This window comes from Tachyglossus aculeatus, chromosome 11, assembly GCF_015852505.1.
Source record: "Tachyglossus aculeatus isolate mTacAcu1 chromosome 11, mTacAcu1.pri, whole genome shotgun sequence".
Classification (NCBI taxonomy): domain Eukaryota; kingdom Metazoa; phylum Chordata; class Mammalia; order Monotremata; family Tachyglossidae; genus Tachyglossus; species Tachyglossus aculeatus.
In genome coordinates, this window is record NC_052076.1 from 35,098,811 (window position 1) to 35,343,858 (window position 245,048).

A 245,048-nucleotide genomic window follows, 5' to 3' on the forward strand; every position below is an offset into this window, starting at 1 on the left:
AAGACTGGGAGCGCCTTGTGGGATATGGACTGTGTCCAACCTGATTACCATGTATAATAATAATAATAATAATTATGATATTTGTTAAGTGCTTACTATGTGCCAAACACTGCTCTAAGCGCTGGGGAAGATACAAGGCAATCAGGTTGTCCCCCTTGGGGCTCACAGTCTCAATCCCCATTTTACAGAGAAGTTAAGTTACTTGCCCAAGGTCACACAGCAGACAAGTGGTGGAGCTGGGATTAGAACCCACAACTTCTGACTCCCAAGCCTGTGCTCTTGTTACTAGGCCATGCGTTTGTATCTACCCCAGCACTTGGTACAGTGCCTGGCATATAGTAAATGCTACCTCGTTCTCGCCTGTCCCGCCGTCGACCCACGTCCTTCCCCTGGCCTGGAATGCCCTCCCTCCACACATCCGCCAAACTAGCTCTCTTCCTCCCTTCAAAGCCCTACTGAGAGCTCACCTCCTCCAGGAGGCCTTCCCAAACTGAGCCCCCTTTTTCCTCTCCTCCTCCCCATCCCCCTACCCTACCTCCTTCCCCTCCCCTCAGCACCTGTATATATATTTGCAAAGACTTATTACTCTATTTTACTTGTACATATTTACTATTTATTTTGTTAATGATGTGCATATAGCTTTAATTCTATTTGTTCTGACGATTTTGACACCTGTTTACATATTTTGTTTTGTTGTCTGTCTCCCCCTTCTAGACTGTGAGTCCGTTGTTGGGTGGGGACTGTCTCTATATGTTGCTGACTTGTACTTCCCAAGCGCTTAGTACAGTGCTCTGCACACAGTAAGCGCTCAATAAATACAACTGAATGAATGAATGAATGAACAACTGCCATAAAAAAACCCACCAACCAACAACTTAATGATGAGGGGGAAAAGGGAGGAGAAGGCTGGAGGGAAAGGCTGGAAAGTTTCCTGTTCTCTGAGGTAGGATCGCTGACCTCATCACCAAGGAAGTCACAACTTTTATTCTGATGAACAGAGGTGCCAAAGGGGTTAAGAGGGCAAACTCACTTTCCCTCTAAACCTAAAGTTGCTTTCTGAGTATTTCTAAACTTTGTCGTTTCTCCCTGGAAAAAAGTTCCTGTGAAGAAACAATACATATTGGAGGAAAAAGAAGGAAAGTCAGGTGTCCCCTCCGTCTCCCCGCTGCTGTACAGTTCTCCTGGCAAGACGGGAGCTGCTGTTTGCGGCTCCTGGGTGATGTCTGATCTCAGAAGTGGTGTAAATTGGGGTCATGAGGGTGAAAGAATGCATTCGGGGAATGGTAATTGCCAAGTCATTGTCTCATCTATCTATCTCTGATCTATCTGCCCATCTATCTCTGGGTCAAAGAGCCACCCTGAAGATTCCTTGTCTATTTGGATGAAAGGTAGGCAGAATCCATCAATCAGTAGTATTTACTGAGCGCTTACTGTGTGCAGAGTACTGTACTAAATGCTTGGGAGAGGACAGTACGACAGTCGGTAGACACATTCCCTGCCCAAAGCGAGCTTATGAACTATCAATCAATCAATCGTATTTATTGAGCACTTACTGTGTGCAGAGCACTGTACTAAGCGCTTGGGAAGTACAAGTTGGCAACATATAGAGACGGCCCCTACCCAACAGTGGGCTCACAGTCTAGAACTAGAACTAGAGGGAGAGACGGACAGTAATATAAATAAATACATGATGGATAGATATGCAAATCCTGTGGCTCAGGAGTGAACACGGGTGCAAATCCCTGTGCAAGGTTGTCAAAGAAAGGAGTGGGAGCAGAGCCTTCTAGACCGTAAGCTTGTTGAGGGCAGGGAATGTCTGTTTATTGCTGTAGTCTACTCTCAGCGTGGCTTAGTGGAAAGAGCCCGGGCTTGGGAGTCAGAGGTCGTGGGTTCTAATCCCGGCTCTGCCACTTGTCAGCTGTGTGACTTTGGGCAAGTCACTTAACTTCTCCATGCCTCAGTTCCCTCATCTGTAAAATGGGGATTAAGCCTGTGAGCCCCACAGGGGACAACCTGATAACCTTGAATCTATCCCAGCACTTTGAACAGTGCTCGGCACATAGTAAGCATTTAACAAATACTCTCCCAAGCACTTAATACAGTTCTCTGCACACAGTATGCGCTCAATAGACAGGATTGAATGAATTGAACGAACTGTGGGATTTCAGGCAGAAAGAGGAAGCCCTGTGAAATGTCGGGGTCTCTGAATAGCTAGCTCTCTTCCTCCCTTCAAGGCCCTACTGAGAACTCACCTCCTCCAGGAGGCCTTCCCAGACTGAGCCCCCTCCTTCCTCTCCCCCTCGTCCCTCTCTCCATCCCCCTGTCTTATCTCCTTCCCTTCCCCACAGCACCTGTATATATGTATATGTTTGTACATATTTATTACTCTATTTTACTTATACATATCTATTCTATTTATTTTATTTTGTTAATATGTTTGGTTTTGTTCTCTGTCTCCCCCTTCTAGACTGTGAGCCCACTGTTGGGTAGGGACTGTCTCTATATGTTGCCAACTTGTACTTCCCAAGCACTTAGTACAGTGCTCTGCACACAGTAAGCGCTCAATAAATACGATTGATTGGTTGATTGAATATTCCCTAAACCTCTTCATGCTCATGTTCAACAAGACCTGAATCGTGAATTGGCCACGGAGGCCCAGACGAGGGGAGGAAAGACCTCGGCTGGAATTGGAGACTCCTGGGTCACTCTTGTCAGAAAACAATCTTCTAAACTGTATGCTTGTTGTGGGCAGGGGATGTGTCTGCTAACTCTATTGTACTGAACTCTCCCCAAGTGTTTAGTACAGTGCTCTGCACACAATAAGTGCTCCATAAATATGAGTGATTGATTGATTGGAAAGAGACAGTGCTCAGCAGCAGCTGCCCTTCGGGGTCTTTGCTGCCAGTCTCTAGGCAGAAACCTTAACTTGGCCGAGATGGGTGAGGGGAAACTGTTTGCCAAGTTGAAAAACCCAATCAATCAATCAATCAATTCATTCATTATATTTATTGAGCAGTTACTGCATGCAGATCACTGTACTAAGCATTTGGAAGAGGACAATATTGGTAGACACATTCCCTGACCACAATGAATTTATAGTCTAGAGGGGGAGACAGATAATAACACAAATAAATAAATTGTGGTTATGTATATAAATGCTGTGGGGCTGAGGGAGAAGTGAATAAAGGGATGCAGAAGGGAATGGAAGAAGAGGAAATGAGAGCCTAATCAGGGAAGGCCTCCACATGGGGCTCACAGTCTAAGTGGAAAGGAGAATATATGATCCTCATTTTTACAGATGAGGAAACTGAGGCGTAGGAGAAGAGGAGAAGTTAAGTGACTTGTTCAAGGCCACCCAGTAGGCAAGGGGTAAAATCAGGATTAGAACCCAGGTCCTCTGACTCCCAAGCCCGGGCTTTGGGCTGCTTTTCCAGGGTGTAAAGCCCTTCTGAGGGAGATCACTCAAAGCTGTTCAACTCTCCAGGTGCAGACAGGGAAAGGATGGCAGAAAAAGGGTCTTGTGGTAGGATCAGAGCCCCTGATCTTGCCCGCTTTTCTGGTCTGCGCCCTCCCTCCCGCCCCCCACCAGGAGGTCCCCTCAAGCTCTGCCCTGCACTCTCTGAGATGGGCCGGTGTCCCCGCTGCAGCACTGAAGTGAATGTAGCTAGAATGAAATTTTGATTGACAAGTGGCCCTGCTCCTCAGAGGAAGAGACAGTGGAGAGAGACTGAGTGACCAGAAAGAGGCCAGGCATATGGCTGGGTGCAGCCAGGCAGAGGGAGGAGGCTGGCAGAGAGCTAATGAGCACTGACACCAATGCGGTGTGCCCACCAAGGACCCTGGGGATTTTCTCTGTAACGTGTGGGCCCTGCTGTAAGGTCAGGGGTTGGGGGGAGTAGAGGGAGTGGTGAGGAGGAAGGGGAGGGAAGTCTGTTGTATTATACTCTCCCAAGCGCTTAGTACAGTGCGTTGTACACAGTAAGCGCTCAATAAATACGACTGAATGAATGTATGAAAGGAAAGGGGGGAGGAGGGAAGGAAAGAGAAAAAAGCAGGGACAGAACACAGTTTTTTCCTGGAGCACTCCTCTCTCCCCACCCCCACCTTGTTTTCTGACCCCTTTCCCAGATACCAATAATAACAACTGTGGTATTTGTTATGAATGTGCTGTGCACCAAGCACTGTGCTAAATGCCAGGGTGGTACACACTTGGTTACTGAAGGGGGAGGTTCTTTATCCGTTTTCCATATGGGGACATTGAGGCCCAGGGAGAGGAAGGGTTTATCTGAGATTACTAGGCAAACTGGAGGCAGGGCTAGGACCCAGGAGTCCTGCCTCCGGAGCGGCTCCCCAAAAGAGCTGCAGTTGGGGGGAATGATAATGATAATAATATTATTATTATCATTATTATTTAGCACTAACTGTGTGCCAGGCACTGTACTAAGCGCTGGGGTGGATACAGGCAAATCGGGTTGGACCCAATCCCTATCCCACCTGGGGCTCGCCGTCTTAATCCCCATTTTACAGATGGGGTAACTGAGGCTCACCCCCCTCCGACCCCAAGTAATAATAGTAATAATAATAATAATAATTTTTTAGCACTAACTGTGTGCCAGGCACTGTACTAAGCGCTGGGGTGGATACAGGCAAATCGGGTTGGACCAATCCCTCTCCCACCTGGGGCTCGCCGTCTTAATCCCCATTTTACAGATGGGGTAACTGAGGCCCACCCCCCTCCGACCCCAAGGTCGCCCCCTTTCCCTGGCCGCGCTCCGTTCCTCCCGCGCCCACTGGAGGGCGCCCGATCGCCGCCGAAATCCGTCCCCGCTTGTAATGATGATGATAATAATAATAATAATAATGGCATTTGTTAAGCTCTTACTATGTGCAAAGCACTGTTCTAAGCCCTGGGGAGGATACAAGGTGATCAGGTTGTCCCACGTGGGGCTCACAGTCTTAATCCCCATTTTACAGATGAGGGAACTGAGGCACAGAGAAGTTAAGTGACATGCCCAAAGTCACCCAGCTGACAATTGGCAGAGCCGGGATTTGAACCCCTGACTTCTGACTCCAAAGCCCATGCGCTTTCCACTGAGCCAAGCTGCTTCTCTAATAATAATAACGTTGGTATTTGTTAAGCCCTTACTATGTGCCAAGCACTGTTCTTAACGCTGGGGGATGCAAGGTAATCAGGTTGTCCCACGTGGGACTCAGTCTTCATCCAGAGAAGCAGCGTGGTTCAGTGGAAAGAGCATTGCTTGAGAGTCAGATGTTGTAGGTTCTAATCTCGGCTCCACCAATTGTCAGCTGGGTGATTTTGGGCAAGTCATTTAACTTCTCTGTTCCTCAGTTCCCTCATCTGTAAAATGGGGATGAAGACTGTGAGCTCCACGTGGGACAACCTGATCACCTTGTAATAATAATAATGGCATTTATTAAGCACTTACTTTGTGGAAAGCACTGTTCTAAGCGCTGGGGAGGTTACAAGGTGATCAATCAATCAATCAATCGCATTTATTGAGTGCTTACTGTGTGCAGAGCACTGTACTAAGCGCTTGGGAAGTACAAGTTAGCAACATATAGAGACAGTCCCTACCCAACAGTGGGCTCACAGTCTAGAAGGGGGAGACAGACAACAAAACCAAACATATTAACAAAATAAAATAAATAGAATAGATATAGAAATAGAATAGAAGGAGGCGGCTCAGTCTGGGAAGGCCTCCTGGAGGAGGTGAGCTCTCAGTAGGGCCATGAAGGGAGGAAGAGAGCTAGCTTGGTGGAAGGGCAGAGGGAGGGCATTCCAGGTGATCAGGTTGTCCCACGGGGGGCTAACATCCTCCCTGGCGCTTAGAACAGTGATTTGCACGTAGTAAGTGCTTAACAAATACCATCATCATCATTATTATTATCCCATTTTACAGATGAGGTAACTGAGGCACAGAGAAGTGAAGTGACTTGCCCAAGGTCAACAGCTGGCAAGCAGCAGTCAGAAGCAGTCAGAAGCAGCGTGGCTCAGTGGAAAGAGCACGGGCTTGGGAGTCAGAGGTCGTGGGTTCTAATTATGACTCTGCCACTTGTCTGGTGTGTGACCTTGGGCAAATCACTCCACTTCTCTGGGCTTCAGTTACCTCAACTGTAAAATGGGGATTACGACTGTGAGCCAGCCCTACATGGGACAACCTGATTACTTTGGATCTACCTCAGCACTTAGAACAGTGCTTGGCACATTCATTCATTCAATCTTATTTATTGAGCACTTACTGTGTGCAGAGCACTGTACTAAGCGCTTGGGAAGTACAAGTTGGGGAACATATAGAGACGGTCCCTACCCAACAATGGGCTCACAGTCTAGAAGGGGGAGACAGACAACAAAACAAAACATGTGGACAGGTGTCGTCAGAATAAATAGAATTAAAGCTAGATGCACATCATTAACAAAATAAATAGAATAGAAAACATGTACAAGTAAAATAGAGTAATAAATCTGTACAAACATATATACTTCATCAATCGTATTTACTGAGCGCTTACTGTGTGCAGAGCACTGTACTAAGCACTTGGGAAGTACAAGTTGGCAACATATAGAGACAGTCCCTACCCAACAGTGGGCTCACATAGTAACATAATAAGCGCTTAACAAATACCATTTTATTATTATTACTAAGTGGCAGAAGCGGAATTAGAACCCACGACCTCTGACTCCCAAGCCCATGCTCTTTCCACTAAGACACGCTGCCTCCTGTCCGCTCTGGCCTCGTCCTGCTCCCCGCCGCCGTCTGTCCGGGGCCAGGGTGGGGGATCTGCGACCCCTCCTCTGATATTGTTGCTCTCATTCTGGTTCTTTCCTTTCTTCGTTCATTCATTCATTCATTCATTTTTACAGTGTGCAGGGCACTGTACTAAGCGCTTGGGAGAGTACAACAATAAATAGACACATTCCCTGCCCACAAAGAGGTTACAGTCTAAAGGGGTGTGTGTGTGTGTCCCGTCCCCACCCAGAATTGTGCAGCTCTCCATGACTCCCCGACTTTATGATGCTCCCCATTGGCCGTCTAGGACAGTAGCTGGGGGCAAGGAGGTGGGGGATCATCATCATCATCAATCGTATTTATTGAGCGCTTACTATGTGCAGAGCACTGTACTAAGCGCTTGGGAAGTACAAACTGGCAACATAACTTTCTGCCATCCGCCCCTTAGCCTCCTGCATCCTCTCTATCAGGCCACTGATCCGAGCGCGGACCCCAGGGGCATCTACCAGCTTGCCAGAGGCATTCATTCATTCATTCAATCAATCGTATTTATTATTAATAATAATAATAATGATGATGATGGCATTTGTTAAGCGCTTACTATGTGCAAAGCACTGTTCTAAGCGCTGGGCAGGTTACAAGGTGATCAGGTTGTCCCACGGGGGGCTCGCAGTCTTTATCCCCATTTTACAGATGAGGGAACTGAGGCACAGAGAAGTTAAGTGACTTACCCAAAGTCACACAGCTGACAATTGGTGGAGCCAGGATTTGAACCCATGACCTCTGACTCCAAAGCCCTTACTCTTTCCACTGAGCCACGCTGCTTAGGGACTGTCTCTATATGTTGCCAACTTGTACTTCCCAAGCGCTTAGTACAGTGCTCTGCACATAGTAAGCGCTCAATAAATACGATTGATTGATTGATTGATTCTCTGCTTATTAAGCACTTACTGGGCACAGAGCACTGTACTAAGCTCTTGGGAAAGTACAATACAACAATAAAGAATGAAAGAGAACCAGCATGGCCTAGTAGAAAGATGCCGGGCCTAGGAGTCAGAGGACGTGGGTTCTAATCCAAACTGCACCCCCTGTCTTCTTGTGACCTTTGTGCAAGTAACTTCACTTCTCTGGGCCTCAGTTCCCTCATCTGGAAAATGGGAATGAAGCCTGTGACCTCTATGTGGGACAGGGACTTGTGTTACCTCGTATCCACCCTACCGCTTACAGTAGGTGCTCAATAAATACAATTGAATGAATGAACAGTGCTTGGCACATAGCATTTAACAAATACCACTGTTACTATTATTATTAGAACCCAAGGTTCCTTCTGATTCCCAGGCCCGGGTTCTATCATTATTCATTATTCATTCATTCATTCATTCAATCCTATTTATTAAGTGCTTACTGTGTGCAGTGTACTAAGCGCTGGGGAAAGCAATACAGCAATTAAGAGTGGCAATCCCTGCCCACAGCGAGCTCACAATCCTGGAGGGGCGGGGGGCGGGGGGAGGACAGAGAGAGCGATACAAATAAGCAGACATCAATATAAATAAATGAAATTACCGATATCCACTAGGCCACGCTGGTTTGGGCTCCCTCCACTCCCGGACTCAGTTTTCCCGCTCATCCCAGCGCCGTGCAGCCCTGCCCGGGATCGCGATCCTCTCGTCCCAGCCCGGCAGGGGTTGGGCTTGGGGTTCCTCCATCCCCCCTCAATCTCCCTCTATCTCCCTCCCTCAGTCTCCATCCCATCCCCCTCCATCTCCTTCCATCCCCCTCCATTTCCCTCCATCCCCCTCCACCCCCCTCCATCCCATCCCCCTCCATCTCCCTCCATTCCCCTCCATCCTCCCTCCATCCCATCTCCCTCCATTCCCCTCCATCCTCCCTCCATCCCATCTCCCTCCAGCCTCCTCCATCTCCCTTCATCCGCCTCCATCCCATCCCCCTCCATCTCCTTCCATCCCCCTCCATTTCCCTCCACCCCATCCTCATCCCATCCCCCTCCATCCTCCCTCCATCCCATCTCCCTCCATCCCCCTCCATCTCCCACCATCCCCCTCCATCCCGTCTCCCACCATCCCCCTCCACCCCATCCCCATCCCACCACCCTCCATTCCCCTCCATCGTCCCTCCATCCCATCTCCCTCCATCCCCCCCATCCTCCCTCCATCACCCTCCATTTCCCTCCATCCTCCTCCATCCCACCCCACTCCATCCCATCCAATCCCCCTCCATCTCCCTCCATTCCCCTCCATCCTCCCTCCATCCCATCCTCCTCCATCCCCCCTCCATCTCATCCCCCTCCATCCCATCTCCCTCCATCTCCCACCATCCCCCTCAATCCCATCCCCCTCCACCCCATCCCCATCCCATCTCCCTCCATCCCTCTCCATCTCCCTCCATCCCCCTCCATCCTCCCTCCATCACCCTCCATTTCCCTCCATCCTCCTCCATCCCACCCCACTCCATCCCATCCAATCCCCCTCCATCTCCCTCCATTCCCCTCCATCCTCCCTCCATCCCATCCCCCTCCACCCCCCCTCTATCCCATCCCCCTCCATCCCCCTCCATCCCCCTCCAGCCCCCTTCCCCGTCGCCCCGCCGCAGTTCCTCCACCGCCCACGGGGGGTCGTTGCATTCATCCCATGGTTTTTATGGAGCGCGTATCGTATTGTACTAAGCGCTTGGAAAGTACAGTTCGGCAACAGAGGGAGCCAATCCCTACCCAACAACGGGCTCACAGTCTAGAAGGGGGGGAGACAGACCGGCCCGGCCGGGGTTGGGGTTGCCTGGCTCCCGAGCTGATCTCTCCCGCCCCTGCCGCAGGTCCTCCGCTGCCCACAAGGGGGCGCCCCGCCCCGCCCCCGCCCCCCGTCGGTCCGGGGTAGTCTTGTCCCGCGTGCCCGGCCCTCCAGCCCCTCCAGCCCCCTCCGCAGTTCCGCCACCGGCCACACGGGGGCGTCCCGGCCCGGGTTGGGGATGTCTGTCCCCTGAGTCCGGCGCTCCAGCCCCTGCCGCAGGTCCTCCGCTGCCCACAAGGGGGCGCCCCGCCCCGCCCCCGCCCCTCGTCGGTCCGGGGTAGTCTTGTCCCGCGTGCCCGGCCCTCCAACCCCTCCAGCCCCCGCCGCAGTTCCTCCACCGGCCACACGGGGGCGTCCCGGCCCGGATTGGGGATGAGGCCCTCCAGCCCCCGCCGCAGGTCCTCCACTGCCCACAAGGGGGCGCCCCGCCCCGCCCCGCCCCCCTCGGTCCGGGGTAGTCTTGTCCCGCGTGCCCGGCCCTCCAGCCCCCCGCCGCAGTTCCTCCACCGGCCACACGGGGGCGTCCCGGGCCGGATTGGGGATGTGGCCCTCCAGCCCCCGCCGCAGGTCCTCCGCTGCCCACAAGGGGGCGCCCCGCCCCCCTCGGTCCGAGGTAGTCTGTCCCGCGTGCCCGGCCCTCCAACCCCTCCAGCCCCCGCCGCAGTTCCGCCACCGGCCACACGGGGGCGTCCCGGCCCGGGTTGGGGACGTCTGTCCCCCGGGTTGCGGGCCCGGCGCTCCAGCCCCCGCCGCAGGTCCTCCGCTGCCCACAAGGGGGCGCCCCGCCCCCGCTCCCGTCTCCCGGTTCTCCCGGTTCTCCCGGCGCTCTCCCGGCCGTCTCCCGGCCGTCTCCCGGTTCTCCCGTCTCCCCGCGGCCGGACCCGGACTGTCGCCTTCGGCTGCCGGCGCATCGGGCTGGAGCTGGCCCCGCCGCGGCTGCCCAGGGAAAATTCAGGGAAATAAGGCTCCCGCACGCCCGGCCTCGGCCGGCTGTCCCCCCGTCCGACCGGCCGGCCGCCCCGCACCCCCGCACCCGGCTCAGGTAAGGACAGACGCCCCCAAGCCTCCCGGCCCCCGGCGTCCCGGCTCTTCGGCCCACCCTGCTCCCAGCCCCAGCTCTCTCCGGCCCCTTTTCTTGTTCATCCATCGCCCCCCGACCCCGGACTTCCATCACCCGCCCCCCCCTTAAACCCCAGGCATCTATCCCTTCCCCCATCCTCGACCCCCCTCCCCCCAACCCCCTCCTCTCCCTTCTCTTCCCCCTCCCCGCGCTGCATCCCAAACAAGGGGGGACGTTTGGGGGTCTCAGGCTGGGGTCCAGGGGGGGCGGGGGTGGGGCTGGAAGTCTCTGGATTCCCCACCCTAGGACTGACTCAGATTTCTATAGAAAACTGGATTATCTCCCCGCCAACAATCTCCTCCCCCCCCCCGCCCCTGCCCATCCCGTGGAATAATAATAATTATAGACGTGATGATGGCATCTGTTAAGCTCTTGCTAGGTCTCAAGCACTGTTCTAAAAGCTGGGGTAGATACGAGGTAATCAGGCTGTCCCACGTGGGGCTCACGGGCTTCATCCCCATTTTGCGGATGAGGTCATTGAGGCACAGGGAAGCGAAGTGGCTTGCCCAAGGTCACCCAGCAGACAAGTGGCGGAGCTGAGATTGGAACCCACGTCCTCTGACTCCCAAGCCCGTAAGCTTGGGGCCTGGAGTTCTGGGGGTAGAGTTGGAGGCTGGAGAAGTGACTGGGTTGGGGGGGTGTTAGTTGTGGGGGGCAGAGTTCTCTCTCTCTCTCTCTCTCTCTCTCTCTCTCTCTCTCTCTCTCTCACTCTCCCCCCTCCCGCCAATAGTGCACTTCTCACCTCCCCCCCCCCACCCGTAGCCCCTTCTGCCTCTCAGCATCTGAGCTCCAAGCTCCAAGCTGCCATCTTATCCTACCCCTTCTACCTTCCTTCCCCGTGCCCCCCCGTCTCCTCACCCACTTGGCCTGGGCCCCCCAAAGTAGAGGGGCAGCCCCCCACCCCCAGAGATCAGGGACAGCAAAGCCTCAGGGCCGCCCCCCTCCTTCTCTCCCATACCTGGTGGGTTTGGCTAAGACTTTCCCCCAAAAGGGGCTGAGCCTTAGGGGAAAATAGGGCTGATCTGGCAGCGGTGGTGGGCTTGGGGGGCGGCGGGGCGTCCGGCAGTCCTGGGAGAGAGTAGATGGGGCACTGACAGGGGTTGGCATGGGCCTGGCCCCGGGGGTCGGGGAGCCGGCGGGCTCCGGGTCTCTGCAGGTGACGTCCCCAACATCTCCCGGGCCTGCGGCTCATTTCTCGTCATTCATAAGGTTTATTATTTTCCCACCGGCGTGATCCGTTCCTCAAGGTCACGACACTTTGGAGAGTTAATCTAATATGCACACATTACCATGTCTGGGTTTGTTTCATTTTCAGCGTTTTGCTCATTTCCTGCCAAGCAAGCTCTCCTCTGGAAACAGGGGGCTCCTCCTCCTCCTGTCCCCCCTCCCCCCCAGCCCACTCTACCCCCCCCCAGCCCTGTCTCACAGCCGCAGCACCCCCTCCCCCTTGCCCCCCCCCCCCCCCCCCCCCCACCGACCTGTCCGGGAGCCAAGAGTCCGGTCAGGGCACCGTTTGCCCCCTTGGGACAGCGGAGAGTGGGGGGTGGGGACAGGGAGGGAGACTGTGTGTGAGCTGTTTCTGAGACCCCCAAGTGCTTGAGTTGAGGAAGGGGTTGCTTTTAAAGGGAGCCACCTCCCTTGAGTGCCTGGGCAATAGGGTAGAGAACGGGCAAAGCAGTGGGGCAGGTGGCTGGGGGTTCAGTTTGGCAGCATTGGGGGCCTAGTTCCTTGGGGTGTGGGGCTGGGTGGACGTGGCAGGAGAGGAAAGGAAGGAAGGACCCCTGGGTGTTTAGGGGGTCCTGCCAGAGGCCCTGAGTGGATGGGGCCGGGGCCGGGGAGGTCAGGAGGATGGGGAGCACGGGGACGGGAGAAGAGTCTGGGGGTGGATTGGTGAGTCTGCCCCGTGGAAAAGCCAGAACCAAATTCCTTGGGCCTGGCAAGCCTCAACCTGAGAGAGCTTCAGAAGCCACGGCCCCCATTCCCCCTTCCCCACCCCCTCTCCTTGCCTGCTCCAAAGCCTGAGGTGTGCAGTTCTCCTACTTCAGAGAGGTAAACTGAGGCCAAGAGAGGTGCAGGATTAGTCCTAGGGGAGGGGAGAGGAGGACTGGCTTGATCCAGTCAGCTCAGCCAGGGGTGGCTCAGCCGAAGGGTCCCCTTTCTCGGGCCACCTGCAGCGGGGATGGATGGGTGGACGGACGAGCAGATGTGGGTGGAGGAGGGCTGTCTCCAGGGCATCTAGCTGGGAAACTCAGAAAGCCATGGACAGGCAAGCCATGGGCCGGGCCACGAGCCAGGCCCTAAGCTGGGAGCCTGAGAGACTTTCCCTCCAGAAGACTGGGGGACTCTGGGCAGAGGGAAGCTGGAAAGAGGCTTTTCTCATAGTTGAGGCACAGAAGGGGACAAAAGAGACAGATGCGGGGGAGGGAAAGAGGGGGAAGAGAGAGAGAGACAGACAGACACACACACACCTGGCCTGACTATTGCCTTCACCACAGGAGGAGAGACACCCTTGGCGGGGTCCCCTCAGACCTGCTCCGCCTGCTGTGGGGGAGCAGAAAGCCTGGGGAGGGCAGGGGCAGGTTGGCAGTATCGGACAGCTCAAACCCAGGGATCCCTTCCCCTGCTCTCCCTGGGCCCCGTAGAGAGCCCCCTTCCTGCCCCCCCCCCCCGCCGTGAAGTCCAGCGCACACACTCACGCCCAGGGAGGAGCCCAGGCCTCTGGAGAGAGGGTGATGGTGCAGTAAATACACGTTTAGAATTAGAGTTTAAGGGTCGGATTTAAAGAGGACGATTTAATAGAATGAGAAATCAATAGCGCCAAGGAGGTTAAAATGTATAAGTGAGGCTCCGGCAGCCAGGGGCACTTAATAAGAAGTTTAAGAAGAAGAAGTTTGTCATGAAAGATCCAAGTCTAATGGTGATTGGAATCCCGGACTCAATATCCACCTCTCCCAGCCTGGAAGCCCGAGGGAATTCTGGTTTGGCAATCTGGTGGGGGACCGGGTGCGTGGGGTGGGATGGAGGGGATGGGAATTTAGTCTGGACCTGTGGGGATGGATGGGGTGAAAGCTAGTTTCTGGTTTAGCCTGCGCAGAGCCCCTCAAGGGTCAGGAAAGAGAGAGGGGACTGGATTCAATCAATCTTCAGTGGTGATTGTTCCAGCTAGGCTGGGGAGGGGAATTCAAAGGATCTCTGTCAGGAACAGAGGCAGCAGAAGTTAGACCTCATCCATCAGCACCTTGATGCTGTGCCTCTGGGCCCAACTTTTGGAGACAGAACTCTGGGAGATCAGTTGTGTCCCAGGGCGGGATCACTGAGAGGATAGATTAGAAGAGCTGCTACATTTCACCCGCTTAAGGGAGCCAACAAGCCTTAGGGCTCTGCTTTTCCTTCAGGTTAGCCTGGGCCTAATAATCATGATCATAATAATTGTGGTATTTGTTCTAGTGCTAAGCTCTGGGGTAGATACAAATTCATCTGACCAGGGCTCCCACATGGGGTTCCCTGTCTAAGCAGGAGGGAGAACTGGTATCGAATTCTCATTTTACAGATGAGGAAACGGAGGCCCGGAGAAATGAAGCGATTTGCCCGTGGTCTCACAGCAGGCGAGTTGTAGAGCCAGGATTAGAACCTAGGTCCCCTGTCTCCCGGGCCACTAGGCCAAACTGCTTTTGATCCTGACAAAAAGTTTGATTCTGTAGGTACCAGGGGATCCTAGGGCTGGTAGGGTCTATGTCTGAGGTCATTGCACCCATCCCCCTGCACACCGCAAACACTCAATAAATATAATTGAATGAATTGAATGAATCCCCCTACTTCCAGGACTGTGTTTAAGACATCTATCCTGAGGCTTTTTTTTTAACATGGTGTTTGTTAAGCGCTTACTATGTGCCAGGCACCGTACTGAGCGCTGCAGCAGATACAAGCTAATCCATTTGGACACAGTTCATGTCCCATGTGGGGCTCTCAGTCTTCATCCCCATTTTACAGATGAGGGAACTTGCCCACACTTGAAGGTCATTATGCACTTCCCCCCTCTGCCTTCTCTTCTGACTGAGGAGACTCTGTTTCCCTCATTCCTTGGAGATGTGGCTTTTGTTTTCCTGTTGCTTTCAGAGTTTCATCTCCAAAGCAATTGAGTTGTCCTGGGGCATATATTTTTACATTGTAAAAATTGCTTTCCCCTACGTGTAATTTATTTCAGTGTCTGTCTGTCCTGTTAGATTGTAAGCTCCTTGAGGGCAGGGATCATGTGTTGACTAACTCTACTGGATTCTCCCAAGTGCTTAGCACACTGCTCTGTGAACAGGAAGCACTCAAAACATACTGTTGAATGACTAACTTTGGAGGCCCGCTGCCTGACTTCAAGAGACTCGGTACCTGAGGTCTACTGCTTTCTTGGGTTGCCGGGGGGCTTGGACCTCCACCGCCCCCCAACTACCTTCTTAGGCTCAGGCTACAAATTGGATTCCTGGGTGGGTTTGTAGTGGAGCTGGGGGTGGGGGAGTGGAGAGGGCATTGACCTTGGGGACAGGGAGGGGAGGGGATGGTTTGTAGTCCCTGCCACAACTCAAATGAGCAGGGCTAATTGCTTTCACCATTCACGTAGGTGAGGTCTTCAACCTGTCAGTCAGTGGTATTTATTGACCATCTACTCTTTGCAGAGCACCGTACTAAGTTTTTGGGTGAGTACAATAGAGTTCCGCTAAATCATAAGCTCCTTGAAGGCAGGGATGTGTCTTTTTACTCTGTTGTAATAATAATAATAATAATTGTGATATTTGTAAAGTGCTTACTGTGTGCCAGGCACTGTACTAAGTGCTGGGATGGATACAAGCAAATCGGGTCGGACACAGTCCCTGTCCCATGTGGGGTTCATGGTCTCAATCCCCATTTTACAGATGAGGTAACTGAGGCACAGAAAAGGTCAAACAGCAGACACATGGCAGACCTGGGATTAGAACCCATGACCTTATGACTCCCAGGACCGTGCTGTATCCCACTATGCCATGTAGCCGCACAAGCACTTAGAACAATCCCCTGCAAAGAGCGAGGCATCAATAGATAGTATAAATTAATCGATTAGTTGACAGGATATTTTCCCCAAGGATCCTGCAGTCCTACCGTGCGCCTCGGCTTGGAAGAGTGCAACAGATTCCTCAAGGAGCCTCTAATCTGGAGCAGGGGGAGGCGGGATACAGAACCTATATTAAAGGCAGGAGGAAGCAACAAGGAAGTCCCTGCTCAAATGTCTTGGAAAGGAGGGGAGGGGAGTAGGTAGAGTGGGGGTCCTCATTGGGACCCCAGGAGCTCTGGAGCATGGTTGGGGAATGGGTGGTGCAGCTGCAGGGGTGGGAAAGGAGTGAGCTTGATGGGCGCCTCTGAACACAAGGCCCTCAGTGTCAGTCCAGCGCTGCTGGGAGGGAATGGGGCGTGGTGATGCTTCTCTGGGGTACCTTCAGGGTCTTTCTTCCATGAGCATCCTACCCATCCAGAACAGGAAAGACCCAATCCAGCCCCCTGCATCACTCATTCATTCATTCAGGTGTATTTATTGAGCAATTACTGAGTGCAGAACACTGTACGAAGCTCTTGGGAGAGTACAATATAAAAATAAACAGATATATTCCCTGCCCACAATGAGCTTACAAACATTAATATAAATAAATAAATTACAGATATGAACAAAAGTGCTTTGGGAGAAGGGATGAAGAAAGGGAGCAAGTTAGGGCAACGCAGAAGGGAATGGGAGAAGAGGAAGCAAGGGCGTAGTCAGGGAAGGCCTCTTGGAGGAGACACGACTTCAATAAGGCTTTGGAGCAAGGGAGAGTCACTGTCAGTCGGATTTGAGGAGGGAAGGCATTCCAGGCCAGAGGCAGGACATGGGTGAGGGGTGGCGGTGAGATAGACGAGTTGGGAGTACAGTGAGAAGGTTAGCATTACAGGAGCCAAGCATGCAGGCTGGGTTATAGTAGGAGAGTAGTGAGGTGAAGTAGGAGTGCTTTGAAGTCAATGGTGAGAAGTTTTTGTTTAATGAGGAGGTGGAAGGGCATTCACTGGAGTTTCTTGAGGAGTGAGGACCATCCATATCCAATCATTCATATTGTGCTATTTAGTCACTGTCTACTATATGCTGAGCTCTCTTCCGAGCTCTGGGGTCGATACAGATGATCAGATTGGGTCCAGGCACTCCCCTGAAAGGCTCTTAGTCAGATAGGTAGGGAGAATAGGTATCTTATCCCCATTTTACAGATGAGGAAACTGAGACCCAAAGATGTTGTGAGGCTTACCCAGGGTCTCCAGCAGGAACCAGGATTTCTGGACTCTCAGGCTCGGGCTCTCCACTAGGTCACGATCTTTAAACGTTTCCAAGAGGAAGATGGCACAGCATTTCTCGTTTGTCTCATCAGTCAGTTTTTGAGCACCTACTGTGTTCAGAGCACTAAGTGCTTGAGTGAAAACAGGAATGTGAGAAGACTTGATTCTTGTCCTCAAGGAGCTAACAATCTAGAAGGGGAGACAGACACTAAAATAAATGAGGCCTGGGAGTAATAAAATAGGAAAGAAATATAAAGAGTTACTGTGGTAGATTGTGAGTACTAGGTCCTTAGGTGTCAAAGAAGGGCTAAAATGGCAGTTTTAGTGAATATCAGGAGGAGAGATTAATTGGGGAAGACTTCCTGGAAGAGATTTCAGAAGGGCTTTTAAGACAGATGATGGGAGCGGTTGTCTGTCGGCTGTGAAGACGGAGGTGTTTCTGACAGTCAGGAACCTCTTCTTCAAAGTGAGCCTGGCTTTCTCTTGCCGCGGCTTACATCAATTTCCTATTGGTTAGTGTTCTAGGGGCTTGGTTAGTGTCCTCCTTGTGAGATCCCTTTGGGTCTTGAAAGGAAAAAGGTTTTTTTTTTTAATGGTATTCGTTAAGTGCTATGTCCCAGGCACTGTTCTAAGCATTGGGTAGATACAAGGTAATCAGGTTGAACACAGTCCATGTCTCATGTGGGGCAGCTGAGACACAGAGAAGTGAAGTGATTTTCCCAAGTTCACACAGCAGACAAGTTCATTCTTCATTCAATCGTATTTATTGAGCACTTACTATGTGCAGAGCACTGTACTAAGCGCTTGGGAAGTACAAGTTGGCAACATATAGTGACTGTCCCTACCCAACAGTGGGCTCTCAGTCTAGAAGGGGGAGACAGAGAACAAAACAAAGCATACTAACAAAATAAAATAAATAGAATATGCACAAGTAAAATAAATAGAGTAATAAATATGCACAAACATATATATATATACAGGTGCTGTGGGGAAGGGAAGGAGGTAAGGTGGGGGATGGAGAGGGCAAGGAGGGGGAGAGGAAGGAGGGGACTCAGTCTGGGAAGGCCTCCTGGAGGAGGTGAGCTCTCAGTAAGGCCTTGAAGGGAGGAAGAGAGCTAGCTTGGCGGATGTGTGGAGGGAGGGCATTCCAGGCCAGGGGGATGACGTGGGCCAGGGGTCGATGGTGGGACAGGCGAGAACGAGGCATGGTGAGGAGATTAGCGGCAGAGGAGCGGAAGGTGCAGGCTGGGCTGTAGAAGGAGAGAAGGGAGGTGTGGTAGGAGGGGGTGAGGTGATGGACAGCCTTGAAGTCCAGGGTGAGGAGTTTCTGCCTGATGCTTAGGTTGATTGGTAGCCACTGGAGATTTTTGAGGAGGGGAGTAACATGCCCAGAGCGTTTCTGGACAAAGACAATCCGGGCAGCGGAGTGAAGTATGGATTGAAGGGGGGAGAGACAGGAGGATGAGAGATTGGAGAGGAGGCAGATACAGTAATCCAGACGGGATAGGATGAGAGCTTGAACTAGCAGGGTAGCGGTTTGGACGGAGAGGAAAGGGTGGATCTTGGCAATGTTGCGGAGCTGAGACCGGCAGGTTTTGGTGACAGCTTGGAAGTGAGGGGTGAACGAGAGAGCCGAGTCGAGGATGACACCAAGGTGGTGGGCTTGTGAGACGGGAAGGATGGTAGTGCCGTCAACAGTGATGGGAAAGTCAGGGAGAGGGCAGGGTTTGGGAGGGAAGACAAGGAGTTCAGTCTTGGACATGTTGAGTTTTAGGTGGCGGCCAGACATCCAGATGGAGATGTCCTGAAGGCAGGAGGAGATGCAAACCTAGAGGGAGGGAGAGAGAGCAGGGGCAGAGATGTAGATTTGGGTGTCATCAGCGTAGAGATGATAGTTGAAGCCGTGGGAGTGAATGAGGTCACCAAGGGAGTGAGTGTAGATCGAGAACAGAAGGGGACCAAGAAGTGAACCTTGAGGAACCCCTACAGTAAGGGGGTGGGTGGGGGAGGAGGAGCCTGCAAAAGAGACTGAGAATGAACGACCGGAGAGATAAGAGGAGAACCAGGAGAGGACGGAGTCTGTGAAGCCAAGGTTGGATAGTGTGTTGAGGAGAAGGGGGTGGTCCACAGTGTCAAAGGCAGCTGAGAGGTCGAGGAGGATTAGGACAGAGTACGAGCTGTTGGATTTGGCAAGCAGGAGGTCATTGGTGACCTTTGAGAGGGCAGTTTCCATGGAATGTAGGGGACGGAAGCCAGATTGGAGGGTTCGAGGAGAGAGTTGGTGTTGAGGAATTCGAGGCAGCGTGTAGATGAATCATTCAAGGAGTTTGGAAAGCAATGGTAGGAGGGAGATGGGGCGATAACTAGAAGGTGAGGTGGGGTCAAGAGAGAGTTTTTTTAGGATGGGAGAGACATGGACATGTTTGAAGGCAGAGGGGAAGGAACCAGTGGAGAGTGAGCGGTTGAAGATGGAAGTTAAGGAGGGGAGAAGGGACGGAGCGAGAGATTTCATGAGATGAGAGGGAATGGGGTCAGAAGCATAGGTGGCTGGAGTAGCACTTGAGAGGAGGGAGGAGAGCTCCTCTGAGGATACTGCTGGGAAGGATGGGAGAGTAGTGGAGATCGTTGAGAGCCGGGGGTTGGAGAAGGAGGGGGAGTGACTTCAGGGAGGTCAGACCTGATGGATTTAATTTTGTTAATGAAGTAGGAGACCAGATCATTGGGGGTGAGGGAAGGAGGAGGGGGAGGAACCGGGGGCCTGAGAAGGGAGTTGAATGTATGGAAGAGCTGACAGGGATGATGGGCATTGGTGTCAATAAGGGAGGAGAAATTGTTTTGTCTGGCAGAGGAGAGGGCTGAGTTAAGGCAGGAAAGGATAAACTTGAGGTGAACGAGGTTGGCATGGTGTTTAGACTTTCGCCAGCAGCGTTCAGCAGCTCGAGCATAGGAGCAAAGGAGGCGGACAGTGGCAGTGATCCAGGGCTGTGGGTTAGTGGTACGAGTAGAAACGGTAGAGTTGAGAGCAGTAATCTGATCATCAAGATTTGGTAGAGAGGAAAGGGAGGCGAGGTGGGGTGTGAGGTGCTCAGAAAGATGGATGGGGTCAAGAGAGCGAAGATCTCTGTGAGGTGGAGAGATCACACCACCACAAGTGATGGAGTTGGGATTAGAACTCAGATCTTTCTGACTCCCAGGCCACTTCACTAGGCCACACTGCTTCTCTAGTTGTAAGGAAGGTTTGAGGGCAGAGGCGAGAGGGGACTCTGTAATAATAATAACTGTGATATTTGTTCAGGACTTACTATGTGCTAAGTGCTGGTCCCTATCCCACATGTCTCCCTGTCTCACTGGCTAGAGTAGAGGGAAAGCCAATATTGAATCCTCATTTTTAAGTGAGGAAACTGAGGCTCAGAGAAGATGCCATAACAGGCAAGTGATAGAGCCAGGATTAGAACCCAGGTCTCCCAGGCCAGGGCTCTTTCCACCTGGCCATGCTCAATGCAACATTCTACACCCAAATGGTGTTCAGTACAGTCCTCTCTCCCAGTTTTTCTGGATGATCACCGTTTAATGGTGGTTGTCCCTCAGTCTTCCCTCCCCATTCTATTCTCAATCAATCACTTAATAGGTGGTATTTATTGAGCGCTTACTAGGTGCAGAGCACCATATTAAGTGTCTGGGAGACTGTACTAGGTGCTTGGGAGACTGCTGTACAACAGAATTAGCAGAAACATTCTCTTCCCATAACGAGCTTCTGGTCTTTAATAATAATAATAATAATAACAATAACAACAATAATAATATTTATTAAGCACCTTTTATGTGCAAAAAACACTGTTCTAAGCGCTGGGGAGGGTACAAGGTGATCAGGTTGACCCACAGGGGGCTCACAGTCTTAATCCCCATTTTACAGATGAGGGAACTGAGGCACAGAGAAGTTAAGTGACTTGCCCAAAGTCACACAGCTGACAATTGGCGGAGCCGGGCTTTGAACCCATGACCTCTGATTCCAAAGCCCGTGCTGTTTCCCAAACACCAGGTTAAACACACTCAGACCCTTGAGATTTTGCCCCGTGTTCCTTCCCGTGTGGACACATCCAGGGCTGAGCAGGGGCTGCGGAGGAGGAGGCAGTGGCATCTGTGTCACTGCTGGAGACCTGGTGTCAGCTGAGGGGAGCGGAGGCCCCCAGGGGTGGGGGGCTAGCAGACCCCACACCCTCTGCTCCTTCCATCGGCGCAGGGCCAGAAGGCTGCTAAATGGAGACACTCCGTGTTGTTAGAGCTGAAAAGGTAAAGCTGTGGCCCTGCTGGAAAGCCCAGGATTCCCGCTAGACTCAAAAATAAATAGGCTGGAACATAAAGTCTGCCAGGTTGGTGCAAATTGGAAAGAAACAAGGTTGGGGGGGGTGGGGGGCGTTTGGGGAAGTGGGGAATCAGCTGGAAGAACAGGAGAAGCGAGATTGTTTGGAAGAACAGGAGAAGCAAGCTTGTTTGCCTCATCTCAGCAGTGTCTGCTTCTCCTCACCCTCTTCTGCTCTGGCTTGATGGCGGGGCTGGGGGCGAGGTGGGGGGAGAGCAGCGGGACTGGGCTGCAGGGCCAGGTGTCGGGGGGCACATGGCTGACCAAGCCTTAGCCCGGGTGGAATCCTTGCTCTCAAGAAGCTAGCGGCACCTGTGCCCCACTGCTGTGCTCCCCAGCCCCCTGAAGCATTTGTCGGGGTCCCTGGGGAGAGGTTCAGCATCGAGGGCTGTTAGGCGGGAGGGCATTGGAGAGGTGGTCACTTTGTCCACTTTACCCTTCTGAGTCCAAATGGAATCTGAGAGAGACCTTGGACAAAACCCCACAGGGCACCACTTTGATTCTTGGAAAAGCCCAGTGGCCTGTGGCTAATGGAAATCCCTGGATCATTCCGAGATCTCCCATGACCAAGGGCTTCACCCCTGGCTCCTGCCCCATAGCCATCCCAAAGGATCAGCATGTTCTGCCTCCGGGATCTCCTTTCTGTCTAAACCCTATCCATCCCTGGAGACTAGCTGATGCAGAAATGGCCATCAATCAATTGTACTTTTGAGCACTTACTGTGTGCAGAGCACTGTACTAAGCACCTGGGAGATTACAGTATAACAGAGTTAGAAGACATATTCCCTTCCCACAGTGAGCTTAAAATCTATAGGGGGAAACAGACATTAATACAAATAAATATAATTGTGGACATAAATGCTGTGGGATTGAGAGAGGGGTAAATAAAGGGTGCAAATCCAAGTGCAAGGGTGACGCCAAAGAGAATAGGAGAAGAGAGAAGGGAGAAGCAGAATGGCCTAGTAGATAGAGCACAGTCCTGGAAGTCAGAAGGAACTGGCTTCGAATCCTGGCTCCGCCACTTGTCTGCTGTGTGACCTTGGGCAAATCACTTCACTCCTCCGTGCTTGTTACCTCATCTGTAAAATGGGGATTAAGACAGTGAGCCCCATGTGGCACATGGACGGTGTCCAACCTGATTAGCTTGTATCTACTGCAGCGCTTAGTATAGTGCTGGCATGTAGTAAGTGCTTAACAAATACCGTAAAAAGAGGAAACAAGGGCTTAGATGGGGGATAATAATAACAATAATTGTGGTATTTGCTGAGCGCTTACTGTGAAGGCCTTTTGGAGGAGATGTGTTTTTAATATGGCTTTGAAGGTGGGGAGAATAATGGCCATGAGCTGGCTGGGCCCCCCCGGGGTGAACTTCTTAGAGTCCCACTGCCCGGGCCCTCAGGGCGCTGACTGGATCAGTCCCCACCAAGCAGCCCAGCCATTGCCAGTGGCTTCCAAGGGTGACTGCAGGGCCAGGGGTCTCTGTGGGTTGGGGCTGGGCCAGGGTTTGGGATTAGGAGCCTGGAGTGTGTCTGGAAGTGAGTACCCTGGGAAGGGGGCTAAGCTCATGTCTGAGGGTGGTTGGGAGGGGGGTGGGGGGTGCCTGCCCCAGGACAGTCCGCAGTCCATCTCCTTCCCCGAAACTCCCAGGCTCTTAACTTAGAAATTCCTTTGCATCTAGTTTGCATGTGACTCTGGGAGAGACAGCTCCACCACTCTGAGCCGAGCCCTTCAGGGACTCCCAAGGCCTCCTTCTTCAGCCCTTCCCACCCCTTCTAGGTGCCCACTGGGCTACCTGGAGCCGATCCAGGCCCCTGGCTAACACGGTCTGCTGGGCCTGTGGTGGTGGGGATGTGAGGAGAAGAGGCCAGGGGGATTTAGCTACATCTCCCACAGAGGGGGACTTCTGGGTGGAAATGGGTATGGCGAGAGGCCATCGGGCCCTCTTTTGGGGGCTCCAAGCTGATTCGGCATCACAGAGCCTTCAGAGAGGATTGGATCTGAGCATCGGATTAGCTGCTACTGAGTAGCCCCATCTCCAGAGGAAATATTTGCCAAGAAAGCCTCTGCTCTCTGCCAACCTAGGGACGGGGTTAGAGTGGGTGGGCGCTTCCGACTACCGGCAGCTTTTTCTCCCCTACTGAAATAGTTTGTTTCAATCAATCAGTGAATCAGTCGATCATATTTATTGAGCGCTTACTGTGTGCAGAGCACTGAATTTAGCACTTGGGAGAGTACAGTACAACAATGTTGGTAGACACCTTCCCTGCCCACAAATCAGCTTACGGTATAGAGCAGCAAAGTGTTTTCATCCCCCAAAACATTGGTTTCTGGCACCCCTGCTGAACCGGAGTCAACGTTGTTGACAGCGAGACCTTGTTCAGCTCAAAGGAGCCCGGAGGAAGTGTTTGCAAAACGGGAGTGTTTGGGCAGAGGAGACAGATTCAGGTACTTTCAAAAGGGTTTTTTTTTAATGGCATTTATTAAGCGCTTACTATGTGCAAAGCACTGTTCTAAGCACTAGGGAGGTTACAAGGTGATCAGGTTGCCCCATGGGGGGCTCACAGTCTTAATCCCCATTTTACAGATGAGGTAACCGAGGCACAGAGAAGTTAAGTGACTTGCCCAAAGTCACACAGCTGACAATTGGCGGAGCCGGAATTTGAATCCATGACCTCTGACTCCAAAGCTCGTGCTCTTTCCACTGAGCCATGCTGCTGTGCTCCTGTGACTATTAAAATGCTCTAGGTCGAATGTATTGTGGACAGATTTGGGTCTCCCCCATACTTTGGCTCCAAACCTCTGGTCCGTGACCAGTCTCTCCTCTTCATTTGCAGATGAGTCTACCCTGTTTCATGTTGTCTATGCCACTGGCCTGGTCCTTGGCATTTATGGAAGGGGTTGGTAAGGGCTGAACCATTCACACTGTCCTTTTCCGAAAAAAAGTGATCACAGCTTCCCAGAACAGACAGTGAATTCATGTTTATTTGTCATGATCTTTTGAGTGTGACCTGTAAACTGAATCACCCTACTTTTCTTCTTCTTCGTCTTTCTTAATGGTACTTGTAAAGTGCCTAGTATGTGCCAGGCCCTATACTAAGCATGGAGTAGATACAAGGTAATTAGATTAGATTACCAGACATGGGACTCGTAGTCTAAGTCAGGGGGAGTAGGATGGAATCTCCATTTTAGAGAAGAGGTATCTGAAGCACAGAGAAAGTAAGTGACTTGCCCTAGGTCACACAGCAGGCAAGTGGCAGAGCAGGGATTGGAACCCAGATCCTCTGACTCCCAGGCACGGGCTATTTCCTCTAGGCCACGTGGCTTCTCTTTTCCCAAGGAATTATAGGCAGTAATATCCAGAGTAATATATGCTCATTTTCTCCTGTGGTAATGTAATAATATCATATTTACTGATTCCCTCTAGGAAGGGATGCCCTCAAGAGCCCTTGCTTATCGGCTCAGTTTAGCTTCCCCTCCCTGGGAGCTGATGGATCATTAACCCCATATTGCTGATGGGGAAGCAGAGGCTTAGAGAGGGTAGCAACCTGCTCTCAGTCCCACAGAGTATCGGTGGCAGACCCAGGACTAGAAAACAGACTTCTCATCTCTGGCCCCCGAGCTTTGGCCCAGACTTCTTCTCTCAGCACTCAGAACTTCCCTGGGAAGAAGGAAATAGGTCACCAGGAGCGAGTAAATCTGTCCTGAAGCTGCCCTGAAAACTGAATTGTGCATTTTACCCGTCCATATCCTGGGGCCTCCGGGATCCCAGGAAGGTGTGGGAAGGATGGGGGGTGGGTGGGGGGCAGTTAGGAGTGTGATGTGCATGGCATTCCATCCTAGCTTTTCGAGGCAGATAGGGCCAGGTGAGAGAGGGAGGCAGGTGATATTTATTTAGGCTCATGGGCCGAAAGGAGCTGCTGCTGCATAATGAGATTTCTGTCACCATCTCCCCAGACACCATCCGGGGATTTGCATCTTTGCAGAGATCTCACCACCCACTCACGGGCAGAAGGTGGTGGAATTGATCTGCATCTCTCAGGGAGGGGGAGTCTCTCCCAGAGAGGGGTGGCAGGGAGGGGGTTTCTCCTGGGGTGGGGGATGGGGCTGGCGGGGGAACGGACTCAAGCATTGTCGGTTCTGTACTGGGGTAGAGTTAGGGTTCTGGGCGGGTTCACACACTCCCCCAGCACCACCCCAGTCCCCCTGGGCAGAGAACGCATCGGCAGGAAGTGGCTGAATACCAAAAGAGCTTCACCGATGTCTCGGGTGTCTGGCTACACCAGGAAAAGTGCTCTGCACGTAGTAATTGCTCAATAAATGCCACTCATTGATTGATTGATTGAATAGCGGACCTGGGGAGTAAGAAGCCTCCATGCACAGCTGGGAAGTCGTCCTGCCTCTGAGCTGGGAGACAGCCTGCCCATCCAGGACAGTAGCAGGAGGCGAGGGGGTGGAGCCTCAATGACTGGCCCCTGGATGGGCATGGGGATAACTTCTGTCCATTCTCCCCTCAGCCTTGATTCCCACGTATCAGGCCACTGATCTGAGTGTGGAGCACAGGGATGTCTACCAGCTAGCCGAAGGCAGAGAAGCAGGATGATCTAGTAGAAAGAGCATGGGCTTGGGACTCAGAGGACGTGGGCTCTAATTCTGGCTCCTCCACGTGTCTGCTGTGTGACCTTGGGCAAATCACTTCACTTCTCTGGCCCTCAGTTCCCTCATCTGTAAAATGGGGATTAAGCCTGTGAGCCCCATGTGGGACAGGGACTATGTCCAACTGGCTTACCTTGTATCTACCCCAATGCTTAGAGCAGTGCTCAGCACATAATAAGCACTTTAACAAATACCATAATTAATTGACTATCCTAAAAGACTCATAGGGTAGCCATCCAGCCCGAGGATTCCAGGATGTTATGATATGAGTGGGTGAGAGTCAGGGCCTAGAGGATGTGGCCCCTCATACAGTTTTACAGTTTTAAAGTCCTCTTTTACAGTTTTACATATGTAAACCTTAACTGTAAAAGTGTAAAAGGCCCCTTTTACAGTTCCCTCATCAAAATGGGGATTAAAACTTTGAGCTCTAGGTGGGACAGGGACTGTGTCCAACCTGATTACCTTGTATCTATCCCAGTGCTTGGCACATAGTAAGTGCTAAACAAATACCATCATCATTATAATTATAAAGGGTTCTGGATCTGGAAGTGGAGGCCCAGGTTCCAGCCCAGCTCCGCCATTTGGCTGCTCCGTGATTTGAGACCAATCACTTCACCTCTTTGCTCCTCGGGTTCCTCATCCATAACATGGGGATGAAATACCTGCTTTCCTTCCTTTTCATACTGTGAGCCCTGTGTGAGAGATGGACCATGTCTGACCTGATGATCTTATATTTATTCCAGCACTTTTAGCACAGTACTTGGCACGTGCTAAGTGCTGACTGCCATTGTTATTATTTATTGTGCAACTTCTCCTTCCTGCCTCCTCCCCTACTCTCAGTAATCAATCAATTATTCACTCAATCAGTGATACTGAACACTTACGGTGTGCACAGCATTCATTCATTCATTCAATTGTATTTATTGAGCGCTTACTGTGTGCAAAGCACTGTACTAAGCGATTGGAAAGTACAATTCAGCAACATATACAGTCCCTACCCAACAATGGGCTCACAGTCTAGAAGGGGGAGACAGAGAGCAAAAGAGAACAAGTAGATAGGTGTCAATACCATCAAAATAAATAGAATTATATATACATGTATATAAATATGTAATGTATAGATATATACATGTCCTGTATATAAATATGTATATTACATGTCCAGTAATAAATATGTACAAATATGCACTATACTAAGCACTTTGGAGAGTACAGTGCAAATGCAGAACAGTGCATGGCACATAGTAAGCACCTAATAAATGACATCATTATTATTAATAAATACCATTATTATTATTAATGCAAAAGATTCGGTAGACACATTCCCTATCCATAAGACCCCTCCTTGCCTTTCCCTCTCCTCTCCCCCTTTTTTCTCCTCTTTTCCCCTTCCCCCTCTGCCCTCCCTCCTTTTTCCTTTTGCACACTCAACTTCCGACACCCATCCTTGATCTTAAAGAACTCACACCCTTACTTTCTTGCTCATTTGCTTGTTCCCACCCACTCTCACTTGGTGTCATATACTTGCCCTTACACGCACTCTCCAAATAAGCCCCCAGGACCCTTGCCCCCAGCCACTTCTGGGCTGCCCCCACCCCCAGACACCATCTCTGCCTGTAAATTGGGGGGATCGGGTGCCTTCCATTATCTCCCGGGACTGATTGCACCCAGGTCTAAGATGAAGGGTAGCAGCCAAGTATAAAGCTTTTTAGCCAAATCACCGTCATCGTTGCTAATGTTGTTATGGCTGCTTCGTTGCCTTCTGGCAGGAGTGAAATGCCAGTGAAGGAGCCCAGGATGCATTAGTCAAGCAACTTACTCTGAAAGTCTGGACCAAGGAGATTCCTGAGGTCCGCAGAGCCACTCCCACCTACCGAGAACATGGGGTGGAGCGTTGCTGGACAAGGGCACATATTGGGCCTGTATGTGCAGCTGCGTGGCTTAGTGGAAAGAGCAAGGGTTTGGGAGTCAGAGGCCATGGGTTCTAATCCCGGCTCCACCATTTATCACTCACAGTCTTAATCCCCATTTTACACCTGAGGTAACTGAGGCACAGAGTAGTTAAGTGACTTGCCCAAAGTCACACAGCTGACACATGGCAAGTCACTTAACCACTCTGTGCCTCAGTTACCTCATGTGTAAAATGGGGATTAAGATTGTGAGCCCCATATGGGACAACCTGATTACCTTGTATCTACCCCAGCGCTTTGAACAGTGCTTGGCATATAGTAGCGCTTAACAAATACCATCATCATTATTATCATAATAATATAAAAATAATAATAATAATGATTGTATTTATTAATCGCTTACTATGTGCCAGGCACAGTACTAAGCACTGGGATGGATACAAACAAATAGGGTTGGTCACAGTCCCTGTCCCATTTGGGGCTCAAAATCCCAATCCCCATTTTCCAGATGAGCAAACTGAGGCACAGAGAAGTGAAGTGACTTGCCCAAGGTCACACAGCAGACAAGTGGCAGAGCTGGGATCTCTTGGTGTCCAGATGTCCAGCCCAGCCTGCTGGTGAGCTGGGAAGGACTGACTCTAGTCTGTGAGCTCGTTGTGGGCAGGGAATGTCACTTTATCATTGTATTGTACCTTCCCAAATGCTTAGTACAGTGCTCTCCACACAGTGAGCACGTATTAAATACCAGTGAGTGAATGAATGAATGAATGAATGATGGAGCCTCATCAAACTCTTAGTCTGGGGTGTGCCCCTGCTGGGTGGGGGTGGGTGGGAGGGGGTGCAGATCCTCGAGGGGCCCACCAGATGTTGTAGGGGTGCAGGGGCAAGAACACTCTTAAAAGCTTGACCTTTGATTCTGTTGTTCATTCAATCATATTTATTGAGTTCTTACTCTGGGCAAAGCACTGTACTAAGCATTTGGAAGAGTACAATATAAAAATGAACAGACACATTCCTTGCCTGCAATGAGCTTACAGTCTAGAGGGGGAGAGAGACAATATCTAGGACCCCTGGAATACTTAGCCCATGGGCTTCAGTTTCCCCTTTTATAAAATGGATTTAAGCCCTCTCCCCAGCTTTGGGAAGAGGAGCGATGTGAAGTTTGTCAAAGAGCCCAAACCTTCCTATTCCAACCAGGGCTCACAGTCTATCTTATCCCCTTGGAAAGGATAAGAAAGCTGAGGCCCAGTGAGGTTAAGGGACTCACCCAAGGTCACACAGCACTCCAGTGGTAGAGCTCGGACTCGAACCCGGTTCTCCTGACTTCCAGCTCTGGGTTGTGTCCATTGTTTCAGATCAATCAGTCGGAGGCTTTGTGGTCTCCCTTGCCCTCTTTGGCTGCAAACCCACCTGTAACACATGCACCTAATTTGATTTCCCTTCCAGGAAGTTTGTACCTGCACATCAGAGACGGCACTGAGAGAGCAACTTCCTGGGGCGATGCCGAGGCGACCCCGTGAGTGGCCTACATTGTCTTGGCAACTGATCCACTGATCGGGGCCCGGTCTGTACCCCAGGCAGTAGTGGGAAGGGGGGAACGGGAATGGGGCTCACTGTGGGCCCATGGCTGTTTGTGTCTATCCCCTAGACCCAGGCTGGGGGACAGACTGGTCCGAGGCCCTTGTGAGCGAGGGAATGGCGCTGGAGCTGGAAGTTCCCTAGCTGGGGGAGAGATTGGTCTGAGGTCCTCTGATGGCACTGGGGCAGGAATAATAATAATAATTATGGTACTTGGCACATAGTAAGCACTCTTCTAAGTGCTGGAGTAGATAATAATAATAGTAATGATGGCATTTATTAAGCGCTTACTATGTGCAAAGCACTGTTCTAAGCATTGGGGAGTTTACAAGGTGATCAGGTTGTCCCACGTGGGGCTCACAGTCTTAATCCCCATTTTACAGATGAGGTAACAGGCACAGAGAAGTTAAGTGACTTGCCCAAAGTCACACAGCTGACAAGTGGCGGAGCCGGGATTTGAACCGATGACCCCTGACTCCAAAGCCCGTGCTCTTACTGAGCCACGCTGCTTCCCATAGATAACAAGTTAATCAGTTTGGACACATTCCCTGTCCCACAAGGGGCTCACACTCTTAATCCCCATTTTCCAGATGAGGGAACTGAGGCCCAGAGAAGTGATTTGCCCAAGGTCACATAGCAGACAAGTGGTTGAGCTGGGATTAGAACGCAGGTCCTTCTGACTCCCAGGCCTATGCTCTAAACACTAGGTCATGCTGCTTCTCCAAGTGTTTGTTTGTGTGTGTGTGTGTGTGTGTGTGTGTGTGTGTGTGTGTGTGTATGGAGGGCTGCCCTTCCCCTCCCCTCCCCTGACCTTCATCATCATCATCATCATCATCAATCGTATTTATTGAGCGCTTACTATGTGCAGAGCACTGTACTAAGCGCTTGGGAAGTACAAATTGGCAACATATAGAGACAGGCCCTGCCCAACAGTGGGCTCACAGTCTAAAAGGGGGAGACAGAGAACAAAACCAAACATACTAACAAAATAAAATAAATAGAATAGATATGTACAAATAAAATAAATGAATAAATAAATAGAGTAATAAACATGCACGAACATATATACATATATACAGGTGCTGTGGGGAAGGGAAGGAAGTAAGATGGGGGGATGGAGAGGGGGACGAGGGGGAGAGGAAGGAAGGGGCTCAGTCTGGGAAGGCCTCCTGGAGGAGATGGGATCTCAGCAGGGCCTTGAAGGGAGGAAGAGAGCTAGTTTGGCGGATGGGCAGAGGGAGGGCATTCCAGGCCCGGGGGATGACGTGGGCCGGGGGTCGATGGCGGGACAGGCGAGAGCGAGGTACGGTGAGGAGATTAGCGGTGGAGGAGCGGAGGGTGCGGGCTGGGCTGTAGAAGGAGAGAAAGGAGGTGAGGTAGGAGGGGGCGAGGTGATGGAGAGCCTTGAAGCCCAGGGTGAGGAGTTTCTGCCTGATGCGCAGATTGATTGGTAGCCACTGGAGATTTTTGAGTCAATCAATCAATTGTATTCTTGAGCACTTAGTATGTGCAGACCATTGTATTAAGCACTTGGGAGAGTACAATATAACAATATCAAAGAAGTGGAAGATATGTTCCCTGCTGAAAACAAGTTTACAATCTAGAAGGTATCTATTGAGCACTTACTGGATGTGGAGCACTGTACTAAGTACAATAGGGGAGGAAATGTGCCATGAAATCTCTGAGCATGTATCTGCCTCTAAAGTTCTCCAGGTGATGAAATGTTTCCAACAGCAGTAAATTCACATAAAGTAGACGAAGAAGACATACATATTGTGGATGGGTTTTTTCATTCATTCATTCAATCGTATTTATTGAGCGCTAACTGTGTGCAGAGCACTATACCAAGCGCTTTGGACATACAAGCTTTGGACCTTCCTCCTGGCTCAGCCCAATCAGGGATTTGGGCTACTGGCTGATCCCTGCAGCCAGGAGGGGGTTAATTTGGTTCACCCCCATGCCCTGATTCCTGCCTATCCCCTGCTCACACTTGCTGTTTCTGGCTCTGTGCCCTCCCTGTGCCTGCTCCGTGCCATCCTCCCAACCAAGCCTACTTGAATTAATTTTCCAAAGGAAGATTTTGTCCGGTGCACTCTCGGCCGCTTCCCGGCGCGGCGATGAAGATGTTCACCGTCTCCTGGCTCCCCGAGGCCATCTGTCTTCTCGAGCCTGCACCATTCCTTGGTACTCGGAGGGTTTGAGCTGAGAATTGGGTGCATCCCCTATCTTCCGTTTGCCCCCCTCAACCCCTTTTTCTATTGTCTAGTATCTTTGTGTGTGTCTATGTGTGTGTGCGTGTGTGCGTGCATGCATGCATGCGTGCATGCAAGGTCACAAGTACAGACATGCTGGGTCAATCCCACGGTCTATCCAGCCAGAATTCTGACTCTGACAGTAGACCTGGCCCCTTGCAGTCATCATGTGCTCCTGCCCTCACGGAACTTTGTCATGGTTTGTTCAGGATGAACCATTCAACACCCCTGACTCTCCCCCGTAGTGAGCCAGAACGGACCACCCAACCCCCCGATGCTCTCCTCTCCATCTCTCACTCTCCCTCCAGCGATTCAGCACGGACCATTCAACACACCGACTCTCCTCTCTCCCTCCAGTGACCCAGCACATACCGACACTCCTAACTCTCCCCTCTCCATTCTTGGTTTTCCTCCCAGTGACCCAGCATGGATCATCCTATACCCTGACTCTCCCCTCTCCATCCCTGACTCTTCCAGTGACACAGCACGAACCATCCAACACCTCTGATTCTCCCTTCTCCATGCCTGTCTCTTCTCCCAGTGATCTAACAAGGACCACCCAACACCCCTGACTCTCCCCTCTCCATCCCGGACTCTCTCCCACAGTGACCGAGTTCGGATCTCATTTCTGAAAATGCAGTTCACCCTTCTTGAACTTTCCAACATCTCTAACTTTCCTGCTAAGTGACCTAATTACCAGTGAATTTATCCTAAAGCCTCTTTGAGCATCATAACCTCCCTAACTTTCCCCTCTAACTCACCATAAATCCATCACCATCCATCATTAATAGCTTTTAAGTGAGTGCCTGCTGTGTGTAAAGCACAGTATTAGGGTTAATAGAAGTTAACAGAGAAGCAGCATGGCCTAGTGTTTAGAGCACGGGCCTGGGAGCCAGAAGGACTTGGCTCTGCCACTTGTCTGCTGTGTGACCTTGGGCAAGTCACTTATCTGTAAGCTCGTGGGCAGGGAATATGTCTGTTTATTGTTATACTATACTCTCCCAAGTGCTTACTACAGGGCTCTCCACACAGTAAAGGCTCAATAAATACGATTGACTGGCTGACAGACTGACTCTGTACCTCAGTTACGTCATGTGGGAAATGGGGAGTAAAGACCATGAGTTCCATGTGGGACAGGGACTGTGTCTAACCTGATAAGCTTGTATCTACCCAAGCGCTTAGTACAGTGCCTGGCACATAGTAAGCACTTAACGAATACATTATAAAAAACCCCAAAACAAAGTGATCCCTGCCTTCATGGAGTTTGCAGCCTGGTAAAGGAGGTGGACACTAAAATGATATACAGGTAGGAGAAAGGAAGGAGGAAAAAGGGATATGCATATGAGTTACTGCCTAAGTAACAGGGTATGAAGATATGTTTGTAAGTGCTGTGGGTTGTTGAGATGGTGGAGGCTGCTGCAATGACAAGTGGAGGGAAATTGGGGAGATTAGAGATTAATTGGGGAAGGTTTCTTGGAAGAGATTCAATTTCAGAAGGGTTTAGAACGTGAGAGATTTCCAGGCAGGAGGAAGGGCACGAGAAAGAGGTTGGTGTCAGGAGAGGAGAGAATGAGACACTGTGAGTAGGTTAGCTTGAGAGGAACAGAGAGTGCAAGCTGGGTTATAGTGGGAGGGGAGAGTGGATAAGAAGGAGAGAGAATCCTCACAGCCTTAAAGTCAATGGTCAGGAGTTTCTGCTTAATGCCAGAGGAGACAATTACTCTCTCGCTCTTCAAAGCATTATTGAAGGCACATCTCTAAGAGGCCTTCCCTGACTAAATCCTCCTTTCCTCTTCTCCCCCCTCCCTTCTGCGTCGCCCTGGCTTGCTCCTTTTATTCATCCCCCCTCATAGCCCCACAGCACTTATGTAAAAATCCGTAATTTATTTATTTATATTCACGTCTGTCTCCCCACCTCTAGACTGTAAGCTTGTTGTAGGCAGGGAATATGTCTGTTTATTGTTTTATTCTACTCTCCCAAGTGTTTAGTACAGTGCTGTGCACAGAGTAAGCGCTCAATAAATATGATTGAAAGAATGAATGGAGTCTTTGAGGAGTGGGAGATTTATGGTTGGGGTGTGTGTTTGTATGTTTGTGTGGACACACAGATGTGCATGTGTGTTTGTCTCTATGTAGCTTTCCCTTGGGGGACAGGGTTGAAGTGGCCTGCTGCTTTCTGGACACTGCTCTTGTCACCTGGAAGCTTCCTGTCATTATTATTATTTATTATTAATTGTATTTATTGAGTGCTTACTATGTGCAAAGCACTGTATTAAGCTCTTGGGAGAGTACAACATACCATCAGACACATTCCCTGCCCACAACTAGCTCACCATGTAGAGGAGTCGCAGATCTCAAAGGACAAATGCTGGGGGTTGGCTGGGTGAGATGGTGGGTGGGGGGGCTGGCTGGTCAAGGTGGGTAGACCACCCCAATAGGCTCCTGCTTCAATAATAATAATAATAATGATGGCATTTATTAATCGCTTACTATGTGCAAAGCACTGTTCTAAGCCCTGGGGAGGTTACAAGGAGATCAGGTTGTCCCGCGGTGGGCTCACAGTCTTAATCCTCATTTTACAGATGAGGGAACTGAGGCACAGAGAAGTTAAGTGACTTGCCCACAGCTGACAAGTCACACAGCTGACAAGTGACGGAGGCGGGATTAGAACCCATGACCTCTGACTCCCAAGCCCGGGCTCTTTCCACTGAGCCACGCTGTAAGGATCGCCCCGCCCCCGCTGGCCCCCCGTGGTGCTCCATCATACTGGATGTTGTCGGATTGTAGGGCGCTGTACTGGATGTATTGTGAGCAGCCCACTGTATTGTGTGTGTTCTGTGTGCAAGGCACTATACTGGATGTTGTTTGTTTTCAAGGCACTGTACTGGGCATATTCTGTATGCAGGGAACTGCACTGAGAACCATCTGTATGTGCCTGCTTTTTTTTTTTTTTTGGTTCTGTTCTAACCGCAGAAAACTATCTTTTGGGATTGATCTTTATTTTATTTTCTGTTTTTTGCCTTTTCTCATGGCTTTTGTAAGAAAAGGGAAAAGACCCCTCCACCAGCCCAACCCAAAGTAACCTTGAGTATCATTCTCAACAATGGTTTTCAGGTGGATGAGAGCCCAGTCTTTTCTGTTGCTGTTGAGGTCATGGACCTGGTCTGTTCCGTTCCCTGACTATTCACCATCATCATCATCAATCGTATTTATCATCATCAATCGTATTTATTGAGCACTTACTGTGTGCAGAGCACTGTACTAAGCGCTTGGGAAGTACAAGTTGGCAACATATAGAGACAGTCACTACCCAACAGTGGGCTCACAGTCTAAAAGATATATCTTTTAGATTATTGATGATATATCATCCCCCCACCCCCATCCTTCCTTCAAATCCTGCCACTGGGCTAGGGGACCAGACCAGAGAGTGGGGATGATTCAGCACAAAACATCACTGCTACCGCAAAAACATCTTGGGTCCGTGTCCTGCTGACAGTAGGATGTACCTCATCTGTAAAATGGGGATCGAGACTGTGAGCTCCAGGTGGGATAGGGACTGTGTCCAACCTGATTTACTTGTGTCCAACACAGCGCTTAGTACAGTGCCTGGCACATAGTAAATGCTTAACAAATAGAGAAGTAGCGTGGCTTAGCGGAAAGAGCACAGGCTTGGGAGTCAGAGGACGTGGGTTCTAATCCCGGCTTTGCCACTTGTCTGCTGTGTGACCTTGGGCAAGCCACTTAACTTTTCTGTGCTTGTTATCTCATCTGTAAAATGGGGATTAAGACTGTGAGCCCCATGTGGGACAACCTTGTATCTATCCCAGTGCTTAGAACAGTGCTTGGCTTATAGTAAGTGCTTAACAAATACCATAATTATAATAATAACTACCTTTCCCCTATTAATCATTGGTACCGAACAACACTCAGCTGTAGCCAGAGCTGTGAAAGGACACTACTGTATGTTCGTGGACAGTGATTGTAAGAGCTGGAGGAATCCACCCCTGAAGGGACACCATACAGCCCTAAACATCCGCAAGATTAAGCCCAGCACTTCCCTGGGATAGAGTAGGGCAGAGCTACAGTGCCTGGCTTCACTTGCAAGGCTTCCCCTATAAAGCCACCTCCTCCAGGAGGCATTCCTGGATTAACCCTCTTTGGTCCAGCTAATCGTAGCATTTAGATGTAGGTCGACTCATTTGTGTTTGCTTTTGCTCTTATTAATTGATCCTATGTGTTCACTCTTGTTTCCACTGAATGGTTGTAATCAGTCTATTGATCATATTTATTGAGCGCATACTGTGTGTAGAGCACTGTAGTAAGCACTGGGAGAGCAAAATACAGGAGTTGGTAGACTTGTTCCCTGCCCGTAATGAGTTTACAGTCTAGAGGGAGAGCCAGACATTAATATAAATAAATAAATTACAGATCTGTACATAAGTGCTTCGGGGCTGAGGAGGGGTGGGTAAAGGGAGCAAATTCAAGGGCAAGGGTGATACAGAAGTGGGTGGGAGAAGAGGAACTGAGAGCTTAATCGTGGAAGGCCTTTTGGAGGAGATGTCCCTTCAATAAGACTTTGAATTTCTCTAGACTGTAAGCTCATTGTGGTCAGGGAACCTGTTTACCAAATCTCTCATATTGTTACACTATTCTCTCCCAAGTGTTTAGTACAGTGCTCTGCTCACAGTAAGCACTTGATAAATATGATTGATTGATTGATTGATTGAAGGCGGGGAGAGTGATCTTCTGTCAGATATGAAGAGGGAGGGCGTTCCAGGCCAGAGGCAGGATGTGGGCGAGGGGTCGGCGGCAAGAGATGGAGGCCCAGTGAGAAGGTTAGCACTAGAGGAGCCTTGTGTGGAGGCTGCGTTGCAGTTGGAGAGTAACCAGGTGAGGTAGGAGGGGGCAAGGGGATGGTCTGCTTTAAAGCCAAGGGAGGAGTCTCTGTTTGATGTGGAAGGGATGGGCAACCATTGGAGGGTCTTGAGGAGTGGGGCAAAGTGGACTGAACCTCTGTGTATCATCTGGAGGAGACACAAGGTCAGGGGCACTTCTAAGGATCTTAACGTGCTCTTCTCCTGAGCGGTCAGCACAGTGTCTGACCCCTGGTGTTCAGCGAACCCTACAGTCAATGCCACCATCGGGTGGTGGTTTGTCGCAGGGTGGCAGAGTCACAGGATCCGTGTCTCCAGGGCTGCCTGGCTGTCAGGGGGCCGGTGCCCAGGTTGTTCCTCTGAGCTTGAGCCGTGCCCGGGCACCCCCTGGCCCCGAATCCACCTCCTTATTCCGGGGGGCGGGAAATGCTGTCTTTGGTGTTACAGCAGGACTGGACTCCTGCCTGTCCATGGCAGCGAGGGAGGGTCCTGGCAAGGAGGAGGGGGTGGGGGCACGGGGGGCCGGGGGGCATCCACTAAAAGGGATCAGCCAGGGGACTGGCAGGGCAGGGGAGGAGAAGCTGGGCCCACTATGCCCGCAGTGCTAATTGGGAGGCTGGGCCAATCTCTGCGCAAAGCAGACTGCATCTGGGTGGGAGTGTTGAGGGGGGGCGAGGAGGGAGAGGGGGATGGGAGGGAAAGAGCTCCCCTCCCCCCGAGTTTTCCCTGGCATTTCAAGCTCCTTTGTCCCCCCTTCAGCATTCCTGGCCCCGTCCCCTAACAGAGGTCTTGCCCCCCAGAGCAATCTCCCTTCCCCCATCAGCATCCTTGCTGGCCCCCCTGGAATTGAGAAGCAGCATGGCGTAGTGACTAGAGCACGGTCCTGGAAGTCAGAAGGTCATAGATTCAAATCTCCAGGCTCCACCACTTGTCTTTTATTAAACCTTGAGCAAGTCACTTCACTTTTCAGTGCCTCAGTTACCTCATATCTCAAAATGGGGATTGAGACTGTGAGCCCCACATGGGACAGGAACTGTGTCCAACCCGATTTGCTTGTATCCACCGCAGTGCTTAGGACAGTGCCTGGCACATAGTAAGTGCTTAAAAAATACCAAAATTATAATTATTATCATTATCCCCCATCCCCCAATCAGCATTCTCACCCCCTCCCCAGCAGTCCTTCCATTGTTGGGTAGGGACCGTCTCTATATGTTGCCAGCTTGCACTTCAAAAACGTTTAGTACGGTGTTCTGCACACAGTAAGCACTCAAATACGATTGAATGAATGAATGAATAAGCATTCCCGGCCCCCTTCTCCCCAGCAAATGCACTCCCCCAACCCTCAGGCTTCCTGCCCTCTGTGGGCTGGGCGAAGTCTCCATCCAGTGCCTGGCACATAGTAAGCTGTGGGCAGTAATGTGTCTGTGTGTTGTTATATTGTATTCTCCCAAGCGCTTAGTACAGTGGTTTGCACACAGAAAGCGCTCAATAAATACGATTGAAGGAATGAATAGTAATTACTTAACAAATACCTCATTTATTATATGGGTGCTCACCAGGTGCCTTCCAGCCGGGTGCTGACCTGGTGCCCTCCAACTTGCTCCCTTCTTGCAGCCACAAAAAGCTCTTGCAGAGGCAGGTCCGCGGTGGGCAGAGGTAGAGGTAGGTGGGCGAGTGGGTGGACAGGAAGGCGAGCAGGCGGGTGTCCAGGGCGGGCAAGGCGGGCAGGCAGGCGCTGCGCGGAATGATAATGACCCAACCCCCTCCTCCCTGCTCTCCCAACGGCTGTCGCCTCCTGCCTTCATTCATTCACTCATTTATTTATTTACTTGTTCTGAAGGACCAAATAGGCAACGGCGCAAAGTAATGAACCGGCCAGATGGCTCTGACGGCTAGAGTAAATGTTTGCAGTCATGTAAGGGGCTGGTCTCTCCCTCCCTTCCTCCTCCTTCCCCTTCTTCTTCCCCTCCTCTTCTTCCTTCTCCTCCTCCTCCCCCCCTGTCCTCCCCTACACCCTCAGGCATACCCCTGCTGTCTGGGCAAACTGCTTCTCTGGCATGTTCAGTACCAGCAGGTTGGGGTAAGGACCCTCTCGTGGGTTCCAATTCTGGCTCTGCCACTTGTCTGCTCTGTGACCTTAGGTAAGTCACTTAACATCTCTGTGCCTCAGTTCCCTCATCTGTAAAATGGGGATTAAGACTGTGAACCCTATGTGGAACAGCGACTGTGTCCAACCCAATTATCTTCTATCTCTCCCAGCGCTTAGAACAGTGCCCGGCACATAGTAAGCACTTAACAAATACCATAATAATAATAATAATAACAACGGTGATTATTATTAACCCAAGCCCAGACACAATTTCCACCCTGAAAGCAGGGATGACTGGGGGACAGGGAACTTGGATGAAGGGGCGAGCCAGCAATTGGGAAAAGTGGGGCCCTTAAAGCCGATGTCATAGACACAAGGTATTCCTAGCATACACCGTCACTGTCCCATATGGGGTTCACAGTCTATGGCGGGGTGCGGGGAGAGACAGGCACTGAATTTCCATTTTACAGATGAGGAAAATGAGGCACAGAAAAGAGAAGAGACTCACCCAAAGTCATGCAGCAGCCAAGTGGTGAAGCTGGGGTTAGACTTCAGGTTCTCTGACTTCCAGGCTTGGGCTGTTTCCACTAGACCACACTGTTCCTCTACTAGGGCACACTGCTAATCCAGACCCAGATCTGACATCAGAGTCCTGGGGCAAGGGCTGAATGGGAGAGTGGTAGGTGGAGGAGAAATATGCTAGAACAGAGTCCTGGAGACCCAGCCTGGAGAGAGTAGGGAAGGGGAGGGGGCAGGAAGAAAGGGGAATGGCAGAAAGGGAGAGTTGTGAATCGAAGGTCTAGTGGATAGTGCACGGGCCTGGGAGTAGGAAGGACCTGGGTTCTAATTACAGTCACTTCACTTCTCTGAACCTCAGTTCCCTCATCTGTAAAGTGGGGATTAAGCCTGGGAGCCCCATGGGGGACAGGGACTCTGTCCAACCCAATTGACTTGTATCATCTATTCCAGCAGTTAGAACAGTGTCTGGCACATAGTGCTTAACTAATAATAATAATAATAGTAATAATAATAACAATGGTATTTGTTAAGCACTTACTATGGTCCAACCATCTACTCCAGCACTTAGAACAGTGCCTGGCACATAGTGCATAACTAATAATAATGATAATAATAACAATGGTATTTGTTAAGCGCTTACTATGTGTGAAGCACTGTTCTAAGTACTGAGGGGGATACAAGGTGATCAGGTTGTCACACGTGGGGCTCACAGTCTTAATCCCCATTTTACAGATGAGGGAACTGAGGCATTGAGAAGTTAAGTGACTTGCCAAAAGTCACACAGCTGACAAGTGGCAGAGCCGGGATTTGAACCCATGACCTCTGACTTGCAAGCCCGTGGTCTTTCCACTGAGCCACGCTGCTTCTCTAATAATTAGTAATAATAATAACTAATGTCACAATTATTATTATTATTGTGTTATTCTTTCCCATCCCCCAGCTAAATGGCCAGGGTAGCTTGGGACTGTCTGGGAATGGAAAGTAAAGCTCTTGCCCTTGGAGGCGATGGGCATTGCTTGGGCTCTGTGCTGCTGGTGAGCAGGGCCGTGGACTCGCTGACGGCAGCTTCAGATGCCCCCATGGGGCACTGGCCGAGCTCTCTGCCCCTTACCAGCTTGTGCCCAAAGCGGGTACTGATTCCTAGCCTGAGATGAGGGGCTTCCAAACTTCCCATCTGGTGTTCTCTACCAGGTGGCCATCTCTTAAAGAGCAAAGATCGTTCTCCTCTCCTCCCTCCCCTCAACTGCCAGTGGGGATGGAGTACGTCAAAGGGATCGTACCCGGAGTGAGTCCACTCTGGAGCCCCAGGAGTCACTGAGAGGCTCGAGAAGAGAACCTTGGTCACCTGATCCTCGGGTTGCACTCCACAAAGATAGCGGTCTCCTCCTCTCCCACTCCCGTCCCCTACCCCACCTCTCCCACTACCCTTCCTAAAATCTGAGAAGTTATTATGCATAACAGAAGCAGCGTGGCTTAGTGGAAAGAGCATGGGTTTGGGAGACAGAGGTCATGGGTTCTAATCCTGACTCCACCACTTGCCTGCTGTGTGACCTTGGGCAAGCCACTTAACTTCTCTGTGCCTCAGTTACCTCATCTGTAAAATGGGGGTTTAGATTGTGAGTCCCACGTGGGACAACCTGCTTACTTTACATCTACCCCAGCACTTAGAACAGTGCTTGGACCATAGTAAATGCTTAGGAAATACCATTATTATTATTATTGTTAAGGGGAGGAGACTGGTCAGGGGTCAGTGGTCAGAGTTATGCAGGGGGTCAAGGAGGATTAGATGGAAGTCACTGGTTGGCCAGAAGGATGTGGTCTGGGAAACCAGAGGTGGAAGAGTCTGGGTTGAGGGAAGAGGATCCAATCCAGATTGGATCGCAGAATCCAGATCGGATCGCAGAAGATTCCTGGGGGGAGGAAAAGGAGAGAGCAGTATAGTCTAGTTGAAAGAAGATGGTCCAGGGAATCAGAGGACCTGTGTTCTCATCCCAGATCCATCACTTGTCTGCTGTGTGACCTTGGGCAAGTCACATTACTTCTCTGTCCCCAAGTTCCCTCTTCTGTAAAATGGGGATTAAGACTGTGAACCTTCGGGACTGTGTTCAACCTGATTATCTTGTATCTTCCCAGTGCTTGGAACAGTGCCTGGCATATAATAAGCACTTAACAAATACCATAATTTTCATTATTATTATTGTTATGATGATGAGATTTAGGTGGGAAAAGGAGCCCAAGAATGATCGGGGCCAGGGCAGAGAAGGCTTTTCCAGTTGGAGAGACAGAGGCTGATTCCCTGCCTTTTCCTGGCTTCTCCAGGGCCTATAGGGCTCCTGAGGGAGTCCTGGGGTTCAGGAAACCCCAGCCCTCCTCATAGCTTCCCACCTTGGCTGAGGCTCTTCTCTTCTTCCTCCTTCTCCTCCCTTCCTTTGTCAGTGCTCAGAACCTAGTTGTGGGGTTTATTAAACTCTTTTTTGGTCTCCCCAGCTTTCCCTTCCAATAATAATAATAATAATAATAATAATAATAATAATAATAATAATAATAATAGTAATAATAGTATTTGTTAAGCGTTTACTATGTGCTGAGCACTGTTCTAAGCGCTGGGGGGATGCAAGGTAATCAGGTTGTCCCACATGGGACTTACAGTCTTAATCCCCATTTTACAGATGAGAGAACTGAGGCACAGAGAAGTTAAGTGACTTGCCCAAAGTCACATAACTGACAAGTGGCGGAGCCGGGATTAGAACTCATGACCTCTGACTCCCAAGCCCGTGCTCTTTCCATTGAGCTACACTGCTCCTTCCACCCCAATCCCCTTCCCCCATCTTGTGCTAGTTGTTATTCTGAGGCTGGTCATCTCCACCACAACATGCCCTTTCAAGTCTCTCCTTTCCCACCTGGTAGGTAGTGCTAGAGGTGGGGTGGGTGAGGGGCCCGGGGAGAACAGCCCCTCTCCCTCACTGGGCAGGGTGACCCTGGGGCTGGACGGACGGATGGACAACTGTGGTCTCTTCATTCAGACCAGAGTCATGTGGGGAGCCGGGTGGCAGAAGGTGGAGGAGGGGAGCTGAGGCTCTGCAGAGATGCCAACTGACAACCCCTCCCCTAGTGACTCCTCCCCTCCCCCCGTAGACCGATCCCCATTAAGAAGTGTGGTCTTCCCTCCTGGCCCTCGGAGCAGATGGGAGCTGGGAGAGCAGGCACAACTGCAGGGAGGATGATAAAAGATGCCTTTGTATTAGCGTAGCCAATTTTATTATACGGAGAGAAAGGGGAACGGAAACATGTCAGCGTTGTGTAGCGGGCTTCCTGAACGTGGAATAACCTAATCTTCTCCTGAATCAGTCCCGCGCTGCCCTGCCAGGGGACTAGAAAGTGCTCGCCGGAGGGAGAGGCGGGCCAGAGGAGCAGAAAGGAAGAGCCATCTGACCCTCGGAGGGGACCCAGACGGCCGAAGGGACCAGAGCAGAATTAAGGGATCCCGTTTACAGCTCCTATGCTTTATACTTTGGGAGCAGCATGGCCTAGGGAATGGAGTCCGGGCCTGGGAGTCAAAAGGACCTGGATTCTAATCCCGGCTCTGCCACCTGTCTGCTTGGTGACCTTGGGCAAGCCACTGCATTTCTCTGTGCCTGTTTCCTCATCTGTAAAATTAATCAATCAATCAATCAATCATATTTATTGAGCACTTACTGTGTGCAGAGCACTGTACTAAGCGCTTGGGAAGTACAAGTTGGCAACACATAGAGACAGTCCCTACCCAACAGTGGGCTCACAGTCTAGAAGGAGGGATTCAATACCTGTTCTCCCTCCTTAGGCTGTGAGCCCTGTGTGGAACAAGGACTCCCACAAATGGGAGCAATTATTATTAAAGCCTGACTCCACTTCTAGACTGTAAGCTCATCATGGGCAGGGAATGTCAGTTTATTGTCGTACTCTCCCAAGCGCTTAGTACAGCGATCAGCACACAGTAAGTGCTCAGTAAATACGATTGAATGAATGAATGAATGAATGAGTTAGGGTGGGCCAGCACGACAGATATCGGAGGCTCGGCTTTGGCCCCACCAACAAAGGACCATTTTCGAGGAGCTTTCATGTTATTGCTTCCATACTGTGCCTAAAAATATTAGAATATTTCCAGAGGGGGTGGTGGTCAGGGAGGGTTGTCTGGGTGCTGCCCCACACCAGATGGAGTTGGGGGAGATGGGAGAAGGGCTAGGGATCTGGCGCTTCCCATACCTCTTCCCTGGCCCCTGATTGGCCCACACCTCCGAGACCCCCTTCCCTCCTCCTCACCCCCTCTGCCTCCCCACCACTGCCTGCCCCCCTCCACCTCACCGCTGCCTCCTCCCTACCTGCCTTGCCTTCACTTCAATTCCTAATTAATTCATTAATTATGGTATTTATGGTATTTGTTAAGTGCTTACTATGTGCCAGGCACTGTACTAAGCGCTGGGATGGATACAAGCAAATCACATCCTCACATCCTCCCCTCCATCCCCCTTGCCTCTAAGTGTCTTTCAGTGTGTATGGCCTGGCCCCCTGCTAGCACCTTACCCTCTCTTTCTTTGGGACAGGACTCCTGCACTCCTCCCATGCACTCCTTTCCCCATGCCCTCTTCCCTGCACCCCTCCATAGCCTCTCTTTCCTCTTCCTGGAGCCAGGCTGGGCCTACAAAGCTGAGGGATCGAGTCGGTCAGAGGTCCAGGTTCTTTTCCTTCTTTGTCCCTCATTTGTTGTGTGATTTCAAATGTCACTTGCCCTCTCTGTGCTTCGATGTCCCTGACTGAAATGGGGCAAGTCATCTTTGTGTGTTCATGCTCTTCTGCCTCCCCACCCCCACTTCCCCGCTAGCACCCAGTTTCCCAGGGAGACTGAGATAAGAGTTGAGAAACCCTCAGGATCTTGCCTCGCTCACTCTTCTCCCTTCCCAGAATGCTTCCTCCAACCCCCAGCTTCCTCTTTCCCCTCTTTTCACCACCCCTTCAACTTCCAGGCCTTCCTCCTCCAGTCAGCCTTCCCAGACTGAACAATCTCATACAGCCACTTTTCCTGTAACTTGGAAGACCTTGGAAGACAGCCCTTTCACCCTGTTTCTGTTCCCTTCTTCCCCCGGGTGGAGTGGATTCTGCCCCTCTGGGAGGTGGGGCCGGAGGATGTCAAAATTCTCTGATTCTTTGGTTGAAAGTGGCGGTTGGGGGGATGGATACTATTCTATCTGAAATCCATGCACACATCCCCACTCTGCTCAGTTTCCTGCATAAAGGAGTGCTGAGTACAGCGTTCTGCCCATAGTGGCCACTCAGTTCAGTTCTCTGCATAGAAGAGGTACTCAGTACAGTGCTCTGCCCACAATAACTATCCAGTTCAATTCTCTGAATACAGCAGGTGCTCAGTACAGCACCAGGCACCCAGTAGACATCCAGTTCAGTTCTTTGCCCACAGGAGGCATCCAGTACGGTGCTGGGCATATGTTAGGCAGAGTGGGCATTCGTCAAATGAGGAATAGGACAGAGTTGATCTAGAGCAGAGAAGCAAACAGTGCCCCTGTGCTTTGGCTTCCAGGTTTGGAAAAACATGTTATTTTTGTTTTTTGGGGGGGCAGTGATGGGAGGAAACCAAGTATGAATGACTATAATTTAGTGGGCTCCTGGGCAAATTTGTATTTCATTCTAATTATTGAATGTGTTGCCTAATTGCAGCTATAAAAAGGAATAGTCCGTCTTCCCCAGGAAAGCGAGGGTGCTGGGCTGATGATTGTTTAATTAGTTGATTCCAGTGATGGAGGGGTGAGTTTGGAATTACAATTATGGCTCCCATTATTTCAGGGAGATTGTCGAATTAATCAGGGGGACAATCAGGTTATTCACTGTTGACATCTTAAGAACCCACACTAATAACTTGTGAAGTGGACCTGAGCCTGGAGAGCTTGCGATATGCATGTCGTCCGACTGACCAGTCCATTGCGGGGGCTGACCACTCCCTTTCCTCTTGGTTGGCGGGAGCCCCCCGGACCTTGGGTTCATGGGGAGCGCTGCAGGTGGCCAAGAGGCTGCTGACCAGCAGTTGGTGGCTGGAGGAGGGGGATTAACCTGGACTGAGCTGGGAGCAGGTGTGGGGGAATGTCTGAGAAAGAGAAGGTGTAAGGAGCTTGGGGGAAGAGAGAGCAAAGGGAAAGGGAACCGATCATACAGGTGGAAGGTCACAAGCAACTCAACCTAGTGAAAAGAAGGCAAAGCTGGAAGTCCCAGGTTCTAATTTTGGCCCCATCATTTGCCAGTTGGGTGGCCTTGGGCAAGTCACTTAACTTCTCTGTGCTTCAGCTCCCTCATCTGTAAAGTGGTGATAGGATAACTGTGTCTATCCTTTCATTCATTCAATCACATTTATTGAGTGCTTACCATGTGCAGAGCACTGTCCCAAGCGCTTGGGAGAGTTTAATATAACAATAAACAGACACCACAGCATTTTGCAGGGTGCATGGAACCTAGGAAGCACTTATCAAGTGGTGTGGCCTAGTTGAAAGAACACAGGCCTGGGAGTCAGAGAAGATGGGTTCTAATCAGCTGTGTGACTTTGGGCAAATCACTTAGCTTTTCTGTGTCTCAGTTCCCTCATCTGTAAAATGAGGATTAAAACTGTGAGCCCCCATGGGACAACCTGATCATCTTGTAACCTCCCCAGTGCTTAGAACAGTGCTTTGCACATAGTAAGCGCTTAATAAATGTCATCATTAGTACTATAATTATGAATCCTGGCTCTGGCACCTGCCTGCTGTATGACTTTGGGTGATTCGCTTAACTTCTCTGGGCCTCAGTTTCCTCAACTGTAAAATGGGGATTGATTACCTGTCCTCCCTCCTACTTAGATCGTGAGCCCCATGTGGGACAGGGATTGTGTCCAACCTGAGTAACTTGTATTTGCCCCAGCTTTTAGGACAGTGCTTGGCACAGAGTAAGCACTTAGGGACTGTCTCTATATGTTGCCAACTTATACTTCCTAAGCGCTTAGTACAGTGCTCTGCACACAGTAAGTGCTCAATAAATATGATTGAATGAATGAATGAACAAATACTACTAGAAAGTCAAATACTACAATTATTGTTCTCGTCTGAGACGCGAGGCTTTGCCGGGCCTTGGGCGGGGAACCTGAAGTAGGAGGCCAAGCTCCCAAGGTCACGGAGAGAGTAACTGGCAATGCTGGCCCAAGTCCCAGGGAGCTGTGATTGCCCATCTCCTCCGTGCCCACCAGACCGAGCCCTTTCCTATGGGCAGGGGACGCTTCCTGCTGCTGCTTGGCTCGGGGCAGCCTTTGCATCCACTCAAGGTCTCCCTTCAGTGCCGGCTGAGTACCCACGAGCACCTGGAGTAAACTCCTCTCACTCAGGCCTTTTCCGCGCAGAGCCCAGCGTGGGGCCTGGGAAGTGGTGCAGCCTAGTGGAAAGAGCACAGCTTGGAGTCAGAGGACCAGGGTTCTAACCCTGGCTGTGCCCCATACCTGCTCTGTGACCTTGGGCAAGTCACTTATCTGTGCCTTGCTTTTCTCATCTATGTAATGGGGATTAAATCCTATTCCCTCCTACTTAGACTGGCCCCATATGGCACAGGGACTTTGTCTAACCTGATTATCTTGAATCTATTCCAGTGCTAGTTTAGTGTTCGGGATGGAAGCGCTTAGTTCAGTGCTCTGCACACAGTAAGTGCTCAATAAATACAATTGAATGAATGTAAGAAGTGCTCAATAAGTACCAAAGTTATTATTATTAAAGGGTCTTCCCTTTTGGAGAACCTGACAGGATATGGGCTTTAGCTACAGAAAGAGAGAATGAGACTAGTCACCAGGAAGAACTTCCTGGCCTTGGGATTGGTGAATTTTTCATTAGCCCACAAAGCATTTTCCCAACAAGGATCTCATTTGTTCCTCCATCATCCACTGAGGCAAAGGGGGCACAGGAGGGTGGGGATTCCTCTCTCCCTTTCCAGTTGGTGACCCTGCGGCTCAGAGAGGTGTATTTTTTTTTAGTGGTAAATTTTAAATGCTTACTCTGTGCCAGGCACTGAACTAATCACTGGGGTAGATACAAGAAAATCAGGTTGGATACTGTCCTGTCCTACATGGGGCTCACAGTCTTAATTCCCATTTTACAGATGAAGGAACTGAGGCACAGATAATTTAAGCAACTTGCCCAAGTTGGTGGAGGCAGGATTAGAACTCAGGCCCTCTGACTCCCAGGCCTGTGCTCTTTTCACTAGGCCCTGCTTCTTCTCCGCAAATGACTTTACCCAGAGTCAAGTTCAGAGTTAGAATCAGGCCCAGGTCTTCAGGGCTTTTCCTCCCAGCTTTGCAGCCCAGTTTGGAGGCACTGGTAGGGATCGAATGAGGGATCGAATGACGTTGAGAGGCAGGAGTCCTGGGTCTGGCCTGGGGGGCTGCCTGGAGAGGGCCATGGTCTCATCTGGGGTTGGGCAGGCTGGGACAATAAGGAGGTCATTCCGAGCTGGACCTAGAGACATACAGCCAGGTGCCCGTGGGCCCAGAGCGGCTGGGGTGAGCGAGACCCACCACAGGGAGATAGGGAAGCAGAGAGGTCGGCCAGGAGGGGAAGGAATGAAGAGGCATATGCAGTCCCTACCTCACTTTCCTCCAGTCATGACTGGAGCGGGGAAACGAGGCCCACCTGTCTCACTGGTGCCACAGTTCTCACAGGGAAAGGGGGCTGGATCAGGGAAGCAGGGCTCAGAAGGGCTGGGGAATTGATCAGAAAGCAGATCATGAAGATTTAGTGGGGCATTTCACGACAGACTCAGGGAGTTATAAACTACAGCTAATTGAGAGAGCTCTGGCATCCCTGAATCATTTTGCTTGTCTGCTTGGAAAGGGCAGACAAGAAATTATACCACGTCCCGGCCCCTTGCTCTGATGGCCCTCTCCCCCCCCACCCCAGCCACAGAACGTCTCCCTCCCTTGCCAGTCTTTCTTCCTTGCTGGCCAGAGCTCCTTCTGGCTGGCTGGGCCCCAGCTCAGCTCTTGGCCGGGTGTCCACAAGGCCCAGCGGGGCCCAGCCACCCCAAGGCCTTGTGCCAGGCACCATGCTCAGTTTGGGGGGCACCACAGCTGTGGCCCAGAGTCCTTTGGACAGGCTATGTCCTGACACTCATCTGCTGTTGGACCATGGGCAAATCCCTTCACTTCTCTCCCGGCTCCGCTACTTGTCAGCTGTGTAACTTTGGGCAAGTCACTTCACTTCTCTGTGCCTCAGTTCCCTCACCTGTGAAATGGGGATTAAGACTGTGAGCCCCATGTGGGACAACTTGATTACCCTGTATCCCCCTCCCCCAGCACTTAGAACAGTACTTGGCACATAGTAAGCGCTTAACAAATGTCATTATTATTATTATTTTCTGGATCTCAGTTTCCTCATCTGTAAAATGGGAATGAAATAACTGGTCTCCCTTCCCCTTAGATTTTGAGCCACATCTGGGATAGGGACCTGATTGTCTCTTATAATACTACAACAACTACTATTACTACTAATGATAATAATAATAACAATTGTGGTGTTTAATAGCTTACTATATGCCAGGCACTGTACCAAGGGCTGGGGGTTGAGGGGGAGGGTACAAGGTAATTAGGTTGGACACAGTCCCTGTCCCACATGGGGCTCACAGTCTTCACCCCCATTTTCCAGATGAGGGAGCTAAGGCACAGAGAAATGAAGTGGCTTGCCCACGGTCACACAGCCGACAAGTGGTAGAGCCTGGATTAGAACCCAGATCCTTCTGACTCCCAGGACTGGACTATTTCCACTGGGCCACACTGCTTCTCGTCTCTATCCTGGAGCTTAGCATATCGTTTGGTACAGACTAACTAAACACTTACCTAAGACCACAGTTCTTATTGTTGTTGTTGCTGTTGTTATTATTTTTGTTCCACCCTGTGGGGATTACAGAGCCTCAGTCTAATGGTTCTGAGGCTCCTGGCTGGAGGCGGGGTGGGGGTGGGGGGGGCGGGGGAAAAGAGAGAGAGAGAGAGAGAGAGAGAGAGAGAGAGAGAGAGAGAGAGAGAGTGTGTGTGTGTGTGTGTGTGTGTGTGTGTGTGTGTGCAGGCATGCACGCACCTGTGGGCATCTGTGTTTATGGGGAAAAGCATGGGGGAACATAGGGTTAGAGGTCAGGGGTGCAGGTTGGACAGTGAAGGGGGCAGGTTGGCATTGGGATAGGGTGAGCAGCAACTCTAGGTTCTCCACATGGGCGAGCCAGAGGAGGTGAAGTTGGGGGGAACATTAGGAAGGCAGGGATAGTGACTGGGTGAGGGAATTTGAAAAGGAGAAGTCACAGTAATCAATAAATACTATTGATTGGTTAATCAGGAGCAGCAGGGGCAGGGCATTCACCTAGAGCCTTCTGGAGCCTCTGACGGGTAAGAGACACAGTGATGCTTCCTCCTGAGGGGTGTGAGGCCGGTGTGGGGCCAGGGGCAGGGATGCCCGGTAACTGAGCTTAGCCCTGGAGGTAAAACAGGTCCAAGTTAGTCAAAAGTCACCAAGGGGTCCCTCTGTTGCTCCACTGGGTCCTTGCCCTCCAGACCCTAACTACTACCTCTTGGTTCATCTTGATGCCCGGCTTTCATTCATTCATTCGTACTTATTGAGTGCTTACTGTGTGCAGAGCAACATACTAAGCACTTGGGAGAGTACAATATAACAATAAATGGACAAAATCCCTGCCCACAATGAGCTTACAGTCTAGAGGGGGAGACAGACATTAATATAAACAAATTACGGATATGTACATAAGTGCTGCAGGGCTGGGAGTGGGGATGAATAAAGGGAGCAAATCAGGATGATGCAGAAGGGAGTTGAAGAAAAGGAAGAGAGCTTAGTCAGGGAAGTCCTCTTGGAGGAGACGGGCCTTCGATAAGATTTTGAAAGTGGGGAGAGTAATCGTTTGTCGGATGTGAGGAGGGCGGGCATTGCAGGCCAGAGGCAAGATATGGGTGAGGGGTCAGTGGTGAGATACAGTGAAATGGTTAGCATTAGAGGAGCGAAGTGTTTGGGCTAGATTGTAGCAGAAGAGTAGCGAGGTGAGGTGGAGGGGCGGCGGGGGGCGGGCAAGGTGATTGAGGGCTTTAAAGCCAATGGCGAGGGGTTTTCCACCTTCACTCCGGGAGCCAGGGGAACTTAGCAGGACCACACAGAATACAGAGAGCAAGGTGATGGGCCCGGGCTGACCTTGTCAGCCTCTCGCCCTGAGCCTAGCCCTCCCATCTCCAGTGACAGGACTATGGATGGGATGACTCTCTTTCCTGCCATCTGAGATTGCTTTGTAATAATGGCAGGGATCAAAAAGGCACTTTTATGATTAAACAATTTAGGTACTCTGTCTTTACCAAAGTGGAAATACCGTGGTATCTCCCCCTCCAGCATCAGAGACGCTGCCCACTCTTATTTATCGGAGGTGGCGGGCTCGGCCAGCAATCATGCCACTGTTCATGACGGACAGTTTAGGGGCGCTGGATTCATGTGGATAAATGGAGTGGAGAGAATTGTGCTGTGAATAACCTGGCTATGGGGGCAGGGTTGCCCAGCTGTCTCCCCGGAGCAGTACCAGGTGGGAGCTAATTCACTGGGTGGCTATCTGGGGTGGGAAAACCCATTAACATCATCATTATCATCAGTTGTGTTTATTGATAGCAAGCTGGGTGCAGAATGTGGTACTAAATGTTTAGGAAGAGACAATGCCAGGAGTGAAACCAGGAGTTTCACTGGGAAGAGGAGGAAGATGAAAAAATGTCTGCTTCTGGGCTACAGCAGATATGGACGAGATGCCTGAGACCTGATGGGCCGGCAGAAGGAAATCCGGGTGTCTACATGGAAGAATCATGTGGATGCCCATTGGCCCCTGCCCCAGTCTCACTTTGGAATGGACGCCCAGCCTCCCCCAGGAATTTCAGAAAGTTGTGAAACTTTGGCTTTTGTGACTATTGGATTCTGAACTTGTTTTGTTTTGTTGTCTGTCTCCCCCTTCTAGACTGTGAGCTCGTTGTTGGGTAGGGGTTGTCTCTATCTGTTGCTGAATTATACTTTCCAAGCACTTAGTACAGTGTTCTGCACACAGTAAGCACTCAATAAGTACAATTGAATGAATGAGTGAAACCAGAGCTGGGGGATGCCTGGGCTGTGAGTTCAAATCCAGGCTGTGATGCTATCTGCCGTGACCCCTGAGGGGAATTCAGGCTGTAACCTCTCAGGGTAATGATGTTGGCTTGAGATTAATTTATCTCCCACTTCTCACTCCCCCGAATTCTACAAAAAAAAAAAAAAAATCTAACAACCTTCCATATATGTTTACCTGTTTCGGTAGTAGTGTCTGGTTGCTTCTCCTGAATGCTAATGAACCGTGTAAGCAGAACCCCCTAACCCAATCCTTTGGAGGCTACATAGACACTCAGGTCCACCCTAAAAACATAAAACTATGAACAGTGCTATTTCTGGGTCTCTCCCACAGATCATTTCATTCATTCATTCAATTGTATTTATTGAGCACTTACTGTGTGCAGAGCACTGTACTAAGTGCTTGGGAAGTACAAGTTGCAACATATAGTCCCTACCCAACAGTGGTCTCACAGTCTAGAAGGGAGAGACAGAAAACAAAACATATTAACAAAATAAAATAAATAGAATAAACATGTACAAATAAAATAGAGTAATAAATATGTACAAACATATATACATATATACAGGTGCTGTGGGGAGGGGAAGGAGGTAAGGCAGGGGGAATGGGGAGGGGGAGGAGGGGCAGGAGGGGGAAAGGAAGGAGGGGGCTCAGTCTGGGAAGGCCTCCTGGAGGAGGTGAGCTCTCAGTAGGGCCTTGAAGGGAGGAAGAGAGCTAGCTTGGTGGTTGTGCGGAGGAAGGGCATTCCAGGCCAGGGGGATGATGTGGGCCGGGGTCAACGGCGGGACAGGCGAGAACGAGGCACAGTGAGGAGATTAGCAGCAGAGGAGCAGAGGGTGCGGGCTGGTCTGGAGAAGGAGAGAAGGGAGGTGAGGTAGGAGGGGGCGAGGTGATGGAGAGCCTTGAAGCCGAGGGTGAGGAGTTTCTGCCTGATGCGTAGGTTGATTGGTAGCCACTGGAGATTTTTGAGGAGGGGAGTAACATGCCCAGAGCGTTTCTGGACAAAGACAATCCGGGCAGTGGAGTGAAGTATGGATTGAAGGGGGGAGAGACAGGAGGATGGGATATCGGAGAGGAGGCAGATACAGTAATCCAGACGGAATAGGATGACAGCTTGAACTAGCAGGGTAGCGGTTTGGACGGAGAAGAAAGGGTGGATCTTGGTAATGTTGCGGAGCTGAGACCGGCAGGTTTTGGTGACGGCTTGGATATGAGGGGTGAACGAGAGAGCGGAGTCGAGGATGACACCAAGGTTGCGGGCTTGTTCATTCATTCATTCAATCCAGCCCAAGACTGTTTCCTTCAACAGCATCAGGGTGCTCAGAAGAACAGTGTGCTGGCCACCCTCCTGGACCCCCACCCTTATGGTGAGGGGTAGACCTCTGACTCTTCCTCCAGTGAGCCAACATGGTCCATCCAACACTCCTGACTCTCCCTCCAGTGGCTCAGCATGGACTATCCAATGCCCCAATTCTCCCCTCTCCATCCCCGACTCTCCCCATGAGACTCAGCACAAACCAGTCCAATACGACAACTCTTCCCCTCACCATCCCTGATTCTCCCTCCAGTCACTCAGCATGGACCATCCAACACCCCTAACTCTCTCTCTCCATCTTAGACATTCCCTCCAGTGACACAGCACTGATCAGCCAACACCCCTGACTCTCTCTTATCCATCCTCAACTCTCCCCACAGACCCAATATGGACCATCCGGCACTCCCAACTCTCCCCTCTCCACCCCCAACCTTCCCTCAAGTGACCCAGCACAGACAATCCAACATCTTTGACTCTCCCCTCTTCATTCCTGACTTTCTCCAGGGACCCAGGATGCTGGCAGCTGAGAGGAGTGAGAGGGTCTGGCCGGGATCAGGCAGGTTGTGGGACCAGGAAGGAAGGAAGAGAGAAGGGGAAGACAGCAGGCTGCACTGTCTCCACCTCCCTGCTCCCCATCACCCACTGCGATCGATGGCTGTCTCAGCCTTCCTGCAGCATTTTTCATTACTGTGATGAATTACACCTGCAAAATCCCCAGCCCCTCAAGAGGCCAGAGTCGGGGCAGTGTGGGCAGTGGGGGACAGGGGCTTCCCATCCCCCCTCCATCCCTGCTCCATGGGCAAGGAGCTGCCCCTCCCCCAGACTCCCAGAGGATCCCCGGCTCAGTCCTCCAAGGGTCCCACACCACATGGGCTGATTGTATCCTGCTCCTCCACCCTCGCCAGACCACTAGTGCACCCACGCCCACCCCCTTTATGTGGGCAGCTGGGCCCCCTGCTTTTCCTCTTTCCTAGGCTTGGCTCCTCGGGGACTGGCTGGGACCTGCCAGTGAGTCTGATTCCTTAATGGATGGTGGATGTGGCTATTCTGGTCCCATGGCTCGTTGTCCACAGGTGCTTGGCGTGGAAACTGTTGAGCGGTGGCAGTGGTGGCATGGACTCTGCCCAGCCTCCCCGAGGATTCCGGAGCTGTGTGACTTTTCCCACCCTTCAGGAAGTTCGTTCATTCCTCCCTGAGTGATAAAGTTCTTGTGACCCTTGGATTTGGATGAATGCGAGATGGGCACAAGAGCTCCTCTGGGTAATTTATCCCCTCTTGGCAGCGGCCTGCCTCCCTGCCAATTCCTCCGCCTCCTACCTCCACCTTCCTCCCTGCAGAGGCCCCAAGTCCCACGCCGCATGCCCCCCATCCGAGGACCTCAAGGCCTCCCCGAAACGTGGCCTTCTGGGGCTGTTCAGTTCTCGACCCAGCAGGGCGGCACTGCCGAGGCAAGGGCATGAACCAGCAGCAGCATGAATACAGCACAGGCCTGGGAACCCAAAGGACTTGGGTTCTAATCCTGGCCCTGCCACTTGTCTGATTTGTGACCTTGAGCAAGCCCTTAATTTTTCTGTGCCTCAGTTACCTCATCTGTAAAATGGAGATTGAGACTGTGGGGCCCATGTGGGACAGGGACTGTGCTCAACCTGATTAGTTTGTATCTACCCTGGCACTTAGACCAGTGCTTGACACATAGTAAGCACTTAACAAATACTATTATTATTATTATGAATCAGCACCATGGAGGGAGCTAGTTGCCAGAACTGTGGGCTTCTGTGGATGAATACGAGAAGTGAACAATAGCTCCTCTGGGTAATTGGAGGTCTTGGGCCTCATTGCCCCCTCAGTTTGACCTGTCAGTATGCTTACTACTCTCCCCCAAGTCACAAGGCTGACCTATGCTCCAATCAATTGGTCATTGGCAAGGACCAGGAAAGGTGCCCTGCTTTGTTCTCATGGACACAGGGTACCAACTCTCTTGCCTGACCATTCTCCTGGGCATAATTCACTAAGGTGCCAGAGGTTCTGCATAACTTTATTCTCCCGGGCACAGGGTGCCAGAGTACAGGAACTTAGAATGCTTAGAACAGTGCTTTGCACATAGTAAGTGCTTAATAAATGCCATCATTATTATTACAGGAGAGACCATCAGTGACAGCCAAGTGAAATCAGAATCTTCTTTGAACCAAAATCAATCAGTCAGTCAGTTGTATATACTGAGTGCTTACTGTGGACAAAGCCCTGTACTACACTCTTGGGAGAGTCCAATATAACAGTATAACAGATACATTCCCTGATCACAACGAGTTTACAGTCTAGAGGGGCTCAACTCTATATTTATCGGACACCTATCGTGTCCAGAGCAGTGAACTAAGAACTTGGGAGAGTACACTAGGGATAAACTACCTCACAGAGCCACTTACCTTACCCACCATGCTCCACCATTTGTCTGCTGTGTGACCCTGGGCAAATCACTTCACTTCTCTGTGCCTCAGTTACCTCATCTGTAAAATGGGGATTGAGTTTGTGAGCCCCACCTGGGACAGATTCCCAACTCAATCTGCTTGTATCCACCCTAGCGCTTAGTACAGTGCCTGCCACAAAGTCAGCACTTAAGAAATACCATCATTATCATTATTGCGTAGCTCCCACAATAATGGGAGCTAGAGAGCAGGGGAGCACGGGGGCCGGGAATCAGGAAACCCAGTATGGGGAGAGCCTGAGAGCTACACGAGAGACTGGCACTGCTCCAAGCTCAGTCATTATCCTGGGGCAAAGGAGCCTACAGGGAGGGCTGGGGCCTGATGAATTGTAACAGCTCAGTGCTTGGGTCAATAATCTGTCTATTAAGGGATTTCTGAGCCCCCTTAGCGATGCTTCTGCCCCACGGCCAGCGGTGCCAGGCCCGGGGATGGGAGCCCGGACAAACTGCCCGGGATGCAGTGGTCCTGGAACGAGCCTGCCTACCAGCCCCAGCAGCGGAGGTGGGGCCGGACACAAGCCTGCGGCCCAGAGGAATGACCCCTGCCGGCCCCATTCTCCAGGATTGCTGCCTCACAAACTGCCTCACAACAACGGGGTCTTTGTGAAGAGCCGCTGAAGACTCAGGCGCTTCGCCCTCCCCTCCCCCTTCAACCCGCTGCCAGCGAACAGAGCCCCGGCCCCAGAGTGTGGAGCAGTGTGACCGAATGGAGAGAGCCCGGCTGGAAGACGGGAGACCTGGGTTCTAATCCTGGCTATGCTTTTGCTGCTGGGTGACCTTATCAAGTTATTTGACTTCTCTGGGCCTCAGTTTCCTCCTCTGTAAAATGGGGATTCAGTATTTTCCCTCTCCCTAAGACTGAGAGCCCTAGGTGGGACAAGGACTATCCGATCTGATTACCATGTGTCCACTCTGGTGATTAACACAGTGCTCGACACATAGTAAGTGCTTAAATTAAAAAATAAATAATGGTATTTGTTAAGTGCTTCTTATGTGTCAAGCACTATTTTAAGTGCTGTGGCAGATACAAGGTCATCAGGTTGGACGCAGTCTATGTTCCATTCCAGCACTTAGAACAGTGCTGCAGCGCTTAGAACAGTGCTTTGCACATAGTAAGTGCTTAACAAATGCCATCATTATTATTATTATTATGTGGGAATCATGGTCTTAATCTCCATTTTACAGATAAGGTATCAGATCCCAGCTCCGCCACTTGGCAGCTGTGTGACTTTGAGCAAGTCACTTAACTTCTCTGGGCCTCAGTTACCTCACTGTAAAATGGGGATTAAGACTGTGAGCCCCCCATGGGACAACCTGATCACCTTGTAACCTCCCCAGTGCTTAGAACAGTGCTTGACATATAGTAAGCACTTAATAAATGCCATTATTATTATTATTATTGTTATTATAAGGTAGCTGAGGCACAGAGAAGTTAAGCGACCTGCCCGAGGTCACACAGCAAACAAGTGGAGGAGCCGGGGTTAGAAGGCAGGTCCTCTGACTCCCATACCCATGCTCTTTCCACTAGGCCACACTGCTTCACAAACACCCCAGTGATTATTATTATGTCTGGACAGCAGAGCTTGAGGGGCTCAGAAGCTCTCCTTGTGTTAGCCAAGTCCAGAACCAATCAACAGGGGAGAGAGAGGCTGCTCTGGTCCACTGACCCAGCCGGGTAAGACCCTCAACCTTTCTGCTTGCTCCGGCGGTTGGAATTGTAGCACTGAAGTGGGCAAATGGGATCATGCCACCAGAGTGGGCAGGAGGGACTGCCATCGCAGCAGGCGGAAATGATTGTTCCACTGAAGCAGGCATGTTGGGTCACTCTACTACGTCAGGTGAATAGGATTGTGCCACAGGAGTGGGTAGGAGGGATTATTTCACTGGAGTGGGTGGATGAGATCGTGCCAGTGGAGCAAGTGGTTAGGATTGAGCCACCAGAGTGGGTGGGAGAAGTAATGGATTGGGAGAGGACCATGAAAATTTGGGGCCAACGAAGGAGGCTTGGTGGAGCAGAAATTTCCCAAGATTCTCAACATGGTCTGCAAGCCACAGGACGGATAAGTTCAGCGGAAAGAAAGGGCTTGGGCAGAGGGAATGAGGGTAATATAGATTGTAAGAGATTGTTAGATCTTTAAGGGCAGGGATAATAATAAAAATGGCATTTATTAAGTGCTTACTATGTGCAAAGCACTGTTCTAAGCACTGGGGGAGATACAAGGTGATCAGGTTGTCCCATGGGGGGCTCACAGTCTTAATCCCCTTTTACAGATGAGGGAACTGAGGCCCAGAGAAGTTAAGTGACTTGCCCAAAGTCACACAGCTGACAAGTGGTAGAGCCAGGATTTGAACCCATGACCTTTGACTCCAAAGCCCAGGCTCTTTCCATTAAGCCACGCTGCTTCTCATGTCTCATGAGGGATCATGTCTACTAACTCTATTGCACTTTCCTAAGCATTTAGTAGAAATAATAATAACAATTAATAATAAGAATTATGGTAATTATTAAGTGCTTACTATGTGCCAGGGCACAGTGCTGAGGTGGATGCAAGATAATCAGGTTGGACACAGTCCCTGTCTCACATAGGGCTCACAGTCTTAATCCCCATTTTTCAGATGAGAGAACTGAGGCCCAGAGAAATTAGGCATTCTCAAGGTCACCCAGCAGACAAGTGGTGAAGCCGGAATTAGAACCCATGACCTTCTGACTCCCAGGCCTGGGCTCTATCCACTAGGCCAAGTTGCTGCTTCCATAAGTCAGTGCTGTGCCACAGTAGATGTTCAGTACAGTGCTCTAGAGACAGTAGGTGCTCAGTAAAGACTTTTGATATCGATAGGATTCTGACTTGAGTTGATTGCTTTACCCCTCTCTTTTCCATTATTCGTTTTCAGGCAGGGGAAAGGGGATAGCCAGGACAGCTCTTCTCTTGGGGGGCCTGTGGAAGCAGGAGGGCTGTCCCATGGTCAGAGGGAGTTGATGCCATGCCAGTGACAGGGGACTGGACTAGATGACCTCTCGGGGCCAATTGTAAGCTCCTTGTGGGGAGAGAACATGTCTACTGGCTCTGTTGTGTCGTACTCTCCCCAGCGCTTAGTACAGTGCTCTGTGCATAGTACATGCTTAATAAGTATGATTGATTGATTGATAGATTGATTCCTCCCAAGAGGGTGGCCAGGAGTCCCTAGACGGAAAAAGGGCACCAAGGGCCGGTCTAGTGAGAGCGGCCTCATTTCGAGCTTTCTGATGAAATCTGTATTTCCCACACTCCTGCCGTCCAGGACCTTGCCCCTTCTCAGGCTAGAGCAATGCCACACCAAGAGGCTAATGGGAAAATTGTTCACAGATGGTACAAACAATATGGAAAAGAGACACTCTTCATTAGAGCCAACCAAGATAGTGTTTTTAAATGATTAAATTGTATCTCAGTAATTGCCCTGTATCTCAAGCGCCTGCAGAGCAGGCAGCATCAGCATCAACCAGGGGCGCCCCAGTCTCAAAGTTCCCTGGAGGATTCCCTGGGCAGAACCTTCTTTGGCCTGGGATGAAGCCTGAGGCTGGCCAGGGAGCCTGTGGCCATGGAAAATGTGCCGGAGAACTTGGGACCAGGGACAGTTTTTTTTTTTTAAATTTATGGTATTTGTTAAGCACTTAGTACCAGACACTATATTAAGCACTGGGATAGATACAAGTTTGTCAGTTTGTCTGGGGCTTACAGTCTTCATCCCCATTTTACAGATGAGGTAACAGACACAGAAAAGTGAAGTCACTTGCCCAAAGTCACACAGCAGACAAGTGGCGGACTCGGGATTGGAATCTAGGTCCTTCTGACTCCCAAGCTCGTGCTCTTTCTACTAGACAATGGTGGTTCATTTCCCCTCTCCCCCCACCTCCAACTCTCCTCCCATCACCCTCCAGAGACCCTTGAGCCCTGGAACTAGAAAGACCCTTGCCCCATCCCCCAGAAGTCATGCCATGCATCCCTCTGCTTCCAGACCTCCCCAAAGTCAGCTCACCCTTCCAGGAGCAGAGATGGACTGCCTTCCCATGGTCTCAGACTCTCTGTTGTGGGCTCCTATCTCTCTCTCCTGTGTCTGTTTCTCTCTTATGTCTGTCTTTACTCCTTCCAGCTGCAACATCCCTCACCCCCAGTTCCCCAGCCCCTGCCCCTTTATCTTTGTCGGCAGCTATCCTCACTGCACTCCAGAAAAGACCCAAATAACAAACTCCTCAAGTCCTGTATTCTTAGACCAAATTGACTCTGTGGACCAAAAACAAAAGATTTTCTCCCACCTCCTGTCTCTCTTCTCCGACTGTGGAGAAGGCACTTGAAGGGCAGAATAGGGTCTGTGGGGGGTTCAGGAACTCACCTGGGTCCCCGCCCACCCCAGCTCCCAGCTGAATGCAAGGCTCCAGTGTGGTTTCTTAAGAAAAAATAAAGAAGCCAAGTTCATCTCTCAGGCTAGAATTACATTAAGGGGATGAAATTAAAGACTTTTCAGGGAGAGATCTCCTGAATAAATTGATGGAAGACTTTAATTATTTCCGAGTGCACACAGGGAAAAAAAGCTGCTTTTAAAAAGGAATTCATTTGGGGATCCCATAAAATACATATATATCGTTAGCTCCGCCGATGTTTCCGCTTCTCGTCCATCTGTGGAGTTCAGCCGGTTCCAAAACGGAGGGACTTTGAGCTCTCCTCTCCCTCCCAAGCCAGCTCTGAGGAAGAAAAGTCTTCCTTGTGGATGTGCGCCAGGGGTGGGGGACAATTTTGAGGGTTAGGAGAAGGCTGATGAAGGATTTTGTGGATGTGCCCAAAGAGCTGCTAGTAATAATAATAATAATAATAATAATAATAATAATTGTGGTCTTTGTTAAGTAATAATAATAATAATGGTATCTGTTAAGCAATTTACTATGTGTAAGGCACTGTACTATGTACCAAGCACTCTGCTAAGCACTGGGGGTCGGACACAGTCCCTGTCCCACGCAGGACTCACCGTCTAAGTAGGAAGCAGGCCAAGTTTCAAATCGCCATTTTTCAGCTGGAGAAACCAAGGCACACTGGAAGTGGAGTGAGTTGTCCTAGGTCATCCAGAAGGCAGAGCGGCAGAGTCAGAATTAGAACGCAGGTCTTTTGGCTCCCAGGACTGGGTTCTTTTCACTAGTCATGAAGATGGCGGTGATGGTGACAATGGAGGATGATGATGAAGGTAGTGGTGACATGAGGAGGGGCTGGGAAGTTTGCTTTCTTGAAGAACAGGGTGAAGGAGAATGCTGACAATCTCTCTAGACTGTAAGCTCATTGTGGGCAGGGAACATGTCTAACAACTCTGTTGTATCATGGCTCAGTGGAAAGAGCATGGGCTTAGGAGTTAGAGGTCATGGGCTCTAATTCCAGCTCCGCCACTTGTCTGCTGTGTGTCTTTGGGCAAGTCACTTAACTTCTCTGTGCCTTAGTTCCCTCTTATGTAAAATGGTTATTAAGACTGTGAGCCCCATGTGGGACAACCTGATTACCTTGTAACCCCCCCCAGCACTTAGAACAGTGCTTGGCACATAGTAAGTGCTTACAAATGCCATCATTATTATTATTGTATCGTACTTACCCAAGTGTTCAGTACAGTGCTCTGTACTAAGTAAATAAATGCTCAAAAAATACTATTGATCATCTGTAAAGCCCATCACAGCCCAGGCTGGAGGGGGAACAGTCAGGGTGGCATTTTTAGTTTCAGCAAAGATCATTTCAAGAGTCTTATTTGGCCTGAAACTTAATTCCAGATAAACTGCCATCAGCAAGGTAATTATCATTATCAGTGTCTTCAGAGCAGTGAATAATTGAAGCCGTGTCAAGCTTTTAGAGTGCTCTGGAGAAGGGGAGCAGTTTCTGGATGTGAAGACTGTCTCCTGCTTACTAGGATTCCACTGCGTCCGAGCTGGGACCCTGCATTCTGGCTGGGAACTTCTGCATCATGGCTGGGAACTCCTATGCCCTGGCTGTACCCCATTGCATTCAGGCTGGGCCCCACTATGTCCTGGCTGGGCCCTCCTATGTCATGGCTGGACCCCCTTGTGTTCTGGCTGAGCCCCCTTGTCATGGACAGGGAATGTATCTGTTTATTGTTATATTGTTTTCTCCCAAATGCTTAGTAATAATAATAATAATGGCATTTATTAAGCACTTACTATGTGCAAAGCACTGTTCTAAGTGCTGGGGAGGTTACAAGGTGATCAGGTTGTCCCACAGGGGGCTCATAGTCTTAATCCCCATTTTACAGATGAGGTAACTAAGCCCACTGTTGGGTAGGGACTGTCTCTATATGTTGCCAATTTGTACTTCCCAAGCGCTTAGTACAGTGCTGTGCACATAGTAAGCGCTCAATAAATACGATTGATGGTGATGATAGAGAAGTTAAGTGACTTGCCCAAAGTCACACAGCTGACAATTGGTGGAGCTGGGATTTGAACCCATGACCTCTGACTCCAAAGCCTGCGCTCTTACCACTGAGCCATGCTGCTTCTCCAGAGTACAGTGCTCTGCACACAGTAAGCACTCAATACATACCATTGACTGATTGACTGGTGGGGGAGTGGAATTGGGCTTCCCGGGGAGGTGAGATTTTTTTTATTTTACAAGCGCTTAGTACAGTGCTCTGCACACAGTAAGAGCTCAATAAATGTGATTGAATGAATGACTACAGAGGGAGGGGACAAGGGCTCCCACCAACAGGTAGTCCAGTTGGGAATTATTGCTCAGGAACTCGGAGATCTGTTCGGAGTGGGAGGTATGTATTTATTACTCTATTTATTTTATTTGTACATATTTATTCTATTTATTTTATTTTGTTAATATATTTTGTTGTCTGTCTCCCCCTTCTAGACTGTGAGCCCACTGTTGGGTAGGGACCGTCTCTATATGTTGCCAACTTGTACTTCCCAAGTGCTTAGTACAGTGCTCTCACACAGTAAGCGCTCAATAAATACGATTGAATGAATGAATAACTCTTCTCTGTCCCAGCTTCTGCCACCCCTGCCTATCTGGTGGCTGGCTCAGTCCCTCTGTGTCTGGGTCCCGGTCCCTGTCCCTGCCCAGGTCCCTCCCCAGTCTTGGATTCTCCTGGCAGCTCTGGACCGAGGTGGCTCTGAAGTGAAGGCGCTCTCGCCTCCAGGGCCGCGGGCGGTGTTTCATGGGGAACCAAGCTGGGTTACAACTTTGAGCGTTTATTAATAAAGATGAATTGGGCCCATTAGAAACCTCCTTTGATTTAGCTTTTTTAATTAAAAAGGAAGCTGGAGGCGAAGCCCAACAGAGGATCAGGGGAAAGCCGCTGCCTCCACCAGGGGAGAAGTGTGGGCCGGCCACAGACAGATGGCTTGACCTGCTCCCGGGTCAGACCTTCGTCTCTCAGCGAGCAGGTGACCGTGATTTCCAGGGAGTTGTGAAATGGTGGGAGAGAAAAAGTCTGCCTTCAAAGTATTATTAAGGTCACATCTCCAAGAGGCTTTCCTTGTTGAAGCCCACTTTTCCCCAGCTCACTCCCCCTTCTGCATTGTCTATGCACTACGATCTGTGACCTTCGGGCATTTGATATTTGCCCCGCCCTGAACCCCACAGCACTTATGTAAAGTATCTTTAAACTATATATTATAAATTATGTATGCGTATTAATGCCTGTCTCCCCCTCTAGACTGTAAGGTTGTTATGGGCAGGGAACGTGACTGCTAATGCTGTTGGATTGTACTCTCCCATGCTCTTAGTACAGTGCTTTGCACGTAGTAAGCTCTCGATAAATATGACTGATTGACTGAAAAGAGTGGCTTCTCAGGAAGGGTAACAGGGGAGTGAGACCTACCTAAGAAAGCCACCTGGACTTATTTAGCTTTGAGCTGGTCTGACATGGGAGGGACAAGCTAATGAGCACGGAAAGCCTAGTGGGGTGTGAATGTGTCAGCATGGAGGGGAGTTGCAAAGCCCTGATAACTCAGAGCGAGTGAGAGAGACAGAAAGCAGGACAGGAAGGGGCGGCCTCCCTCCACCATCCACCTGCCAGGTGCTTATCTTCCTCCTCCACCCTCCCACCTCCCTCACCTGGCTAGGCCCTGAGAGATGCAAAATGATTGATCCTCTTGGTATCCCAGGTGTCAGAGCCACAGGTTTCCTTTCATCTCTCTGCTGCCTGGGGAGGCGAGATAGAACCAGCCCTGCCTCTCTCATCTGATGATGAGTTCAGTTCAGGTGAAGAGAGAGCCTCTTGATGGGAAGGAGAGCTCAGAGGCTGCAGGCAGAACCTGGAGCTGGAAGCAGGAAGCAGACTGTGGAGAATGGAGGTAAACATGGAGGCAGAATGTGGAGGCTAGAAGCAGAGCATGGAAACAGAAGGTAGAATGTGGAGCCTGGAGGTTGGAAGCAGAGCATGGAAGCTGGAAGTAGATGAGGAGGCAGAGTGTGGAGGCTGGAACCAGAGTTTGGAGGCTGGAGGTGGAACATGGAGGCTGAAGGCCAGCCACTGAGCTGGGAGAGGAGAAGGAGAATGAGGAAGAGGTGGGACTACCTGGAGAGTGGGTGCATCAGTCTTAGGAAAATATCTCCATGAGAACCCCACTGGGCTTTGTGCCCTATTCCCTCCCTTTGTCCCCCTGGGGCGCTTCAGAGCGAGAGGTGCACATAACTCACTGGCTCTGGAAGGAGGAGGGTGGGGGTTATTTTATGGTATTCTTTAAGGATTTACTATGTGTCAATTGCTGTTCTAGGTGCTAGGGTTGATACAAATCATAAGGCCCGAAATAGTCTCTGTCCCACATGGGACTCAAAGTCAAATAGGAAGGAGATTAGGTATTGAATCCCCATTTTGCAGTTGAGAAAATTGAGGCACAGAGAAGTTAAGCGACTTGCCCAAGATAATAATAATAATAATAATGACATTTTTATGTACTTACTATGTGCAAAGCACTGTTCTAAGTTTTGGGGAGGTTACAAGGTGATCAGGTTGTCCCACGGGAGGCTCTCAGTCTTAATCCCCATTTTACAGATGAGGTTACTGAGGCACAGAGAAGTTAAGTGACTTGCCCAAAGTCACACAGTTGACAATTAGCAGAACTGGGATTTGAACCCATGACCTCTGACTCCCAAGCCTGTGCTCTTTCCACTGAGCCATGTCTCTCTCCTCCTGTAGACTGTAAGATCACGCAGAAGGCAAGTGGTGGAGCCAGGATTAGAACCCAGGTCCACTGGCTCCCAGGCTCCATGCTTTATCCATTCCCAGGCTCCATGCTTTATCCATTAGACTACAGTGGTTCCCATGGGAGCCAAGGACTGGTCTGAGTGTCTTTGGACAGACCCCAGTGATGGCTCAGTCTTTGAAAAGAAGAGGCATTGGGGTATCTTCCAGGCTCTGGGAAGCCACTGTGGCCAACTCAGTCTCAGACCCAGAGAGGAGAAGCAGCGTGGCCTGGTATATAGTGCCTAGAAGTCATAAGGACCTGGATTCTAATCCTGACTCCACCACTTGTTTGCTGTGTGTCTTTGGGTAAGTCACTTAACTTCTCTGGTCCTCAGTAACCACATCTGTAAACTGGAGATTAAGGCTGAGACTCATGTCGAACAGGGACTGTGTCCAACCTGATAAGCTTGTGTCCACCCCAGCACTTAGTGCCTGGAACCTAGTAAGCACTTAACAAATACCTCTTCTCCTTACCCCTCCTCTTCCCCCCCCCACAAAAAAAGAGGAAGGAGTGAGTCAGCCTATGTTAACCTTGGTGCACGTTTGCCAGGGAAAATTGTTAAAAGGACTCCAGCCCCATGGAGAGAGGCATGCTATCCCATTGGACTTTAGGAGGGAATATAATAAGAATCATTGTGGTATATAAATGCTTACTAGGTGCAAATTCACTGTACTAAGCACAGGGTAGGTATAATTCAATCCATTCATAACCAGTTCCTGTCCCATGGCGGACTCACTGTCTAAGGGGGAGGGACACTATGTGATCCCCATTTTATAGATGAGGAAACTGAGGCCCAGTAAAGTTAAGTAACTTGCCCAAGGTCACGCAGCAGGGAAATGGCAGAGCTGAGATTAGAACCCAGGCTTTCTGACTCCCAGGCTTGGGCTCTTTCCACTAGGCTGCATTGCTTCTCTAAGGAAGGGGAGAGGTCACTGTCTTCTCCCATTCCAAGAATAGAAAGAGCCCAGGCTCTGCTTCCTGGCCAAGGACATCAGGCTATTTGGGTTGTGATGCCTGGACTGGAGAGTGACAGAGCAGAATTGGGAAGAAAGCCAGGCCAGATGCAATGTCAGGGTGCCCCTGTGGGATGCGTTCCTTTTCACAGCCGTCACTCTGCGTCTCCCATTCAGTGGCCGAGGGCTTTCCAGCTTCTCGGCACTAAGGGTCGTTGATTGAGCCTGTTATTAGTGATTCACCTGCTTCTCGCCAAGCAGCATAACAAATTTGCTGTAAATTTTCGTTCATTCGAAAGATCCTAATTCATCAACAGAGAAGCAGCCCCTTGACACAATGAAACCAGACCACATTCCACAGACCTCGAAGCCATTTGTCATTTACTTCTGAAAAGAGAGCGCAGAAAGGATCCACTCTACCGTGATGTAATCATTTTGCAGGGTGGGACGAGTTTAGGTCACGGCTTCTGCTGGGGGCCTGCCCCCCTTGCTGCCGTTAGACCCCACTGTAAGGGTGAGGGAATGTGTAGACTGAGTTATTGATTCATCCTCAACGCCCAGGAGCACGAGTGACCCCACATTTATCCATCACCCTTCATTCCCCTCTCTAATGACGGTGAGTCTATTTACTTCTAGTGGAAGCAGGAAAGCCACATTTCGGTTTGAAGAAGGAAACAATCTCTGAAATACGCTCGATCTTCCAGGCGGCAATATCAAGGACTTCAATGCATCATTCTTGAGTGATGATTGTAGTCTTAGTTGTGACTGTGCCCTCAGTTGTGGCTGTGGAATCTGAGCCTTCAGGAGTCTGAAAATTCATTCATTCATTCAATTGCATTTATTCATTCAATCGTATTTATTGAGCACTTACTGTGTGCAGAGCACTGTACTAAGCGCTAGGGAAGTACAAGTCAGCAACATATAGAGATGGTCCCTACCCAACAACGGGTTCACAGTCTAGAAGGGGGGAGACAGACAACAAAATAAAACATGTAGACAGGTGACAAAACAAAACATGTAGACATACCCTCCTTTCCACACCTGGTCCCCCCACTTAAAGACTGTTAGAGAAACCCTATTTCTCCCTGTTTCTTCGCAACTCTGTTGAGAAGCAGGGTGACGTACTGGAAAAAAGCACAGGCTGGGGAGACTTGGGTTCTAATTCCAGCTCCACCATTTGCCTGCTGTGTGACCTTGGGAAAGTCGTTTAACTTCTCTGGGCCTCAAGTTACCTCATCTGTAAAATGGGGATTCAAGCCTAGCTCCTCCAATTTGGACTGTGAGCCCCCACATAGGAGAGGGGCTTTGTTCAGTCTGATGAACTCAAACCTACCCCAGTGCTCAGAACAGTGCTTACCACCAAGTGAGCACTTAACAAGTATGATAACAATTATAATAATAATAAACCCATGCATTCCATCACAGTTCCCCTGGTGAACCTACGTTCCTCCTTCCCAAACACAAATACTCTCAGAACTTTATATCCTCTCTTGCAGCTTAACTCACTGCCCTTCTTGTCAGGGTGCCCTACTGAGTTTTGTTTTCAGTTTGGGTGCTGCCTTAAATATTCATTTCCTCTCCCTTGTGTTTGTGGCTAGTACCTCTCACCCTTCTCTCCTCTTGACTGTAAGCTCAGTTTGGGCAAGGAATGTGTCTGTTGTGTTACATTGCACTCTCCCAAGCACCAAGTTCAGTGCTCTGCACAGAGCGCTCAATAAATACGATTGACTGACTTCTTATTTTCAGGTGGTTAGGGAGGGTCAGGGTCTGTGTCTGATTCCCATCAGTGTACTCTTTCCCAGCCTTTAGTACTGTGTTTTGCACACAGTAAGCACTGAAACAATGCCTTTACTGCCTTTGGCACTACTGCCGTGGTCCTTTGGCCAGGGACTCCCTCGATCCCCAGGGGTCGGACCCGGGCTCCCTTGGCCTGCAGAAGCAGCATGGCCTAGTAGAAAGAGCCCAGGCTTGGGAGTCAGAAGGTCATGGGTTCTAACCCTGGCTCCTCCACTTGTCTGCTGTTTGACCTTGGGCAAGTCACTCGACTTCCCTCTGCCTCAGTTACCTCATTTGGAAAATGGGGATTAAGACTGTGAACCCAATATGGGACAAGGACTGTGTCCAATTCGATTTGTCTGTATTTCCCCCAGCATTTAGAACAGTGTTTGGCATTTATTAGGTGTTTAACAAATGCTATTATTATTATTATTATTTTTATTATTAGAGTTCAGGGCCTCTGAGGGGGCCCATTGGCCACCTAGGCAGACTGCAATCATTCATTCATTCAATTGTATTTATTGAGCGCTTACTGTGTGCAGAGCACTGTACTAAGCGCTTGGGAAGTACAAGTTGGCAACATATAGAGACGGTCCCTACCCAACAATGGGCTCACAGCACCGAGGAAACAGGCAACTGGGGAACCCGGGGGTGGGGGAAACCCTAGCCAAGGGGAGGGGGGTGGCTGCACCGTGGGGGTTGGAACAAGTGGGGAGTTTCTTTTAGCAGTGGGAGAGAAATTTTTTAGTGGCCCTTGCCTGCCCCTGATGTGGACTGGAGCTCAGGAGGTTTGTGTGCTTCAAAGGAGCAGCCAATGGCAGGGAGGAGAGAAAGAGACAGAGTGTGTGCGTGTGCGCACGCGTGTATGTATATGTGTTTGGAAGCCAGCCTCCGAGCTCCTCAGTGGCATTGTTATTTTGAAGGCCTCATCAGAGGCCACTGGTGCCTATCCCCTCCTTGTTCTCCTACCCACTGTAACTCCAGTGCTCCACTCAGTTACTACAGGTGGAGCCCGGATACTATGGCCTAGAACAGTGAGACTCCCCTTCCGCCATCCCTTAGGCAACCGGGTTTCCCAGCCCATTTTCTGGAGAGACTTTGGATGCCCCAACCTGGGTCAGAGAAATCCCCATGTATGTGCGCATGGTGTAGTAGACAGAGCATGGCCTGGGAGTCAGAAGGACATGGGTTCTAATTCCGCTCCGCCATTTGTCTGCTGTGACCTTGGGGCAGTTACTTCACTTCTCCATGCCTGTTACCTCATCTGCAAAATGGGGATTGAGACTTTGAGCCCCATGTCATGGCAGTGTGGTCCAGTGGTTAGTGCACAGGCCTGGGAGTCAAAAGGTCATGGGTTCTAATCCTGGCTCCGCCACTTGTCTGCTCTGTGGCTACGGGTGGCACGTCACTTTTTGGTGCCCGGGAGTCCCATGTGGGGCGTGGACTGTGTCCAACCTGATTAATTTGTATTCACCTTAGTGCTTAGAACAGTGCCTGGCACATAGTAAGTGCTAAACAAGTACCACTAATATTATGTGGGACAGAGATTGTGTCCAACCTGATTTGTTTGTATCCACCCCAGTACTTAGTACAGTGCCTGGCACATAGTAAGCGCTTGGCAAATACCATAATAATAATAATTATTATGTGTGGCGGGGGTGAGGGACCAAGACACCCAGGCCAAACCTCCCTAGTGAGAAGCTGTCCCCATTCCTCCCAGCTCCTGGGGGCCGAGGGCCAAGGTGGCTGACGGCAGCCACAGTGGTTCCATCACTCACAGTGAATCACTGAAAACCCCCTGCCCAGGCCACGGCAAGCGGCCAAGTCAGGACCCGAGCCAGGACCCAAGCCAGGGCCCAGTCTCCTCGTGGGGGTGCTTTAATGAGCAATGGCAACGGACTTCAACTTGCTGCTCCCTCAGGGCACCCAGCTCAGTTCACTTCTGCAGCTAGCAGTGCTGGGACCGGGACAGAGTGGACAGCGGGTTTGGCGGGCTGGGAATCTCCTGCCTCCCCAGGAACAACCAGTCTCTGACCCTTCCCCCACTCCCCTAATTCTGACCTAGACTGGGGCATGGCAGGAGAGGGAGAAGATTAGCGGCTTCTCAGATGCCTGCCCAGTGCTATTAGTACAAGTGAGTTGTAAACAAAGCAACCACCCCAACCGTGCCCAGCGACACAACCCAGCAGGAGTGCAATTTCCCAGAACATGGAGCACAAGAGGAGAGCGGCGGGTGGCAGGGCTGGGGGCAGTGGGGGGAGAGGGCTCAGCTCGCCAAGAGTGGCAGAAAGGAGCGAGCCAGCAGCCAGGATAGTAGTGGGTTGGAGGAGAGGACCGGTTCCTTCTGAACTAGCTGAGGGAGGGGTCCATGAATTCTCAGAGTCCTGACTGGCACACAGCCCTAAAGGTTAAGAGAGGTGGGGGCCAGAGAGATACCTCCCTACAATTGTGGAGACGTTCTTGGTCTGGCCACTGCCAAACTCACTGCAGTCCAGGTCCTGGAAAAGACAGGGAAGTGGCAGATTTCTCCTTCCACGTATTTCTTAGTTGGGGAAACTGAAGGCAGAGAGGGACCACAGATATCTGAGTCCAAGCCTGGATCTTTACCACGTTGCCTGGCCCTCTTTCCCCACAGCCACCTCAGAGGAAAACTAGGAAAAAGTAGTTTTCTCTCTGCTAATTTTCACCTGCAGCTCGAGAAGGCCTGGCTTCTCATCCATTATCTGGGCATTTCCTTCCTTTTTGCATAACTGCCAAGTTCCTTTCCCTGACCCCTCCCTTTCCCAAGGGTCAGAACAGGAGGAAGAAGAGAGGAGGAGGAGAGGGAGGACTTGGGACCCTTAAGGCCAACCATGCTGGGCTGGCCTTCCTGAGCAAGCCAAATCTTGGCAGACTAGAGACTCCAGTCCTCTGGAAGTTTGTGGTCTTTCTCCATCAGTCAGTTAATTGTATTGATTGTTTACTGTGTGCAGAGCACTTGGGAGAGTACAATATAACAATTAACAGATACGTTCCCTGCCCACAGCAAGCTTAAGTCTAGAGGTGGGGTCAGACATTAATATAAATAAATTACAGATATGGACATAAGTGCTGTGGAGCTTGGTGGGGGGATGAGTAAAGGGAGCAAGTCAGGGTGATACAGAAGGGAGGGGGAGAAGAAGAAAGAAGGGCTTAGTCAGGGAAGACCTCTTGGAGGAGATGTGCCTTCAATAAGTCTTTGAAGGCTGGGAGATGGATTGTTGTCGGATATGAGGAGGGAGGGCGTTCTGGGCAAGAGGTCAGTGGTGAGATAGATGAGATCAAGGTGCAGTGTCAAGGCGTATGGGACCCTGGGCTCACCTGGAGTTGGGATACCTCATCTCTGGAATGGAAACAAGCTGGACTCCAATTAATCAATCGATGAATCAATAGTAATTATTGAGCACTTGGCGCAGAGTACAATACTAAACATTTAGGGAGTCCACAGAATACAGTAGAGTTTGTAGACACAATTCCTGACCACAGAGAGTATACAGTCAAGCGAAGTAGTCTAGTGGAAAGAGCACAGGCCTGGGAATCAGAGGACCTGGGTTCTAATCCTGGCTCTGCCACTTGCCGTTTGTGGGACCTTGGGCGCTTCATGTAGCATCTTTGGGCCTCAGTTTTCTCATTTGTAAAATGGGGATTTCAATGCTTGTTCTCTCTCCTACTTAGACTGGGAGCCCTCTGTGACCCAGGAACTGTTTCCAACCTGATCATCTTGTATCTGTCCCAGAGTCTAGCACAGTGCTTAGTAAGAACTTGGAGGAGCAGCGTGGCTCAGTGGAAAGAGCACGGGCTCTGGAGTCAGAGGTCACGGGTTCAAGTCCAAGTTCCACCAACTGTCAGCTGTGTGACTTTGGGCAAGTCACTTAACTTCTCTGTGCCTCAGTTACCTCATCTGTAAAATGGGGATTAAAACTGTGAGCTCCCCGTGGGACAACCTGATCACCTTGTAACCTCCCCAGCGCTTAGAACAGTGCTTTGCACATAGTAAGCGCTTAACAAATACCATCATTATAATTATTATGAAGCTCTTGACAAATGCCACATTTAATATGATGGTGATTTCCCCTGGCATCCTCACCCTCTCTTCAATCTTTGGAGGCCCAGAGTCCCTCCTCATCCTGCTTTCTCCTGTTGTGTTGCAGAGTTATGTCATGCCCAGACCATCAGAGGGCCCCATGAGGATTTTTAGAAGATGCCCCGGGTCTTGGCGCCCCTGGTGCTCCTCCTGGCATGGCTGAGGGCTGTGTCTGGCAGTCCACACTCCCTGCGGATCGGTGAGTACCAAGCGGGCTCCCCGCTGGGGGCTTGAAGGTGGAGGGGCAGGACCACGTGGGGGGCTCAGCCGGGCATGGAGGCCATTATCCCATCCTGCCGGAACCACAGAGTATCTCTATCCCCAACTGTCCTCGGGGACACCGGTCCCCTAAACAGGGAGATTATTGTATTCTTAAAAATCTAGACCCAAGATGATTTTCGTGTGCTCAGCAAAGCCTCATACTGATGTAACTGGGACAGCTCAGCTGAGCCCAAGAAGTGGAAACGATGCCAACACTCCCTTGGGCAGAGGCGTCAGAGACACATGCTCCAAGTGTTCAGACACTTTTGAAGGGTGTGGACAGGGCAGAGGCGGAACAGTTGTCCTTCCCGACCCCAGAGCAAGGGGGGCACCTGTTGACAGTTGGTGGCAGGTTCAAAATGAAACACCTTCTGCCCCCAGTGGGTGGCAAACCCGTGGAATTCATTATCACTGGAAGGCGGGCAGAGCCAAAATATCAATAGGTTCAAGAAGTGGAATAAATCCCCAGTGGTGGACTTTGTTGGATTGCTAAAGGGAAAGGTTTGGCTTGTCGTCGGAGTGGTGAATTCCTGTCCCTGAAAAGCAGTGTGGCCTACTGGATAAAGACTGGGCCTGGGAGTCAGAAGGCCCTGGCTTCTAATCCCGGCTCTGCCACTTGTCTGCTGTGCGATCTTGGGCAAGTCACTTCACTTCTCTGTGTCTCAGTTACCTCATCTGCAAAATGGGGATTAAGCCTGTCAGCCTCATGTGGGACAGGGACTTTATCCACTCTGATTATCTTGTATCTACTGCAGCTCTTACTACAGTGCCTGGCAATAGTAAGAGCTCAAACAAATACCATTTTTTAAAAAAATTGCCACATGCTTCTTCCAGGTTTCTTCTGGGGTCCCTATCAGAGATCGGACTTTGGGCCCAGAGGACCTTGGGGTGAGCCAGGAGGCCATTGCTCATGTATTCAGGTTCGAGTGACTTCTAAGTATTCTAATAATGATTATAACTATGGTATCTGCAATGTGTGTACTAGGTGCCGAGCACTGTGCTAAATGTTAGGGTACGTGGTACACAGTCTTCTGTGAAATCCAAGTGGGCGGGCTTCTGTCTTTCTTCCTCACGATGTCTCTATGAGGCAAGGAGATTCATGGAGAGGCAGGGATTAATGTGCTTATTTTACAGGAGGAATTGAGACCCATGGAGGTTCTAATCCCAGCTACACCACATGTCTGCTGTGTGACCCTGGGCGAGTCAGTTCACTTCTCCGAGCCCCAGTTAACTCATCCGTAAAATGGAGATTAAGATTGTGATCCACATGTGGGACAGGGGCTGTGTCCAACCAGATTAATTTGTATCTACCCCAGTAGTAGTACAATGCCTGGCACATAGTAAGCACTTAACAAATATCATTTTTTTAAAAATGTGACTCGTCTACAGTCACAGCATGGAGCAGCATCTTGATCCAAGGTCTTCTAATTCCTGCATCATCCATTTGGTCCAGCCTCCTTGGGGTCACCGATGGGAGCTGGAAGAGGAATTAGAGGTGAATCAGAGGGAAGAGAAGGAGAGAAGCAGGGACTCCCCAAGGCCCCTCAACTGCTCTGTGTTTCTCAGTGGGAACAGACATTCCTCTCCAACCCTCCCCAAGAGCCACTTGTCTCCGGGAGTCCAGGCAGGGACCTATCTGTCCTCCCTGGCTTGCCCAACCCCCCTCCCCTGGGCACCCTATAAAGAGCCCAATACTTCCTGTGCCTCCTCCTTTTCTCCCCATCTTCCCACCATTCATTTAGATGGAAACTTCAAAGCCCAATTTAATTCCTTTTCGGAGCAATGCAAAACGACTCATATCCTTAAGATGCTTAATTTATAAGATCTTGTGGTTCTTAGGGACAGGCAGAGAGAGCCCATCTTCCCTCTGAGTCAGCAGAGGAAGCAGTAACTCTTCCATCTGTGCTTGTGGCTGATGAGAAGCACAAAGAGGGTGCAGTCAAAAGCTGTTGCCCCGGTGGCTCCTCATGGCTTCTGGTGGCCCCCAGTGGCTACTGGCAGCTTGCTCCCTCCAGGAAGATGGAAGGCTGGGGTGGGCCAGCGGGGTGGGTGACCAGGCCGCTCCCACAAGAATCACAAGTTGCTCCCTTTGGTGCTGGTGTACCAGGCTGGGCTGGTTTATGAGTCCTTGCCACTCTTCTCAATGGGACAGGCCCACCCCCTACCACTCTGACCAGTGGGACAGGCCCATCCCCTTGCCACTCTGCCCAGTGAGAGAGGCTCTCCCCTTGCCACTCTGCCCAGTGAGAGAGGCTCTCCCCTTGCCACTCTGCCCAATGGGACAGGCCCTTCCTCTGCCACTCTCTGTCCAGTAGGACAGGCCCTTCTCTCCCACCTTCCCTGTGCTACTAGATAGTGGGTCCAGTTTGGGGCCTGCCCAGGGTAAGCCAGGTACAACTCCAGAAAAAGGTTTGGAGAACAGTAGATGCTGATGAGATCATTTGGTGCTGCTAAATTGGGAAAGAGAGAGAACTGTCAGGGGAGACTGATGGGGGGGCCCGAGGAAAGGGGGTCAGTTCAGGAGCTCAGAATCACTTCTTCCTTGGAAAACTTCAGGAAAAGAGAAATAGCTGTCTGGCTTGAAATGTTTAGTAAGAGGTAGGGAGTTAAATTCCGGGTCCCCAGAGTGGCTGGCAGGATGCAGGCTCAAACCATCCAGGTCGACCAGACGGCCCCTCAGAGGGTGAGCCCCCTCCCGCTGAACCTGGCTAGTCTGAGACTAGCCGGCTGAGCCTTCCTGCCAACCAGTCAGTAAACTCTGCTCAGGGTTCACCAGTGAGTCCTGCAGGGTTTAGTAAGGCAGCAGCAGCATGGCCTAGTGGATAGAGCACGGGCCTGGGTGTCAGAAGGTCATGGGTTCTAATCCCAGCTCTGCCACATCTACTGTATGACCTTGGGCAAATCACTTCATTCATTCATTCATTCAATCATACTTATTGAGCGCTTACTGTGTGCAGAGCACTGTACTAAGCACTTGGGAAGTACAAGTCGGCAACATATAGAGATGGTCCCTACCCAACAGCGGGCTCACAGTCTAGAAGGGGGAGACAGACAACAAAACAAAACATATTAACAAAATAAAATAAATAGAATAAATATGTACAAATAAATAAATAGAGTATTAAATACGTACAAACATATATACATATATACAGGTGCTGTGGGGAGGGGAAGGAGGTAAGGTGAGGGGGATGGGGAGGGAAGGCGGGGGGGGATGGGGAGGCACTTCACTGTGCCTCAGTTACCTCATCTATAAAATGGGGATTGCAACTGTAAGCCTCACGTGGGACAGGTGCTGAGTCCAACCCGATTTGTTTGTATCCATCCCAGAACTCAGTACAGTACTTGGCACATAATAAGCTCTTAACGGATACCATTATTATTAAGGCCCCAGGCTGACCCCAGCTTTCTCTGTTGCCAGTTGATGCAGTAACTGTGGTTCTTGTTAAGTGTTTTCTCTGTAGTAAGCCCTGTACTAATCTGATCAGATGCTGTCGCATAGGGGGCTCCCATTCAAAGGGGGTGATAGGAAGGAAGAACATCCCCACTCGTGGTGGGGCAGACCATTTCCCCCTCATTCTTTCACATCCAGAGATAGTGGGAGGGATGGAGGTGGAAGACATGATTGTGTCTGTCTTTCCCCCCCTCAGACCCAGGCTGGCTCTGAGTCCTTCAAGCTCCCCCTTCCACTACAAGCCTAGATGGGGAGACAGGCACCACCTTTCCTGACCACCCTGCATCCCCCTCATGTGCTCTGACCTCCAGCTCTGGGAATGGCTCAGCTTTGTCCGGCCCCTTTGGGCACTGGAGGAGAGGAGTTGTGTGGCCTAGGGGAAAGTGCATAGGACTGGCAGTCAGAAGACTTGGGTTCTAATTCCTGCCCCACCACTTGCCTGCCGTATGACCTTGAGTAAGTCACTTTACTTCTCTGCACCTCAGTTTCCTCATCTGTAAAATGGGAATTAAACATCTGTTCCCCCTCACCCTTGGATGGTAAGCCCAATGAGAGACAGGGACTGTGTCTGACCCGATTGTATAATATCTCCCTTAGTGCTTAGCCCAGGGCTTGACACATAGTAAGCGCTTCACAGATACTACAGTTATTTATTATTATTAGTCCAGGAGCAAAGCATTTGGCTGATCCCTCCCAAGCTGCCTTGCCTGACAGATGATATGGATGTCTGGAAATAACTGTTTATGTTCCAAGCCCTGGGAAGGATCCACCGTTTTTCATCCACAGGTGGCGTGGGCTCAGAGATAGCGTCACGGCCTATCTCACAGCTCTCCATTTACCCTCTGATTTGGTTTTGAGTTTTGGGTAAGAGAGAGATTTAATTTATGGCCAAGGAACCACCCGCACAAATCCCCAGCATCTTCCAGCGATCTGGCTTGTGAAGAGGGTTTTTTGGTTTTTTTTGTATTTTTGTATTTTTTTTTAAATTTAGTGTTTACTTGGTGCCGTGCACTGTTTTAAGCACTGGTGTAGATACAAGCTAATCAGGTTGGACATGGTTCATTTCCCACATGGGGCTCACAGTCTTAATCCCCATTTGACAGATAAGCTAGCTGAGGCACAGAGAAGTGAAGTGACTTGCCGAAGATCACGCAGCAGACACGTGGCAGAGCCAGAATTAGAACCCAGGTCCTTTTGACTTCCAGGCCTGTACTCTATCCACTAGGCCATGCTGCCCTAACCCCACTAGCGGGCTGCCAATGGGTTCTGCTGGTCTACTCGCTCAGTCCTCGATGGTCTGGGCCTTTAAAGAGACTCCCGCCTGGGCCTTCTAGAGGGGCTCTCTGTGGCCGAGTCCATCTAATGGAAGTTCCAGGGCTGGGTGTGTGGGGCTGGGGAGGTACCCCTTGGGCAGCCTCTCTGGATCCCTTTACTACCAGTCTGTGGTAGAACCCCGCAGGGGATGGAATTCTGGGACCTGGCCCTGAAGCCCCAACTGGAAGTGAGTCTGGGTCAGATCAGATGAGACTTTGGCCTCATTTGGGGCAGTGCTGGGCTGAGACTGCACCATATGTGAGCCATGGTCCCGAGGGATGCTGGGAATTATAGTCCCAGCAGCTCTGGAAAGAACTGTGTTTTAGTGGACCAATCTTTTGTGGGGTACAGATGCAGCATGGCCTAGTGGAAGGAGCAGGGCCTGTGAGCTACAGGACCAAGATTTGAATTCCGGCTCCGCTGCTTGTCTCGGACAAAAGTCCCTTAACTACTCTGGGCCTCAGTTTTCTCATCTATACAAGGGAGATTCAATTAGCCTTTCTACCTCCCTCTTAAATTCTGAGCCTGATGTGGGACAGGGACTGTATTTGACCTGATTATCTTTTAGCAACCCCAGCACTTGGTATATTAAGGGCTGAACCAATACAATTGTTGTTCTCAGTATTCTTTGGTTTCCCACAAGGGTCTGTAACTTTGTCCACCTGGACCACTCCAATGCACCCTGTATGCATCTTAATGGGGTGAATGGGTTATCCAGCTAAGCTTGGGGGTTTTGACCTTTGCCCTTGTTGAAGCAGTTGGGCCCAGAGAGACTGAAAAGCTTTCAAGCAGCTGCATCCAGTACGGCATTTGGACTGGGAGGGTGGGCCACCAGGTGGGTCCTCTGATTGGTTGAGGAGTTCACCTGATTGACAGCTGTTGCCAGGGGATGCTTTCCACATGTCCCTCACTCCACCTAAAGCATAACCATTGCCAACTTGTACTTCCCAAGCACTTAGTACGGTGCTCTGCACACAGTAAGCACTCAATAAATACGATTGAATGAATGAATGAACTGTGGGGTAGAGAGGCAGGGCTGAGGGCTGGGGTAGGGAAAGCCAGAACTGTTACCTGTCAATCAAGCTGCAGGCTGGCAGAGCCACAACCTCAGAGGCAGAACTAGTGGCAAGGAATGCCAATTAATACCAGTCTATCCCAGATGCCACAGTGCCTGCTGTTGTCAGCTTGGCACCCAGTGTCTGCTTTGTTTCGGGCAGATTCAGGCCAGAAAATTAGGGAAAGAAAACCTCTTGTGATTGACCTGGCAGGAACAGCTCAAATCTGCTGAAAACTCTTGAGTGTTTTGCTGCAAGCTGATGCTTGTGATCTTGGAGGGGGCAAGCCAGCCCCTCTGGTCTAAAGCACAAAGTGCCTGAGTTCTCATCGTGAAAAGGGTCAAGTGCTAATTTGCATGCTATTTTACTTATCATTTACATTCTATTGTTCCACTACTTAGGAATCCCCTGTACCACTCGCTCATCTGAGTCGTCCTCCATGTGGAGATGGAGAAAGGTGTCCTGCTGTCTGCCTCTGGGCTGAGTCAGGGAAAAAGAGCTCGGGCCTGGGAGCCAGGGCACCTGGGTTCTAATCCTGGCTCTGCCACTTGCCTGCAGGGGGACCTTGGGCCAGTCACGTAACTTTTCTGGGCCTCTGTTTCCTCTTCTATAAAATGGGGATCAAATACCTGTTCTCCTTCCTCCTTCAACTGTCATCCACATGTGGGACAGGGACTGTTTCCCGCCTGACTGTCCCTTATCCATCTCATGGCTTTGCACAGTGCTTGGCGCACAGTAAGCCTTTTAACAATGACCGTAGTTGTTAGGTTGCATGTTCAACCTGGAAGAACTTCTTGTTGAGCTAAGCTTCACTGGGGTAGCCAGCCTTAAATTACTGCCTCAGGTGGTGTGTTGGCAGCAGTGGGGTTTGCTCTTGTTAAGGTTGTTGGGTGCCAGAAACTTTTTATCATATTTGTTAAGGACTTACTATATGCCAATAATAGTAATAATGATGGCATATATTAAGTTCTTACTATGTGCAAAGCACTGTTCTATGCACTGGGGAGGTTACAAGGTGATCAGGTTGTCCCACGGGGGGCTCGCAGTCTTAATCCCCATTTTACAGATGAGGTAACTGAGGCACAGAGAAGTTGTGACTTGCCCAAATCACACAGCTGACAATTGGTGGAGCTGGAATTTGAACCCATGACCTCTGACTCCAAATCTCGTGCTCTTTTCCACTGAGCCAAGCTCTGTACTAAGCACTGGGGCAGATGGCATAGTGGATAGAGTCCGGGCCTGGGAGTTAGAAGGTCATGGGTTCTAATCCTAGCTCCACCACTTGTCTGCTGTGCAACCTTGGGCAAGTCATTTTACTTCTCTGGGCCTCAGTTACCTCATCCGTGAAATGGGGATTGAGACTGTGAGCCTCATGTGGGATAGGGACTGTGTCCAACCCCATTTGCTTGTATCCACTCCAGTGCTTAGTACAGTGCCTGGCACACAGAAAGCGCTTAATAAATACCATTATTATGATTATTACAAGGTTGGATACAGTCCACATCTCAAGTGGGACTCACAGCCTTAATCCCCATTTTCGGGATGAGGTAACTGAGGCATAGAGAAGTGAATGGATGTGCCCAAGTTCACACAGTAGGGAAGTGGCAGGGCTAAGTTTAGAAGCCCAGACCCCTGACTCCAGGCCTGTGGGAGGTGGTCCTCAGTTGAGTGGACAGTGAGGCCAGATGGGCTTGGGACATTTGGTATCAGGGAGAGGCTGGTTTGGGCTAAGGAAAGATAGTTCTTCCCCTTGAGTGATTGGCCACCCTCAAGCCGAACCCCTGGCCTGGCCTGGCTGGACTGGATGGCTTTTCTGAGTAGGTGGGGGCTTTCCCTGGTCCAGGGTGCCAGGTGGGGGCAGTGAGATTGCTGCTCTGTTTGGGAAGAGGGTACGCCTCCCCTGCTTCCTTCCAACACCTCCAGCCCCTGCCAGCCTTTGTCCAGTGCCCAGCAGCAGCACCTCAGCCCAGTCCTGTTTCCCAGGCCAGTCCTGACCCCCAGCCCAACCCTGAACCCCAGTCTGGCCCTGATATAGCTATAATTCTGTTTATTGTGATGCTATTGATGTGTGTTTACTTGTTTTGATGTCCATCTCCCTCCTTGTAGACTGTGAGCCTGTTGTTGGGCAGGGATTGTCTCTGTTGCTGAATTGTACTTTCCAAGTGCTTAGTACAGTACTCTGCACACAGTAAGCACTCAATAAATACTACAATGAATTAATGAATGATCCTCCAGCCTGGCCCTGATCCACAGCCCAGCCCAGCCCCTCAGCCTGTCCCTGACCCCCTGCCCAGCCCTGGCCCAGGCCCACTGTCCAGGCCACCCAGGCCAGGGGGAAGCAGGTCCCTCTCCCAAGGATGCTCTCATGAGTTCGCTCCGCCCCTTCCCAGAACCATGGGGGCTCCAGAAGGAGAGGGAGAGAATGGCTCTTTATTTGAAAATGAGGGCCGAATGTCAATTTCCCTGTCAAAGCCAATTTGTGAAGCTGAGAACGCTAGAAGAATTAAGAGTCCTAAATGGAAAATAAGTCTATTTGGTGGAGATGAAATAGGATGTAAAGGAGCAGAGTGAGCTGTGGATCACCCCCAGCAGAGCACTGCTTTTCCTTAATGAATGGAGTTTTCATCGGCCTGTGGAACTGGGGGTCCGGCATGGGCCAATCTGGAAGGTGATCTGTGGTTGCTGAAAGAGCCCAGGCCTGGGAGTCAGAGGACCTGGGTTCTAATCCCAACTCTGCCTCTTGCCTACTCTGTGACCTTGGACAAGTCATTAAACTTCACTGAGCCTCAGTTTCCTCATATGTAAAATGATGGATTCAATACCTGTTCTCCCTCACCTCCAGATTGTCAATCCCGTGTGCACCGACTCTGCTTCCATCTTGATTAACTTACAACTTCCCCAGCACTTAGTATAATGCTTGATATATAGTAAGCACTTAACAAATACTATTCTACTTCTTCATAATAATAATAACAGTATTTGTTAAGCTCTTACTGTGTGCCAGGCACTCTACTAGGTGCTGGGGTGGATAAAAGCAAATCGGGTTGGACACAGTCCCTGTTCCGTGTGGGGCTCACAGTCCCAATTCCCAATTTACAGATGAGATAGCTGTACCACAGAGAAGTGAAAAGATTTGCCCAAAGTCACAAAGTAGGCAAATGGCAGTCAGGTTTAGAACCCATGACCTTCTGATTCTCAGGCCCATGTTCTATCCACTAAGCTAAGCAATAGCATGGCGTCCAGATTGGCTCTGACCGGGGGCTAACTCATTAGCTTTGGCAAACCAAGACTTCCCACATGGTTACAGACTGTCCATCTCCCTGAAGTGATGAGCTAGCCCCCCAGAATCCTAAGTTTGAGCCCTTCTGCAGTACCCCCCAAACCCTCCACAGCGCTTATGGACTTATCTTTAAGGCTGTTCTTTCTCCCTACCAGTAATTTATTTTAGTGCCTGGTTTTCCCCTACAGCATAAGCTCCTTGAGGGTAGGGAAGACATGTCTGTCAATTGTCCTCTCCCAAAGGCTTAGAACAGCTCTCTGCACACAGTAAGCACTCAACGAATACCATCAATCGATACTCAGGCAAGAGTCTTGGGTTTGAGATGACTTTTCCTCCTTTTTCGGGTCCCCCTCCCCACCTTCAACGGCCCTAGGGTCTGTCCAGGGCTGGAGAATACCAGACCAGATCCTGCAGCATGGCTTAATATTAATAATAATAATTTTTGACATGATCAAATAGCAATATGAAAAGCTACCAATAACAAGAGATTTTGAGTTAATGTGTTTCTGTAGAGAAGCAGCGTGGCTCAGTGGAAAGAGCACGGGCTTTGGAGTCAGAGGTCATGGGTTCAAATCCCGGCTCTGCCGATTGTCAGCTGTGTGACTTTGGGCAAGTCGCAACTTCTCTGGGCCTCAGTTATCTCATCTGTAAAATGGGGATTAAGACTTTGAGTCCCCTGTGGGACAACCTGATCACCTTGTAACCTCCCCAGTGCTTAGAACAGTGCTTTGCACATAGTAAGCGCTTTATAAATGCCATTATTATTATTATTATTATTCTGTGTGCATGTGTAAATATTTAGTTGTTTTTATGGAATGGAATTTGTCTAATGCTTACTATGTGCCAGGTTCTCTCCTAAGCACTAGGGTAGACACAAGGTAATCAGGTCCCATATGGACACATATCCACCCCAACATTTAGTACAGTGCCTGGCACATAGTAAGTGCTTAACAAATACCACAATCATTATTATAATCTTGGACCTGGGCCAGCCCAAGAGCCCAGAATGAGTCAGCCAGGGGTCTGTTGCATGGGAAAGTGTCCCTGGCCCCAGGGGGAGAAAGGCGTGTCAGGCGGGCAGATCGGCAGTGGGAAGTGCTATGGGGTCCAGGCCTGGATCTCCCCTGGTAAAGAGTCTGAAGTCTTTTCTCAATCAATCAGTCAGTCAATCAGTCAATCATTTGTATTTACAGTGCCCAGTACAGTGTTCTAAGCACTTGAGAGAGTACACTATAACAGAGGTGGTAGGTGTGTTCCCTGCCTACAAGGAACATGCAGTCTAGAGGGGGATTCCGACATTAATATTAATGTGGGGAGACAGCATGCCCTAGTGAGAACATGGGTCTATCAGCCTGGAGTCCTAGGTTCTAGTCCTGGTTCTGCCACTGTATGACCACCATGACTACTTCACTTAACTTCCCTGGATCTAAGGTTCCTCATCTGTAAAATGGGGATTCACTACCTGCCTCTCCCTATCTCTTCGATTGTGAGCCTGGGGCAGGAGCAGGGTCTGAGCTGCTGATCTTGTCACTAATCAACTCTGACACTTATCTCTGTCCTTAGCACATAGCAAGCACTAGGAGGAAGCATCATGGACTGGTGGAAAGAACCTGGCTGGGAGTTGGGAGACCTGGGTTCTAATCCTCACCTTCCTGCTCTATATAACCTTGTGCAAGTGACTTGACTTCATTGGGCCTCAGTTTCCTCATCTATAAAATAAGAATAAGGTACCTGTTCTTCCTCCTTGCAGATTGTAAACCCCGTGTGGGTCAGGGACTATGTCCAATCTGATTAATTTGTTTTTACCCCAGCACTAGCATACTGCTTGGCACTGAACAAATACTATTATTATTAATATTAATAAGCTGTAATAAATGCCATTTCTTGAGTTTATTGGTCAGCCCTTTACCCAATTGATTTAGCAAATCTGGCCACTTATTGCACTGCAGTACGCTGAAAGGGATATACAATGAGCCGAGGTTATCTCAGGCCATCTCACTTGGGCCGCAGGGCTTAGCTTGATGTGATGGCTTTATTTCAAGCTGGATTTGGGGGAGAATCTGGGCTCTGGTCAAATAACATTGTCCATTTGTATCCCTCTGCCTGTCTCCTCCCTCATCACTTGGGCAGGAGCAGTTGCTCTTAGTTTCAGAAACAGCTTGGCCTAGCCAGTCATTCAGTCAATCATATTTATTGAGTGCATACTGTGTGCAGAGCACTGTACTGAATGCTTGGGTGAGTACAATATAACATAACAGACACATTCCCTGCCCAAAATGAGTTTACAGTCTAGAGCCTAGAAGGATGCGGCACCAGAATATGGGTGTCGGGAAATGGGGTTGGGCCACCCCTAAACTGTGTGACCCTGGGCAGGTTATTCAACCTCTCTGGGCCTTGGCGTCTCCATTAATTAGATAGGAAGAGGACTACCCTCCACCCCCTTTCTGTTTGTCCCTCATAGGAGTTTTGTGAGGCTCTCAGAGGGTCACAGAGATGAGGCAGGAGGCTGTGAACTGTCATTTACCCCCTTAATAATAATAATGATGGCATTTATTCAGTTCTTACTATGTGCAAAACACTGTTCTAAGCGCTGGGGAGGATACAAGGTGATCAGATTGTCCCACGTGGGGCTCACAAGTCTTCATCCCCATTTTACAGATGAGGTAATGGAGGCACAGAGAAGTGAAGTGACTTGCTCAAAGTCACACAGCTGACAATTGGCGGAGAAAGGATTTGAACCCATGACCTCTGACTCCAAAGCCTGTGCTCTTTCCACTGAGCCATGCTGCTTCTCTGCCGGGCTCCCTGGCTCCCTTCTGCCAGGCTCCCGGCTCTGTTCCCAGGTAAGCAAATAGCAGGATGTGGAAAGGTGGCTGAGATGACCTCTGGTTCCCTGACCACAGGTCCCACATCGTCGTCTCCGTGGGCTGTTCTTTTGCTTGCTTTTGAGGGAGAAAAATAAACCCAAAATCATCCCCAGGAAGAGCCCAGAAGCCACCTTTAGACTAAAAATAACCAGTTAGGGTTGCTTGAGTTCAAGCCCTGGCCCTACCTCCCTGACTTTTATTTATAGCACTTTATTTATTAGACTCAAAATTATGTTTTACCAAGAGCCATAAAGCAAGTGGGTTTGATTGCTTCCTGCACTAATGATTGATCATATACTATTACTGCTGTTTACTCAGCTCTGTAAGTGTCAGTTCTACTCTATAGGAGGCAGGTCCAGGGAGCTTGTTGCTTCAGGGTCCTGGACGGTGACCCCTTTGGCTCAGGAGGGCCAGACGGATCTGGTGGTCGATCAATCGATCGAGCCGGAGCACAGTTCAAGCACCTACTGTGTGCAGAGCACTGTACTAAACGCATGAGAGAATAGAAGTGAGCAAGAGACTCGGGCCCTGCCCTCAAAGAGCTTCCAGTCAGAAAGAGTGCAGGAGAGAGGAACACTGTTACTTTTGTTGATAGAAGAATGAAATAATAATAATAATGGTATTTGGTAGCGTTTATTATGTGTCAGGCACTGTTTTAAGCGCTGGGGTAGATACAAGATAATCGGGGTGGACACAGTCCTGTCCCACACAGGGCTCACAGTCTTAAACCCCATTTTACAGATGATGGAACTGAGGCCCAGAGAAGTGAAGTGACTCGCCCAAGGTCACACACCAGACAAGTGGCAGAGCTGGGATTAGAACCCAAGTTGTTCTGATTCCCGGGCCTGGAGGTCTATGCACTAGGCCTCACTGCTTCTGAAAGAATGAATAAAGGGAAATAAATAAGCCTAAGTTCTGAGCATACCCAAGTGCTAACAGGTATGACCAGGAAAGGGAGAGCTTAATCGTGAAGGCTTCCTGGAGGAGGCAGGTTTTCAGGAGGACTTCTGGATGGTCCTAGAGCTGCGGGTCAGGCTGGGAGAGTCCAACCAGTAACCTCTCCATCCAGGCTGCTGGGACCAGGATTCTTATCCGCTCTCGTGCCAGAACTAGAAAGTGGGCACTCATTTCCACCCAGTGTCAGAGTGAGGGTGAAGCTTCACAGAAGGAAGAGAGGGGAACAGCATCTAGTAGAAAGAACCCTGTCTGGGAATTTAGGGACTTGGATTCTCTCCCCAGCCCGCTGTGGAACCACGGGCCCACTCATTTACCCTCTCTGGGCCTCAGGTTCCCCATCTGTAAAAATTAGCGTAACCATCCCTCCCTGCCTCCCGGAGATAAGGCAAAGGGCCAGATGAAAGTACCCTGAAAGCAGAGATGTTGGACAAAGGCACTGAGAAACAGGATGGCTCTTTAGGAGGAATCTTGTTTAGGAAATTTTGGGACAATTTTAGGTATTTTGGCCTGAGTGGAAGGGGCAGCTAGTATCAGCATGGCTATGTTTAAAGTCTTCTCTGGGACTTTGAGAAGCAGAATGGCCTAGTGGGAAGAGCACGGTTCTGGCAGTCAGAGGACCTGAGTTTTAATCCCTTTTCTGCCACTTCTTTACTATGTGACCCTGGGTAGGTCACTTGTTTTCTCCCTGCCTCTGTTCCCTCCTCTGTAAAATGGTAATCAAGATTGTGAGTCCCTTGTGGGACATGGATTGTGTCCAATTTGATTGACTTACCTTAGTACTTGGCACATGGTAAGGGCTAACAAAGACCATTAAGAAGAAGGGAATGAGTCACTTTTCTATTCTGTTCTTTCTGAGTTCCTGGTACAATGCACTGTTCAAGTGGACACAATAAATGCTACTATTAATAATAATTGTGGGTATTTCTTAAGCATTTACTATGTGCCAAGCACTGGGGTAGAGACAAGACAATCATATCGGACTCATTGCCCATCCCACATGGGCTTCCCAGTCTAAATTGTAGGGAAAGCAGGTTTTGAATTCCCATTTTACGGATGAGAAAACAGACACAGAGAAAGAGAAATGACCTGCCTGAGGTCACACAACAGAGAAGTGGCAGAAGCAGGATTAGAATCCAGGTCCTTATATTCCCAGGCCTGTGCTCTCCCCACTAGGCCACTCTAATAGGAAGGAGATGTGAGGTTTGCAGTCCTCAGTCTTTCCCAAGCAGGAAACAGTCTGGGACCAGGCTTCCTGCCGGGAAGTGGCCTCGGGGTGCTCTTCCAGCTCTCTGGACATGGGGCCAGCCAGCTGTGAGCCAGCCGGGGCTCTGAAGGAGCGGTTTTCCCTTCTGACCAGCTGGGCAGAGCCTGGAAAACTAATGGTACTGTAGAAATGTGCCCATGAGGAAGGGATTCATTTGACAGGATTGAGCCCTGTGCTGGGCGAGCCCAGGTGGTCCCCAAGACTCCGTCAGGCTTCTAATGATTTTGTCAGTGTGTTAATCCCCCGGGTGACAGACACAGCACTTTGATATCAGCAAACAAATTACGTTTCCACCCAGATTCCCCCATCTGGAGCCGGGCATGAGGGCGGAATCAATCCATCAACTTCTAATGGGGCCGGGGATTCTAGGTCGGACTGATTCATATCCGCATGTGGGGAGGCCCGGGGGTGTGGAGAGAGGCTGGGCCATGTTAGGGCAGGGAAGAATGGTGGTGGTAGTGGGGTTTTGGGGGTATTCACTGTGGGGAGAGCAGGGTTCCCCAGGATCCATCTGGATTTGGAGCCATTGTCTGCTGCATAACCAGGCGAATCACTTGACTTCTCTATGTCTAAGCTTCCTCATCTGCCAAATGGGGATTCAATGCCTGTTCTCTTTTCTTCTTCGACTGTGAGCCCTATATGGTGCAGGAACTGTGTCTAACCTGATTATTCTATATCTACCCCTGTGCTTAGCACAGTGCCTGACACATAGTAAGAGCTTAACAGACACCACAATTATTATCACTTTTACCCCGGAACAGGGGTGTGCACAGTAATTACCTGTTCTTCTGCTCCTTTAGACTTGAAACTCCGTGTGGGTTAGTGACCGTTTCTGACCTGACTGTCTTATATCTACCCCTGTGCTTAGCACACAGTAAGCTCTTAACAAATACCACCATTATTATTACTACTATTATTATTATTATCAATGGCTGAGGCAAATGAAGCAAATGGGCCCGGGAGTCAGAAGGAGCTGGGTTCTAGCCCTGGCTCCACCACTTGTCTGCCATGTAACTGTGGGAAAGTCATTTAACTTCTCTGTGCCTCAGTTACCTCATCTGCAAAATGGGGATTAAGACTTTGAGCCCCGTGTGGGACCTGATTACCTTGTATCTACCCTAGTGATCAGATTGGTACCTGACACATAGTAAGCATTTAACAAATACTAAATACGATTGATTGATTGATTGATTGAAATATTATTAAAAAACCCAAATATTTACATATGTACACAGAAACAAGTTAACACAAAATCCCTTATCAGTACCTTTTCACACTGCTATTTGATTGTCAAGGATTATTATTATTATTATTAGTGGCAGAAGCACAGTTGTCCACAGGGCTTGGATTCATGGCCACCAGGGATGCCATAGTGACCCTGCACCTTCACTTTTTTTTTTGTATGTTTTGTATTAATGGTATTAGTTAAGAGCTTACTTAGTGCCACACACTGTTCTAAGCACTGGGGTAGATACAAAGTAATCAGGTTGGACACAGTCCCTGTCCCACATAGGGCTCACAGTCTTAATCCCCATTTTACAGATGAGGTAATTGAGGCCCAGAGAATTGAACTGACTTGCCCAGGGTCACACAGCAGACAAATGGCGGAGCTAGAACTAGAACCCAGGTTCTTCAGATTCCCTGGCCTGTGCTGTATGCACTAGGCCATACTAAGCGCTTGGGAGAATATAATATGATAAAGTTGGTAGACATATTCCCTGCCCACAAGGAGCTTAGAGTCTAGAGGGGGCGAGAGACATTAAAATCAATTACGGCTATGGACATATCTCAGCATTGGGGAGAATTTATATCGTGGGAAGCAAGCAGGAAGGTGAAGCTTCCTTCCATCTGTTCCCTTCAAGCTTTTGGATCCTGGACAGCTGGACAGGCTGGGGGGGGGGGGGGGGCGGGGAGAGGAGAGGGGCAGACCAAACCATAGTCCTTAGGCCTTGGGCCGCAATCAGTGGTTGGGTGGTCCCGCTTCTTTTGCTACCCCCATGGCCCCGAGCATCACTGTAACTCATTACCCTCTCAAGGTTCTTCTCACTCCTTCTTCCCTCCACCCACCCCTGCCCAGCCATCTCACACACACACACCACACACACACACACACACACACTCTCTCTCTCTCTCTCTCTCTCTCTCTCGCTCTCTCGCTCTCTCTCCCCCCCCCCCCCCTTCTCTCTTTTATTTTAGCTTCAAGCCATTTCTTCTCCTAATAGGGTCCCAAGCCACCTGGAATTATTCTTGCCTGTCTTCTCTATGGGTCCATTGCGTATATTTATGGAGAGTTATCGTGTCCCCGTGTCCAGATTCCCTTGGGCTTTATGGGTTCTAGCCTGTAACCTTACTGTGGAGGTCAAGCTTTCTCATTCCTTTAATCATTTTTATCTCCCTGTGCTCCATCCTCTCTCCTGCTTTGGTGTCCGTGTCTCTACTTCCTAAGGAACACGGCCACAAACTTTATAACGTGTTTCCAGCGCAGCCCCGGGATTCAGCAGAGTGGGTAATAGTGATTCTCTTTGCCCCTGGGGGAATCGGGAAGGGAGGGAAGAAAAGATATCTGTTTCCACAGCCCTGCTTATGATAATAATAATTACGTCACTTACTGAATGCTTACTAAGTGCCAAGCCTTGTACTAAACCTTAGCGACATACATATGAATCAGATTGGACAGAATCCCTGTCCCACATGGGGCTCACAGCCTAAGAACTGTTGTATTGTATTCTCCCAAGCACTTAGTAAAGGTGCTCTGCATAGAGTAAATGCTCAATAAATGCGACTGAAGTAATGAATTAATTCAAGGGAGTAGGATTTAATCCCCATTTTGCAGATTAGATAACTGAGCTATGTCAGGCCTGAATATCTTGTAACTCCCCCAGTGCTTAGTACAGTGCTTAGCACATAGTAAGTGCTTAACAAATACTCAGGTATTATGATAGCATAGAGGGAAAGACAGGATCAAAGGACTGGAAATGGGAGAGTCAAGAGTAAGGAGTGGTTAGCGAGAATGCTATGGTGCTGGAAGAATCAGAGAGGCCAGGCTCAAGTCAGGCCCAGGGTCTGGACCCAAGGGACACCTCTGGTGCAGGGTCATTGGCTGGTTTTGGGGGGAAGGAGGAGTCAGTGTGTGGGCTCCTGGACTGGCTGTCAGGGCAGGGTCCCCCTCTCTGGACCCATCCTCCATGCACTTCCCCCCCTACAATGAAAGCTCGTTGTGAGCAGGGAATATGTCTGTTTATTGTTGTATTATACTTTCCCAAGCACTTAGTACACTGCTCTGCACACAGTAAGTGCTCAATAATTACGATTAATAATAATAATTGTAAGAATAATAATGGTATTAAATGCTTACTGTGTGCCGAGCACTGTTCTAAGCACTGGGATAGTTACAAGGTAATCAGGTGGTCCCACGGTGGGCTCACAAATGAATCATGAATCATGGGCTCATTAAATGAATGATTAAATTAACTTCCACGCTGGTGTCTTGCTCTGAGCAGAGTCCTTGAGTCCATTTGCCTTCAGAAAGGACAAGTAGCCACCCAGGCCCATAAAGCTCCGTAGCCTCCAGGAGTGGGTCCCCTGGCCACCTGCAGGGCCAACCCTGTCTGCTTCCTCTCCTCAGTGGCCACGGTCTGATTTCTCTGTTCCCATCCAGGTCGTTCAGAGAGTCATAAAGTAATGCCGAACCCACCTCCCCACCCCGCATTAGCCATTCAGAGAAGCCTGTCACACTGCCTGGGAGAGGGGCCTGCTGCTCCTGGATTTCTGGGGCCATTCTTCATCCCCCTCGCCCATGACATCCCCACCCACAATCTGTGTTTGCATGTCTGTGTGTGTATGTGAAATGATAATAATGATAATAACAATAATAATAAAATAATGGAACATGTTGAGTGCTTACAATGTGCCAAGCACTGTCCTAGCACTGAGGTAGATAGAAGTTAATCAGGTTGGACACAGTCTCTGTCCCACGTGGGGCTCACAATCTCAATCCCCATTTTACAGATGAGGTAACTGAGGCACAGAGAAATTAAAGTAACTTGCCTAAGGTCACATAGTGTTCATTCATTCATTCAATCGTATTTATTGAGCGCTTATTGTGTACAGAGCACTGTACTAAGCACGTGGAAAGTACAATTCGGCAGCAGATAGAGACAATCCCTGTCCAACAACGGGCTCACAGTCTAGAAGACAGCAGACAAGTGGCCGAGCCAGAGTTAGAAACCAGGTCTTTCCGGCTCCCAGGCCCATGCTCGATTCACTAGACCGCAAGGCGTGCGTGCGTGTGTTTCATTCATTCATTCAATCGTATTTATTGAGCGCTTACTGTGTGCAGAGCACTGTACTAAGCATGTTTGTATGCATTCGTGTGCAGGCACTACAGGGATCAGGGCCGAATTTATGACTACATGTGTTTATTGAGCCCGCCAGAGTGGGAAACAGGCCAAGTGTCTCTGTGTGTCTCAAGTGTCCAAGTGTCTCTTGAGTGTCTCTGTGGGACTCCAGCTCCATAAACCTGCCTGGGATTGGCTCAGAATGAGCAGTTTGGCCTCTTTTTTTCCCCTCCCAGCCCTGCCAAGAAAAGCAGCATGGCCTACTCATTCATTCATTCATTCATTCAATCATATTTATTGAGCACTTACTGTGTGCAGAGCACTATACTAAGCTCTTGGAAATTACAATGCAGCAATAGAGAGAGACAATCCCTGCCCATACCGGGCTTTCAGTCTAGAAGGGGAGAGACAGACGTCAAAACAAGTAAACAGGCATCAGTGTAAATAAATAGAAATTATAGATATATACACCTCAAAACAAGTGAGCAGGCATTAATATAAATAAATGGAATTATAGATATGTACATATATACACAGGTGCTGCTGGGAGGGGGGTAGAGCAAAGGGAGCGAGTCGGGGTGATGTGGAGTGGGGGCGGAGCTGAGGAAAAGAACATGGGCCAGGGAAGCAGAAGAACCGGGGTTCTAATCCTGACTCCGTCACTTGTCTTCTGGGTGGCCCTGGGCAAGTCACTTCACTTCTCTCTGATTCACTTACTTCATCTGTAAAGTGGGGATTAAGACTGGGAGTCCCATGCAGTACAGGGACTGTGTCCAGCCCGGTTTGCTCATCTCTACCCCAGCACTTAGTACAGTGCCTGGCACATAGTAAGCACTTAACAAATACCATAATATTATTATTATTATTACTGGGTCCTCATCAGCCCCTACCAAGAGCCAGCTGGGCTTCAAGCCAAGGGCCTGGGGTGGGCCCGCTTCTTCTAGAATCTTTACCCTCTCTCTAGGTGGATTGGCAGCAGCTGGGCCCACTTAGATGGCCAGGCACAGGCCCCCTCCCCACTCTCATTTGAGAGACAAATCAATCAATCAATGGTATTTGTTGAGCACTTACTTTGTGCAGAGCACTGTACGAAGCACTTGGGAGAGTACAATTCAATGGAATTAGCAGGCACCTTCCCTGCCCATAATGACAGATTATGGCTTCTGCATGGTCTGGTGGGAAAAGCACAGGCTTGGGAGTCAGGACACCTGGGTTCTGGCTCTTCCCCTTGCCAACTGTGTGACCTTGGGCAAGTCACTTCGCTTGTCAGTGACCTTGGTTTCTTCACCAGTTAAATGAGGATGAAATACCCGTTATCCCTTGCTCTTAGACTCAGAACCCCTTGTGGGGCACAGACTGTGTCCAAATTGATTAGTCCATATCTGTTACAGTGCTTGGCACATAGTAAAGGCTTAGCAAATATCACCGTGATTATTAGTATTATCCTGCAGCAACGCCAAGGGCCCATGGGACCTTTCGGATCTGAGGGCGTTTGAGACAGAGGCTGTCAGAAAGTCCATTTACAACCAGTCTGTGGAGATCAACGTTGAGTCCCAGCTGCAGCTGGGCCAGGAAGTGGGCTTTGGGGTGGCAGGTAACAGAGATGGCCTGGAGCGGGCTGGGTCCAGTTGTCCGATGTGTTCTGAAGCCTCACCCAATGCTTTCATGGCCCAAGCAAATGTGTGGTCATCATCCTGGGCCTCCTGGTTGGCTAAAGCCTGGGCCAGCGGAGCACTGACCGGGGTTTGGCGGATGGCTGCCTGCCAGTGGCACTGAGTGAGCCATGTGGACCATCATTGCAAGCGGCCCAGAATGACCAATCAGAGCTGCTCCCGTGGGTTAAACCCAGCTTCACCTGGCTCCCACGGGCATCCTGCTGAGAGCAGACACATCCTGTGCCCCTTCCCCACCCACCCACAAGCCACTTCCAGTGGGAGACCTGTAGGGCTTGTAGCCACTGAAGAGCTGAGGGCTGGGACTTGTAGCCATTGAAGAGCTGAGAGCTGGGACTTCTCCTGTAAATGACAATACAGCTAACAAGATCTAATTGGCTATTAAAGGAAAAAGCCACCCTGCAGCCTAATTAACCCTGGGAGTTAGGAACGGAACAATAATCTCTGCAGGGGCTTAGTGTGTGCCGTGTGTGCGGCTGCTGCTGTTTGGATGTGTGTGTTGTGGATGTGTGTCTAGACAGACCCTCCCCGTCACCCCCAACTGGATCTGGCTGCCGCCACAGTAAAGACAAGGTCAGCGAGGTCCAGTTCAACCAGGCGGGGAGTCGGGGCTGGGGAGGTTGTAGTGGGGCTGACAGGAAGAGATGCTTAGGAGCTTATTGTTCAGATCATAGCCAGGCAGTCTGTCAATTCGCATCTTTTACTTTGGCATCAACCCCTTGGGCGTTTCCAGTTCTGACCTTGTCAATCGGTGCCCACCCCTACTGGTGGTCCAGGGGCCGCCATGGCAGGGGGTGGGAGAGACAGAGGGTGAGCTCAATGAGCATCTGCTGGGTGCCATGCACCAGACAGGGCTCTCGGGAATGGAAGCCAGATCCATGATCCCTGCCCTCTGGGAGCGTGCTGTCCAAGGGAGTGGTGGGCAGACAGAAATGATTGGCAAATAGAAGTGGCATGAAGAAAAAGAAGGATAAGAGAAGGGGTGTTACTGCCAGGGGGCTGGGGGGGCTTTTCTCTTCTCTCTCAGAGGGAGGCTTAGTCACTGGAGCTACAACTGGGCCACTCTGAGCTGGCAGCAGGAAGGACTGGGCAGTTCAGAGGAGGTCAAGGTAGGAGACAGGGAAATGTTTGCTTGGTTCTCTAGACTGTAAAATTTTTGTGGGCAGGCAACCTGTCTACCAACTCTGCTGTACTCTCACAAGTGCTTAGTGCAGTGCTCTGGGAAAGCATCTCGGTTCTCAGAGCTCAAGACTTCCTCACCCTAGGCATCAGATTTTTCTTCTCTCTCACTTTCAACCGTCTCTTTCCCTTCACCCTCAAATCCAGGCCTTCTCCTTTCCAATCGGTCCCTAGAATTCCTACTGGCCACCCTAGAAAGCCACTTGGCTTGTCTCCACTGAACTCCTGGGCAGCCACAAGAACACAGTTCGCCCTTGCCCCCTTCAGCCCCCACTAGAGGCTAAACAGACCCAGCCCTTCAGTCTTTGACTCCTGGTGCCCAGCCAACCTCTGACCCCTCATGGCACCATGGAGGAGATCTGAGAATGGACACCATCCTCATCGGGCAGAGTCTGCCTCATCCCCACCTCCACTGACTCATTTACCCCTGTCTGGCACTGCCAGGTTCCAGCCCCATCCAACTGCCCTCACCCCCACACTGAGTGACACATTGCCCCCTCAGAGCCTGAGGCTGCCACTGCCTCCATCCAGCCAAGCAGGCCTGCGGCAGCCCAACCAGTCTGGCTTTGACTCAGCTGGGCCCCCGACTGGGATGTGGTCCCAGTCCTGGACCGTCTGAGGGGGAGGGGGTTGAGGAGAGACAGGGTCTCTGATGCCCTGGCATCAGGATAGAGAGACCAGGCTTGCTTCTCCAAGCAGAGTAGCTCAGAGTTGGATGGGACCAGCTGTGGGGTCCTAGACAGAGAGGGTTTGTGAACAAGGGGTTGGCTACAGGTGAGATGAGAAGCAGTGTGGCTCAATGGAAAGAGCACGGGCTTTGGATTCAGAGGTCATGGGTTCAAATCCCAGCTCTGCCAACTGTCAGCTGTGTGACTTTGGGCAAGTCACTTAACTTCTCTGTGCTTCAGTTACCTCATCTGTAAAATGGGGATCAAGACTGTGAACCCCCAGTGGGACAACCTGATCACCTGTGCCCTTCCCAGCGCTTAGAACAGTGCTTTGCACAGAGTAAGTGCTTAATAAATGCCATTATTATTATTATTATTATTAGAGAGAGGCCCAGGTTGGGTGCCTCAGAATCGAACGTGAAGACTTTCTGCTTGTTGCCGAGAGGGATGTGGTGCCCAAGGTGGGCCGGCCTTTCTCTGCCTGCAGGGTACAGGCGCCATGCCAGCCTCATTAGCTGCCAGGTTTGAGCTTGTTTGCTGCAAATCACCGTGTTAACACGGTCTCCTCCCGGGTTCTGACAGAGACACCAGGTCTCCTCCCAATCGAATCTTCCCCGCCCCCTCTGATCCCAGAGGATTGGGCCCTGCACAATCCCCACCAGCCTGTCTGTTCCCTAGCCAACAGCCCCCACCCTGTCCAGACATCTTTTTTTATGGTATTTATTAAGTGCCTTCTATTTGCCAGGCACTGTACTAAGTGCTGGGGTAGATACAAGCTAATCAGATTGGCCTCAGTCCACGTCCCACGCTGGGCTCACAGTCTTAATCCCCATTTTACAGATGAGGGACCTGAGGCATGGAGAAGTGAAGTGACTAGGCCAAGGTCACACAGCAGACAAGTGGCAGAGTCTATTCTAATTCTATTTTAATCATATTTATTGAGCGCTTATTGTGTGCAGAGCACTGTACTAAGCACTTGGGAGAGTACACTATAACAATAAACAGATTCCCTGCTCACAACAAGTTTATAGTCTAGAGGGGGGGACAGACATTAATATAAATAAATTACAGATATAGAAATAAATAAATCACAGATAAAGTCATTCATTCATTCAATCGTATTTATTGAGCACTTACTGTGTGTAAAGCACTGTACTGAATGCTTGGGAGAATACAATATAATAACAGACACATTCCTGCCCACAACGAGCTCACAGTCTAGTCTAGTCTAAATAAATTATAAATTATAGTAAATTATAGATATGACTCAAGGCCTGTGCTCTATCCACTATCCACTAGGTCATGCTGTGTTGGAGGAGGGCATGCAGAGTCCACTCTGTGCCTGGGGAGCAGACTCCCTCTGAGGAATGAGAAATTCACCTGGGCACCCAGGGACAAACGTAGAAGTCCGCTCGGAGCTGTTGGGCCCACAGGTCCACCGTCAGAGCATCCACTGTCAGAGCACGGAGCCGCCATGGCCTCTCAGGGGGCCTGTCAGCTCCCCTCAGTCAATCAATAAATGGTCTTTATTGAGTGCTTACTGTGTGCAGAGCAATATAGTAAGCGCCTGGGGGAGTACAGTATTACAGAGTTGGTACACAGGGTCCCTGCCCATGAGCTTACAGTCTAATGCATGTCGGGGCAGGGAGAGGTGACGTTTAACCGGAAAGTCCCTTGATGCCCAGCTAGGCAGCAGACCCAAATCGGGGCTGGGGGCCCAGAACCATCTCTGGTGAGTGTTTCAATTGGCGGGGGTTGGGGAGATTTACCCAGGAGATGTTAAATATTAATGGTGGCAGTGGCATGGGAAAACATGAGTTATAAAATGCCCTTTTGAGGGGCTTTAGTGTTAACTCTGGCAGTGCCTCTGGGCTGAGCTGGGAGAGAATATGCTTGTAACTTTATGCTGAGGTCACCAGAGTTGGGGAGCTGGCCTCTTGTACCTCCATCCCTGGGGACCTGTCAATGAAAAGAGAGAGACAGAAATAGAGAGACAGAGGGAGAGATGGAGTGAGGGAGACAGAGAAAGAAAAGGAAGGAGGGAAAGGGAGAGAGAAAAGGGAGTGGGGGAGTGAGAGAAAGAGAAAAGGGAGTGGGGGAGTGAGAGAAAGAGAAAAGGGAGTGGGGGAGTGAGAGAAAAGGAGGGAGGGAGAGAAAGAGAGAAAAGGGAGTGGGAGAGAGAGAGAAAAGGGAATGGGAGAGTAAGAGAAAAAGAGAACTCCTCCACTCCAGAATGACCCTCCTGAATGAGAACCTGGGCAGGCCGGAGGTCTGGCAGACATTGGCAGGGTTTAGCGGGTGGCTTCGTTTCTCTCGGACTGAGCTGGGGCTCTGGACCAGAGCCTTTGGCTGTGACTGAGTTCCAAGATAATTCACACCCATCCTTTTGACAAGCTCCTGCTGGGAAAATTACCTCCCACCCCACCCCACCTCCTTTCTGCTTCCCTCAGAATTCCCTCAACATGTCCCTGGTGAGATATGTCCTAAGCACTGACCTGTCACACCCCAGAATCAGCTGCATTTTAGCAGCAGGTGGCTCAGTCCCGATAAAACACAGCCTGGTGTATGTGGGCGGTGGGAGTGGGGAGGGTGTAAAGGAGCATCAGCTCCAAGGCATGAACAGGGCTGAAGTGTCTTCCCCTTCCCTCACCCGCCAAGCCAAGTGATTGCTGTTTGTGCAGAGGACACGGATGGAACTAAAAGTTGGTGTTGCCAGGAGGTTCCCATGAGGCCTTCTAGTATAGAATCATCTCCTCCCCAATTCGACTCCCTTCTCCATATTTCACTGCTGCCTAGGGATGGCAGGGAGGGGAAGGGAGGAAAAGGAGAAGGAAGAGGAGGCGGGAGTTTAAGAGGAGAAAGGGAGTTTGGCAGGGTGAGGTGAGTGATAATGAGATAATTGGTGCTGAATTGTACTTTCCAAGCACTCATTGCAGTGCTCTGCACACAGTAAGCACTCAATAAATATGATTGAATGAAAGAATGAGAGGGTCATCTGCTCTTCCATAGTTTGTTATTGTTGTTGTTGTCCTCCTATGCTGCCAAGTCTTGTCCAACCCATAGCGACGCCATGGACTCATCTTTCCCAGAACTCCCCTCCTCCATCTGCAATCGTTCTGGTAGTGTATTCATAGAGTTTTCTTGGTAAAAATATGGAAGCGGTTTCCCATTGCCTCCTTCCACGTAATAAACCTGAGTTTCCGCCCTCGACTCTCTCCCATGCCGCTAATGCACAGCACAGGGGAGTTTTGACTTGTAGCAGATTGCCTGCCACTCACTAGCCACTGCAAAGCTAGGAATGGAATGGATATGCCTCTACTTGACTCTCCCTCCCATAGTCGAAACTGGTAGAGGACTGGAAACTCTCCAGTTGTGACCCTGAGAGGCACTTCCATAGTTCACTCCAGGGAAATCCTGTGAGGACAGTCAAGGGAAGCAGTCCAGTCTAGTGGAAATAGCCAGGGAGTCAGAAAATGTGAGTTCTAATCCCTGCTCTGCCACCTATCTTCTGTGTGATCTCGGGGAAGTAACAAACCCCGGCTCCGCCAATTGCCTGCTGTGTGACCTTGGGCAAGTCACTTAACTTCTCTGTGCCTCAGTTGCTTCATCTGTAAAATGGGGGTTAGGACTGTGAGCCCCCCGTGGGATAACCTGATCACCTTGTAACCTCCCCAGTGCTTAGAACAGTGCTTTGCACATAGTAAGCGCTTAATAAATGCCATTATTACTATTATTATTATTGACTCCTCTCTGCCTCAGTTACCTCATCTGTAAAATGGAGATTAAGACTGTGAGTCCTATATAGGAAAGCTAGCCAAACTAGCTCTCTTCCTCCCTTCAAGGCCCTACTGAGAGCTCACCTCCTCCAGGAGGCCTTCCCAGACTGAGCCCCTTCCTTCCTCTCCCCCTCGTCCCCCTCTCCATCCCCCGTCTTACCTCCTTCCCTTCCCCACAGCACCTGTATATATGTATATATGTTTGTACGTATTTATTACTCTATTTATTTATTTATTTATTTATTTATTTATTTTACTTGTACATATCTATTCTATTTATTTTATTTTGTTAGTATGTTTGGTTTTGTTCTCTGTCTCCCCCCTCTAGATTGTGAGCCCACTGTTGGGTAGGGACCATCTCTATATGTTGCCAACTTGTACTTCCCAAGCGCTTAGTACAGTGCTCTGCACACAGTAAGTGCTCAATAAATATGATTGATTGATTGATTGAAAGGGGCTGTATCCAACCCAAATGTGCTTGTACCCACCCCAGTGCTTAGAACAGTGCCTGGCACATAGTAAGCACTTAACAAATTAATTAATTAATGATGGCATTTATTAAGCGCTTACTGTGTGCAAAACACTGTTCTAAGTGCTGGGGAGGTTACAAGGTGATCAGGTTGTCCCACGTGGGGCTCACAGTCTTAATCCCCATTTTACAGACGAGGTAACTGAGGCCCAGAGAAGTAAAATGACTTGCCCAGAGTCACACAGCTGACAAGTGGCGGAGCCGGAATTTGAACCCATGACCTCTGACTCCAAAGCCCTTGCTCTTTTCCACTGAGCCACGCTGCATCTCTAAATAAATAAATACCAATAAACAAATACTAAAGTAATGATAATAATAATTATTATTGTTTTTACTGTACCCGGCTTGTCATCCACCTCCACATTAAACAAAAACTCCTCACCAGTGTCTTTAAACACTCTATTACCTTTCCCCCTCCTACCTCCCTTCTCCACTCTCCTACAACCCAGCCCACACACTCCTCTAGTGCTAACCTTCTCACTGTGCCTCGGTCTCGCCTGTCTCGCCGCAGATCCCTAGCCCACGTCCTGCTTCTGGCCTGGAGTGCCTTCCTTCCTCAAATCTGACAGACCCAAGCTTCTTCCCCAACAGCCCTACCCAGACTACGAGAAGCAGCATGGCTCAGTGGAAAGAGCATGGGCTTTGGAGTCAGAGGTCACGGGTTCAAATCCCAGCTCTGCCAATTGTCAGCTGTGTGATTTTGGGCAAGTCACTTAACTTCTCTGTGCCTCAGTTACCTCATCTGTAAAATGGGGATTAAAACTGTGAGGCCCCTGTGGGGCAACTTGGTCACCTTGTAACCTCCCCAGTGCTTAGAACAGTGCTTTGCACATAGTAAGTGCTTAATAAATGTTAACCTCTTTCTCACCTGTCCTGCCGTCGACCCCCGGCCCACGTCCTTCCCCTGGCCTGGAATGCCCTCCCTCCACACATCTGCCAAGCTAGCTCTCTTCCTCCCTTCAAAGCCTACTGAGAGCTCACCTCCTCCAGGAGGCCTTCCCAGACTGAGCCCCCTTTTTCCTCTCCTCCTCCCCATCCCCCCCCAACCCTACCTCCTTCCCCTCCCCACAACACTTGTGTATATATTTGTGCAGATTTATTACTCTATTTACTTGTACATATTTACTATTCTGTTTATTTTGTTAATGATGTGCATATAGCTTTAATTTTATTTGTTCTGACGATTTTGACACCTGTCTACATGTTTTGTTTTTTTGTCTGTCTCCCCCTTGTAGACTGTGAGCCCATTCTTGGGTAGGGACCGTTCTCTATATGTTGCCAACTTGTACTTCCCAAGCGCTTAGTACAGTGCCCTGCATGCAGTCAGCGCTCAATAAATACGATTGAATGAATGAATGAAGTGCTTAGTACAGTGCTCTACCCACAGTAAGTGCTCAATAAATACTATTGATTGATTGATGAAAGGACCCAATGATGGACCAAAGCTCCCTCCTGGCCTGAGGAGTCTAACTTTGTCTCTGGGGTCAGCAGGTCCCAGCTAAGACTGAAAGATTTTGAACCTGGGGTCAGGCATTGTCTGAAGTGTGTCTCCTCTCCCCATGTTGAAGCATGTCTCTTCTGCCTGTTGGTCTGTGGCTGGGGTTTGGATACAGAGACACATTGACTCTGCTTTCTTAATTCATCCCCCTACCCCCAGCCCCACAGCACTTATATACATAGCTGTAATTTATTTATTTCTGTTAATGTCTGTCTCTCCCTCTTGACTGTAAGCTCCTTGTAGGCAGGGAATATGTCTGTTTTATTGCTATATTGTACTCTCCCAAGTGCTTAGTACAATGCTCTGCACACAGTAAGGGCTTAAAGTATATGTTTGCCTATCTCCATTGGGAGGGCTGTCCAATCAATCGATCAGTCCATCAGTGGTATTTATTGAGCGCTTACTGTGTGCAGAGCATTTTAAGCCCTCAACAAATACCACGAAGCAACATGGCTCAGTGGAAAGAGCCCGGGCTTGGGAGTCAGAGGTCATGGATTCTAATCCCGGCTCTGCCGCTTCTCAGTTGTGTGACTTTGGGGAAGTCACTTAACTTCTCTGTGCCTCAGTTCCCTCATCTGTAAAATGGGGATTAAGATTGTGAGCCCCACGTGGGACAACGTTGATTACCTTGTATCCCCTCAGCGCTTAGAACAGTGTGTGGCACATAGTAAGAGCTTAACAAATACCAACATTATTATTATTATTTCAAGTGGACATATTATTAGCCCAGGAGTCAGTATCAGGTGGTCTCTTCCCTCTCTCTTTCTTCTATCTCTCTCTTTTCCTCCCTCTTTCCCTCCCTCTCTACCTCTCTCTCTGTCTCTCTCTCCCTTTCTCTTACCATCTCTTCTCCCCTTAACTCCTTCCCTCTCCTTGCCTCCTACCTTCCCTCTTTCTTCCCTCCCTCTCCCCATCCCTCCTTGCCATCTTCCTTCTTCCTTCTCTACTTCCTGCGATTTTCTTTCTCCCTCGCTCCTTGCCACCCTCCTTCTCTCCTTAGCTTCTTCCTCTCCTTTTCCCTCTATTTTTCTCTTTCTCCCTCTTTCCTTCCCTCTCTCACTTTTTCTTCCTCTCTCCTTGCTGCTCTCCTTATCACCTTCCCTCCCTCTCTTTCTTGCTTCCTTCCTTCTCCTCTTACCCTTTTATCCCTCTCTCTTTCTCTCTCTCTCCTTTCCTCTCTCCTTGCCACCCTCCTTCCTTCCCTCCTTCTCTCTCTCCTGCCCTCCCTCTCTCTTTCCTTGCCTCCCTCCTTCTCCCCTTACCTTTTTCTCTCCCTCCTCCTCCTCCTTTCCTTCCCATCTGCAACCCAGCTCTCCTCTCATTTACATTTCCCCAAAGAGACCCAAAGTTAAGAAGGAAGCCCTAGCCGCTGATCTGTTCCTTCAAAGAGGCACTGGTTTTGGAACACTCTGTGCTGGAGTCTTTGAAGCATTACACAAGCCCTAATGTGATTTGGTCGGTAATTATGTTCTCCTTAACAAAGTTTAAAGGATGCGGTTCAAGGTAAATTAACGAACACCACTCTATTTAGACCCAAGCTGGCCCTCATTCACGAGGAAAAGTAAACAAGGCTCTAAAGGATTCCAGGGGATGTTCAGCCAGCAAGTGGGGGAGGAGCAACGTGGCCTGGTGAAAGTAATACCAGCTTGGGAGTCAGAAGACGTGAGTTCTACTCCTGGCTCTGGCAGTTGCCTGCTGTGTGACCTTGGGGAAGGAACTTCACTTCTCCGGGGTTCTGTTTTCTCATCATAAAATGGGGGTTCAGTGCCTGTTCTCCCTCCTACTTAGACTGTGAGCCGCACGTGAGATAGGGATTGTCTGGCCTGATGAACTAGTATCTACCCTAGGGCTTAGAATAGGGCTTGATACATAGTAAGTGTTTTAACAAATACCATGATAATGTTAGTAAAAATGAGGTTAGGGTGAGGAAGGGGGGGACTTTTTCTGTCTGTCACCTCCTCTAGACAGAAAGGTCATTATGAGAAGCAGCGTGGCTTAGTGGAAAGAGTCCAGGCTTGGGATTCAGAGGTCATGGGTTCTAATTCCGCCTCTGCCACTTAGCAGCTGTGTGACTTTGGACAAGTCACTTAACTTCTCTGTGCTTCAGTTACCTCATCTGTAAAATGGGGATTAAGATTGTGAGCTCCACGTGGGACAACCTGATTACCTTGTATCTACCTCACTGTTTAGAACAGTGCTTGGCACATAGTAAATGCTTAACAAATACCATTGTTATTATTATGGGCAGAGACCGTCTGCTAATTCTGTTGTATTGTCCTTTCCCAGGTGCTTAGTGCAGTGCTTTGCACATAGAAAGCACGCAATAAATGCCACTGATTGATTGATTGTCCTCCCAGCCTGGCACCTGGCCCTGAGCTGACCAAAGGAGGCAGGGATGGGACACAGTTACCACCGAACCTTTTCCTTGGCCTGTGAGATGCAGGCTGGTGGGACCTTTAGGTCCTCTCTCCTGTCTCTGGGCTGAGCCCCGCTAATGCAGTCCCCAGGCAGATGGGAGAGTCTGTCTTGTTCTTCCACCTGACCCAATAATGGGAAAACCACAAGCTCTCTCTCAGCCACCCCTCAGCCTGCTAAGGAAATTCTCCAACCTGTTTCTTCTTTGTGCGCTCTAGAGATCAGAGGCCCACCTACATACTTGTTGTTGGTCTGGTGGAAAGAACCCTACTCTGGGAATCAGAACCCTTGGGTTCTAGGCCCATCTCTGATAGTAGGGGAGTTCCACCTGCTGGGCCTGAGCCATTGACGACGATGGTTTCTGATCAAGGAACCACTGGAAGCATTCTGCCAAATGGATGGGGTGGGCAAGAATCATGAAATGAGGATGGGTGGACCCTGGTAGTTACCATGGTAACCGACCCACTGGGGTACAGTTCCATGGGCAGACCGTTGACACTTGGCTGCAGTCACTTGAGCCAGTGGTGCCCCGCACGCAAGATGCCTTGGTGGGCGCTTTGTCAAGGGCCACACAGTGGACTGGGTGCTGTCTCCCTTGGGGACCGCTGGCTGGCACTAGGAACTCCTTCTTCATACAAGTCCTCAGGCTCAGACCCAGCACCCATCCCTCGCTCCCGCGGGAGATACTGACATCATCATCATCCCCATCCCCAGGAGAGAGGCACCAACTGCAAAGAATAGAGAAGCAGCGTGACATAGTGGATCGAGCCCGGACCTGAGAGTCAGAGGGACCTGGGCTCTCACCCCAGCACTGCCGCTTGTCTGCCGTATGACCTTGGGCAAGTCACTTCACTCCTCTGGGCCTCAGTTCCCTCATCTGTAAAATGGGAATGAAGACTGTGATCCCCACTTGGGTCAGGGACTGGGTCCAACCTGATTACCGAGTATTTGCCCCAGCTCTTAGAATGGTGCTTGAAACATAGTAAACACTTAACAAATGCCATCATCATCATCATCTTGGGGTGTCATTTCCAGAAAGGATGCATTCCCCACCTTCAAGGACTTACTACTACTACTGCTATTCACTCATTCATTCATTCAATCGTATTTATTGAGTACTTACTGTATGCAGAGCACTGTACTACGCACTTGGAAGAGTACAATAGAACAATAAAAGACACATTCCCTGCCCACAACGAGCTTAAAGTCTGGAGGGACGAGCTTACTACTACTGCTACTACTTCTACTTATAATAATAATGATAGTAGTAATAATGATAATGGTAATCGTGGTATCAAAATATTACTAAGGTCACATCTCCTCCAAGAGGCCTTCCCAGATTAAACCTTTATCCCCCCCCGCCACCCGCCCCGGCTCTCTCTCTCTCTTTTGCATTGTCTATGCATCTCAATCTGTGACCTTTGGACACTTGATATTCTCCTGAACCCCAAAGTTCTTATCTATGTATCTTTAAATTATATATTGTAAATGACATTTATTCATGTTAATGTCTGTCTCCCCCTCTAGACTGTATAGTCTTATGGGCATGGAACATAGCTCATTCTGTTGTGTTGTACTCTCCCAAGTGCTTAGTACAGTGCTCTGCACATAGTAAGCACTCAATAAGTACCATCGATTGATTAATTGGTATTTGTTAAGACTTACTATAATCTAAATACTGTACTAAGCGCCGGGGTAGATAAAAAACAATCAGGTTGAACACAGCCCCTTTCCCACAAGGGGCTTCCAGCCTAAATAGGAGGGAGAGCAGGTATTGAGTCCCCATTTTACCAAGAAGGAAACTGAGGTACTGAACAACTTGCCTAAGGTCACATAGCAGTGGCCTGTGTCCTCAGGATGGGCAGCAGGCTGGCAGGTTTGTTCCTGGAAGGGATTGGAAGTCTCGTTCTCTCCGTGTCCTCCTGAGGGCCCAGGCCCATCACCTTGGGCCTTGGGAACCACCAAGGTTTCCCTGAAGATTCCTGGGGCCCCTTTGCCTGAGAAGATGGCAGACATCACCAAAATGACCCATGGGGAAGAGTGGGTGGGAGGGGTGGCAGGAGGAGAGGCATGTTGTTTGCAGTGTTGGGGCCAGACAGACAGTGAACCCAGCACAGCCCAGATGGCACACGCCGTCTGCCAAGGAAATTAATACCTTGCTTTCTGCTGGAACCGGCTCAATGTTCCCAGTGCCAGAGAAGGGGCTGTAGTTACAGTGCCATTGGGCCATCTGGTCACCCAGACTGGACACCCCTCCTCCTACCAGTGAGAGACCTGCAGGACATGATTCAGTGGGGTGACAGGCCAGCTCTAGAGTGAGTTGGCTGGGCCTGGGATCTCCAGCACAGAATCGGTAACGCTGGCATCAGTGGAAGACTTTTATTTCATCATCTGGGTTTTTTGAAGAAATTATAAGTAGCAGGAATTGTTTAGTTCAGAAACACCCCCAAATTTGAGCACAGGAACCCTGGATTTATCAATGGGAGGCTGTAAAATGAGTTTGGATTTTCCAGGGATCCCAGGAAAGGAGACAGATGGAGTTTTCCTTCTGCAAATAAGAGAAGCAGCGTGGTCTAGTGGATAGAGCATGGGCCTGGCAGTCAGAAGGATCTGGGTTCTAAATCTGACTGCCACGTGTCTGCTATGTGACCTTAGGCATGGGAGTGAGAGGAGGTTGAAGGGCAAGCTGACGTCACAGCTTCCTCCTGATGGGTCTAAACAGAGGGTGGCATACATTTCCTTTAAGTACCAGAGAAGCTGAAGGAAGTTCTTCCTTTGGGCAGGGATTGTGTCTACCAAATCTATTGTGTCATACCTTCCTGAGCCCTTAGGATAGTGCTCTGCACACAGTAAGTGCTCAATCCATCATTCAGCCAGTAGTACTTATTGTGTGCAGGGCACTGTCCTAAGAGATTGGGGGAGTACAATATAATAGAGTTGGTAGATGTGTGCACGGTTTGAGTTAAATGCATACTCTGTGCCAAGCCCCTTGCTAAGCACTGTGGTTGTTACAAGATAATCAGGTTGGGCACAGTCCCTGGTGGGCAGGCACGAGAGGCTCAACAGGGTTTGATTCCCCATTTTACAGATGAGGAAACTAAGGCACAGAGAAACTGAGAAATTTCACACAGCAGGCAGGTGGAAGAGCATGAATAAGAGCGCAGGCCCCAGTCCTGGTTCTTTCCACTAGGTCACACTGCATTCCCACTCTTTTCCACTCTGGGGAAGAGCTAGAAAACCGAGGTGTGGGTTGGGGGAAAAGTCAGAGAGGAAGGACCCGCTGATTGGTGGAAGATCTATGAGGAGAGTTATGGTGGGAATTCATGGCAGCAACAGCAACCGACCCAAGTGGGACATTAATGGAATACATTTTCTTGCTGTCTCCCGCAGGAACGTTTGGGAAGTTCAGAAAAAAAATCACTTTGTGGTAATAACTGTTATTTATATAAGAGAACAGCTCCGGATATATCAAAATGTGAGGTTTTGCCGTAATAACTGGATCCTCACAATCATCATTATCCTTTTAGACGACAATCTCTTGGCTAAGAAATTGATAGTGAAATAGCCCGGCTCCACTGTGGCAGTAAATATGTTCCTACTGTTTCTGTTTCATTCTGTCCCGAGTCTGATGAAACTGGGTGACTGAGAGAGGTGGACCAGGGCTGGGAATCATTCATTCATTCAATCATATTTATTGAGTGCTTACTGTGTGCAGAGCACTGTACTAAGCACTTAGGAAGTACAAGTTGGCAACATATAGAGACGGTCCCTACCCAACAGTGGGCTCACAATCTAGAAGGGGGAGACAGAGAACAAAACAAAACATATTAACAAAATAAAATAAATAGAATAAATATGTACAAATAAAATAAATAAGTACAGTAATACATACAAACATATATACATATATACAGGTGCTGTGGGGAGGGGAAGGAGGTAAGGCGGGGGGATAGGGAGGGGGAGGAGGGGGAGAGAAAGGAGGGGGTTCAGTCTGGGAAGGCCTCCTGGAGGAGGTAGCTCTCAGTAGGGCTTTGAAGGGAGGAAGAGAGCTAGCTTGGCGGATGTGCATAATGATGGCATTTATAAGCGCTTACTATGTGCAAAGCACTGTTCTAAGCGCTGGGGAGGATATAAGGTGATCAGATTGTCCCATGTGGGGCTCACAAGTCTTCATTCCCATTTTACAGATGAGGTAACTGAGGCACAGAGAAGTTGTGACTTGCCCAAAGTCACACAGCTGACAATTGGGGGAGCCGGGATTTGAACCCATAACCTCTGACTCCAAACCCCGTGCTCTTTCCACTGAGCCATGCTGCTTCTGAATCCAAGGGATGCCATTGAATCCCATTCAGTGGTCTGGACTCTAGGTGGTACAATCTGTAGTATTAATTATTCTGCTTATTATCAATAATATAATTGATATAATAATAATAGTGGTATTTGTTAAACTCGCTGTGGGTAGGGAATGAGTATGTTTATTGTAATATTGTACTCACCCAAGGGCTTAGTACAGTGCTCTGCACACAAGAAGTGCCCTTAGAACAGTGCTTTGCACATAGTAAGCGCTTAATAAATGCCATTAAAAAAATAAACACTTCCTATGTACAAAGCACTGTGCTAAATACTGAGGAAGATACAAGATAATCAGTTTGGACAAGTTCAATCAATAGTATTTATTAAACACTTACTATGTGAAGAGCACTGTACTAAATGCTTACTCTTACTGTGGTAGTAATAATTATGATATTTGTTGAGTGCTTACCTTGCGCCAAACACTGTGATAGATACAGGATAATCAGTCGGTCAATCAGTCAATCAATCAGTGGTATTTATTGAGCCCTTAATTAGATCAGACACAGTCCCTGTCCCACACAGGCCTCACAATCTAAGGGGAGGGAGAACAGGTACAGGTATTTAATTCCCTCTTTACAGATGAGGAAACTGAGACTCAGAGAAGTTAAGTAACTTGTCCAAAGGGCAAGTGGTGGAGCCAGGATTAGAATCCAGATCCTCTTACTCCCAGGCCTGAGCTCTTACTACTAGGCCATGTGTGCTGAGCACTGTACTCTGACTTGGAAGAGTACAACAGAGTTAGCAAAGATGATCCCTGCCCTCAGTGATCTTACAGTTTAGCAAGGTCCCTGCCCTCAGGATTAGGCAGTCTGAGCAGCGGACCCCAGGGGGTGAATTCATCACCAGCCTCTCCTCCATCTTGGTCGTGTCCCCTCTCTGGCCCAGCTCTGAGTCCAGTTGTCACCATCTGGGCCCGACTCCACATTTGGAGAGTTTGGAGAGGCTTAGTGAAGCCGTAGCCCTGTCTGGCCCGAGTTCTGTACTCAACTCTGGGCCTTGCCAGCCTGGGTGGCACCCAACTTTGGATCTCTGTTTCCCCCGAGGCACGGTTGCCCTCCCGGGTGCCCCCGCTCACTAGTGCCATCTGGCACGGACTGATCATTCATTTATCCAACCCCCCTTGGAGGATGCTGGCTTTTCCCGCTGCACTGTCCCCTGGGGGAACTGATTCTGTCTGCTCGCCTCCCTGCTGTGGGGAGATCTGAGGGGACCGGCCCAGGAGACTGTGTGCTGTCCACTGTCTGTTGTGTGACCTTGCACAAAGCACTTATCATCCCTGTGCCTCTGTTCCCTCATCTGCAAAATGGGGATTCAATGCCTGCTATCCCTCGTACTTAGATTGTGAGTCCAATGGGAGAGAGGGACAGTGTCTGGTCCGATTAACTTGTATCCACCCCAGCACTTAGTACAGAAGCAGCATGGCTTAGTGGATGACACGAGCCTGGGAAATAGAAGGACCTGGGTTCTAATCCCAGCTCCGCCACATGTCTGCTGTGTGATCTCAGGCAAATCACTCCATGTCTCTGGGCCTCAGTTCCCTCATCTGCAAATGGGGTGAGAGTGTGAGCCCCATGTGGGACAGGGACTGTGTCCAACCTCATTAACTCATATTTAACCTGGCGCTTAGAACAGCACTTGGCACATAGTAAGTGCTTAACAAATGCCTCAATTATTGTTAAATATTATAATTAGGAGAATAGCAAACGAACAGTGTTAACATTCCACTGGTGATGTGTTTCCGCAGCATGTGGGGAATTCAGCCGTGAGCTCTAACTAGTCTTTGTACCCAAATATAGCATTCCGCCTTCCCCTCCCCTCACCCCCAGACAGGGAGAGCTGCAGCCTGTCAGTCAGTCAGTCATATTTATTGAGTGCTTACTGTGTGCAGAGCACTGTACTAAGGGCGTGGGAAAGTACAATATAACAATAAAAAGACACATTCCCTGTCCACAATGAGCCTCTCCTACCCTCAGGGGTCAGCTGGGCCTAGCAGAGGTGCTGCCAGTCAGGTGGCCTGGGGTCTAATCCCACATTGGCCACTGGTTTACAGTGTGACCTTGGAATGGTCACTTAACCTCCCCGTGCCTCCACATCTGTAAAGTGGGGCTACAGTCCCTGCTCTCTCTCCCTCCCTCTTATACCAGGAGCTTCTGGGGGTTGGGGACCGTGTTCGATTATCTTATGCGTACCTCAGCGCTTGAGCCATTGAAAGCATCAGTAAGTCACTCAATCATATTTATAGGGCACGTACTGTAATAATAATAATGACATTTATTAAGCGCTTACCATTTGCGAAGCACTATTCTAAACGCTGAATGTTGGTATTTGTTAAATGCTTACTAGGTGCCAAGTACTGTTCTAAGCACTGGGGAGTTTACAAGGTAATCAAAGTTGTCCCACGTGGGGCTCACAGTCTTAGTCCCCATTTTACAGATGAGGCACTGTACTAAGCACTAAGGAGAATACAACGATAAACAGAAACATTCCTTGCCCACAGTGAGCTTATAGTCTAGCACTTTGGAAATATGCTAGTTATTATGAACGGTTGGGGCCTCCTCTCCAAGGCAGCTGGAGTTGGGAGCACAGATGAGTCCTCCTCCCCGGGAAGTGGAAGGAAGCCTGGTTCCCTCACCCCTGTAGCCAACGTTGTGGGCAGGAGGAGAATGAGAGGTGTGAATGTTTGCTTAGTGTCCCTATGGTGGCGGGAGGCTCCAATGGTGAGCTGAAGGGAGTCAAACGGCAGCCCCCAGTCTCACAGTCAGGGCTCTGAGGAAACCACCTGGGGTGGAATGGTTGGCAGTCTGGGGGGCAGGCAGAGCCGCAGACCTTCTGAGCTCCGGCTTCCGGGGAATGGCCCCAGGCCTGGGGCCGCCCAGCACCAACCGGTAAAGCCCAGGGATGTCAGTTGGAGTCGCGAGAGCGTGGAGAGGCAGGACATCCCCCTGCCCGGTCCATGGAAAATGTTCACTTGCTGTTGGAAATGGGAGGCTAGAGTAATCTCTTCTGAGGACGAGATTACTAGGGCCCCCATGCTCCAGGTCGGGGTTGGGGAGAGGGGCTGTGTTCTTGGGGGGAACATGGTTTCTGGGAGAATTAAGAGAAAATAGCTGAGAACCATAGCCACACATGTTCTTGCAGAAGCAGCATGCCCTAGTGGATAAAGCACGGGCCTGGGAGTCAGAAGGGCCTGGGTTCTAATCCCATCTCATTCATTCATTCAATCGTATTTATTGAGCACTTACTGTGTGCAGAGCACCGTACTAAGCACTTGGGAAGTACAAGTTGGCAACATATAGCAATGGTCCCTACCCAACAAAGGGCTCATAGTCTAGAAGGGGGAGACAGGCTCCACCACTTGTCTGCTGGGTGACCTTGGGCAAGTCACTTCACTTCTCTGGGCCTCAGTTACCTCATCTGTAAAATGGTGATTAAGACAGTGAGCCCTATGTGGGACAGGGACTGTGCAACTTGATCTGCTTGATTCACACTTAGAACAATGCCTGGCACATAGAAAGCGCTTAACAAATATTATTGTGGTTATTATTGTTATTATTACCATCTTGTCTACTGGTGAATCAATGCCTTAGTGATGCTGATTGAAATGTTTTCTTGGAGGAACTGGGACATAGAGAACCAGACAGGTTCAGTGACTTGTCCAAGGTCACCCAGCAGGCTCGTAGCAGAGCTGGGACTCCTGACTTCCTGATATGGGCTCTTTCCCTTAGTACTTGTTGCCTAATTGGGTAGTAGTAGTAAGAGGGGCTACTTGGAACTGGAGTCCTATTAATAATTTGAATCAAAGCCTGTTTCTTCCCAGCAGGCAATTTGAGAGTTCAGAGTGAGTTCTGTCAGGGTTACCCTTGAAGAAAGGCTGTCCTGAGCCCCAGGGTAGGATTTGGGCTAGTGAAAGGCTTGCAGATGTTGAGTGGGTCAATGCCACAGGGGCCTGGCCCTGGGTCTCCCCTGGTGAAGAGGTCCAAGTCCCAAGTAAGCACGGTCTAGTGATATCATGGGATTGGCAGCTAGGAGCCCCAGGTTCTAGCCCCAGCTCTGGTCTGCTTGGTGACCTTGGGTGAGTCACTGAACCTTTCCGGACCTCAGATTCTTCATCTGTAAAATGGGGACAAGAGACCAGATTTCCCAACCTCTTAAGCTGGTAAACCTCATGTAGGACAGGGACTGTGACTGGTCTGATTATCCTGATCTACCCTCCTAGAAAGTGTTCATAAATAGTGTAATTACTATAGTTAGTTGTTGTTATTATTATCAGCTTCAGCCTGACAAAAGTTGAGTGGCTGACTGGTCCAGAGCGGCTGTTTCCCTTGACCGCACTGGGGGGCTCACGGTGCCGCCCCACCTCTGCAGCTTCCCGGGTGGAGCTGGGAGCATCTGGATGGCAGAGATGCCCGCAGCTCAGCATGACTGCCAGGGGGAAGCCTGTGGAGGAGGGTAGGCTTGCAAGAGGGCAGGGGAAGGGGTGGGTGGGGCGGCAGGACCATTATAAAAAGTGTGGGGCTAGAGGTCTGGTGAGCCAATTTGCATCTTATTTGGCATTCATTTTCATAGTGAGCCCTGACTTTGGTGATAGAAAAATACAATAAAATCAACTACTTAGTGCCACCTCCTGCAACTGTTTTCAAATCCGATATTCAGGGCAGGATGCACTTGAACACATACAGCAGCTCTCTAAGCCAAAGGGCTAGTGAGACCCTGGGCTAGGAGCCCCTAGCTCACAGCTGAAGGAGGTCTGTGGGGATGTGGGGGAAGGGGGCGGTCCTGCCTCTGGGGCGGGGGATGAGTGTTGGGCTGTGGCCGGCCCCCTGGGCCTGCAACCCCTCTGGGGGTCTGTTTAGGAGTCCTCATGTGGGGCAGTAGCTCGAAGAGTTCATCCCACCCTCCGCTGCCCCTGCCCCCAGTTCCCTAAATCATAATAACAGTATTTGTTAAGTGCTTACTATGTGTCAAGCACTGTTCTAAGTGCTGGGGTAGATACAGTAGATACAATCTAATCTGGTTGTACACAGTCTGTCCCACATGAGGCTTACATAATAATAATAATAATGGTATTTGTTAAATGCTTACTATGTGCCACTGTGTGCCACTGTAGTAAGCGCTGGAGTGGATATAAGCAGATCGGGTTGGACACAGTCCCTATCCCATGTGAGGTTCCCAGTCTCAAACCCAATTTTACAGATGAGGTAACTAAGGCACAGAGAAGTAAAATGATTTGCCCAAGGTCACATGGCTCCGCCACTTGTCTGCTGTGTGATTTTGGGCAAGCCACTTCGCTTCTCCATGCCTCAGTTACCCCATCTGTAAAATGGGGATTAAGACTGTGAGCCCCACATGGGACAACCTGACTTCCTTGTATCTACAACCAGCACACAGAACAGTGCTTGGCACATAGTAAACCCTTAATGAATACCATAATAATAATAATATTTGGTCTAAAGGGCGAGCTTGGATAGTCTTCCCAGCTCTTGGTTTTGTGGCATTGCTGTCTTCATTTTGCCAGAGCCCGACATGATCCCCCAGAAAGTAGTTGTGTGTCTTCCCTCTGCGATTCCCTGACTCAAGAGCAACAACAATAATAATAATGGCGGCATTTTAAAACTGCTTACAAGGTGCCAAGCACTTAATAAGTGCTGGGGGAGATACAAGATAATCAGATCAGACACAAGCCCTGGCCCACATAGGGCTCATGGTCTAAGTGGGAGGGAGAAGAGTACAGATGAGGAAACCAGGGTCCCGAGAAGTGAAGTGACTTGCCTAAGGTCACATGGCAGGCAAGTGACGGAGCCAGAATTAAAACCCAGGCCCTGTGACTCCTAGACCCGTATGCCTTTTCCATTCATTCATTCATTCATTCATATTTATTGTGTGCTTGCTGTGTGCAAAGCACTGTAGTAAGCGCTTGGGAGAGTACAGTGGGCAGGCTTGTGTTCCCTGGGTGAAGAACACCTTCACCCTGCCGGAGGGCTGCAGAGGGAGTCTAGTGGAAGGAGTCTGTTTAGTTTAGTCCTGCTTCCCTGCCCATCCCTCCAGCATTGCAGTTTCTCCTGCCCTGATGTTGTACCCCACAGAGGAGGGCCCATCTGCATCTGTGTAGGAAGAAGGAAGTAGCATTGTTTAGGATTTGTACCCTGTGGTTGGAAGCCAGGCCGCGGCTGCCCTGGACAGTTCACTTCTTGCTCGGCGACGTGGCCTTGCCCTCCCTGACCATGGAATGGATTGCCTCTTCCAGAGTTCCGGATGGAGGCAGTCTGCCCTCCGATTCTGGGACCCGGGTCTCTGCTGAGAAGAGTGCCTTCTGCTGGGCCGATTCTGCTCCTCTTACGGGACAGGCAGGATTGACTGCGGAGGGCACAGACGTTCTGCTCACAGGACCCGGAGCCCACCCTCCTCTCAGAGCTACGGCAGGTGCAGGGGGCTCACTCCGCTCCAGTGGCTGGTGCCCACGCCTGCCCATCTGCCGGCTCTTCTGGAGAGGCTTCCACCTGCTGCCTCACCTCCCAGTGCTTCTGCCTGGGGACCCTACCAGATCCCCACATGCTCCCTAGCCACTGTGCCGCTTGGCATCCCAAGGTGGAGGCCCCCCAAGCCCAGGAGTTGGGGCCTTCCCCTAAGTCCACTCCTCTCTGGGCTTACCAGGGAGCATAGCCCAGTCAACAATATCATTGGCCTCCTAGGCAGTTTGGGTTGGAGCTGAGAAATGTATATAACCTCTTGCTAAATGGGCCCTGCCATTATTTAAGGAGACAGCCTCCCGGGTGGGTGAGGAGGAAAGCCTCTGGAAGTAGCATGGCCTCAAGGATAGAGCACAGGCCTGGGAGTAAGAAGGACCTGACTTCTGATGCCGGCTCTGCCACTTGTCTGCTGTGTGACCTCAAACAAGTCACTTCACTTCTCTGTGCCTCAGTTACCTCGTCTGTAAAATGGGGATTAAGACTGTAAGCCCCATGTGGGTCAGGGACTGTGTCCAACCTGATTAGATTGTAACTACCCCAGAGCTTAGAACAGTGCTTGACACATTGTAAGAGCTTAACAAATACCACCTTCTCCTCTTTTCTCTTCTCCTTCTTCTTCCCCCTCTTCTTCTTTCTCCTCTTCCTCCTCCTCCTCTTCTTCCTCTTCCTCTTTTTACAGGGGTTTGTGTATAAAATGCTCAGGTAGGGAGAGTAGAAATTAATCAGGGAAGCCTTCTTGAAAGAAATGTGGTTTGGGGAAGATTTTGAACACGGGCAGAGTTGAGTTCTGCCGGTTATGAAGGGGGAGAGAGTTCCAGGCAAGAGGGAAGGTTTGAGCAAGAGAGCTAAGAATGAGGCCCAATGAGTAGATGGTTTTAAGAAGCGTGGAGAGTGTGATCTGGAAGAAGAGAGTGGATAAAATAGGAAGGAGCATTGGTAGAGCATGTTAAAGGAGGTGGTAGGTGTTTTTACTGTGCTGTGGAGAGGAACAGTTAACCATTGGAGGCTTGGGAGGAGTGGAGAGATATGGGGAGCAACGGTTTAGAAAAATGATCCATTCTGCAGAGGGAAGTGTGATCTGGAAAGGCCTGAGTCTGGGGGAGAGGAGACCATGTCTTAATAATAATGTGATTTATTTCACACTGACTGTGGCTAACCTTGGGGATTGATACAAGATAATCACATCAGACACAGTCCCTGCCTCCATAGACCTCATGATTTAAGAAAAAGGGAGAAATGAGGAGGTTCTTCTTATTTTATAAATGAGGAAACGGAGGCCCAGAGGCGTCAAGTGACTTGTCCAAGGTCACACAGCAGGTCAATGGCAAAGCGAGGACTCCCTGTCCTGTGCTCTTTCCACTGTGTCACAGTTGCTCGCCTGGCCCCAGATATAGGGGGAAAACCATCTGGCTTACAGAGTCAGAACCAATGTGGCAGAAACTGGATCTTTATCAGAAATCCCCGGCGGGGCCAGAGAGGGGGCTGAGGCACGGTGGAGGGCATCCTTAGGAGCAGTGGAGGAGGGAAGGGAGCAGGAGGAGGGGATGGGGGCCTGTAGAGCTAGGGCTAGGGCTGCTGGCACTTTAGTGGGCATCCCTCGGGGCAGGGGAGGAGGGGTGGGAGCAGGGATAGGGGCTGAGGCTGCAGGAGTTGGGTCTAGGGCTGTTGGCACTGGTCATGGGTTCTAATCCCAGCTTCACCACTTGTCTGCTGTGTGACCTTGGGCAAGGCAGTTCACTTTTCTTTGCCTCAGTTTCCTCATCTGTAAAATGAAGATTGAGACTGTGAGCTCCATGTGGGACAGGGACTGTGACCAACCCCATTTGCTTTTATCCACCTTGGTGCTTAGTACGCTGCCTGACACATAGTAAGTGCTTAGCAAATACCATAAGAATTATAATTATAATTATTATTATTATTGGGAGCAGCAGCTTGGCTCAGTGGAAAGAGCCCAGGCTTTGGAGTCAGAGGTCATGGGTTCAAATCCCAGCTCTGCCAACTGCCAGCTGTGTGACCTTGGGCAAGTCACTTAACTTCTCTGTGCCTCAGTTCCCTCATCTGTAAAATGGGGATGAAGACTGTGAGCCCCCCGTGGGACAACCTGTATTCTCCCCAGCGCTTAGAACAGTGCTTTGCACATAGTAAGCGCTTAACAAATGCTATTATTATTATTATTATTATTATTATTATTATTATTGTTATTATTATCCCTGGGAGTGGAGGGACAGGGGCTGGGGACAGGGCTAGGGCTGCTGGCCCCCCTGTGGACAACATGGTTTAGTGGTTAGAGCCCAAGCCTTGGAGTCAGTAGGGCATGGATTCTAATTCTGGCTCCACCACTTGTCTTCTGTGGGATCTTGGGCAAGTCACTTCACTTCCTGGGCCTCAGTTACCTCATCTGTAAAATGGGGACTAAAACTGTGAACCCCATGAGGGACAGGGACTGTTTCCAACCCGATTTGCTTGAATTCCCCTCTAGTGCTTAGTACAGTGCCTGGCACATAGTAGGTACTTAATGAATACCACAATTATTATTATTATCAACCCCAGGAGTGGGAATACCACAATTATTATTATTATTATCAACCCCAGGAATGGGGAGGAGGGATAGAAGCAGGGGTCAGGGTGGAAGACTGTGGGGGCAGGTTAGGGCTGCTTGCCCTCCATTGGCCACCCCTGGTGCAGAGGGAGGGGGGAGGGACAGGGGGCTGCAAGGACAGGGATAAGGTCACTGTGACTCCAGTGGGCACCCCTGGGGACAGAGGGGACAGGATTGCTCTCACTCATTCATTTATTCAATTGTATTTATTGAGAGCTTATTGTGTGCAGGGTACGATAAAGAAATAAACAGATCCCTGCCCACAACGAGCCTACAGTCTAGAGGGGGAGGGGGAGACAGCAGGGGGAGGAGGGGAGGGAGGCTTGCATGGCATAGCAGATGGAGCCCCGGCCTGGGAGTCAGAAGGTCATGGGTTCTAATCCCAGCTCTGCCACTTGTCTGCTGTCAGCAGGTTACTTCACTTCTCTGGGCCTCAGTTACCTCATCTGTAAAACGGGGTTGAGACTCTGAGCCCCACATGGGACAGGGACTGTGTCTGACCCGATTTGCTTGTATCCACCTCAGCGCTTAGTGCCTGGCACATAGTAAGCGCTTAATACCATAATTATTATTATCACGGGAGCTGAGGGATCCAGTCTGCCCCCTGCCCTTCGCGGGGTCTGCTGGTCCAGGCAACAAGGGGGGCTCAGCCCCATTCAGCGATAAGGACCCCTTGTCTCTCCACATCCCACCGAGGCGAAGGACCCACCACTGTAAGTCCCTCGGAGCAGAGCCTTACGTTACTTACACTTAATAGACTCGACAGGGAAAGGTCAACTGAGAAGTGTTGTAGACTAGGATAAACCTGTATAGCAACATCTGCTTCCTGTTATAGCTGTAAAACTGCTGCTTCATTAGAGCCTGGTTAGCTTCTGAATCAAGCAACGGAATGTGCAATAAAACATGTCGCTGGGCTCCAAGCCCGCCCCATCACTCCACGTGCCTCTAGTCCCCAAGCAGGAGAGAGGGACGCAGAGACAAAGGGAGAGGCTCAGAGACAAAGAGAGGGGCACACAGTCAAAAGAGTGGCACAGAGACAAAGAGAGAGACACAGAGTCAAAGACAGAAGCACAGAGACAGGGAGGTACAGAATCAAAGACAGGCGCAGAAACAAAGAGAGGCAGAGGCACAGAAGGATAGAAACAGAAAAAGAGACAGAGCTAGTCAGAGAGACAGGCAGAAAGGCTGAGAGGGAAAAGAGACGGAAAGAGGGATAGGCAGAGTTGAGGAGATAGAGACAGAGGTAGACAGGAACATGGAGACAGAAAGAAAAAGAGACTTAAATAGAGATAGGGAGGCAGCAAAGCAAAGAGAGAAAGAGAAAGAAAGAGAAATAGAGACAAGAAACAGGAAAGAAGAGAGGAAAAAGGCAGAGACAAGGAGGCAGCGAAAGGTAGAGGAGGGAAGATGGGGAGACAGAGGAAGAAAGATAAAGGTAGAGATAGAGGTAGAGACAGAGAAAGACCAAGGTAGTTAGAGGTAGAGACAGGGAGGAAAGAGAGAGGGAGAGAAACAGGTCAACAAAAATGGAGAGCCAGGGAGAGAGTTACAGATAGGGGAAGGAAACGAGAGACAGAGAAACAGATAGCTAGAGCTAGAAAGAGACAGGGAGACAGAGAAAGAGAACAGTAGGGACAGAAAGAGAGGAAGAGAAAGAGGCAGACTGAGAGACAGGTAATAATAATGGTACTTGTTAAGGACTTACTGTGTGCCAAGCACTGTACTAAGTGCTGAGGTAAATATAAGATATTTAGGTTGGACACAGTGCCTGTCAATCAATCAATCAATCAATCGTATTTATTGAGCGCTTACTGTGTGCAGAGCACTGTACTAAGTGCTTGGGAAGTACAAGTCGGCAACACATAGAGACAGTCCCTACCCAACAGCGGGCTCACAGTCTAGAAGGGGGAGACAGAGAACAAAACCAAACATACTAACAAAATAAATAGAATAGATATGTACAAGTAAGATAAATAAATAAATAGAGTAATAAATATGTACAAACATATATACATATATACAGGTGCTGTGGGGAAGGGAAGGAGGTAAGATGGGGGGGATGGAGAGGGGGACGAGGGGGAGAGGAAGGAAGGGGCTAAGTCTGGAAAGGCCTCCTGAAGGAGGTGAGGTCTCAGTAGGGCCTTGAAGGGAGGAAGAGAGCTAGCTTGGCGGCTCTGCAGAGGGAGGGCATTCCAGGCTTGGGGGATGACGTGGGCCGGGGGTCGATGGCAGGACAGGTGAGAACGAGGCACGGTGAGGAGATTAGCAGTGGAGGAGCAGAGGGTGCGGGGTGGGCTGTAGAAGGAGAGAAGGGAGGTGAGGTAGGAGGGGGCGAGGTGATGGACAGCCTTAAAGTTGAGAGTGAGGAGTTTCTGCCTGATGCGCAGATTGATTGGTAGCCAGTGAGGTTCAGATGGAGGCAGGGACAGAAGCTCAGAGGGCTGGAAAGAGTATTTTGCTGCTCTGCTTGGCTCAAGGCTGCTCTGCTCAATGGGTCAATAAATTGCATTTATCGAGCATTTATTGTGTGCAAAGCAAAGTACTAAGAGCTTGGTAGATTGCAATATAACAGAGCTGATAGACAGTTTCCCTGCCCACAGCAAATTTACCTCCCCGGATCCTGCCCTTTTCAGCTTTTTGGCTCATATTAACCCCTTATCGTTCACCTCCCTGAGAGTACTTCCCAATTCTCACTGACCCATTGGGGTGAGGAATGAAGAATCCAAAGAGGAGACCCCAGGCCCCTCTTTCCCAGAAACCAGGGGGAGTTATTTTGGGGAATGTTGTAAGCGGGACATCAGTCCTTAGTGTTAAAGACTCGCCAGCAGGACTCTATGTTTTATAAGTAGGGATGGGATGAAAGGGAATTTAAATGAGGATCCACGTCTTTGTATAATGAAGCAGTTATTTGGCTGGACTTGGCAATGTATAAAGTTTTAAAACTTGCCTTTTTAAATGCTACATCTCCCCTTCCCCCAGCCTGAAACTAAATAAAGCCCCATTCGATGCTTCCCTGCCAAACACCCTGTCTAGTGAACCGCTGGACTGTGTCCACTGGGCATCGCAGCAGCATGGCATAGTGGAGAGAGCATAGGCCTGGGAATCAGAAGATCATGGGTTCAAATCCCTGTTCCACCACTTGTCTGCTGAGTGACCTTGGGCAAGTCACTTCATTTCTCTGGGCCTCAGTAACCTCATCTGGAAAATGGGGATTGAGACCATGAGCTACATTTGGGACAGGGACTGTGTCCAACCTGATTTACTTATATCCACCCCAGCATTTAGTGTGGTGCCTGGCACACAGGAATTGTTTAGCAAATACCACAATCATTATTATAGACTGTGAGCCCACTGTTGGGTAGGGACCATCTCTATATGTTGCCAACTTGTACTTCCCAAGTGCTTAGTACAGTGCTCTGCACACAGTAAGTGCTCAATAAATACGATTGAATGAATGAGTGAATGATTATTACTTCTGACTCCACTGTAGCCGAGGAGAAGGGTTGTCCACCTCTCTGTCCGGCTGCCTCAGATGCCTGGACCTGCAGAGGAAAGGAGAAGCGGTCAAGAGGGCAGGGCAATGCTCCCACTCAGTGCTCCGAGGCTTGGCACAGCACATGTCAGATGTTGCAGGTGGACCGGAAGTCTCCCCCTTCTAGACTGGGAGCCCGCTATTGGGTAGGAACCATCTCTATATGTTACCAACTTGTACTTCCCAAGCGCTTAGTACAGTGCTCTGCACACAGTAAGCGCTCAATAAATACGATTGAATGAATGAAAAGCCTTCAGAGTTCATAGGGCAAAAAGCCCTCTCCTACCACAGATGGAGGAAGGGGCCCAGAGAGCAGAGCCCAGGACTGTGGAGCTCGTGGTTGCATCCCAAGAGCTGGTCCTGATTTGCTATGTGGCTCTGAAGAGGCCCTCACCCTTTCTGGGCCCAGTTTTCCCCAAAGACTAATCCTGCCTGAAGATTTGATAATGCAGGTCCATTACCCCACCAGGATGTCAAGCAGATCAGGAGAAGCAGATTGGCCTACTAAATAGAGCAGTCTATTTAGTAGGGCATGGGCCTGAGAGTTAGAAGGACTGGGCTCTAATCCCAGTTCTGCTATTTGTCTGCGGTGTGATCTTGGGAAAGTCACTAACTCTTCTGTGCCTCAGTTACATCTTCTGTAAAATGGAGATTAAGACTTTGAACCCGGATACAGGACCTGACACATAGTAAGCACTAAATGCACACCATTTTTTTTTAAAAAAGAGAAATAATAATAATAATTAGGGTATCTGTTTAGGGCTTAATATATGCCAAGTACTGTACTGAGCACTGGGGTAGATACAAGATAATCAGGTTGAACACAGTTCCTGTCCCTCATAGTCTAAGGGGGAGGGAAAACAGGTGTGTAATTCCTATTTTACGGATGAATGAGGCCCAGAGAAATTAAGTGATTTGCCCAAAGTCACACAGTGGGCAAGTGGCAGAGCTGGGATCAGAATGCAGGTCTGGCTCCCAAGCCTGTGTTCTTTCCAATTGGCCACAATCCTTCTCCAGCTAGAGGCCCCTTCTCCACCCTACCACCCATTTCCTAACCAAGGCAAGTTCTTTCCGGTCTGCATCAGTCCAGGAACGAATTGCCAGACTGTGTAACCAGGTGCAACTCCAGAGAGTCTACAACATTTCCCGGGATTCCCAGCTCTTGCCTGCCTGAGTTCTGCATCTGAGCAGGCACAGAGTGGCTCTCTCTGCAGGCTCACTTGTGGACACATAGGATCAACCCAAGAACATTTATGGATTGAAAAAGACCTGTTTGGAGGGAAAGGAAAGGGGTGGAATCTTAGTTTCTTTCTGATTTTTAATTCCCACTCCTCCACTTGCCTGTTGTGTGACCTTTAGACAAGTCACTTTTTTCCCACTGTGCCTAAGTATCTGTGAAATAGGGAATAAATACTTGTTCTTCTTACTTATTGAATTCTCCCAGGTAGGACAGAGACTGTGTCTGACTTGATTATCTTCTGCCAACCCTAATGCTTAGTAGCGTGCTTGGCACACAGTAAGCATTTAACAAACAATATTATTCTTGTTATTTTTTTATTATTCTTGTTATTTCTTATTTAGTGGGACAGACTAGCAAGCCCAGAGATTTTTCCCAACCTCAGTTAACCCTGGGGCAGATGAGAGAATAAAGTCAGAGAACTTTGGTGAAACAGATGGAAATTGAAAGTAAAAATCATAAGAAATAGTCAGTACTAATGATAGCTCTAGCCACTTTCTTGCCAAGAGTTCAGAGCCCTTCAGATCTGTCATCTCCTTCGTCCTTAGCCCATTCTCAGGGGATTTCCTGCAATGGATTCCTGATCATCTCAAAGCTGGTGCTAATGCCACAGGTTTCATATGGAATTATTTTAAGTCCCAGAATCCAGCACTGTGAGTGGGGCAGGAAGAGGCCAACCACATTTCCCAAGTTTGGGGAGTGTCTGGAACCATCTTTGATGGGCAGTTTGGCCAAATCAAAGCGGAAACAAGCCAGAAGCCTGGGAGATCGGGGGATTGGACTGTATACGACCATTTTCTCCTTCATCCCCCCGCCCGGGTTCAGCAAAGCATGTTGACCTCTGACCCCTGTCGCGGGCCTGTCTCTCCCCAGCTGCCATCTTGGACGACCCAATGGAGTGCAGCCGAGGCGAGCGACTGTCCATTACCCTGGCCAAGAACCGAATCAACCGGGCTCCGGAGCGGGCGGGGAAGGCCAAGGTGGAGGTGGACATCTTCGAGCTTCTGAGAGACAGTGAATACGAGACAGCTGAGACCAGTACGTAAGACACGGCAGTGGGCTGCCGCCCCCTTCCTCAGAAGGCACTAGGAGTTCCACCGTCTCACCTCACCTCTGGAGGTGGAGGGTGGGAGGGGTGGGGTGTGCGCGCTGTCCCATGTGAAGATGAGCAGCCCAAGGCCTTTGTGAAGGGGAACTGTCCCCCTTATCACAGCTAACCTCATGTTCTGGCTCATTTCATGGGGAGAGAAGGCTTTTACAGTCCTTCCGGAGGCCCGTCTGAGCCTCCCGGGATGCGATAAGCTGCTGCCATCTCCTCAGTAATGAGACTGGACAAACTTGTCATTCTCCAGACAGTTAGACCCTAGAAGGACTCCAGCTAAGCTGATCTGATCCCTTCCCTGGCTGCGATTCGTGACCAAGGGGGCTCTGTGAAAGGGAATTGAGTGTCAGAGTCAGTCTTCAAGGCCAGTTTAAGGCATTTGAGGCAGGTGGGCGAGGCTGGGAGGTGGGGGGTCGGGGGCAGCTTTTCCCTTCCTGAAGATTACACATTCCAGTGTTTAATAATCCGCATGGCCAAGAAAGTCTCCTTATCACTGGTGCTCAGCCTCAGCAAGGACAGTGGGGTCTGAGATAAAGAGACCCCATGTGGGTTCTTTTGGCTCAACTGTTCATTCATTCAGTTGCATTTATGGAGTGCTTACCATGTGCAAAACACTGTACTAAGCACTTGTCAGTGGCGTAACTCACCCTCACTGCATGGCACTCATAATCTGAATGAATGCTAGGGTTGGGATTCCTCTAGACAATAAATTCGCTCTGGGCAAGGAACAAGTATGCTAATTCTATTGTATTGTCCTCTCCCAAGCACTTAGTACAGTGCTCTGCACATATTATTTGTTCAGTAAATACCACTGATTGATAACCACGCCCCAGGCTTCCCTTTATGAGTCTGCCCATCTTGAGAGCTTCTCTTGAGAACCAGTGTGGCGTAGTGGGTAGAACATGGGCCTGGGAGTCATAAGGTCATGGATTCTAATCCTGACTCTGCCACTTGTCTGCTCTATGACTTTAAGCAAGTCAGTTAACTTGTCTGTGCCTCAGTTCCCCTCGTCTGTATAGTGGGGATTAAGACTGTGAGCCACATGTGGAACAAGGACTGTGTCCAACCCGATTACCTTGTATCTACCCTAATGCTTAGAACAGTGCCTGGCACATAGTAAGTGCATAATAAATACTATAATTATAATTATATTATTGAGCATGATACATTTCTCATCAGATTAGTGGGGTCTCAATGGCTCTGGGCATTCTTTCTTGGGTTTATGGGATATCACCTAGTCTTCCACGCTGTCTCCCACCCCCCCCCCCCAAAAAACAAGTGTCCGTTGGCATTTCCAGGTGAGAGTTAGAGTTCCAGTCTCTTGGGATTGGACCATTTACATCAGGCATCACATTTTCCCGCTCTTCTGCTGTCCTTGGACAGACCCGCTTCCTCTCTCCTGGCTCCTCGGAATTCCTCTGCCCAGGGAAGAGAACTAGGCTGGGCCCAGCATTGATGAGGCTCGTTCATTAGCAGATGTAAATTTCCCTCCTCAGGGAGCCAGAAGCCTCTGATAACAGCACATTCCCGTTCCTTTGCAAAGTCAATGGATCTAAAATATTAAGTAAGATGAGGCAGGAGAATGAAAGGGGCTGATGTCTTTATCTCACATTGTAAAGCTTCTGGGCATCTTTTTCATTCTCCTTTTCAGGGCTCAGGGTCCTGAGTTGCAAAACAAGGCCTCTAATATCAGTGAAGACATGATTCTTCATTAGCATTTGTGAAACAAGGAGGATTTATCCCCTTTCCATCCTAAGGACATTGCAGGGGAGGGTGAGTCAGGTCTCCTAGTCTTAAACCAGCCCTGGAGGTGGTTTTGGAACAGTTATCCTCTGGGATAATTATTTCTGGGAGAGGGGGCCCTGTGGGTTGAAGGCAGATAGCCTATACTGTGGTGTTTCAAGTAGTTAATACAGGGCTCTGCACAAGGTAAGTGCCCAATAAATACCACTGATTGATCGATTGATTGATTGATTTGCCCACCCCACTGTGGGCTGTATGGACCACAAGAAGGCTGGGGCAGACTGACAGGCTGGCTGAGAGGGCATGGGGCTAGCTGAGGGGGCATGGGGCATGGGGCCAGCCGAGAGGGCATGCGTGACTAGTTTAAAGCAGCCTTGCCGATAAGGTCTGAGCACCTTCAGGCTCCCAGGATTTTTTTTTTTTTGATGTTATTTATTAAGCGGTGAATATGTGCCAGGCACTGTTCTAGGTTAGATGCAAGGTAATCAGGTTGGACATAGCCCCTGTCCCACATGGGGCTCCCAGTAGTAATCCCCATTTTACAGATGAGGTAAATGAGGCCCAGAAAAATGAAGTGACTGTCCCAAGGTCACACAGCAGACAAGTGGCAGAGCTGTGACTAGAACTCAGGTCCTTCTGACTCCCAGGGCCGGGCTTTATCCACTAGGCCACCCTGCTCCCGATGTTCTTAAGCTTGAATAAGCGTGGCTAATGTCATCAGGATCTCAAAGGAGATGAAGGAGTTTCCTCTTGGTTTCTAATTTGTGTGGGATATACCTGTGAGAGAGAGAGAGAGAGAAAGTGTGTGTGTGTGTGTGTGTGTGTGTGTTTGTGTGTGTGTGTGTGTGTGTGGTTGTGTCTGCCAGGCCCCTCCCCAAGATCAGAGAGGGGCTAGACCAACTCCCAAAAGCTGCAGCATTACTGCTCTCCCCCTACATCAGGGCTGTGTCCATCTGAATATCTGGTAACTCCCCCAGCACTTTGTATAGTGCTTGGCACAGAGTAAGTGCATGACAAACACAGCTGTTATTATCATCAGTCTGTCCCACCAGGACTTAATGGGTGATGGGCTCTCCTCATTAACCCAAGTACCTGCATCTCCGCAGCTTATTAGGGGTGTCTTGGCCCAGAGTCCAGGACCCCAGGAACTCCTCAGTCGGCCCTCTGTTTGTTCTGGTTGATCAATCGTATTTATTGAACCCTTACCTTGTTCAGAAAACTGTATTAAGCACTTGGGAGAGTACAGTACAAGTCCTTGGGAGAGTCCCCCCACCCTCTAGACTGAAAGCTCGTTGTGGGTAGGGAGTGTGTCTGTTTATTGTTGTACTGTACTCTCCCAAGTGCTTAGTACAGTGCTCTGCACATTGTAAGCGTACAATAAATACAATTGAATGAATGCATTGGATTTGGTAGACATGTTCCCTGCCCACAATGAGCTTACAGTCTAGAGGGAATCCAGGTTGGTTCTGGCATCTTATCAACTGCCCCTACCATTGTCCGCAGAAACCCCACCAGTGCCATTCTTAATGGGGACCCCAGGGGTGCAGGGGGAGAGGTGCATGGGTTTGGATTTGATGCCCAGGGCAGGATGCAGCTCAGGAGGAACATTCCATCCCAATTCCCTTGCTCTGAGTCACCCCCACTCCAACCCCTTCCCTCCCCTCTGCAGGTTTTGAGGTTCCTTGGTCCAGCAGGACCTGCCCGCCCGGAGAAGCTGGGGTTGGGTGGTGGGGAGAAGCCAGAGTGAGCAGGAGTCCAGGTTTTATTGCTTTAAATCCAGAGACATGAGGAGGTGGGGGAGTTGGGAGAGGGGAGACAATTTTCTGCATTTTATGCTACAAAAATCACAAGGACAAAAGAGTGGTGACATTTCCAAACAATTTCCAAATCTTGTTCTTGGGGATTTCCTGGATAGAAGGGAATCCATTTCCAGATTAATTGATGTTAAGAGTGGTTATTGATTCAGTAAATTTTGGGCATTCTCCATGTTCTAAATGTGGCACAGAAGTATGCACAGGATACACACCTTGTCCTCTGGAAGGACCAGTATTTGTATTTTCACTGTGTCTATCTTCCCAAGATCTTTCGTGTCTATCATCTCGATGTAATAATAAGAATTGTGGTATTTTTAAAGGGTTTACTATGTGTCAAGAACTGTACTAAGCGCTGTGGGAGATACAAAATAATCAGGTCGGACAGTCTTGGCACATAGTAAGCCCTTAACAAGTATTGCTCTTATTATTATTTGCCTCGGGGGGGAAACAGCAGCAGCTTAGGTCCAGCCTGTACTGAAAGAAGGATCATTAACAGATGGAGGGGAGGGGGGGAGGTTGATGATCAAGGCTCCTGCTTGTCCCCGTTTTCAGCCATCTCCCCCTTCATCAACCACCTCAGGCTCCAGCTGGGGAGAGTGTGTTGGGGAGGGGCAGAGGGGAAAGGACCCTATCCCTAATTGAAAAACCCAGGTGTGATTCGTCGTTGGTATTACCAGTCCTATCCCTCCCCCACCCTGCGCCCCGCTTCACCAGTGTGGTCAGTTTCCCTGGTGTCTCCACCGGGGTTGGGGAAATTTAGTTGCTATGACGACAGCACTCAGTTTCACCTCATTTTGTTCTTCGTTGCTGGGAAGGCAGAGACAAAGCAGCCACCAAATTCTCTTTGCTTCTCTGCCTTCTCCCTGCCACGGCCCCCCCACAGTTCTTTTTTCTCCCTATCTACCCCGGGGTCTCTTTCGGTCTGAGCATCGAAATTCCCTCTGGCCTCTGGGAGCTCACACAGTGGACACCTGCACACATACTCACACACTTGTGCCAGGCTTCAGGCAGCGTGAGAAGGGGGCCAATCTCCCCGAGAATGGCTAGCCAGAGCAGCTACCGAGCGTGGCAACTGGTACAACCCGCTCGGTGGCTTCAGCCCGACCTCCTGAGATGAGATGTTTAAGTAGTTCAGCATCTTGCCCTGGCTTTCCAGGATCCCTCTGGGTTGAGGTGACCTCTCAGCACGGTCCCCTCAATGCCCCCCGCAGCACCGAGCATCCGCGGGTTTGCTGTCGTGTTATGAGGACGGGCGACTGGGTTGCGGCTTGCCTCTCCTCAGAGAAGCAGGATGGGTTAAAACCTACCCCTGGAGGGCAATAGTGAGAATCTCATGGCCCAAAGTCCTCCCAATCAGTTTCCTACCAGCCTGCCAGAGGCTGGTTCATTGCCATGGCAGAAATTAGGCATTCCCTGCTCGTTGAAGCAGGCACCCTGCCAGTCTTTGGGGGCTTGCTGAAAAATAGACTCTCCAGCCCCCTCTCTGCTCAGCTCCTCTCTTGCAAGATACCCTGCGGCCCTAGGGGACACTTTTGGGAACCTGCAGATGTGGGTTGGTTGGATAAGGTTTAACCCCTCTCCCCCCCATGGAGACTACTGTAGATTCAGCTGGCCATCAAGCTGAGGGACAGTGTGGGCCAATGATTAGAGATCTGGCTGAGGAGGCAGGAAACCCAGGTTCTTACATGGCCTTGCTGTGTGAACTTGGGCAAGTACTTAACCTCTCTGGGCCTCAGGTTTCTTGTCCCTTCTATCACAGAGCTGGCTTCAGGAAAAATAGTAATAATGATTGTGGTATTTGTTAAGTGCTTGCTATGTGGCGTGCTCTGTACTAAGTCATGGGGTGAATACAAGTAAATCGGGGTGATAACAGTCTCTGTTTCATATGGGGCTCACAGTCTCAACCCCAATTTTACAGATGAGGTAATGGAGGCACAGAGAACTGAAGTGCCTTGCCCCAAGTGGCAGAGCCAGGATTAGAACCCATGACCTTCTGACTTCCAGGCCCGTGCTGTATCCACTCCATCATGCTGTTTCTCAATTGAAAGGGGATTGTCTGGGGAAGGGCAGCAGGTTCGTTGAAGAATTGCCAATAGGATTAATATTAACAGTGAATGGAGGTCCCTTTATTCTCTTGCTAGGATTTCCCCAGGCACCTTCTCTCTTCCTCCCCTGTAATCCCTCTTGCTGGTTTTACCAATCCTCCCAAGTGAAATGTACACCAGTTAGACTGCTACTCTATGCTACTATATTCCAAATTATTTGCTTTTTTAATATCTACTGAAAATCCCATAAAACTGTCAGGGAGGGAGATGTCCTGGGAAAGGAGGAGGCTCTTCTATAGAGAGGCTGTTGGCATGGTCGGGATAGTCTTGAAGGTTTGGAGCCAGGGGACTGGCAACCTCTATAGAGGCCGGGATTGAGTGTGAGTGTACTTGTGTATGCCTTGAACTTGATTGACTTAGCTGGTGACCCGGTTGTCCTTCCCTCTTTTGATCCCCCCACCTGCCTGCTTGCTGCAGTGTGCCAGATCCTCCCGAAAGGGGTGGTGGGAGTCCTGGGGCCCTCCTCCAGCCCGGCCTCCAGCTCCATCATCAGCAACATCTGCGGGGAGAAGGAGGTGAGTGGGCTGACCAGCGGGGGCTGGGGGAGGAAGGGAGGGAGGGAGGGGTAGAGAGAGCCGGTTGGGGGTTGCTGGGGGAGCAGCTGGTCACCTCTGTTCCCCGGGAACCCTTCATGACCCAATTACAAAATCTTCCTAAAGGACCTCTTACCCACATCCTGCCTCTGACCTGGAAACCCTTCCTTCTTCCTGTCCAACAGATGATCATTCTCCTCATCCTCAAAGCCTTATTAAAAGCACATCTTCTCCTAAACCCTCATTCATTCAATTCATTCAATCATATTGAGAGCTTACTGTATGCAGAGCACTGTGCTAAGCTCTTGGTAAGTAAAAGTTGGCAACATATAGAGATGGTCCCTACTCAACAACGGGCTCACAGTCTAGAAGGGGGAGACAGAGAACAAAACATGTGGACAGGTGTCAAGTCATCAGAATAAATAGAAATAAAGCTAGATGCACATCATTAACAAAATAAATAGAATAGTAAATATGTACAAGTAAAATAAATAGAGTAATAAATCTGTACAAACATATATACAGGTGCTGTAGGGCGGGGAAGGAGGTAGGGTGGGGGGGATGGGGAGGAGGAGAGGAAAAGGGGGCCTCAGTCTGGGAAGGCTTCCTGGAGGAGATGAGCGCTCAGTAGGGCTTTGAAGGGAGGAAGAGAGCTAGCTTAACGGATGTGTGGAGAGAGGGCATTCCAGGCCAGGGGGAGGACATGGGCCGGGGGTCGACAGCGGGACAGGTGAGAACGAGGTCCTCTCCCACTCCCTTCTGTGCACTTGGATTTGCACCCTTTATTCACTCCACTCAGCCCCACAGCAGAGCAGTTATCTACATATCCATTATTTGTATTGTTGCCTGTCTCCCCCTCTAGACTGTAAGCTCACTGTGGGCAGGGAACGTGTCTACTGATTCTGTTATTTTGTACTCTCCAAGCACTTAGTACAATGTTCTGCACACAGTAAGTGCTCAGTAAATACCATTGATTGACTGATGAATTAAAGGCAAGACTCACCAGAAGCTGCCTGGCTTCTGACAGAGTTGCCTCCAAACCCTGAAACACAAGACTGGAAGCAAATGTCAGTGTTCTGCATACAGTAAATATTCAATAAGTAGCTTTGATTGATTGACTGATCCTGGGACGGCTTCATAGCCCATCCAGGCCAGTATTCTGTCTCCGACAGGGACCTTGGAAAGGTTCCCCTTCCTGGGCTATCTGTCAGACAGGACGCTAACCCAGACCCCCTCTGTCATCCATTTGAGCCGTTAGCCACTTTCCAGCTAGGAAATGCTTCCATAGGTCTAACCCATATCCCTCTTACTGCAACTGATGCCTGTCCTCAGTGGAGACTGAAAGCATTAGTTCCCAGGGGTCTGCGTGATAACTGCAAATGGTTGTTTTCTCTCCCGGTGCGTTTCTCAGGATAAATATTCCCAGCCCTTGAGAGACTTTGTATTTGTCTGATGTGTGTCCTTGGGCAAGTCACTTCACTTCTCTGTGCCTCAGTTACCCCATCTGTAAGATGGAGATTGAGACTGTGAGTCCCGTATGGGACAGAGACTGTGTCCAATCCGATTTGCTTGTATCCACCACAGTGCTTAGTACAATGCCTGGCACATAGTAAGATCTTAATAAATACCACAGTTATTATTTTATCATGTTCCTTGTTGCTCTTCTGACCCCTAAGCGAGGTCTCCACTATGGTTTGCCCAAAGGATCAGTGGACGTCCCTGACGTGGTGAAATGTGCTTAGGAAAGGGAGGGGGGATTCTGGCCTCAAACTGGGACATTTAAGGCTGGGCCAGAGGGGAGAATCTGAGCAGCAGAGCAGTGTGGGATTTCTCTGTGGGGAGGAAGTCAGCTGGGGCACAGGCTCTAGAATCCTGCTACGTAAGCCCCATGAGGATGCCATCAGTGCCTGCTCTCCCGTGTCATCCTCAGGCTCTTCTCCCATCGTTCTGGAGGGTAGAGCTCTCATCAATGTGGGTTTGACACACTATGTCAGTGGCCGCTCCCAGCTTTTCTTCTCCAGATATTTCTTTCCCATGTTTTCTGAACCGTGGCACCCCTCCCGTCTCTGCTCTGATTTATTAACTGCAAATGTGATTGTTATTAGGGTCTCCATCCTCAGGCCTGGCAAGTCTCTGCCTGACAGCCGGGAGCCGCCACCTCCAGTTCCCATTCCGGCGGCCAGCTCTCTGGCCATCTCGGAGAGCCTTTTCTGCCCCCGGTTCGCTTCCCCAAGATTTCCATGCAAACCCAACCAGGGTATCCTTCCCCCTCACCCCTCTCTCTTGTCAGGAAGATGGGCTATGCCTCAGCCTCTCTCAGTCTCTCCTTTCTATATATATCCCCTAACCTTTCTGGAAGGGCGGTGAGGGGAAATGAAAACCCTTCCTATTGGGATGCTAGTGAAGAGGGTGAAGGGAAGGGCCCAGGCCACTCCCGCTGCAGGAGTTGGGCCCGTGGAGGCAAGGGAGCCATTTTCCACTAGCCAAAAGGGCTAACACCATGGCAAAATAATTTCCTTCCAGTGCAGCCATCTCAAAATGTTTTCTTCCCCCGGAAACAAGTCCTGGCCCTTTCTCACTTACTTTCACTCTGGAACCTACCACACTTATCAGAAGTTCTTCTTCATACCAGGCATAATAATAATAATGATGGTATTTGTTAAGCGCTTACTAGGTGCCACACATCGTACTAAGCGCTGGGGTGGATACAAGCAAATCAGTCCTTGTCCAACATGGGGCTCACAGTCTCAGATGAGGTAACTGAGGCCCAGAGAAGTGAAGTGATTTGCCCAGGGTCACACAGCAGAAAAGTGGCAGAGCTAGGATTAGAACCCATCACCTTCTGACTCCCGGACCTGTGCTCTATCCACTAACCATGCTCTCTTGCTGCCTTGTAAGCCTAAATTAAAGGAATGGCCCATGCCAGTATCTGATGGTTTACCTGCAATCACAATATTTTTTTATTAAGTTCTGTTCTTGCATCTTTTATTTTGTTTTTCTTCAACCCAGACCTCAAGACCCCAGGGCAGTGCTCTATCCCCTTGGGGCTCAGTATGGACTGACTGACTTTCCCTCCCTCCACTGCCCTTCTCCTGCTAGACTCTTGCTTGTGCTGTTGTTTTTTTTTGTTTTTGTTTTTGTTTTTTAATGGTATTTGTTAAGCGCTTACTATGTGTCATGCAGTTCTGAGCACTGGGGTAGATACAAGTTACTTAGGTTGGACACAGTCCATGTCCCACATGGGGCTCACAGTCTTAATCCCCATTTTAAAGAGGAGATAACTGAGGCCCAGAGAAGTGAAGTGACTTGCCCAGGGTCACACAGCAGAAAAGTGGCAGAGGCAATATTCAATCAATCAATCAATCAATCGTATTTATTGAGTGCTTACTATGTGCAGAGCACTGTACTAAGCGCTTGGGAAGTACAAATTGGCAACACATAGAGACAGTCCCTACCCAACAGTGGGCTCACAGTCTAAAAGGGGGAGACAGAGAACAGAACCAAACATACCAACAAAATAAAATAAATAGGATAGAAATGTACAAGTAAAATAAATAAATAAATAAATAAATAGAGTAATAAATATGTACAACCATATATACATATATACAGGTGCTGTGGGGAAGGGAAGGAGGTAAGATGGGGGAATGGAGAGGGGGACGAGGGGGAGAGGAAGGAAGGGGCTCAGTCTGGGAAGGCCTCCTGGAGGAGGTGAGCTCTCAGCAGGGCCTTGAAGGGAGGAAGAGAGCTAGCTTGGTGGATGGGCAGAGGGAGGGCATTCCAGGCCCGGGGGATGACGTGCGCCGGGGGTCGACGGCGGGACAGGCGAGAACGAGGTACAGTGAGGAGATTAGTGGTGGAGGAGCGGAGGTTGCGGGCTGGGCAGTAGAAGGAGAGAAGGGAGGTGAGGTAGGAGGGGGCGAGGTGATGGAGAGCCTTGAAGCCCAGGGTGAGGAGTTTCTGCCTGATGCGCAGATTGATTGGTAGCCACTGGAGATTTTTGAGGAGGGGAGTAATATGCCCAGAGCGTTTCTGGACAAAGATAATCCGGGCAGCAGCATGAAGTATGGATTGAAGTGGAGAGAGACACGAGGATGGGAGATCAGAGAGAAGGCTAGTGCAGTAGTCCAGACGGGATAGGATGAGAGCTTGAATGAGCAGGGTAGCGGTTTGGATGGAGAGGAAAGGGCGGATCTTGGCAATGTTGCGGAGCTGAGACCAGCAGGTTTTGGTGACGGCTTGGATGTGAGGGGTGAATGAGAGAGCGGAGTCGAGGATGACACCAAGGTTGCAGGCTTGTGAGACGGGAAGGATGGTAGTGCCGTCAACAGAGATGGGAAAGTCAGGGAGAGGACAAGGTTTGGGAGGGAAGACAAGGAGCTCAGTCTTCGACATGTTGAGCTTTAGGTGGCGGGCGGACATCCAGATGGAGATGTCCTGAAGGCAGGAGGAGATGCGAGCCTGGAGGGAGGGGGAGAGAGCAGGGGCAGAGATGTAGATCTGGGTGTCATCAGCGTAGAGATGATAGTTGAAGCCGTGGGAGCGAATGAGGTCACCAAGGGAGTGAGTGTAGATTGAGAACAGAAGGGGACCAAGCACTGAACCTTGGGGAACCCCCAGAGTAAGAGGATGGGAGGGGGAGGAGGAGCCTGCAAAAGAGACTGAGAAAGAACGACCGGAGAGATAAGAGGAGAACCAGGAGAGGACGGAGTCTGTGAAGCCAAGGTCAGATAGCATGTTGAGGAGAAGGGGGTGGTCCACAGTGTCAAAGGCAGCTGAGAGGTCGAGGAGGATTAGGACAGAATATGAGCCGTTGGATTTGGCAAGCAGGAGGTCATTGGTGACCTTTGAGAGGGCAGTTTCCGTGGAATGAAGGGGACGGAAGCCAGACTGGAGGGGGTCGAGGAGAGAGTTGTTGTTGAGGAATTCTAGGCAGCGTGTGTAGACAACTCGTTCAAGGAGTTTGGAAAGGAATGGTAGGAGGGATATGGGACGATAACTAGAAGGTGAGGTGGGGTCAAGAGAGGGTTAGAACCCAAGTCCTTCTGACTCACAGGCCTGTGCTCTATCCACTAGGCCACACTGCTTCTCTATACTACCCCTGCGGCTGGACCTACCAATCACTCAATCAGTCAATAGTATTGGACATTTTTTTTATGCAGGGCACTGTACTAAATGCTTGGGAGAATACATGAAAGAGAGTTGGACGACATCGACTCTGCCCTCGAAAAAATTCTGAGTATGGTGGACCCCTCTGGCTCTGGAAGGCACCAGCCCCAGAAGGTCAGGTGACAGGCAGATTAACTGTTGCTGATCATTGGCACTGCTGCTGGAGCAGAAGAAATCACTCCCGCTTCCAGCTTTTCCCCATTTCCGGCCCATTTACCAGGGGCCTGGAACCACCAACTCTGTTGTGTTGAGCTCTTCCACGTGCTTAGTACATGCTGTGCATGCAGTAAATGCTCAATAAGTACTATATAAATATAATAAAAAATATAGAGAAAAAAACCACGACATTGTCACCGAGATCTCTCTGGAGAGATAGCCTCCCCAGATTCCTCCAACTTCTGCTTTCCCTGTCCAGTTGAGCCCAGATTTTCCACCGTCTTTCTGGAAATCAAAGTTGACTTAGTAGGGGGGAAAGATGGGCCTTGTGCCCACTCAAGCTCCAGAGTGGCTTCGATTCCAAGATTGCCAAGATCCGCCCTTTCCTCTCCATCCAAACCGCTACCCTGCTCATTCAAGCTCTCATCCTATCCGTCTGGACTACTGCACCAGCCTTCTCTCTGATCTCCCATCCTCGTGTCTCTCTCCACTTCAATCCATACTTCATGCTGCTGCCCGGATTATCTTTGTCCAGAAACGCTCTGGGCATATTACTCCCCTCCTCAAAAACCTCCAGTGGCTACCAATCACTCTGCGCATCAGGCAGAAACTCCTCACCCTGGGCTTCAAGGCTCTCCATCACCTCACCCCCTCCTACCTCACCTCCCTTCTCTCCTTCTACTGCCCAGCCCGCACCCTCCGCTCCTCCACCGCTAATCTCCTCACTGTACCTCGTTCTCGCCTGTCCCGCCATCGACCCCCGGCCCACATCATCCCCCGGGCCTGGAATGCCCTCCTTCTGCCCCTCCGCCAAGCTAGCTCTCTTCCTTCCTTCAAGGCCCTGCTGAGAGCTCACCTCCTCCAGGAGGCCTTCCCAGACTGAGCCCCTTCCTTCCTCTCCCCCTCGTCCCCCTCTCCATCCCCCCATCTTACCTCCTTCCCTTCCCCACAGCACCTGTATATATGTATATATGGTTGTACATATTTGTTACTCTATTTATTTATTTATTTATTTTACTTGTACATTTCTATCCTATTTATTTTATTTTGTTGGTATGTTTGGTTCTGTTCTCTGTCTCCCCCTTTTAGACTGTGAGCCCACTGTTGGGTAGGGACTGTCTCTATGTGTTGCCAATTTGTACTTCCCAAGCGCTTAGTACAGTGCTCTGCACATAGTAAGCGCTCAATAAATACGATTGATTGATTGATTGATTGATTCCTCCCCACATCCCTCTCGGTTCACTTTTCTTAGGACTACCCAGGCACTCTCTTCTCGGTTTGGATCCTCAAACCCAGGTGGTGAGATCAGGCCCTGGACAGTCCCTCCATCGCAACCACAAGAAAAAGCTCCCACAAGACTCCTCTGGCCTTCTGGTCTTCTCCATCTCCATGAGGCCTCCCCTAGCCCCCTCCATCAGCCAGGGGGGAGAGCTCTGGGATGAGCTTATCACTCCTGAACTTCCCCATTACCCACGGGAGAACCAAGCCCTACAGAGAAGCAATGTGGCTTAGCAGATAGAACACAGGCCTGGGGATCAGCAGGTTCTACTCCCAGCTCCTCCAGTTGTCTGCTGGGTGACTTTGGGCAAGTCACTTCTCTGTTCCTCAATTATCTCATCTGTAAAATGGGGATTAAGACAGCGAGCTCCATGTGGGACAAGGACCGTGTCCAACTTGAGTAGCTACCCCAGTGCTTAGAACAGTGCATGATACATAGCAAGCACTTAGCAAATACCATCATCATTATTAGTAACACAGCACTGCTGCCTCTTAAGAATCTTCTGGGAGGAGAGGGATGGGAGGCAGGGGTGACAGCTCTGGATATGGCATTAACAGATGCAAAGAGAACCTGACACGGCCTTAATGAAGCTGAAGCAAAGCCCAGCTCTTCAGCTTCAAGGCCCAAAGCATCGTCTCCTCCAGAGATCGCCCTCTCCAGCCCCACCCCTCTCCCCATCCACTCCCACCCACACCCTACATCCCTCTCTCCACCCTGCAGCCCCCACAGCCAAATCTCACCCCACCTCCCATGGGGATGTATCTTGCTCTGTTTCCCCTTCACCCTCTCGAGGCTGATTTACTGACTGGAAATGAAAGATGCCCAGGGTTCCCGAGGCAGGATCTACTCCTCTAACCAGCGCCAAAGTGGGCAGCCACTTCAGGGCTGAGCCAGATTGGCTCCTCTTCCCCTTGGTGCTCCATGTTGGAGCAGAACAGGATCCCTCCAGGGGCTGTTCTGTCCCAGAGCTGCTCTGTGTCTCTCCCCTACTGCCTCGCAACCAGAGAGATTCCAGTTCTTAATGAAAGAAATCCGTCTTCTACTTTCCCCCCGCCCTGGATCTCGCTCTCTCTTGCTCACTGCTTATCTCTGTCCCCGGGTCTCTTCCTCTCTCTCCCCCTTTGCCTCCCATTTTCCCACCTCAGGTGCCCCATTTCAAAGTTGCCCCGGAGGAATTGGTCAAATTCCAGTCTCAGCGGTTCACCACCTTGAACCTCCACCCCAGCAACACGGACATCAGCATGGCAGTCGCTGGGATTCTGAACTTTTTCAACTGCACAACAGCCTGCCTCATCTGTGCCAAAGCTGAATGTAAGTGGACTTGCCTCTACCTCCCATTCCTTCCAGTTCCTCCTCCATTTCCTCAAATGGATAGAGCACAGGGCTGGGAGGCAGAAGGTCATGGGTTCTAGTCCTGCTCCACCACTTATCTGCTGTGTGACCTTGGGCAAGTCATTTCATTTATCTGTGCCTGTTACCTCGTCTGTAAAATGGGGTTTGAGACTGTGAGCCCCATAAGGGACAGGGACTGTGTCCAACCTGATTTGCTTGAATTCCCACCAGTGCTTAGTACAGTGTCTGGCACATAATAGGCACTTAACAAATATCACAGTTATTATTATTATTAATATTGTTACCCTCCCCTCCCCAGGCATGGAGAGTCCAGCCTGGCAGTTCCTGCCAGGGGCGAAGGGGCAGGCAGGTTTGTTGACCCATCTGAGCATTGATTCGGCTAGGGGCCCCCTAGGGTAGGAGCACAACGGAGCCACACAAGGTCCTGGAAGGCTTCATCCCTCAAAAGTTCTCTGCCTCTGCAAACTCTGGTCCCACATTTTCAGTCTCATTTCAGGGACATGGGAAAAAAAAAGGAAATTGGATGCATTTGTGCCTGATGATTTGAAGAGCAGTTCCCCTCGTTGGATGGGTTTTGCTGATGGAAGAGGGTCTGAGGTCAATTCCTGATAAAGCACTTTTTTGCAAATGCAGCCCTTGGAATTACAGTTTCTCTGACTCACAGACAATTTGTGACATAAATTTGGTGTTTATAAGATTGAGTTAATAGAATCCAGCACCTTTCAGCACATGCTCGGGTTCACATGCTGCAGCAGGCTCAATGCCTAGACTTCATCACGTAGAGACAAGGCACTGTGAATCCCTAGGGACCCCACACCCAGGCAGTGCCCGTGTACTCATCAGGGTGGACACACCACACATTTGCAAACACACAGGCCTCAGCTTATGCGTGTATAGGACCATCATCTTCCTTGTCTGCGGGGATGTCAGTAAATGTTCCATCTCAGAGACCCCCAGTCCCTCCTTCTCTGTGTAAGGGGCATTGAGCCAGCTGGAAGCCGTGGGACCCTCACCCTACTCCAGAATTCACCCCAGAACTCTGGTGCTCCTGCCAGTCCCAAACTCTGCCCACTACTTCCATCCATCTTGCCCCTGCCCTGGCTCCATTCTGGAGGGGCCATTGAAAGTCCGGGGATCTTCCTGAAGTTTCTGTCTTGCTTTGTCCAGTGCCTCAGTTTCCTCATTAGTAAGGTGCTTTGAGCTGGACACAGGCACCCACCAGGGGCACCGGGCAACTGGAGAATAGTTGCAACATTGCCACCCCACCCTTCCAGGGGACAGGCAGAGCAGATGTTGAACAGCAACATGACCTAGTAGAAAGAACACAGACCTGGGTTCTAATTCCCAGCTCTGCTACATTCCTGCTGTTTGACCCTGGGCAAGTCATGTAACTTCTATGTACCCCAGTTTCTTCATCTATAAACAGAAAGCTGTATACTTGTTTTATTTTTTGTGGTACTTGTTAAGCACTTACTATCTGCCAGGCACTGTACTAACTGCTGGGGTAGATAGACTGACAGACTGATCACATTGTATTGTATCTACCCCAGTGTTTACCACAGTACTTGTCAGGCAGTAAGCATTTAACCAGCGACACTATCTTGAGGGAGTAGCACCGTGGCATAGTGTATAGAGCCTGGGCCTGGGAATCAGAAGATAATGTGTTCTAATCATCATCATCAATCGTATTTATTGAGCGCTTACTATGTGCAGAGCACTGTACTAAGCGCTTGGGAAGTACAAATTGGCAACATATAGAGACAGTCCCTACCCAACAGTGGGCTCACAGTCTAAAAGGGGGAGACAGAGAACAAAACCAAACATACTAACAAAATAAAATAAATAGAATAGATATGTAGAAATAAATTAAATAAATAAATAAATAAATAGAGTAAAAAAATATGTATAAACATATATACATATATACAGGTGCTGTGGGGAAGGGAGGGAGGTAAGATGGGGGGATGGAGAGGGGGGACGAGGGGGAGAGGAAGGAAGGGGCTCAGTCTGGGAAGACCTCCTGGAGGAGGTGAGCTCTCAGCAGGGCCTTGAAGGGAGGAAGAGAGCTAGCTTGGTGAATGGGCAGAGGGAGGGCATTCCAGGCCCAGGGGATGACGTGGGCCGGGGGTCGATGGCGGGACAGGCGAGAGCGAGGTACGGTGAGGAGATTAGCGGTGGAGGAGCAGAGGGTGCGGACTGGGCTGTAGAAGGAGAGAAGGGAGGTGAGGTAGGAGGGGGCGAGGTGATGGAGAGCCTTGAAGCCCAGGGTGAGGAGTTTCTGCCTGATGCGCAGATTGATTGGTAGCCACTGGAGATTTTTGAGGAGGGGAGTGATATGCCCAGAGCGTTTCTGGACAAAGATAATCCGGGCAGCAGCATGAAGTATGGATTGAAGTGGAGAGAGACACGAGGATGGAAGCTCAGAGAGAAGGCTGATGCAGTAGTCCAGACGGGATAGGAAGAGAGCTTGAATGAGCAGGGTAGCGGTTGGGATGGAGAGGAAAGGGCGGATCTTGGCAATGTTGTGGAGCTGAGACCGGCAGGTTTTGGTGAAGGCTTGGATGTGAGGAGTGAATGAGAAAGCGGAGTCGAGGATGACACCAAGGTTGCAGGCTTGTGAGACGGAAAGGATGGTAGTGCCGTCAACAGAGATGGGAAAGTCAGGGAGAGGACAAGGTTTGGGAGGGAAGACAAGGAGTTCGGTCTTCGACATGTTGAGCTTTAGGTGGCGGGCAGACATCCAGATGGAGATGTCCTGAAGGCAGGAGGAGATGCGAGCCTGGAGAGAGGGGGAGAGAGCAGGGGCAGAGATGTAGATCTGGGTGTCATCAGCATAGAGATGATAGTTGAAGCCGTGGGAGCGAATGAGGTCACCAAGGGAGTGCGTGTAGATCGAGAACAGAAGGGGACCAAGCACTGAACCTTGGGGAACCCCCACAGTGAGAATCCCACTCTGCCACTTTTCTGTTCTGTGACCTTGGACAAATCACTTCACTTCTCTGTGCCTCAGTTGCCTCACCTGTAAAACGTGGAACAGAGACTGTGTCCAACCTGATTTGCTTAATAATAATAGTAATAATAATAACGGTATTTATTATGCGCTTACTATATGCCAAGCACTGTTCTAAATGCTGGGGTGGATACAAGGTAATCAGGTTATCCCACATGGGACTCACAGTCTTCATCCCTATTTTACAGATGAAGTAACTGAGGCACAGAGAAGTTAAGTGACTTGCCCAAAGTCACACAGCTGATAAGTGGAGGAGCCGGGATTAGAACCCATAACCTCCGGCTCCCAAGCCCGTGCTCTTGCCACTAAACCACGCTACTTCCGTGCTGTTTGCATTCACCCCAGTGCTGAGTACAGTGCCTGGCACAGAGTAAATGTTTAACAAATACTTTTACTATTATCATTATTATTGTTATTATTATCCTGGTTCCCTGTCTGAGCATGATCCTGGCCCTGTGTATGAGCAGCATTCACGTTCCGGGCTCTGAAGTACAGACCACTCTCCTGGGGCAGCTCTTTTTCTTTAATAGTATTTGTTAGGCATTTACCATGTGCCAAGCACTGTACTAAGCGTTGGGCTAGATACAAGGTAATCAGTTTGGACACAGTCTCTGTCCCGTAATGGCCATTTTACAGATAAGGGTCCTCCCTGGCGATCGCTCCTGCCAGCAGTTGGGGCCAGATCAATATCTCGGACCGGGGTCCTCACCGCTGGCTCCTACCGGAGCCCTGCCCACCTCATTTGTTCATTCATTCAGTTGCATTTTTTGAGCGCTTACTGTGTGCAGAGCACTATACTAAGTGCTTGGAAAGTACAATATAGCAACAAAGAGAGACAATCCCTGCCCACACCAGGCTTGCAGTCTAGAAGGGGGGAGGCAGACATCAATACAAGTAAACAGGCATCAATATAAATAAATAGAATTATAAATATATGCATATATAAGTGCTGTGGGGCAGGGGGGAGAGCAAAGGGAGTGAGTCGTGGTGATGTGGAAGGAATGGGGGAGCTGAGAAAAAAAGGCTTAGCCTGGAAAGGCCTCTTGGAGGAGGTGAGCCTTCAGTAGGGCTTTGAAGGGGGGAAGAGGGATTATCTGGAGGATTTAAGGAGGGAGGGCATTCCAGGCCAGAGGTAAGACGTGGGCCAGGGGTCGGGGGTGAGACAGGTGAGATGGAGGCACAGTGAGAAGGTTAGCATCAGAGGAGTGGGGTGTGCAGGCTGGGTTGTAGAAGGAGAAAAGGGAGGTGAGGTAGGAGGGAGCAAGGTGATGGAGAGCTTTAAAGCCAATAGTGAGGAGTTTTTCATACGGAGGTTGTTAGGCAACCACTGGAGAAGTCCAGAAGGCCTTCCCAGATTAAGCCCCTCCTTTTCTCTGCTCCCCCTCCCGATCCCCCGACTCTCTTCCTTTGTCTACCCCCCTCCCTCCCCACAGCACTTGTGTATATATGTACATATTTACAATTCTATTTATATTAATGATGTGCACATATCTAGAATTCTGTTTATATTGATGTTATTGATGCCTGTTTACTTGCTTTGATGTCTGTCTCCCCCCTTCTAGACTATAAACCTGGTGTGGGCAGGGATTGTCTCTGTTGTAGAATTTTACTTTCCAAGCACTTAGTACAGTGTTCTGCACACAGTAAGCTCTCAATAAATATGACTGAATGAATTTTTGAGGAGGTAGGGGTGACATGCCCTGAACGTTTCTGTAGAAAGATAATCCGAGTAACAGAGTGAAGTATGAACTGAAGTGGGGAGAGGCAGGAGGTTGGGGGTTCAGAAAGGAGGCCGATGCAGTAATCCAGTAAAACCCTCCTATACCACCATCTGGTCCTGCCTCACCCATAGTATGTCACTTCTTGTCTACCCCCCTCCCACAGCACCTCCCCACCTGGCCATGACCTTCTCTGGCTATGCCCCCCTGGAGGAGCCAGTGGATGGGAATAAAGGAGGGTGGGAGGAATAATAATAATTATGGTATTTGTTAAGTGCTTACTATGTGCTGAGCGCTGTTCTAAGCACTGGGGTAGATACAAGGTAATCAGGTTGTCCCACTTGGAAGAGTTGGCACATAGTAAACACTTAACAAATACCATTATTATTATTATTATTGTTATTATTCATCCCCATTTTACAGATGAGGTACCTGAGGCACAGAGACATTAAGTGGCCTGCCCAAGTTCACACCGCAGACAAGTGGCGGAGACGGGTTTAGAACCCACATCCTCTCACTCCCAAACCCATGCTCTTTCCACTGAGCCATGCTGCTTCTCTGGAAGGAGAGGGAGTAGGAAGAACGGGAAAAACTGATCAAGAGGAGAGAAAATGAGGATTTGGTGTGAAACATGCTTCCATTTAGGAACCGGAGAGGGCCACGCGTTCCACCCAGCCTCATTAATGCAGGGCTGAGACACACAGTGAGGAGAATTAAGAAGCAGAATCTAATTTTATTTCCCAGCTAGTGAAATTAGACCTAAACCAGAACGTTCCATCGGGACTCGCTCTGCTCCCATCATTCTCTCTATATACGTATGTTTCTAATAACAGAGCATGTAGAAATGGATTCAGATTCGATTGGGGTGAGGGGGGATCCGGTGTGGGGGTGAGTGTAAAGGGGAGGGGGTGTCCTTTTGAGCCAAGCCAACTAACCCCAGATGTCACCTGCAGAATCCCGGCTAAGGTAGCGATTGGGCAGCAGTGGTGAGCCATATTTGAAGCCCAGGGTGGTGGTGGTTGGAGGGTGGCAGAAAAGTCAGAGACGTTCCAGTCCCGGGTGTGAAGCCAGTCTTTTGTGTTCTGCCCATTTATCAGAGGGGAGAAACTGAGGCTTCGAAAGGGCACTCATGTTGTTCTGCCACAGTGAGCAGAGGATTGACATTTGCCCCATGTAAACAGAACAGATAGACCATTCTAGACAATAAGCTCCTCCTCTATACTTTAAACTCATCCTCTAGACCATAAGGGCCCAATGGTCAGGATATAGCGTAGCTCAGTGGAAAGAGCATGGTCTTTGGAGTCAGAGGTCATGGGTTCAAATCCCGGCTCCACCAATTGCCAGCTGTGTGACTTTGGGCAAGTCACTTAACTTCTCTGGGCCTCAGTTACCTCATCTGTAAAATGGGGTATAAGACTGTGAGCTCCCCGTGGGACAACCTGATCACCTTGTAACCTCCCAGCACTTAGAACAGTGCTTTACACATAGTAAGTGCTTAATAAATGCCATTATTATTATTGTTATTATTATTATTATTATTATTATTGTATGTATCCACCAACTCTGTTGTATTGTACCCTCCCAAGTGCTTTGTACAGTGGTAGTTAAGTTTGTGTTCTAAGCACTGGGATAGGTCGGACACGGTCCCTGTCCTACATGGAACTCAAAGTCTAAGGAGGGCGAACATGCATCGAGTCCCCATTGTACAGATTAGGAGACCGAGGCACAGAGAAGCTAAGTGACTTGCCCAAAGACACACAGCAGGTAATTGACAGAACTGGGATTAGAACCCAGGTCCTCTTACTACAGGCCCGGGCTCTTTCCACAAGGCAACGCTCCTTCCCAGTGCTCGGCACACAGTAAACTCTCAATAAATACCATTGATTGATTGTTGGATTGATTGATTGATCATTTGGATCCCTAAGGGGAATTTTTTGGCTCAAGGTTTCGGGTGCGCCATCTACACTGACTGAGTCTGAACCAATCCCTTGGGCTTTGCTGACCCAAACAATGCCCGGGGAGGATAAGCAACTCCCCCAAGGTCACACAGCAAGCTAGTGACACAAACCCCATCCGCCATGTCCCACGCTCGGGGCCTCCTGGCCCTTTTGGTCCTGCGGGCAGTCGAGACCCCAGGCTCATCTGTGATTCCTGTCTCTCTCCTCAGGCCTGTTAAACCTGGAGAAGCTGCTCCGTCAGTTCCTCATCTCCAAGGACACGCTCTCCGTCCGGATGTTGGATGACAGCCGGGACCCCACGCCGCTCCTCAAGGAGATTCGGGACGATAAGACGGCCACCATCATTATCCATGCCAACGCCTCCATGTCCCACACCATCCTCCTCAAGGTAGGAGGTGGGGGCCGGGCTCTGCCCATCAATCTCTCTGCCACGCTGCCCTGTGGAAACCCTCCAGGAGGGTTGGGAGAGATGGCGGGGCGGCGGGGTGCATCCAGCAGAGGACAGAGGTGGGAAATGGAGACTACCTCCCTGCTAGATTGGAAGCTTCTTGAGGACAAGAATCATGTCCATTGTACTGTCCATGTCCATTGTACTGTCTCAAGTGTTTAGTATAATGTGATGCACAGAGCGCAAAGTAGACACCACTGATTGATTATTTGGTTGGCTGGGGGCTCTAGTGAGAGGTTACAATGACTGTCTCTCTCTTCCGGGGTTGGTTGGACCTCCAAGACCCCAGCTCTGACCCCAGCGTCCTGGGGCTGCCCTTCTAGCGACACATCCAGCTTCTGCAGGGTTGGTCGACCTTTCCTGACTCCACTTTAATTGCACTGACTCTTCCCCAGTGGGAGCTGGCTTCCTCTTTAACCTCTGCGGTGGTGGAAGAAATCAGTGGATTCCCCCCACCCCCCTACTTTTCATGGGGGAGTGTCTTTGAGTTAATAAGAGATCTGAATGAGTTTCAGCGTGGAGGGCTGCCTCTCAGCCTGTTGCTATAGTAACTTTCCATAGCTCTGTGGCAGCGAATCTCACTGGGTGCACACACACGCACAGACACACAAACACAACCGAACCTCCTAACGCGCCCACGCACAAACATTCACACAACCACTCACAACTCCCTATCCACACACTGCCCCCACACTCCTGCGCCCCCCACCCTACTACAGCACATATGCACGTCCAACCACACACAGAAAGACACACATACACACACACACACAAAACATGAGCACTCACAAACATCCTTTTCTTTATTTCTCCTTCCTGTCTCTGGGACATTCCTCAAGCTGTGACAGATAAGGCTGCCAAAGACAGAAAGAACTCCCTGCTTTGGAGAAAACCAAAGGCAGGCTAGTGGAGAGAGAAGGCTGAGGAAAGAAGAATTAGATTCTGGTGGTCTTTGGGTCTGGCTCAGCCTCTCTCTGGGTGACAGTTCATTCATTCATTCATTCATTCAATCGTATTTATTGAGCGCTTACTGTGCGCAGAGCACTGTACTAAGCACTTGGAAAGTACAATTCAGCAACAAATAGCGACAATCCATGCCCACAACAGGCTTACAGTCTAGAAAGGGGGAGGCAGATATCAAAACAAGTAAACAGGCATCAATAGCATCAATATAAATAAATAAAATTATAGATATATACACATCATTAATATAAATAAATAGAATTATAAATATGTACATATATATGCAAGTGCTGTGGGTTGGGGAGGCCGGTAGAGCAAAGGGAGCAAGTCGGAACAATGGGGAAGGGAGGAGGAGTAGAGGAAAAGGGGGACTTAATCTGGGAAGGCTTCCTGGAGAAGGTGATCCTTCACAAGGGCTGAAGTCAGTCAGACAGACATCAGCTCAGACAGTCCTGAGACTGTAAGCTCCTTGGGCCTGGGGATCACGTATACCAACTCTATTGTATTGTACTCTCCCAAGCACTTAGTATAGAGCTCTGCAGACAGCAAGTGCTCAACAAATAATCAGAAGTATTTATCGAGTGCATATTCATGCAGAGCATCATGCTAAGCTCTTGGGAGAGTACAAAATAACAGAGTTCCCTGCCCGCAATGAGTTTACAATCTAGAGGACTGTAACAATAATGATGGTATTTGTTAAGTGCTTACTATGTGCCAAGCACTGTTCTAAGCATCAGGGTAGATACAGGGTAATCAGGTTGTCCCACATGGGGCTCAGTCTTAATCCCCATTTTACAGATGAGGTAACTGAGGCAAAGAGAAGTTAAGTGACTTGCCCAAAGTCACACTGCTGACAAGTGGCAGAGCTGGGATTAGAACCCATGACCTCTGACTCCCAAGCCCGGGCTCTTTCCACTAAGCCACGCTGCTTCTCTGTAATATGTATCTATTTAACAATCAAAGATGAACAAACAAACCCCATTTCTAATACATTGAATTTATAATATTCAGCATTTAAGTCTGTACTTTGCATGTAGCTGTCGGCACAGGTAGACAATCCCTCTGCAACTGAGGGAGGGAGCTCGAAATTAGTGACAGACGTGAGTTCCAGTCCTGCCATTGGCCCGCAGTGTGACCTCAGGCAAGTCACTTAGCCTCTCTGGGCCTGCTTCCTCGACTGTAGAATGGGAATTATAATACCAGCCTCTCCCTAAATCACAGAGATGTGGTGAGGATGAAAAGAGATCACTGATGTGACAACTTTGGAAAAAATAAAAGCATTCTACAAATCCAAGAGTGTTCTTGATATTAAGCAGTCCTCTTGACTCTAAGCTTGTCTGCTACACTGTTAGTTACTTGTGGGCAGGGAGTGTGTCTGTGTTATATCATCCTCTCCCAAATGCTTAATACAGTGCTCTGCACACAGTAAGCACTCAATACAATTGATGGATTGATTGATTATTAATCTCGGTCTTCTCTTCTTTGCAGGCCGCCGAGCTGGGAATGGTGTCGGCCTATTACACGTACATATTCACGAATCTGGTAGGACATTTTCTCTGTTCGTCAGCAGGGCTCAGGAAGACTTGCTCGGGAAGGGAGTTCAGTGGGCTGTGTGGAGGAGTCAGGAGTGTAGGACTTTAGGCTTCTTAACCCGGTGTAGGTTTCTGGCCAGTGGGGAGGTTGCGGAGAGAGACCTGCCAACCCTCACTCCAGTCCCCACCCTGAAGGTTCAACCTCAAAGAGGGGAAACCAAGTCACAGAAAGTGGAATCAGGCCCAGGAAGGGAGCTTACAGTTCCAATCCCTGGCTGATTCAATGGCTTTCTGGCCCAGGCTATGCATTTGGCCCTCAGAGAGGATAGCAGTACTTGGCAGCAGAGGAGACTCAGCTTGCCTGGAGAACGCAGCCCTGGAATGGATGGGTCAGCCTATCAATCAAGAGTATTTCTTGAGTGCTTACTATGTGCAGAACACTGTACTAAGCACTTGGGAGAGAACTATACAACAGAATTAGCAGATATTGTCCCTGCCCACAACAAGCTTAGTGAGAGGTTGTGAAGTCTTCTTCCTTGGGTGATACACAGGTGCTCGGAATAAGTTTGGTGCAGGCTGTTTGGAGGCTGGAGGTTGGACAGGTTGACCTCAGAAGATTCCTTTTCGGCTCCAGGGGTATCCAAAGGTGGTAGCATCCCTCTGGCTGGCTTTCTGTGGAATTATTCTACGTGTTGTGTCGGATCGTACTTTCTCAAGTGTTTACTACAGTACTATGAACATAGTAAGCACTCAATAAAAACCATTGATTGATTGATTAATGTTGGCCTAGTGGGTAGCACGGGCCTGGATAGTCAGAAGGACGAGGGTTCTAATCCTACTCTACCACTTGCCTACTCTGTGGCCTTGGGCAAGGCACTTATTTTCTCTGTGCCTCAGGTATTTCATCCATAAATAGGGGATTAAGATTATGAGCCCCATAGGAGACAGGGACTGTGTCCAACCTGATTATCTTGTGTCTACCCCAGAGCTTTGAACAGTGCTTGACACATACTAAGTGCTTAACAGATACCATTATTATTATTAGCTTACTGGGAACCTGCCCACCTCCTCTAGGAGGCACCAACCCAGAAGCTGGTCTTGCAATCAATCAATCAATCAATCTATAGTATGATATGATGGCATTTATTAAGCGCTTACTATGTGCAAAGCACTGTTCTAAGCGCTGGCACTGTTCTAAGCACTGTTATAAATAGAATAGTAAATATGTACAATTTACTAAGTAAATATGTACAATATCATCATCAATCGTATTTATTGAGCGCTTACTGTGTGCAGAGCACTGTACTAAGCTCTTGGGAAGTACAAGTTGGCAACATACTTACTATGTGCAAAGCACTGTTCTAAGTACTGGGGCGGTTACAAGGTGATCAGGTTATGTGCAGTATGTGCAGAGCACTGTACTAAGTGGCTGGGAGAATACAATATAACAATATTATAGACACATTCCCTGCCCACAATAAATTACGGATATATAGTAAGTGCTGTGGGGCTGAGAGGGGAGGTGAATGATGGGAGCAAATCAGAGCTGTGCAGAAAGGAGTGAGAGAAATTTGAAGATGAACAAGAATCCTAGAAGCTGAATTAATTAAGGAGTTCTCTCTCTGCTGCATTTTGGTTTTCCAGATGGATTGTAGAGTCAGGTCCACACTAGCTAAATAGCTGGATCATTTGGGTCAGAAAATTATCCTTTAGTCTCTGAAATTCAGGTATTTAACCAAAAGGGAGTCTTGAGGGCCAGAAATATTCAGACTATTTATCAGACTATTTATCAGATTGATTGATTGATTAATTGATCTTGGCCTGAATGTGCTCTATAGTTGCCCATGTAGATGTGGTGTGAAATTCCCTAAAAAAATTTTTTTTTTAAAATCATCCTTATATTTCCCTTGGTAGAGGTGTCACTGGCCCAAATACCCAGGGCCTAAAATATCTGGACGGGCCATCGCTCACCTCCGAATTAAACGATTTGGCCTTTCTCCCTTAGTGCTTTGTCCAGAGAGCAACATTTTACTAGCTTTGGGGTTCTGTGTATGGGTCCCAGCCCTCCTTGGTTGGAACAGGAGTATTGACAGGTCAAGGAGGGTTAAAAGCCTTCAGACAACAGTCCAGCTGGTTGCCGTGGCAGAGGAGGAAATTGGTGCCGTCCGAATGGAAAAGGAAGGATGGGAGAAGGAGTAATTTGAGCTAATAAATCTGGAGGGATTATTCAACTGCTAACGAACCCGGGAAGATTTGCAATCACCACTTAATAGAAAAGATAAAATCACCCTAATCTATTGTCAGCGAGCAGAGACAGGGGCAGCCAGAGCCAGAGGAAGGCACACGGCATTGGAGGAGAAAGGGAGTGATATTTAAAAGGCAGCAAGGAGCCCAGAAAATAATCAGCCAGTAAAGGACGAGAGGTGAGGAGGCCACGCCACCCATGGTCTGCCTGGAGTCTCTCCATTTGAGCTTGAGAGCACGTGGCTATTATGGCCATTTTGGTGCCAGCCCGGGGCTGGCCCGGCCTGCCTCCTCAGACTGAGCTGCTGTGGCCCCCTGGATCCCCGGCTTAGAGCAGCTGGAAAGGACTGGGAGCAGAGCCAAACGCAGCAGCTCAATGGACCCTGCCATCTTTGTGCCTCTAATAAGCCGGTCCTGCGGTGGTGAGGTCCAGTCCAGGAGGGAGCCTCTGCCCTCCCTGTCTCATTGGGGAGTCCCTCCCTGCCGACCCTTTGCTGGGACCACTGACCCCCAGCCTGGACTCAGAGGGACAAGAGGGTGGGGCTCCCCAAAGTGGAAGGCGAAGCCAGGGTCCCAAATGAGCTTTCTCTCTGATTTATTGGTCTCCAGTGGACTGTGATCAGGTGGATAGGCGGGCAGCCTGCCTGTGAACCTCCAATTAGTTTGGTACCAGAAGGGGGTGGGAATGCTTTGAAACCCCTCCCCTTCTGGTTGGGAAGGGGGACACATTCAGTGTCACTGAGGACCCTGAATCTAGGGAGGAGCTCAGGAAAAGAGACGTGGGACCAGGAAGTCCCTTTTGGGGGCAGGCATCCTATTCTGAACTTGGTAAGGAAATTATAGCATCCTCAGGAGGGAGAGTGCCTCCAGAAATCATCCAGTTCATCCCTCTGCCTCCAGGCAAGATTGCCCCAAGTGCCATCTGCTTTTAGCAACCATTAGAGCCGAAGAAGATGCTTCTTTTACTGGTTCCCTGGTAACTTGGGTTAGAAAATTTAGCCAGTGAGGTCACTGCCCTGGCCATTAAATTCTGAGCCCTACCCTGGTGATTTAGGATTGCCAAAGTGTTTTTTCCTCTCTGTTCCCCACCTTTCCCCTCCTCTGATGTTCTCAGGTCCCCTATTTTTCTCCTTCATTTTCACTCCTTTCCCTGCTAGACCTGAGGCAGTTCCTGTTCCTGTTGTGTGGCATTTATCAGTGAGATGAGCGACATGTAATTGGAACAGCAGAATTTGTTACGGCAACGGCAGGGGCGGGAAGGGCGGGGAAGCTGGAAAGAGTCTGGGGAAGAGTCCAGTGGCTCTCAGGTTCTTAGAGCCAGGGGGCCAAGGAGTGCCTCAGAGGTGGTTGTATTTTTCTGGTGGGGGAGTCTCCTGGCTGGGAGATCATCCAGGTCATTCCCATGTGCCTGCAGCCATCTCAACCAACCCTCCTTAATGGTCCTGATGCAGTGGAATGGGGCTAGGGACCACCAGTGTATTTGGGATCTAAGAATCAACTGGTCAGTCAACTGGAAGGGACCTCAGGTGGTCATCTCATCCATCCCCCTACCTACCCTCCCATAGCCAGACTTCTTGGATGTTTTGGATAAGGAAAAGCTCCATGCCTAACCCAAACAAGTGCTTAGTACAATGCCTGGCACATAGTAAGCGCTTAACATATACCATTAAAAAAAAAAGCCCCAAAGAAATGAACTTTATCAGCTCCATTTTCCCTCACCTTGCCTCAGTTAATACCTCTGTGAAATGCCCCCTCCCCCCCCCCCCATCCTTGCCCAGACCCTTCTGAAGCCACTGACTCAGGCCCCAAACCCTTGACTCTCCCCGTGGCTTCTGGGAACCCCATCCTAAAATCATTTTTCAAAAAATGCTCAGATCCATCAGAAAAGTTTCTAGTGCTCCGGCAATTGATTCTTAAGTGTAGTTTATTGTAAAATTATTAAGAGCATCCACATTTTTCAGCTTTATTGAGCCATTCAGGAGAGCCTCAAAGCACTCTGCATAATGCCATACACTTTGATGAATAAATACGTTTCTAGGGCAACTTTGGAAAGAATAATGAACTAAAAGCTCAGAAAGTCCTTAAAGGGATCGGCTGGTTTGGTGCAAATTCAAACCCAGTGAAGGTCCTGTTGAGATGGAAGGGATGTCTGGGGTTACTGCCATAAACCTCCTTGTTCTGATGCCTTGACACCTGTCCACATGTTTTGTTTTGTTGTCTGTCTCCCCCTTCTAGACTGTGAGCCCGTTGTTGGGTAGGGACCGTCTCTATATGTTGCCAACTTGTACTTCCCAAGTGCTTAGTACAGTGCTCTGGACACAGTAAGCGCTCAATAAATACGATTGAATGAATGGTTGAGGGAGAGGGACTTGCTTTACAGGGAGTTCTTGGAATGAAGCTTTTAAAAGGAATCAGTCAATCAATTGATCATATTTATTGAGCGCTTACTGTGTGCAGAGCACTGTACTGGGTGATAGGTTGCCAAAACCAAGGGGAAATGTGCACTCACAATGGGCAGGGGTTGTCTCTATTGCTGTAATTTACTTTCCCAAGTGCTTAATACAGTGGTCTGCGCACAGTAAGTGCTGAATAAATATGATTGAATGAATGAGTGAATGAGGTCTTTGTTATAAAGGAGTTGGATACTAAAAGGCAGCATAGCCTAATGGAAAGAACACAGGTCTGGGAATCAGAGTACCTGGGTTCTAATCCCAGCTCTGCCAGTTGCTTGCTATGTGATCTAGAGCAAGGCATTTCACTTCTCTGGGCCTCAGTCTCCCTCCTCCTTCGACTGTGAGTCCCATGTGGAACAGGGACTGTGTCCAACCTATAAACTTGAAATTACCCCAGTGCTTAGAACAGAGAAGCAACATTGCCTAGTGGATAGAGCACGAGATTGGAAATCAGAAGGACCTGGGTTCTAATCATGGCTCTGCCATTTGTCTGCTGTGTCCTTGAGTAAATCACTTAACTTCTCTATGCCTCAGTTACCTCATCTGTAAAATGGGGATTAAGACTGTGAGGCCTCTGTGGGACAGGAACCATATCTGACCTGATTATCTCGTATCTACCCCAGTGCTTAGAATAGTGCTTGACACATAGTAAGCGCTTAACAAATACTGTCATCATCATCAACAGCATTTGGCACAGAGTAAGGGCTTAACAAACACCACTCGCCTTCCCTAGAGCACCTTGAATGTGTTTTGAGTCCTTCCTCCACCAACGTCAGAGTCCGTCTCACCTGCCCTCTCCTCCTCCTCCTTCTGAGCATCCCTGAGTGGAGGGAGGGAGAGAGAGCTGGGAGTTGTGTTCCCTAATTTGCAAGCCCTGGGAGGTGAGGGGTCAGGCCTCAGTGAGTGGTTGGCAGAAACAGATCAGCCACCCTGCTGTCCTGACTCTGAGCCCAGAGATGGTTCTGGGAGACCATTCATTCAATCATTCAATTGTATTTATTGAGCGCTTACTGTGTGCAGAGCACTGTACTAAGCGCTTGGGAAGTACAAGTTGGCAACATACAGAGACCAGGTGGCTAGACCCCTGTCCCAGAACCCGTTGGGGTTTAGTCGGCCGAGCAGCGGGGCTTCTATCACCATCTCCCTCGGATCTTTCAGAGAAGCAGCATGGCTCAGTGGAAAGAGCCCGGGCTTGGGAGTCAGAGGTCATGCATTCTAATCCCAGATCCACCACATGTCTGCTGTGTGAACTTGGGCAAGTCACTTCACTTCTCTGAGCCTCAGTTACCTCATCTGTAAAGTGGGGATTAAGACTGTGAGCCCCAAGTGGGACAACCTGATTACCTTGTAATAATAATAATAATAATAATAATAATAATAATAATAATAATAATAATAATAGCATTTATTAAGCACTTACTGTTCTAAGTGCTGGGGAGGCTACAGGGTGATCAGATTGTCCCATGGGGGGCTCACAGTCAATCCCCATTTTACAGATGAGGCAACTGAGGCACAGAGAAGTTAAGTGATTTGCCCAAAGTCACACAGCTAACAATTGATGGAGCCGGGATTTGAACCCATGACCACTGATTCCAAAGCCCGGGCTCTTTCCACTGAGTCACACTGCTTCTTGTAGCCACGCTGCTTTTCGTATTCATTCATTCAGTCATTTTTATTGAGCGCTTACTGTGTGCAGAACACTGTACTAAATGCTTGGGAAGTACAAGTTGGCAGCATATAGAGACGGTCCCCACCCAACAACGGGCTCACAGTCTCTGCCACCCCAACACTTAGAACAGTGCTTTGCACATAGTAAGTGCTTAAGAAATGCCATTATTATTATTATTATTATTATTCTCTTTTGAAAGGAGAAACTCCTCCTCATCATCTCCAGTGTGGACTGAGTGCCTGTCATGTGCAGAGCACTATCCTGAGTGTCTTTCTGTCAGCAGAGCACTGTGTTGGGTAACAAATCTGTGTGAGAAGGAGCATGGCCTACTGGAAAGAGCAAAGGCCTGGGAGACAGAAGGCTTCGATCCTAATCCTTACTCCCCCACTTGTCTGCCATGTGCCCTTGGACAAGTAATTTAACTTCTCTGTGCCGCACTCTGGGAATCCGTTATCAGTTGTCCTTCCTACTTAGACCGTGAGCCCCATGTGGACAGGGACTGTGTCCAACGTGATTATCTCGTATCTACCCCAGTGCTTAATACAGTGCTTGGCAACACAGTAAGCACCTAACATAGCATCAGCATTATAACTGTTATTGTTATTAGGTGTCTACTATCTGCAGATGCTAGACAGAGCATCTGTGGTGTGCAGAGTGATGTACTGAGTGCCTACTGGGTACATAACATTGTGCTAGGTGTTTTGGGACAAACAGAAAGCAGCATGGCTTAGCAGAAAGAGCATGGACTTGGGAGTCAGAGGTTGTGGGTTCTAATCCCGGCCCTGCCATTTGTCAGCTGTGTGACTTTGGGCAAGCCACTTAACTTCTCTTTGCCTCAGTTCCCTCACCTGTAAAGTGGGGATTTAGACTGTGAGCCCCACGTGGGACAACCTGATTACCTTGTATCTACCCCAGTGCTTAGAACAGTTCTTTGCACATAGTAAGCACTTAACAAATACCATTATTATTATTTTTTTTAATTATTATTATTATGACCCAAGAGCTGCCTTCAAGGAGCTTACAGTCAAATGGAAAGGGGACCCAAGTTGACAAATAGGTAATGTTAGGAAGTGGAGGGAAACAGGGTGGGATCTTCAAACTAACTTAATGCACCCAGCAGCTGCAGCTGCTGCATGTGACACCCAAACCTGAGAACATCTCTGATTGTAGCAGAAATGGGCACCGTGGACTGAGGGAGGTGCCATCGTGTCTGCAGTTGGCACATCAGCGCACCTCCCTTCCTGCCTGTCTGCCTCCCTCTCTAGATGTAAGCTCTTTGTGGGCAGGGAATATGTCTGTTTATTGTTACATTGTACTCTCCCAAGCACTTTGTACAGTGCTCCACACAAAGTAAGCATTCACAAAATGTGATTGATTGACTGACTGAGTGCCTGCTGAGTTGCTTTTTCTCCCTGTGGCACCCAATCTCCACACAACCATGGAGAACTCTGTGATACCCCTGCAGCCCCTCTTCTTGGGAAGGAGGGATCCAGGGGGCCCTGAGACCTGTCCTTTCCCTTTCCAGATGGCTACAAGCCAGAAGGTTCACAGTATGTTCTGGACCTCCAGACTGTGAGCTTGTTGTGGGTAGAGAACAAGTCTTCCATTCATTCATTCATTCAATCAATTGTATTTATTGAGTGCTTACTGTGTGCAGAGCTCTGTACAAGTGCTTGGAAAGTACAATTCATCAATAAAGAGAGATGATCCCTGCCCACACTGGGCTCACAGTCCAGAAGGGGGGAGACAGACATCAAAACAAGTAAACAGGCATCAATATAAATAAACAGAATTATAGATATATGCACATCAAAACAAGTAAACAGACAATAATATAAGTAAATAGAATTATAGATATGCACATATATACACAGGTGCTGTGGGTGGGGAGGGGGGTAGAGCAAAGGGAGCGAGTCAGGGCAATAGGGAGCAGAGGGGGAGCTAAGGAAAAGCAGGGCATAGTCTGGGAAAAGGGGGGCTTAGTCTGGGCCTAGTACCAATGTACTCTCCCAAGTGCTTAGTGTAGTGCTCAGCACACAATATGCACTCAGTAAATACTACTGACTGATTGATTGACTTGTTGAATCTGGAGCAGTCAGGACAACCAGGCCCTCATGATTCACAATCATCTCAGAGAAACTGGAGAGAGCTGGGGCTCTCATCTACCCAGGAAGATGCAGTCATCATCAGGGTCAGAGATAAAAGCAGATCCCGGGCAGATCTCCCTTCTCCAATGGCAAAGACTTGGGTTTTCCCTGGGTTTTCCCAGGGGAGAATGAGGCCATAACAATACTGTCAATAGCCTTCCCTGGTGGGTGGGGTGGTGGGGCACTGGTGGGAGCCAGGCTGAATCGATCGAAATGCCAGGAGGGTGCCATAACAGCCGCTGGCAGCCAGACAGGAGATGAGTGCGCAGCTCAGCGGTGAGAGATAACCAATTACCAGACACCCTTCTTGCCGAAGTTTGACCAACAGCATTACAATGAAGATAAATCTCAGGGGCTTGGAGAACTCAGTTTAAAATGTATTTGCGATTCATCTTTTTAATAGGATTTGAAACCTACTGCTTGTGACTTCTCCCCCTGCACTCCCCTGCCCCAACACACACACACACACACACACACACACACATTCATGCACAGAGAAAGTGTGTGTGTCTGTGTGTCTGTGTTTAGTATTAGATGATGCATGTAAAATTAAATGGATATAAGAATTCTTCTCTGGGGAATATCCTGGCTCCTCTGTGGGAACATAATGGAAATCTCACCCTCTCACTGCAGGAGAACCGTGTTTAATGGGGGTTTTGGACCCTTTCATTTTCCTCCCAGCTGTCATAAATTTGTCAAAGATACAGGTGTTCTCACCAGAACATCTGACTCTCAATTATCAATGATCACGTCAGGGGATACCATTGTGGTGAGGAACACTCAAATCTGCAAATAGGATAGACCATTTGGCCTGAAAGTTTCAAGTTTAAAAACACAAAAGTGTTCTCTGATTTCCCTTGTCTTTGGTGTAGATATTTTCAGCCTCTACATGGAGATGGTTGAGGGCAGGGAGCAAGAGGGAAAGGGCGTTGGATAATCCAAAATCGGACTCATCTTGATATTTGAAAACCAGTGGCCTAACTATGCCTACCACAATATCAGATGACTTTCTCAGGGAGGGTAGGGGATTCTTGGGGTAGATGTCTCATTAATGTGTAGTTCTTGGATGGAGAGAGATGATTGTATTGTTCTTTCCCAAGAGCTCAGCCCAGTGCTCTGCACACATTAAGCAATCAATATATACCATCACCTAGGTCTCTAGGAATTCTCCTGCTCCATCTGGGGCAGCCCTTGCCTAGAGGAGGATTGCAAGCTATTTGGAAAGAGATGGGAAGCTCTGAGCCATGGTTGTCCCTCTCACAGGCGCTATTGTGTTGCAGCCCCAGGTCTACCACAAAGCACTATTGTTGTGGAACAAGCCCGCCTGGAGCTCATACTGTCCAGGCTTCACAGCCCAATTAGTCACCATTGGAGGCTCCTGGCCTCCTTCACGTGGAGCTGATAGCTCAGACTCAAAACAGCCTGTCAGTCCAGGCCCAGCTCCGAGGGGGCTGGGCATTGAAACTACTGGAATGAGACGACCAAGCTCTGAGGTAGCCATTCTGAGGTTGCCCTGTCACTTAGGTAGTTGGGCTCTGAGGCCATTGAACTGAGGCAGCTGGACAGAGGTGTCCAGGCCTGGAGGTGGTTGGGCTCTGAGGCAGCCTGGACTGAAGTGGCCCCGGTGCTGAGGTAGCTGGGTTCTGAGGTGTCCGGGCATGGAGATGGTTGGGGTCTGAGGAGGCTGGGCAATGAAGCCACTGGAATCAGGTAGCCGGACTCTGAGGCAGCTGAACTGAGGTGGCCGGGCTCTGGGGAGCTTGGGCTTTGATGTGGTTAGGCACTGAAGCAGCATGGCTCAATGGAAAGAACACAGGCTTTGGGGTCAGAGGTCATGGGTTCAAATCCCGGCTCCACCAATTGTCAGTTGTATGACTTTGGGCAAGTCACTTAAATTCTCTGTGCCTCAGTTACCTCATCTTTAAAATGGGGATTAAGACTGTGAGCCCCCTGTGGGACAACCTGATCACCTTGTAACCTCCCCAGTGCTTAGAACAGTGCTTGGCACATAAATGACATCGGTATTATTATTCTTATTAAATGAAGTGACCAAGCTCAATATTAGCTAGATTGAGGAGGCCCTGGAACTGAGGAGTTGGGCTCTGAGACAGCTGAGCTGAGGTGACTGGACAGAAGCAGCTGGACTGAGTTAGCTCAGCTCTGAGGTGGTTGGGCTCTGATGTGGCTGGACACTGAATCCACTGAAATGAGGTAGCCAGGCTCTGAGGCAGTTGGGCACTGAAGCCACTGGAATGAGATGGCCTAGTTCTGAGTCAGCTGAATAATAATAATGGTATTTGTTAAGCACTTACTATGTACCAGGATCTGTACTAAACACTGGAGTGGATACAAGCAAATCAGTTTGGACACAGTCTCAATCTCTATTTTCCAGATGAGGTAACTGTGGCCCAGAGAAGTGAAGTGACTTGTCCAAGGTCACATAGCGGACAAGTGGCAGAGACGGTATTAGAACCCATGACCTTCTGACTCCCAGGCTCTAACACAGCTGGCAAGTGGCAGAGCCAGGATTAAAATCCAAGGTCAAAATTAAAGATTAAAATCCCAGGCTCTATGCACTACACCATGCTGCTTCTCTGAATTGAGGTGGTCCTGGCACTAAGGCTCTAAGGCAGCCAGCCTGACGGGGCTGGGCATTGAAGTGGTTGTGCTCTGATACGGTCTGGCCCTGAAGCCTCTAGAATGAAGTGGCCAGGCTTTGAGGCAGCTGGACTGAGGCAGCCCAGCACTGAAGTAGTTGGGCTCTGAAGCAGCCAGGCTGAAGCCATTGGCCTGAGGTAGCCAGATGGGTGTCCAGGCATCGAAGCAGTTGGGCTCTGAAGTGGCTGAGCAGGGAATTGGAGGCTGTAATGGCCAAGGGACTTCAGTTAGTCATTGAGAAGGGCTTTGTGTCCCATTTCATCATCTGTACATTGGGGATGATTTCAGTTTACTTAGTTTGTGAGTCCCATATCAGACAGGGACGGTCCCCCCTTCTAGAGTTAAAGCCCAGTGTGGGCAGGGATTGTCTCTCTTTATTGCTGAATTGTACTTTCCAAGCACTTAGCATAATGCTCTGCACACAGTAAGCATTCAATAAATATGATTGAATGGATGAATGAATGATTTATGGTACTTGTTAGGCACTTACTATGTGCCAAGCAGTTTACTAAGTGCTGGGGTAGACACGAGATAATCAGCTCCTATAGGGGGCTCACAGTCTAAGTAGTAGGGTTCCAAAGGGTGTCTTTGCAGTAGACTGGGAACCCTGCATGTGCGTATGATGGCACAATCATCTGTGACATTAGTAATAATAATAGTATTTGTGAAGAGCCTACTTTGTGCCAAGCACTATCCTACGAACTGGGCTATAAACATGGTTATCAGTTTGGATGCAGTCCCTGTCCCACGTGGGGCTTACAGTCCAAGTCTCTGTCCCACAGGAGGCCCACAGTCTTAATCCCCATTTTACAGATGAGGTAAATGAGGCACAGAGAAGTGAAGTGACTAGCTCAAGGTCACCCAGCAGATGGGCAGAGGTTCTTCTGGGATTCGTGAGGACTGTCTGTGGCCACCCTAGCTCCAGACCTCCATCCCTTAACCTCTAGATTCTGAGCTGTTGATGAACCCTAACTCTCCCTTTCATTCATCCCCAACCCCGCTCTAACCCTGTTTTCTGTTTCTGGTTTCCTGGGAAACCCAGGAGTTTTCTCTCCAGCAGCTGGACAGCCTTCTGGATGACCGGGTTAACATCCTGGGATTCTCCATTTTCAACCCATCCCATGCCTTCTTCCAAGAGTTTGCCCACAGCCTCAACCAGTCATGGCAGGAGAACTGTGACCACGCTCCCTTCACGGGGCCTGCGGTGAGTACCGGAATGCCCGCTGCCTCCCCCGTCGCTGGAGTGGGTGGCGGGGGAGGTCGTGGAAGGGAGGGGTCCGAGGCAGCCCAGGAGACCCCGGGGGAAGTGGGAGTAGAGAAAATCCCTGGACCCAAAGAGGTCCAGGGGTCTTCGGGGGTCTCCCTTGTCCCCCAGCTCTTGGGAGGAAGGGTGACCTCAGGGTCAGTGGGTAATAATAATAGTAATTGTGGCATTTGTTAAGTGTTTGCTATGTGCCAAGCACTGTGTGAAGCACTGGGATTGATACAAGACAATCAGATTGGACACAGTCCCTGTCCCACATGCGGCTCACAGTCTAAGGGGGAGGGAGAACAGGGGAGGAGAAGGAAGGTAGGGTGGGGCAAGTGAGGAGGGCAGGAGCAGAGTTGGTCAGTCATATTTCTTGAGTGCTTACTGTGTGCACAACACTGCACTAATCTCTTGGGAGAGAACACTAGAACAACAATATAACAGACACATTCCCTGACCACAACGAGCTTACAGTCTAGAGGGCAGAGGACATAGCCTGGTTGAATAGCTGTTGTAGTCCCCTTCTAGACTGTAAGCCCGTTGTTGGGTAGGGACTGTCTCTATATGTTACCGACTTTTACTTCCCAAGTGCTTAGTACAGTGCTGTGCACACAGTAAGTGCTCAATAAATATGATTGAATGAATGAATGAATGAATAAATGAAGGGCAAAGGGGAGAGGAAGCGTCACCCAAGACAAGCTTTTTGAACAACTGAAACGAGTCCCCAAGGGATGTGGGGACTGTAGACTAGTCAACTAGTTCTAGTGAGAGCAGGAGGATTGATAAAATGATCTCTCCAGGACACTTTCTGGCCTGAGGATTCCCCAGATAAGTGATGGAGAGAATAAGGAGGAAGTTAGCACTGTCCTGGGAGGGGAAGGGCTGCTGAACCCAGGCAGACCCCATCTACCACAGCTGGAGGACACAGGAGAGTGGCCCCAGCTCAGAGGCAGATGGGGAGGGGGTGATCTGCTTTTGAAGATGCTTACCTGGCTCTTCCCTCTGGACTCTCCTGGTGCTTTGGCAGATCATTTTTGAAAGGAGGAAAGACCTTCAGGAACTTAATCTTGGGGCGCTGGGGCTGCTGGAGTGTGGTGGGGAGAGATTGGAGGTAGAGGGAGAAGACCTCTTGGGAAGTGAGATGGTTTAAGAAATCTGCAGGGGTTGGGGTGGGGGTGTTCAGAGGTGAGTAGTGGGAGCATCCCCTCAGGCAGAGCAGAGGGAATGGGCAGTGCCCCTGATCACGGGCCTGGTGGTCCTGCCTCTCTGACTGACACCACCACTCCAGTTTTGGTGGGCTCCGGACCAATGGGAGGGGACCACGGTGTCCAGCATGCGGGGATCATCATCATCATCAATCGTATTTATTGAGTGCTTACTATGTGCAGAGCACTGTACTAAGTGCTTGGGAAGTACAAATTGGCAACATATAGAGACAGTCCCTACCCAACAGTGGGCTCACAGTCTAAAAGGGGAAGACAGAGAACAAAACCAAACATACTAACAAAATAAAATAGAATAGATATGTAGAAATAAATTAAATAAATAAATAGAGTAAAAAAATATGTACAAACATATATACATATATACAGGTGCTGTGGGGAAGGGAGGGAGGTAAGATGGGGGGATGGAGAGGGGGACGAGGGGGAGAGGAAGGAAGGGGCTCAGTCTGGGAAGGCCTCCTGGAGGAGGTGAGCTGTCAGCAGGGCCTTGAAGGGAGGAAGAGAGCTAGCTTGGCAGATGGGCAGAGGGAGGGCATTCCAGGCCCGGGGGATGACGTGGGCCGGGGGTCGATGGCGGGACAGGCGAGAGCGAGGTACGGTGAGGAGATCAGCGGTGGAGGAGCGGAGGGTGCGGACTGGGCTGTAGAAGGAGAGAAGGGAGGTGAGGTAGGAGGGGGCGAGGTGATGGAGAGCCTTGAAGCCCAGGGTGAGGAGTTTCTGCCTGATGCGCAGATTGATTGGTAGCCACTGGAGATTTTTGAGGAGGGGAGTGATATGCCCAGAGCGTTTCTGGACAAAGATAATCCGGGCAGCAGTATGAAGTATGGATTGAAGTGGAGAGAGACACGAGGATGGGAGATCAGAGAGAAGGCTGATGCAGTAGTCCAGATGGGATAGGATGAGAGCTTGAATGAGCAGGGTAGCGGTATGGATGGAGAGGAAAGGGCGGATCTTGGCAATGTTGTGGAGCTGAGACCGGCAGGTTTTGGTCACGGCTTGGATGTGAGGGGTGAATGAGAGAGCGGAGTCGAGGATGACACCAAGGTTGCGGGCTTGTGAGACGGGAAGGATGGTAGTGCCGTCAACAGAGATGGGAAAGTCAGGGGGAGGGCAAGGTTTGGGAGGGAAGACAAGGAGTTCAGTCTTCGACATGTTGAGCTTTAGGTGGCGGGCAGACATCCAAATGGAGATGTCCTGAAGGCAGGAGGAGATGCGAGCCTGGAGAGAGGGGGGAGAGAGCAGGGGCAGAGATGTAGATCTGGGGATGGAAGGGGGTGAAGGGAGAGAGGAAGAGGCAGAGCAAGTTTGGCCTGGAGCCGATGCGGCTGGCCACTTCTCAGTTCCCCCCTCCTGAGACTGATGCTCCCGTTATTGCTGCAAATTGACCTAAAGCTGGCAGATTAGGAGCGCCGCCGGGCTGTTTGGCCATGGCTCCACAGTTGAGTGTCCCAAAGCGGCAGTCACATTATCCACCCAGTAGCCAGACTGGCTGTGAGACCGCTGCTGTGGCCGCCTCCCTCCCCACGACCTGCCCTGCTGTGTTCCCTGTCTAGCTGTGCCCTTCCTGATGGACCTTGTTCCAGCCCCTGGGCTTCTGAGGTTGTTTTGACAGAGAACTGTCCTAGGGGTTGCTGGGGATGTAGTCCCAGGGGCTTCTGGGATTGTTGCCCCAGGGCTTAGAGCATTGTGCAAGGGGAGCCTTGTAGCTGCCAGTGTGCATTCTCATTCATTCATTCAATCATATTTATTAAGCACTTACTGTATGCAGAGAACTGCACTAAGCACTTGGGAAAGTAGAATACATCAATAAAGAGTGACAATCCCTGCCCACAACGAGCTCACAGTCTAGAGGAGTGAGGGGAGACAGATGTCAATACAAATAAACAGATATGAATACAAGTAGATAAAATTACAGATATTCATTCATTCAGTAGTATTTATTGAATGCTTACTGTGTGCAGAGCACTGTACTAAGTGCTTGGGAAGTACAAGTCGGTAACAGATAGAGACAATCCCTACCCAACAACGGGCTCACAGTCTAGAAGGGGGAGACAGACAACAAAACAAAACATGTAGACAGGTGAACAAAACATGCAGACAATATAAGACGAGACTGTTAGCTCATCGTGGGCAGGGAACATGTCTGCCAACTCTGATATATATATATAAGTGCTGTGGGGCTTTTGGGGCGGGGAGCAAAGGGAGTAAGTCAGGGCGACGTAGAAGGGAGTGAGGGATGAGAAGAAGTGGGGCTTAGTCTTGGAAGGCCTCTTGGAGGAGATGTGCCTTCAGTAAGGCTTTGAAGGGGGGAGAGTAGCCCAGCTTGGGCAGGGATTGTCTCTCTTTATTGCTGAATTGTACTCTCCAAACGCTAAAAGTACAGTGCTCTGCACACAGTACGCTTTCAATAAATTCATTCATTCATTCAATCGTATTTATTGAGCACTTACTGTGTGCAGAGCACTGTACTAAGTGCTTGGGAAGTACAATTCGGCAACATAGAGAGACGGTCCCTACGCAACAGTGGGCTCACAGTCTAGAAGGGGGAGACAGAGAACAAAACAAAACATATTAACAGAATAAAATAGATAGAATAAATATGTACAAGTAAAATAAATAGAGTAATAAATATGTACAAACATATATAAATACATACAGGTGCTCTGGGGAAGGGAAGGAGGTAAGGCAGGGGGGATGAAGAGGGGGAGGAGGGGGAGAGGAAGGAGGGGTCTCAGTCTGGGAAGGCCTCCTGGAGGAGGTGAGCTCTCAGTAGGGCCTTGAAGGGAGGAAGAGAGCTAGCTTGGCGGATGTGGGGAGGGAGAGCATTCCAGGCCAGGGGGATGATGTGGGCCAGGGGTTGACGGCAGGACAGGTGAGAACGAGACACGGTGAGGAGATTAACGGCAGAGGAGCGGAGGGTGCGGGCTTGGCTGTAGAAGGACAGAAGGGAGGTGAGGTAGAAGGGGGCGAGGTGATGGAGAGCCTTGAAGCCGAGAGTGAGGAGTTTCTGCCTGATACAACTGAATAGGACTGAATATGACTGAATGAATACAACTGAATGAATTAATGGATGTCTGGAGGATCTGAGGAGGAAAAGCATTCCAGGTCAGAGGCAGGATGTGGGCCAGGGGTCGGTGGTGAGACAGGTGAGATCGAGGCACAGTGAGAAGGTTAGATCCAGAGGAGCCAAGTATGGGGGCTGGATTGCGGGTCTCTGAACTCTAAGTCCTATGGATAGAGCACATGCCTGGTAGTCAGTAGGACCTGGGTTCTAATCTCTGCTCCATCACTTGTCAGCTGTGTGACCCTGGGCAAGTTACTTAATTTCTCTTTGCCTTGGTGACCTCATCTGTAAAATGGGGATTAAGATTGTGGGCCCCATATCAGGTAGAGACTCTATCCAACCCACTTTTCTTGTATCCATCCCAGTGCTTAGTACAGTGCCTGCTACATAGTAAGCTCTTAACAAATACCACAATTATTATTATTACCTTGGCCATCTCCCCACCCTCTTTTTGGCTCTCACCTTTGTGTTGATGAGAAGAGTGGCTGTTGCCACCGAACTTCTCCTATCCTGGGCTTGCCCAGCTCTTAGAATGGGGATGGATAGTTCTTGCTTTAGGAAGGGTGAAATGAGACGTTTACATTTCACATGAGTAAAATATTGGCTCCATCTGGGATTCCTGGCTTTTACAACATCCCCAAGTGCATTGACAGGGGAGAGCACTCTCCCCATTTTACGGATGGGGCAAGTGAGGCCCAGAGAGGTTGTCACACAGGATGCACAGGGCAGCAGCAGCAGTGTGGGTACCAGCCCCAGCGGGATGCGGGGTCTCTCCCTCCATCTTTCGCCCTCATCCATCAGAGATGAAGCCCCCAAGGTGGATGGCCCCATCTCTCTGTCTGTCTCTGCACCCCTCTTCTCCGCTGGTTCTTGTGGGGGCTTCCTTACAGCAGTTGTGTCTCTGGGAGAGGAGATTCAAGAGGGGCAAACGCCTCAACCCAGGATCGTTCCAGCAGTTGTATCTGGCAAGTGACCACTAGTAACCTGCAAGACTTCCAGGTGGCTGGCCGACCTGGGGAAAGAATAGTCTCCTCAATGGAGAAGTAAAGCTACTCGTTCACATGCCGTCCGCGTTAATCACGCTGCAGAGAGAGAAGATAGTGGAAAATCATTAAAATTACAGATGGCTAGATTAAGTGATTAGAATTGGGGGCTAAAACAGATGTTGGTAATTAAGTGTGTATTTCATTGAATAAAATCCAGATTGTTAAAGTCTACTTCACGGGATTTTAATAGTTTCGGTTCTTGGTACAATGTTTTGGGGACAAACTTTCAGCGGACGGAGGTTGAAGGATAAACATCCTCCCGTCAGACACCCCCCCCCCCCTTCCCAAAAAGGTGAGGTCCATCGGAGCCCTTCTGAGCCAAGGATTCCTGGAAAATTGGAATCGCCTCCCCTTGAGCCAGAATCACCTCCCCTTGAGCCAGAAGAGACATGTGTTAATTTATTTGGTATCTTTCACACCCCCTAAACAATTCACAAAAAAATCAGGAGAAAATAACAGTGAAGAACTAAAATGAAAATATAAAATTGAGAGCATGGGGCATGATTGCCAAATACAATGTTGGTGGCAAGAAAAGAAATGATTTCGAATGAGGTCTGAACCTTGGTTGAAAGATTGAATATTTGGAAAAGAGAGAGAGAAAACCAAGACAGACACAGGTGGGAGGTGGAAATGGAGATCCGAAGAGAGAGATGAAGAGACGCCAACTCTCCTACAACCATAGGAAGTGAAAAGTGTTCAGTTCACCTCTGCTTCGCTTCCATCCAGACTGCAGCCTCGGAGGCTTTTTCTGAGCTTAAATTAGTGAATAATGGCTGTGGGAGAAAGCAATTAGGAGCGAGAAAAGATGTGTCAGGATGGAGATTCACAGAGAGATGGAAAAAGTTGATGAGGCAGAGAGATTGCAGGCTCTCGCCCCAGTGGAGGGGAAATTGGACGAGGAAAGTGAATAGTGAGCGGAGGTTGAAAGGAGAGGAGCAGACGGAGAGAATCTGAGGCCTTAGCCCAGGGTAAGATGTTGTGGGCAGGGAATGTGTTTACCCAAGTGCTCTGTATTTTCTATTTTATTCATAATATAATAATATTTTACTTCTTTTAATGTCTGTCTCCCCCTCTAGACTTTAAACTCGTTAAGGGCAGGGGACGGGACTGCTAATTCTGTTGTATTGCACTCTCCCAAGCGTAAATACAGTACTCTGCACATAGTAAGTGTTCAATAAATACTATTGACAGAGAAGCAGCATGGCTCAGTGGAAAGAGCACGGGCTTTGGAGTCAGAGGTCATGGGTTCAAACCCCAGCTCCACCAATTGTTAGCTGTGTGACTTTGGGCAAGTCCCTTAACTTATCTGTGCCTCAGTTACCTCATCTGTAAAATGGGGATTAAGACTGTGAGTCCCCCGTGGGAAAACCTGATCACCTTGTAAGCTCCCCAGCGCTTAGAACAGTGCTTTGCACATAGTAATTGCTTAATAAATGTCATCATTATTATTATTATTGATTGACTGATTGCTCTCCCACACAGTAATCACTCAATAAATACCACTGATTGATAGATTGAGCCAGGAGGAGAGAAGAACGGGAGTTGAAGGCTTGGCTTGGTCTGAGTCTGGAGAGCTGGTGGGGTGGAGAGGAGAGCTGAGTAAAGGAAGAAGACTACCAAGGTTTGGCTTTCAACTAGAGAAGGAGATCAGAGAAGCAAGGTGGCTTAGTGGAAAGATGACTATGTCTTAGATTTCTCATCTATCAAATGAGGCTAAGATTCTCACTATCTCTTTGACTGGAATAGAATCTGTGTCTGATCTGATTATCTGTATAATAATAATGGTATTTCTTAAGCACTTATGTGCCAAGCATTGTTCTAAGCACTGGAGTAGTTACAAATTAATCAGATTGTCCCATGTGGGGCTCAGTCTTAATCCCCATTTTACAGATGAGGTCACTGAGGCACAGAGAAGTAAGTGACTTGCCCAAGGTCACACAGCAGACAAGTGGTGGAGCCGGGATTAGAACCTACATCCTGTAACTCCCAAACCCATGCCGTTTCCACTAAGCCACACTGCTTCTCTAAGATTATAATAGGAATAATAATAATTATAGTATTTGTTAAGCACTTACTATGTGCCAAGCACTGTTCTAAGCACTAGGGTAGATACAAGGTAAACAGGTTGTGCCACATGAGGCTCACAGTCTTAATACCCATTTTACTGATGAGGTAACTGAGGCACAGAGAAGGTAAGTGACCTGCCCAAAGTCATACAGCTGAAAAGTGGCAGAGCATGTACTGTGTCAAGCATTGTTCCAAGCACTGGGGAAGATACAAGTTAATGAATTTGGACACAATCCCTGTCCCACATGGGGCTCACAGCCTAAGTAGGAAGGAGAAATGGCACTGAACCTCCATTTTGCAGATGAGGAAACTGAGACCCAGAGAAATTAAGTGACTTGATCAAGGTCACACAGCAGGCAACTGGCAGAGCCGGTATTAGAACCCATGTCCTCTGGACTCCCAGGCTTGTGCTCTTTCTGCTAGGCCACACAGCTCCTGATTAATCCCTACCTTCCTGGTGGTGGCTAGACACTCATATTTTTAACTCACAGTTCTATATTCAGGTGCTTACTTTTTATCATTTGTATCTATGTTCTTATTCTTTTATCTACTGTATATTTGGCCATTTATGTCTGCTTGTTTCCCTCAGAAAATCATGAGTTTCCCCAGGGCTAGGAATAGGTCTATTGTGTGTTCCCAAATACTGCCTGCAGTACATATTCGATAACATTCGAATTGAATGAATTCATTCATTCAATAATATTTATTGAGCACTTACTGTGTGCAGAGCACTGTACTAAGCACTTGGGAATTACAAGTTGGCAACGTACAGAGACGGTACCTACCCAACAGTAGGCTCACAGTCTAGAAGGGGGAGACAGGCAACAAAACAAAATATATTAACAAGATAAAATAAATAGAATAGTAAATATGTACAAGTAAAATAGAGTAATAAATATCTACAAACATATATACAGGTGCTGTGGGGAGGGGAAGGAGGTAGGGTGGGGGAGAGGAAGGAGGGGGCTCAGTCTGGGAAGGCCTCCTGGAGGAGGTATGCTTTCAGTAGGGCTTCTGAATGATGATAATCATGATGATGAGGAGGAGGAAGAGGAACAGGAACATATAGACTGATGTGGGAGGGCTTACTGGTGTAATTAGGGAGATTAGAACCAAACATGGTTAATCTGGGAAGTCTTCTTGGGAGGAGCGGGCTTTGATTGTCCTCTGAAGGGGATAAAAACCTGTTTTGGTGAAGAGGAGGGGATCTCAATAACAATAATTATTATAATAAAGGCACCTAATTAATGTTTACTATTTGCTAAAACCTTGAATAGATCCTGGGTAATCAGATTGGGTATGGTAGCAGCGTGGCAAAGTGGATAGAGCACGGGCCTGGGAGTCAGAAGGACATGGATTCTAATCTCGGCTCCCCCACTTGTCTGCTGTGTGACCTTGGGCAACTTACTTCACTTCACTGGACCTCAGTTACCTCATCTGTAAAATGGGGATTGAGACTGTGAACCCTATGTGGGACAGGGACTGTGTCCAACCCAATTTGCTTGTATCCACCCCAGAGTTTAGAACAGTGCTTAACACATAGTAAGTGCTTAACAAATACCTCAATTGTTATTAACAATGCCACAGTTGCTATGATTATTACTAAGAGGTAGTCGGAGCCCCTTGTGGTGTGGTAGGATGGGATTTGGTAATCTGACCTCCCCCTTTCTGGTTCTGAGATGGTCAATCCCGGACCCGCAGGCCTGCATGTTTTCAGACTGAAGGGTTCAAATCATTTCAGTCCATTCTCATATGGAAGCAACTCAGCCTCCTTCCACCCCAGGGTGCCCGGGAACTCCTACTCTAATGACCCTAACAGGAGAAGGGGGCTTTGGTCCAGCTTGGCTGTGCAAGGGGCAAAGGATGTGCTAAATTCTCCCTCTCTAGACTGTAAATTCCTTGTGGGCAGGGAATACATATATCAACTTTGTTATATTGTCCTCTCCCAAGTGCTTAATATGATGCTGTGTAACGAATCAATCAGTAGTATTAACCGAGCACTTACTATGTGTGGATCTCTATACTAAGTGCTTAAGAGAGAGCAATAAAACAGAATTAGCATCCACATTCTTTGCCCATTAGGAGCTTACCGTCTAGAAGCACACAGTCTATTGCACACAGTAAGCACTCAGTCAGTACCATTGATTGATGCATTGATTGGATTCCTTCTCAGGCTTTAGAGGCATCCTCAGACTGGGCAATCACATAGATCTTATAACCCTCTCTCTGTGGTCTGAGGGACCTTGAGCAAGGGAATTTGGCTGTGACACTTGCCCAGAGGGATCTGGGGGAGAAGGGAGGAAGCCAATTGGAGGTTGATTAATTTTTCTTCATCTTATTCCTTGCTTCTTCTCTGTCTTCTTTCTTCATCTCTCTTCCCTCACCCTCCACACCCTACCCTTCTTCCTTTTGTTCCTCACCCATTCCTCCCTACCTCTGCCTCTTTCCCTGTTTCCTGACTTTCCCGTGCCCCCTCTTCCTTACTTGCCTTGTCTTCTCTTCCTTTCAAATTTTATCTCTGCTTCTCTCTCCCCACTCTGTCTCCTCTCCACCCCACCCCCTGTGTTCCTGGGACCCTCTCTCCCTCAGCTGTCCTCTGCCCTGCTGTTTGACGCCGTGTACGCCGTGGTGAGTGCCGTGCAGGAGTTGAACCGGAGCCAGGAGATCGGTGTCAAGCCCCTGTCCTGTGGCTCGGCCCAGATATGGCAGCATGGCACCAGTTTAATGAACTACCTGAGAATGGTGAGAGGGACTGGCACGTCGGGCCAGTAGCGGGCACCGTTTGGCCTGCTGCCTGCCCACAGGTTCAGGCCTGGGATGCCCTCTGGTTGGGAGGTGGAGCTGCCCATGGAAACGTTGAAGACTAGCTTGGGGTGGTCACCTGGTCTCCTGGTTAATCCCAAAGGGGCCCTTGGACCCTCTGTCCCCCAGCCCCAGAACGCCCAAATCAGCCAGGTAGTAGACAGAAAGACTCTGGATACCTCCATGCCAGCTGACAATGGTCAAAACTGACATTTTTGCCGAGGGCCAAGCAAGAATATTAATAATAACTATGATATTTGTTAATATTTACTATATGCCAAAAACTATACTAAGCACTGGGGTAGATATGAGATTGGACAGTCCCTCTACCACTTGGGACTCACAGTCTGAGGAAAAAGACCAGATATTCCCATTTTACAGCTGTGAAAACTTAGGTACAGAGAAGTTAAGTGACTTGCCCAGGATTGGACTGAACCCAGGTCTCCTGACTCTCAAGCCCATGCTCTTTCCACTCTGCCACCCGTTTCTTAACCACACCCACTGCAGAGAACCTCCAGGCTCTGAAAGGAATCCCGGCCTGATTTCTTTAAAGACTAGTCTGATTTTTGAGGGCTCAGGGCATAAGGGGTCTGTCCTTTATGTAACGGATCTAAACTCTCGTGTTTAAGATGCCAACAGACTCAGGCAGTCGTTGGGTGTGTGGCAGAGGACACAGGAATGAGGTGGGGAACAATATGGAGGACTTAGGGATCACCGGTCCTTTAAGCTCCTTGTCTCCCTCCCACCTCCACCCACCTGCCCAGTGCCAAGAATATTTCTCACTGCTCCACCTAACCCTGCTTCTGGCTTCCCAGAGCCATGTCTGGGTAGAGGAGGTTTCAGCAGCCCCCATGGTGACTGAAGGCAGTGACCAGAAATGCCCTCTCCAGCTGCAGGGAGAGCAAGGTCGAGAGCAAGGCCGATGAGGCTCTGTAACTCACTCTCTCTTGGACAGGTAGAATTGGAAGGTCTCACCGGCCACATCGAATTCAACAGCAAAGGTCAGAGGTCGAACTACGCCCTGAAAATCCTGCAGTTTACAAGATACGGCTTCCGGCAGGTGAGGCGGGCGAAGCCCATCCCAGGGGAAGGCAGCTACACCCTCCTCCCCCACCCCCCCCCACAACTTTCTTGCCCCACCTCTGCTCTTCTGTATTGAACCAGGAACAAAGGAGCAGGCTTGATTGGCTGCCAGACCCAAACCAATCAGTGAGTCAGTCAGTCATTAGAAGCAGCATGGCTTAGTGGAAAGAGCCCGGGCTTGGGAGTCAGAGGTCTTGAGTTCTAATCCTGGCTCCGTCACTTGTCAACTGTGTAACTTTGGGCAAGTCACTCAACTTCTCTGTGCCTCAGTTACCTCATCTGTAAAATGGGGATGAAGACTGTGAGCCCCACATGGGACAACCTGATAGCCTTGTATCTCCCCCAGTGCTTAAAACAGTGCTTGGCACATAGTAACAACTTAACAAATAACATTATTATTATTATTATTTATTGAGTGCTTACTTTGTGCAGAGAACTGTACTAAGCGCTTGGTAAAGTACATGCAATGGAGGTGGTAGAAGCAATCCCCACCACAAGTTTACTTACCTGTCCACCATGGGCTGGGCTGGGGGTGGGGGCATTACCCCAAGTTTTATATTTCATCCTCAGACTGGCCATTGATTCTTTCTCTTTAACTCCTTCCTTATCATCTCATCATCATTGTCATCCTATTTACTGAGTGCCTAGAGAGTGTTGAGCACTGTATTGTCCTTCTACTGTATTCAAAGCCCTGTAATCAACCAAATGATTAATGATATTTATTGAATGATTATTTTGTGCAGAGCACTATACTAAGGGCTTGGGGAAATACCATTTAGTTGGTAGGCATGGGCCTAACTTCAAGGAGCTTACAGTCTAATAGCCTGGGCATCTGCTAAGTTGAAAGTACTTTATTGAGCAGTGAGCACTGTTTTATGCTCCCATTGTGTGCCAAGACCTGTTCTCAATCAATCAATTATTGAGCACTTACTGGGTGCAAAGCACTATACTAAGCACTTGGGAGAGTTCAGTATAGCAGAGTTGGTAGACGCATTCCCTGTCCACAACAAGCTTACAGTCTAGATTGGGAGGCAGACATTAATGTCAGCTGTGGGGCTGAGGGTGGGGTGAATAAAGGGAGCAAATCCAAGTGCAAGGGTTATGCAGGAGGGAGTGGGAGAAGAGAAAATGAGGGCTTACTCAGGGAAAGACTCTTGGAGGAGAAGTCCCTTCTGTAAGGCTTTGACAATGGGGAGAGTGATCGTCTGTCAGATAGGAAGAGGGAGGACATTCCAGACTAGAGGCAGAATGTGGACGAGAGGTCAGTGGCAAGATAGATGAGACTGAGCTATAGTGAGTAGGTAGCATTAGAGGAGCAAAGTGTGTGGGCTGAGTTGTAGTTGGAAGGCAGTGAGGTAAGTTAGGAGGGGGAAAGGTGATAGAGTGCTTTAAAGCTGATGGTAAGGAATTTCTGTTTGATGTGAAGGTGGATGGGCAATCCCTGAAAGTTCTTGAGGAGTGGGGATACGTGGACTGAATGATTTACCGACAAATGATATGGGCCACAGAGTGAACTATGGACTGCAGTGGGGAGAGAACAGTATGTAGGTTATCTATGTTCTAGGCACAAACTGAGTTCAAACCATTGTCCTGGGAGTGTACAACTGGAACAAGATATGCTCTCTGCCCTCAAGAAGCTTACAATCCAGTGGAGGAAACAGGTTGATAAAGATTTCCTAAACACAATAGAAAAGGTATAGATACAACCACTGAGTCAAAAATAACCAAATAGACATGCTGATTTTTGGCTGATGGGGCAAGGCTAGAGAAGCAGCGTGGCTTAGTGGTAAGAGCATGGGCTTGGAAGTCAGAGGTCATGGGTTCTAACCCCGGCTCCGCTACTTGCCAGTTGTGTGACTTTGGGCAAGTCACTTTACTTCTCTGTGGCTCAGTTACCTCATATGTAAAATGGGGATTAAGACTGTAAGCCCCACATGGAACAACCTGGTTACCTTGTATCTACCCCAGTGATTGGAACAGTGTTTGGCACATATTAAACACTTAACAAATACCATTATTATTATTATTATTATTATTATTATAGAACCAGAGATTTGTTGGTGAAGGCCTTCTGGAGAAGGTGACTTTTTAGACAGTCTTGAAGGTGGGCAGGGATGCTATTTGGCAGTGAGGTGAGGAGGGAGGTCCAGACAGGGGAAAGAGTGCAGGTCGGGTCAGAACCAGAGAGTTGAGACTGAAGTGTCGATGGAAGGATAACTTGGGAAAAAGGAAGAGTGGAAGCTGGGATGCAGATGGAGAAATAAGCCAAAAGGAGGAAAGGAGACTGCTCAGAAAGAACCTTGAAGTTTCGGTTGGATGTGAGGGCTCATGAGGAGGGGAGTGATGCATTCTGGGTAAGAGTTTTAGGATGTCGATCCAGCAGCTGTGTGTAAGAGAGACCAAAGATGGGAGAGATGGGAGGGAGTGAGGAGGCTGCTGCAGAATTTCAACCGGGAGAGGACATGGTCTCAGACCAAGATGATGGCATTTATGGTGGAACCAGGAAATGCTGGAAATCGGGGCCTGGGAGTCAAAAGGACCAGGGTTCTAATCCTGACTCTGCCACTTGTCTGCTGTGTAACCTTGGCCAAGTCACTTCACTTTTCTGTGCCTCAGTTACCTCATCTGTAAAATTGAGATTAAGACTGTGAACCCCATGTGGAACAGGGACTCTGTTAAGCACTTACTATGTGCCAGGCACTGTACTAAGTGGTGGGGTGGATATATGCAGATCAGGCTGAACAAATACCCCAATTATTATTATTACTAGTGGTATTCTCTCTGCCTCAATTATCTCATCTGTAAAATGGGAATTAAGGCTGTGAGTCCCATGTGAGACATGGACTGTGTCCAACTTGATTAGTTTGTACCTACCCCACACAGTACAGTACCTGGCACATAGTAAGCGTTTAACAAATGCCATACAAAAAACAGGTACAGAATCCCATTTTAAAGTTGAGTACTTACTGCGTGCAGAGCACTGTACTAAATGCTTGGGAAAGAACAATACAATAGAGACAGTAGACGTGATTCCTTGCCCACGAGGAACTTACAGTCTACAGGATGAAGGGAGGGTTGTCGGCTCTGCTTTCTCTCACCCAGCTGAGGAAGTGAAGTTGGCACAGTGAAGCCTCAGCTCTGCTTCTTTAAGGTTTTCCCTGTTTTCAGACTTTGGGGCTCCCCTCTCACCCCATTCTTCTCTGGAGCCATTTAATAGCCCAATTCCAGCCCTCAAACACACAAGCCAAAGGTCTGAGCCATCAGTCTCCCGGGAGCCAAAGTCATCCACCTATTTGGTAGTGGCCAGTTGGACTGGTTTGTCCCTGGAAACCATTATTTTCCATGCTGATTTGAGCTCTGGCCTGGCCTGCTCTGGTGATTGAGGATTAAGAGTTCGTTTTTATGATTTAGATAGTTGAGCCCCATGTGGGGAAGCCCAGTGGGCTTTAATTGGAAAAATGTCTGAACTGAAAATGAGACTCCCCGTTGTCCGCTGATTAAAGGATTATTGCAGTGCTCTTTCAGCTTCCAGAATTGGGGGTTATTTTTGCCGTTTGAAAAAATTCATTGTATTAACTCGGTTTGGGGCTGGCTTTCTTCATTGGGGTTCGTTCTGTTCTTTGTTGGACCTTTCCCTGGGGTATTACATCCCCCTTTGTCCTCTTCTCCCAGGGTGCTGGGATTCAGAGGTCCTAGGTTCTACTCTCGCCTCTGCCACTTGCCTGCTGTGTGACCTTGGGCAAGTTGCTTTATTTCTCTGGGCTTCAGTTTCCTCATCTGGAAAATGAGGATGAAATGTCTATTCTCTTGCTCCCTTAGATTGGGAACTCCATGTGGGATAGAGACTCTCTCCAACCCCATTATCTCGTAGCTACGCCAACACTTAATGCAGTGCTTGGCACAGAGTCAGTGCTTGAGAAGCAGCGTGGCTCAGTGGAAAGAGCATGGGCTTGGGAGTCAGAGGTTCTAATCCTGGTTCCCCCACATGTCTGCTGTGTGATCTTGGGCAAGTCACTTAACTTCTCTGAGCCTCAGTTACCTCATCTGTAAAATGGGGATTAAGACTGTGAGCCCCACGTGGGACAATGTGATCACCTTGTATCCCCCCAGAGCTTAGAACAGTGCTTTGCACATAGCAAATGCTTAACAAATGCCATCATTACTATTATTTATTATTATTATAAGAAATACCACAATCATTGTAGTCAGTTCTCCATTATGTGCAATAACAGGGGAGGAGAGAACCCATTCCAAAAAATGGAGCCAATTCCAAGCTTCCTCTTCCTCCTCCTTTACCTAACTCTCTCAAGAACCTTCCCAGGCTCTGACAAGTTTGCATTTCTACTTCTCTCCCTTTGATGAAAGGGTTAGTGAGCTAAGAACTATCCCCCCAAAATGGGAGAGAGAAAGAGACAAAGGAGCAGATCAATAAATCAATTAATGCATTTATTGAGTGCTTATTGTGTGCAGAGCACTGTACTACTGCTTGGGAAACTACAATGTAACAGATTTGGTAGCCATGTTCCCTGCCCATTATGAGCTTCCAGTCTAGAGGGGGAGATAGACATTAATATAAATTCATAAATAAATTGCAGATATGTACTTAAGTGCTGTAGGGCTGTGGCATGGAGATCAAGGTACAAGATAAGGGAAAGTGGAAAAGGAACTTAGTCTCCCAAAGTTTACAGAGGATTCTATGAACTAAACAAAGTGTGAAGCACTTGATAGGTGCCAAGCACTGTGTTAAGTGCTGGGATAACTACACTGCAAATATTATTTACTATTATTATAATAATACTGCTATTAATAATAGCGGTATTTGTTAAATTCTTACTATTAGCCAAGCACTGTGCAATGGACTGGGGGAGATCCAATACAATAAGATTGTACCCAGTCCCTGTCCCATATGGAATTCAGATTCTAAGGGGGAGAACAGGCTTTACAGAGGAAGGAAAGGAGGCACAGAGAAGTGAAATGACTTACCCAAGGTCAACCTGCAGGCAAGTGGCGGAATGGGACTAAAACCCAGGTCTCTTGACATCTAGGCCAGTGTTTTTTCTACTACTTTCCAATGACCAGGCGACCCTCCCTGCGTCTGCATTCGGGGCTCTTTTCTGTCCTCCACAGGGAATCAATCAATGGTATTTACTAGGCACTCACTGTGTGCAGAGTTCTGTAGTAAGCACTTGGAAGAGTACAGTACAACACAGTTGGTGGATGCATCCACAAGGAGCAGGGCAACAGAGCTTGTGAGAGTTGGTGGGATCGGGGGCAGAGAATAATAATAATAATAATAAAAGTAATAGCATTTATTAAGCGCTTACTATGTGCAAAGCACTGTTCTAAGCACCAGGGAGGTTACAAGGTGATCAGGTTGTCCCATAGGGGGCTCACATAGTTGAGGGGCTGGGGAGCTGGGGAGCAGAGAACGTAGTTCATTCATTCATTCATTCCATTGTATTTATTGAGCACTTACTGTGTGCAGAGCACCGTACTAAGCGCTTGGGAAAATGCACTACAACGATAAACAATAACATTCCTTGCCTACAACAAACTCGCAGTCTACAGTGGGTGAAGTAGACATCAATACAAATAAATAAAATTACAGATGTTATAATAATAATGATGGTATTTGTTAAGCACTTACTATGTGCCAGGCACTGTACTAAGTGCTGGGGTGAATACAAGCAAATCGAGTTGGACACAGTCTCTTCCCATTTTACAGCTGAGGGAACTGAGGTCCAGAGAAGTGAAGTGACTTGCCCAACATCACAAAGCAGACAAGTGGCAGAGCCAGGATTAGAACCCATGACCTTCCGACTCCCAGGCCTATGCTCTATCCACTAAGCCAAGTGCTTTGGGGCTGGGAGTGGGGATGAGCAAAGGGATAAATAAAATGACAGATAGGTACATAAGTGCTGTAGAGCTGGGAGGAGGGAAGAACAAAGGGAGCAAGTCAGGGTGACACAGAAGGGAGCGGGAGATGAGGAAAAGTGGAGTTTAGTCTGGGAAGGCCTCTTGGAGGAGACATGCTTTCAATAAGGCTTTGAAGTGGGGGAGAGTGGTTGTCTGTCTGATTAGAGGAGGGAGGGAGTTCCAGGCCAGAGGCAGGATGTGGGCTAGGTCTCGGCAGCATGATGGGTGAGATGGAGGCACAGTGAGAAGGTTAACAATAGAGGAGCGAATTGTGCGGGCTGGGTTGTAGAAGAAGAGAAGCGAGGTGAGGTAGGAGAGAATGAGGTGATGGACTGCTTTAAAGTCAGCCTGGAACTCAAAGCGACTGAGAGCAGGGGCTTTCAGAGGCCAAGCCTACCTGTGCTCCGGAAGTCCTAGGTCACCTTGAGAAATGAGGGGCTGAGTGGGGAAGTCCCACTGATTTTAGCCTTGCTTGTGCTCCCTTTACTTCATCCTGTGCTCTCTCAGCTTCAGCCTGTGCTCCCTCTGCAGCAGCCCTGTGCTCCCTGCTTCATCTTGTGTTCGCCCTGCTTCAAGCTCGGCTCTCTCTGCCTCAGCCCCTTGCTCTCTCTATCACAGCCTTGTGCTTCATCTGCTGCAGCTCTGTGCTCCCTCAGCCCTGGGCTTTCTGCTTCATCTTATGTTTTCTCTGCTTCAGGCTGTGCTCCTTCTGCCCCATCCCTGTGCTCCCTCTGCCACAACTCTGATTTCTCTTGGCTTCATCTTGTGCTCCCTCTGCTTCATCCTGTGCTCCCTCTGTTTCATCCCATACTCTCCCTCTGCTGCAATCCAGTGCTCTCTGCTTCGGAGAGATGCAGGGGTTCTGATTCAATCACCGGGAGCGTCGGAGGTCCGAACTGGGGGTTACGGACTCTCTCTCTGGGAGGCTTTTTTTAAAGCTCTAAGGGCATACCTACCCAGAGACAGAGGCCTGGATGGAATGAGCTCTGACCAGTGGAACACTCCAGGACCACAGAAAACTCTCCATCAGCTCCGGCTGAGATCGGCCTTAAAACCTGAACATCTCGGTACTCCTCCCTACTCCATCTCTTTCATTCAGTCGTATTCATTGAATGCTTAACATAATAATAATAATAATAATGGTGTTTGTTAAGTGCTTACTATGTGTGTAGCACTGTTCTAAGTGCTGGGGGATATAAGGTGATAAGGATGTCCCACGTGGGGCTCACAGTCTTAATCCCCATTTTACAGATGAGGGAACTGAGGCCCAGAGAAGTTAAGTGATTTGCCCAAGGTCACGCAGCTGAGAAGTGGCAGAGCCGGGATTCGCAGAGCACTGTACTAAGCACTTGGTAGAGCAGGATTCAACAATAAACAGTCACATTCCCTGCCCACAATGAGCTTACAGTCTAGAGGGACTGTAGCCCTCTAGAGTTGGGGCTTGTAGCCTTGGCTCTATCAGCCTTTGTCCCCTACCTGATTATGGGGGCTGTGTCCCCACAGCCTGCCATCCCTGGGCACAGCCACTTACTGCTGCTGGTTTCCGGCCTTCCCAGCCTTGACTTGCCAGCGCCCATCAATATTTATTGAGCGCATACTGTGTGCAGAACACTGTACTAAGTATTTGGGAGAGTGCCATGTAACAATAAACAAGACACATTCCCTGCCCACATTCACCACCCCGTCCCCCTCCCTGCAACTCCACCATCATCTCCATCATCTCCGAGCTGGGACAGCCCCCCCACACCTCCACACATCCTCCGGCAGCCACTGCTATGGCGAAATTCTAATTGAAGTGCCCCCGGAGTCACTGATAATCCCTCAACTTCTACTTCCTTCTGCTGCCTGGGGAGACGTTTTTTCTCCTGGTTAGTAGAAAAGCTACTCACTGAGTCCTACTCCCCTGGGTGGGGGAGTCAGAACGACCCGGAGAGAGCCAGGGACATTCTCCGGGGTCAAATTAGCAGACTCTTAGCGCGTTTTATCAGAAGGGTCTTCGCTTCTCCCTTCCCCGTCTGCTCCTGTCGGTCTGTGTCTGTCTCTCCCTCTCTGTGGAAGGCACAGCACAGGGGCTCCCCACTCATCAGCTTTGATGCAAAATTCACCGACTGTAGGAGCTTATCCCCATCACAGCCCGGCAAACAAATTAGAACTACTTAGATTTTCAAACGGGGAATGCTTTGGGGCAGAGAAGCAAGGTTTTAAGTGCTTGAAATTTTAATAGATTTTTGTAACGGGCCTGAACTGGGTTTCCTTATTGAGCTTAAATTGGGGAAATTTGCCAACTCTCTCTCCAGGCTCCTCCCGCAGACTCCGAACTGAAAGACAGGAGAGACTCGCGGTTCCGATGGAGCCAGTGGTCCTGGTGGGTGGCACCGGGATTTGGGCCAGGCCAGAGGGCAGGGGGGGCTGAGGGAATGGGGCATGGGGGTAGGGACAGTAGCCTGAGGCCTGAGGGACCCCAGTATCCCGCTTGGTGGGAAGGGCAGCCAGTTATAGAAACCTTGATATCCTGCATTTGTATAATTATGATTATTACCCACAATTTATTTTAATGTCTGTCTCCCCCTCTAGACTGCAAGCTTCTTGTGGGCAAGGAACATGTCTGCCAACTCTGTTGTATCTATTCTCCCAAGTGCAGAGTTCAGTGCTCTACATCCCATAAGCCCTCAATAAATACCATTGATTGTTGACTACTGATTATTATGATTGTGGTATTTGTTAAGCACTTTCTATGGGGAGCAGTGTGGCCTAGTGGAAAGAGGATGGTCTGGGATTCAGAGGACCTGGGTTCTAATTTCAGCTCTGCCACTTGCCTACTGTGTGACCTTGGGCAAGTCACTTCATTTCTCTGGGCCTCAGGTTCCTCCTTTGTGAAATGTTCTCCCTCCTCCTGAGACTGTGAGCCCCAAGTGGGACAGAGACTGTGGCGGAACTGAATATCTTGTATCTAGCCCAGCACCTAGTACAATGCTTGGCACATAATAAGTGCTTAACAAATACCACAGTTATTACTATTTGCCAAGCATTGTCTTAAGCACTGGTGTAGATATGATACAATAATAATAATAATAATAATAATGATGGCATTTATTAAGCACTTACTATGTGCAAAACACCATTCTAAGCACTGAGGAGGTTACAAGGTGATCAGGTTGTCCCTCGGGGGGCTCACAGTCTTAATCCCCATTTTACAGTTGAGGTAACTGAGGCACAGAGAAGTTAAGTGACTTGCCCAAAGTCACAGAGCTGACAGTTGGCAGAGCCGGGGTTTGAACCCATGACCTCTGACTCCAAAGCCTGTGCTCTTTCCACTGAGCCATGCTGCTTCTAAAAAAGAACAATCTCTGTCTTACATGGGGATCACAGTCTAAAGAGGGAAGGCGAGCAAATATTTTATCCCCATTTTACAGAGGATGGAACTGAGACATAAAAAGTGAAGTGACTTGCCCAAGGACACCCAGCAGGCAGGTGGCAGAGCCAGAATTAGCACCCAGATCTCTTCAGGTCTGTTCTCTTCGCGCTCTGAGCCACACTGCTTCTCCAAGTTCCGACACCCATACTGAGACGAACCGGGGCGGGGGGGATGTAAAGTTAGGGGGGCACCAATGGTGCGCCCCCCCCAAAACATTCTAGGTCCGGGCGCCTCCAGGTGTACTTCTGCAGAATGATGTCATTACTTTCAGCTGCATGTCCAGTGTAACACCTGAGACATCAGATGTATCTCCTGTGAATGATCCCCATTTTACTGGTGAAGAAACTGAGGAAACGGAGGCATAGAGAAGTGACATTCTCAAGATCACAAAACAGGCCAGTTGCGATGCCTGACTGCATTTGTTCAGTGACAGCGGGCAAGGGTACAAGAGAGCTTCAGTTTGATACTCACTCCCCTGGATATGGTTTCCCCATTGGCAGTGTCATTTTTGACCTGAAGGGCGCAAGGCTAATTCTAATAATAATAATAATAATAATAATAATAATAATAATAATAATAATAATGATGATAATTGTGGTATTTGTTAAGCATCTACTATGTGCCCAGCTCTGTACTAAGCTCTATGGCGGATATAAGCAAATTGGTTTGGATACAGTCCCTGTCCCATATAGGGCTCCCAGTCTTAATCCCCATTTTATAGCTGAGGTAACTGAGGCCCAGAGTATAATAGTAATAATAATAATAATAATAATGATGATGATAATAATAATAATAATAATGGTATCTGTTAAGCATTTCTATGTGCCAAGCACTGTTCTAAGCTCTGGGGTAGATACAAGGTAGTCAGGTTGTCCCATGCGGTGCTCACAGTCTTACTCTCCATTTTACAGATGAGGTAACTGAGGCCCAGAGAAGTGAAGTGATTTGCCCAAGTTTACACAGCAGAGAAGTGGCAGAGCTGGGATTAGAATCCAGGTCCTTCTACCTACTAGGCCCGTGTTCTATTGACTAGGCCACACTGCTTCTCATGCCCAGCTGGGTCTGGAGGGACAGGAAACTCTGGTGAAACATCTTGGCTGGATGATGGAGAACACAGATGGATGGGGCAGGGTGGAGGGGGGCAGTTGAGGAGCGGGAGTTCCACCATTTCCGGCCTGATATGTCCCAGCCAACAGTCCCTTATTACCCCTGGTCAGTACCACAGCCCCTTCCGGGCCCTGTTCCCTCTCCAGAAAACCAAAATTTTCTCCCAAGGTGAAGAATCTTGCCCTACTGGAAAGAGCCCATGCCCAGGAGTCAGAGAACCTGGGTTCTAATTCCAGCTCAGCCACTTGCTTCCTGGGCAACCCTGGCCAAGTCAATTCCCTTCTCTATGTCTCAGTTTCATCATCTGTAAAATGGAGGGTCAATAACTGTTCTCCCTCCCCCTTAGACTGTGAACCATGTGTGGGACAGGGACTGTGTCTCGCCTGATTATCTTGTGTCTACCCCAGCACCTAATACAGGGCTTGGCATCTAGTAAATGCTTAACGAATAGAACAATTATTATTAAGAATCTTGAGAATTCTGAGGTCCTTGGATCAATGCTCTCAGTGGCAGCTTATTCAAAAGACTGTCTGTCTTTAGGGAATGGGGAGAGAGAAGCATTGTGCCCTAATGGAAAGTGCACTGGCCTGGGAATCAGAGGACCTGGGTTCTAATCCCGGCTCCACCACGTGTCTGCTGTGTGACCCTGGGCAGGTCACGTCACTTCTCTGTGCCTCAGTTCCCTCATCTGTAAAATGGGAATTAAAGCTATGAGCCCCACGTGGGACAGGGACTGACTCCCACCTGATTAGCTTGTGCCCACCCCAGCGTTTAGTATGGTGCCTGGCACATAGTAAATACTTAACAAATTCCATAAAAAAAAGAAAGAGGGGGATTAATCTTTCATCGTATTTACAGACTGCACCATCCTCTCGCTCTCCTGGCCTACTGGAATCCGTTGTGTTTGATCATTGCACCAAGTGTTTCGAAGAGACTTTGAGGAGGTTTCTCTACATTTAAGAGGAAAAAAGAAAGGAAAAAGAAATGTAAGACATTATTAAGATCTCCCCAGAACTTTCCATGAAAAGGAGAGAAGATCTGAGCCCCGGGATAATGTTCATCTGGGAGATTTGGGACTTCAAAAGTCCCTGGCATTGTTGGGGGGGAGGGGGGACCAATTAGAGTCATTATTGCACTATTAAATGCTTCACTTCTTTATCAGACTGGCAAGCGGGGTGGCACACTAACCCCGTTGTAGTAGGTATTTAGCTTTCCAGGTTCCTTAATGCAGGGTACCTTGTTCTGTGGAGGAGGAAAAGGAGGGTAAGGAAGAGGAAGAGGAGAAGGAGGGGGAAGAATTGTGTTGTACTCTCCCAAGCATACAGTAAGAGCTTAATGCTAATGATAATAACAATAATAATGGCATTTGTTAAGTGCTTACTATGTGTGAGGCACTATACTAAGCGCTGGGGTGGTTACAAGCATATCAGATTGGACACAGTCCCTATCCCATGTGGGGCTCACAGTCTCAATTTCCATTTTACAGATGAGGTAATGGAGGCCCAGAGAAGTTAAGTGACTTGCCCAAGGTCACACAGCAGACAAGTGGTTGACCTTCTGACTCCCAGGCCCTTGCTCTATCCACTATGTCATGCTGCAATAAATATCATTGATTGATTGACTGGTACCAGGTTTTATGGGACTATAACTCAGACCCAAGCGCTTAGTACAGTCCTTTGCACACAGTCAGTGCTCAGTAAATACGATTGAATGAATGAATGAATTGAGGAAATGAAGGAAGAAAAACAGTGTGGCCTAGTGGAAAGAACATGGGCCAGGGAGTCAGAAGGACTTGGGTTCTAATCCCGGCTCTGCCACTTGTCTGTTATGGAAACTCAGGCAAGTCACTTCACTTCTCTGGGCCTCAGTTGCCTCATATGTAAAATGGGGATGAAGACTGTGAGCCCCAAGTTGGGCATGGATTGTGTCCAACCTGATTATGTTGTATCTTCCCTAGTACTTCGAACAGTGCCTGGCACATAATAAGCACTTAACAAATGCCATTTTTAAAACATGAGGAAAAGGGGGAAGAGGAAAGGGAAGGAAGGGCGGTAGTAATGATAACTGTGCTATTAAGTGCTTACTGTGTGTCAAGCATGGTAGTCAGTAGATACAAGGTAATCAGGTTGTACACAGTTCCTGTCTAAGAGAGAGAGTAAACAAATATTTAGTCTCAATTTTACAAACAAGGAACCTGAGGCCCAGAGAAGTCAAGTGACTTGCCCAAGGTCATAAGTGGTAGAGCTGAGATTAGAACCCAGGTCCTCTGACTCACAATCTTCTCTCCACTAGGCTGCACCACTTCTCAGCCCACAACGGGCGCAACAGCGATAACAGGAGTTGGCATGTCAGGGAAAGAGTCAGGGGCTTAGGACTCTGTGGGAGACAAGTAGGACTAATAATAGTAATAAATTATGCTATTTGTTGAACAGTTACTATGTGCTAGGGACTTTATTAAATGCTGGCATGGATCCAATACAGATTAGCCACTGTCTCTGTCTGTCATAGGGCTCATAATCTAAGGAGGCGGGAGGACAGATAGAAGGAAATTGAAACCCAGAGGAGTGCAGTGACTCACCCAGGGTCACTCAGCAGGCCGGTGGTGGAGGTGGGATCTCTGTACTTCAGTTACCTCATCTGTAAAATGGGGATTAAGACTGTGAGCCCCATGTGAGACACAGACTGTGTCCAACCTGATTAGATTGTATCTATCCCAGTGCTTAGTACAGTGTCTGGCGTATCCTAAGCACTTAACAGATACGATTAAAAAAAACAAAATGAAAACAGGTCTCCTGATTCTCAGCCTGGGACCAAGGATGAGTCTCCTGTTGACCCAGTGTGGTGCTCAGTGGCTGTGAGGGTGGAAGGGTCAGGGGTACTCAGGGAACTGGGTGGTGGAGGAGGGGAAGGGAGACTTGGTATAAGGAGGGAGGGAAGTGTAATACCGAAGTAGCGTAGCCTAAATGGATAGAGCACAGGCCTGGAAGTCAACAGTGTTTAGACTCTAATCCCAGTTCTGCCACTTGTCTGTTGGGTGACCTTAGACAAGTCGCTTCGCTTCACTGTGCCTTCAGTTATCTCGTCTGTAAAATGGGGATTGAGATTGTCAGCCCCATGTGGGACAGGGACTGTGTCCAACCTGATTTGCTTGTATCCACCCTACTGCCTAGTACAGTGCCTGACACATAGTAAGGGCTTAGCAAATACCATTATTATTACATAGTAAGCACTTAACAACACGATTGATTGGTTGATTGATTGATTAACAAATACCATAAAAAAATCCCAGCTCTGCCATTGTCTGCCGTATGACCTTGGACAAGTCAATTCACTTCTCTGTGCCTCAGTTACCTCCTCTTAAAATGGGGATTAAGGCCGTGAACACTATGTGGGAGATGGACTGTGTCCAACCTGATTGACTTGTATCTACCCCAGCACTTAGTACAGTGCCAGACATGTAGAAAGCGCTTAAATACCATAGAAAAAAAGCCCAACTATAGCCTCAGGCCAAGGTTCATTCAGACCCCCTAAACTGGAGGCTGTGCCACAACCAAAAAGATCTCCCAGCCTCTGAGTCTCTGAAGTAGGAGCTCCCGGTTTGTGAGGGCGGCTTGATGGCCGGATTTCTGCCCTAGTCAAGAGACCCCGGAACAAGGACCTGTCTGTCACTCTTATAGGCATGTTGGGCCCTCAGGAAATCAGTGTAGCTGCAGTAGTGGCTCAGGATGCTGAGGACATATATCTCTATGGACATAAAATATTCAGCATCCCGGAATGGGCTGCCCACTCACCCGCCTTGGTGAACTTGTTTTGAAGCCCCATAGAGGTTGGGAATTGAATGATATTTTACCCATCTGAGGTGGGGGTTATCTGGAGAGCAAGTAGGGGCGCCCCAAACCTGCAGCTCTAAGGTGGAGTTTCTCGTTTCTCTCTAACAGTCATTCTCCTTCCATTCTTCCATGGGGCTGCAGGAGGTGAGTCCTCTCTGGACTGTAAGCCTGTTGTGGGCAAGGAATATGTCTGTTATATTGTTGTATTGTAATCTCCCAAGCACTTAGTATAGTGCTTCACACAAAGTAAGCGCTCAGAAAATGTGATTGATGGATTGATTGATTCTTTGAGTGGTCTTCTCCAGCCCACCATCCCACCTTGCAAAACAGCTGCTGACTTGGCACTTCATTCATTCATTCATTCAATCGTATTTATTGAGCACTTTCTGTGTGCAGAGCACTGTACTAAGTGCTTGGGAAGTACAAGTCGGCAACATATAGAGATGGTCCCTACCCAACAACAGGCTCACAGTCTAGAAACGGGCTCACAGTCTAGAACCCAAGGGACAGAAATGGGCAAAGAATGATACGGACTGTGAGGATTCTAGTTGGCAGAGAGCCCTGGACTGCTTTATTCTGCATCTGCCTCAAGGATGGAAAAACAAATTCATTTCTGAAAAGCTCCAGGGACGTCCTCAAACACTGCATGCACACTACTGTGGCCTGTCTATAGAATAATAATAAGAAAAATTGTTCTATTTGTTAAGTCACTCCATCAGTGGTATTTGAGTGCTTTCTGTGAGCAGAGCACTATACTAAGTACTTGAGAAAGTACAATGTAATAGGGTTGGTAATAATAGTAATAGTAATGAAAATAATGATGATTATAATATGTATGGTATTTGTCAAGTACTGTTCTAAGTACTAGGGTAGAGATAAGTTCATCAGGTTGGACAGAGTCCCTGTGGGCTCACAGTCTGGATAGGAAGGAGTAGGATTTAATCCCCATTTTACAGATGAGGAAATTGAGGCACAGAAAAGTTATGTAATGCTGAAAGTCACAGAGCAGACAAGTGGCAGTGCCAAGGATAGAACCCAGGTCCTCTGACGCCCAGGTCTGTGCTTTTTCCTCTGGGCTTCTCTGCATCTCTAAATGTCTTTCTCTCCCCAAGACTATAAGCTTATTGTGAGCAGGGATTGTCACTGTTTATTGTTGTATTATTCTTTCCCCAGCGCATAGTACAGTGCTCTGCACACAGTAAGTGCTTAATAAATATGATTGAATGAATGAATGGGAGGACAGACATAAAAATAAATTTCAGATAGGGGAATATAAGGATAAGTTTTGTTTTGTTGTCTGCCTCCCCCTCCTAGACTGTGAGTCCATTGTTGGGTAGGGACCATCTCTATATGTTGCCGATTTGTACTTCCCAAGTGCTTAGTACAGTGCTGTGCACACGTAAGTGCTCAATAAATATGATTGAATGAGTGAATAATAATAATAATTAATAATTATGGTATTTGTTAAGCACTTACTCTGTGCCAAGTAGTTCTAAGCACTGGGGTAGATACAAAGTAATCAAGTTGTCCCACGTGGGGCTCATAGTCTTAATCCCCATTTTACAGATGAGGTAACTGAGGCACAGAGAAGTTAAGTGACTTGCCCAAAGTCACACAGCTGATAAGTGGCAGAGCTAGGATTAGAACTCACAACCTCTGACTCCCAAGCCTGGCCTCTTTTCACTAAGCCACGTTGTTTCTCCTAAGTGCCGAAGGAGAGTATCAAGGTGCTTCAGGGAAGGCCTCTTGGAGGAGAGGTCCTTCTCAGCCTTTATCTGTCCAGAATGAAAGCCAGTAACTTTTCCAGCCTTTTCTCCCCCAAGAAGTTTCTCATTCCTCCGATCACCTTGGCCTTTTTCTGTATTCTCCAGTTCATAGTAGTAATCTAAATAGTAGTGGTTTAGTGGAAAGAGCTCGGGTTTGGGAGTCAGAGGACGTATCCCAGCTCTGCCAGTCGTCTGCTGGGTGACCCTGGGTAAGCCACTTAACTTCTCTGTGCCTCAGTTACCTCATCTGTAAAATGGTGATTAAGACTGTGAGCCCCATGTGGGACAACCTGATTATCTTGTATCTACCCCAGTACTTAGAACAATGCTTGGCACATAGTAATCGCTTAAAAAATGCCATAATTATTAGTAGTAGTAGTAGGAGGAGGAGGACTACTAGTAGGAGGAGAAGGCACATCTCCAAAATGCCTTCCCTGACTAAACCCTCTTCTGCTCTTCTTCCACTCCCTTCTGCACAGCTGTTACTTTCTCCTTCATTCCTCCTCCCTCCTATCCCCACAGCATTCGTTCATTCATTCATTCAATCATATTGAGTGCTTACTGTGTGCAGAGCACTCTACTAAGCACTTGGAAAACACAATTCACCAATAAAGAAAGGCAATCACTGCCCACACTGGGCTTACAGTCTGTGGGGGGGGGGGGGGGGGAGACAAACAGCAAAACAAGTAAACAGGCAGCAATATAAATAAATAGAATTATAGCTATATACACAAGTGCTGTGGGGCAGGGAGCCGGGGGAGGAGCAAAGGGAGTGAGTCGTGCCACATAGAGGAGGGGAAGCTGAGGAAAAGTCTGGGAAAGTCTCTTGGAGGAGGTGAGCCTTCAGTAGGGCTTTGAAGGCGGGAAGTGTGATTGTTTGGTGGATTTGACGAGGGAGGGCATTCCAGGCCAGAGGTATGATATCGGCCAGGGGTCGATGGCAGGACAGGTGAGAACGAGGCACCGTGAGAAGGTTAGCACCAGAGAAGTGGAGAGTGTGGGCTGGGATGGAGAAAGAGAGAAGGGAGCAAGGTGATGGAGAGCTTTGAAGCCAATAGTGAGGAGTTTTTGCACATATGCAAATATCTGTATTTATCTGTAATATATTCATTTATTTATCTATTTATATTAATGTCTGTCTCCTTCTCTAGGCTGTGAGCTCATTGTGGGCAGAAATGTGTCTGTCTGTTGTTATATTTTCCTCTCCCAGGCACTGGAGACAAACACATTAGGAATGATGAAGCAATAAAACAAAAGCGCAAATACACAAGATACACACTTCTTCCTAAGTTGTTTTCCCCTACCTGGAATTTAATTAGAGTGTCTCTAGACTGTAAGCTCACCTGGGGAGGGAATGTGCCTGCCAACTCTGTTGTACTGTACTTTCCCAAACGCTTAGTACAGTCCTCTACACACAGTAAGTGCTTAATAAATACCATTAATTGATTGATTAGAACAGTGCTTGGCACATAGCAAGCGCTTAACAGATACCAATATTATTATTATTATTATTATTATTATTATTATTGGTTGTTTCCCAATCTAGATTGTAAGCTTCTGGAAGGCAGGGTTCATATCTACCGGCTCTATTGTGCTCTCCCAAGGGCTTACTACAGTGCCACAAAACAAGCACTCAATAAATACTATTAGTCAATCAATCAGTGGTATTTATTGAACACTTACTATGTGCAGAGCACTACATTAAGTTCCTGGGAGAAGACGACAGAATCCGTAGGTATATTTCCTGTCCATAATGAGTTTATAGTCTAAAGGGGGAGACAGACATTAATATAAATGTGGGACAAGGGTGGAGCGGACACCTAGTGCCCTAAGGGCACAGATCCAAATGCACAGACAGTGTAGAAGGGAAAGAGAGCTGAGGAAAAAAAGGTTTTATCAGAAAAGGCCTCTTGATTGACTGCTTATTAATGTGGAGATCAGGACTGCAGGCAAAATTTGAGATGGGGTTCTAGCATGCTTTCATATGGCAGCAAATCTCTTCCTTCTGTTTTGATTCCTATCCCAGGATTCGGTTGGCCTTTTGGGCTTGCTGCCACCCTCCGGATTGATGCTTTCGCTGTCTGAGATCTCTTTCATTAGTCTTAGACCTCTTCCCTGAGTCTGAGATCTCTTTCTGAAGTTGAGACTGATAGCTCAGGGCCCATCATCCCAAAGTTGTAATTTGGAATGTTTTTCCCCAGGGGCATCGCCTTGCCTGTGCCCACTTTGAAGCTTATCTGTTATTGTTCAGCCCATTCACTCAGCTCTCTGAGCTGGGACTGGAGTTTATCTCTGTCTGCCTGGGTGGATTTTGCCATCCACAGAGACTCCCTGCAGACTTGGAGATTGCAACACACACTCCCACTCCCAAATTACTAGTGAAAATGTTAAGCAAAACTGGTCCTTGTAGCACCAATCTGTGAGATCAATACCTACTAATTCCACTAATTCTGAGAAACAGTGTTGCCTAGTGGAAAAGCGCCCGTGGCAAAGGAGTCAGAGGACCTGAGTTCCAGTCCCAGCTCTGCCGTGTACCAGCTGCACGAAGGTCATTTAATTTCCCTGGGCTCAGTTCCCTCACCTGTAAAATAGGGATTCAATACCTGTTCTCCCTCCTTCTTAGACTGTGTGCCCCATGTGGGACCTAATTATCTTGTATCTTCCCCGGTGCTTAGGACAGTGCTTGGCAGATAGAAAGCGCTTAACAAATACCACAGTTAGTACTATGGCACATCTCCATTCTGAAAAGGGATTGTTTACCCTTTAATTTGAGGTCGTTCTTTTTAGCCAGTCAATCGATGGCATTGTTGAACACTTTCTGTCTGCAGGACACGGTACCAAGGACTTGGCAGAGAATAATGCAATAGAGATCGCTGCCATCGAGGGGCTAACAATCTGTGTGGGGAATGGGGGCATTGGGAACGGGGTTTGAAAGTGGCATAGGGGTGCAACATTCATTCATTCAATCATATTGATTGAGCGCTTACTGTGCACAAAGCTCTGTACTAAGCACTTGGGAGAAGCAGATAGTGTAGTGGATCAAGCACGAACCTGGGAGTCACTTTGCTGTGTGGCCTTGGGGAAGTCACTTCACTTCTCTGGACCTCAGTTACCTCATCTGTTAAATGGGGATTGAGACAGTGAGCCCCACGTGGGACAGGGACTGTGTCTGACCTGATTTGCTTGTATCCACCCGAGCACTTAGACCAGTGCCTGGAACATAGTAGGTACTTTAAAAATACCATTATTATTATTATTATTATTATTATTATTATTATTATTATTATTATTATATTATAACAACAAACAGACACAATTCCTGCCCACAACAAGCTCATAGTCTAGAGGGGCAACAGGTATCTGGTCTGGAACTCCCTGCCCCTTCTTATACATTTCCATTATCTCCCTTCAAATACATATAATAATAATAATGATGATGGCATTAGTTAAGCACTTACTATGTGCCAAGCATTATTTTATTTTATTTTATTTATTTATTTTAATGTCTGTCTCCCTGTCTAGACTGTGAGTTGCTTGTGGTCTGGGAATATGCTTATCAACACTTTTATGTTGTACTCTCCCAAGCGCTGAGTACAGTGCTCTGCACACAGTAAGTGCTCAATAAATACCATTGATTGATTGATATATGATAGGCCTCCACTCTCCCCACGTTCAAAGGCTCATTAAAATCACATCTCCTCCTAGAGTCCTCCCCACAACTAAGCCTTTATTTCCTCATCTCTCTCTCCCTTCTGTATCACCTCTGCACTTGGATCTTTACTCTTTAAGCACTTGATATTCACCCCACCTAAGTGCTGTGGGGCTGAGGGTGGGTGAATATCAATACAACAGACTTGGTAGACAAGGGGTTTACAGGCTAGTATAGAAGCCATGTTGTCTTTTCCTCCTCCTGTTAGATTGTGCTTTTCTATGTGCTCACTGATCCTAAATTTAATGATCAATTTTACTAATTTGCCAAGTGAGATTTACCAATTAGCAACTCCCAGGATTACTTTTCAATCATTTCTTGTAATCATTATCATCATCAATCGTATTTATTGAGCGCTTACTGTGTGCAGAGCACTGTACTAAGCGCTTGGGAAGTGCAAGTTGGCAACATATAGGGACAGTCCCTACCCAGCAGTGGGTTCACAGTCTAAAAGGGGGAGACAGAGAACAAAACCAAACACACTAACAAAATAAAATAAATAGAATAGATATGTACAAGTAAAATGAATAAATAGAGTAATAAATATGTACAAACATATATACATATATACAGGTGCTGTGGGGAAGGGAAGGAGGTAAGATGGGATGGAGAGGGGGACGAGGGGGAGAGGAAGGAAGGGGTTCAGTCTGGGAAGGCCTCCTGGAGGAGGTGAGCTCTCAGTAGGGCCCTGAACGGAGGAAGAGAGCTAGCTTGGTGGATGGGCAGAGGGAGGGCATTCCAGGCCCGGGGGATGACGTGGGCCAGGGGTCGAAGGCGGGACAGGTGAGAACGAGGTACGGTGAGGAAATTAGTGGCAGAGGAGCGGAAGGTGCGGGGTGGTCTGTAGAAGGAGAGATGGGAGGTGAGATAGGAGGGGGCGAGGTGATGGACAGCCTTGAAGCCCAGGGTGAGGAGTTTCTGCCTGATGCGCAGATTGATTGGTAGCCACTGGAGATTTTTGAGGAGGATTTGAGGAGGATTTTTGTAATAATTATAGTGGCACATATTAAGTGCTTACTGTGTGTCTAGCACTGTTCTAAACACTGGGGCGGATACAAGATGATTAGGTAGGACATAGAACCTGTCCCAAACAGGGCTCACGGTGTAAGGAGGAGTGGGAGGAAGATTTAATTTCCATTTTACAGATGAGGAAATTGAGGCCCAGGAGATGTAAAGTGAGTCGCCCAAGGTCACACAACAGATTGGTGGCAGAGCCGGGCTTAGAACTCATGACTCCCAGCTCCATGCTCTTTACAGTAGGCCACACTGCTTCTTGTCGATAGGAATTATGTGGGCAGCCTATGAGGTCTCTGGTTCAGTTGCCATTTGTAATGATAGGCAACATATTTTTGCTTAGGCAGGTGGATATCATCTGGTCCAGGTGATTTATTTACATCCAAATGGAACAATCTGGCCCAGAACAACTTGTGCTCCCCCAACAATTTGATCTAGTTCCTCTGATCTGTCTGTTTCAAAAACCAATTTTGGGGTGTGGTCTCTAACATATTCCTCTGTAAGAACTGAATTAAAGAATTCATTGATCCTCAGCTCTTTCTTTTTCATCCCTGAGTAACCCTTTTACATCTAATGATTGTGAGCCTCAGTAGTCAGAACAAATGTACTATCAGGGGCTCTCTAAGCATCCTTTTGTGTCACAGTCTGGGACAGAATACTGGGCTGGGCGGATCATTGACCAGTTAGATCCAGGAATATAATGGTGATTTTTTTTTTTTGGATTTGGGGAAAATAGTCTTCACCTGGTCTCGGTGACATCTAGTCTAATTTATTTGAGGTTCAGGGCTGGCCATGCGGGTGCCACTTTCTGACTGATGAAAGGAGGGAGAGGAAACAGGAGAAGAGGAACAGGAGCTGAGAGAGGGCATTGGGACAGAGAGAAAGATAATTATTTCAGGGACATATCTTTCTACAACCCAGTGGCCATGAATATACTGTCACTGACATTACCCTCTAAGATCTCTGTCATCCAAGAGAAACCCATCTGGTCGGTAGGAGAAGAGATGTAAAATGGGGCCAGTATGGCAGAGAGATCGAAGGAGCAACAGGGGGCCTCACCTGCTTCAGAGTATTCCTTTCTCCAGGGAGAGGGTGGGGCAGAGGCAGTACAAGTGGGTGACAGAAGAAGGGGAAAAGATGTACACCTGGGCAGCTGGGAATTTTGGAGAACTCTTAGGGGCCAGTAACCTGGCAAGAGTTTAGAAGTCTCAACCTACTGGTGATTTTTGATATACTTTTATTTATTTTAATGCCCCCAATTTCCTGTTATTATGATTATTAATAATAATAACCATATTTATTGAGCTCTTGCTGCATGCAAATCACAGTACTGAGTGCTTGGGAGAGTACGATATAACATCAGACACATTCCCTGCCCACAACAAACTCACAGTCTGGGGGGGGCGCTCTTCTCCCACTCCCCTCTGTTACTCCCTTGCACTTGAATTTGCACCCTTTACTCACCTCTCCCTCAGCTCCTCAGCACTTACGTCTGTACCTGTAATTTATTTATTTGTATTAATATCTTCCTCCCCCTCTAGACTGTAAGCTCTTTATGGGCAGGGAACATGTCTGCTAATTCCATTGTATTCTCCCAGGTGCTTAGTACAGTGCTCTGCACATAACAATAATAATAATAATAATAATGATGGTATTTGTCAAGCACTTACTATGTGCTAGGTACTGTATTAAGCGCTGGAGTGGATACAAGCAAATTGGGTTATACCCAGTCTCTGTTCCATGTGGGGCTCACACTCTCCATCTCCATTTTACAGATGAGATAACTGAGGCCCCGAGAAGCTAAGTGACTTGCCCAAGCTCACACAGCAGACATGTGGCAGAGTCAGGATTAGAACCCATGACCTTCTGATTTCCAGGCTCTTGCTCTATCCGTGACACCATGATGCTTTTGCTACATAATAAGAGCTCAAGAAATAGTATTGATTGATTGAGCAGGGAGTGTGTCTACTGACTTTGTTATATTGTACTCTCCTAAACGCTTAGTGCAGTGCTCTGCACATAGTAAGTGCTCAATAAATATGACTGATTGGTTGATTGATAATGGCATTTATTGAGTGTTTACTCTGTGCCAAGGACTTTTCTAAGCATTGGGGTAAATGAGAAGCAGTGTGGCTTAGTGGAACGAGCATGGGCTTAGGAGTCAGAGGTCACGGGTTCTAATCCCTGCTCCACCATTTGTCAGCTGGGTGACTTTGGGCAAGTCACTTAACTTCTCTGTGCCTCAGTTACTTCATCCATAAAATGGGGATTAAGACTGTAATCACGTGGGACAACCTGATTACCTTGTGTCTATCCCAGTGCTTAGAACAGTGCTTGGCACATAGTAAGCGCTTAATAAATACCATCATTATTATTATTATCAGGTAGGACAGAGTCCCTGTCCCACATGGGGCTCACAGATTGATGGGAAGTATTGAATTCCCATTTTACACAGTCCCTGTCCCACATGGGGCTCACAGATTGATGGGAAGTATTGCATTTCCATTTTACATATGAAGAAACTGAGGCCCAAAGAAGTTAAGTGACTTGCCCAGGGTCACCCAGAAAGTGATTGTTAAAGCTGGGATTGGAATCCAGGGCCTGATCAGTGTCCCTGTTTCCAGACGCTGTCTGGTACCGTTCTGTGGGTGGAGAGATTTAGCCCTGCTAAATCCATCCTTCCTCCTCCTTTCTGGGCTGGATTAATTTGAGCGGAGCTGTGCGGAAGGTGGAAGCAGGGCGGAGGGATGGGTTTGATTGGAAGCTGCATTGTGCAGACTGCTGAATTACTGTTGGCAAACAAGAAAGATGGGCAGAAGACTGGATCGCCTCCGTACTTGGGGGCATCATTAGTCACTTCGTGAATCAGAGGATCAAAGGAGTAGTTCAGTCTCAGTTGTCTTGTAGACCCTCACCTAGTCCCCCTCCTTCCGTGTGGCCCACATGGAATAAGAGGGAAAGGGGATTTTGACCTTGAAGCACATTGAAGTTCACCTCTGAGTGCATGAGGGGCCAAGTAAGCCAATATGGGATCCACAGTCCAAGCCACATTAGGCACCCAAAAAGGTTGTTTCTTGCTGTGTCCTAGTTGGGTTATTTTTTATATATTTGGGCATCTCGAGCCCAGAGAGGGGCAGGGGTTGTCCGAGGTCACACAGCAAATCATCTGGACTCAGTGCTTCTCCCTCTTGAATCACGGCCAGGGCTTGGCTGCTTGGCCACTGCAAAGTTGCTTCAAGAAGGGAAAATGGAGAGCCTTGTGACGTGATACTAAAGTCTTGGAGGAGTTACTAGGCCTTGATAGCATCCCCAGAATAAGGTGAAATGGGTTGAAACTGCAACAGAAGGGCCAGAGGCTAGATCTTTGAACTCTCTGACCCATCCAGTTTGGGGGTTTGCCACCCTTGATAGGGTGGGCTGGATGCCCAATCAAGTACCAGGGCCTAGTGGATGGACCCCAGGCCTGGGAATCAGAAGGACCTGTGTTCAAATCCCAGCTCTGCCACTTACTGGCTCTGTGACCTTGGGCAAGTCACTTCACTTCTCTGTGCCTCAGTTACCTCATCTGTAAAATGGACTGTGAGACTGTGAGCCCACTTTTTAGACTGTGAGCCCACTGTTGGGTAGGGACTGTCTCTATATGTTGCCAATTTGTACTTCCCAAGCGCTTAGTACAGTGCTCTGCACACAGTAAGCGCTCAATAAATATGATTGATGATGATGATGATGTAAAATGGGGATTAAGACTGTGAGCCCCATATGGGCCAGGGATTGTGTCCAACTCCATTAACTTGTATCTACCCCAGTGCTTAGTACAGTGCCTGGCACATAGTAAGCGATCAACCAATACCATTTAAAAAAAAACCTTCCTTTCACTTCTCCACAGATTGGCCAGTGGCATGTAGCTGAAGGGCTGAGCATGGACAACCACCTGTCCACCACCAATATCTCAGACAGCCTCTTCAACACCACTCTGGTTGTCACCACCATCCTGGTAAGTCAGGGGCTCACCGGGCCGGGGAAGGGCAGGTGGGGGGGCTGGGGTTGGGAGGAGCCCTGGGGCCCGGCAGCTCTCTGAGCCCGACTCCTTCCCCTCCGTTGCCATGCCACGCACCCAATTCCAAGCGAACAGATTGACATGAACGCTAATTACAGAACGAGGACCATTTGTGACAGTATAATTAAGCTCAAGTTGATGTTTCATTTGGAAATGATATTTGATGAGTTGTAAAGCAGCTGGGAGAGAGGGCCATGGCGGAGCGATGCCGCCTTTCTGTCGTCTGCCCGAGGCCCAGAGGCAGTGACTTCTGACCTTGAAGTGATGACGTGAGCTGGGTGGAGAGGTGGGGACAGCCATGCCGGAAGAGCCCCCACCCCTGCCCTCTAACTCTGCTCTGGCTGGCCTCTCCTTCCCCTCCACTCACTCCCATGATGCCCCAGGCTACCAGCTAGCCCCTAAGAAGACCCAGCCATGCTCTCTAAGCAAAGAGGTGGAGGACAGGGGCCCCCAGCCCCACTGTAAAAGGGTTCGGGTCCAGGATAATAATTATAATCATTATGGTATTTGTTAAGCTCTTACGATGTGCCAGCCACTTAAGCGCTGGTTGCAGGGATCAGGTCCCCTATGGACTCTGGGGACACCAGCTAGGTATACATGCTGACTGGGGGGAGGGGCAACTGGTCCTGTGCCCCCCATATTCAATCATTCATTGTCGTACTTACTGAGCACTTACTATGTGCAGAGCACTGGACTAAGCGCTTGGGAAAGTACAATAAAACAATAAACAGACACATTCCCTGCCTACAGTGATATGACTTGGCTTCAGAGTCTCCAGCTCCATTACCTGAGGGTGGAGGGGACAGATCCAGTAAGATCGTTTTGGGCAGAGAATGTGTCTGTTTATTGTTGTATTGTACTCTTACTGTGTGTACTCTTACACACAGTAAGCTCTCAGTGAATATGACTGTATGAACTTTCCAGAAAGTGGACCCATTTTGGAGGTGCTTTCTCAGTCCCTCTCAGCACAGGCTCCCTTTCTGGCTTGGAGCTGCCTGAGTCATGTTCTGGGGGATGGGGACCCCCCAGTGAATCACCCCTCCTGGCTCCCCTCCTCTGCCCCTCATTCCTTTCAGTATGGGTTCTTCTGTCACTATTCCTTCTGGTCAAGATGGCCGCAGGACCCAGTCGAGGCAGGGTGCTTCGGGGGCGCGGCTGCAAGCTGGCCTTTCCTGAGGCTGGATGGATCTGAGCCTGAGGAAGAAGGGGCAACCCGCTCTGGGACATTTTGGCTACCGAGAAAGATGTGGCATGCAAATTAATGGAAAGTAGCATGCAAATCATCCCTGTTCTTGGGAAGCCAGTTGCTCTGGCCCGTTTTGAAAGCAAGAGGTAACACTAATGACTCCCCCTCCCACTTTCAGCTCTCTCGCCACCTCCCACCCCCCGGGTCCACCCCCACCTCCAACTCAGGCCCCCTACCAGCCCCAGCCCCTGGTGGCCAAGGCCCCAGGGCTAAGTGGGGAATGACAGCTGCCCAGTTTTGCTGCAGGAAAACCCGTACTTAATGATGAAGGGGAACCACCAGGAGCTGGAAGGCAATGACCGCTATGAGGGCTTCTGCGTGGACATGCTGAAGGAGCTGGCAGAGATCCTGCGCTTCAACTACCAGATCCACCTGGTTGGGGACGGCGTGTACGGTGTGCCCGAGGCCAATGGCACCTGGACGGGCATGGTCGGAGAGCTGATTGCCCGGGTAGGCGGGCCCCAGGGAGCTTGCGGAGTGAGGGAGGGATCCGGGGAGGGACAGATTGAGGGACCAGGGCCAGGCCCCACTGTCGGCAGATCCCAAGGCGTTGTCCGTCCATCCATCTATCCATTCCTTCAGTTGTATTTATTGAGCACTTACTATGTGCGGAGCACTGTATCAAGCACATGGGAGAGTACAGTATAACAATAAACAGACACGGTCCCTTCGCATAACGAGCTTACAGTCTAGAGGGGGACACAGATATTAATATAAATAAATTACAAATATGTACAGATAAGAACGTAAATGCATATGTTCATATGTATGCACGCACAAACATGCATGTATACATATATTTGCATGAACATACATTTGCATGTACATGCATACATGCTGGGGGGTTCCCCCCATCCACTTCGGGGCATTCTCTCACCTACAACCCTCCCCCACTCTCCCCATCTTCAAAGCCTGACCAAAGTCACATCTCAATCAGTCAATCAGTCAGGTCATTCGATCAGTGGAAAGGGAAATGGGTCCACCAACTCTGTTGTGAGGCCTCTCTCAGTGTTTGAGGGAGGACAATATAATGGATTTGGTAGAGGCATGACAGACTTTTTTATGGTATTTGTTAAGAGCTCACTATGTGCCAGGCACTGTACTAAGCACTGGGGTAGATACAAATTAATCAGTTGGACACCTAGGGCTCACATTCTTAATCCCCGTTTTTACAGATGACGTAGTGGAGGCAGAGAGAAGTTAAGTGACTTGCCCAAAGTCACACAGGAGACAAGTGGCAGGGGACAGGATTAGAACCCAATTATGATCAATTACAATTACATTACAATCAGTTACAGACGAGAGAAATGGGAGAGTGTTAAAAAGAAGTACAGAAGTGCTGTGGGACTGGGCGTGGGTCTCTTCTCCCCAACCTTTCCTCCCTCCCTTCTGCTTCACCATTGCACTGGGGTCCTGCACCCTGGAAACGCTTTGATATTCTTCGCACCCTAGACCCTCAGCACTTATATCCGTATCTTTGTACTCAGTTGTTCCCCCTCTCTGGAATTTATTTTAAAGTCTGTCTCTCCCATTAGATTGTAAATTCCTCAAGGGCAAGAATCGCACTAACTACTTCTCTTGTACCCTTGGAAACATTTAGTACTAGGTAGGCACACCGTAAGTGCTCAGGAAATACCATTTTTCCTCAGTCCACTCTGGAGCTTCTCCGAGGTTAAGCTAGAGAAGGCAGAGCAGTTCACTCCCGGAAAGTGACTCAGCTGAAAGTCTGCATTTGTTGGTTGAAAATCCTTGGATTTGATGATCTGCAATTCCTCAGTTCCTCATTTAGCAGAGAGCCGGCTATGCATCTGGTGGCTTGTGGTGTTATTTTGCTCTCTGGGGTGTAGTAACGCACCCAATTCTGTTCTAACCCATGTTTTCATTCATGATTTGGGGACGTTTTTCCCCCAGCATCAGTCTGTTCTGGTAGAACACAATCCACACATTGGCCCAAGTCTATTTGGTGAGGGAAGAAAGGCAAGTATAGTGAGATCAGTTGCTTTTCCCTCACTTGGCACTGTAGTTTGAGTTTCTTTCTGTTTTTCCAACTTTGCAACATTTAATATTGTAAGATAACAATGAATGGGCAGGGTGCAAAGCATTCAGCTAGTCGTGGGTATCACAATTTTTATCAAAAAATGATAATCAGTTCATCACTAGTAGCAAATTATTTATTGATATTGATGTCTGTCTTCCCCTCTAGACTGTAAGCTCCTTGTGGGTTGGGAACATGTCGACCGACTGTTGTACTCTCCCAAGTGCTTAGTACAGGCCCTAAACATACTAAGTGCTCAATAAATACTATTGATTGATTGATTGATTAATTGATAGGTCTTATTGAGCCCTTACTCTTGGCCCAGGATGGGCACTAAATGTTTGGGTCAGAACGTAAAGTCAGTAGGCACAATTTTTGTCAAGGAGCTTGCAAATCCAATGAGGGTGACATGCTAAAATCAATCAGTCAATCGTATTTATTGAGTACTTATTGTGTGCAGAGCACTGTTTTAAGCTCTTGGGAGACTACAGTATAACAGAGTTAATAGACCCATCCCCTGCCAATAAGAAGCAGACTAGAGGGAGAAACAGACATTAATATGAATAGATAAATTATGGATGTGAATGTAAGTGCTGTGGGGCTAAGTGCAAGGGTGACTCAGAAGGGAGTGGGAGAAGAGGAAATGAGGTCTTATTCAGGGAAGGCATCTTGGAGGAGATGTGCTTTTAATAAGACTTTGAAGGTGGGGAGAGTGATCGTCTGTCGGATATGAAGTGGTAATAGTCATTACAGTAGTCATGGTGGCAATTTTGAATCATCTGCTCCCAAAGCCATTAATTCTCATTGAATTAATGATTACTCTGATGTAATTTTCTCTTAATATGAGGTTCTTCAAGATCACAACTCCCATGTTATAGAAGAATTGTCTATTCATTCCTGTCACTAGAGTCAGAACTTATAAAATCTCTTCCCACTTCCCTGTTTTGTCAGTGACTTGCTATGAGATCTTTGGCAAGGTATTTTCCATCTCTTGACTTTGATGTGACCAATTATTATTATTCACCCTCTCCCTGACTTTCCCATCTCTGTTGACGGCACTACCATACTTCCCGTCTCACAAGCCCGCAACCTTGGTGTCATTCTCGACTCCGCTCTCTCATTCACCCCTCACATCCAAGCCGTCACCAAAACCTGCCGGTCTCAGCTCCACAACATTGCCAAGATCCGCCCTTTCCTCTCCATCCATACCGCTACCCTGCTCGTTCAAGCTTTCATCCTATCCCGTGTGGACTACTGCATCAGCCTTCTCTCTGATCTCCCATCCTCGTGTCTCTCTCCACTTCAATCCATACTTCATGCTGCTGCCCGGATTATCTTTGTCCAGAAACACTCTGGGCATATTACTCCTCTCCTCAATAATCTCCAGTGGTTACCAATCAATCTGCGCATCAGGCAGAAACTCCTCACCCTGGACTTCAAGGCTGTCCATCACCTTGCCCCCTCCTACCTCACCTCCCTTCTCTCCTTCTCCAGCCCAGCCCGCACCCTCCGCTCCTCCGCCGCTAATCTCCTCACCGTACCTCGTTCTCGCCTGTCCCGCCATCGACCCCCGGCCCACGTCATCCCCTGGGCCTGGAATGCCCTCCCTCTGCCCATCCACCAAGCTAGCTCTCTTCCTCCCTTCAAGGCCCTACTGAGAGCTCACTTCCTCCAGGAGGCCTTCCCAGACTGAGCCCCTTCCTTCCTCTCCCCCCTCGTCCCCCTCTCCATCCCCCCCTTCTTACCTCCTTCCCTTCCCCACAGCACCTGTATATATGTATATATGTTTGTACATATTTATTACTCTATTTATTTATTTATTTTACTTGTACATATCTATTCTATTTATTTTATTTTGTTAGTATGTTTGGTTTTTTTTTCTCTGTCTCCCCCTTTTAGACTGTGAGCCCAATGTTGGGTAGGGACTGTCTCTATATGTTGCCAATTTGTACTTCCCAAGCGCTTAGTACAGTGCTCTGCACATAGTAAGCGCTCAATAAATATGATTGATTGATTGATTAGCCCCTGTCCGGTCAGAGCTGGAGGCTTTTGCTTCCCATCGCTGCAGCCAGGAGGATGCAGGGAGGATGCAAGGATGCTGGGGGGACAGAGAGGGAGATCCAGGAAGGAAAGATGAACAGGATCTAGGGGAGAGCCATCCCTCCATCACCCTTGCCCACTATGGGGAGGCCTGGCCCGGCCCAGGGAAGGGAAGGGATGAGTTGGTATTGGGGCCTTTTCCTGCCCTGGGGGTGGAGGGGCTGGATAGAGAGAGAAAAAGAAAGCACTGTGGCCCAGTGGAAAGAGCACTGGCCTAGGAATCAGAGGTCCTAGTTTCTTAATCCTGGCTCTGCCACTTGTCTGCTGTGTGATCTTGAGCAAGTCACTTCTCTGGGCATCAATTACCACATCCGTAAAATGGATATTAAGACTCTGAGCCCTGTGTGGAACCTGGACTGTGTCCAACCTGATTAACTCGTATCTACCCCAGCACTTAGTACAGTGCCTGGCACGTAAGTAGGAGCTTAGCAAATACCATAAAAAAAATTGAGCTGGTAGACATGCTCCTTGCCCTCAAGGGGTTTACAGTCCAGCATCCTGCCGGGAGCTGAAAAAATGAGAATCTGAGAAAAAGGCTCTTCAAGACCACAAAGTGTTCCAAAGCCTCTGAGGTCAGATAACTCTCACCCAATGACATCTTGATGAATTAAGTGTAAATGAAGCTAAAATGAAGCTGATCCAATTTCACTGGTAATGCATCAGTGTGTAAACATCACAGAGGAAGGGTGTTGGGGACAGGACGAAATAGACCCATTCAGAGCTTAAATCATTGAGAAGATGGTGGGTAAACATTTTGCTGTTGAAAAAAAAAAAGGCCACAAAAAACTCACAACTGCTCCCTTGAGATTGTTTTACACCCTGGAGCTGGAGACTATTTTAACTGCAAATAGGTCATAAAATGCTATCCAACAGTTCTCGCTAAAAAAAAAATTAGAATTGAACAACAGCAGCAGTTGATTTTAATTCCTTCTTCATCCTGAGAGTCTGGGGACCTCCAGAGTTATCAGCTTCTGTTCTGGGTGTCGGTAGGACGAGAGACGCTAGGTGGAAATTGCAGCGAGGTGGCCATAAGTGAGCTGGGAGAAGGAATATCTGAACTGAAGGCAGGTCATTCATTCATTCATTCATTCAATCGTATTTGTTGAGTGCTTACTGTGTGCAGACCACTGAACTAAGCGCTTGGGAAGTACAAGTTGGCAACATATAGAGACGGCCCCTACCCAACAACGGGCTCACAGTCTAGGTCATATGATCTAGCCCTCTGCCTCTGTACAGGTAAATGAGTAAAACTTCCAGGTCAGGTGGGTGTCTGTTCTTTCTGGAAAAATCTCCAGGGTCAGAGACTCCACATTCTCCCTGGGAGATTTTCCAGGGTTTTGTCAACATAGTAAGCGGGAAGTTCTTTTCGTCCAACCTCGAGTTCTCCTGCTGTAGTTTGGGCCCATTTCCTCTGTGTCTGGAACAGTAAGGGCCATTCAGGGACTCTGAGAGGGTTATTAAATTCCCCCAATCTCCTCTGCCTTCTATTGAAGACAAGAGGTGCGCAACTTGGTACACTGCTCTTGTCAAAGTGAAGGCTCAATAAATGCTATTGATTGATAGACATTAACATCGGCCCAGGTGTTGGAGATAATTTCCGGAATCTCTTTTGGGAGAGTTTGAAAGACCAGGATTGACCCTGAAACTAGCTGGAACGTGCAGGGGATGGACTTGGAGGGCATTTCCATCTCCGAGGTCATGGATTGCCTTCCCCTGCAGCAGCCATCCAAAATCGAGAAGCGCAGAGGAAAGCTGACCTCTCCTGACCCCGAGGAACGAAAGCTCAGCCTGCAGTGCTTGGGGGTGGTAGGAAAGAATGTCATCTCCGCCTTTTGAGAAGGGATTAAAACTGTGAGCCCCACATGGGACGTGGAAGGTGTCCAACCTGATTAGCTTATATCTATCACATCGTTCAGCACCATGCCTGGCACATGATAAGTGCTTAACAGATACCATTTTTTAAAACAATGGAAATGCATTGTGTTGCTACTGGTCATTCCACAAATGCTTGTTTGTTTTTTAAGGTTTTTCTTTCTGGAAGCAGCTGTTCAACTGAATTTCATTCTATCATATTTATTGAGTGCTTACTGTGTGTAGAGCACTGTACTAAGCACCTGGGATAGTATAATATAACAATAAAAAGGCACATTCCCTGCCCGCTAGGAGCTTACTTACAGTCTTGAGGACTTCCTTCCTGAACGTACCTTTTCCATCTCGCCCTCGCTCCCTCCGTTCAGTCACATGTTTGTACCAGGAGGTCTCTCGGCTGACAACTTTGTCTTGTAGCTGAGGTTGGCCTCTCCACCTTCTGTCTTCCGGCCAGGGCCATTAAGTGCTCCGGGCGTCTGCTCCGGGCATCTTCTCACAGGATATTTTTCTTGCCGGCTTGTCGCTTGTCATTGAGAACTGCCATTCCGGCCCATTCATCAACATTAGTGTCATAGCAGGCCACATCCTCCCCTGTGGCTACATCAACAACCACCACGGCATCTGCCAGAAACCTCACCCCTCTGTAGTCCTGACAGGCACCTCTGCCCTTCTGAGGAACCCAGCCTCAACCCTGTGCTTTGGCCCAGAGGTGTGCACACCAGCAGTGGGGCCAGGGGGATCTGAACCACCCAGTTGCTAGTTTTCTTTTTTTTATGATACTTGTTAGGCACTTACTATTTGCCAGGCACTGTACTAAGCACTGGGATAATTGGGTTGGACACGGTCCCTGTCCCACAGGGGACTCACGGTCTAAGTGGGAAAGAGGAGGATTTAACCCCGATTTGACAGATGAGGAAACAGGCACAGACAAGTGAAGTGACTTGCCCAAGGTCACACAGCAGGTAAGTGGCACAACTGGGATTAGTACCCATGTCCCAGGATGATCCGGTGATCCCCAGCAAGAGGACGTGCTGCTGTAGAAAGAAGGATGGATGGGCTTCGGGAATGGAATTATCCTCTGTAAATGATCAGATCAGCTGGATAATTGCTCAGGTTTTTTTTTATTGTACTTGTTAACTGCTTTCTATGTGCCAGGCACTGTACTGATACAAGCTAATCAGGTTGGACACAGTCCATGTCCCACATAGGGCTCACAGTCTTAATGCTCATTTTCAGATAAGGTAACTGAGGCCAGATAAGTGAAGTGAATTGTCCAACGTCAGGCAGCGGGCAAAGTTGGAGAGCCAGGACTAGAACCCAGGTCCTTCTAACTCCCAGGCCCATGCTCTATCCTCTAGGCCACGCTGCTTCTCATCTGCAGTCCCAGTGGGAAACATGCCTAGCCCCATCCCTGAGGCCCCTGGGTCTCAGCTCAGATTGACTGGGCTGGTCTGGGTGGGGCTCCTTCTTTAAGGAAGGGCTCACTCGCCATGCTCTAGGAAGGGAAAGACCCCAACCCTGCCCCATGTCAGGGGGCTGCCCTAGATGAGCCTCTCAAGGCTGTGACTGTACAGACCCCCATTGTTGGAGAAGGGTAGGAGCCTTCTTCTAATACTAATAACTGTGGAATTTGTTAAACACTTTTTTTAATGGCATTAAGTGCTTACTATGTGCAAAGCACTGTTCTAAGCGCTGGGTAGGTTACAAGGTGATCAGGTTGTCCCACGGGGGGGCTCACAGTCTTAATCCCCATTTTACAGATGAGGTCACTGAGGCACAGAGAAGTTAAGTGACTTGCCCAAAGTCACACAGCTGACAATTGACAGAGCCGGGATTCGAACCCATGACCTCTGATTCTAAAGCCCATGTTCTTTCCACTAAGCCACTTACTCTGAGAAGCAGCATGGCCTAATGGCTAGAACACGGGGCTGGGAGTCAGAAGATTGGGTTCTAATCCCGGCTCCACCACTAGTCTGCTGTGTGACCTTGGGCAAGTCACTTCACTTCTCTGTGCCTCAGTGACCTCATCTGTAAAATGGGGATTAAGACTGTGAGTCCCACGTGGGACAACCTGATTACGTTTTATCCACCCCAGTGCTTAAAACAGTGCTTGGTACATAATAAGTGCTTAGAAAATACTATTAATATTATTATGTGACACACCCTGCTGTAGCCACTGGAGTAGATATAAGATAATCAGGTTGGACACTTTCCCTGTCTTGCATGGGGTTTATGGTGTTAATCCCCATTTTACAGATGAGGTAACTGAGGCCCAGAGAAGCAAAGTGATTTGCCCAAGGTCACACAGCAGACGTCGCAGAGCCAGGATTAGAACCCACATCCTCTGTCTCCCAAGCCCGTGCTTTTGCCACTAGGCCATGCTGCTTCTCCTCCACAATGCCTTTCATCTGGAGTGGGCTTTTTGTTCCTCTCCTTGGCAGCGACTTTCCAATACTTGCAAACCCCATCTCTAAACATTTCTTTCCACCCTTCTTTGTAATCAGCCGCTTCCCCTGCACGCCACGGTTATTTATTTAATGCAGTAATTGTATTATTTAACTTGGTGAGTCTTTGGGGAGATGTGGTTTGAAGGAAAAATGCGACAGAATAAAGTTGAATTGAGCATCGCGGGATGCCTTCGTTCCAAAGTAATCGTCCCTGAAGATCCCCTGGATATTGAATTTCAAGCGAGGTCGGACCCGAGACTGCGAATGCAGACGATGTGATGATCTTTAATCACTCAGCTGGGGAGTGCGGGGGTAGGGGGGAAGGGAGATGCATGCCAGCAGGGCCCAGTTGCCGTGGGGGGCCCCCCGAAGCGGGTTTGAAGCTAATGGGAACCCCAGCAGCACTTTGAAAAAGTGCCATTTGGGTGGAGCCTGTCTCTGGCTTCCAGGAAATGGTTTTCTTGCTTTTACCCCAGTGTTGACAATGGTGCTTGGCACGTAGAAAGCACTTAATGAATGCCTCAGTTCTCTTTTGTATGGTATTTGTTAAGCGCTTGCTATGTGTCAAACACCATTCCATGTGCTGGGGTAGATACAAGGTTATCAGATTGGACACAGTCTCTATGCTACATAGGAACAGAGAAGCAGCATGGTACAGTGGATGGAGCATGGGTCTGGGAGTCGAAGGTCATGGGTTCTAATCCCCGCTCCACCACTTGACTGCTGCGTGACCTTAGACAAGTCACTTGACTTCTTGGTGCCTCAGTTACCTCATCTGTAAAATGGAAATTGAGACTGTGAGCCCCACGTGGGACAGGGACTGTATCCAACCTGATTCTGTTGTATCCACCCCAGCGCTTAGTACAGTGCCTGGCACAAAGTAAGTGCTTAATAAATATCATTATTATTATTCATTCATTCATTCAATCGTATTTATTGAGTGGTTACTGTGTGCAGAGCACTGTACTAAGCGCTTGGGAAGTACAAGTTGGCAACATATAGAGATGGTCCCTACCCAACAATGGGCTCACAGTCAAATACTCTTCCCCCTTCAAAGCCTTATGGAAGGTACATCTCCAAAAACACTTTTCTGACAAACACCTCTTTTCCTCTTTTCCCACTCTCTTCTGCATCACCCTGACTTGCTCCCTTTATTCACCCCTCCCTCAACCCCACAGCACCTATGTCCATATCTGCAATTCATTTATTTGTATTAATGTCTGTCTTCCTCTCTAGACTTTAAGATGATTCTGAGCAGGGAATATGTCTGTTGTGGTTTTTTTGTACTCTGCCAAGTGCTTAGTACAGTCTCTGCACACAGTAAGAGCTTAATAAATACAATTGACTGACTGAGTCTCACCTGAGCTGCTCATCATTCAGAAGCTGCTCTAGGCCGCTGCTGCCAACAGTTCTCAGAGGCTCTGACAGAAGATGAGGAGGCGATTATAAACTGCTTCGCTGTCAGCCTGGCTTTCTGGGCAGATAATAACCCTGAAGAAGACTGGTGTGATGGACCAGCCCATACCGGGGAAACCTTGCACACGCTTGAGATTTTCATCAGCCACAGGGGGCTGCAGATTTCTGCTGAATTCTAAATGAGCCGGTAGATGAAGAGATAGAAAAGTGAATCAAGGAGGTCATCCCATCCTTCAGGAGTCTGACGGAGGGAGGCCAGGATGTAGCATTAAGCTTCGGATTAAACTGCTTGACGGAGCGCTGGTAGTGTCAAGCCTCGAACGGAGCTGCCGTGCTCCTGAGACGCATCGGCTCGCACTCCTTCCATCTCACTCTGAGCTCCTCCATCACCAATCTGTCCGTTCACTCTACACCCCTTCCTGACATCAAAACTTCCAAAATCCACCTCCTCCAAGAAGCCATCTCTGATTAATCTTCACCTTCCTGTTTCCATCCATCCCATCTTGCACTCTGGTGCATTTGTTTTAGCTCACTTGTCGAGTGGCTCACTTTTGCTTTTTATCATGCGCCTCTTCACTTTTCTCTTTCGACAACCTATACGCAACATCATTGAGTGAGAGAATCAATCAATCAATCAATCATATTTATTGAATATACATATATAAATATAAAATAAATATAAATATATATTTATAAATTATAAATTTATTTAGTGTCGGAGAAGCAGCGTGGCTCAGTGGAAAGAGCACGGGCTTTGGAGTCAGAGGTCATGGGTTCCAACCCCGGCTCTGCCAATTGTCAGCTGTGTGACTTTGGGCAAGTCACTTGACTTCTCCGTGCCTCAGTTACCTCATCTGTAAAATGGGGAGTAAGACTGTGAGCCCCCCGAGGGACAACCTGTTCACCTTGTAACCTCCCCAGCACTTAGAACAGTGCTTTGCACATTGTAAGTGCTTAATAAATGCCATTATTATTGAGTGCTTACTGTGTGCAGAGCACTGCACTAAGCACTTAGCAGAGTACAGTGAGTACCTATCCTGGTGCACAGAGATGCACCGTTTGTAGTGGATAGAGCAGTTGCCTGGGAGTCAGAAGGTCATACGTGGCTCAATGGAAAGAGCATGGGCTTGGGAGTCAGAGGTCATTGGTTCTAATCCCGGCTCCGCCACATGTCTGCTGTGTGACCTGGACAAGTCACTTAACTTCTCTGAGCCAGTTACCTCATCTGTAAAATGGGGATTAAGACTGTGAGTTCCACGTGGGACAACCTGATCACCTTATATTTCCCCCAGCACTTAGAAGAGTGCTTTGCATGTAGTAAGCGCTTAACAAATGCTATTATTATTATTATTATGGGCTCTAATCATGGCTCTGCCACTTGTCTGCTGTGTGACTGTGGGCAAGTCACTTCACTTCTCTGTGCTTCAGTCACCTCATCTGTAAATTGGGGATCGAAACTGTGAGCCCCACTTGGGACAGGGACTGTGTCCAACCTGATTTGCTTATATCTACCACAGTGCATAGTACGGTGCCTGGACCATGGTAAGTACTTAACAAATACCATGATTATAGTTAACAAGTGTTAACTACAAGTATTGTTGTTAGTGTTCCTCTTGTGATTATTCATTCAATCATATTTATTGGGCACTTACTGTGTGCAAAGCACTGTACTAAGCACTTGGGACAGTACAATGTATCTCTGGGAAGGGTTTTTAATTGGAGAATGCAGACAAGCTATTCTCCACCAGAATGAGGCAAAGTCCTCTCATTGAAGCAGGAGGGGTTTGAGCTGGAAATGTGGATGAAATTTCTGGCAGTAAGGGCTGTTAAGCTCTCTGCAAGGGATTCCTGGAGGAGGCTTCCTTGCCTGGACCTGGAGGTTGCTTTTCTGGAAGAATGATCTCGGGTCAGGATGGCCCTGCCTGAGGATCCCATGGACGTGGCAGACGACCAGGGATGGCTTCCTCCTCCAGCTCTCCCCTTCCGTGACTTCTGGGTGATCTTCCGCATTGGCCCGCTCCCACCCGTCCACTGAACCTGGGATGGCTGGGCTTGACAGGTCCCCAGGAGCAGGGGGGAAGGCATGCCCCCAAATGACCAGCTCCAGCTCCTGCTCAGCCACTCGGCTCCCTGCACCCCTCCCGGCTGACCACACCTTGGGGGTTTGTTTTCAGAAAGCGGACCTGGCGGTGGCGGGTCTCACCATCACAGCCGAGAGGGAGAAGGTGATCGATTTTTCCAAGCCGTTCATGACTCTGGGAATCAGCATCCTTTACCGAGTTCATATGGTAAGAAACTTATTTCCTCCCCATTTATGTCATTAAAGTGATTTGCATGCGGACCCACAGTGAACACGGAATAATGAATGACTCATGCAAATATTTAGGTTTGAGGCAGAAACTCAGATGTGCTGGGCTATTTTTTCCCTCCATCAGCTGGGCGAACTTGGGAGGGAAAGCCTCCTTACGGTCTCTTCAGCTCCTAATCGCATCCTCTACTCGGATTTGGGAGTGGCCGTTGAAACCTGCTTGAGGCTTGCCACTTCCTTGCATCTGGAGCCCCTCTGCACTTTTACCACTGCCGTCCATTCATTAAGTGACATCCCGGGCCCCCGTGGCCTCACTCCCCTCTTCATTCCAACCTCCACCTATGGAGGCGGAGGAACTTTTTGGAATTAAAGCAGTTGGGAAGTGATCTCTGGGTTGTGGGAGGCAACTTCAGTGGCATTCCTCGGTCTGTGCAGAGGCTGGATGGTTGGCAGTATCAAGCATTTACCACTGCCTTGGATAGTGGTGGGCTGTGGTGGGTGCCAGGATACTGTAACATAGCCCACATGGAAGTTGGCGTGGGGGGTATGGGAATTGCCCTGCAGGTCTCTGAATATCGGGGAGGCTTCCTCCCTGAACAGTCTAGATGTCCCATCTGCCCCTCCCACAGCTGAATCCCAGGCTGGCAGCCCATTTGAATGTGAACAGTGTGGGCAGTTAGGTCACCAGGGTGGTGCATCGCTTCTCTGGAGTTTCTGTAATAATAATAATAATAATAATAATAATAATAATAATAATAATAATTATGGAATTGAAGTGCTTACTGTGTGCCAGGCATTGAAGTAAGCAGTGGGGTGGATACAAACAACTTGGGTTGGACACAGTCCCTGTCCCACATGGGGCTCACAATCTTGATTCCCATTTTACAGTTGAGGTAACTGAGGCTCAGAGAAGTGAAGTGATTTGTCCAAGGTCACATAGCAGACAAGTGGTGGAGCTGAGATTAGAAACAGTGACCTTCTGCCTCCCAGGCATGTGCTCTATCTACTATACCATGCTGCTTCCCAGACAACTTGCTCTTACTAGGGGTGGAGAGGAGAGAGTTCAAGGGTGGATGGCTTGTGCTGCATTACTGGAGGGAGAGCCTGGGAGGGAGACGGGAGAGTTAGGGGAGTTGGATGGTTCATGCTGGGTCACTGGAGGGAGAGTCCAGGGATGGAATGGAAAAAGTCAGGGGTGTTGGATGATTGATCCGTGCTGGGTCACTGGAGAGGGGAGAGTCAGAGGTGTTGGCTGCTCTATGGTGGGTCCCTGGAGGCAATGTCTGGGATGGAGAGGGACAGTCGGGAGTGTTGGATGCTCTATGTTGGATCACTGGAGGGAGGGTCAGGGATGGAATGGGGAATGGAATGGATGGTAACATGCTAGATGTTACCATCTTCATCCACTGTGTTACCACTGGCCTGGCCCAGTGGGAAGATGCCTTTGCTTTGCTCTGGATCCTAATCTGGATTTGACCTGGATTCTAATCTTGGCTCAGGCACCTGCCTACAGTGCAACCTTGGTCAAGTCACATCTTTTAGGCTTTAAGCTCCTCCTCTAGACTGTATGCTCCTTGTAGGTATGCACCGTGTCTGTCAACTCTGATGTTTTGTACTCTCCCAAGCACTTAGTACAGTGCTCTGCACATAGTAAGTGGTTAATAGATACTATTTACTGATTGAATGATTTTAGGTGCCTCAGTTTCCCCATCCATAAAATATGGATTCAGTTTCTGTTTTCCTTCCCCTTTAAACCATAAGCCTCATGTGGGGCAGGGACTATCTCTCATCTGATTGTATTGTATGTATCCCGTTGCTCAGCACAGTGCTAAACGTGTACTAAGTGCTCAAGAATCACCAATTATTATCCATTCTCTCTTTGGCCACTGCTGCCACTCCATCCCAGAGGAGCTGGTTGCAGAGAGAAGCAGCGTGGGTTCTCATCCTGGTTCTACCACTTATCTGCTGTGTAACCTTGGACAAGTCACTTAACTTCTCTGTGCCTCAGTTGCCTCATCTGTAACATGGGGATTAAGACCATAAGCCCAATGTGAGACTTGGACTGCATCCAACCTGATTAGCTTATATCTACTTGCCAGGCACTGTACTAAGCAGTGGGGTAGATACAAGCTAATCAGTTTAGACAGTCCATATAAGGTTCTCGCAGTTTTCATCCCCATATCATTACAGATGAGGTACCTGAGGCCCAGAGAAGTGAATTGAGTTGTCCAAGGTTACACAGAAGGCAAGTGGATTACTGGGGATTAGTACTCTAGAAGCAGCATGGTGTAGTGGGTAGAGCGTAGACCTGGAAATCAGAAGGCCCTAGGTTCTAATCCCCATTCTGCTTTATCTGTTACCTCATCTGTAAAATGGGGATTGAGACTGTGAGCCCCATGTGCGACAGGGACCGTGTCCAACCCAATTTGTTTGGATCTACCCCAGTGCATAGTACAGTGCCTGGCACATAGTAAGCACTTAACAGATACCACAGTTATTATTATTATTATTATTAGGCCACACTCCTTCTCAGATTGTCAGATTGAGTCTGACATGTGGAAAGTTCTTTCCACTAGGATCCAACAGCCGGCCCATCTGCCTCGGAAATGCGGCATGATCAATCAATCAATCATATTTATTGAGCACTTACTGTGTGCAGGGCACTGTACTAAGCCCTTGGGAGACAACAATATAACAGACACATTCCCTGCCCAAAGTGAATCCTGGGCAGATGGCAAGGGGGCTTCCCAAGGGGAACGGGCTCTCAGCCCCCACAGGCGGAGCCCATCCCAGGCCACCCTGGAACTCCGTCTGGTGACTGATGGGACCGTCGTGGAACACAGCCTCCATCTGGAGTGGGGAGCGGGAGTTACAGGGGTTCAAGGGAGCAGGCATGCTGCACCCCCAGCCCTTCCTGCTTCCCCTGCCCCCACAAAGCCGCCCTCCAACACGTAGGAGTTTCTGGGCACAAAGCATTGGCTTTTTCCAACACACTAGAGCAGTCTTTTTGAGGAATATAGTAAAGATTGTGTTTGGAAGAATAGTCTGCTGGCACGTATTAAAGTATTAGCGTCTTGTAATTCATTGCCTATCGAGAAGACATGGAAATTTCTGCCTCTGGAGGGCTAAATATGGCTAGGAGTGGTTTAGGGCAGGTCTGCCTGGAGGCGGGGGGTTGGTTGAGTTGACCCCTCGAGGTCTCTTCCAGGCTTTGGTGTTGCTCGGGATGGTTTAGGGTAGGCGTTCCTAGAGGCAGGGGGTTACCTGAGATGACCTTTAAAGTTCTCCTACAGTCCTAGGTGTGGCTCAGGGTGGTTTAGAGAAGCAGCGTGGCTCAGTGGAAAGAGTAGGAGCTTTGGAGTCAGAGGTCATGGGTTCAAATCCCAGCTCCGCCACTTGTCAGCTGTGTGATTTTCAGCAAGTCACTTAACTTCTCTGTGCCTCAGTTCCCTCATCTGCAAAATGGGGATTAAGACTGTGAGCCCCACGTGGGACAACCTGATCACCTTGTAACCTCCCCAGCGCTTAGAACAGTGCTCTGCACATAGCACTTAATACAATGCCATCATTATTATTATTTAGGGCAGGCCTCCCTGGAGGCAGGCGGCTGGTTAAGGTGACCCCTTGAGATCTCTTCCAGCCCTAGGTGAGGTTCAGAATGGTATAAGGGGTGCTTGTCTAGGGGTAGAGAGTTGGCTAAAATGATCTGCCTCTCTTCCAGGATTCATTTGACTATCCTTCTCCCTCTCTAGACTGTTCAGCTCCTAAAGATCAGGGATCAGGTTATTTTACCTCTTTTTGTAGTCTCTCAAACACTTAAGTACTGTCCCCTCCTTCAGCAGGAACTCAATAAATGCTGTTGATGATACAGATCCTTAGATGAAGGCATTCTCTTCACCTGTTGAAGCCAGCCAGGCCCAGTGTTCCCAGGCCAAAGCAGCCAAGATGGGAATGATCATGACCTTTACTTGGGATCGGTCCCCGTCTCTCAAGCAAGCAGCGACATCTTCTCCCCACCTTTACCTCCTCTGTTTTCCTTCCTAGCACCCAGCCAGCCATAATCCCCACACCGGGAAGAGCAGATAGTTTTAAAAGAGAGAGAAATAAATTCCATCTTTAAGTTAATACCTAGCTTTTGCCAGTGGTATATTACCAATTGTTCCAGGAGGTTTGCTTTCCTCCTTAAAGACTCGTAATGGAAAAGGAGAACAAGGCTAAGTAAATGAGTGAATCATTTCTAATACTGCTTAGTACTTGTGTTATAAGAAAATGGAAAACGACGAGTTCTATTCCATATAGCTAAGTAACATGATAACTTGTAAAATGGAAATAAGGAACTCTGAATGTATAATCATTATAATATTTAGTATTTATTGTGTGCTTTTCTCTCAAGATGCTCCAAGCGGTTTGCCAACATTAGTTCAGGAATTCCCACTAGCCTTAGATCCTCATTGTTCAGCTGGAGAGAACAGTGCTCAGAGAGGTTGAGCCCCTTGCCTAAGAACACACAGCAAGTCGGTGAGGAGTTGGAATTTAAACTCAGAAAGTTCAACCTACAACCCTGGGCTCCTCGCCTGGCTTAGGCCTGTTATCCAAAAGCCCCGGGTCTCAGGAAGCAAGGAAATGAGGGTCTACCCAGGATCCAAAGACCACCGCTCCCCTGAACAACTGTGGGAGGACTACCCAGTCAGCCTATTTACTGAGCGCTTACTGTGTGCAGAGCACTTTACTAAGAGATTGGGAAAATGTAATACAACAATAAGCAGACACATTCCCTGCCCACAGTGAACAGCAATCTCCCTGAGAGGGCAAATCACTTAAGTTTTCTATGGCTCAGTTCTCTCATCTGTAAAATGAGGATTCAATACCTATTTTCCATCCTGATTAGACTGTGAACTCCATGTGGGACAGGGAACTGTTATCCTGTATCTACCTCAGTTATTGGCACCTAGTAAGTGCTTAATAGAGAAGCAGCATGGCATAGTGGATAGAGCACGGGCTTGGGAGTCAGAAGGTCAGAGGTTCTAATCCCAGCTCCGCCACTTGTCTGCTGTGTGATCTTGGGCAAGTCATTTCACTTCTCTGGGCCTCATTTTCCTCATCTGTAAAATGGGGATTGAGACTGTGAGCCCCACTTAGGACAGGGACTGTGTCCAACCCGATTTGCTTGTATTCACCCCAGTGCTTAGTACAGTGCCTGGTACGTAGTAAGCACTTAACAAATACCATCATCATTATTATTATTATCAAATAGCATGATGATAATGAAGTGTAATCCTGCATGGATGTCCCTGTCTAAATTGGTGTCTAGAAAGTTCTAACCATGATTGTCTCTAGACTGTAGGCTCACTGTGCACAGGGAACTTGTCTACCAACTGTTATGTAGTTCATTCATTCATTCAATCATATTTATTGAGAGCTTACTTTGTGCAAAACACTGTACTAAGCACCTGGGTGGGTACAATATAACAATAAACAGACATAGTCCCTGCCCACAAAGAGCTTGTTATGTTGAACTCTCCCAAGTGCTTAGTACAGCACTCTGCATACAGTAAGCACTCAATAAGTAAAATTGATTAACCATGACATGAGCCTCCCATCATTTCATTCCTTCCCAGCAATTCCAAAAAGCATTAAGGTGCTTTGCAAACACATGTCTCCCTTCCTCCTCATGCTCATAACATGAATGGCTTCTGATTCTTTAGGCCCGGAGTATAATACCTGTTTTCCTATTGGATGGTGTGAGGGGGGAGGCGGGGAGGGCAGCAGCATTTAATGAGGATTTCGCCTTCCTAGGAACCTGTCCCCCAGGGCTCAGGCAGCTCATAACACCCACTCGGGTATGTGGCCTCCGCATTGTGCTGGAGAGTCATTAAAATCTCACTGTGAATCTGTTTCCTCAAATACGGGAGAATGAAGGATCGTTGAAGTGATGGATCAAAAACCATCAGAATGTTTAGGACTTGAAAGGCGTGGTTTTTTTGAAACATTGAAATCTCAATAATAATAATACTCGTGGTATCTGTTAAGTGCTTACTAGGTGCCAGGCACTGTATTAAGTTCTGGAGTGGATACAAGCAAATTGGGTTGGACGCAGCCTCTGTCCCACATTGGGCTCACAGTCTCAATCCCCATTTGACAGATGAGGTAATTGAGGCACAGAGAAGTGAAGCGACTTGCCCAAAGTCACATAGTAGACAGGTGGCAGAGCTAGGATTAGAATCCAGGTCCTTCAGACTCCCAGGCCTGTTCTCTAACCACTAAGCCACACTGCTTCTGTCTGCCAGCATAGAAATATCTATAAGCGCCAACCAAGATAAGGACAAATTGAGCCCTGATGCTATCATGGGCATCAGTCACGTCGGTCAATCAGAAACCAAATCAGTTGTTGACCCTCCTAAGTGACCACCATATCTCAGGGAGGGAAGTATTGAAGTTTCAGCACTCAGCTAGTGATGTTTCCTTATTTATGACAAGCGTCTCCAGGCCCTTTCCCTGCAGCCATACATCTTCCCTTATCACCCATAACCAAATTCGGCAACTTTAAATAGCACTGTCATTTTCCTCAATTTCCTTTGTTGTGATACAATCAAGTATGGATTTCTGACATTCAGCATCTAATGGGGTTTTGGATTCCAAGAGCAGCAATCACGGAGAATTATGCTCTTCCCCTGCGGCTAATGGACTCCCATTGGGACGTAGCCGAGGAGCCCTGAAGTGGGGTGTCTTTGTCCCGAAACCAGTGAGGCCCATCGAGGAGGAATAGGGGGAGGTTGGGCCTGAAGTGGGGATGGAGAGAGGCACGTTGTGGTTCAGGCCCAGGCATGGGAGGGTGGGAGGGGCTCAAACATCCAGATTTCTCCTCCCCGTCCAGGTTCCCAGGCCTGAGAGCACCAGGAGTAATAGTACTAATAATACTATAACTAATAATAGCAATAATTATGGTATTTGTTAAGTGCTTACTCTGTTATAAGCACAGTACTAAACGCTGGGGTAGGTACAAGATAATCAGGTCCCAGAAGGGGCTCACCACCCAGTTAGGAGAGACAACAGGTATTGCATCCCCATTTTAGAGAACAGGAAACTGAAGCACTGAGAAGTGAAGTGATTTGCCCAAGGTTATACAGCAGATAAGTGGTGGAGCCGGGAGTAGAATCCAGGTCCTCTTACCTCCAGGCCCAAGTCTAGAAGAACTTGTTAAGCATTTACTATGTGCCAAGCATTGTACTAAGCACTGGGGTAGCTGCAAGTTAATCAGATTGGACACAGACCCTGTTGCCCACAGGGCTCATGCTCTAGTAGGAGGGAGTAGAATTTAATCCCCACTTTACAGATGAAGTAACTGAGGCACAGAGAAGTGAAGTGATTCACTCAAGGTCACACAGCAGACAAGTGGTGGAGCCAGGATTAAAACCCAGGTTCTCTGACTCCCAGGCTCGTGCTCTTTCCACTAGATCATGCTGCTTCTCAACACTTAGCTCTGTCCTTGCTTTATTGTTGGGGAGATGTCTCTCTGCTGTCCAGCGATCTGTGTGTAGATGTGATCCAAGATTCGTGAGACCCCGTCTCTTTCCTCTCATTTCCCACCCTAGCCACCACTGCAGAATGCCAAGCCACTCCCCACCTCCTTCTGCCAGCAGTTCATGACTGCATGATGAGTGACAGAATGGCAAGTTTTCTCTCATTTATGGCCTAGGGAAAAGAGCACGGGCTTGGGAATCAGAGGATCTGGCTTCTAATCCTGGCTCTACTGCGTGTCTGCTGTGTGATTTGGGCAAGTCACTTCTCTTCTCTAGGTCTCAGTTTCCTCATCTGTATCTGTCTCCCCCACTAAACTGCAAGTTTGTTGTGAGCAGGAAATGTGTCTGCTTATTGTTATATTGTACTCTCCCAAGCATTTAATACACTGCTCTGCCCACAGTAAGCTTTCGGTAAATATGATTGAATGGAATGTAATTAAAATGGAGATTTTACATTACATTCCACATGTGGGACAGGGACTGTGTCTACCCTGATTATCCTGTATCTTCCCCAGGGCTTAGTACAGTGCTTGGTACATAGTAAGCATTTAAATATTAGTACCATAATAATTATTATGATTATTATTATTGTAAATGGGGCCAGACCACACCGGTGCATGGAATCAGTCATAATCCCTCTGGACCACATTCTGGAATGTGTCCTGAAGAACTCCGACCTGAGAATGGCAAGGAGAAGGAGTGTCCTGTTGTCCGGGAGGGCATCAAAAGATTCTGGGGATTCGGGTAAATTAATAGGGGATGGGGCCATTCTGGGTTAGAGGGACAAGTTAGGGATGAGTCATCAGACAACAAGTGGTCCTTGACACACAGTAATTAAGAATGATGCATGGCACATAGTAACAGATACAATCATAATAATAATAGTGTCTTTTGAGCACCTATAGGGTACAGAGCACTCTACTAAGCGTTTGGGAGTCTACAGAAGAGTTAGAAGCCATGATTCCTGCCTTTGAGAAGCTTACAATCTGAAGGGAAAGATGGACGCTAAAATACCCAGCAGATAGGCACAAATAGTGCATGGTTTAAAAGCACTCAATCAGCTCCTTTCTTACCTCACAGATTTTCTACTACAACTCAGCCCTCACACTTTTCTCTAACGCCAACCTGTTCACTGTACCTCCATCTCATCTGTCTCACCACCAACCCTTTGCCGGTGTCTTCCTTCTGACGTGGAACTCCCTCCCACACTATATATGACAGGCCACCACTCTTCCCACTTAAAAGCCTTATTAAAGTCACATCTCCTAAAGGAGGCCTTCCCTAATTGACTCCTCTTTTCCCCTACTCTTTTCCCTATCTCTTGCCCAGGAACTTGGATCTGTATGCTTTTAACACTCGATATTCGATATAGACATCAAGTAGTCTATGCCTGAAAAAATGTGCTGTTGGTGCAGAAATTCTGAGGTAGCATTTGGGTGGAACGTAACCTGGGGAGAAGAGAAAGGCCTCGAGGAGGAGGTGAAATTTTCAGAAAGGTTTGGAAAATGAGGAGAGATGTGGTTTGGAAGATTTGAAGGGCAAAGGAATTCCAGGCAGGAAGGAAGATGAGAATTAGACACAATGAGCAGGTAATCTTGAAAGGAACTAAGAGTGTGAGCTGGGATGTTGTGAGAGAAGAGAGTGGATAAACAGAAGGGAAAGAACTGATGGAGTTTCTTAAAGCCAGTGGTCGGACTTTCTCCTTGATGTGGTGGTAAATAGGGAACCATTAAAGGTTTTTGAAGAGAAGGGAGGTATGTACAGAATGATATTTTAGGAAAATGATCTGGCAGAAGAGCGAATTCTAAGCTGAATGGGCTGACTTACGTTGGCTTTGCTAATGTTCTTAAAATGACGCAGCCCCCAGAGTTTCCTCAATGTCTCCCAGGAAGTCCAAAGTCTAGGAGATCCATGATATGGATGCTCTCCCACATGCCTGACTTAACATGGTACTCACCGAATAACGGTGGGTTTCTGGGGAAGGGAGGAGGAGGAGTGAATCCCTTAGAGGGATCCCATGCGGTGACTCTTTTTCCTTTCTGTCTCCATTCCCTAGGGCCGCAGACCTGGCTATTTCTCCTTTCTGGACCCTTTCTCTCCGGGAGTCTGGCTGTTCATGCTCCTCGCCTACCTGGCTGTCAGCTGTGTGCTCTTCCTGGTGGCTCGGTACTGTCCTGCCTCCCTTTCCCGTCCTCTCAGCCCCACCTAGTGCTCGTCCAGGGAGACAGCATGGGGAAGGGTTGGGGGTGGGTGGTGTTGGGGAAGAGAAGAAGGGTACAGGGGGTGACCCCTCTCTGAAGGAGCGAAGCGGGGAGGCCCCAGGCCCAGGGTGGGTGAGGGTGGCAGTGAGAGGGCTCCACTCGCCCGTCCCTCCGCCAGCCTCCTCCTGCCAGTCCACCTGTCCGCCTGCATTCTTTCACCAGGTGCCTGGCTGGTCTTCAGCATCCCCCGCTTCCCTCCGGGCCATGTTGGCATCTCTGTCGGGAGACACAGGGAGAGGGGTCGGAGCAATTAAGCGCTGTGCTTTTGGCTGTCCCGCCACCAGCCCCTGCCAGGAAGCCGCCTCAAAGTGTTGTGCGGTGGAAATGGTGGCACGGAGCTTCAAGCAGGACCCGGGAGGGGGACGAGGTGCTGATAATACACAAATGGCAGAGGGGAGCACGGTTGGGGCTGCGGAGGAATTGGCCCAGGTCTGGCGATACCTGCCGAGTGAGACCGAGGAAGGTGGCCTCCAAAGGTGGGATCATTTGGGGGCTCTTGGGAGCAGATCCCGGAAAAGGCGTTAGGGATAGATTCCTCCTCTTCCTTCTCCTCCCCATTATTATTATTGTATTTGTTAAGCACTTACTGTGTGTCACGCACTCTTCTAAGCACTGGTGTAGAAATAAGTTAATCAGGTTGGGCACAGTCCCCATCCCACAAGGGGCTCACAGTCTAAGTAGCGAGAAGCAGCGAGGCCTAGTGGATAGAATACAGGCCTGGGGGGTCACAAGGCCCTGGATTCTAATCCCTGTTCCACCCCTTATCTGCTGTGTGACTTCAGGCAAGTCACTTCACTTCTCTATGGCTCAGTTCCCTCATCTATAAGATGGGGATTAAGACTGTGAGCCCCATGTGGGACATGGACTGTGTCCAGACAGATTAGCTCATGTCTACCCCAGCGCTTAGAACAGTACCTGGCACATAGTAAGTGCTTAACAAATACCATTAAAAAAACAACAGTAGGAGAGAGAACAGGTATTGAATCCCCATTTTGCAGATGAGGAAACAGGGGCAAAGAGAAGTTAAGTGACTTACCCACAGTCACACAGAAACCAAGTGGCAGAGTCAGGATTAGAACACAGGTCCTCTGACTCCCAAGCCCATGCTCTTTCCACTTGGCCACACTCCTCCTCTGCCCTCCCAGTCCAGTGGGGGATTAGGCATGTGCTGTTTGGCCCTCCAGCCTCTCAGTAAAATGGAGCTTGTCACCTCTACCCCTTCTGTGGCTCTCTGCAATGTTCTGGAAACAGGAGTGGTATTTGTGCAGCAGTCACAATGTGCCAAGCTCTGGTTTGTGCTGTGTAACTATAAAGTAAGCAGAACAGACACTCATGAAACAATATTCAGAAAATGCTTGTAGCAGGCAGGGCTGAGGGCGTCTCGGGAGAGGGGGACACTGATGGGCCCCCAGCTTTCTGTCTTCTCCTTCCCTGTTTCCCAACATCCTTAGCTCTCTCCTGTCTAGAGCCCTGCTGAGCCACAGGGGTTAGCATCCTGGCTGGATCTTGGAAAAGGCTCCCTAACACAGTTCTCAGCTTCTCTAGATGGCGGGAATGTCAACTTGGCGTTTTGGCTGTTAGACTGGACTCTTAGGTTTTTAAATGGCATGGCTCCAGGACAGCTACACCCTGGGCACCGTTCTCCCCAACCCCCTTGAATCTCCCTGGCCACTGTATTGGCTTACTGCAGTGTCCCACACCTGTGGTTAGAGTCAAAAGTCAGTGATCAGTAGGGACAGATCAGAACAGAGCAGAGCACTCGGTCCCCCAGGTATGAGCTATGGTGTCAGTCAGAATTTGACACCAAGTTCCTTCCACCCCCACCACAACCTCTTCCTTCTGGCTCATTCCAGGTTCTCTGTATTTGACCGGGCAGCCATTGCCACTGTCAAATACCTGTTGTCCCTAACAACCAGGGAGAGCGAACATTCTGTCTGACACCTCCACCTCCACTTCAGCAAGCAGGGTGCTGTGGGCCTTGGTTTGTTTTTTGCTGGTTTTTTTTTTTTAATTGGAATTGCCTGCTTTGGGTGGGTTTCCACCTCTTTCACGATAATCCAATTTTCCCACTGTTGATCGAAGAGGTGTGAGCGGCTTGTCATGAGCATCTTGGATCGTACCCAGGATGGGCCCCGGGGGTTTCGGAGAAGCTCACTGGGAAGCTCTCGGTGCCGTTGCCTGGGTGATGGAGAAGCTGCCGCTCCCCCTGGTTTGCAGGCTGGTCCAAGGACGAGGGGGTTCATTCCCTCCCCCTTGGCTGGGCCCCCACCACCACCACCACCCCGGCCTCTGAGTGTGCTTCCTGGGGCTGGCTCTTTCCCCACAGGCTGACACCTTACGAGTGGTACAGTCCTCATCCGTGTGCTCAGGGTCGCTGCAACCTCCTGGTGAACCAGTATTCCCTGGGGAACAGCCTCTGGTTTCCTGTGGGCGGCTTCATGCAGCAAGGTTCCACCATCGCCCCCCGTGCCCTATCCACTCGCTGCGTCAGCGGAGTCTGGTAAGAGCCTGGTGGGAGCGGGGCCAGGGGCTGGCAGGGGGCGGAGCCGGGTCAGAGTGGGAAGGGTCAGCAGGCCCAGAGAGAGGTTGGGCTCTCCCGGGTTACATGGGTGAAGGGAAGGGAAAAGTCGAGGCAATTATCCTTTAATTGAGGGAAGGGAACGCATCTCTTTATTGTTGTATTGTACTCTCCCAAGCGCTTAGTACAGTGCTCTGCACACAGTAAGCACTCAATAAATATAACTGACTGACTGACTGACTGATCTGGATCAGTCAGGCCCCAGATCTGCCTGTTCAGTGGAAAAGAATGAGGGGAATGGGTTTGATTTATCATAATAATCACTGGGATATTTGTTTCATATGAGCCAGGCACTGAGATAGATGTAATACAATCAGTCAATAAATCGTATTTATTGAACATTTACCGTGTGCACAGCACTGTACTAAGTGCTTGGAAGAGTACTTCTGATAGAGTTGGTAGACATGTTCCCTACCCACAGTGAGCTTGCAGCCTAGAGGGGGTGACAGACATTAATATAAATAAATTATGGATATTCATTCATTCAATCATATTTATTGAGCGCTTACCGTGTGCCGAGCACTGTACAAAGCGTTTGGGCAGTACAAGTTGGCAACATATAGAGATGGTCCCTACCCAACAACGGGCTCACAGTCTAGAAGGGGGAAACAGACAACAAAACAAAACATGTGGACAGGTGTCAAGTCATCAGAACAAATAGAATTATGATATGTACATAAGTGCTGTGGGACTGAGGGAGGTGTGAATAAAGGTGGCAAATCTCAGTGCAAGGGTGACCCAGAAGGGAGGAAGAAGAAGAAATGAGAGCTTAGTGGGGGAAGGCCTCTTGGAGGCCCAAGTTGCTGAGTGCCTGAGGTGGGGTGGGTGCAGGAGGTCAGTGGAGCTGAGGAGTGATAGAATCAGATTAGACCCAGTCCCTGTCACACACAGGGTTCACGGTCTAAGTGGGAGGGTGAATAGGCATTTAATCCCTATTTAGAGGATGAAGAAAATGAGGCCCAGAGAGGTGCATTGACTTGCCCATGATTACATAGCAGGCAAGAGCAGATATAGCTGAAATGAGAATCCCAGTCTCTTGACTCCCAGCCCTACGCTCTTTCCACTAAGTCAAGCTATTCATACAGATTGGTGGTTTCCACTGATTGAATTCAATGGGTGATTGATTGCTCAATGCACCACACTACTCTGACAGTGTGCGTGCGTGTGTGTGTGTGTGTGTCCTCTTTCTGTTGTGGGGGAATCTAAATCCTTTAAAGCTGGATGAGTGTAATAATAATAATAATAATAATGGTATTTGTTAAGCGCTTACTATGTGCCAAGTACTGTTCTAAGCGCTGGGGTAGATACAAGGTAAGCAGGTTGTTCCTCGTGGGGCTCACACTCTTAATCCCCGTTTTACAGATGAGGTAACTGAGGCTCAGAGTAGTAAAGCAGTTTGCTCAAGGTCACACAGCAGATAAGTGGCAGAGCTGGGATTTTAAAAAATCAGTATATAACAACTTTCTGGGGAACAGAAGCAATTTACCCTCGAAAATGGCTGGAGAATCCTCAGCCCCATTTATGTAGACTTATGCAAATAGAATGGGTATAGGAAAATGTAAATGTGTATATATTCAGTGCCCTTGGGAAGAGCCTAATGGAGGTCTCTGTCCCACAGCTCCCTCCAGGAGCAGCACAACAGCAACAGGAATGATCTACAAGTTAGCCAGCTCTCCTGGTCCACCATTTTCGGGTTTAATTATATTGACAGGCCTGGGGTCTCCGTTTACTCTATCAGTAACCCTCTGTTTACTCTGTCTGGAACCCTGTGTTGGAGTCCTTATTTCCTGCGCTCCTACACTGATCTTACTGTGCCTTGATATTCCACCCCTCATGGCTTCGGATTTTCCCAATTGTAAAATAGGGGTGTGGAGTGGCTATTTCTCTTGGAAAGTGAGATTAAGGAAGGAAATTTAGAGATCAGCACTGTTATCACTTTCCAAGTAATAAATAGAGAAGAATGTGTATTTCAAAGGTTTTATTCATGTACGCCTACAAGAGAGAGGGAGGGCAGACTGGTAAACTCTGGTCCTTATTTGAGTTCACCAAGGGGTTGCTTCGCTCATCTAATGCTAAGCTTCTTACTGTACCTCCATCTCATCTATCTCACCACCGACCCCTTACCCACCTCTTACCTCTGGCCTGGAACACCCCTGGAATGTCCTCCATCTTTAAATCCAACAGACAATTACTCTCCTCATCTTCAAAGCCTTACTGAGGGCACATCCTCTCCAAGAAGCCTTGCCTGACTAAGCCCTCCTTTCTTCTTCCATTCCCTTCTGCATCACTCTAACTTGCTCCTTTTATTCACTCCCCCCTACCCCCCACCAGCCGCTCAGTGGAAAGAGCCCGGGCTTTGGAGTCAGAGGTCATGGGTTCAAATTCCAGCTCCACCAATTGTCAGCTGTGTGACTTTGGGCAAGTCACTTAACTTATCTGTGCCTCAGTTACCTCATCATCAAAATGGGGATTAAGACGGTGAGCCCCTCCGTGGGACAACTTGATCACCTTGTAACCTCCCAGCGTTTAGAACAGTGCTTTGCACATAGTAAGTGCTTAACAAATGCCATTATTATTATTATGTACATATCTGTAATTTTATTTATATTAGTGTCCGTCTCCCCCCAAGACTGTAAGCTCTTTGTAGGCAGGGAGTGTGTCTGTTTATTGTCATATCGTACTCCTCCAAGTGCTTATTACAGTGCACTGGGCACAGTAAGTGCTCAATAAATACGATTGAATGAAAGACTGTCTCTGTGAAAGGTCAGGACCCACTGTTAACGTGAAGACCTGTGCAGAAATTTCTTCACATTTACTTTTGCCATTTCAGTGAGAGATGGGCTGGGCTAGGGATCCTTCCTGTTTAGACTTATGGGGAACTCACCCAGGCCAGGAAGGAGGAGATGTTCCTAGTAGCTTTGCTCATGAAATGGGAGAAAGGACCACCTCTCTCCCCACCCCTCTTTCTCTCAGCCACTCCCACTGTCCGTCTCCCACCCAGGTGGGCGTTCACCTTGATCATCATCTCATCCTACACGGCCAACCTGGCGGCCTTCCTGACCGTGCAGCGAATGGATGTGCCCATCGAGTCCGTGGACGACCTGGCCGACCAGACGGCTATCGAGTATGGCACAATTCAAGGAGGCTCCAGCATGACCTTCTTCCAAGTAAACCCCATTCTGTTACTACCCGGGAGTTGGGGGACCGTCCGCTGGGGACAGATAGGTCCCCGGCCTTCACGTGCTTCTGGTATGCCCTTTTCTCACATTCCATTTAGAAGCTGGAGGGACCCACTTGTCCTATTCTCCGTGGAAGAGTTGTGGCCCGGAATCAGGAAAGGGTCAGAGGGTGAGGGGACCACAGCCGTGGCCTGGCAGAGATTGAAAAAATCCTGGTGGAAATGAATAGACACTCTAGAGGTCATTCAGTCCACCCCCCAGGCTCCCAACCCTGACAGTGTGAGACGGCTCTCTGGAAAAGGGCAGGCCTCCAATTTTTTTTATGGTATTTGTTAAGTGCTTACTATGGGTCAGACACTCTTCTGAGCACTGGGGAAGATATATGTGAATTAGACACAGTACCTGTCCCATATGGAGTTCACAGTCTAAGTAGGAGGGATAACAGGAGTCCTAAGGCACAGAGAAGTGTAGTGAGTTGCCCAAGCTCACACAGCAAGCATTTGGCAGAGCTGCTGTGACTCCCCTGACTCCCAGTCCCATGCTCTTTTCACCAGGCCATGCTCCTTCTCATAATAGAGAAGCAGCATGATGTAGTGGATAGAGCACGGGCTTGGGAATCAGAAGGTCAAGGGTTCTAATCTCAGCTCTGCCACTTGTCTGCTGTGTGACTTTGGGCAAGCCATTTCACTTCTCAGTGCCTTAGTTACTTCATCTGTAAAATGGGGATTGCGACTGTGAGCCCCATGTGGGACAGGGACTATTTACAACCCAATTTGATTGTATTCACTCCAGCGCTTACTCCATTGCCTGGCACATAGTAAGAGCTTAACAAATACAGTAATAATAATAATAATAATAATGATAATATTCCATTCCTACTGAAGAAGCCAGAAAGCTCTTCTTATGCAGTCACTGATCACACCTTTTCAGGTTTCTCCACAAGATACTTATTGCCAGCAAGTGATCACTTAGAGCCCCAAGAGGTCTCAAGGAAAGGATGTAGGGGGGTGAGGGGTTTCTTGGATGAGAGCTTCTCCTTTCGTCCTCCTCATCAACTGGTGGTTTGGGGAATACAGATATAGGGGTAGTGGCAGAGCAAAGTTAATTGGGACCCATGGAGTCTTCCCCTCCAGAAGGCAGTCCCGAGAGGCTCCGAATTGTCATTCCATTGGCTCTTGAAGTGGTTGATTCTCTAGCAGCTGCCCCTTTGGAGGGTCCCAAGTGAAGCCTGAGTTGCCAAGTCAAGAGCCCCAGTCCCACCCCCTCCATCGAACTCCCTGCAAGACTCCAACCAGCAACTGGATTTGTGGCATCTTGCATTTCTCTGGGGTCCCTGTGGATTGAGGGGTCCCGATGAGACCTCAGGCCTCCTATCTTTCTTGGCACCCAAACACTGAGGACCTCTGCCTCGGTAGGAGCGAGGGGAGCTTTGGCTGCCAGGATTGTAGATCGCCCCGAGACTGACCTCCCTGTCCAATCTCCTCCCGCTCCCCACCTCCTCCACTCTCTCTCCACAGAACTCCCGCTACCAGACGTACCAGCGGATGTGGAACTACATGTACTCCAAGCAGCCAAGCGTATTTGTGAAGAGCACAGAGGAGGGGATCGCCAGGGTGTTGAATTCCAACTATGCCTTCCTGCTGGAGTCCACCATGAACGAGTATTACCGCCAGCGCAACTGTAACCTCACCCAGGTTGGGGGGCTACTGGACACCAAGGGCTATGGGATCGGCATGCCAGTAGGTACGCACGTTCCCCGGGCCGGTCCCGAGAAGCTCGGGATGGCCAACCGCACTGAACCTGGCTCCCCCAGGGCTGCAGAGATCCTCAGAGGAACGCCCCTGCTCGTGTCTGGATCAATACTAATGATTATGGTATTTGCTAAGTGCTTACTATGTGCCAGGCACTGTACTAAGTGTTGGGGTAGATACAAGCAAATCGGATTCGGCACAATCTCTGTCCGACGTGGGGCTCACAATCTCAATCCCCATTTTACAGATGAGGTAACTGAGGCCCAAAGAAGTGAAGTGATTTGCCCCTGGTCACACAACAGACAAGTGGTGGAGCTGGGATTTAGAACCCATGACCTTTTGACATCCTGGCCTGTGGTTTACTCACTACGTCATGCTGCTTCTCCAGCATGTGCTGGTTTACAAATGTGCCTCCTCCTGGCCTCTGGCTCCTGTCAAGGAATCTGGGCGTAGGTGGAGGGGGATGACCTTCCTCTGACATGACTTTCCGAGGTGGGGTGCCACACCGATGGCAGATCAGCTCCCTCTGCCCTGCGGCCTGCCCATAGAACTACTGAGTCAACCTCTGTGGGTACTATCAACCAATCAATTGGGAGGGTATTTATGGAACGCTTACCGCAGGCAGAACACACACTTTACTGAATGCTTGGGAGCATTCAATCCAATAAAGTTGGTGGACATGATCACTGCCCAAAAGGAGTTTATAATCTGTTAAGATCAACTAAGTGTGGAATCCACCATGGGCACATCCAAATCGTCATCATTCAACTCCCCGATGTCATTTGTTCATTCATTCAATTGTATTTATTGAGCACTTAATGTGTGCAAAGCACTATGTTAAGCACTTGGGAGAGTACACTACAGCAATAAAAAGACACATTTCCTGCCCACAATGAGCTTACAGTCTAGAGTCAGGGAGACAGGCATCCTAGAACTGTTGGTTCAATCCACGGTTTTTCTGGGTCTTTGGTCTTTTCCGGCTTTCCTTCTTGCACCACCCCAAGTAAGCCTTTTTCATAGCCAGTCCTAATGGCTACAGGGAAAGGAAGAGAAGCATCATGGCCTAATGGATAGAGCACGGGCCTCGGAGTCAGATGGACCTGGGTTCTAAACCTGACTCTGTCACTTGTCTGAACTGTAAAGCGCATTCTCTATGCTGTAAGATCGTTATGTGCAGGGACCATGTCTACTAATTTTGTGGTATTGTACTCTCCCAAATACTTAGTATAGTGCTCTGCATATAGTAAGTTCTCAATAAATAATAATAATAATAATGATGGTATTTGTTAATCACTTACTATGTGCGAAGCACTCTTCTAAACACTGGGGATATACGTGAGTCCCATGTGGGACCCACAGTCTTAATCCCCATTTTCCAGATGAGGTAACTGAGGCACAGAGAAGTTAAGTGGCTTGCCCAAGGCCACACAGCTGACAAGTAGTGAAGCTGGGATTCGAACCCATGACCTCTGGCTCCCAAGCCCGGACTCTTTTCACTGAGCCACGCTGCTTCTCTTGATTGATTGTCTGCTGTGAGTCACTTAACTTCTCTGTGCCTCAGTTACCTCATCTGTAAAATAGGGATTAATATTATGAGCTCCTTGGGGGACATGGATTGGGCCCAACCTGATTGGCTTGTATCTATCTAGCATTTGTTACAGTGCCTGGCACATAGTAAGTGCTTAACAAGTACCATAAAAAAATAGTCCATGTCTAGTCCCTAGAGGGAAACTCAGGTCCAGCTCTAATCATAGAGGTGGGCGTTTGAGAGGGCAACAGTCACATGGTTCCCCCGATGTCTCTTTTGGAGTGGAACCCTGGGCTGACTGGATCACTGGCTCTGGACCTAAATGTATGTTGCGAGTTGCTCTTCCACCGGAAAGTGGGTGTTGGGTAAAGCTGGTTCAGTGGTTGTGAATATTACCTGGGGAAGGAGTAAGAAACTGAAGGATTCCCAGCAGTTGGTTATATCGTACTCTCCCAAGTGCTTAGTATAATGCTCTGCTCATAATAAGCACTCAATAAATCTGATTGATTGATTGATTAATTGGGCATTTCCCAGAGCCTTGCTTTCCATTAGTTGGGTCTTCTGTTAGCAGAAGCCTTTGACAGTTGACTACAGGTAACTAACGATACTGTGCTTCCTTGAAATAGTGATGATTTCCTGTGCTATTGAAGCTTACAATCTCTCTCTCTCTCTCTCTCTCTCTCTCTCTCTCTCTCTCTCCCTCTCTCTCTCTCTCTCACTGTCTCTGACACATGCCCACAGTCTCACACACCCATCTTCACGACAGTCAATATAGCACAGAGTTGTATTTGTTAATAATCATATGAATACTTGTGCATTTGTTAAGTACTTACTGTGTGCCCAGCACTGTTTCAGGTGCTGGGGTAGATTCAAATGAATCATGTTGGACACAGTCCCTGTCCTACATGGGGCTCCCAGTCCAAGTAGGAGAGAGAACAGGGACTGAATCCCCATTTTACAGATGAGAAAACTTAGGCAAAGATAAATTAAGCGACTTGCCCAAGGTCATATGACATACAAGTGGTGGAGGTGAGATTAGAACCCAGATCCTCTGACTCCCAAGCCCGATCTCTTTCCACCAGGTCACGCTGCTCTTGATTACCAAGCCTCCAGTGATTTGTCTGTTTGGAGCCTCTTCAGACTTTATTGTCCTCTTACAGCATTCATTTGTTAAACCTCCTTCTATTGCCTGGCTTGGGAAGAGGTGCCGAATAAGGAAGAAAACAGATCTGCTCCTTCCCACTGAGAGCCTGTGGGTGATATGTAGCATAGGATGCAATTATGGAGTTCCCCTAGCTCTTCAGTGGTTGGTCACCTGCTGGGTGTCACTTGGTTTAGCATGGAAGTCAAACAAGCTAGTTTCATCTCCTGGTTTCAGCCAGCTTCCTGCAAAACATTCCTACCTTGGGGTTTTCAGGGTTGCACCTGGCTCGCTTTTCTTCTGAAACCTAAATTCTGATTCTAAGCACTTTGATGGTTTCCCGGTAGGAGGAGAATTATGGGTAGTTCAGAAATGGGGAAGGTGAATTGCAGAGTTGACCACTTTGAACATGGCAAGGTGAGCTCTAGGGGCCCTTTAGAGGAGGATGCCCAGTGTGGCAGTGTGGTAAGTGATGGACAAAGGGGAAATCTCCTTCACTGATTCCTGAACATTTTGCTCAGCAGTCCACTGCCATCCGGGGTAAGAAACTAATGGCTACCATGAGGCTAGAGTTAAAGGCAAAATTGATGTTAGTTTGATAAAAGGAGGAAGGAGGAAGAGGTAAAGAAGAAGTGGAAGGTGGATAAGAGACAGAAGAGGAGAAAAAAAAGGACAAGCAACTGAATGATTCTGTGTCCCGAAAATGGGGCTTGGCAAGTTGCATTTTAGCTTACAGGTGATTGACTCAGCCAGCATGCCTTCAATCACCCAGTTTTGTAGATGAACAACAGCTTTAATGAAACAGCTCTGGCTCCCAGACCCTTCATCTCTCCCTAGTGTTTGGTATAGTGCTTAGAACATTGCTTTGCACATAGTAAGTGCTTAACAAATGCCAATATTATTATATAGTGCTCTGCACCCAGTAAGCATTCAATTAATACCATTGACTGGCTGACTGACTTCATCTGGAGAAAGGAAAGGCAAATTCACAAGGTTAGATGAAGGAATTCTCAAGGAAAGGCCATGACTGATTTTTAAAAAAGACATTTAAGGGTTTTTTTTATGGTATCTGTTAAAGGTTTTTTACGTGCCTGGCACTGTACTAAGTTCATTCAGTCATTCATTGTCGTATTTATTGAGTGCTTACTGTGTGCAGCGCACTGTACTAAGCGCTTGGGAAGTACAAGTTGGCAACATATAGAGACGGTCCCTACCCTCTGGGGTAGATACAAGATAATCAGGTTGGACTCAGTCCCTGTCCCACATAGGGCTCACAGTCATAACCTCCATTTTACAAATGAGGTAACTGATTCACAGAGAAGTGAAGTGACTTGTCCAAGGTTACATAGCAGACATATGGTGAACCGGGGATTTGAACCCAGGCCCCCTGAATCCACGCTCATGGCTATCCACTAGGCCACACTGCTACCCTAGGTCATGATTAAGGAAAGAGCATGGGCTCATTCAATCAATCAATCAGTGGTATTTATTGAGCACTTAACATGAACAGAGCAGTATACTAAGTGCTTGGGAGAGTATAATACAACAGAATTACCAGACACATTCCCTAACCAGTATGAGCTTACAGTCTAGAGGAGGAGATAGACATTAATATGAATAAATATGTAATTTATAACATATAGTTTAAAGATATGTACATTAAGTACTATGGGGTTTGGAGCGGGGGGGATATCAAATGTCCAAAGGCCATAGATCCAAGTCCAGAGATGACACAGAAGGGAGAGCAAGCCAGGGAAGAGAAGGCTTAATGGGGGAAGGCCTCTTGGAGATGTGACCTTAATAATACTTTGAAGGTGGAGAGAGTGGTGGTCTGGCATATCTGGAGAGAGAGGGAGTCCCAGGCTAGGGGGAGGATGTGGGAAAGGGGTCCATGACTTGATAATAATAATAATGATAATAATGGCATTTATTCAGTGCTTACTATGTGCAAAGCACTGTTCTAAGTGCTGGGGAGGTTACAAGGTGATCAGGTTGTCCCATGGGGGGGCTCACAGTCTTAATCCCCATTTTTACAGATGAGGTAACTGAGGCACAGAGAAGTTAAGTGACTTGTCCAAAGTCACAAAGCCTACAACTTGCGAAGCCTGGATTTGAACCCATGACCTCTGACTCCAAAGCCCGGGCTCTTTCCACTGAGCCACGCTGCTTCTCTTATAATAATAATAATAATAATAATAATGGCATTTATTAAGCACTTACTAAGTGCAAAGCACTGTTCTAAGTGCTGGGGAGGTTACAAGGTGATCAGGTTGTCCCACGGGGGCTCACAGTCTGAATCCCCATTTTACAGATGAGGTAACTGAGGCACAGAGAGGTTAAGTGACTTGCCCAAAGTCACACAGCTGACAAGTGGCAGAGGCGGGATTTGAACCCATGACCTCCGACTCCAAAGTCTGGGCTCTTTCCACTGAGCCACGCTGCTTCTCACCTACACTCCACACAAATACACACTCACTACCCACAATTCCCTTGGCTCTCCCTTCCCCACTGGGGTTCTTTGATTCCTTTTTCCAGAGGTCTTCTAGACCGTGAGCCTCAGTGAGTAAACTGGAGCTAGTGGGGTGGAGTGTGCAGATTGGGCTGTAGTAGATCAGTGAAGTGAGGTAGCATGGTGCAAGCTGATTGAATGCTTTAAAGCCAATGGTAAAGAGCTTCTGTAAGATGTGGAGGTAGATGAGCAGCCACTGGAGGCTCTGGAGGAGTGGGGAGACATGGACTGAACGCTTTTGTTGATAAATGATCGGTGCCATAGAGTGAAGTATGGACTGGAGTGAGGAGACAGGAAGCTGGGAGGTCAATAAGGAAGCAGGTGTGGTATTCATTCCTTCATTCAAAAGTATTTATTGAGTGCTTAGTGTGTGCAGGGCACTGTACTAAGTGCTTGGGAAGTACTAGTCGGCAATATATAGAGACAGTCCCTACACAACAACGAGCTCACAGTCTAGAAGGGGGAGACAGACAACAAAACAAAACATGTAGTCAAGGTGGGATAGGATAAGTGCTTGGATCAGCATGGTAGAAGTTTGGATGGAGAGAAGAGGGCAGATTTTAGCAATGTTGAGAAGGTAGAACTGACAGGATTTGGTGACAGATTGAATATGTGGGTGGAATGAAAGAGATGAGTCGAGGATCGAGTTCTAATTCCAGTTCAGCCACTTACCCGCTACATGACCCACGGCAAGTCACTTCATGTCTCTCTGCCTCAGTTTCCTCATCTGTAAAATGGGGAGCCAATCCCCATTTTCCCTCCCACTTAGGCTCTGAGCCCCACATAAAACAGGGGCTATGTCTCATCTGAATATCCTGTATCTGCCCCAGCACTTAGTGCAATGCTAGACACATAGTAAGTGCTTACCAAAAATCACAATTATAGCTGTTATTCTTACTATGCACAGTGCTATCGTGGGTCAAACTAATAATTGCATCTCTCTCATAGAAGCAGTGTGGTCTAGTGAATAGAGCACAAGCCTAGGAGTCAGAAGGATCTGGTTCTAATCCCGGCTCTGCCACTTGTCTGCTCTGTGACCTTGGGCAAGTCACTTAACGTCTCTTGGCCTCAGTTACCTCATCTGTAAAATGGGGGTTAAGAATGTGAGCCCCATGTAGAACATGGATTGTGTCCGGATTGAGTAGCTTGTATCCACCCCAGCACTTAATAGAGTACCTGGCATATAGTAAGAGTTTAACAAATAGCATAAAAAAGAGAAAAATCTGATAGTGGCAGCTTATGCTCTCTAGAAGGATGGACTTGCCAACTTCCTCCATTTTTCCCTATCTACCCCTTGTGAAATGCTCAACCATGAATGTATCCAAACCCTTCTTGCCGCTATTGGTATTTTCATCCTATACAACTGAGTGACGAATTCCATATGTCCAATTTGGGCTCAATAAAAAGGAGGCAATGATCCGAAAGAGCAGAGCACGTTTTCTTCAAAGGAGTGGTTTCTGCAGGTTAATAGTGAATCATGAGGGTAGAGAGAGAGAAAATTAGTGGAGGAGGGAAAGCTGACAATATTCCCACTCCCTATGCCGCCATTCCTCTCCTAGAGAAGCACAGGGGTCATGTTTCTCAACTCCATTATACTCTCCCAAAAGCTTAAGCAGTGCTCTATCCAAAGTAAACATTCAATAAATAGCATTGATTGATGGATCTGTACCCTTGAAGCAGTTGATACAGCCTACCCTCCTCCCCAAGCACTTACATACATAGCCATAATTTATCTTAAAGTCTGTCTCCCCCCTAGACTGTAAGCTACCAACTCTGTTGAATTGTATTCTCCCAAGAGCTTAGTACAGTGCTCTGCACATAGTGAGTGCTCAATAAATTTGATTAACTGATAGGTGTTAACACTGTTGAAAGATTTGAAGGTTTGCAAGTAAAGGAGCATCAGATATGAAACTCCTCTGCTCCTCCGCAGGCTCTTTCTTCCGGGATGAATTTGACCTGGCGATTCTCCAGCTGCAAGAGAACAACCGTCTGGAAATTTTGAAGCGAAAGTGGTGGGAAGGGGGGAAATGCCCCAAAGAAGAAGATCACAGAGCCAAAGGTAAGGATGTGGGACACTCTTAACTTTCTTCCGCTGGACGTCCCCATTTGATACAGCTGCCTCTTCAGCAAAGGATTATGGGAAACAATGCCTGGGGCAGGCTGGGTTTTCATTCACCGTTGATAAGTTGCTTTCTTTCATTCCATCATGGAGGGAGTTGATGATCTCTCCTGCTACTCTGACTGTGAATATTGCCTGGGGTGAAAAGAGAAATCAACTCTAAATGACAAATTTCTGAGGATAAATTGGCATCTAACGGTTGCCTTCAGCAGCCTTGCAATTAAGAACACAATGCTTACCAGCCCACCCTCCACCCAGGGGGTACCCAGGGAGTCAAATTAATGAATACAAGTCCTTTCTTCTGCAGCCAGCAGACCTTGACACGCATCCTGAGGATAAACACCAAGAGTTTTTCCTCTCCAGATTTCAAGGGCTTTGAGAGGTTTTGGGACTCCACCAAGCTGCCCGTACCTTCTTCCCCTTCCTTTGGAATACAAGGAAGAGCCGTATTAATAAGCTGCAAACCCCAAGGGCAGGGCTGCTGTGAGAGGCTATGCAAATTGCTGTACAATCCATGCCATTAAGCCGATGTCCCAATCTCAGTAGCTGGTGCCGATTTTCAGTGATGGCTCCATTTTGGGGGTGGGCAGAGCCTGAGAAAGCACTTTGCAGAAAGTCCATGTGGCTTCTTAGCCCAAAGTCCATCTTATGACCCAAAGTCCACCTTGTGACCCCTCTGAGTCCGGAGAGAGGACCCAAGTTGGAATGCTGACCATCCCTCTTCTTCCCCTGCTGTGGCTCTGGAAAATTAGCCTGATGTCTGGCTCCTAAGTTGTCTCCTCAACAGAACACCTGTTGTGGCTGGAAGGCGGAGCACGTGGAGTCTGGAAGATATTTACATGGAATTGGCCGCAGATTGCCAGAACCTCACCAGGCCCTTCTGAATCCTCCTGCTTATTGATTGACCTTCAGGATATGCCTGTCTGCTCACTTCCCCAGGAGGAGTCCGATACATTAGTCCAATTTTTTAATGGCATTTTTTCATTGTTTACTATGTGCCAGGCACCATATTAAGTGCTGGGGTAGATTCAAGATAATCAGATTGGACACAGTCCATGTCCCACATGGCTCTAGTGGAGAGACGATGGGCCTCGGAATCAGAAGGATGTGGGTTCTAATCCCTGTTCTGTCATTTGTCTGTTGGGTGATCTTAGGCAAGTCACTTCAGTTCTCTGTGCCTCAATTATCTTATCTGCAAAATGGGGATTAAGACTGTGAGCCCCCCATGGGACTACCTGTTTACCTCGTATCTACCAGCGCATAGAACAGTGCTTGGCATATTGTAAGCGCTTAACAAATACCATAATTATTAATTATTGTTATTACTAACTCCCAGGCCCATGCTCTTTTCTCTAGGTCACCCAACTTCTTGTTGGACTCTTCTCTGGTAATCTCAAAGATGGGGGAAATTACTGTTGCCCCAGTTTTTAATTTTCTTTGTATAGTCCCAATTATTTTAGTTTACGGGCCGGCAAATATCTAAAGCTTTGGGGGCTGCTGCCCAAACCCAACCCTTTGAAAATGTCCTTGATGAGAGGGGCAATCTCCCATGTTTGTTCCCTCTCTCTCACTTAATCCTCCCTCCCCTAGTAGCCCCATGACCTTCTCCTTTGACCAGCAGCCAAGTTTCCAAGGGACTGATCACATGGAGGTTGGGAGATGACAAAGAGAGCAGGCTCCAGGCCAAGACGTTCCATTTTCTTCCTCCTTTTCCTTTCAAAAACATTTTTATCCACCACCCCCCCAACCCCCAACCCCAAACTCTATAAAAAGAAATTTCATCAGCCACTCGGGCACGGATTTATACATCTGCAGCCGAGAGGATTAGATTTCAGAAGGCTTGAGAGCGCGGTCGTTAGATGCAAAAGGTTGTTTTGTGAATGCCGGGAGAATTAGATGCCTTGATCTTGATGAACCCAAGCTTCAGAAGAGCATGAATGCGTGAACAAGCTGTTCAATGCAGAATTACCTGTCGGGGATGGGAGCCAGGACTTTTTTCATGAACCCAGATTCTTCGAGAGCAGAAAGGTTCCTGTCTAAGGTAGGCAAGAGAGATCTGGTCCAATCTCCCAGGAGGAGGATATGTGATAAGGGGCCCAGGAGTATCCTGCGGCATCCTGGTTTCTCTCTATCAGTCTTCCTCTCTCTTGTCGTATCTTTTTCTGCTCACCATTTCTCGAGTTTTCCCATGCAGGAAAATAAAGTCGCACCTCATCAGGGCTCTTTGAGATGAAGCTTTGCTCCTAGTGTCATTTGGTTTACTTCAGTGTGGCTTAGTGGATAGAGCATGGGCCTGGGAGTCAGAAGGACCTGGGTTCTAATACCGGCTCTGCCACATAGCTGCTATGTGCTTGGGCAAGTCACTTCACTTCTCTGGGCCTCTGTTACTTCAACTGTGAAATGGGGATTAAGAGTTTGAGCCCTATGTGGGATAGGGACTGTTTCCAACCTGATTGATTTAGAGCTTAGAACAATATTTGGCACATAGTAAGTTCTTAAAAAGTACCATTATTATTATTATTAGTAGTACTTCTAAGAGTCAAAGGAAGCCCTCAGGAGGTGCCAAAAAAGGGAGGCCGGATAGGAAGTAAAGATTTGTGGCCCAGCAAGGTGAAAACAAAGGTTGACAATTTATAAGGACTGTATTTTGACTTTGCATCTGCAAGCCAGGCTTAGATTAAGTCAATAAATCATTGATGCGAACCCTGTGACTTAATGTTATGTAGGAAAGAAGAAGATCGTATAGGGGTCTTTGTTGACGGATAGCCGAACATGGTCATCAGCCACTTGGACAGACCCTGGATTCCATTTGCTTTCCTCAGGCATCTCTCAGAGACCCAAGCTAAACCAGGAATTCATAGGAAAGTCATTTTGGGGGACTCCTGGGAATCTGACACCCCAGCACTCTAAACTGAAAGCTGTGGAATCACCCAATCCTAGATCCAGGTGGGGCTAGCTATTCCTCCATTGAGCTAGTCCACGCTAAGGAAGATGACCTTGAGAAGCAGCATGGCTCAGTGGAAAGAACATGGGGTTGGGAGTCAGAGGTCATGGGTTCTAATCCCAGCTCTGCCGCTTGTCAGCTGTGTGACTTTGGGCAAGTCATTTAACTTCTCTGGTCCTCAGTTACCTTATCTGTAAAATGGGGATTAAGACTGTGAGCCCCATGTGGGACAGCCTGATTACCTTGTATCCCCACCACCACCAGTGCTTAGAACAGTGCTTGACACATAGTAAGCGCTTAACAAATGCCATCATTATCATTATTATTATTATTATTATTATTATTATTATTATTATTACTATGACCTAGTTTTGGGGGAAGAGCTGGGTATCAGGACTCCTGGGTAATTTTCCTACCCCTCAGTGACATATGGTAAAGTCTTCATAATACTAATTATAAAAGTAATAATAATAATAATAATAATAGTATTCGTTAAGCCCTTAGTAGGTTCCAATCTCCATATTAAGCTCTGGGGCAGATACAAGATGATGAGGTCAGAAACAGTCCCTATCCCACATGGGGCTCACAATTAAGTAGGAGGGAGAACAGGTACTTTTTTTTTAATGATATTTGTTAAGAGCTTACTATGTGCCAGGCATTGTACTAAACGCTGGGGTAGATGCAAGCTAATCAGGTTGGACACAGTCCTTGTCCCATTTAGGGCTCACAGAATTAATCCCCATTTTACAGATGAGGAAACTGAGGCACAGAGAAGTTAAGTGACTTGCCCAAGGTCACACAGCAGACAAGTGGTGGAATCAGGATTAGAACCAGGTCATCTGACTCCCAGGCCTGTGCTCTTTCCACTAAACTGTGCTGTTTTGAAATTCACTGAATCCCCATTGGAAAGATATTGAATATTGAAGATGTTGAAGGTATTGAATCCCTATTGGCTATATGAGGAAAATGAAGCAGAATCCCTATTGGCTATATGAGGAAAATGAAGCATAGAAAAGTGAAGTGAATTGCCCAAGGTCACACAGCAGTCAAGTGACCGAGCTGGGATTAGAACCCAGGTCTTTTGACTCCTCGGCCCATGCTCTTTCCATTAGGTCTCAATGCTTCTCAGCCTGGGCCTCAGTTTACCCCACTTCGAGACACAGGTGATGGCACTTACAGGACACTTACAGTATGGCCAATAATTAGGAAGGTGACTCTGTTTTGAGCCATTTCACCTGGTCTGGTGGAGACAGTTGGTGATGGGTAGATAGATTCACAAGGCAAGGGGCTCATGCTGGAGGACCAGAAACAAAGGTAGAGACATAATGGGAAAGTTTAGAGATGGTAGGTGGCTCATCCCTAGCCCTAAGGGTGGACTGTCCAGGAAGGCATGCTTAGAGAAGCAGCTTAGCCTAGTGGATAGCGCATGAGCCTGGGAGTCTGAAGGACCTGGGTCCAAATCTGAGCTCCACCACTTGCCTGTTGGGTGACCTTGGACAAACCACTTCACTTCTCTGTGCCTCGGTTTCCTCACCTGTAAAATGGGGATTAAGACTGTGAACCCCATGTGGGACAGGGACTGCGTCCAAATGTGATAACCTTGTTTCTACCCCAGCATTTAGAACAGTACTTGGTACATATTAAGCATGTAACAGATGCCATTGTTATTGTTATTTGAGGTTCCAATACAGGAACAACATCTCGAGACTGCAGGGCCCGGTAGTGGTTTAGATTGTAAATTCATTGTGGGCAAGCATTTTGTGTCTGTTATATTGTACTCTCCCAAGTGCTTAGTACAGTGTTCTGCACACAGTAAGCACTCAATAAATACAGTTGACTGACTGACCAACTGATTGAGCACTCTGTGCCCGCTGGAGAAGGCCGGCGCCAACCTCTCTGGATGAGTCGCTTTGGGTGATGGAAAGTGTCGGGCTGCCTCGGGAATGACTGATTATAGGATAAAGTAAAACTGCCCTGCTCTTCTCCAAACACTCACTTCCAGCTTCTGACTCCATCTGTTTCTCATCTCCAACTCTGCCAGCAATCTATTCTCGTTTCCACTTGCCACCGGGTTTTTCCAAGGAGGAACGTTCTGTAGGCCAGAGTCTTTGAGAAAGGCTCGCTGCCCCTCCAAAAGCATATTAGAGAATACAATGAAGGCTATGCATGGTGTAGTGGATAGAGCGTGGGCCTGGGAATCAGAAGGTCGTGGGTTCTAATCTCAGCTCTGCCACATATCTACTGTGTGACCTTGGGCAAGTCACTTCACTTCTCCATGCCTCAGTCCCCGGGGGACAGGGACTGTGTCCAACTCAATTTGCTTGAATCCACCGCAGCACTTAACACAATACCTGACACATAGTAAGTATTTAACAAATACCATCAGTATTATTACAGGGGAAATCCCTTCCCTCAAGCAGCTTAGTGGGGGAAGTTGACCTAAAACAATCAATCAGGGGTGTTTATTGAGCACTTACTGGGGGTGGAGCACTATAATTATTATTATTATAATGTTATCTGTTAAGCTCTTATTATGTGCCAAGCACTGTTCTAAGCACTGGGGTAGGTACAGGTAATCAGGTTGTCCCATGTGGGGCTCACAGTCTCCATCCCCATTTTACAGATGAGGGAACTGAGGCACAGAGTAGTTAAGTGGCTTGCCAAAGGTCACACAGCAGACAAGTAGTGGAGCCGGAATTAGAACCCACATCCTCTGACTCCCAAGCCTGTGCTCTTTCCACTAAGCCATGTTGCTTCATGCTTGGGAGAATACCATAGAGGTGACAGGCATGATCTTTACCCTCAGTGAGCTTTTTTTAATGGTATTTGTTAAGTGCTTACTATGTGCCAGGCCCTGTACTAAGCACTGGGGTAGATACAGTCTTATCAGGTTAGACACAGGCCTTATCCCACAAAGGGCTCACAGTCTTGATCCCCATTTTACAGATGAGGTAACTGTGGCTCACAGAAGTGAAGTGTCTTGCCCAAGGTCATACAGCAAAGTGCAGAGCTGGGATTAGGACCAAAGTCCTTCTGATTCCCAGGCCTATGGTCTATCCACGAGGACATGCTGTTTCCCAATGAGTTTACAATCTAGTGGGGAAAACAGATATCAAAATAAATGACAGGTTATTTAGATAGGAGGGAAAGAGAATGGAAAGATGCTTAGGCTAATAAATAAGTGATAAGAGAAGCAGCATGGCCTCGTGGCAAGAGCATGGGCTAGGGAGTCAGAGGTCATGGGTTCTAATCCTGAATCTGCCACTTGTCTGCTGTGTGACCTTGAGCAAGCACTTAACCTCTCTGACCCTCAGTTACCTCATCTGTAAAATGGAGGATTGAGACTATGAACCCCATGTGGGCAGGGACTGTGTCCAACCTAATTACCTTGTATCTACCCCAGCTGTTAGGACAGTGCCTGACACATAATAATAATAATAATGGCATTTGTTAAGCACTTACTATGTGCAAAGCACTGTTCTAAGCGCTGGGGGGATACAAGGTGATCAGGTTGTCCCACGTGGGGCTCACAGTCTTAATCCCCATTTTACAGATGAGGTAACTGAGGCTTAGAGAAGTTAAGTGACTTGCCCAGTGTCACACAGCAGACATGTGGCGGAGCCAGGATTCAAACCTATGACCTCTGACTCCAAAGCCCGTGCTCTTTCCATTGAGCCACGCTGCTTCTCATAGTACGCACTTAACAAATACCATCATCATCAAATAAGTGCTTAAATCGAAGAGTGTGTACATCCATCGGTACAAAAGAGCAAGGGTGGCTGAGAGGGCATAAGTGATTAGGAGGCTAGGATTTGAGGATGGAAGAAATTCAGTGGGGGAATGTCTTCTGGCAGAAGAGGGGTTCTGAGGACAGCGTAGAAGATGGGAAGGGCTGTTGTCTGGCCTGTATGAGAGAGAAGGGAGCTCCAGACAGAAGGGTGTGAGGGACGAGTCAGAGGTGGGAAAGATGAGCACAAGACACAGCGGGTAGGTTAGCTTGGGGAATGAAGAGGGAGAGCTGGGGTGTAACTCTCTCAATCTTAATCTCCATTTTACAGATGAGATACTTGAGGTCCCAAAAAATTAAGTGACTTGGCCAATGTCTCACAGCAGATGTGGCAGAGCCGGAACTAAAACCTGGGTCCTTCTTACTCCCAGGTCTGTGCAGTATCCACTAGGCCACGATGCTTCTCTATTATCAGACCCAGTTCCCGTCCTCCATGTGGGGCTCATAATCTAAGACTGAGGGAAGAGCAGTCTCTAGATTGTAAACTCACTGTGGGCAGGAAACCTGTCTACCAACTTTGTTATATTTTATTCTCCCAAGTGCCTTAGTTCAGTGCTCTGCACACAGCAGTTTCTCAATGAATTCCATTGATCAATCGAGCACAGATATGTCATCCTCACTTTACAGCTGTGGAAACTGAAGACAAGAGAGGGAATATTATTTTCCCAAGGGCACCCAGCAGGCCAATAAACGAGCTGGAGAAGAACCCAAGTCTTTTGACTCCTATGTCCATGCTCCTTCTTTTAGGTCACACTGCCTCCTTCTAAACTTGAGCTGTCAGGGTTTAATGAAATCTGCCCCTTAATCTCCAGGGCAGTTTCAGAAACATCGAGTGCACTGATAGAAAGAAAGCTGTCTGATGAAAGGTGGCAGCTGAAAAATGGTCTCTATTTGGAATAAAAGCCACTGTTTACCTGACCAAGACACATCCATGATACCTCAGGATGCCTGGCGAGTCTCAGAGCTCTGGCTAATGGCTTTAGAGTTCTTTCTAGAAGCCCTTGTGTCTCTTCCCACAGCCAAGCCTGCTCCAGGAGCATGGCATGGGTCATTTAGTTATTGACATCGGGGCAGCTCTCACATGACGCTGAAAAACATCGGTGCCTAGTGGCTATGAGAAGCAGCCTGGCTTAGTGGATAGGGAATGGGCCTGGGAGGCAGAGGACCTGGGTTCTAATCCTGCCTCTGCCACTTGTCTGCTGTGAAACATTGGCCAAGTCACTTAACTTTTGGGGACCTCAAGTACCTCATCTGTAAAATGGGGATTAAGACTGTTAATCCTTGTATCTTGTATCTACCCCAGCGCTCAGTACCATGCTTAGCACATAATAAGAACTTAACAAATAGCCTTTTTTTTAAAGAGCCACGAGTCTCCCCACAATCCCAGAATAATTTCTGTGACTCAGAATGCACCCAAGCAGGAGTCTCCCCTTATTGCAGAGGGTCTCCCTAACCTCTTTGCCTTCCATTTTCTGGTTTCTCGCAGGCCTGGGGATGGAAAACATTGGTGGAATCTTTGTGGTTCTTATTTGTGGTTTAATTGTGGCCATATTTATGGCTATGCTGGAGTTTTTATGGACCCTTCGGCATTCAGATGCGGCAGAGGTAAGCCTCTCTTTGGAGCGGGGACTCGGAGAATCTCAGTAGCCCATCTTGTTGGAGGAGGTTAGTCAGGTGCCTATTCTGGTACAGTGCCAAGGGAAACTGGGGAAAAATCAAGCAGACCATCCAGGAGGGTATGGGACGGGAAATGGGGACTCAATACCTGTTCCCTTTCCCTCTTCGATTCTGAGCCCTGTGTGGGACAGGGACTCTCTCTGACCTGATTATCTTACATCTGCCACAGCACTTGACACATATAGTAAGCACTTAATCAATTAATCAGTGGTATTTATTGAGTGCTTACTGTGTGCACAGTACTGGACTAAGCACTTGGGAGAGCACAATACAAGAGAGTCGGTAGACACGTTCCATTTTTTGTTGTTGTTTAATGGTATTTGTTCAGCGCTCACTATATGCCAGGCAATGTACTAAATGCTGGGGTGGTTACAAGCAAATTGGGTCGGATGTAGACCCTGTTCCACATGGGGCTCACAGTCTCAATCCCCATTTTACAGATGGGGTAACTGAGGCACAGAGAAGTGAAGTGACCTGCCCGAGGTCACGCAGTTGACAAGTGGCAGAGCCAGGATTAGAACCCATTGTTATTATTTACAATCATAATAGGGATAATAATAATTGTAGTATTAAGCACTTACTATATACCAGGCACTCTATTAAGCTCTGGTGTGGATACAAGCAAATCCAGTTGGACACAGTCCCTGTCCCACATAGGGCACAGTCTTAACCCCCGCTTTACAGATGAGGAAACTGAGGCCTAGAGAAGTTAAGTGACTGCCCAAGGTTACACAGCAGACAAGTGGCTGAGCCAGGATTAGAAGCCATTACCTTCTGACTCCCAGGCGTGTGCTCTATCCACTAGGCCATGCTGCTTCTCATCATTGAAATGATAATTTATATTTATTATTTAGTATAACATTTTGATGTTATTAATATAATATTCTATTATCTATGCCATATTATTGTATTTTATTATATATCATTATATATTATAGGTCATTCTATAGCATTATAATTCCATGAGTTACCGTGTGGCCTAGTGGCAAGAGCATGGGCTCCACTACTTGTCTGCTATGTGACCTTGGGCAAGTCACTTAACATCTCTGTGCTTCAGTTACCTCATCTGGACACTGGGGATGGAGACTGTGAGCCCCATGTGGGACAGGAACTGTGTCCAACCTGATTACCTCATATCTGCCCCAGCGAGACCGTCTCTATATGTTGCCGACTTGTACTTCCCAAGCGCTTAGTACAGTGCTCTGCACACAGTAAGCGCTCAGTAAATACGATTGAATGAATGAACATTGCTTGTCCCATAAGAAGCGCTTAACAAATGCCATTATTATTATCACAGATTATTATATTGCACTATGTCATTATATGCTACAGATGATATTATATAGTTATATGCAATATACATATATATCACATACATAAATATAGATGATATTATCTAGTTATAATATATACAATATACATATTATGTACATATATATTTATATTATTAATCTTATAATAACGTTATTACAATGATTATACTGTCCGTTATTACTACTATTATCATTGTTGTCATTGTTGTTACTAGGTGTCGGTGTGCCAGGAGATGGTCACGGAGCTACGCAGCATCATCCTGTGTCAGGACAGTGTCCCCCCCCCGCCGGCGGCGTGGGGGGGCCTCCCGGACCCATGCCCCCATCCCAGAGGAGCTGCGGCTGCGAGGAGGACCCCCCGTGCTCAGCAACGGGCAGCTGTGCAGTGGTGGTGGCAGCCAGCCGGACCCGCTGGCCCAGAGACTGGCGCAGGAGGCTGCCTTGGTGGCCCGCGGTTGCACCCACATCCGGGTGTGCCCCGAGTGCCGCCGCTTCCAAGGCCTACGTGTCCCCTTGACCCCCGTCACGGTCCCGGCCCCAGCCCCGGCCCACAGTGACGACAGCCTCCAGTGGGACAAAGCCACAAGCAGCAGCGGGCCAGACTAGGCCCCCACCCGCTCAGTGGCCACGAAGGAGCCCAGCACGGACTTGTACAGCGTCCAAACTCCTGTCCATCTTCCCCATGCTAGAAATGGTCAAAGCCCTAGCTGGCGGCCCACCTTCCGCTCCGACCGGAAAGCTGGATTCACCGTGAGGCTCGGCCATCAGCTGGCGGCAGAGATGTCCGCTCTCCTCCTGGATCTTGGCCCTTCAGTCGGGTTGGGGTTGCAGGGGCATGGGGTGTCCCACAGTCCTCCCTCGGGAAGGGGGCCCTCTGGGAATCCCAGAGACACTTTAAGACTCACCAGGGAAGTTTTTTCTTTTCTGGATTTTGGGTTGTCCTTCCTCCTTCCGTACTTTTGATTTACGGGTTCTTTGTTGTTGTTTTTTCTGGTCAGGGGACGAGCGGGGCTAGGGAAAGGAAGAAATAAATAACCTCTATTTTTTTTTCTTGTACTTTAGGGTCTGGAGTCTCCAGTTCATCAGGTTTCAGGTGCAGAACTCTCCTTCCTATGCAGTGAGATGGGGGATAGGCCACGGGGCCTGACAGAAGGGGGTGGAGGGGCTCAAATTAAGTCCATTCGAAGAGTTGGTCTATAAAAATGCCAAAAACAAATCAATACACACAGAGAACTCAGTGAGTCCTTGAAATGCCTGGAATTTCAGGGGTGCAGTGTATTTTTCCTTTTTTTAACCCTGTTGTTTTTAAATTCATTTTTGTTTGGTTTGATTTGGTCTTTTGTGAGCAGGGTGGACTGGAGTAAGTGAGTAGGAGTGTGGGAGGGGGCTCTGTCTGAAAGTGGAAGGGCCAGGGTTGGGGTTCCCCCAAACCTGGGCAATGGAATGATGACAGGAATCAACCAAACACTGTGTGTGGAATATTGGACTAAGCACTTAGGAGAGTCCAGTACATTAGAGTTGGTGGACTCTAGGAGGTCCCTGCCCTCAAGGAGGTTCCAATCTAGTGGAACCAACCCATTGGATAGGGCTCTTCTGTCTGATCATCTCCTCCCATGTCCTTTCTTTACCCTCTAGACTGTAAGGTCCCTATGGGCAGGGATTGTGTCTTCCAACTCTGTCACCCAGCGCTTAGAACAGTGCTTTGCACATAGTAAGTGCTTAATAAATGCCATTATTATTATTATTATTTATACTGTACTCTCTCAACCTCTTAGTACAGTGCTCTGCACCCAGTAAGGGCTCAAAAATACCAGTTATTAAATCACAAACTCGGCTGCCCCAAGCCACTCTCTGAAGCGGATGTCTCGGGGCCATCTTGGGTTGGGAATGTTCTCATTACCAGACATCTAATGGTAAAGGCTCTCGGTATGAAGACCGAACCAAAGATCAGGAAGATTACGCAGGAGCGCCCTTGAATCTAGAAGTTCAGGAACTGGGAATTTCCGAGTCTCAAGCCCAGCACTGACAGTGGTCCTTCTGGACTGGCTTTGGGCAGATCGCCTGATCCTCTCTTCTTCAGTTTGTCATCTCCTCACCAGTCTTTTTGGTATATCAAGAAGATTCGCTGATTAAGGCTGTATTTACAAAGTTTTTTTTTAAGGGTATTTGTTAAGCACTTACTATGTGACAGGCACGCTACTAAGCGCTGGGGTAGATACAAACTGATAAGGTTGGACACCATCCCTGTCCCACAGTCTTAAATCCCCATTTTACAAAGAGGTAACTGAGGCACAGAGAAGTTAAGTGACTTGCCTAAGGTCACACAGCAGACAAGTGGTAGAGTCGGGATTAGACCCAGTCCTTCTGACTCCCAGCTCCGTGCTCTATTCACATGGCCATGCTGCTTCCCCTGTTTGAGAGATTAAAACAGACAAACAAAAAAAAAATGCAATGTGCCAAGCCTCCGGTCTTATAGAATATGTAAAGGCTTCCCACCAGCTGCTTGACCTCTGCTTGGTTTCCCAAATAGTGGGTTTTGCTCAAAAGGTTTTCATTGTCTGATGGAAAACAAATTCTATGCAATTTCTGATTGTGCACGTAGATCATTTAGAGCGGGAGGGAGGAGGAGAGAAAAGCATACCATCACCACCTTGAATCACAGGTCTGTTTAACTCTCAAATTGCTTCCCCTTGAATGTGCTAAACTCAAGGCGCCCTTGAAAGAGAACCACTCTATTCTCTCGCCCTCCTCACCTGGGCATTTGAAATTTTCTCTGTGGGTTTGGGCAGGCCCAGCTTCTGGCCCGGACCCTGACATGGCAAAAGTCCTCTTGGGAAATTGCCACTGAGGGGGCCCCTTATGTCATCCCTCGGCCTCTCTCAAGTTCAACCTCCTTTTCAATCGACCCAGGCCACATGCTCTGTGCAGGTCATCCCACTGTATTTTTTTTCTATAAACACCTCATACCTACCCTGGCCTCTGGATTCTGTGCATAGGAGGGTGGGGGCACATTTGGGAGCCGGCCTCAGACACCTTCTCTCCACCCAGCTGATCTAACCCACCCACTTCTGCCAAAAGGATTGGTCACGGCTGATCAAATTGGGAATTGAGATGAGTTAGGGGAGGGTTGCTTTTGTTGAAACCCATTTTTACGAGCCGGAAATGTGGATCGATAGGAACCAACTTTTTTTTTAAACAAAAAAGGATTAGCGAAGTACACGTTCACCATGAATCATTTATAAATCCTTGTCCTGTACTGTGTTGAATAGAGATGAGGCTGACATCAGTGAGCCATTTCTGTTAGCTATTGAAACTATCGCCTCCCGTCCACTCAGGCTGAGGAGTGAAACAGCAGCCAGCTGGGTTCTTCCTTGGTTTGTCTTTGCTTTTAATCTGTTTGCGGTCTGCTTTTCTTTTCCATTCTGTATTTTATATCTGACTCTGTATAGCGAGGCTTTTTTTTCTTGTCTGTTTATCTTTCTTTGATTGGAGTATTTACAATAAAACAGAAACAAAATCTGAATTGCTAGTGGTGGCTGGATGGGAGCAGATATGCCAAGGGCAGGGTGGGATGGGTCCAATTCAAGCCCTCAGAAATCAAGCAAATATAGAATCAACTTTCCTGTTCTCTCTCCACCTCTCTGTGTCTCCCTGCCTCTCCCACTTTCCCTCTTCTTTTTCTCTCTACTTCTTTCCCACTCTTTGTTCCCATAGGAGAAATGTCTGGGCGACTTCTTTCATTTCTTTTATTCTGAAGCTTTTGGAGCCCAAGCTGAACCTCCACCCCACCACAAACGGATACATATGTTAATGAAGTTCAGGAGAGCTGAACTTTTTGTCTGCCTAAATGCACAGTTACAGAATAGCCATCTATTGATTCCTGGGGTAACTCTAGTCTGATATCACTCCAGATTCCACTGGGAGCTTGAAGATTACATCAATTAAAATAGAA

General features: G+C 48.8%; 1 protein-coding gene and 1 non-coding gene across 2 annotated transcripts; one reads left to right on the forward strand and one right to left on the reverse strand.

The window, feature by feature from the left end:
- The first annotated feature begins 10,523 nt into the window (after positions 1 to 10,523).
- On the forward strand, positions 10,524 to 243,301 carry GRIK4 (glutamate ionotropic receptor kainate type subunit 4). The gene is given in 22 exon segments (XM_038753600.1): positions 10,524 to 10,595; positions 29,361 to 29,430; positions 71,319 to 71,450; positions 120,840 to 121,004; positions 127,148 to 127,245; positions 135,013 to 135,178; positions 142,116 to 142,294; positions 144,806 to 144,859; positions 157,063 to 157,224; positions 167,259 to 167,411; positions 168,427 to 168,531; positions 193,198 to 193,305; positions 194,861 to 195,064; positions 206,656 to 206,769; positions 216,366 to 216,475; positions 218,897 to 219,070; positions 222,150 to 222,315; positions 223,845 to 224,070; positions 231,187 to 231,315; positions 239,593 to 239,711; positions 241,312 to 241,374; positions 241,376 to 243,301. Coding segments are annotated over 20 exon segments (2,904 nt in total). The 5' UTR covers positions 10,524 to 10,595; positions 29,361 to 29,430; positions 71,319 to 71,368; the 3' UTR covers positions 241,703 to 243,301.
- Positions 96,812 to 96,948, reverse strand: LOC119935397. The gene has a single exon (XR_005453282.1). It is a non-coding gene; the product is annotated as a small nucleolar RNA SNORA7 (small nucleolar RNA).
- Positions 243,302 to 245,048: the final 1,747 nt, after the last annotated feature.